At 35.7% G+C, this 288,358-nt stretch overlaps 3 protein-coding genes, 1 long non-coding RNA gene and 1 pseudogene across 5 annotated transcripts; 3 read left to right on the plus strand and 2 right to left on the minus strand.

Moving 5' to 3' along the window:
- Window positions 1–17,727: 17,727 nt before the first annotated feature.
- LOC142221348 (aminopeptidase N) lies at window positions 17,728–238,914 on the plus strand. 2 transcript variants are annotated; one of them, XM_075291056.1, is made up of 10 exons: window positions 17,728–17,999; window positions 110,455–110,524; window positions 170,551–170,804; window positions 170,868–171,144; window positions 180,561–180,640; window positions 187,318–187,507; window positions 192,618–192,763; window positions 196,703–196,853; window positions 237,829–238,523; window positions 238,582–238,914. In XM_075291056.1, the coding sequence occupies exons 2-10, from the start codon at window positions 110,462–110,464 to the stop codon at window positions 238,775–238,777; spliced, it is 2,052 nt and encodes a 683-aa protein (XP_075147171.1). In that variant the 5' UTR covers window positions 17,728–17,999; window positions 110,455–110,461; the 3' UTR covers window positions 238,778–238,914. The 2 variants fall into 2 exon arrangements, with proteins under 2 accessions (XP_075147171.1, XP_075147173.1); XM_075291058.1 differs by having other exon boundaries at window positions 17,728–17,992.
- Window positions 46,922–47,695, minus strand: LOC142227186 (uncharacterized). The gene has a single exon (XM_075297592.1). The coding sequence runs from the start codon at window positions 47,693–47,695 to the stop codon at window positions 46,922–46,924; it is 774 nt and encodes a 257-aa protein (XP_075153707.1).
- Window positions 78,221–83,210, plus strand: LOC142221347 (uncharacterized). Its single transcript, XM_075291055.1, has 2 exons — window positions 78,221–78,535; window positions 78,595–83,210. The coding sequence occupies exons 1-2, from the start codon at window positions 78,449–78,451 to the stop codon at window positions 82,477–82,479; spliced, it is 3,972 nt and encodes a 1,323-aa protein (XP_075147170.1). The 5' UTR covers window positions 78,221–78,448; the 3' UTR covers window positions 82,480–83,210.
- On the plus strand, window positions 181,897–182,781 carry LOC142219846 (uncharacterized; annotated as a pseudogene).
- Window positions 238,915–241,757: 2,843 nt separating the features above from the next.
- Window positions 241,758–242,095, minus strand: LOC142221349 (uncharacterized). Its single transcript, XR_012718000.1, has 2 exons — window positions 242,009–242,095; window positions 241,758–241,947 (listed from the first exon to the last, which is right to left on the minus strand). It is a non-coding gene; the product is annotated as an uncharacterized LOC142221349 (long non-coding RNA).
- Window positions 242,096–288,358: the final 46,263 nt, after the last annotated feature.

Here is a 288,358-nt window from a genome sequence, read left to right on the forward strand (position 1 = left end):
ATATCGGTCCTTAATTATATATAGCCCCCATATAAACCGATCCCCAAATTTGGCTTGTGGAGCCTCTAAGAGAAGCATATTTCATCCGATCCGGCTGAAATTTGGTACATGGTGTTGGTATATGGTCTCTAACAACCATGCAAAAATTGGTTCACATCGGTCCATAATTATATATAGCCCCCATATAAACCGATCCCCAGATTTGGCTTGCGGAGCCTAAAAGAGAAGCAAATTTCATCCGATCCGGCTGAAATTTGGTACATGGTATTGGTATATGGTCTCTAACAACCGTGCAAAAATTGGTCCACATCGGTGCATAATTATATATGGCGGCCATATAAACCGGTCCCCAGATTTGGCTTGGGAAGTCTCCAAGAGAAGCAAATTTCATCCAATCCGGTTGTAATTTGGAACATGGTGTTAGTATGTGATCTTTAACAACCGTGCCAGAATTGGTCCAAATTGGTCCATAATTATATATAGCCCCCATATAAATCATTATTCAGATTTGGTTCCGGAGCCTCTTGGAGGAGCAAAATTCATCCGATCCGGTTCAAATTAGGAACGTGGTGTTAGTATATGATCGCTAACAACCATACCAAAATTGGTCCAATCACACAAAAATTGGTCCATATCGGTTCATAATCATGGTTGCCACTAGAGCCAAAAATAATCTACCAAAATTTTATTTATATAGAAAATTTTGTCAAAATTTTATTTCTATAGAAAATTTTGTCAAAATTTTATTTCCACAGAAAATTTTGTTAAAATTTTATACGGTTCATAATAAAATTTTCATCATTGTCAAAATTTTATTTCTATAGAAAATTTTGTCAAAATTTTATTTCTATAGAAAATTTTGTTCAAATTTTATTCGGTTCATAATCATAGTTGCACTCGAGCCAAAAATAATCTACCAAGATTTTATTTCTACAGAAAATTTTGTCAAAAGTTTATTTCTATAGAAAATTTTGTTAAAATTTTATTTCTGTAGAAATTTTTGTCAAAATTTTATGTCTACTTTGTCAAACTGAATTATATACGTATTGGATCGATCTTTTTTGATTTAATATATACCACGTATGGACTAACTTACAATTTAGAAGACGATGTTAAGAAGTTTTAAGATACCTTGCCATCGGTAAGTATTACCACAAACAAAGTTCGTTTCTCATTTGCTTTTCGTTGAAAGAAAGTGTATTTGGAAGAAAAGTATATACTTTTTGTGACAAACGTTTATTCTTTTCCAGGATGTAAAAACAATTTCATAAAGACTAACTCAAAGAATTTTTTTTTCTGGCTAATTGCATTTGCCCTCACATCTTTCTCACTTCCACGAAGTTTTTTAGTTCTTAGCACCTTTTTCTGTAATATGTTACAAACAATATAGAAGAAATTATACGATTTTATAAATTTTTAAATTTTTTTTACCTTTCGCCTGGACGGTGAATCGAACCGCGGACCATGCAATTTGTAAGCCAAGGGTCGTAGGTTCGATCCCTGCTTCGACCACAGTGTGTTTTTTTACATATATTCCAGATATGGTCGGAAGATTCCGAGAAAAATGTTCAACATTACATTCTACCCCAGCAAAAAAAAGTGTCGCTAAAAAAGTAATGAAAATGTTCTTTTTGGATCCGGAAGTGGTGCAAACTTGACGCAGAAGCGATGAATTTAACATGGGCTTGTCATAGGACGGAAGTCCTCCATTTCAACAGCCGTTGCACTGAATTTGCATCACTTCTATAGGTGTGATCCGAATTCAATATTTTTGATGTAAATTAAAAAATTCTGTGTTATTTTCTCAAATAAATAACTTTTATATTTTTTTTTAATTTTTAATGGATTCTAACGCTTATCGGAAACGTTTGACCTCAAGTATTTTCAAAAATTCACAATTTTTTAATTTAAATAATTTGTACCATTTTATCAATTCTTACTCTGTTTTTAACCTATTTGAACCAAAAAAAGTTAAAATTACCCATTGAAAGTGTGAAAAACCAAGTTATAAAAAATTTAATTAAAAGAACTTCCTGGGTAGTTAAAATAAAGAACATCATTGTGCCTTTGGAAGAACTTCCAAATTTTTTTGCTGGGACTATATTAAATTTTTACTATGAACTGTAAAATGTGTATTAAAAACCTAACGTCAGAAAAGAACAGTGTTTGATATAAACGAAATGAACTGTGTTTTTTTTGGTTCGAAAATAACTTTTTTTATCGAAAAAATAAAAATTTTGTAACAAACGATTTTTTTTTGATGATAAAAGTGTATACTTTTCGAAGCAATTCAAACAACTCTAGCAAAAGAAAAACGTTTTCGGTGCACGATTTCCAAACGTTTTTTTTTTCTTGCGTGTAAATATGTGAAGTTCAAATAAATTACATAAAATCAAATAAATCCAACACAAGTATGTTTATTGCATTTTGTAGCAATTGAAAAAATGGAAGTAACCACTATGTCTAAGGTGAAATAAATATTTTTGAACAATACAAACAATATTTTTTTTGGACAAATTCTGAAAATATATATGCTTGAAGCAGAATATGTTTGGAAGTATGTTATATGTTACAGAATAGAGGTGTGCACGTGAGTAATATTATACTCACGCACACTCTCGACGGAAAAATCTTACATACGCACGATATTATTTGGAAGGACTCATGCACACTCACGACGGAAAAATATTACACACGCACGATATTATTTGGAACGACTCACGCACGAAAATAACGTGACTCACGAATAATTTTATAAGTAATTTACCTTAACGACGTGTCTGAAAACATGAGCGTGATTAAAATTGAAAGTGTTATTAAACCATGTCAGGTGTCACTAAAATTGTAAATAAATTCAACTCACGCACACTCACAAAGAAAATATTTTCGTGACTCAAGCTCACGCACGACTTTTGGTTTGTTAATCACTCACACCGTTGCCACCAGAGTGACTCACGACTCACACGTGAGTCATGTGACAATTTCGTGTCACGTGTGGAAGTAACCAAATGGCGTCTTTAAAATATATATTTCATTAATTTTTTTCTACCAGTGTATGATAAGGTGAAATATATGTTTCAACAATACAAACAATATTTGGTGTGGACCAATCCTGAAAATATATATGCTTGAAGCAGAATGTGTTTGGGGTATATGTTACAGAAGCGATTTGTTTGGAAGTCTGGAAACACGCAGTAATGTTGACAGCATTACCAGAGGAGATAATCCCCTCCGCTGAAAAACATTTTAGTCTTTGGTAGAAACAGGGTTTGAACCCATGACCTATTGATTGCAGGGCGGGCATGCTAATCATTGCACCACGGTGGCTCGATGTTACACAACATGAGAGACATCGATGTCGATAAAACATCAGTAAAAATTTGGCTTGGTAATAGCCCTATTTGATGATATTTCGAAAAATAAACAAACCTATTTGATAATATAAAGCCAACAGCCATATAAATGTTTATTGTTATGTATATTATTAAACTTATTATGTATATTATTAAAAAAATTAAATATATTGTCCAAGATTCCAAAAATTTGTGTTTATAGTTTGTAACAATAGATTTTTTGATGGCAGAGGATTTTCATATAGTTCGGGCTTTTCAAATATGCAGCCAATTCTGTACACGGACGAAAAAGACTGTTTTTCATATGTTTGGGTGTAATAATTATATGTTTGGAACTCAAATTTTTAAACACAATATTTTTAAGTGCAAGCATATAATGTTCATAAACTAGCATAACATGTTTGGGACATATATTTTAATATGTTAGAACATATTATGTTTGGGACATATAATGTTTGTAAATATAATATGCTTGGATGCAAACATATATTAATTTAAAAATAGACTATAAACATATATGTGTTTAGAAAGAGAGTCATAAAATGTATGCTGGAAGTAAAAAAATGAAAGTAACAAATTGGCGCCTTAAAAATATATATACATAAAGAAAATTTCATTAAAGATTGGAAAAATACTATGTGTGAATATAAACAAGTATAAATTTACAAATTTGGAGTAAACATATATATGTTGTGATATAAGACTTCGCCAAAAATTGTACATGCTTAAATAAAAATATTAAAATGAGTATTCGGAGAGAAAATTCATTCGAAACCAAGAGAAAAGACATTTGAAAAAAAGAGCATAAGTTTTGTTTATCACTTTCGCATTACGGGCACAATTTTTTTTGTTTCGTCAAAACAAATCGAAACGTAGGACGAGTAAGTCAAAATATTCAAACAAAGGTAATTAAAAGGTAAATAAAAAAAAATACATAATGTTTGGAACTTGGCCTACCCAAACATATTATATTGCTTAGACCAATATGCTTTCAAACATATTATATATTGGAAGAAATCAAATATATAAATGTTTGGGCAATACCCAAAAATTTATATGCTTGAAGCAAAATGTGTTTGGGAGTGTATTAACCCACAATTTCCAATAATCAAATCACTTTATTCTAGTGCAAAACGCTGAACTTAAACTGTTATTTTATTGGTTCTTATTTTCTTAACACAACTCAAAAAGACCCCAAAAATACAGAACTCTACTTATCGAATCCTCAGTATAATCGATAACAATCAGTGTTGCCACATCCCTTCCACCTTTTTCAGTCTTAGCTTCAATGGTTCATGTCCCGGTGATGTTGCTGGGCAAGCTTGAAGAGCATGTTGGTTACTGCTGTTGGGAAAAGCTGGAAAAGAAGTAGATGAGTTTTCTGTAGACTGTGACGGCTCGGCTGCATCTAACGGTGTTTCAAAGCTTTCGTCGAACGGTTCGGAAACGGATTGTTCTTTTTGTATTTCGTCCTGAGGAGTGGGAATAACAGGAATTTTTTTTACCATACTTATACTTCTTGTAAGTGTTCTTCCTCCTCCAGTAATTTTAACTTCGCTCCCATTTCTTGCAATAACTTCGTAAGTTGTCTTATCAAAATTTGGAGTGAGTTTATTGGTAAAAATTACGTTTTTCAACAATACTTTATCACCGACCTGGATATTCGAATCTCTCGCATTTCGTTTTGCACCTGTCTTCTCTTTCCCTTCTGTTTATTAATTAAATCGTTATCTCTAGCAGACGAATCAATAACATCCTCCGTAATATCCTCGATTCCAGGCATTTTGTCGCGAATACGTCTGTTGAACATTAACTCACTGGGAGAGGAGCCTGTGGTACCATGTGGAGTCACATTGTACATCAATATGAATTTTTGAATTTCCTCCTTATAATTAGAATTGTTTGCTACCGCTATCTTCAAACGTTTCACCAGTGATTTGTTTTCTGTTTTCTACCTCGCCGTTCGCCTGCGGCCAATAAGGAGGCGTTTTTACCAAGGATATGTTATTTTCAGCGCAAAAAGTTTTAAATTCATCGCTTACATACTGTCGTCCATTATCAGTTCTAATTGATTTTGGTAATCCCAGTCTAGAAAAGATATCTTTCATCGCCTTAATTATTACTTCGGAAGAAATTAGTCTCAAGAAAACCACTTCTTGGTAACGGGAATAGTAATCTATTAGTACCAACAAATGCTCTCCATTGGGCAGCGGGCCAAGTAGATCAGTTGCCTAAAATTCCCAAGGACCGTTAGGGAATTGATGCCTCTTCATTGGAGTGGGTTTCGACGGTTGAGATACCAAAAGACAGTCACGGCAAGTTTTCTGCCTCCCTGTCAATTAAAGGCCACCATATTTTAGACCGCAGCCGCCGTTTCATCATAGACTCTCCAGGATGACCCTCATGTGCCAATTCCAAAACTTTCCGCCTCAATGAAAATGGCATAACAATCCGGTTTCCACGCAGCAATATAGATCCGATTGCAGATAATTCGAAACGAAATACATAATAAGGATTCGACTTCTTCAACTCCCAACACTCATTTTCCATACTGGAAATCGCCTCACAAATATCCATATCTTTACCGCTCTCCTTGCTAATCACGGAACTAGTTAAAGTAGTACACCCTCAAAAAAAATCGCTTCTTTAACATATGTTCCAAACATATTTTGCAGGAAGCACATATATTATTGGATACTGCCGAAACATTAATATGTTTGTTTTATGTGAACATATTATATGTTTGGAAGCATTTTGAGCCCAAAAATATTATATGCTTGGAAGAATTTTTCCCAAAGACGATTGTGCTCATTCCCTAACATACTCGTTATTTTCACTTCCACGAAATATTTTAATTCTTGGCACCTTTTTCTGTAATACAAATAATGTTGAAGAAATTATTCACTTTTATATTTTTTTTTAAATTTTACCTTTCGCCTGCACGGAGAATCGAACCGAGTACCATACAGTTTGTAAGCCAACACACTATCCACTGGGCTACGTAGCTGTCATGGTCACCAGCAGATAATTATCGTTATAAGTTACATTTATATAGAATAGTTTGCAGCGCCCACGAGCCCATGCAAACATAACATTATTTAACAGAAACATACAATTGTTTGCCACGTGGAGCAGTGGTTAGCATGTCTGCCTTGCATGCAAAGGGTCGTGGGTTCAATCCCTACTCCGACCGAACACTTTTTTGTTTTTTTTTTTTTTAATTTACACATTTATATTTATACTATATTAAATTTTTATAATGAAACTTCGAAATGTGGGTTATTAAAGATTTATAGTCGTTAACAGTGCTTGATATAAACGAAATTGACTGATTTTTGGATAAAATAATATTTTTTTATTGAAAAAATAACAATTTTGTAACATAAAACTGTTTTTGGTACAAAACTTTAAAATTTGAAAGGAATTCAAAAACTAACAAAAAAAGAACGTGGAGTCGAGTATAAACATACATAAATAATTTTATAATATAAACATAAATTTATTTAGGCGTGAACAGTTTTTTACTATCACTTAACACCATCGCTCTAAAATGCCTTTTATTTTTCTTTAATAATTCATTTTAAAGAAAATAAACTGTTTAAATTGTTTTAGCTGCAAAACTCGAACTTAATGCCCGCTTTTATATTTGAAGGTGTCCGTCAACTCCTCTTATTAATAAAGAGGAACTAAACTTTGTTTTTATACATTTTACTGTGTAATTTTTCACTATTTCCTCCTTATTTCATTTTACTGTCCCAACTCTAAAAAGATTATAATGCCCTTTCGTTATTTTTATGAAGACCCCTGATTTCTTTTAAGGAACCAAGAAAAAAATTGTGCCCATAATGCCAAAATGATAAACAAAACACATGTCCACACATACATATTCTCTTGGTTCCGAATGTCCATTCTCTTTATTCAAATTAAATAATATTTAGACTTAAGCATATCAAATTTTTGGCCTTATCATAAAACAGTTTTCCGAAACAACATACCAGCGGTTTCACAAAAATTGTTCTCTTTTGATTCTTTCGCTGTGTTATGTTGATATCTTTTGTCAACTCTCCCGGTTTCCATTTCTTTCTCTATACTCTCTCTGTCGCTTTGGATAAAATATCACAACATATGTATGTTTAGTCGAAATTTGTAAATTTATATATGTTTGCATTCACACATATGATTTTTATGAAACATTTATGCCCCAAACATAATATATTCTAACATATTAACATAGATGTCCCAAACATTTAGTGTTAGTTTAGGAACATTACATATTTGCACTTAAATATATTGTGTTTTAAAATTGTGCCCGAAACACACTTTGTTTATATCGGAACATATGAAAAACATATTTTTCTAAGAGTGTAGGAACTGTATTTTCCAATATGTGAAATATTGATGCCTCACACCCTCCGTCAAAAGAGTCCTCTTCTGAAATTTTGCATAGTCTCGAAATCGAATCTGCTATATTCTCTTTCCCTGAGCGATATATTACCTTAAATTTGAAGGCTTGTAGTCTCAGCAGCCACCTTTCAATTCTAGCTGGCGGTCTCGATGTTGGTTTGAAAATTGCTTCTAATGGCTTGTGATCTGTAACGAGCTCAAATTCCAAGCCAGCTAGATAATAATAAAATCGTTCTACCGACCAAACTAAAGCCAAACTCTCCTTCTCCGTTTGAGAGTATCTTTTTTCAATAGCTGACAAACTTTTACTTGCAAAAGATATTAATCTTGGTTGTTCCTCGTCATTAAATTGTAGTAAAACGGCCCCTAGGGCCACAGGACTTGCATCGGCAATCACTCGCGTTTTTAACCTTGGGTCAAAATATGACAAGTTTGGTATCTCTGATAACATTAATTTCAATTTGTTGAAGGCTTGCTCTTGACTTTGACTCCATGAAACTTTTGCCTCCTTTGTAAGCAATATCCTTAAAGGCTCCGTAATATCTGCTAAATTCGGTAAAAATTTGCCTATACGTCACCAGGCCTAAAAAAGCTTCTTTACTTTCCATATACATTTTGTTTGATTTAAAGTAACATTGTTTTTCTTTAGAACAGCTAAAACGGATTCTAACGCTTCGTCATGATCTCTATCGCAGCTTCCAAAAACTATAATGTCATCAATATAGTTCAGAGCATTTCGACATGTAGAAAGCATCCCTTCGATTATTTTCTGAAAAATCTCGGGAGCTGAGTTCACTTCAAACATAAGCCTTTTATATCTAAAAAGTCCCTTATGTGTAACAAATGTTGTAATTTCTCGACTTGCCTCATCCAATTCTAGTTGGTGGTACGTTGATTTAAGATCCAGCCTAGAAAAGATTTTTGCGTTCTTTAATCTGCTCATAAATGATTCAAAAGTCGGTAGAGGATAATTTTCGCGAAGAATGGCGCGATTGGCACATCTCATGTCCACACATAGACGGATATCATCGCTTCCTTTGAAGGCAATTACTATCGGCGAAATCCACTTGCTATGTCCATTAACCGGTTCTATAATGTGAAGTCGTAATGCCTCGTCTATCTTATTTGACACTTTTTCTTCCAACGCAATTGGGACTCGGCGAATGGGTTGTTGTATTGGTTTGATTGTGTGATCTATAGACAGAGAAACTTTAATTCCATGTATTTTGGGAAAAGGTTGTTGTTTATCATCGACGTTGTTGTCATAAAGTCCAAGTCTTAACACATTTAGTTGAAGAGCCGTTTCTCTACCTAAAAGTGATTGGTGTCCGTTCCTGATGACATAGAATGACGATATGATCTCGCTTCTATTTCCCATGCAAATAGGAGCATCAAAAACAACAACAATTTCCAAAGGCTGGTTAGCAGCGTAGGCTTTGAACTGGTTTTCAGAATGAGATCGAATATTCCACATAACAGCCCCGGAAGAATAAAGGATTTCCCAATCATTCTCACTCACAAGATTGAAACGGCAACCAGAGTCGATTACCATAGTAATATTTCTCCCACCAACCGTACATGATATATTTTCCTGATTGCTGTCACCATGATTGACATTAAAGCAGCCAAATTCACGATGGTCTGGTCATAATTGTCCTTGCTCCTCGATACATCGCACATTAGTTGATTGGCGGTTCCTTTTGTATGGGCCATCATTGTTGTTCACCTCGCGTCTTCTTTTCTTTGTTTTGCACTTAATTGCAAAATGTCCCACCAATAAACACTTATTACATTTTGCGTTCTTTAATCTGCTCATAAATGATTCAAAAGTCGGTAGAGGATAATTTTCGCGAAGAATGGCGCGATTGGCACATCTCATGTCCACACATAGACGGATATCATCGCTTCCTTTGAAGGCAATTACTATCGGCGAAATCCACTTGCTATGTCCATTAACCGGTTCTATAATGTGAAGTCGTAATGCCTCGTCTATCTTATTTGACACTTTTTCTTCCAACGCAATTGGGACTCGGCGAATGGGTTGTTGTATTGGTTTGATTGTGTGATCTATAGACAGAGAAACTTTAATTCCATGTATTTTGGGAAAAGGTTGTTGTTTATCATCGACGTTGTTGTCATAAAGTCCAAGTCTTAACACATTTAGTTGAAGAGCCGTTTCTCTACCTAAAAGTGATTGGTGTCCGTTCCTGATGACATAGAATGACGATATGATCTCGCTTCTATTTCCCATGCAAATAGGAGCATCAAAAACAACAACAATTTCCAAAGGCTGGTTAGCAGCGTAGGCTTTGAACTGGTTTTCAGAATGAGATCGAATATTCCACATAACAGCCCCGGAAGAATAAAGGATTTCCCAATCATTCTCACTCACAAGATTGAAACGGCAACCAGAGTCGATTACCATAGTAATATTTCTCCCACCAACCGTACATGATATATTTTCCTGATTGCTGTCACCATGATTGACATTAAAGCAGCCAAATTCACGATGGTCTGGTCATAATTGTCCTTGCTCCTCGATACATCGCACATTAGTTGATTGGCGGTTCCTTTTGTATGGGCCATCATTGTTGTTCACCTCGCGTCTTCTTTTCTTTGTTTTGCACTTAATTGCAAAATGTCCCACCAATAAACACTTATTACATTTTGCATTCTTTGCTGGGCAATCAGTATAGTTTGCAGAATGTCCTTTTCTACCACACCGACCACATTCGATCAACGAATTTGATTCAGTAGAATTCTTGGTGGAAATTTTATTCACTTGCTCTTTTTCTGTATTAAACATACATCTTGATGTGCCGTTGATTTGTTCGTGTACTTGGCAAGCTTCTACAATTTCCGAGAGACTTTGTTCCTTTTCCAACAATCGTTGTTTTAAATCTAGTGGTGCCCATGAATCTATTATTTTGTCCTTAATGGATATTTCTTCAATTTCTTCTTTTGTAGTGCCAAAGGAACATTTAGCTACCTGTTGTCGCAATCGTAGTAAAAATTTGTTAAAATGTTCACCCTCAACAGGAGCAATGCTTCGAAACAAATGTCTCTCGAAAGTTGTATTTCTCTTTGGAGAGAAATATTCATTTAATTTCGCAACCAAAACATCAAAAATCTTTTCCTTGTCAGCATCTAGGGCTCCTGGGATGTTAAAAATTACTTCCTGCAACTGCGGACCACCCAAGTGCAGAAGTTTATTCTTTTTCTTCACGTTATCAGTGAGTTCTTCTGCTGCCAAATAAAGGTTATATGATCTTAACCACTTTTCCCATTCGTGGCGTATAAGGGTTTTGTCTATCGCACAGGAATGGCTTAATTATTTCTGCCATTTCACCAACCGTATAGCTGAAAGGACAACCGGTTAAGGACGTTAACCGGTTGTTGTGCAGCAATGCGTGTACTCTTTTATTGGCAGTTGACATTTACCCAATGCCGAATTTAATCGGTAACATACCAATTTTTATCTTCTCGGAAGTCTTGAAATGCAATTTAATGCCCTTCCACACTGTTAGAAAAATATGTTTTTCATATGTTCCGATATAAACAAAATGTGTTTCGGGCACAATTTTTAAACACAATATATTTAAGTGCAAACATGTAATGTTCCTAAACTAACAAAAAATGTTTGGGACACATATGTTAATATGTTGGAATATATTATGTTTGGGGCATGAATGTTTCATAAAAATAATATGTGTGAATGTAAACATATATAAATTTACAAATTTCGAGTAAACATATATATGTTGTGATACTTTATTCAGAGAGCGACAGAGAGAGAGAGAGAGTTAGTATAGAGAAAGAAATAGAGATGGAAACCGGGAGGGTTGAATAAAAAGATATCAACATAACACAGCGAGAGAATGAAATGAGAGCAATTTCTGTGAAACCGCTTGTACACACAAAAAAATTTTTTTCTGATTCAATAACGAAATTAATTGATCCAATTAATTTTTAATTGAAATATCTTCAATCACAGAAATGATAGTATCAATTAAAAAATTAATTGAAGGTCAATTAAAAAGTTAATTGATCCAATTAAAAAATTAATTGATACTATTATTTTTATGATTGATTTTTGTTTCAATTAAAAAATTTGTTGAATCAATTAAATTTTTAATTGAATATTTTTTAAAACTCTATTAAAATTTTAATTGGAAAAATTTTCGTGAAATTTTTTGTGTGTATGTTGTTTCGAAAAACTGTTTTATAATAAGGCCAACAATTTGGTATGCTTAAGTCTAAATATTATTTAATTTGAATAGTAGAATAAGTATTCGGAATAAAGAGAATAGACATTCGGAACCAAGAGAATAGACATTTGAAAAAAACAGCATATTTGTATTACAGAAAAAGATGCGAAGAACTCAAAAATTTCGTGGAAGTGAAAATTATGTGAGGGAATGAACACAATCTTCTTTGGGGAATTCTTCCAATCATATACTATTTTGGACTCAAAATGCTTCCAAAAATATAATATGCTCACCTAAAACAAACATATTAATGTTTCGGCGGTATCCAATAATATATGTGCTTCCTGCAAAATATGTTTGGAACATATGTTAGAGAAGCGATTTTTTTTGAGGGTGCACTCTCTCAACAATTTTTATTTTCGCAATTCAATGCAATTTTCTTGGATTCAACGAAGCACTGAAAATTTCCTCAATTTTTTTTAACCGTGGCCCGTTTTGCACTCGTCGCCAATGTATTAACCCACAATTTCCAATAATCAAAACACTTTATTCTAGTGCAAAACGCTGAACTTAAACTGTTATTTTATTGGTTCTTATTTTCTTAACACAACTCAAAAAGACCCCAAAAATACAGAACTCTACTTATCGAATCCTCAGTATAATCGATAACAATCAGTGTTGCCACAGGGAGTATATGTTACAGAAGGGATTTTTTTTTGAGGGTGTAGGAAAAACTTAGAGCTCTTTTTCGTCTTCCAATTTGGAATATGGCTAAAATATGGCTTGCAAGGACAGCTTGATCTACCTCCTTTAAGAGCATTGATCTACCTCTAATAGAGCATTACCCTATTGTAGAATCCAGTCGTTACTTGGAAATAGGTTATTTGCTGAAGGAAATGCATGCTCATTCAACACATCGATATACCCAGATTGATTCAAAGCTCCTTTAATTGGTACGAGATCTCCCAATCCATAGAATGATATGTATCCCTAAAACACTACAGATCCTTCACCGAATCTGTTCATTGGCTGTCGTGCTTTGCTTTTAAGAGTTGAGGGTAGATGCATATACTTCCTTCCAAAAGACCCCTGGAACTCAAAAGAAAACTCGTCAGTCCACAAAACGTTGAGCCAAAACTCTATGGGCTTATTAAAATGCTCTCGAGCAAAAGCAACGCGTTAGACTTTGTTGTTTGGCGTTATGTCGATCGCTTTGCGGACTACATAAGTTTAGATTTCCATGCTCTTCATCTTGCGACGATTACTTTTCCGAATTTTCTGCAATGCGAATAGGGCTTATTGTTGGATTTACCATAAGGACTCTCATTAATCTTATTATTAGAGTAAAGGAAACTTCCCCAAACATAATAATTATATGAACTAAAATGAAGCTAAATTGGCTTTAGTGAAATATAGGGTTCACTTTTTTTGAGTGTAAAAGCATCAGACAAATGTGTTTTTTTTTTCTCTGGAAATGTGCCGTTATTTTTTGTGAATTTTTGCTCGCGTCTTCCATACACCTCATTCTATCCAAAAACAACTTGCTTTATATCGAAACAATAACAGCAACAATCAAAGCAGTACGGCAAAATCTAAAAATATAAAAAAATAGGAATGTGTAATAACATTTGACTAGGGCTGTATAAACCTAAAATTTTTCAATATAGTTCTCTTTAATAAGAAAATCAAATCAGAATTGGAGTTAATACCGTGAGTAACTTTATTTTTTCGCTGTAAGATAAGTAAATTCTTGCGATTTGCGGTTCCGAATTTCGGAACATAGGGGTATAATATTTGATTAAATAATATATGATCAAAAAATTGGTTGTATTACTAAACGTTTTAAATTGTTTTTACATAGGCAGCATGAGGCTAAATTATTGCTTATTTTATAAAAGTGTTTCCATATAACGCCTTTTTGGTTGCCTTTTTATTAATTGACAAACATGATCACTTAATACAGTATAATTACGTTTATGTTACCAAGAATGTAGTTCAAAAAAAATTGTAGGCGCCTAACCTGCTCAATATATTGGTCTCCCTTTTTCCTTACTTATGGTTGGGAGCATAGACCTTATAACGTACACCCTAAAAAAAAATCGCTTCTTTAACATATGTTCCAAACATATTTTGCAGGAAGCACATATATTATGGGATACTGCCGAAACATTAATATGTTTGTTTTATGTGAACATATTATATGTTTGGAAGCATTTTAAGCCCAAAAAATAACATTTGTATTTATACTTAAATTTTTATAATGAAACTTCGAAATGTGGGTTATTAAAGATTTATAGTCAATAACAGTGCTTGATATAAACGAAATTGACTGATTTTTGGATAAAATATTATTTTTTTTTTGCAAAAATAATAATTTTGTAACAAAAAACTGGCGTGAACAGTTTTTTACTAGCATTTAACACCATCGCTCTAAAATGCCTTTTATTTTCCTTTAATAATTAATTTTAAAGAAAATAAACTTTTTAAATTGTTTTAGCTACAAAACTCGAACTTAATGCCCGCTTTTATATTTGATGGTGTCCGTCAACTCCTCGTGGACTACTTATTAATAAAGAGGAACTAAACTTTGTTTTTATACAATTTACTGTGTAATTTTTCACTATTTCCTCCTTATTTCATTTTACTGTCCCAACTCTAAAAAGAGTATAGTGCCCTTACGTTATTTTTATGAAGACCCCTGATTTATTTTAACGAACCAAGAAAAAAATTGTGTCTATAATGCCAAAATGATAAACAAAACACATGTCCACACATACATAAAATGCTGCTCTCAAGGCGAAAACATATGCTGTTTGTTTTTCAAATGTCTATTCTCTTGGTTCCGAATGTCTATTCTCTTTATTCAAATTAAATAATATTTAGACTTAAGCATATCAAATTTTTGGCCTTATCATAAAACAGTTTTCCAAAACAACATACAAGCGGTTTCACAGAAATTGTTCTCTTTTTATTCTTTCGCTGTGTTATGTTGATATCTTTCGTCAACTCTCCCGGTTTCCATCTCTATTTCTTTCTCTATACTCTCTCTGTCGCTTTGAATAAAATATCACAACATATGTATGTTTAATTGAAATTTGTAAATTTATATATGTTTGCATTCACACATATGATTTTTATGAAACATTCATGCCCCAAACATAATATATTCTAACATATTAATATAGATGTCCCAAACATTTAGTGTTAGTTTAGGAACATTACATGTTTGCACTTAAATATATTGTGTTTTAAAATTGTGCCCGAAACACATTTTGTTTATATCGGAACATATGAAAAATATATTTTTTTTAACAGTGTAGATGAGCCATGGGTATCAAACTATGTTTGACAGTTCCGAAGATTAAGAATAAACGAGAAAAATAAGAGCACGCTTACAATCTCTTTCGTTTTCCTTTTTGTAGTTTGCCAATTTTACACAAAATTAGAACGTTTATGATGCAACAGAGGATTTATAAATAAATTAATATATTAAAAGTTCATATTTGAACAAAAAATTGTGACCAAAACCGCGAAAATACGAAATTTAATTTTGAGCAGCATTGCTCTTTGCGAACAACACAAAAGCAAATGCGCGAAAATTAATGTTTGGGACTGACCCTTTACGAAAAATCAAAACGAAATGTCAGAAAATTAATTGTTGGAACTGACACATTTTTTTGAAGAGAATAGTGGATCATCTATGTATTATAAGGTCTATGGTTGGGAGCAAATCGACAGAGACAAAAATACTCTTTCATTTGTACAATCACAAACACAATCAGACGGTGACACAAAACTACTCTTATATTTTAATACCACAAACATCTAACATCTAGAGGTGGGTATTAAGTTCGAGTTTAGCCGCTAAAATCGCCATTTTTTCACTATTACTTTTCTTAATTAATCCACTTTAAAGAATACAAACTGTGAAAATTTGCTTTGGGCTATTCCCCATCAAGATATAATAAAATTTGCAACAAATATGTATAATTTTATGCATTTTTTACTGATTTAGTTTTCACTTTAGCGATTTTAGCGGCTAAACTCGAACTTAATATTCACCTTAAAGTATTGGTAATGTAAAAAGTAATTGATGTTTATGAAAAATATCGATGTGTTACAAACGATGTCGCAGCCCTAAGTGTTTGGTAAAACAACTTTTCCAACTTTGGAAAAATCGAAAACATTTACCATTATTCCTAAAGTCGCCTTCGCTTTTCGAAGTCTGTTGCTTTTTCGTTACCTCGCTACTAATTTGGTATTCTTGTAGAGAGGCGACGATTACTTTTTGTACAAATTACAATACTCGGTAACAAATGATCTATATCAATAGAAAACAATCAGCTAATTTGGAAAAAAATTATTCTAATTATTTCGGTTTAAAATATTTTTATTTCTGACGCAATTCTAAGCCTGAAAATCCAAAAAAAAAATATATTAAATTTGACGCGCAAAAAAATGTGGATATATAGAAGGAAAGTAAAAGCTTTCAAAATTATAAAAATGGCGACCAAGCCAAGATCAATGGCCCAAGGATCATAGTGGAGGAAAACAATCAGATGATGTCCAAACATGAATTTTAGATTTTGAATTGGCACGCGTAACCACAATTGGACGCGGGAAATGATTTAGATACCAAAATAAAGCCAACAACAATACCCATCCTATACAATTGGAACGACGCTGACTAATGTCAAGAATCATTCAAAGTTCGTGAAGGACACAATTGTTATATTAGTTTGGTGCTAAATTAAATAAAACATTCATTGGCTTTCAAGGGTTTCTATTAAAAATACATAGAATTGAAAATCAACACGTTTGCCTTAATTGTGCAGTTTTCTTTTCTATGGTGTAAATGCGATGGCCCTAACTACTACAGACATATACGGATCTTTGTCAATAAGGCACTTTTATATGCCTAAAAATTGTGACCGCGGTCAACTCAGCGCTTCTTGATATAGAATATGAGTTCCGCATAGGGTGCATAACTGGAAGCTGGAATAAATACTTGAACAATATAGATTTTTTTAATAATAGTTACATCTTTTCTTACCATTGGTTGCAATTTGTCTTTAAAGTCCAAAGGCATTGAGTAACAAACCATTTGTTTCGTCCGATTTTAAATCGTTGGAGTCAGTCAAGCACATCTGATTTCTAGTTCCTTAACCATTTTTTTTTTAATTGTTTAGGGTTAGTCACTTTATCTCTTACCAAATTCAATTTATTTTTCAATTGTTCGTTTAATAAAGTATAAAAAACTTCTTCAAAAATTGGTCACTAAACTCGTCGCTGGTAAATTTAACGGCGACAAAAAGCAACGATACTGGCGACAAAAAACGACACCAGGAATGCCGATTTTCATCGATAGCAGAATATATCCACGAACGGGATACCAATTAGTGGCGAAAATCGTGAAGCGACGGCGAGGGCGACTTCAGGAATAAGGGTGATTAAGACATTCTTACATCAGCAAATGTGAGTCCCAAATATTCTATTTGAAGTTTTTTGTTTTCACTGAAAATTGGGTCTGCACCAACAATTTTTTCACGAGACACATTTTTGGCGTGTAGTTACGTACATAAAAAAAATAAATGTATGTAGATCATAGTTAATTTCTAATTGTAGTACAATAGAAGTAAACTCGCCAATTGATATTAATAAAAACGTTAGCGGATCGAACTAACACATACATTGTATTTTAATTCATCCACTAAAAAATTACAGCTTCTGCTATATTTATAAATGTCAATGATTTAGTCAATCTCAAACTTGTGAGAAGTGCGGACATAATTGCATTCAAAGCCAAGTCGAAATTAAATAGTTCGGACGGCGTATTTGTATAATCTAAACTTCGGGAGTTTAAACAGTCGTAAAAGGAATACAACACTTCCACTCACTCACTCGACTTAGACTGCAATAAGCGTCGTGTTATTAACTACTACTAAACGTATTAAAAATTACCGGATTATTATATTTTAAATATTGAGGGTCTTTCGCCCACCCGCTGCAAATTGGAACTAAATGCTTGTAGGGTGTAAGAACTATAAATATTGTTAATTAATGTCTAATTGTACATATTTGTATATATATTTAAAGCTTATCTTTTGAAATTGATCACGTAAAAGTAGATCAATTATTTCATAAATAGTGTTCAAAAAAATTTCCCAATGATTCATAAGTAACTAAGTAAAAATATAGGTTTTAATTTCAATGAATGCATACATAATATTAACGGAATGTTTAATATTATAAATGCAATATATATTTCTTTCGACACTGAAAAATGTGTACATTATATAATAATTGCGAAAAACCTAATATAATAAATGATCATTTTACTTTGATTTTTTTCACCCTGATAATTATGCATACATTTTGAACGCACTTATTAAAAAATCATTAAAGTCGAGAAAGTAATCAACATCATTTTGCAATATTTTTATTTACTTATAAACATGAACAATTGAAGCGTAGTTAATATTGTGTAATTCCATCAAGCTTTTCCAGTCATTTTGCCCCAAATTGAGGCTATTTTTTCGTGGATCGAAATGAAAATGTTTTTGTGGAGAATTTTTGTGAGGGTTTTCGAAAACTGTTCAGAACAATAAATCAGGTTTAAAATAATTGTTTAAATGAATTTCTAAATTCTTAAAAAAGAGTCTAATGAAGTACACTAAAAAAAGTGAGCTCTCTATTTCACTAATTGTTATTATGTTCGGAGAAAGTTTAATTTACTCTAATAAGTTTTTGAGTACGACAGTTAAATTAACTAAAAAACGTGAAAAAATTATACACACATTAAGCATAAAGATTTACTAAATTCGTATTTTTCACAAAATAGTTCATTATTTCTTTAAATTTGTAAATTTTACTACAAATGCATCCATCATGAATTTTGAACGCCATTTTTTTTCTTCAAATTTTCGTTATCAAGTGAAAAAAATTATTTCATTTCATTTTTATTGAGTACCTATACAACAAGATTAAAATCTTATAATTAGAGTGCAGGATTATAAATGTTAAAACATCTCCGTCTTATAATAAATATATATAATAATTACATTTTGAAGATAAAAATTAAAATAAATAAAATTAAAATTAATATTAATAGAAAACAAGTATGTAAAGTTAATTCGGGCGAGTCGACTATATCATACCCTAAACCACTCCTACTGAATTAGTAAACATAAGCATTTGTGGGGTACCATTGTATACGTACACTCAAAAAAAGTGAACTCTCTATTTCACTAAAGCCAATTTAACTTTATTTTAGTTCATAGAAATATTATGTTTGGAGAAAGTTTTCTTTACTCTAATACTTTTTTGTGTACGTTAGTTAAATCAATTAAACCCGAGGACAAAAATATACTCAAATGAAGCATTAAAATTAACTAAATTTGTGTCTTCCACAAAATAGTTCAGAATTTCTTTAAATTTGTAAATTTTACCAAAAATGCGTCCATCGTGAACTTCGTATGTCACTAAAAACATTCTTGCAATTTTGAACTCCAAGTTTTTTCTTCAAACTACAAAATTTTCTTTAACAAGTGAAAAAACTTAGTTATGTCTAATAAATTTTCTTGTATTTGTCGAAAAACATTTACTTATTTTTATGACATCGGCGTGATGCCAACGTTTGTAATACTGTTTAGTTAAAATTGTCTAAAAATATTCAAAATTTTCTAAAATTAACCGAAAGTTTTCTTCCTGGTGGGTTCACTGTTTTTTCAGTGTAATGAGAAACAAACCGCATTTCCATATTTAAAAATATATTTATGGGAGTCTGAGCAGAAATGTCTAATATTACGAACTATAGTTGATTTTGTACCTACAGAGTTAGTATGACACTAATATTGAGTTATTAAAAAAAAAAATAAGAAATCCCTCAATTAGTTGTGGGTGTTAAATCCAAATTTTTAAAAACCGGGCAATATTATTAACATATGTAAGAGCTACATGTAAGTCTAAACAAGATCGGCTAGTACATCAATTTGAGGAACATTGGTTAATAAATAAGAGTAGTATCGCCAAATTTGGGTAAATCGAGCGATGCAGATATATGGGAGCTATATCTAAATCTGAGCCAATTTGTATAATATTTTGCAGGTATGAGTGATATCACAGAAGGTTACCTTGTGCAAAACTTGAGTACAATCAGTTAATAAATGAGGCCTCTATGGTCAAAAATAAAGTTATTAGGGGCAAATTTTTCAAAATCAGGCGATACAATTATATGGGAGCTATATCTAAATCTGATCCGATTTCGATGAAATTTTGCAGACTTGAAGGGTGCTGAAAAAGATTACTTTGTGCCAAATTTGAGGACAAAACGATAGCGTTTGTCCTTGTTTCGAAAAAAAAAACATTTTGTACCAAATTTCATCAAAATCGGTTAGTATTTAATTGCGACCGGTTTCCTGTGAACAACAAATGGACAGACGGACACCAAGGGCTAGATTGACTCAGGAGGTGATTCTGAGTCGATCGGTATATATTTTATGGGGTCTAAAATCAATATTTCTGGTAGACACATTCTTTGGCCGATCAAAAATATTATACCCTGACCACTATGTGGTTTAGGGTATAAAAATATAGAAAACTAATCTTAATATTCAAATACATTGCATTCTTGATGATTGAAATTGTGAGTCAATATTATATCAACAAGCAAAATTTTAATATTCGATATTCTAATTGTGAAATAAATTTTGAATATTGTAATGCATTTCTGATGCATACAATCGGGGTAGAGTGTTCCAGAGACGTATTGTGCCAATAAAGAACAATGTCTAATAAATTTTCTTGAAATTGTCGAAAAATATTTACCTATTTTTGTGACATTGGCGTGATGCCAGCGTTTGTAATACTGTTTAGTTAAAATTTTCTAAAAATAATCAAAAATTTCTAAAATAAACCAAAAGTTTTCTTCCTATTGGGTTCACCGTTTTTTCAGTGTATATCAAATTCTCACAAAAATATAAAATAAAACTTTCCTTTTGATTCAACGGAGCATTTGGACTTGAAACAGACGCAGAATTTTAATTGGGGTGCTCAAGCGCTAATTTATATTTTACTCAGCTTGGCTAAGATATTTTTCTACTACTGCAGATTCATTTCGACTTGGGTCGAAATGTTGTCCCTAATCTGCGTACTTCATTCACCCAGAAAAAAGTGCCTTCGAAACTAAAGGAAAAATTTTTATCAATTTAGTTTAGCCATTTTATTTCCATTAAGTTAAATTTTTGTGTGAAATAATAAAATTTACTTGCTTCAGTAAAAAAATCCTAAACTGAAAGCAGTTAGGAATAGTTCATTAACTATAATAAGGCATGGAATTTTACTAATACTGTTTTCTTCGCTGGGTATAAGCATTTACTACCGAACAAGAAAATTTTATTCACTGATAACAAAGCATTCGTAAAAATAAACAAAAACCGAACTAAAACCAAGTTTCCTCAAATTTAGTAAAAAGTCTTTTAAAATGATAATTCTGACTTCCTTTATTATAGAAAGCTTATCATACATACGAATGACACTTAGCATAGAAAAATATTTTAGTTCATTCGAACTAAGAAGTATTCAATCCTTTCAAAACTTGAGGAAACACACTTGTTAGAACATAGGAAATTTTCCGATATTTCTGTAATCGATACGTGTCATCGATGTAATCGATATGTTTGCGCGTGTGTTGTTTTTTAGTTGGCATCGCGTTGTTATGGTATAAGGAGAGATTGTTAAAAAAATAATATAGTAAAATACAGTAGAATTCGGTTATAGCGACCGCCAAGGGACCGAAATTATGCGTCGTTATAACCGAACGTCGTTGTATCCAAATAAGTGTACACAATATTTTAAATTTTTTTTATCATGTATATTAATATTTATTGAGATTGCAAATAGTTTAGAATTGTGGTTTGTTTTCTATTTACAAGAATTTCTTTTAATAATTTACTTTCAATAATTTCAACGGAACTATATAAACTCTCTGATATATCAGAACCCCCAAATCGTAAATACTGTTTTAATGTGTGCACCGCACTCAAGTTTGTCCTAGTTGGAATTTTGATTGGCTCATCTTCGTCATCTTGTTCATTATCGCTGTGAGTTTCATCATTTTCTTTTGTGTTCTCCGCTATTTCTCTCAATGAAGGCTATTTTGATGTCACGACGTTGTCATCGACATTTACGAACTCATCCCAGTCCGGGTTTGAACTCTAACTCATCCCAAACTGGTTTGAATATTTCTTCTTTGTCATTTGCACCTCTGTTTGGGATAGTCGAAAACAAATTCTGTGATTCCCCGCAGTATATGTTTCTTTATTTAGTATTGGCTGACGACAAAAAATGGAATGAAAAAAATAAAAATTAGTACACAGAACTTACATCGTCGTTATAACCGAATGTCCATTCCAAAGCAGACGTGCAACTTGGCCGTTAAAAGCAGATGGTCGCTAAAACCGGAGTCGTTCTAAGCGAATGCTTGCGCATGTACAAACTATTAAGAACCAAACTTGCTTTGAAAATCCGTCGTTATAAACGGATGGTCGTTATAACCGAGGTCGCTATAAATGAATTCTACTGTAATATAATAAATAACAAATAAAATATATAAGATATTTGTTATTTTAAATTAGTGAGAATCTTTTCGTTCGAAAGAAAACACCAACAGAATAACAACCCCTTCATTCGTCTTCATTTTGGAATCTTCAATTATCAGGTAACATTCATATAGTGACGCTAATCTTTTGTGAAAAAATTGGTTTATGATTTTTTATATTTGTTGGTGTTGAAATTGTAAAAGGAGGACAAAATCGTTCACAGATAAAAATAAGTTTGAGAACCAATAACTTTTATTGGAAAACCAAGAACAATTAATTTTCCTGCAACAAACTAATTTTTACTTTTAATAACCATTATTACAAAAAAGTTGTTAGCAATCGTTACCATCAGAAGGCAACAAATAATTTGTGTTCTCAATAACATAATTTGTAAGTAATTTTCAATTCAATTCATTTTATTCATCCAAAATTTCATAGGTTTACATATAGTATTGAAGACAATTTTGAGATTTTATCTATAAGATATTGCAGCAAATAAATACTATATTAAATTTATGCTAACTTATTTAATATATTATATATTTATTGTATTAAGTTAGATTTTGTAGGCAAAAGTGGGGAAAAAACCTTAATATAATTTACAGAGAAGGGTTCAAGAATTAGCATGAGAGTAAAGGTGAATATAGATAAATTATGTTGAAAAGATAATTTATTATATATCATTTACTCAAAGCTTGGTGATGTATGACATCACCAAGATGGAGTAGGAATTACTATAATTCTAAACAATCTCTCATTACTTCGTAAGGAGAGTCTATTATTTAGTTGAAGAATTGGTACTTTGTCTATCTATGTATTCTTTAAAATGTTCATATCCTTTTTCATTATGTAGATGAAAAGTTGAATATCTCCATGGTTTGTTGTTTATCACTTTCAGGCATTTGTTTTGAATGATTTGCAACTTTTCCGTGTGGCTTTTGGCAGCGTTATGCCATACAGGAGCAGCGTAGGACATAATCGGCCTTATTACACATTTGTATAATAAATGTTTATTTCTGTTATTTAATTTTGAGCATTTGTTGAGTAAAGGCGGAAGGTCTTAGTGGCTTTTGCACAGGTTGATTCAATATGTCTCCGAAATAAGAGTTTCTCGTCCAATATGACCCCAAGGTACTTGATTTCTTTGCCAATTCTGATTTCGTTTTGATTAATGGCAAGAGGCCGCTTCGGGAGTCGCTTGGGTGACTTGTTGAATGCAAAAATAATGGACTGGGTTTTCCCATGATTAATTTTGATTTTCCATTTTTGAAAATAATTGTTACATATTGTCAAACTTTTTTCCATTTTTTCAAAAGTGCACTGGTAAGTTTGCTTTTACTTATTAGTGCCGTATCGTCTGCATAGTAGGCAACATCGAAGTTTTTCGTAGCTTTGAAATCAGAGGTATAAAGGTTATATAAAATTGGCGATAAAATTGACCCTTGAGGGAGACCAGCAGGGATTGGCTTTAGTGAAGAGGTACAGTTATTAACGGATACTGCGAATGATCTATTGGTATTTGGGGATATTCTTAGAAATCATTTTAAATACTAGTCCGTTATGCCACACTGTATCGTAAGTAATTTGTTGAGCATCCAACAGTACAAAATATTTGTTGTTGAACGTTACGTTTAATCCTCAACAAATATTTTTGAATTTGAACGAACAAATTTGTTTGTGGTTTGTTGGAGTCTATCAATGACCTGTAACAAATTTATTGGTGTATTGATAAAAAATTAAATTGAAATTAAAATTGACAGAATTATGCTATGAATTGCACCAAAATTGCAAAATTGGCGGAACAATTTTGGAGGTATTTTGTTAAGTACACACAGCGAAGGATTGTGACCAAAATGTTATTTTTGGACGGGGAACATGTAACATTTTTGTGTCGAAAATCCTATACTCAGTTTTGTAAATGTTTGACAATTTTAAATTTGAGTGGACCCGGGTCTAGCAAGCCTTTTTAACGACTTTTTGCCCAGTGCTATATATTCTAGTTAATTAGAATTGTAATAACTATAATCCTGATATTAATATGGTTTTATTATTTATCTCATACAAAAACACATTTAAGAAACTATCATATTGAAAAATATACATTTTTCACAGACATTTATAAATGCCTTTCTGTATTCTCTGATGAGTGAGCTCTTTGCTTGCTATCAGACACGTGCATGTGCTCATACTCATTTTGTTCTAACGGTATTCTCCGCATCAGTGCTGCCGCTAGTGAAAAATTGAGTGAAGTAGATTTTGGAAAAAAGTGGAGTAGATTGAATAAAATTGAAGTAGCATACATTTTTGAAAACAAAACAATAGCGTCGGTGAGCGTATTCCTTTGCTAAAGATATTAAATTAATTAATTAATTTATAATTAATAATATATTTATATTTTTCATGGAAATTATTGCACTACTTACCGATTCATCTTGCACATCACATATCCACACGTTATTTACTCACAACAATTTGACAGTTCACGCCAGTGTTGCCAGGTGATTTTTGATTCTTCCCCCCAAATCTTAAGAAAAAAACCCCTAAATTGGTCTAAGCTTTTTTCAAAAACCCCCAAAAAATTTCAGAATATAAAAGTACAAAAAGTGGTCCAAAAATTACGTGACAAATAATCCTGCAGTGATACACTTTAAAAATTAAATTTAACACAAATATATATCCTGAAAGAAGAGTTCTTTCCTGAGAAACGAAATTTCAGAAAAACTAAGTTTTCTTATGATGCTAAATTTTTTTTCGTTTGCAGTAAATAAAAAATAAAATTTGCTATTTAAGAAAATACTTTAAAACAAAAGAGATTTTCGTTTGTTTAAAATTTCATCCCTGAGGAAATTATTTTTTCTATGGATGTAATAATACAATATGTATATCAATTTAAAAAGCGGGATTACTCTTAAAAAGCTTTCAGCTGCTAAGTTAAAATACTATTGTTTTTAATTTTGTCAAATATTAAAAATGCCCTTTCAACAGAAGAGTTTAAAAAAGCTAACGAAAATAATGCTATTGGATACTTGTTTGTATTTAGGATCTTCTAGTTGACTTTCCGCATCTTTTTTCTCATAACTCATGCTAGAATTGTTCCGAATTTGCTTGAGAATTGCTCCACTTTATAAGGTCTGAAATAATTTTTTACCCCCAAAAATCCCCCCAAATAAATTTTACCCCTAAAAATTCCCCTAAACGTGAAAAAATCCCCTAAATTTGGGGGGAAAACCCCTAACCTGGCAACACTGGTTCACGCATTGACACTTGTACAAAGCAAAAATAAAGGGTTGCCATTCCAGCGATGAAAAGTAGGCTTTGCATATGTTCAATGATTAAAACTACTATGTTCATCGTAGTTAAAGGAATAGGAAAAACAATTAGGTAACATGGGGAAAAATTTTAAAATTTGAAGCAGACAAAAAGTGAAGCAGATATTTGGAAGAAGGAGTGACGAAGTAAAGTGAAAAAAATGAAGCAAAATACTTCGATTGAAGTAGTAGCGGCAGCACTGCTCCGCATACTTCTTTTAGCTTTCGTACATATTCTCTGCGATGTGCGCGTAACCAGCTTTGTATTTTTGTTTTTGTTTTCATATCGATAGCAGTCAACTATTTTCGCAACAAAACAATTTGTTGAAAATTCAGAATATTTGTTTTATTTCCTCTGTGAAGCATCTACAAACACATTTCAACAACAAATGCCTCATGTTCAATAGACAAATTAGTTGAGCATCAGCAGATTCTTATTAACCCTCTAATGCCCCAATTTTTTTGCCAGCTGATTAAATTTTCAATGCTAACGACACAAAAGCAAGAGAACTAAGCAAGAAAAATTTATACGGTAAAATTCAGCTATGATGCAAAGCCTCTTGAAAAGTTTCAAATAAGTTTTCTTTTTATTTTGCCCATTTTTATTGTCTTAAAGTGTGTTTTACTAAAAGCTTCGTTATTAAATGAAGCCTGCCTAAAGGCGGGCTTGGGCATTAGAGGGTTAAAAGTGAAAGGAACAAGAAGAAGAAAACCACTACGTTTTACAGTTGGTAACATTACATGGAAATAGTGGAATAATAAACTAATATTTCAAGGCCAGTCGATGCTGTTGATTCTTAATAAATATATTTAATATATTAATAAAACTTTTATTGAAGAAAATTATTACTAATTTTGAAATAAAAGGTTTACCACAAACCATATATGAATTCAATTCAGTTAATTTTTTTCATTCTGTAGTATAGTAGTACATAATTTCTACGAAAATCACATCGTTCAAACAAATAAAAATGTCTTTGGCGCTATACGAAGTTCAACTTTCTTCACAATGAGTTCATTTTAACTTAAAGAAGTGGTCACTTTTTTCTGGGTGTTGGTTCGGACAATATTTCCCATAAAAATAGATATGCTTAATATGATTTTATTTACCGAACTGCCGTTTTTTCGCGAGCACAATGTTACCTGTTGAAATTTTTAAAAGTTACATTTTCATAAAAAGGTCGTACAAACCAGGGATCCAGAGCGGTGTGTTCACAGGAAACCGGTCGCAATTACTAACCGATTTTGATGAAATTTGGTACAAAGTGGTTTCGGTACAAGGACGAACGCTATTTAATTTGGAAAAAATCGGATGAAATTTAGATATAGCTCCCACATATATGTATCGCCCGATTTCGACAAATCGGGTCACATTGCACTTTTTTACCAATCGATCCTCGTCAAATTTGGCACAAAGGAATCTCTTTCAGCACCCTTCAAGTCTGCAAAATTTCATCGAAATCGGTTCTGATTTAGATATATCTATCGCCCGATTTTGCTAAATTTGACCGTAAAACCCTTATTTATCAAGCAATTCTACTCAAAGTTGGCTAAATGTAATCTTCTATAGCACTAATTGTATGTGCATCATCGAAATCGGATCAGATTTAGATATAGCTCCCATATAATTGTACATCCCGATTTTGAAAAATTTGCCCCTAATAACCTTAGTTTTGACCATAGAGGCCTCATTTATTAACTGATCGTACTCAAATTTTTCACAAGGTAACCCAAGGTATCACTCATACCTGCAAAATATTATACAAATTGGTTCAGATTTAGATATAGCTCCCATATATATATGCATCGCTCGATATACCCAAATTTGGCCATAATACTCTTATCTATTAACCAATGTTCTTCAAATTGCAAATTTTGATGTACTAGACGATCGTGTTTAGAATTACATGTAGCTCTTACATAATAATATTGCCCTGTTTTTAAAAATTTGGATTTAATACCCACAACTAATTGAGGGATTTCTTAGTTTTTATTTAATGGGCTCAATATTAGTGTCATACTAACTCTGTAGGTACAAAATCAACTATAGCTCCTAATATTAAACATTTCTGCTCAGACTCCAATAAATATATGTTTAAATATGGAAATGCGGTTTATCTTTCATTAAAAAAAATTTCAAACTTTTACATAAACGTTTTTGTTACAAAATTTTTAAGTTTGCTATAAAAAAAATTATATTTTACCCAAAAACTCAGTCCATTTCGTTTATATCAAGCACTGTTCTTTTCTGACTGTAAATCTTTTATAATCCACATTTCGATGTTTCATTGTAAAAATTTAATGTAGTTATATGTAATGTCGAACATTTTTCCCTAAGTTTTGGTATATTTATAAAAATATAATTAAAAAAAAATTGGTGTTCAGTCGAAGCAGGGATTGAACCCACGACCCTCTGCATGCAAGGCGGACATGCTGACCGTTGCCTCACGTGGCCAACAAATGTATGTTTCTGTTAAACAATGTTATGTTTGCATCGCCGCAAACTGTGTTATATAAATATATATAGTTTATATAACACAAACATATAGTTTTTGGATATTGGCCTTAAAAATATATCCACACAAAGAAAATTTCATTAAATTTTTTTCTTCCAGTGTATGCCCTAAGGTGAAACATGATATGTTTGAACAATACAAACAATGTTTTGTTTGGACCAACCCTGAAAATATATATGCTTGAAGCAAAATATGTTTGGGGTATATGTTACAGAAGCGATTTTTTTGAGGGTGCAGCTGTTTGCAATACTTTTCTGGCTGTTTCTGCAGAAATACTTTCTTTAGTGACACTTTAATATTTTCCACAATTTTGGAAGAGGTAATCCAGGGATTAGCCTTCGCCATATTAATAATTGTATGCTCTTCCCGTATTGATAAACTTTTGGGCGACCAAACCTGGACTTTGGTGTTAAAATACCGGTTTCTTTAAAGTGGTTTATAACTCTTTGTACAGATGAATATGATCTACCTACCGTTTTACCAATATTTCGGAAATTTTTGCCTTTCTTCCATAATTTAATTATTATTTTTCTTTCGTCAACGCTAATTTCTTCACCCTTAATTTCCATTTTTTAATTTTTCTACTTTTGTGAGTTAAATGAGGAAACGATCTCGCAAAACGATCAAATGTAATAATAAAGATAAAAATAAGAGAAAAAGAAGAATCTGCATTTTGTCGTATATTTATGAACTAACGGATGCAAATAATAAATTCACCATAAACATTTTTTGCTTTGTTATAATAATGTTGTTTTTTTAGACAAATAATAAACGAAATTGAAGTGAACGCAGACGTTGTGGGCTATATGTATATTGGTATTAGTAGATTGAAACACGTTAGGTTAGGTGGCAGCGCGATGTATCAGGCTCTCTTAGACTATTCAGTCCATTGTGATACCACATTGGTGAACTCCTCTCTTATCACTGAGTGCTGCCCGATTCCATGTTAAGCTCCATGACAAGGGATCTCCTTTTTATAGCGGAGTCCGTTCCACATTGCAGTGAAACCACTTAGAGAAGCTTTGAAACCCTCACAAGTGTCACCAGCAATACTGAGGTGGGAGAATCCACCGCTGAAGAACTTTTTGGTGTTCGATCGAAGCAGAAATCGAACCCAGGACCTTGTGTATTCAAGGAGGGCATGCTATCCATTGAATCACGGTGGCTCCCTGAATCACGTTACTCCTTAATTATTATGCTATTAACTATCACATCGCCGTAACATTTGATATGTAGCCATTGCTATAAAACAAATGATCGTCTTGGTAGTTTATTTTTTCATATAAAATAAATAGCCAAGTAAATAACAATGTTTCTGGGAGAAATTGACGACCGAAAAAATAAGTTTGTGAATATAGCGAAGAATTGATGAGTATAATTAGCTCAATTCTGAGTAACAACTCCCTGTAAACGTTTTCCCTATTCCCCTATTCTAAACAAAATCTCCCCGGGAAAAGTTCTCTTTTCCCTTATTCTAAACCAACTTCGAAAATGGGAAATTTTTCTTTTGGGGAAAAATTGGTATTACAAATAATAATAAAAAGGGGAAAACCATGGGAATAATTTCCCCAAAAAAATTCAAGAAGTTATTCTGTAATTTCAGTTCAAAAACTACAAATAAAAAGCAAAAAATATAAAAGAGTAGTGGCATGCACCAGGATGGGATACATTCAACTACCGAACCCTTATCTCATGGTCACATCTGTACATATTTTAAAAATTATTTCTTATTTAGAAAATAAAGGCTTGTTCCTTTAAGGAGCAATAACGCGGACATGCGTCCCGTCAACACATCCTATTACTCTAGGAATTGCATGCGTGGCGACAAAAGCTAACGAAATTTTCTTTTCTCCTCTTCCGTTTTGATGATATATATGCGCTTTGATGGCAGGCTTATTTACCCTATAATATCGTGTGACCTTGAAAAGCAAAGCATCCCATTAACAACGTTATAAAGTTTCAGGCAACTTAAGGGCGTAGCTTTCTCCTTTCTATCCTTTGGACATTGTTACGTTCATGCGCCTCTTCCTCAGATCATAAACGCGGCACTAAACGTTTTTCGCTTTTAACTCAATAATTAAATACAATTTCAATTCAAAATTTGTATTACAATAAAAGTTGAAGTTACTCACTTCGAATACTCTAAATTATTTCTCCCTTGTTATTCCCTTCACCAACTGTTTACAATAAGAGGGTTTTATTCCCGGGGAAAACAGTCTATTTCGTCCGTGTAACGAACAACCAACAATGGACTGAATAGTCTAGGTGAGCCTGAAACTTAATTGGGCTGCCACTTTAACCTAACCTAATCAACAATGCAATGAAATTCAATCAAACCAAGCACACATTAATGGCCTGAGATTCAAGATAGGCTGCAAAATGTAGCTTTGTCGGATCTGCTTATGAATATAAGCACAACCTTAGAAAAGACCAGAAGACAAAAAAAATAATATATACACTGATAGAAAAATATTTTATTCATATGTTCCGATGTAAACAAAATATTTAAGTGCAAAAATATAATACTCCTTTCGTTTTCATAAGAAAACATTTTCTTTGCAAAGTGAATGATTTCTGCTGTGAAAAATAATAAGGACAGTTTTGCGTTTTGGTAAAAACAATACTAAAAATTAAAATCCCTTTATTGTTTGTAAGTAAATGCATAAAGCATATTTAATAATTGATCAATAAATTACACTTTTGAAATTTTTTGTAATAAATGGGTAGAAATAAGCACTATAACTGAGCTACCCACATAAATGGGACTTCCAACAGGAAAATGACCCAAGGGACACAAAGAAGCGGTTTATTGAGCGAAGTTAAACGGCCAATCAGGGAAAAGTGTCCATCAAATTGCGATGAGCTTTGGAATCTAATACGGTAACAGGTTGGCTGATAAGTCCCCGGTCTGACACATAGATGGCGTCGCTAGTATTAAATGCATATTATTTTTATATAGTACCAACCTTCAAATGATTCATGCCAAAATTTGACGTCTGTCAAAATTTGACGTCTGTAATTAGTCAATTAGTTTGTGAGATAGAGCGTCTTTTGTAAAGCAACTTTTGTTATTGTGAAAAAAAAAAATTGAAAAAGAGGAATTTCGTGTTTTGATAAATTACTGTTTTCTGAAGGGAAAAAATACGGTGGAAGCAAAAACTTGGCTTGATAATGAGTTTCCGGACTCTGCCCCAGGGAAATCAACAATAATTCAATGGTATGCAAAATTCAAGCGTGGTGAAATGAGCACGGAGGATGGTGAACGCAGTGGCCGCCCGACGAAAACATCAAAAAATCCACAAAATGATTTTGAATGACCGTAAAATGAAGTTGATCGATATCAAAGGAACGTGTTGGTCATATCATTCATCAATATTTGGATATGCGGAAGCTCTGTGCAAAATGGGTGCCGCGCGAGCTCACATTTGACCAAAAACAACAACGTGTTGATGATTCTGAGAGGTGTTTGCAGCTGTTAACTCGTAATACACCCGAGTTTTTCCGTCGATATGTAACAATGGATGAAACATGGCTCCATCACTACACTCCTGAGTCCAATCGACAGTCGGCTGAGTGGACAGCGACCGGTGAACCGTCTCCGAAGCGTGGAAAGACTCAAAAGTCCGGTGGCAAAGTAATGGCCTCTGTTTTTTGGGATGCGCATGGAATAATTTTTATCGATTATCGTGAGAAGGGAAAAACCATCAACAGTGACTATTATATGGCATTATTGGAGCGTTTGAAGGTCGAAATCGCGGCAAAACGGCCCCATATGAAGAAGAAAAGTGTTGTTCCACCAAGACAACGCACCGTGCCACAAGTCATTGAGAACGATGGCAAAAATTCATGGGCTTCGAATTGCTTCCCCACCCACCGCATTCTCCAGATCTGGCCCCTAGCGTCTTTTTCATGTTCTCAGACCTCAAAAGGATGCTCGCAGGGAAAAAATTTGACTGCAATGAAGAGGCGATCGTCGAAACTGAGGCCTATTTTGAGGCAAAACCGAAGGAGTACTACCAAAATGGTATCAATGGTACTACCAAAATGGTATCAATGGTACCTTGGCGTTATTTTGGACAGGAAGCTGAATTTTAGGCTTAATATTGAAAAGAGGGCGAGAAAAGCCACGGTAGCTTTGTACTCGTGCAAAAAGGCAATAGGGAAAAAGTGGGGACTAAGACCAAAAATTGTGCATTGGCTATACACGGCAGTGGTTAGACCTATAATGCTATATGGTGTTGTAGTCTGGTGGCCGGCACTTCAGAAACCGACTTGTTTAAATAAAGTTCAGCGTATGGCGAGCTTATGTATCTCAGGCGCATTTAGTAAGACAGGAACAGACTCCCTTAATGTCATGCTACATCTATTGCCTTTACACATTTTGGCTAAACAGTCAGCTGCAACAACGGCTGTGCGGTTGCGCGAGCTATCGCTGTGGTCGGAAAAAATGTACGGTCATAGTTCGGTCCTCAAAGTAATGCCAGATGTGCCTAACGTAGTGGATTACACCCTGGCAAAACCACTTTTCGACAAAAAGTTTGAAACTCTAATTCCCAACAGTGAGGCGTGGTGTACACAGACCCCGGGGAATAAAAGATATATAGATTTCTATACTGATGTCTCCAAATTGAATGGACAAGTGGGGTTCGGAGTATATTCTAAAGATCTGGAAATTCGAATAGCGAAAAGATTATCTAATCACTGTAGTGTTTTTCAGGCTGAAATATTGGCAATAAGAGAGGTGGTGAATTGGCTGAGAAGTAATGTTCCAACAAATATTGACATTAATATATACTCAGACAGTCAACCTGCAATAAAATCCTTGGACTCTGTGTTCCTTAACTCAAAAACGGCCATAGACTGCCGCAAATCTCTCAACGAGATGGCTGAGCAGTACAATATTCACCTAATATGGGTGCCTGGCCATAGCAACATACCGGGGAACTGTGAATCAGATGTGTTAGCAAGGCTAGGAACTACCTTACATATTCCAGGGGAACTAGAATCTGTTGGTATGCCTCTGGCCACCTGCAAGCTCTTACTGCGTGAGAAGGCTGTTATGATGGCCAATATTCGATGGGAAAATTGCAAGGGTTGCAACGACACCAAGCAAATATGGCCCCATTTAAACTTAAAACGCACACTAGATATGCTAGTGTTCTCAAGGCGTCAGATAGCACTCCTAATATCTGCTATAACGGGTCGCTGCCTGATAGGCGAATTTGCAAAAACTATAGGTGCGAAGTATAATGACTATTGTATAAGCTGTCATAACGTGGAGGAAAAGGAATCAATTAAACACCTCTTGTGTGAGTGTCCAGCTTTTTGTGTAAGGCGTAAGCGAATTTTAGGAGCATATAGCTTTAGATTACTGGCTGACCTGGAAAACGTTAACTTAAGCAGTTTGTTAATGTTTTTGGAGCAATCTGGTTGGTTCCACAAAAGTAAATAATAGAGAAGGTTCAGTGGTTAAGACTAGAAGTGCCCATATGTAATAGGTACTTTTAGTTAAATGTGGTATCACAATGGACTGAATAGTCTAAGTGAGCCTGAAATTTAATCGGGCTGCCACTTTAACCTAACCTAACCTAAAATGGTATCAAAAAATTGGAAGGTCGTTATAATCGTTGTATCGCTCTTGATGGGAACTATGTTGAGTAATAAAAACGAATTTTGACAAAAAAATGTGTTTTTCTTTGTTAGACCGGGGACTTATCAGCCAACCTGTTATATGCGGAACGAAATACCGCTACATTTTTGTCAAAATTTTGTCGATTCAACGCCTAGAAGATGTTCTACAGTGCTGGATAACAAAGGATCCCGAACTAAGTACTAATATAACACTACGACTTTATGGTATGAAAAAAATTATCAGCAAAAACTAGGTAACTACATCTCATTACAATTGGCATTACCATGAGTAAAGCTGTCATTACACGTTGCATTATATTCATTATATTGCGGTGAGTTATAATGACTAACTTGTAAAATAGAATAAATGATGGTACCATTAGATATAATTATTCACATAACTGAGCATTTACTTAACACAAAGCCAAAAAGAATATGCAATGTAACGGTAATTCTGAAGATTTTTCTGTTAAGGTTTTTTTTACAGATTTTTCATAATTATTGTGATTTAAATTAATAACATTACCAAATAATGTTTTAAATAAATACTCATTCACATTATACTTCCAAAATGCACTCAAACTAGATTTCAACTGCCATTTGCCTTATAAAAAAGGGATTTAACATCTACTTTTAGTAGATTTCGAACCTAATGTGAATGGGCTATTAGGTATATTATAACGTACTTCACGAATCCAACTCCCTTAAACAACCTACATTTATTTCTATTTTAAGGGCCTGTTCGTAACCGAAACTTTTTACTATGGTGAGATATCATTTTACTACGGTGAAAAACAATTGCTAATTTGGTGTACTCATTTCTTTAACAAATAAAACTACTTTTTGTTTGTTTTGATATAATCAAAACACACAAAAAATTATCACCGAAGTTTTTTTCAATTAAACACTTAATTGAGTTTGGAAATGTATTCAATTTATATATTAATTATTTAATCACATCCGAGTAAAAACCAATTAAAAACTGATTGACATTTGTTACGTTTCCAATTAAAATATTGATTGATTCAATCAATTTGTTAATCAATTCGGAAATAATTTTCAATAACAAACGTGATTGAAATTTTTTCCGTTTCCAATCACCTTTGTGATTGAAATTGAATAATATTGAGTAATGGAAAGAGCGAAAAGAGAACAAGAGAATGGGTATTTATTCAACAACGTATGATGGAGAGATCAGTCTGTGGAAGTAACTCGCGTAAATTAGGGAGCCACCGTGGTGCAATGGTTAGCATGCCCGCCTTGCATACACAAGTCCCACCTCAGTAATGCTGGTGACATTTCTGAGGGTTTTAAAAGCTTCTCTATGTGGTTTCACTGCAATGTGGAACGCCGTTCGAACTCGGCTATAAAAAGGAGGTCCCTTGTCATTGAGCATAACATGGAATCGGGAAGCACTCAGTGATAAAAGAAAAGTTCACCAATGTGGTATCACAATGGACTGAATAGTCTAAGTGAGCCTGATACATCGGGCTGCCACCTAACCTAACTCGCGTAAATTGAAAAACATGATTGGCGACATTCTGTTTGCTGCATTCGAAATGTGTGCATAAATATTTTGAACGCAACAACAAATCATAGCAAAGGGCTGAAATATTGGCAACTCTGGTCGCGATGTCAAGTTGATTTTTTTTGGCTGCTTACTAAATTTTCTTAGAAGTTTGTAAATTGGATATTTTATTTGCCATTCCTGCGTTAATTTTGAAGATGAAAGAAGTCTTTACGTTTTGCATCATAATATATCACTTCAAAAGGTTGATTGTTGTGGATTCACCTAACCTTTAAGAATATTTTGTTCTGCAATCTGCGATAGCAATTTATAACATCTCAACCTGATTAATAACATCTCAACCTGAGTTTAAAAATCTTTCTAAATGTCACCGAATACCTTATGTGCTTTGTCCACTTGTGGTAAGAACATTGCAAAGACGCAATCTTCAATACAATGTTCCCATTGCAAAAAGTGGTTTCATGCCAGCTGCTTAGATGCGCCAGCTGAACACATAACCTTATTTATAAAAATGAAAGGCAAGTACGGTGTTCATTGCTATCGAGTGAACATTCAACTGGATTAGCTGAGCTTGGTGAGATTAGACAGCAGATGCAAGGAGTCAACAAAAAATTGGAAAGATGGACATCTTTGACTCCGAAATGAAATCTCTTAAGGCGGAGCTGGATGTTTGCAATCAAAAAATTATTGAAATTGATCATGGTACCAAGAACAAAATTAAACTTCTGGAAGACAAGAATGAAGTTCTTCAGAGTCGATATAGCAGAGCGGACATAATTGTTAATGGCCTGCCACGGTCCCAAAATAATCTTAAAAAAGCTGTTTTGAAGATTTTCCTCATTCTTGGGGTTACAGTAAATCACACTGACTTAAACGTGTGTTCCTTCATAAATAATAGGAGAAGCGTGCTTGTTAAATTTAACTCTGTCCTAATGAGGAATACGATTATGCAGAAATATTTCAAGAAGAAGAAGAATATTAAAGTCACAGATTTACTTGATAACAATGATATGGGTACTGTATATCTAAATGATCACTTGACAGAGAAAGGAGGAAAGTTAAACAAGCTATGCCGGTTGTTGAGGAAGAGTAAAATGATCTCTAAATTTAGAATGCTTAACTCTGACGTTCCAAGAGTCAAAATACATTTTGAAGACAACACTGAGAAGATCTATGAGTATGAGGATTGTTTTACTCGGTTTGGTCATGTGCTGAGTAAGGATCAACCTTCTGCTGAATTGATTACTGGAGCTTTGGGGAGCCGTGGTGACGTTCACTTAACAAGATCTGTAGTGAATGGTGGTGAATTTTTGGATATTACTACTAGATCTACTGATGGTATGGATAGAAATATTGATACTAGTAATACTGATGAAATTCACTAGACTATGTATGAAATGTATGCTAATGTTTATGCTTATGAGTATGTTTCTTTTTTCCAGATTTTCTTCTTTAACATTTTCTTTTCTTATTCTGTCGTCTGAGAAGCTCTTTCTACTGAAGAGATTCTTAGATAGTATTTTTTTCCTTCTTATCCTAGTTTCTATTTGGATTTAATTCTTTCTCTCTTTTTCTAAGTGGAATTAATGATAATGTAAATAATATAACCAAATAGATAATTGGTTTTCTTGTGGCTAACGGTTGGTTAGCTCAATGAATGCCAAAGGATATATTTGCTTATTGATCTCAATGGAATGTGTTTATTGGCGATTAGATAACATTCAATTGTTGTAGGCTTGAATATTAATATATCCATTGTTTATAAACTTATTCTAAGAAATTTAGTAATCCATATGCTCAATTTGATACTTGTACATTGAATATATTTCTTTTTAAATTATTTAGAATTTTTTCGCCTAGCTCTTCATTATCTTTAAAATGGCCAAAGTGTTTTAAAAGATACTATTCTTATGATGTCCCGTAGGATCAACATGGGCCCTACCATTGGAGATGATATTAGTGTGAGAGACATTTTTACAGGTAATAGTTCGACATTGAATATAGCACATGCAAATTGTCAAAGTATTTGTCCCTCGGTTGGGACGTACAAGATAGATGAGTTAAGGGATATGCTATTGGATTCGAATGTACACGTAACGGGACTTTCGGAAACATGGCTTAAGCCATACATTTCAGATAATAGTGTTTCTGTACCGAATTACACTTTTTGTAGGAATGACAGGCCATCCATGCGAGGAGGAGGTTCACGTGGTATTAAGTTTAGGAAAGTTTTTCAGACGACTGCATATGGTACATGCGAGTCATTGTTTGTGGAGATATTTTGTGGGCGAATTTCAGTACTAGTTGGAGTGGTATATCTTCCACAAGCAGATTGGGAGATGGTACAGCAGCAACTAGGCGATGTTATTGTGAGATATAGGCATGTGGTATTGTTAGGTGATTTTAATGTGAATCTCTTCAATTGTCGTAATTCGGCCTTGGTAAGGGATACATGCCACAGTTTGGGACTTTCTCCGTTGCACAATTCGCTTCCCACGCATTGGGATAGTTTTCATAATTCCACTTCTCTGATTGACTTTTTTCTGGTTAGTGACATTAATCAAGTGAAATTTTCAGGCCAATTGTCGGCACCTTCTTTATCGCATCATGCGTTAATCTATGCATCTTTTTCATTTATCGTTCATAGACAGGATATGTATATTGAATACAGGAATTATGACAGAATTGATATGGATGGAATTGTTTCTTATATTGGAAATTTTGACTTTTCCTATTTTTATTTTACGGACGATGTGAATGAGAAGGTTGAGGTTTTGAACACTTTAGTATCCACGTTGTTTGAATATGTCCCGATAGTAAGGTTCAGAACGGGTCGGAAGAAGGATCCGTGGATGAATAGGACTGAGGTGGTTGAAGCTAGGCGGCTTAGAAACCTGTCGTATAGAGAGTTTCGAATTGATCCATGTCCATTGAATAGGAGTAATTATTGCAGACATAGGAACAAACTGAAATCACTCATAAGGAAATATCGTAGACTTCACTATAATAGATTGTTTGCTGGAGCAGATCAGGGAAAGATATGGAATATATTGAATAGGGAATGTGGAATATATTGATGGGAACTCTGCGAGCCTAGAGGATATAGATGTGTATGCTGTGAATAATTTTTATGTTTTGAATAGTACTTCCAATGGTGATACCATTGAGGAACTTGATGGGGCTGGATTTTCCTTCAGGAATATTGACATGGTTGACTTATGTCAAGCTTTAGATAGGGTTAAGTCGAATGCTATTGACACTGACGGCATTCCCATTAGATTTTTGAAAATAATATTCCCATATATTTCTGTATACATTCTTAATCTTTTCAATATGATCATAACCACGTCTATTTACCCGGTGGGTTGGAAATTTGCTCGTGTTGTGCCGGTTCCGAAAAAGGGTAACTCTTATGAATGTGAAAACCTTCGTCCTATAAGTATACTTCCTGCTCTTTCTAAAGTTATGGAGCATATTCTTAAGTGTCAGGTAGTGGGGTATATCACATCTAGAAATTTATTGAATAGTAATCTGTATGCATATAGGAGGGGTTATAGTACGACGGCTTTGCTTTTGTGTTTGACTGAACATGTGAGATGTAGTCTTAATCGAGGGGAGAACTGTGCTATGGTGTCGCTTGACCTGTCTAAGGATTTTGATCGTCTAAATCATACATTATTAATTAACAAGCTTAGGGCGAACTATGGATTTTCAGGAGTTGCGTGTAGACTGATTCTGTCATACTTGCATGGAAGATCGCAGTTCGTGGAGTTGAATGGGCGGAGTTCGGGTACTGCATTCTTGAGTTGTGGAGTACCCCAAGGTTCTGTACTTGGACCGCTCCTGTTTATCATGTTCCTGAATGATTTTGTTGGATGCTTGGAACCTAATTTTGTTAGAGTATATATGTATGCTGATGACATTCAAATTGTATTTACAGGTGGGATGGAAGGTCTGGATAGTTTGGAGAGGCGCATGAATTCTGCTCTTGATATTGTTTATTCCTGGATGGTTGACAATAGGTTGGTTATTAATGCAGGTAAGACGACGGCGATTATGTTTCAGGCGTGGTATCGCAATGTGACCTATCCGCAGATCAGAATGTGTGGTGAGGTTATTCAGTTTGTTCAGACGGTCAAATGCTTGGGTATTACAATTGATGCGAATTTGGATTTTGGACAACATATATCTTCCCTCTCAGCAAGAGTGACTTTGGGACTAAGGAAATTATACAATTGTGGTATATACTTGACTGAGCGTGTCAAGCGTGTAGTGGCCCATGCTTTGCTGATGTCTCAGATTAACTATTGTATCGAGGTGGTATCTTGTACGTTTCAATATAATAGGTCAAAGATTGCTCTGATTCTGAACAGGGTAGTGCGTTATGTTTTTGGGTTGCGTATTTTTGAACACGTGACAGATAAGGTAATTGATTTTCTTGGTTCTTCATTTGAACGTTACGTTTTGTAGCGGAGATTAATGTTTTTCCATAGGATGAAAAGAAATGGGTTGTTTCATGAACTTCTTCAGGGATTTGTTTTTTCCAGATCGGTGAGAAATCCGCAGATAATTATACCACGAATAAATTGTTCCCTTTTTGAGAGGGGGTTTATTGTTACTACTGCTAGGGTTTGGAACAATCTTCCTGTAGCAGTAAGGGATTTTGAGCTTGTTGAGAATCAATTTAGGAACTTGCTACTGACTAGTTTGAATGAATATTTTTAATGTTGACTGTTATTTACCAATGGTAGGTGTTAGTTTACCTTTATTAATATTAGTTTTCTATGTGACTTTGGCCAAAGTGAGGATGGTGGAGTGGTAGGCATAGTAGGGTAATTTAAGTATTAATGATTAGGATTGATTACAATTACATTACAATTACTATTAATGTATTACTATTTTTAAGAACAATACGATTTATTGGCCACGAAGGCTTACTGTATTGTTAAATAAAATGAAATAAATAAAGTGTGCAACAACAAATGGCCACGTGGTAAAGGTTTAGGTTAGGTTAGGTTAATGTGGCAGCCCGATTAAATTTCAGGCTCACTTAGACTATTCAGTCCATTGTGATACCACATTTAACTAAAAGTACCTATTACATATGGGCACTTCTAGTCTTAACCACTGAACCTTCTCTATTGTTTACTTTTGTGGAACCAACCAGATTGCTCCAAAAACATTAACAAACTGCTTAAGTTAACGTTTTCCAGGTCAGCCAGTAATCTAAAGCTATATGCTCCTAAAATTCGCTTACGCCTTACACAAAAAGCAGGACACTCACACAAGAGGTGTTTAATTGATTCCTTTTCCTCCACATCATGACAGCTCATACAATAGTCACCATACTTCGCACCTATAGTTTTTGCAAATTCGTCTATCGTTGAGAGATTTGCGGCAGTCTATGGCCGTTTTCGAGTTAAGGAACACAGAGTCCAAGGATTTTATTGCAGATTGACTGTCTGAGTATATGTTAATGCCAATATTTGTTGGAACATTACTTCTCAGCCAATTCGCCACCTCTCTTATTGTCAATATTTCAGCCTGATTAGGTAATCTTTTCGCTATTCGAATTTCCAGATCTTTAGAATATACTCCGAACCCCACTTGTCCATTCAATTTGGAGCCATCAGTATAGAAATCTATATATCTTTTATTCCCCGGGGTCTGTGTACACCACGCCTCACTGTTGGGAATTAGAGTTTCAAACTTTTTGTCGAAAAGTGGTTTTGCCAGGGTGTAATCCACTACGTTAGGCACATCTGGCATTACTTTGAGGACCGAACTATGACCGTAACTTTTTTCCGACCACAGCGATAGCTCCGCAACCGCACAGCCGTTGTTGCAGCTGACTGTTTGGCCAAAATGTCTAAAGGCAATAGATGTAGCATGACATTAAAGGAGTCTGTTCCTGTCTTACTAAATTCGCCTGAGATACATAAGCTCGCCATACGCTGAACTTTATCTAAACAAATCGGTTTCTGAAGTGCCGGCCACCAGACTACAACACCATATAGCATTATAGGTCTAACTACTGCCGTGTATAGTCAATGCACAATTTTTGGTCTTAGTCCCCACTTTCTCCCTATTGCCTTTTTGCACGAGTACAAAGCTACCGTGGCTTTTCTCGCCCTCTCTTCAATATTAAGCCTAAAATTCAGCTTCCTGTCCAAAATAACGCCAAGGTATTTTGCACACTCACCAAAGGGAATTTCAGTACCCCCTAAGGAAATGGGCCTAACCGTGGGTGTTTTGCGATCTTTGCAGTACATGACTAGTTCTGTCTTTGCTGGATTTACACCAAGACCATTATCTTTCGCCCATTTCTCAGTCATCCGGAGAGATCTCTGTATAATATCTCTGATTGTGGATGGGAATTTTCCCCTGACTGCTAGCGCCACATCATCTGCGTATGTCACCACTTTTATCCTTTCTTTTTCTAGGGAAACCAGAAGGTTGTTTATAGCAACATTCCAAAGAGAGGTGATAGAACTCCTCCTTGGGGATTTCCTCTGTTCACATACCTTTGTATGTTTGCTTGCCCTAGTGTGGCTGAAATACGTCTCTTTATTAGAAGTTCGTCTAACAGCCTAAGTATACCTGGATCAACATTCAGAGTTGTCAGTCCATTTAATATCGAGCTCGGATAGACATTATTGAACGCCTCTTCGATGTCTAGAAACGCCACGATTGTGTATTCTTTGACAGATAGTGAGCTTTCAATAAAGCTGACTAGTTCATGCAATGCGGTCTCAGTAGACCTGCCCTTCGAGTATGCATGCTGTCGTTTCGAGAGCAAACTTGAATCCACGCTAGTTCTAAGATATATGTCTATCATCCTCTCCAGAGTCTTAAGTAGGAACGAGGATAAGCTGATTGGTCGGAAATCCTTCGCACTCGTGTGAGAGGCTTTTCCTGCTTTAGGTATGAAGACGACTTTTGTTTCCCTCCACTTTTCTGGAATATATGCTTTACACATCGTTTATATATCACCGTCAACCAGGGGATAATTCTTTCAGCCACTGCTTGTAATTCCGCCGAAGTAATTCCATCAGGTCCGGGGGATTTGAATGGTCCAAAGCTATTTAAAGCCCATTTTATTCTAGATTCCGACACAATTTCCTCGATAGGAAATGACCGCTGAGCCTCTGTTACACCACCAGAACATAGTTCAACAGTCTGATTTCCAGGGAAGTGTGTGTCCAAAAGTACCTCCATCGTCTCCACACTGGACGTTGTCCAATTTCCCTCCGATGTTTTAATGAAACCTGGAGCGGTTTTAGTCGATGCTAGTACCTTCCGTAGTCTGGAAGCCTCTGACGTATTCTCAATACTGCTACAGTAATCATCCCAAGAGTTTTGTTGAGACCTTCTCAGTTCTCGTTTATATGCTCTCAGATTCATCTTGTAAGTGATCCAATCCTCCGGAGCTCTTGTGGACTTTGCTTTGTTAAAGAGCTTCCTGCAGGATTTCCTCATATTACTTAACTCCGTAGTCCACCATGGCGGCCGAGTTTTTCCCCTTGGCTTTCCCCTAGTGCAAGCAGTTTTCAGTGAAATGTTGAAGGCCTTAGTAATCCACTCCACTGCATGTTCGATATCTTGCATAGTGCTCATATTGGTCTCTGGCATTTCCGGTATCATCAAACTGAACAATTCACTATACCTATTCCAATCAGCTTTCCTAACATTTGGCGGAAATATGGTCTTTGAAGTACGAACAGCCAATCTGAAACTGATGTAGCGATGATCTGAGAAGCTATGTTCCCTCAAAACTTGCCACTCAGATATCTTATCATTCAGTTCCGGAGAGGTCAACGTTACGTCCAAAACCTCTTGTCTGTTCCTGGTGACGAAGGTTGGTGCATCTCCCTTATTGCAAACTACCAGGTTAGTACGCAAAATAAACTCTATTAGCGACTCTCCCCTTGCATTAGTATCACTACTTCCCCAAATACTATGATGTGCATTTGCATCGCATCCCATAATGAGTTTTGTCTTTGTTTTTAGTGACTCCTCAACTAAGGTCTTAACGGCACAGGGTGACATCTCCCTATCATGTCCCATGTAGACCGAAGATACCCAATAGTTGCATGTGGATATCTCTAGACTGGCTACGACAGTGTCTGCATTGCTCAATGAAGGAAGCAGAAACAAGTTTAGTTCGTTTTTAGCAATTATACATGCTCGATTTATATCGTTACCGGTATTATGCAAAAGTTTGAAACCCGGAGTGCTTAATTCACAGATCTTGTTCTTATATATGTATGGTTCTTGAATAAGAACTATATTTATGTCTCCTTTCATCAGGAGAACTTTTAAGGCAGCACAAGCGGCCTTACAATGGTGAAGATTTATCTGGAGGAACCGTAGAACGATCCAAATTTTCAATTGAGTCATCAAGGGCTTCCTCTTCACAGATCTCGGTGACTCTCGCAACAATCCGCGGTTCAGCTTTGGTAAGGTTTGAGCCTGTAGAAACTTCCCGCATATGATTTTCGCCATAGTCTGTAGGTTTTATGTCTCCTTCGGCTTCGCTAGGAGATTTTTTCACTGCTGACTCTACCGGAGGCTTGTCCTTTTCGGAATCCTTTGGCTGATCGCTTTTGTATACCTTCATATGGATATCATGAAAGCCATAACATACACGTCCTTGGGACTGGGCTAGACGTGGCAGCGACTCTATGTTTAATATAAACACCGCATGTCGTCTTGGTCCATCCACCTCATCCAATCGACCAACCTTCCAATCGGCGGTTGGAATATCTGGGTTACTTTCTTTTAGTCTCTCTAGTATTGACTCAGGATCAGGAGGGTTTGCCGGCATCCATGCATGTGCTCTAGGTTTAGCCGGTATGTCTTTTTTATCGACTAACTCCAAAGCGGCTCCTTCCCAAACTACACCAATTAGCATCAATGCAGCTTTAAAGCAATCCATAGACCTCTGGTCCGCAAAAGCTATTAACTTATATCGTCCTTGATACCATCCAGCATCTTGCCGTCGAGGACTTGGTCCGGGAAACTTTTTTCGCACCTCTGAGTAGACACCAGACATCGCGTTCTCAATTTCCCCCCATTTTTGCCTTTTTCCAGCTTCAAGAATTCCTTGAGCCCATTTTAAGGAATCGCTTTGCTTAGCCGACAACGTGCTTGGGTCGACTGATCCTAATTTCTTTAGGATAAACAAAGCATTTCTTCGTTCCTTGAATCTCTTTCGAGAGGGATTGCCTCCTTTTGATGTCGTCACCTTAGAAAAGGTTCGACTTGCCAAAGTGTCACCGCCAGTCGACCCGTCTAATTGGTCAACTAATTGGGCCTGACTCTTGGTCGCTGCCCAAATTTATAACTTCAGTCGTTACCCGTCCACTGGGCCCTGAAGTTAGCAACCCAGTGGATGACTTTGAATTTCGCTGCATGGTGGTTTATTATTTCCACCACACGTGAAATTCGTAATAAGTACTTATTACGATGAAATACTCCGCTATTAGAAAACACGTCCGTTCAGTTCGACGGTTGAATCGAATTCAAAAATATATGGCAGAATGCATTTGAAATTACCTGTGTTTTGTGTGTGTTTGTGGTATTGTAAAAATGGAAAACAATCTACGTTTATTGAACATAAGCAATTGTGAAATGTGAATACCGTTTTCCATTGAAGCCTGTTTACATTAAACGGACTAAAATAATATATTTTTCATTCATTTCTTTTAGTGAGCAATTTTATTTCGTGAAATTGACCTATCAATCTCATAAACTCATAACTTTATCAAATATGTAAGAATATGCTTGCAATCAAAAGGTGGGTACCGTATTGATCTTTTAAAATTTTAAATTTTGTTCACTCCTAGTTTTCTTAAAACCAAGAGCGGTATGCGCTTATTGGAAGATTCACCTTGAAGTTGCGAAGTAGCGTTGGCATTAAATTGCATTTTTGTTTTACCTGCCTTTTTCAGTTTGATACCAAGTATAGAGCAGTATATATGATATATAAACTAATGAGCTGAATTATGTAATGGTAAAAAGTTCTTTCTTTTGGATTAAAAAAACATGAAAAACATCCGAAAATAATAAATATTTTTGTCTTTGGTTGGTTCAAATTTTAATAGACAATTTCAATGTGTGGAAATTTTGGAAAGGAATTGTTACTAAAATTAAATTACCGAGCTCCTTAATACACATTTTTATGCTTAAAGACTACAACTGCAAAATGAGGTTATAAATCTGCAACCTGGAACTAAGAATTGAACTTGATATTCTATGCAGGTAATGCTTAAAAAAATTAACTTTTAATTGAATAAAATTAAAATAGAATTATTCTGTTTACTTTCAGAAAAACTAATTTAGTTTACAGGCTGCTGATTTATTGGAAATCTAGACGCATTTAAATATTAGAAGGAACATGCTGACATGGTTATTATTATAAGGAAGATAATGATTTATATAGTTTATATTGTTAACCCTTTAGTTGTTGTTGATCATAATTGTATGTCTAAGTTATGTCAGAACAAAACACACAAATAACAAAAACCAAATTCTTTAGTCTATAGCATAATTCAGAAAAATAAAATATTGAAGATGTTTTATAGAAATAAGAACTAAAAAAAAACTAAATAAAAATAAATAAGAAATTTATTAATAATTTAATTGAATCATTCAAATAGTTGATTGATTTTTGTCACGAAATTAATTAAAATTGTAATTGATTCAATTAAAACTGTGATTGAATTAAAAAAAAAAACACTTTTTTAATTGATTCAATCACACAATTAATTGATTCCGTGACAAAATTCAATTAAACGTTTAATTGAAAATCGTGTTGGTTTTCAATCAAAATGAGTGCTTGATACTATCATTTTCGTGATTGAAGACATCTCAATTAAAAAAATGATTGAATCCCCGATTTTCGTGATTGAAATCAAAAATTTTTTTGTGCAGGAAACACATTCCCCAGGAAATGTTCAGAATTGGGGTAAATATGTTTTAGCATTATTAGCGTTTACTAATACGAAGCTTCTTTCATTAAATGCACATATGACATACAAAAAACTTCCAAATTTCACAACAGGCGACTTCGGTGGGAACTAGAGCTGAATTGAGAGAAAAACTTTGTATGAAAAATGATGACGCATTGACGAAACAAAGACTTTTTACGTGTTTTATTAAACCAAATATGTATTACAATAACACTTGATGAGAGTCAACTTTTCTTATGGTATTTCCATCTGCTGAATTCGAAAAAATTTAAAAAATTTTTTTATGGAACAGTTTTTGAGATATCCCGTTAATTTTCGTTTTTCGCTCTTTTTCACTAAACAAATTACATCTCGAGTTAGAAATGTCCGATTATATTGTTGTTGGTACTTAAAGGAAAGGTATTAAGATGACGAATAATCGTTTACAATTGGATCTGCGATAAGTAAGTGGTTCAAAAAAGATGGATGCGAAAAGGCCAAATTTGCACCTTCCCGAACTACAGCAAATAACTCGTCCACATATTTCGTCAAGATTTTTGGTTTTGTTGTCAAGTTTTCCATGCAGTTGTCCAGTAAATATTCCATAACTATATCAGCTACAATAGGTGAAGCGGATGATCCCATGGGTAATCCTCTCTTTTGTTTATATATTTTATCTTCGTACGTAAAGTATCTATTCTCCACAATGCAAAATTTTAAAATTTTCATAAAAATATTTTTTGTAATTCTAGTATGTCCCTCCAATTCTTGCCATCTACTTTCGATGATTTTTAAAGCTAAGTAAACCGGTATGCTTGGGAATAGGGACACAACGTCAAAAGATACCAATTTTTCATCCTCAGTGATAGTAAAGTTCTTGATCTTATTTTTAAATTGAAGATAGTCCTTCACATTGTACTTTGAGTCCTGTGTTAGAATTTTCAAAAGATTTCCAATGTGCTTGCAGAGATTTCTCGAAGGTGAATCTATGCATGAGCAAATTGGCCGTAATGGATAACCATCTTTATGTATTTTTGGCAAGCCGTAAATCCTTGGTGCTGTAGCTAATTCCATTTTTAGTCGTTTTTTCTCTGCAGGAGAAATCATGTTGTTTTTGTCCAGTTCCTCCACTAATTCGTTATTTTTTCTCTGTAACGATGCCGTTGGATCCTTGTTGTCGCTTACAATATTCATCATTCTCTATTGATATTTACTTTTCTCCATAGCAACTGTTGTATTGCCTTTGTCTGCATTTAAAATTAATATATTTTTATTTTTCTTTAGAAATTGTCGAGTTTGCTCCACTGTTCTTGTAACGATCTTCTCCCTACTGTTGTATTTCTAAAGTTGTTGCGAACATGGTTCTCGCAGTTTCCTGTTCTTCCTTTTCTCTTTTGGTGGATTGTATTATATGTTCCCCACCGTGGTTAGGTTAGGTTAGGTTAGGTTAAAGTGGCAGCCCGATTAAATTTCAGGCTCACTTAGACTATTCAGTCCATTGTGATACCACATTTAACTAAAAGTACCTATTACATATGGGCACTTCTAGTCTTAACCACTGAACCTTCTCTATTATTTACTTTTGTGGAACCAACCAGATTGCTCCAAAAACATTAACAAACTGCTTAAGTTAACGTTTTCCAGGTCAGCCAGTAATCTAAAGCTATATGCTCCTAAAATTCGCTTACGCCTTATACAAAAAGCAGGACACTCACACAAGAGGTGTTTAATTGATTCCTTTTCCTCCACGTCATGACAGCTTATACAATAGTCATTATACTTCGCACCTATAGTTTTTGCAAATTCGCCTATCAGGCAGCGACCCGTTATAGCAGATATTAGGAGTGCTATCTGACGCCTTGAGAACACTAGCATATCTAGTGTGCGGTTTAAGTTTAAATGGGGCCATATTTGCTTGGTGTCGTTACAACCCTTGCAATTTTCCCATCGAATATTGGCCATCATAACAGCCTTCTCACGCAGTAAGAGCTTGCAGGTGGCCAGAGGCATACCAACAGATTCTAGTTCCCCTGGAATATGTAAGGTAGTTCCTAGCCTTGCTAACACATCTGCTTCACAGTTCCCCGGTATGTTCCTATGACCAGGCACCCATATTAGGTGAATATTGTACTGCTCAGCCATCTCGTTGAGAGATTTGCGGCAGTCTATGGCCGTTTTTGAGTTAAGGAACACAGAGTCCAAGGATTTTATTGCAGGTTGACTGTCTGAGTATATATTAATGCCAATATTTGTTGGAACATTACTTCTCAGCCAATTCACCACCTCTCTTATTGCCAATATTTCAGCCTGAAAAACACTACAGTGATTAGGTAATCTTTTCGCTATTCGAATTTCCAGATCTTTAGAATATACTCCGAACCCCACTTGTCCATTCAATTTGGAGCCATCAGTATAGAAATCTATATATCTTTTATTCCCCGGGGTCTGTGTACACCACGCCTCACTGTTGGGAATTAGAGTTTCAAACTTTTTGTCGAAAAGTGGTTTTGCCAGGGTGTAATCCACTACGTTAGGCACATCTGGCATTACTTTGAGGACCGAACTATGACCGTACATTTTTTCCGACCACAGCGATAGCTCGCGCAACCGCACAGCCGTTGTTGCAGCTGACTGTTTGGCCAAAATGTCTAAAGGCAATAGATGTAGCATGACATTAAGGGAGTCTGTTCCTGTCTTACTAAATGCGCCTGAGATACATAAGCTCGCCATACGCTGAACTTTATCTAAACAAGTCGGTTTCTGAAGTGCCGGCCACCAGACTACAACACCATATAGCATTATAGGTCTAACCACTGCCGTGTATAGCCAATGCACAATTTTTGGTCTTAGTCCCCACTTTTTCCCTATTGCCTTTTTGCACGAGTACAAAGCTACCGTGGCTTTTCTCGCCCTCTCTTCAATATTAAGCCTAAAATTCAGATTCCTGTCAAAAATAACGCCAAGGTATTTTGCACACTCACCAAAGGGAATTTCAGTACCCCCTAAGGAAATGGGCCTAACTGTGGGAGTTTTGCGATCTTTGCAGTACATGACTATTTCTGTCTTTGCTGGATTTACACCAAGACCATTATCTTTCGCCCATTTCTCAGTCATCCGGAGAGCTCTCTGTATAATATCTCTGATTGTGGATGGGAATTTTCCCCTGACTGCTAGCGCCACATCATCTGCGTATGCCACCACTTTGATCCTTTCTTTTTCTAGAGAAACCAGAAGGTTGTTTATAGCAACATTCCAAAGAAGAGGTGATAGAACTCCTCCTTGGGGAGTGCCTCTGTTCACATACCTTTGTATGTTTGCTTGCCCTAGAGTGGCTGAAATACGTCTCTTCATTAGAAGTTCGTCTAACAGCCTAAGAATACCTGGATCAACATTCAGAGTTGTCAGTCCATTTAATATCGAGCTCGGATGGATATTATTGAACGCCCCTTCGATGTCTAGAAACGCCACGATTGTGTATTCTTTGACAGATAGTGAGCTTTCAATAAAGCTGACCAGTTCATGCAATGCGGTCTCAGTAGACCTGCCCTTCGAGTATGCATGCTGTCGTTTCGAGAGCAAACCTGAATCCACGGTAGTTCTAAGATACATGTCTATCATCCTCTCCAGGGTCTTAAGTAGGAATGAGGATAAGCTGATTGGTCGGAAATCCTTCGCACTCGAGTGAGAGGCTTTTCCTGCTTTAGGTATGAAGACGACTTTTGTTTCCCTCCACTTTTCTGGAATATATGCTAAGTTTACACATTGTTTATATATCACCGTTAACCAGGGGATAATTCTTCCAGCCACTGCCTGTAACTCCGCCGGAGTAATTCCATCAGTACCGGGGGATTTGAATGGTCCAAAGCTATTTAAAGCCCATTTTATTCTAGATTCCGACACAATTTCCTCGATAGGAAATGATCGCTGAGCCTCTGTTACACCGCCGGAACATGGTTCAACCGTCTGATTTCCAGGGAAGTGTGTGTCCAAAAGTACCTCCTCACTGGACGTTGTCCAATTTCCCTCCGATGTTTTAATGAAACCTGGAGCGGTGTTAGTGGATGCTAGTACCTTCCGTAGTCTGGAAGCCTCTGACGTATTCTCAATACTGCTACAGTAATCATCCCAAGAGTTTTGTTGAGACCTTCTCAGTTCTCGTTTATATTCTCTCAGATTCATCTTGTAAGTGTCCCAATCCTCCGGAGCTCTTGTGGACTTTGCTTTGTTAAAGAGCTTCCTGCAGGATTTCCTCATATTACTTAACTCCGTAGTCCACCATGGCGGCCGATTTTTTCCCCTTGGCTTTCCTCTAGGGCATGCAGCTTTCAGTGAAATGTTGAAGGCCTTAGTAATCCGCTCCACTGCGTGTTCGATATCTTGCACAGTGCCCATATTTGTCTCTGGCACTTCCGGTATCATCAAATTGAACGATTCCCTATACCTATTCCAATCAGCTTTCCTAACATTTGGCGGAAATATGGTCTTTGAAGTACGAACAGCCAATCTGAAACTGATGTAGCGATGATCTGAGAAGCTATGTTCCCTCAAAACTTGCCACTCAGATATCTTATCATTCAGTTCCGGAGAGGTCAACGTTACGTCCAAAACCTCTTGTCTGTTCCTGGTGACGAAGGTTGGTGCATCTCCCTTATTGCAAACTACCAGGTTAGTACGCAAAATAAACTCTATTAGCGACTCTCCCCTTGCATTAGTATCACTACTTCCCCAAATACTATGATGTGCATTTGCATCGCATCCCATAATGAGTTTTGTCTTTGTTTTTAGTGACTCCTCAACTAAGGTCTTAACGGCACAGGGTGGCATATCCCTATCATGTCCCATGTAGACCGAAGATACCCAATATTTGCATGTGGATATCTCTAGACTGGCTACGACAGTGTCTGCATTGCTCAATGAAGGAAGCAGAAACAAGTTTAGTTCGTTTTTAGCAATTATACATGCTCGATTTATATCGTTACCGGTATTATGCAAAAGTTTGAAACCCGGAGTGCTTAATTCACAGATCTTGTTCTTATATATGTAATGTTCTTGAATAAGAATTATATCTATGTCTCCTTTCATCAGGAGAACTTTTAAGGCAGCACAAGCGGCCTTACAATGGTGAAGATTTATCTGGAGGAACCGTAGAACCATCCAAATTTTCAACCACCGTCACATCAGCCGCTTCAATTGAGTCATCAAGGGCTTCCTCTTCACAGATCTCGGTGACTCTCGCAACAATCCGCGGTTCAGCTTTGGTGAGGCTTGAGCCTGTAGAAACTTCCCGCATATGATTTTCGCCATAGTCTGTAGGTTTTATGTCTCCTTCGGCTTCGCTAGGAGATTTTTTCACTGCTGACTCTACCGGAGGCTTGTCCGTTTCGGTATCCTTTGGCTGATCGCTTTTGTATACCTTCATATGGATATCATGAAAGCCATAGCTTACGCGTCCCTGGGTCTGGGCTAGATGTGCCAGCGACTCTATGTTTAATATAAACACCGCATGTCGTCTTGGTCCATCCACCTCATCCAAACGACCAACCTTCCAATCGGCGGTTGGAAGATCTGGGTTACATTCTTTTAGTCTCTCTAGTATTGACTCAGGATCAGGAGGGTTTGCCGGTATCCATGCATGTGCTCTAGGTTTAGCCGGTATGTCTTTTTTATCGACTAACTCCAAAGCGGCTCCTTCCCAAACTTCACCAATTAGCATCAATGCAGCTTTAAAGCAATCCATAGACCTCTGGTCTGCAAAAGCTATTAACTTATATCGTCCTTGATACCATCCAGCATCTTACCGTCGAGGACTTGGTCCGGGAAACTTTTTTCGCACCTCTGAGTAGACACCAGACATCGCGTTCTCAATTTCCCCCCATTTTTGCCTTGGAATCATACCGTCCAATGCTCCTTTATTAATAATAGCCATCACAAGGCTGTCTTTTGCAACTGAGGCAAACGATCTTTGATCCCGTTTAGAGGATGGTAGCTCATCCGGTGATAGTTCCCTTTTTCCAGCTTCAAGAATTCCTTGAGCCCATTTTAAGGAATCGCTTTGCTTAGCCGACAACGTGCTTGGGTCGACTGATCCTAATTTCTTTAGGATAAACAAAGCATTTCTTCGTTCCTTGAATCTCTTTCTAGAGGGATTGCCTCCTTTTGATGTCGTCACTTTAGAAAAGGTTCGACTTGCCAAAGTGTCACCGCCAGGTCGATTAATTGGGCCTGACTCTTGGTCGCTGCCCAAATTTATAACTTCAGTCGTTACCCGTCCACTGGGCCCTGAAGTTAGCAACCCAGTGGATGACTTTGAATTTCGCTGCATGGTGGTTTATTATTTCCACCCCACGTGAAATTCGTAATAAGTACTTATTACGATGAAATACTCCGCTATTAGAAAACACGTCCGTTCAGTTCGACGGTTGAATAAAAACCTTCCCCACCGTGGAAAAGTGGAAATTCGGCTTTTGATGTTAGGAGACCATATCTTTGTCCTAACGACAGTAACCATTTGTTTGTTGCGGTTGACTTTTCTTTAATTCCCCTTGTAATTTTATTTTCTCTTGTCCAAAAAATACTTATTTTCTTCTTCATTAAGTTTACTGTCTAACCCCCATTTTCATGAAACTCCGTTAGTGCTCCGTTAGTTAACGAACTTTTAAACCGTACCATGGATATATCTGTCATCTTGCGTATATATTCCACATGCCAGATAGAAATTTAACTGCTGAAAATTTTTCAGTTAAAGTTAACCGGAGAAAAGATATTTGCAATTTAATTTCTATTAACTGGCAGTTAAAGCCTAACGGAGCTACAAGAAAATGGCCGTAAGTATGATTTTATTCCGTCCTTTTATCGTTCAAAATCTCTTTTTATATTGTGTTGATGTTTTAAAATAATATTTAGAATTTTTCTTTCAAAATTCTCAATATGATTGTCTAGCGTTTTCTGTACTTCATATTCCTTCGGTCTGTTTCCTAATATATTATAAACATTTTTCATTGCTTGTTTTATGAATCCTGGTATAATTCCCTCGTTGTCACATTTTATTAGGAAAGTCATTGTCGATTTTGTCCTTATAGCTTTACATTTACATTTTTTATGTTTATTTATACCGTGGCTCTCCGTTTTAATTATTCGTTTTTTTATTTGATTTTTGGTCGACCTTTTGTTAGAATTATAAATTAATGTTTCTTCAAGCTCGAGGTCTTTTTTAAATATTTTATTTATTGTTCCCAATATTTCGCGATTACGATATTGAATCGCTTCCTCAGGGGTCTACAATAGATTTATACACTGTTAGAAAAATATGTTTTTCATATGTTCCGATATAAACAAAATGTGTTTCGGGCACAATTTTTAAACACAATATATTTAAGTGCAAACATGTAATGTTCTTAACTAACACTAAATGTTTGGGACACATATGTTAATATGTTAGAATATATTATGTTTGGGGCATGAATGTTTCATAAAAATAATATGTGTGAATGTAAACATATATAAATTTACAAATTTCGAGTAAACATATATATGTTGTGATATTTTATTCAGAGAGCGACAGAGAGAGAGAGAGAGAGAGGGAGTATAGAGAAAGAAATAGAGATGGAAACCGGGAGGGTTGACGAAAGATATCAACATAACACAGCGAGAGAATCAAAAGAGAGCAATTTCTGTGAAACTGCTTGTATGTTGTTTCGGAAAACGGTTTTATAATAAGGCCAAAAATTTGATATGCTTAAGTCTAAATATTATTTAATTTGAATACTCGTGTAAAGAGAATAGACATTCGGAAGCGGGCATTAAGTTCGAGTTTTGCTAAAAAATTGAAAAAGGTTATTTTCTTTAAAATGAATTATTAAAGAAAAGTAAAAGGCAAAACAGGGTCATTTTAGAACGATAATGCCAACTTAATACCTGCCTTAAGGGTAAAAATGAAATTAAGTACCAAACACGATAAGTTTTAAATGCATTTAAAATAGTGTTAAATGCTAGTAAAAAACTGTTCACGGCTAACTAAATTTATGTGTATATTATAAAATTATTTATGTATGTTTATACTCGACTCCACGTTCTTCTTTTGTTAGAGTTTTTGAATTCCTTCCAACATTTCAAGCTTTTATACCAAAAACAGTTTTATGCTACAAAATTGTTATTTTTGCAATAATTATATTGGATAATATAATTATATTTGTATAATTATATTATCCTATAATACCATTTGAGATTATTAACTAAAAGTAATTAAGATTTACACTTATTTAAATTATTAAAGACCTGTGATATTTATGAAATGTAATTTCTATAAATCTATTGTAGACCCCTGAGGAAGCGATTCAATATCGTAATCGCGAAATATTGGGAATAATAAATAAAATATTTTAAAAAGACCTCGAGCTTGAAGAACCATTAATTTATAATAAAAAAAAATTTTATCCAAAAGCTCAGTCCATTTCGTTTATATCAAGCACTGTTCTTTTCTGACTGTAAATCTTTAATAACACACATTTCGAAGTTTCATTGGAAAAATTTCATTTAATAATATAAAAATATAAATACAAAAATTAAACAAAAATTGGTGTTCGGTCGGAGTAGGGATTGAACCCAGGACCTTTTGCATGCAAGGCGGACATGCTAACCACTGCTCCACGTGGCCAACAAATATATGTTTCTGTTGAATAATGTTTTGTTTGCATCGGCTCGTGGGCGCTGCAAACTATTCTATATAAATGTAACTTATAACGATAATTGTCTATTGGTAACTATAACAGCTACGTAGCCCAGTGGTAGTGTGTTGGCTTACAAATTGCATGGTTCCCGGTTCGATTCTCAGTCCAGGAGAAAGGTAAAATTATAAAATTGAATAATTTCAACATTATTTGTATTACAGAAAAAAGTGCCAAGAACTAAAAAAAATCGTGGAAGTGAAAATTATGTGAGGGAATGAGCACAATCTTCTTTGGGGAAAATTCTTCCAAGCATATAATATTTTTGGGCTCAAAATGCTTCACAACATATATGTTCACATAAAACAAACATATTAATGTTTCGGCAGTATCCACTAATATATGTGCTTCCTGCAAAATATGTTTGGAACATATGTTAGAGAAGCGATTTTTTCTGAGGGTGTAGAAATTACATTTCATAAATATCACAGTTAATAATAATATTAATTACTTTTAGTTAATAATTTAAAATGGTATTATACAATAATATAATTGTACAAAAATCGGACAGACATATCTTAATCTTATTTTACAAGTACCAGGCGAACAGAAAAATTAAAACAGCAATACAACCAATGACTTACATGTATAGTATAGACAACACAAAAATACTTAAAGCTACTGTAGATTCACTACGCTCGTCAGCTGTTTGTATTGCACTGAGTTGTTTTTACTATTACACGATGATCACTACCATGTATTTGTTGTTTCCTTTTTATTTTTATTTATTTTTTTATTTTATTTTTATTAATTTCATACCAATACAACAAGAATAAATTCTTAAAGCTAGTATTGGCTTATTCTGTGATAAAATTTGATAGGTTACAATATATTATAATTATTATTTATAGTAACAGTTTTAGTTTAGGAGTTGAAAAGAGGAAAACATGTAAAAACAAAAAAGCAAACAAAATTTAATAAAACATAAAATGTAATACATTTAAAATAGATTAATAATGAAATAAAAATTGTATAATTGTATAATATATTTTTAGTTCTTTAAATAATTATATAATTTAGTTTTAAAATGGTTTGCGTTATCTGTTTTTTGTATTTGTGTAGGCAATAGATTCCAAGCATGGATACTTGATATGAAAAAAAAAAAATTCGAAGCAAATGCCTGTAACAGTGAGCGATGTTTTCTGTATATCAACTTTGAAATTCATTCGTTTGTTTGCAGGTACATTGTTTATATGAAGGGTTTCTAATGTAAACCTTTTGTTGTAATTATTCTCTCTTTCTAATATTCTTACGTTGTCAAAGTTTGGGTTATGATTGTTTCTCGCACAGTGGTCCGCTAGTGCAGTTTTTGTGGTATTCGAGTTGGTGCGTAATTTAATATCCGATTTATGTCCTGAAATTCTTACGTTGTCAAAGTTTGGGTTATGATTGTTTCTCGCACAGTGGTCCGCTAGTGCAGTTTTTGTGGTATTCGAGTTGGTGCGTAATTTAATATCCGATTTATGTCCTGAAATTCTTGTTTTTAATTTGTTTTTGGATGTTCCTACATAGACTTTTTCACATTTTTCCTAATTATTTCCACCGCACGGTATTTCATAAATCGTATTGTGTTTTTCCATAGCGAATTCAGCAAATCAAAATAGATAAGAAAAGTCGACTCTCATCAAGTGTACATTTTCAGTGTAAACTAGTGTTATTAATGCTGGGATGTTATTAAAACCGAAACCGATTGTATTCTCTTAAGAAGTAAAATCGCTAAATAATATTAGCCGTGGTATACTTTATTTTTTTAATAAAAGCACAGATGGGTGAACTCGCACAAAATGGATATTAATTGAAAAATGAAATTTTGTTTTTTGAAAAATACTTAGTGTCCGATTAAAGTATATAAAATTTTACATCACTACTGAAAATGCCAATGTCATACTTGTCAAGCTGCATTGTGTTAAAGTTACGTAATTTTTGAGCAATTCGCGCACAATAGCGTTTTTTTTTTTAATTCGGTATATTTCGGAGCTTAATATATAGTTTTTCCAAGCCAAAAGTAATACTTTCACTATGGAATCTTCAACCTCAGGTATTTTAGCGTTGTTCTAAAAAATTGTGTAAACAACAAATGAGTATAAATATTTTGAAAAAAATTGTTGGCTATTTTCAAAATATTCGTGGATATTTTCATTTTTTAAATATGAATGTTGTCAGTTGGCGTTAGAATATTTTTTTTAATAAACTACAATTCTTAGGCTTTCATATTAACCCCCATTTTCAGGAAGCTCCGTTAGCTAACGAACTTTTAAACCGTACTATGGACATGTCTGTCATCTTGTCTATATATTCCATATGCCAGTTAGGAACTTAACTGCTAAAAAAATTTCAGTTAAAGTTAACCGGAGAGAAGATATTTCGACTTTACTTTCTGTTAACTGGGGGTTAAAGTCTAACGGAGATACATGAAAATGGCCGTAAGTAATAAAATGTTGAGCATTTTTTTTATTCAATTAACTATGAAAATAGTCACTCGAGCAAAGAACATCAGTTCTTACCTTTTGTTTGCTTTTTCTTCGTTTTCTTTGTTATAATAGTTGTTTTTGTACATCGTTAGCAACTGTGTGTTACAATGATACGAGTATTCGTTATTGTGCTTGACTTTTTGTTAAGAACACCCAGAAAAAAGTGCATTGGAAACTAAAGGAAAAAATGTTCATAAATTTAGTTAGCTATTTTATTTCCATTATGTTAAATTTTTGTGTGAAATAATCAAATTTACTTGTTTCAGTAAAAAAATCTTAAACTGAAAGCAGTTAGGAATACCCGTGTAAAAATTGAGGGTTCTAATCAGATATGATTAGATCTCAAAATTGGCCCCTTTAGATATAAGCAGATATACCAACATATGATGAGATAGAATTAGATATAATTGTATCAAATTAGATCTCTCAATTTTTTCTCGGGTGGTTCATTAACTAGAATAAGGCATGGAATTTTACTAATACTGTTTTCTTCGCTGGGTATAAGAATTTACTACTGAACAAGTAAAAAAAATAAACAAAAACCGAACTAAAACTTAGTTTCCTCAAATTTAGTAAACAAAAATATATAAAATGATAATTCTAACTTCCTTTATTATAGAAAGCTTATCATACATACGAATAACATTTGGCATAGAAAAAATATTTTAGTTCATTCGTACTAAGAAGTATTCAATTCTTTCAAAACTTAAGGAAACACACTTGTTAGAATATAGGAAATTTTCCTATATTTATTTTATCTACCTGTAATCGATACCTGTCATCGATGTAATCGACATTTTTGCGCGTGGGTTGTTTTTTAGTTGGAATCGTGTTGTTATGGTATTGTTTAACATAATTTAGTAAAATACTATAATAAATAACAAATATAATAAAAAAATATTTGTTATTTTAAATTAGTGAGAAAATGTTTCGTTTTTTGAAAATTATTAAACATAAGCAATAAGTCTAACAATGTTCGTGATGGTGTATAAAGAAAGAAAACACCAGCAGAATAACAAACTCTTAGGTTAGGTTAAGTGGCAGCTCGATGTAGCAGCCTCACTTAGACTATTCAGTCCATTGTGATACCAAATTGGTGAACTTATCTCTTATCACTGAGTGCTGCCCGATTCCATGTTAAGCTCAATGACATGGAACAACCTCTTCATTCGTCTTCATTTTGGAATCTTCAATTATTAGGTAATATTCAGTGACGCTAACCCTTTGTGAAAAAATTGGTTTATTATTTTTTATATTTGTACACACAAAATTTTTTTTTTCAATCACGAAATTCGCCGATTCAATCATTTTTGAGTTGAAATGTCTTCAATCGCCAAAATGATAGTATCAATCGCCCATTTTGATTGAAAGCAAGACGATTTGCAATTAAAATTTTAATTGACTTTTGTCACGGAATCAATTAATTGTGTGATTGAATCAATTAAAACAGTGATTGGGTTTTGACATAAAATTCAATCAATGTTTTAATTGAATCAATTAAAATTCGTATTAATTTCGCGACAAAAATCAATCAACTATTTGATTGATTTAATTAAATAATTAATTGAAATTGGTAATAAATTTCAACCAAAGAATTTTTATTATTGATCCCTCAAAATCTTATTTAGTTTTATTTGAAATAAGAGAAAATATGCGTTTCTTATTAAACATATTCAATATTTTATTTTTGTGAATTAGACTAAAGAATTTGATTCTTGTCATTTGTGTGTGTTTTTTTTCTAACATAACTTACACATTCAATTACTATAAATAACAAAGGGTGGAAAAATAAGCTGTATAAATCAATATCTTTCTTATCATAATAACCATGTCAGCATGCTCCTTCTAATATATAGATGCGCCTAGATTTCCAATAAGTCAGCAACCTGTAAGCTAAATTAATTTTTCTGAAAGTAAATAGAATAATTAGAACTTATTTTTGTTTAATTAAAAGTTAATTTTGTTAAAGATTGCCTGAATTCTTAGTTTCTTAGTTATAATCTTCATTTGCCTTTATAGTCTTTTGGCATAAAAGGGGCTCGGTTTAATTTAATTTTGTAGCAATTCCTTTCCAAAGTTTCCACTCTTTGAAATCGTCTATTAAAATCTGAACCAATCAGAGACAAAAATAATAGCAAAGCAATGTACTATTTGGCATTATACCATATTAATGACAATTTGTTAATTCTGGAAATAAAAAAATATAAATGGAAAATACATATTTTTATTATTTTCGGAAATTTTACTATTTTTAAATCCAAAAGAAAGAAATGTTTTACCATTGCATAGAGATTTTATTGCTGCTCATTAGGTTATGTATCAGATATGCTGCTCTCTACTTGGATTCAAACTGAAAAAAAGACATGTAAAACAAAAATGCAATTTAATGCCAACGCTACTTCGCAACTTGTGAAGGTGAATCTTCCAACGAACCCATACTGCTCTTGGTTTTAAGAAAACTAGGAGTAAAAAAATTACAATTTCAAAAGATTAATACGATTACCCACCTTTTGATTGCAAAAATATTCTTATACTAGATGATTTTTTATTAAAATGGTACACACAAAAAAAAAGTTTTTTTCTGATTCAATCACGAAATTAATTGATCCAATTAATTTTTAATTGAAATGTCTTCAATCACAGAAATGATATTATCAATTAAAAAATTAATTGAAGGTCAATTGAAAAGTTAATTGATCCAAATAAAAAAATTATTTGATACTATTATTTTTGTAATTGATTTTTGTTTCAATTAAAAAATTTGTTGAATCAATTAAATTTTTAATTGAATATTTTTTAAAACTCAATTAAAATTTTAATTGGAAAAATTTAAGTGAATTTTTTTGTGTGTAGATTGGCCAATTTGACGAAATAAAATTGATCACCAAAGGAAATGAATAAAAAATATATTATTTTAGTCCGTTTACTATAAACAGGCTTCAATGGGAAACTGTATTAACATTTCATAATTGCTTACCTTCAATAAATGTAGATTGTTTTTCCATGTTTATAATACCGCAAAACATAACGCAGGTAGTTCCAAATGCATTTCTTTACCACATGGCCATTTGTTGTTGCACACTTTATTTTTTTACCCTTTTGTTTGACTTGTTAATGTATTCAAAGTATTTATGCACACATTTCGATCGCAGCAGACAGAATGTCGCCAATCATGTTTTTCAATTTACGCGAAAAAATCCAACCTTCGTTACGAGTTACTTCCACAGACTGATCTCTCCATCACGTGTTGTTGAAAAAATACACATTCTCTTGTTCTCTTTTTGCTCTTTCTCTCCATCGCTCAAAACTATTCAATTTCAATCCCAAAGGTGATTAAATCAATCACATGTTTAATTGGGAACGGAAAAAATTTCAATCACGTTTGTGATTAAAAATTATTTCCGAATTGATTAACAAATTGATTGAATCAATTAATATTTTAATTGGAAACGTAATAAATATCAATAAATTTTTCAATTGAATTTTATTCGGATTTGATTAAATAATTAATTGCATCAATTAACATATTAATTGGATCCGTTTCCATTTAATTAATTGTTTAATTGAAAAAAAAATCGGTGATAATTTTTTGTGTGTAGGTATTCAAATTGTAAAATTAGAACAAAATCGTTAAGCAGCAACTTATTTAAACTGGACGGTACAAGAAGAAGAAAATAATACGTTTTACAGTTGATGACATTACAATGAAATTGGAAATAGTGTAATAATAAACTAATATTTCAAGACCAGTCGATGCTGTTGATTCTTAATAAATACACAGAAAAAAATTCCGTACACACAAAAAAAAAATTTTTGATTTCAATCACGAAAATCGCGGATTCAATCATTTTTTTAATTGAAATGTCTTCAATCACGAAAATGATAGTATCAATCACCCATTTTGATTGAAAACCAACACGATTTTCAATTAAAAATTTAATTGACTTTTGTCACGGAATCAATTAATTGTGTGATTGAATCAATTAAAAACGTGATTGATTTTTAACATAAAATTCAATCACAGTTTTAATTGAATCAATTAAAATTTTAATTATTTCGCGACAAAAATCAATCAACTATTTGATTGATTCAATTAAATAATTAATTGAAATTGGCTATAAATTTCGATCAAAAAATTTATATATTGCGACCCCAAAATCGTATTTAGTTTTATTTGAAATTAAAGAAAATATGTGTTTCTTATAAAACATATTTAATATTTTATTATTTTTTGAATTATGCAATAGACAAATAAATTTGGTTGTTGTCATTTGTGTTTTGTTCTAACATAACTTACAAATACAATTACTATCAATAACAACTGTAGGGTGAAAAAATAAATTATATAAATCATTATCTTCCTTATAATAATAACCATATTAGCATGTTCCTTCTAATATGTAGATGCGCCTAGATTTCCAATAAATCAGCAGCCTGTAAGCTAAATTAGTTTTTCTGAAAGTAAACAGAATAATTCGATTTTAATTTTGTTCAATTAAAAGTTAATTTTTTAAACATTACCTGCATAGAATATCAAGTTCAATTCTTAGTTCCAGGTTGTAGATTAATCTTATTTTGCAGTTGTAGTCTTTTAGCATAAAAAGGTGTATTAAGGAGCTCGGTAATTTAATTTTACTAACAATTCCTTTCCAAAATTTCCACACATTGAAATCGTCTATTCAAATTTGAACCAATCAAAGACAAAAATAATGGGAAAGCAATGTAATATTTGGTATTATATTGATGATACTTTGCAAATTCTGGAAATAGAAAAAAATATAAATGGAAAAAACATATTTTTATTATTTTCGGATATTTTTCATATTTTTAAATCCAAAAGAAAGAACTTTTTTACCATTACAAAATTCAGCGCATTAGTTTATATATCAGATATATTGCTCTCTACTTGGGTTCAAACTGAAAAAGGCAGGTAAAACAAAATGAAATTTAATGCCAACGCCACTTCGCAACTTCAAGGTGAATCTTACAACAAACCCATACCGCTCTTGGTTTTAAGAAAACTAGGAGTGAAAAAAATTTATAATTTTAAAAGATCAATACGGCACTCACTTTTTTATTGCAAACATGTTCTTATATATTTGATAAAATGATGGAGTTGATGGGATTGATTGGACAATTTCACGAAATAAAATTGGTCACTAAAAGAAATGAATAAAAAATATATTATTTTAGTCCGTTTAATGTAAACAGGCTTCAATGGAAAACGGTATTCACATTTCACAATTTCTTACCTTCAATAAACGTAGATTGTTTTCAATTTTTACAATACCACAAAACACAAACACAGGTAATTTCAAATGCGTTCTCTCATATATTTTTTTCAAACCTTTACCACGTGGTCGTTTGTTGTTGCACACTTTATTTATTTCAACCTTTGCTATGATTTGTTGTTGCGTTCAAAATATTTATGCACACATTTTGAATGCAGCAGACAGAATGTCGCCAATCCTGTTTTTCAATTTACGCGAAAAACAAAAACCCAACCGTTCGTTACGAGTTACTTCCACAGACTGATCTCTCCATCATACATTGTTGAATAAATTCTCTTGTTCTCTTTTCGCTCTTTCCATTGCTCAAAATTATTCAATTTCAATCACAAAGGTGATTGGATCAATCACATGTGTAATTGGAAACGGAAAAAATTTGAATCACGTTTGTAATTGAACATTTTTTCAGAATTGATTAACAAATTGATTGAATCAATTAATATTTTAATTGGAAACGTAACAAATATCAATCATTTTTTTAATTGGTTTTTATTCGTATTTGATTAAATAATTAATTGAATCAATTAACATATTAATTGAATCCGTTTCCAAATTCAATTAAGTGTTTAATTGAAAAAATGTTGGTGATAATTTTTTGTGTGTAGTTAAACTAACGTTAAATTTAACTTATTTTTATTGGAAAAAAATTATTTGCTTGTAGTTAAATTTTATTGTTTTTATCGAAATTTTCCACAGCTTCATGAAATCTTACTTTTTTAAGTATGTCTCAAAAATTTTATGAACAAAACGTGAGTATAAAGTTCAATGACCGTACACATAAGTTCAATATGAACTAAAACAAATGAAAATTTACCTTTAGTTAATTTTTTCTTCTATGAGATGATTCGTGAACTGCAGTTAAAAAGTACAACAGGGCACTAAAACTTCCTGGTTTTAACAACGCTTTGTGGAGTAAAATTTAGTTCAATTTTCGTGCGTGGTAGTTTTTTCTTCCTATAAAACAGTTCACTTTTTTTCGGTGTATGTTTAATATATTAATAAAACATGTCTTATTGAAGAAAACTTACCTATATAAAAATAAAAAAAGTTCAATAAAATCATTCCATATATGAATTCAATTCAGTAAATTTTTTCATTCTTTAGTATAGTGGTACATAAATATAGGAAAACGTTAACTAATATATGGAAGGGATTCTACATTATTTCTATGAAAATCACATCGTTCAAACAAATAAAAATGTCTTTGGCGCTATACCAAGTTTAAGTTAGTGCATATGTTTGCAACACCCAGAAGGAGACGAGATAGACACATGGTGTCTTTGGCAAAAATGCTCAGGGTGGGCTCTTGAGTCGATATAGCCATATGTCCGTGAACATATTTTTGTAATCAAAGTCTAGGTCGCAGTTTTAGTCAAATCGACTTCAAATTTGGCACAAGTGTGTGTTTTGGCTCAGAATAGAACCCTATAGATTTTGGAAGAAATCGGTTCAGATTTAGATATAGCTCCCATATATATATTACGCCTGATATGGACTTATATAGCCCCAGAAGCCAGAGTTTTACCCTAATTTGCTTAAAATTTTGCACAAGAAGAACAATTAGTACTATAGTCAAGTCAAATTTTGCCAAATTTTAGATATAGCTACCATATATATCTTTCGCCCGATATGGACTAATACGGTCCCAGAAGCCAGAGTTTTACCCCCATTTGGTTGAAATTTTGCACTAGGAGTACAATTAGTAGTGTAGTCAAGTGTGCCAAATTTTATTGAAATCGGATCAGATTTAGATATAGCTCCCATATATATCGTTCGCCCGATTTACACCCATATGACAACAGTGGCCTATCTTTTACTCCTATTTAATTGAAATTTTGCACAGGGTTGAAATCGGTTCAAATTTAGATATAGCTCCCATATATAGCTTTCGCCCCGATTTACACTCATATGACCACAGAGGCCAATTTTTTGCTCCGTTTTAGTTGAAATTTTGCACACGGAGTAGAATTAACATTGTAGCTATGCGTGCCAAATTTGGTTGAAATCGGTTCAGATTTAGATATAGCTGATTTCGACAAAAATGGTCAAAATACCAACATTTTCCTTGTATGTTAAAATCGCCACTGCTTAGTCGAAAAGTTGTAAAAATGACTCTAATTTTCCTAAACTTCTAATACATAATTAGAAATTTTGATTTTATTCGATCTTTCTCCAATAGAAAATAATTAACTAAGCTTGAGATCTAATACATTTATATCGAGTGATAAATCATAAATAAACTTTTGCGAAGTTTCCTTAAAATTGCTTCTGATTTAAATGTTTCCCATATTTTTTACTAACATTGTGTTCTACCCTAGTGCATTAGCCGACTTAAATTTTGAGTCTATAGATTTTGTAGAAGTCTATCAAATTCTGTCCAGATCGAGTGATATTTAAATGTATGTATTTGGGACAAACCTTTATATATAGCCCCCAACACATTTGACGGATGTGATATGGTATCGAAAATTTTGATCTACAAAGTGGTGCAGGGTATAATATAGTCGGCCCCGCCCGACTTTAGACTTTCCTTACTTGTTCTAGTAACAATTCCTTTCCAAAATTTCCACACATTGAACTCGTCTATTGAACCAATCAGAGACAAAAATAATGGCAAAGCAATGTAATATTTGGTATTATATTGATGATACTTTGCACATTCTGGAAATATAAATGGAAGATGCATATTTTTATTATTTTCGGATATTTTTCGTATTTTTAAATCCAAAAGAAGGAAATTTTTACCTTTACATAGAGATTGTAATGCAGCTCATTAGGTTATATTTCAGATATGCTGCTCTCTACTTGGGTTCAACTGGAAAAGCAGGTAAAACATAAATGTAATTTAATGTCAATGCTACTTCGCAACTTCACCCAGAAAAAAGTGACTTCGAAACTAAAGGAAAAAAAGTTCATCAATTTAGTTTAGCCATTTTATTTCCATTAAGGTAAATCTTTGTGTGAAATAATAAAATTTACTTGTTTCAGTAAAAAATCCTAAGCTGAAAGTAGTTAGGAATAGTTGATTAACTAGAATAAGGCATGGAATTTTACTAATACTGATTTCTTTGCTGGATATAAAAATTTACTACTGAACAAGAAAATTTTATTCACTGATAACAAAGCATTCGTAAAAATAAACAAAAACCGAACTATAATAACACTTAGCATAGAAAATATTTTAGTTCATTCGTACTAAGAAGTATTCAATCCTTTCAAACCTTAAGGAAACACACTTGTTAGGATATAGGAAATTTTCCTATATTTCTTTTATCTACTTGTAATCGATACCTGTCATCAACGTAATCGATATGTTTGCGGGTGAGTTGTTTGTTTAGTTGGAATCCTGTTGTTATAGTGTACGGAGTCATGGTTAAAAAATAATATAGTAAAATAATATAATAAATAACAAATAAAATATATATATAAAATATTTGTTATTTTAAATTTGTGAGAAAATTTTCGTTTTTTCGAACATTATTAAACATAAACAACAAACAATAGCCTATCAATGTTCGTGAGGGTGTATAAAGAAAGAAAACACCAGAAGAATAACAACCCCTTCATTCGTCTTCATTTTGGAATCTTCAATTATCAGCTAATATTCTGTGACGCTAACCTTTTGTGAAAAAATGGTTTATGATTTTTTTATATTTGTAGGTATTGAAATTGTAAAAGGAGGACAAAATCGTTAGGCAGCAATTTATTAAAAGTTAAATGTACAAGAAGAAGAAAACATGCGTTTTACAGTTGATAACATTACATGGAAATTGGAAATAGAGGAATAATAAACTAATATTTCAAGTAGAGGTCTGCATCGAATAACTTTTCACTACATGTATGAAATTCGCTTTCGAATATAGTACATACACTGTCTTTCTCTCAGAGCGCAAGTAGTGAAGTGAAGAGGACACTTGATTGTCAAATACCACCAAGTACTTATCCGAAAAAATATGTGTTCCGAAAAAAAGGAACAATAAAAATGTAAGTACTTGAGAAAAAGTACAACATGGATTCTCTTCACTTCACGTGGTACCACAAGTATTAGGTTAACCTAACCTAACCACAAGTATTGCTCAGTTATGTGCGAAGCAAAACTTTCCATTATTATTAATCATAGATATGTATGTATGTCACATATTTCATATATTTATGTATGTCACACACTTACCTTCACGTTTGCCGTTCTTTATATCAATCCGAAAACATACATTATGGAGAGTAACTGTTTTCTTATATTTCTGAAACTGCACGTGGTACATGGAGTACTCTATGAAGTTTTGTTCTCGCAACATACTCGACGTGATCACTCTGAGTACACTTCAATAAGAGAGAAAGAGGAATATGTGTTTGTTGGTAGTGAAGACATCAGAGTAGCAACAAGAAGTTACTCGTGGCTTTTGGTGTTCATCAAAATGTGTACCAATTGTTTTGCGACTCTCTCAAATAGATGTACTCATGTAGCAAGTACACGTGTACTCTTCATTTACAAATGGAATTGTGCAGACCTCTAATTTCAAGGCCAGTCGAGGCTGTTGATTCTTAATAAATATATTACGGTACCCACCTTTTGATTGCAAAACTATTCTTATATATTTGATAAAATGATGGAGTTGATTGATTGACCAATTTCATGAAATCGGGCGGGGCCGTATATATTATACCCTGAACCACTTTGTGGATCCATATTTTCGATACCATATCAAATCCGTCACATGTGTTGGGTGCCATATATAAAGTTTATGTTCCCATATACATATATTTAAATCTGACTCGATCTGGACAAAATTTAATAGACTTCTGTAGACTTAAAATTTAAATCGGCTAATGACATGGGGTGGAACAAAATGTTAGTTAAAAAAAACATATGCACTAACTTATAATACCCTGTTCCACAGTGTGGAGCAGGGTATAAATATGGGAAAACGTTTAAATCTGAAGCAATTTTTCATTTCATTTCATTGAATTTTTAGGCAACTTTTCAAAAGTGTATTTATGATTTATCGGTCGATAGATATATTAGAAATATAGGAAAATTGGAGTCATTTTTACAAGTTTTCGACTTAGCAGTGGCGTTTTTACAAGGAAAATGTGGGTATTATGGCTAATTTTGCCGAAATCACAAAAACATATATGGGAGCTATATCTAAATCCGAACCGATTTCAACCAAAATTGGCATGTATATCGAGAACATTAATTCTACTCCTTGTACATTAATTCTACTCCTGTGTCATATAAGTGTATATCGGGTGAAAGATATATATGGGAGCTATACACCGAAAAAAGTTAACTATTGTTTACGAAAAATGAAGTAACCCATAGTAAGAAGGACAATGATTTGGCGCCAAAGGTTTTTTTCATCTAGACAAGTTAATGATTTTCTTATAAATCAGTTTATGTATTGCATCGTATTTTAGTTAATTATTACCACGCTGTGGGAAGAATGTACTTACACTCATTCAAAATATTCCTGCTATCCGGAAAAATGAATAAGTTTTTGAGAAACCTACACAGTCTTACACTCTTCGAAAAATATGTTTTTCATATGTTCCGATATAAACAAAATGTGTTTCGGGCACAATTTTAAAACACAATATATTTAAGTGCAAACATGTAATGTTCCTAAACTAACACTAAATGTTTGGGACATCTATGTTAATATGTTAGAATATATTATGTTTGGGGCATAAATGTTTCATAAAAATCATATGTGTGAATGCAAACATATATAAATTTACAAATTTCGACTAAACATACATATGTTGTGATATTTTATTCAAAGCGACAGAGAGAGTATAGAGAAAGAAATAGAGGTGGAAACCGGGAGAGTTGACAAAAGATATCAACATAACACAGCGAAAGAATCAAAAGAGAACAATTTCTGTGAAACCGCTTGTATGTTGTTTCGGAAAACTGTTTTATGATAAGGCCAAAAATTTGATATGCTTAAGTCTAAATATTATTTAATTTGAATAAAGAGAATGCACATTCGCAACCAAGAGAATAGACATTTGAAAAACAAACAGCATATGTTTTCGCCTTGAGAGCAGCATTTTATGTTTTTGTTTATCATTTTGGCATTACGGGCACAATTTTTTTCTTGGTTCGTTAAAAGAAATCAGGGGTCTTCATAAAAATAACGAAAGGGCACTATACTCTTTTTAGAGTTGGGACAGTAAAATGAAATAAGGAGAAAATGTTGAAAAATTACACAGTAAAATGTATAAAAACAAAGTTTAGTTCCTCTCTATTAATAAGTAGTCCACGAGGAGTTGACGGACACCTTCAAATATAAAAACGGGCATTAAGTTCGAGTTTTGCAGCTAAAATAATTTAAAAACTTTATTTTCTTTAAAATGAATTATTAAAGAAAAATAAAAGACATTTTAGAGCGATGGTGTTAAATGCTAGTAAAAAACTGTTCACGCCTAAATAAATTTATGTTTATATTATAAAATTATTTATGTATGTTTATACTCGACTCCACGTTCTTCTTTTGTTAGAGTTTTTGAATTTCCTTCCAAATTTTAAATTTTGAATTCCTTCCAAAAACAGTTTTTTGTTACAAAATTGTTATTTTTGCAATAAAAAAAATAATATTTTATCCAAAAATCAGTCAATTTCGTTTATATCAAGCACTGTTACTGGCTATAAATCTTTAATAACCCACATTTCGAAGTTCCATTATAAAAATTTAATATAGTATAAATATAAATGTGTAAATTAAAAAAAGTGTTCGGTCGGAGCAGGGATTGAACCCACGACCCTTTGCATGCAAGGCAGACATGCTCCACGTGGCAAACAAATGTATGTTTCTGTTAAATAATGTTATGTTTGCATGGGCTCGTGGGCGCTGCAAACTATGCTATATAAATGTAATTTATAACGATAATTATCTGCTGGTGACCATAACAGCTACGTAGCCCAGTGGATAGTGTGTTGGCTTACAAACTGTATGGCCCTCGGTTCGATTCTCCGTGCAGGCGAAAGGTAAAATTTAAAAATTTATAAAAGTGAATAATTTCTTCAACATTATTTGTATTACAGAAAAAGGTGCCAAGAACTAAAATATTTCGTGGAAGTGAAAATTACGAGTATGTTAGGCAATGAGCACAATCGTCTTTGGGAAAAATTCTTCCAAGCATATAATATTTTTGGGCTCAAAATGCTTCCAAACATATAATATGTTCACATAAAACAAACATATTAATGTTTCGGCAGTATCCAATAATATATGTGCTTCCGGCAAAATATGTTTGGAACATATGTTAAAGAAGCGATTTTTTTTGAGGGTGTACACAAGTTTACATACTCCTGAGTTTTTAACCTTTTAACTAAACTTGTTTCTTGTTGTTGGTTATAAACCACTCTTAAAATTTTTTCTTAAAAATTAACAAATACTTTGTTTTTGAAATTATTATACTAAAATAAAAGCATATATTTGCATAGTTTAAAATATTTTATAATTTAAAGAAAGTACAAATTCTGTAATCGTATGTAAACTTGTGTGAGACTGTGTATATTAAGAAATTGGTTTCAAATAAACAGTTTGTCAGTATAATTTTCAAAAAAGTAGATAAATTGAGGAATTAAAGGTACAACTAAGAAATTTTTCGTACAATAAAAGTAAATTTTCTATAACCACCAGTACTTTATTTCAAAAAATTATTATTATATTACACAAGACTATGATATACAATACAAATATTTGTGCCATACAAAAATTTTTCTTAGTAAATTGTCCACATTTCGTAATAAGATTTTTATATTTTTTATAACACAATCAACGATGCATTAACTATTGTATTGGAAATTTATTTAAGGAAAAATCCTTCCCATTTCGTAGCTAGTGAACTAAAAAACATTTACGGAAATTTTATAAGTTTTCCTTTAGCTAAGTTAATTTTCGTTGTGGTTACGAAAAATGAACTATATTACAGTAAATTTTTTGAACTATGTGGATGTTAAACTGGTCCTTAAATTTACAAGAAATTTTTTTTCTGTGTATCTAAATCTGAACCGATTTCAACCAAATTTGGCATGCGTAGCTATAATACTAATTCTACTCCCTGTGTAAAATTTCACTTAAATCGGATTACAAATTTGACCTCTGGGGTCATATGGGAGCTATTGTAATAAGTGTTGCAGTTATTTACTACAATTAACGTTAGTGTGGCAACCATATTTAAAATGAGATGTATTGAAATGTCAGAGTGATGAAACTTGTACGTAGATTGTTTTCCATTTTTACAATGTCACAAAACACAAACACTGGTAATTTCAAATGCGTTCTGCCATAAACAGTGCATTCGCGGTAACGTGAACTAATTAAAACCAAGAAATTTTACGTTAGCGAAAATGATGACGGTAGCGAACTTTAGCGAATTTCAGAAGATAGCCATATTCGGGAGTTTTACACTTTCTAGCGTGATAGTCTTTTAGTTTTGTTGTTAGTAATATTAAAAACTTAATTTTTATGAAAACATTAAAAAAGAGATCGGAAAAATATCAGTGGGTATGGAATTATAAAGCAATTTAAATTAATAATAAAAATTCACAAAAAAAAAGCCAAGGTAGATCACTACAAAATTCCGTAGGTGTATTTGAAATTGTATTTGGCTTTGTGAATCTACCTTTAACGTAAAATTTCATGTTTTTCAGCGTTACAGAGTAGTTAGTGTAAGAAAAAGAGTTTTCACGTTAGGCGGTGTTCACTAGGTAGGGTCACGGCCTAAGGCAAAAAAAAAAGTTGATGCAGTCACCCCCCAGTTTTGTAGCATATTTGAAGACAATTTCAGAACACGAAAACTTTTTTTTTTCCGTGCACCCTACGACCCCCCGAAATACAATTTACTGTGCTGTGTCGTCATTTGAAGTCCGATCGAAAAGAAACGCATATCGTTGTTCATGGTTGATCAGGGGCTATATTTCGTGCATTGGTCATTTTTGACTCCGACGTCAAATTTGATTTTTAATTTTTTTATTTCGCTTCGTATACCCCTATGATGCCCATTTCTTATAACCATTATAAAGATCTTATCAAAATATGAAACTTTTCCTTTGGAAGTATTTAATTATATTCATAAACAAAAAAGTTACAGAGATTTTAAAAAGTCAATAGGTCACCCTACACCATCAAATAGCTTTTGCTGTGTTGTCATGATATCCGATCGAAACCACATGCACATCGTTATTCACATCTACGAAATTAATTTGAAAGGTATTTAATACACACAAACTGTTTATCTGTAAATTTCTAACCGTATCATTGTATACATACTCGTTGTGTGCACTACGGCATTTTCTGCGTTATGCAAAGTGCATGTGTTTTTGCTAGAACAATTTGAGAACAGTAGGCTCTCAAATTGTTCTAGCAAAAAATCTAACAAACACTTTCGCTACATGATTTCTTAAGTCTGTCCATATTTTTGTGAGAGAAGGCTGTTGATAGTATTTGAAAAAAGTGAAAACAAAATGAAATTCGAAGCTCGGGTTATCGACAAAACTAAATTACCAACAAATCATCAAGTTATTGAATTCCTTTTATATTTAAAGAAAGCAGGCACCGCAAGTGTTAAAAATGAATCTACTAGTCATGTTACAGACGATAAACGATTGGGTTATATAATATCCAAAATTAAAAGTCGCCAACAACATAGTAAACTTGATTCTAGACCGGATTTGTTATAAATTAATTCTAAAAAGTTGTTAGCCGCATAATAAAATTGTACAATTAATAAACATGAAATGTACTCAAATCAAATACAAATCTAATCTAATATTTTCTTGTTTAAAGTATTTACTCATGTGACAACATTGCTCACCATTGTGAAGATGACAAGAAAACGCAAAAAAAAATACGGCGTAGTCAGATGTTGAAAGGCAGAAATTTAACCAATGTGTAAGCAGCATAACGATCTTCGTAATTTTCCACAATTCCGTTACCACTTACTTTTATTGTTAGATTGATTGTTAGATTTTAAAACAGTAGGCTCTCAAGTTGTTCAAGCAAAAACACAAGAACTTTGCATAACGCAGAAAATGTCGTAGTGCACACAACGAGTATGTATAATGATACGGTTAGAAATTTACAGATAAACAGTTTGTGTGTATTAAATACCTTTCAAATTAATTTCGTAGATGTGAATAACGATGTGCATGTGGTTTCGATCGGATATCATGACAACACAGCAAAAGCTATTTGATGGTGTAGGGTGACCTATTGACTTTTTAAAATCTCTGTAACTTTTTTGTTTATGAATATAATTAAATACTTCCAAAGGAAAAGTTTCATATTTTGATAAGATCTTTATAATGGTTATAAGAAATGGGCATCAGAGGGGTATACGAAGCGAAATAAAAAAATTAAAAATCAAATTTGACGTCGGAGTCAAAAATGACCAATGCAAGAAATATAGCCCCTGATCAACCATGAACAACGATATGCGTTTCTTTTCGATCGGACTTCAAATGACGACACAGTACAGTAAATTGCATTTCGGGGGGTCGTAGGGTGCACGGAAAAAAAAAAGTTTTAGTGTTCTGAAATTGTCTTCAAATATGCTACAAAACTGGGGGGTGACTGCATGAACTTTTTTTCGCGACCCTATCTAGTGTTCACGTTACCTCGAGTGCACTATATTTTATGCAAACATTTACCACATGGCCATTTGTTGTTGCACACTTTATTTATTTCAACCCTCTGCTATGATTTGTTGTTACGTTCAAAATAACATATTTATGCACACATTTTGAACGCTGCAGACAGAATGTCGCCAATCATGTTTTTCAATTTACGCGAAAAACACAACCGCACGTTACGAGTTGCTTCCACAGACTGATCTCTCCATCATACGTTGTTGAAAAATAGCCATTCTCTTGTTCTCTTTTCGCTCTTTCTCTCCATCGCTCAAAATCACTCAATTTCAATCACAAAGGTCACATGTTTAATTGGGAACGTGAATCACGTTTATAAGTGAAAATTATTTCCGAATTGATTAACAAATTGATTGAATCAATTAATATTTTAATTGGAAACGTAACAAATATCAATCATTTTTAAATTGGATTTGATTAAATAATTAATTAAATCAATTAACATATTAATTGAATCCGTTTCAAAATTCAAGTAAGTGTGTAATTGAAAAAAAATCGGTGATAATTTTGTGTGTGTACCGTTCGGTGAACTGTCTGAGGAAGCCCGTAACAAAGATTTTAAAAACTACAGAGAACATTTTTCTTGCAAATGTAGTCGGGAGGATTGCAATAGAGACATATTAAATAGGTTCCTACTTAGTTCAGATCCAATCCTATCTGGTAAATCAAAATTGCAAAAAAAAAATAACCACCTTCCAAAATCAGTAGTAGATCTACTATTTTCGCCTTCAGTTTTGACGACCGTTGCACCAGAAGGCACAAATCATGATACAGATGACGACGATGATTATATGGAGGCAATGTGTTGGAGTTTGATGGCTTTGTGAGCCACCGTGGTGCAATGGTTAGCATGCCCGCCTTGCATACACAAGGTCGTGGGTTCGATTCCTGCTTCGACCGAACACCAAAAGGTTTTCAGCGGTGGATTATCCCACCTCTGTAATGCTGGTGACATTTCTGAGGGTTTCAAAGCTTCTCTAAGTGGTTTCACTGCAATGTGGAACGCCGTTCGGACTCGGCTATAAAATGGACGTCCCTTGTCATTGAACTTAACATGGAATCGGGCTGCACTCAGTGATAAGAGAGAAGTTCACCAATGTGGTATCACAATGAACTGAATAGTCTAAGTGAGCCTGATACATCGGGCTGCCACATAACCTAACCTATGGCTTTGGACATATATTTTAAAATAGCAAGTCAGAAACACATGTCTTATAATATAATACGATATATATAAACTTATGTATAAACTTTTTTCCTGCTTTGTAGATATGTAGGAACAAGCTATTTGTACAGCAATTTATCTGCTTTGGGTTCCGAATGTAGTTACATATATGATACAATAATTCGCCTTTCGTCAACTTTATTATAATAAAAATAAATGGATTACTATGTAAAACTTATATTACTTTTCCGACTTTTTTATCTCTTTATTTATATTACAACTGAGTTACTACTCATCTAGTAATTTTACAGTAGTTACAATTACAATACTAGAATATTTACTCTATTTAGTGTAGCAATTTGGTGAGAAATAGTTCAACAACTATACTCTAGCTTATTACTTTTCTGGGGTTAGTTGACCAGATCCAGGGGGACAATCCTATGGAGCCTCCTAGAGGTGGAGTAGTTTCTATATATATTATTTAACTCGTTGTTTGGGTGATTCTGAAGTTTAGTTTTATGTTTTCGAGCAATGAGTGAAATTTCTTGAAAAATTGTTCTTACTCCTAAATCTCGATGCAAGTCACTATTGCGGATGTACCATGGCGCATGAATTGTATGAACTCCTTTTTCAGCACAGCCCCACAACTTTATGCCATAGCACCATATTGGTTTGATAACTTGATAATATACAAGAATTTTATTGTTGACTGATATTCTATCAAACAGTAAAGTTGGCGGAATTTAAGCTTGACCTCTGTGTTTTTTTCTGGACATGTTCTTTCCATCTTATTTTAGCGTCAAGGTTCATTCCCAAATATTTTGCGGAATTTGCAAATGGTATCAAATTACCGTTCAAATACAATGGCGTATGTGAAATCCGTTTATTCGTAACTGTCATATGAATGGACTTGCTTTCATTTACGTTCATCCTCCATTTATCAATCCAGCATTGAATGTGGGATAGAGCATTGCTAAGTTTTGAAGTGGCTTCAGTTTCAGTATTTGCAGTGGCGAGCACTGCAGTATCGTCGGCAAACGTAGCAATGGTTGCCCCCAGGTTATTTGGAATATCTCTGGTATAGAGAAGGTACAATATTGGTCCCAGGACACTTCCCTGTGGGAGTGCAGCCTGAATCGGCTGTAGTTTAGAATAACATAAGAATCTTCTATTTTTACTCTGAAATTTCTATTTGTAATGTATGACTCTAAAATTTCGTATATTTCTCTTGGAAGATCGTTGTACAGTTTTGTAAAGAGACCTTGATGCCAAACTTTATCAAAGGCTTGACTTTGGCGCGGAGCAGACATGCTTGTTTTCCATCGATTTTTCTGCTACATCGATAACTCAATGAACTTGTTGGATAGTGGTATTTATCAGGGGTTGCAATCTCGTAAGAAGCAGTTTTTCGAATATTTTTGACATGACCGGCAGTAATGAAATCGTACGGTAAGATGTTAAGAGATGGTCAGGTTTACCTGCCTTTTTTATAACAATAGTTTCTGCTACTTTCCATTCTAATGGAACATATTTGAATCGAAAGCAGGCATTCATAATGTACAACATCTTTTTTTTTAGTGCAATATTTGGGAGCTTCTTGACTATTTTTTACAGTTATTAAATAGTAACCTGGCGCTTTCTTTGCACTTAAATCTTTGGTAATAATATTTTTCAACTCTTTAAAAGTAATTGGTTTTATGGTGATAAAATCAAATTTGCGAATAGTTCCGTTTTTTCTTCAGGCTTACGGGCCCACATTTTTGATTGGAGATTTTCGGAGAGGATTGATAATATTGTTTTGTGGCTTTCCATAAACTGTAGTTGGTTTCTTTTGTGGATGTTAATCTACTTAAGTGTGAACCCTTAGTTTTTTGCATTGTAATCTGTTTGTTTTTTGCATTGTAATCTCCTCCCAGGATAAAATGATTATTGAAAATCTTTAGAAGTTCCACGTATTGCCGATATCGAATATTATGTCTTGGAGGGAAATAAATTGATTCTATTTTAAAGGATTTATTGTGTTTCAGGTTAACTGTAACACAGGCAACTTGAAAAATATCAGTTACAATCTTTTCTTCCTCATGATGAAGGATATTATCCTTTATGATATCTGAGGCGCCACCTCGGGGTTTTTCTGATGGATGTAACGCATTATAGAAGGTATAACCTTGTATAGTTACAATTGAATTTTAAGTCAAATGACTTTCCGATATCAATAAAATATCTATTTTAAATTCTTTGAGAAAACACTCAATTTCATTCAATCTTCTAGTTAAACCATTACAGTTCCATGTTGCTATTCTAAAAGTTGACATGTTTAAGAACTATTTTTTCGGAAATTTGTTCCGATGGCATTTAATTTATCTAACAACCTTTCATTTTCCTTTTCCGACTGAGCCAGAGCATTTCTAAAAGGGGGCGTGGCACCGCCCTATTCCACCTTGGATGTAATTCATACGGTACGATTAACATATATACCAAATCTCATATTCATACCTCTGATAGTTCATGAGATATATCCGTTACAAGTCCATTACTATGGCCGCTAGAGCTATTTTCAATAGTGGGGAGTGGCACCGCCCACTTTTCCAAAAGATGTGTAGCCTATGTCACTCAATGATAACGTAGCATTATAATAGTGAAAGAATTTTTAAAATCGGATAAGTACTTTAATTAATCTCCATTTTTTGCGATTCACTCCTCTGTGCGATGGAGGGAATTGTGGTCTGATTTTGGAAAGACTTGGTAAAAAAAAGCAAATTGTTGTGGCAACGCTGATTGCAATCGCACTCAGTGTATGCATTCGACCACTCTTAGTTTTTACTGAGCATTGCTGCGATGCCGATTAGTTTAACACTGCAAAACACCGTAAACAACATTGGTGGAGTTTTCGTTGTTGGATTTGTATTAAAGTAAAAGTTCGCAGGGTACTCACTGTCCCCGATATTTGTGATTAAGCTTTCAATACAAAAAATGTTACCCATTGCAGTTCATTGCAGTACAAACTTCATTGCAGTACAAACTTCACTACTGTTGCTTGCAAGATATTAACAACAATTTATATTTTTAGCCCTTTATTACATTTATGCAACAAATCGGACAGTGTATAAAGTAAAGGCGGATCAATTTAATTGCGTAGTAATGTTTTTGAATAAATAAAACCATTAATGATGGCAAACAAATTCTTGTTAGATATTGTCCAAATCTGGAGGGTCCTACGTTCCTCGATATATACGTTTCTTTTTAGGTGTTGGTTTCTTACATCTGTTTTGCTTATTCAGATATCCGATGGAAGAATTTACATGTGCGTATTGAAAGATAGCAGACTGTTGAAAGTAAAAAAAAACTGATAAAAGATTTTGCTTGATAATAATCTTACTACAACATTTTTCTTTGCCATAACTTATCATTTTCCATGGGGCATTCCAATGTGCGGCTTATTTGTTTTTCGTGAATAAGTAATCTCCAGTGAAAATAGATAAAAAGAAACACAAAATGCAATCAAAAGCCTCTTATCAGTTTACTGATCCCAGATCTAAATTTTTCAAGTAACTTTTTCTTCAAGATCGTATATTGTTTTAGAGTGTTGTTGGAAGCATTGCCAGTGGAACAAACATAAGTAGATGTCGGCGCCCCGATAATATCAATGGCAAAACAGGATAAGATTATTAATATTTTGTATCAATTAGTTGCGGCTGCAGCATGTCTAGCAATCGACTGGAACGAGGACAATGTACGTAAAACAGTGAAATAGATTATACGTCCGGTGAAGAATAATTTTTCGATCAATAGGTAAAGAAGTGCTCAGATGAGCGGACTATCTCCCCTAACGGCACTTACATATGGAGGCAAAAATTTTTTGATATGGATTACGTTGTATCGCAACCAGATGTGTGTAGGTTAAATAATTCAATAGTAGTGCGCCAGTGTGTCATCAACAATAGCATGTTATGGAAGCCGGATGTTGAGAGGTGTGAAAAAGTAAAGAAGAAAAATGCCAAATGCCCCGAAGATTTAACAGAGTTATTTATCGCTGGCAAACTGATCTGCCTGAAAGTTTCACAGAAACCGCAGATGTTCAATGAGAATTACTGTTATGGCTCCAGCTACATTCTAAAGCCTGATGACAACGTGCTTATTCGTATTCTGTTTAGAAAACAAATCGACCGCATTTGGTTGCCTGTAAAAAGAGTTGGGGAAAGACATTTCAGCCCCTATGTTATTCGCTTACCCGGCATAAGTTGGAATAAGTTGTATGATGTACTTACATTTGCACAACACATGAAATCTCTTAATAAGCAGTGCATTGGAGCATACATCGTACTGGTAACACATGAACCTCAAATCGAAATACTACCAACCGATTGCAACAACAAACTATATTCCGTGTGCTTCTTCAAACGTGAAGAGTTGGTTTCCAAAAATGGATGTCCGCAAAACTTTGGCGCCATAAGCTATCGTCCCAATGAATGCTATGGACTAACATGGGAAGGCCATAAGTTCCCGCAGGATATGCGTATGGTTGACGTTTATGAGTATTACGAAAAGAGCAATACCTTTAAAATAATACTCTCGGATCACAAAATTCCCATTGACGACGATGTCGAAGTGAAGAGCCCAATGAAAATACCGAATGGGAAATGGGCAATTAATATAAAAAAAGATATATTATCTATAGTACCTTTTGATTATCGTATAAGAAGTTTGTGCCTCGAGCAAGTTCCCATCAGAAAGGATGTTGAGTTAGTGTTACGCCTCGATAACGAAGATGACATTCTTGTACTAACGGTTTACAACAAATTTTATATCTGGACATTAAATAACAAAGAGGATTTTATAATACACTGCTTCGCAGTAGGTGATTACGGCGAACATTGGAATGTAAAACTCAAACAAATTTGGGAGAACGAATTACAGACAAAAACTATGTATGAATTGGAAATTAAAAGTAATAGTCCCAGTCAGTATTGGTGTGAAGCCCACACGATATTTAATTTTAGCATGGTAAAATCGCAAAAAATTATTGCTGCAAAAAAGAAAAGCGGACATAATTTCGCACTGCAACTAGACTTTCACGTTAAGAGAACCATAAACATGACAGAGAGTTTGAGCAAGTGCATGAAAGCAATCAACAAAGACTTAGAAAGAACGCTTAAATTTGAAAAATCAAATGATAGTAAACTGGATAACTTTATAATACATAGCGTACGAATAATAGATATATTGGAATATGATTTCCCTAGAATAAGGTGTTTATGCCACATATCGGTTTCTGTCAAATCGCCATTAATTATCCATTTTTCCGACACCAGTCATAGTTTGGAGGACGAAGACGGGGACAAATCTCATACTGAGACGTATTCAGTAATATTATCCAGAAATTTATTGGTGCAACTCATTCAGCATCTGCAGCCTAATATGATTCATACGATTCGAAGTACAGAGCTTTGTTTTCCCGACAATTATTGGCCTAGGGCCGTACTTGGCCGCAGGGTGACACCCTCCATATTGTGTTTACAAAGCAATGGATTACCATTGACCCGCAAGTGTGTAGGTAGTTTTATTGAAGGAGCTTATTGGGATGAAAATTTAACCCAGAACAATACGTGCCTTGCCAATGAGCGAAGCGGTGCCATTACTGAAAATTTATATAATATGGATATAATGCAAATACCTAAAAACGATCCTGAAACATCTGTTAGGACTATACGAACCATTCTAGAAAACAATTTCAAGCTGTTGATTCCTGCTGATTTGCATTATCTGGCAAAATTAATGCGAAAATCGTTAAAAAATATTGTGAGGCGTAAAATCCAACCATGTGATACTCTTGAAAGAAGTCCAACCAATTTCACTCATAGCCTCAAGCCATTAAACATATCGGAAATAGTTCTGGAAATAGATCGAATCTATAACTATTTAATGAAAGTGGATAAAAAAGTGTTGCACTCATCATTAGTTCTTAATTCCACAAATATTCTACTTGATGCCTTCGAATATACTATGGACCAAATTTCTTTGAATATATTACAACATTGTGATATTAATACTTTGAACCATGTGAATAAGCTGAAAACAGATAGTGATCAGGAAATATATATAAAACATCATAAGGACATCGGTGTATTCATAAAGGCAGCTCCCCATTTTGTGATTTTTGCAATAAATCCAACGATTGCTAACGTTACAGGCGTTGCTATCTTCAAATCAGATTCAGATAGCGATACAAAGTTAAATAGTAATATGTTAGGTGGAGCCTTTTCAAATCAACATTACAAAATGATATATGCAAATCAGAGTGTGAACAATTTGCTCAATGAAGATTCAATTGTTCTTGGCACGTTTATTCCCGAAACATTGTGGAATCGTTTAGATGAAATTTCCAGTTTATCTAAAAAGAACAACAGCTTACCAGTAACTCGACCAGAACCTCTGGTGATAATAAAAATTTATTCTAACGATAAGTTATTTCAGGAGGACGATGATGAGATGGTAAACTCTGTAATGGGCAATATTATATCAATATCTATACCAGGACATGATAAGGACCTTCCAGAATTACTTCCGCTGATATTGACGGACATTGATAATGAGTCGGATGATGAAACTCAGTATTGTAGTTACTGGAACTATAAGTCCTGGGCAAGAGACGGGGTAACACTAATACAACATGCAGAACACAATAATAACACAATCCTGTGCGGTTGTACCCACCTTACCCCCTTTGCATACTTAATCCGTGGTAGCTATGACTTGTATGTTGAGTCAGAAGTGGAAGTTGTGGTTACGAAAATCCATGAGAACGCATTAAACATCATAACATTACTCGGATGCTCCTTGTCAATATTTGGCGTTATCGGTATCTTTGTCACAGCATGTGCTTTCCGCACATGGAGGCAAAAAGCTAATTCCAAGGTATTACTACAACTCTCTGTCGCAATTGCATTGCAAATGATATTATTCTGTTTTGTCAATACCACGGAATATGCTCATCATCTAATTGTCAACAAAATTTTTCCGAGTTGTATAGCTATCGGAGCACTTTTGCATTACTCGGTACTGGTGCAGTTTTGTTGGATGATTATCATTGCGTATTTACAGTTCAAACGTTACGTTCAGGTTTTTGGGAATACTCGTCCCCAACGGTTTTTCATCAAATCAACACTTCTTGGGTGGGGTTTACCTACAATTCCAGTTGGATTTGTTCTTATATTCGACCGAACCTCCTATATACCCCATGCGAATAATTTTCACAACCCAATATGTTATCCTTCCGGAAGATCATTATATGTAGGTATTATTGCACCAATATCGATTGTTATCTTAGCAAATCTAGTTATATTTGCTGTGGTTACAATAAATATTATGAAAAGTCCTGCAGGATCTATGCGGCATACTGAAAAAAGTTTTGCCCTCTCCCAGTTGAGGCTGTTAGTGCTGTTGTTCTTCTTACTTGGTTTCACATGGATTTTTGGTCTTTTAACAGTGATGGATGCCGGTCTTGTTTTTTCCTACCTCTTCTGTCTAACAGCCACACTTCAAGGCTTTATTCTTTTCATTTACTTTATTCTGATGGATCCAAATACTAGGCGACTGTGGTGCGGGAATTTCCGTAGATGGTTCAAGTACAGCACAAACAACACGGGCAGCATGAAGGATACTACTCAAAGCTTTTGAATCTGTTGCTTTATTCCATTATATAAACAATTGTAAGCGCATAAGATTCACAAAAATAAAAAAAATCGATGTAATTAGTTTTTTCTAATTCATTTCACAACAGTGTAGCTTACAAATATTTGAAAAAATTTTATCCAAATGTCATTCATATCAGATATTCCTGTGATATTTGAAATCCTATTGTAGTCTTAATGTAACTTAAAATCTTGTGTATTGATTTTTTACATATGTGGTCTATTTGCTCAGTCGACGAAAAAGTTAGAATAATGCGAAATATTCTGGAGACCAATTGAAATCCTGTAATAAAATGAAACCATAACCAAAAAACTAAACTGAGCATTAGATTTGTTATTCTTGTTAATTTGCGATTGATTTAAAAGTGAGGTACTACTGCATGGCATAGTTGCCCCAATCCGCTATTGTAACTCTTATTATTATATATTTATTTTAATGGATTATTTTTAAACAATAAGCAAGAAATGTATATATTTATTCCAGTGTATGTTCAAAGTTAAATGTTACAACTTGTTGATATCCAAATTATATTCTGTGAGTAACTGCACTTATTGAAGATCCAAATGCAAAAAATGTCCGCAATGCCGCAGTTATCAGTGAAAACAAAAACAACAAAAAATAGTGTTTGGATGCATTCACGAAAGTGAATGCATTCATTATTTTTGTAATTGTACCGGAAATTATCTCTGAATAAACGACGCCAATTAAAAACTTGATTGATTGGTTCGATTAATTTATGTGACAGATATTTACTTTGGAGCTATTTTTGCGGCGACCATGTAACATTTTCACCTGCAACCATGTTGGCTCTGTGAACATGGTTCTAAGAAAAATAAAATTGTCCTCATCTAAAATGTGATTATATTGATAAAAATAATTTTGTTTGAATCAAAATACAATGGTCACGATCTAAAATGTTATGGTATTCGCCAAAAACGGGTTTCTTCCAGTTAAAAGAACATGGTCACAACCTAAAATGTTTTGATCTTTATGAAAAAACTTTTTTCGTCGTCGAAAAAAGGACGCCACTTTAGAAAAGAAAACACAAAATTAACTTTATTTATTTGTTTTATTTATTTATAAACTAATTCATTGTTTATTTGTATTTATAATGTCGTGCAAGCAAACATCACATATTTTTACACACTCTATTGTGGTTCAATTCCATATTTACTTCGTGCCCATCAAATTTAAAAATGCAGGCATCATGTAACTGCAAATAAAAATAAATTATACCATAAGCAAAATGCAGAACAAAAACCACGTAAATTTTTTTTCAATTACACTTTCCTTTTTTGTGTTCACGTAAAACCACGTGCCACTTCTGAATAAATAAATTAACACAAAACACAGTAATTCCGTATTCTCCTTCCATTCGAAGCAACAATCAACACACGACTGACGCGCAAAATGAAAATCGTGTGTACCTACTCAATGTTTTTATAAAATTCTTTTCGCTGCAAAAAAGTTAAAAAATTGAATGGTCACGAAAAAATGTACATGGTCTTTATGGCCATGTTATGGTTCTAGACATGTCTATTCCTAACCTATAAAAATACTTTTTTCTCTGCAAAAAAGTAAAAAAATTGAATGGCCAGGTACATGATTTTCCCGACCATGTAATGGTATCAAATTCTATCATTTAAATAATAGAACATTTTTGCGGCATTTGAGAACCATTTAAATGCTTATTGCCAACATATATTTTTCTCCGCTCGAAAATTATTTTTACAAAGACAAAATACATGGTTTTCGCGACAATTACATACTCTAGATAAGCATTAAATGTATGCGGCAACCATGTTCAAACATGTTTTTTCTGTGAGTGTATACAAATAAAAACGTATGAACGTTAACTCAGCAGCCTAAACTTTTTGTGTTGTAATTAAACTTGCAGTTTTACATATCTTTACATGTCCCTCGTTATTTATCTCCGCCGGTTGCCAGATTTTCTCGAGAGAGATCCCCAAAATTTCGAAAGTATATCCCCAAAATGTCCCCAACCGAAATATTTTCCCCATGAAAATAATTTTATGTATATAAACTTCAACTTACAACACTTGTAATGTAAATGTATACAAAGTAGTAGTATGTTTTATTGAAAACATGGGGGTAACCCCCATGTTCCGATTTTCGGAATCGCAAATCTTAAAAATTTTGTTTTCCCATAAAGAAAAAATTGAGATACTATCGGATTTAAATTAAATTTGTATTTGAACTTCTTATCAAAGAGAACTATGTTGCCAAAGTTCAAATTTGTATGTTTTAGGGTTAAGAAAATATAGTCAAACGAAAATTTTGCGATTTGCGATTCCGAATATCGGAACATGTCTCTTAGGGCGTTTTCGATTCGCAAAAAATATGTTGCCTTGGTGTTGCACTACTTTTTCCCTAATTGACATTTCGCCCAAATGATAGTGTAATTCTAAAGTTATTGTTAATTTATAATAGTGTGAGGTATAAAGGATCCAAAATCTATGACAGTGTCCTTGATATGTTGCAATCAATTTCGAGAATGTTGCACTTTTTTTCCCAATCGAAATCGCAATTAGTGTTCTTACCGTAGCTTTATATTTTTGTTTTATCTTCTTCCCAATATAAGTTTTTATTTTCTGATGACCAACAGTATGAAAAACAAAAAAAAAAAAAATAAAAAAAACTGAACCCACCAGGAAGGAGATATTTTGGTTAATTTTAGAAATTTTATGTTAGTTTTAGAAAATGTTAATTAACTGTAGTACAGACATATATATCACGCCTAAATAAATATTTTTCAAAAAAAATTCTAGAAAATTTATTAGGTAGTGTAACGACTTGTTCTATGGTTGGTACAAGACTGACTGTCCTTTATTAATCTTTCTCTTCTTAAGCCTAGTACTAAGATTACATTTTCGCACGAAAAACTGTTATACTTCATATAAAAAACGTTAGCGCGGAATAAATGCGAAATCTTTGTTTTGAGTATTTTCAGACACATATTTATACAACCCTGGATTTTTCGCACGAAAAAATAGTTATAAAATAAAAAATAGTTATATAAAAATAGTTATATAAATAAATTAGTTAACATCCCTGGGTTTGAGACCCTATTAATAGAGATGGATGAATATATTCGTTTTTCGCAGAAATGAACTTAGTACTAAGCACTAAGTCTAACATTTGTCATCTTAAGCCTAGTACTAAGATCATGTTTTCGCACGAAAAACTGTTATACTCCATATAAAAAACGTTAGCGCGGAATAAATCTTTGTTTTGAGCATTTTCAAGCACATATTTATACAACCCTGGATTTTTCGCACGAAGAAATAGGCAGGTATATTATTTCGCATAAATAAGTTAACATCCCAGGGTTTGAGACCCTATTTACGGAGATAGATGAAGATATTCGTTTTTCACGGAAACGAACTTAGTACTAAGCATTACATGTAAAGTAGCCGGTACTTTTCGATAAAATATTCAATCATATCTTGAATATTTTACTGATTTTAAATCTGTATTATCGGTATTTACGGATACGTTACAAAATATTTACAGTATAGTAGGAATTTAGTTATAGATTATGTTTACAATAAATATAATCATATAATTCGGCTGTTCTGACCGTAAGGATCTCCTGATACTCTTAAGATATTTTTTAACTTAAAATACAAAATTTAATTTACTATACATTTTTAATCATTGATCATGTCTCCTTCAATAGTTTCATCACTTTCTTCGTTAAAGTTTCAATTTTGTTTTTCATTGGACTTAATATTTTTCCTAAGCCAGAGTTTATTTAATGTTAGATACAGCCCAAACACTTTTGTATGGTATTTGGGTTTGCGGAAAACTTTCAACATCTTCCAAAAGATATCTATCATTTTCGAGAACCTGAGTAATTTTGTATGGACCTCTATATCTTGGAATAAGCTTACTTGATTTACCAGTATCTTTATTATTACATGTTCATCTATGTCATACTTAGACGGTGGTCGACGTTTCGAATCTACGTATGCCTTATTACAATTCTGGGACCTATTCTGATGCATTTCGGCTTGCTACCTGCTATACTGTCTACATCATGCTTAATTTCTTCTATCACATTTTCCCTTAACCCTTATATTATGTTGGGGTCATTTGATGACCCACATCGTATTTTTCATCAGCCCATTTCTTACTGTTGGCAAATAAATAAAAGTTCCTACTAGTCAGTGCATGAATTGTTGACATGTACCGAATTCTTGCTGAGTAGTAAGAACCTTTAATTATATTCCAATAGTAAGAAATGCTCTGATGAAAAATATGATGTGGGTCATTCAATGACGCCAACATAATATAAGGGTTAAAGTATCTAAAACATTCCCTCTTTGGTTAGTGCCAAAAAGCATAACGCTAGGGTTTTCCCTAATAGAGCTTTACATCGTATTGTTTAAAGTGAACTCAACAGTCTCTAATGTTTTATCCCAGTTTTATCTCCGTTCTCCTCATCAATTATGTTTGAAATCATAGGACCCAAACTTCTATTAACGCGCTCAACTTGTCCATTTGCTTCCGCAGACTCCGTAGCGATTTTCACATCATTTTCACACAAAAATGTCTCAAATTCGTTCGATGTGAATCAAGAGCCCCTATCAGATATTATACATTTAGGGCGGCTGTAATACCGAAAATATTCCTTAAGTGCAACTATCGCCTCCTTTGAACTAGTGGTCTTCGTCGGATACAACTTATCTAACTTCGTGTAGGCATCAATAATAACCAAAATATGTCTCTTTGTTGTGTGCTTATGATTAATTGGACTATAATGGTCAATGTGAACGACTTCGAATGGAACACTTTCCTTTGGAATTGAATGCAAAAATTCTTCGTATTTACCATACTTCGGAGAAAACGCCACTCACTTAAGACAATTGCTGATATGTGCAACCAGTGATGCCACGCGTAGGGAAAAATCCTTTTTTGTAGGGATTTTTTCCTAAAATTACATCTGTAGGGAAAAAAGGACAGATTTTTCATTTTTTTCTACAAATGCAGGGAAGTTTTCCAATTTCCAGAGTTTACTACATTTTGCAACAAGAAGAGTACTTTTCCTTAATATTCCAGATATTTGAAGTTCCAAAATATATGGTAGTCAAAGCTTCAACGAATGGAATACGCAATTCACCGTTAACGATGTTATTGTAATGATTTTATTTAGAAAAGTTCAGCGGTAACGTTAAAAGATGTTTTGCATTGGTATTTAATTACAAATGCGTAAATAGATTTCATTTGCAGGAATGAACGCTTCCATTAAGGTTCATAAACAGGTGATGGCTTCCTCAACTTGGTGCCCGTCACTATTTTCTAATACAAAGATCACTTGCAGTGCATACGTGGATTCGTGTACATAAAGGGTGATTCTTTTGAGGTTAGGATTTTCATGCATTAGTATTTGACAGATCACGTGGGATTTCAGACATGGTGTCAAAGAGAAAGATGCTCAGTATGCTTTGACATTTCATCATGAATAGACTTACTAACGAGCCACAACGTCGAATTTTCAGTGAATGGGCCCTAGAAAAGTTGGCAGAAAATCCGCTTTTTTATCGACAAATTTTGTTCAGCGATGAGGCTCATTTCTGGTTGAATGGCTACGTAAATAAGCAAAATTGCCGCATTTGGAGTGAAGAGCAACCAGAAGCCGTTCAAGAACTGCCCATGCATCCCGAAAAATGCACTGTTTGGTGTGGTTTGTACGCTGGTGGAATCATTGGACCGTATTTTTTCAAAGATGCTGTTGGACGCAACGTTACGGTGAATGGCGATCGCTATCGTTCGATGCTAACAAACTTTTTGTTGCCAAAAATGGAAGAACTGAACTTGGTTGACATGTGGTTTCAACAAGATGGCGCTACATGCCACACAGCTCGCGATTCTATGGCCATTTTGAGGGAAAACTTCGGAGAACAATTCATCTCAAGAAATGGACCGGTAAGTTGGCCACCAAGATCATGCGATTTGACGCCTTTAGACTATTTTTTGTGGGGCTACGTCAAGTCTAAAGTCTACAGAAATAAGCCAGCAACTATTCCAGCTTTGGAAGACAACATTTCCGAAGAAATTCGGGCTATTCCGGCCGAAATGCTCGAAAAAGTTGCCCAAAATTGGACTTTCCGAATGGACCACCTAAGACGCAGCCGCGGTCAACATTTAAATGAAATTATCTTCAAAAAGTAAATGTCATGGACCAATCTAACGTTTCAAATAAAGAACCGATGAGATTTTGCAAATTTTATGCGTTTTTTTTTTTAAAAAAAATTTATCAAGCTCTTAACAAATCACCCTTTATATGTAGGATTAAATATTATTACAATACTTATTCGAGCCTATTGGACAAGAAGATTAAGGGAATTAGTACAATTACTGACAAGAGCTCGAATAAGTATTGTAATAATATGTAGTTTAAATGACTTGGACATTATTAAATAGTAAATGTAGGATTTTTATTCCGGAATATCTTCAAAAAATGTTTTACAACTGTTACATTAACAACAGTTTTTAATGTTTTAGAAAAATGTCGTCTAGTGAAGAAAATAAAACCATTCCAACAAAATTTAGAAAATAGCCTTTTTGACCAAATTGGCTGTTGTTGATTGTTGTCGATTTTATATACCAATGCATTGCTTGTGGAAAGTTCGTAAATTATAGACATCTGAGCTGAAGAAACACGCGGCCAATTAAGTCCACAAGAAAAATGTTGGTAGTGTTAAAAATGAGCAATGCTGTTGCAACGTTCGAAATCCCAATAAAAATGTGAATATTCATATTATTGAACATTTAGTCCCTGTATTGAAGGATAAAATCACTGACTATTAATTTTAAAGAAATTGAATTCAATATGAAAAATTAGTCATTTTTTTTTGCCAAATTTGTTTGAATTTAGTACCGTAGGGAAAAATGTAGAGAAAAGATTTTGGGCGTAGGAAAAAAAGGGAATTTTTAGGAGCCGCGTAGGGAATTTTCAAAAAACTTCCTGGCATCACTGTGTGCAACCGTTTTTTCTTTCATTTTAGGAAACCAATAACATTTCGAAAACTGGTCGATTACCTTTTCTGTGCCTACATACCCCATTTTGTTATGATTTATACACAAAACAATTCTGATTCAATCACGAAATTAATTGTTCCAATTAATTTTTTAATTGAAATGTCTTCAATCACGCAAATGATATAATCAATCACAGTTTTAATTGGGCGTAACAAATATTTGATTAAAAAATTAATTGATTTGATATGAAAATTTCAATTAATTTTTTAATCGATTCAATTAAAAATATATTTGGTGTTGATTGCTAAACTCAATTAATTTCTTGAAATAAAAACGTAACTATATTTAATTACTTTCTATCTGACTTTGTGCTTTTAGTTTGACTAAAAATTGATTGTTTGAAATTAATTTTTAATAAAAAATTAAAAATTTTTAATCCCTTTTTTAACTGACTTGATTGAGTTTGATTAAAAAGTTAATTGTATCAATTAATATTTTAATTGAAACTTTTTTCAACTTCAATAAACTTTTTAATTGGAAATATTTTGGTAATATTTTTTTCTGTGTAGAGGACATGTTCTTCCATTGACTCTGGCACGCAGAAGAGTATTCGATCGCCTTTCTTTCTGTAAACTAGTCCTTTTCACGTTCCAAGCTTTTCCTAATCTCATTTAGACTTTCATCTCTTCCCTTGCAAATAATAAGATTTTCCTCGAAGGTGTTATTTTCGATTATTAGAACACTGAAGTTTCTGCTGAGAGAATCTACATGCAGCATTCTTTTCCTCGACCTATGTTCTAAAACGTAATCATAATTCTGGAGTTCAAGAGCCCATCGCGCTATTCTTGGGTTAAGTAGTTTTTATTCAGCGTCAAAGTCAAGGCATTGCAATCCGTAACTATTTTGAATGTTAAACTCTGAAACGATTTAACGCGTATACGATTGCTAGGGTTTCTAATTCGAAGCTATGGCACTGCGAATCCGTAGGAGAAGTTCTCTTTGAGAAGTAGAATATTGGATGAACAAATTATCTTTCTTACTTTGCATAAGTATAGCTCCAAAACCGAGTGAGCTAGCATCACAGTGTAGCTCGGTTTGGTCTCTGGGGTCATAAATTGCTAAAATGGGAGCCACTATCAACATATTTTTCAACTATTCGAAACACTTAAGTTCTTTTGGACCAAATATAACTTTAGAGTTCCTTCGTGTCAAGTCGTAAAGGGGTGTGTCTATTATAGAAAAGTTTTGTCTAAATCGACGAAAATATGAGCAGAGACCAATAAAACTTTGTCCTTTTTAAGTTCGAGCTTATTCTCCACCCACCGTTTACGAATTTCTTCTAAAATTCTAAAATGTCCATCCATAGTCGCAACTAAAATGTCATCTAGATATATCGTAACATTTCCATACCTAATTATATCCACAAAAATTACGTTAATGAATCTTTGGAAAGTGGATGGGGCGTTATTAAGCCCGAAAGGCATACGCAAAAATTCATGCTGTCCTAAAGGGGTGGTAAAAGGGGTGTACTTTATTGGATCTTTATGCATAATCACATGATAAAATCAGTTCTTTAAATCGAGTTTGGAAAAAAATTTCTTATTTACTATCCAACAAATCATCGATAAGCGGTAACGGAAAGTTGTCTTTTGCGGTGACTTTGTTCAATTTGCGAAAGTCAACGCACATTCTTGTCTCGCCCGTTTTCTTCTTGACTAACACAATTGGAGAAACGAATTCAGAAATACTCGAATTCAGAAATAAATACTCGTTTAATATTTCCTGCAAACTATTTTTTTCCGCATACGAAAGCCTTCTGGGCGGACAATTAAATGGTTTGGTTTCGTTCAAATTGAGAATCATTTCACATCTCGTTCGGTACAGCTGGTCTCCGAGGAGAAACATAACAATCAGGGAATAACCGCATGGAAGACTCTTTTGTTTTAAAATCTATTTTCTCTCCGATAATAAAATCATTCTCAATGTTAATATCGTAATCTATCATTAGAACCTGGCTCTCGAAATCTTTAAAATATTTCTCCATACTATTCTCATTTTCAAACATATATTTTCCACGTATAGATACATTACTAAAAATATCACTAGAATTAAAGTTTTTAGTTGATGGAATTATTTCTAGATTATCGCGATATGCATTGTCTACGTTTTGTATACTAGAATTAGTTAAAACTAGTTTAGCATCGCTGGCCTTTAAAAAATCTTTACCAAGAACAACAGGAAACCCCATATAAATATTTAAGACAATGTGCAGCTCAATATTTATATATTTTTCGTTTATTAAAATGTAACCAAAAATCTTTCCAAGAATATTAAGTTTGCTGTGATTTACACCAATATAAAAATTATCAAATATTTCACATCTAACCGCACTTGAAGGAACGTATGCATCTTTAATTAGACTTATAGGGCTTCCTTAGTCTAAGAGGCATTCTACGAAGCATTAGATTTTAAAGTAATACATAAAAATCTTACATAATCATTAGTTTGGGATTTATTCAAATCACTCTTCTTGTATTGACTGCAATCTTTGGTCATATGTCCAAATTATCCACAAACATAACAGGATCCAGCCTCACGTCGTGGTTTATGGCACTAAGGTGCTTTTTACTACTACTTTTTTTTGGCGTACTGGCTTTATTAGTACCGGTAGTATTTTCAGCCTGAGAACTCGAAAAGCTCTGTCTTAGGTTAGGTTAGGTGGCAGCCCTATGTATCAGGCTCACTTAGACTATTCAGTCCATTGTGATACCACATTGGTGAACTTCTCTCTTATCACTGAGTGCTGCCCGATTCCATGTTAAGCTCAATGAAAAGGGACCTCCTTTTCATAGCCGAGTCCGAACGGCGTTCCACATTGCAGTGAAACCACTTACAGAAGCTTTGAAACCCTCAGAAATGTCACCAGCATTACTGAGGTGGGATAATCCACCGCTGAAAAACTTTTTGGTGTTCGGTCGAAGCAGGAATCGAACCCACGACCTTGTATATGCAAGGCGGGCATGCCAACCATTCTACAGCGACTAAAGTAACTGGTTTGGGATCAACCACATTTTGTGGGGGTTTCGTTGGTTCATTAATATCGTCAATCAGTTCATCTTTGGCTTTCGTGTCGTACGGTAGTAAACCATCGTAACAAGCAAGTGAACTTTTACGTATACAGAGTAAAGAGTAAGCAACAAATTGCCTTGTTGTTTACACCTATTTGTTATCGCAGTATTAATAATTTCGGTTCGTGAGAGAATTAATACGTTGCCCATGGCCCGCGGGCCTCCCCAGTCCCTAGTGTTTGGCGGTAATTTAGCATCCGATACGTCCTACACCATCTCGTGCGAATAGATGTGATTGTGTTGTGGTTCCAAATCTCTTTTTTTGGAAATAATTCTGCAACTTTTGAACGGATAAAGATATCAACATAATTTCTGTGTGTGAGAGCTGAGGTCTTTTCCTCTACATTTGCAAACTCGTGGGTCCCCAGATGATCCACGGGCTGACCTGTAGGCGTTGAAAGTTGGTCACCTCGGGGGTATGTAATTTTGTTTTAGCTGCTAACTCCGCAATTTTGAACCGATTACGATATTTTCTTTGTTGGGTAGAACTTGTAAAGCTCTACAAAAAATTTCGCAGGCGTGTGCAATTCTCTTTTACCGTTCGCAAGATATGGGCCCCACAATTTATTTTTTTTGCAAAATTTTGACAATGTGGGGTCAGTATTTTGAACCTAGAAGTTTCGTTTTTAAGTAGATTCGTAATTCTTAACTGCATTCCCTAAAAAATTCTACGAATTCTAGAAGAAAAAATGTGTACACATGAGCTTTAGATTAAAAGTTGTAAAGTCCTTAGTGGAATTAGAATTTCAAAAAATATCGAATTTTGAGAATTCTTTTGGGAAAAGGCACATACATTCTTTCCGTCGTAACATTTTTTTGTAAGATTTCTCCCAATCTTTTTTTACTTGTTTCTTATAGAACACCAAATAAGGATACGTTTTTTATCGGCCACTTTGGTCAAGAATTAGATCTTCTCCTCCCAAAATCGGCAATTTTTCAAAAAGAAAAAATTTTGTTTTCAAAAATTCTCTATTGGTAAAGCACCGATTGCTAAACCGATCTGTTTTCCAAAAAGCCCTATGTGTCCATTACCTGTAAAAGGTTTCAACATCCTACCGGTAAACAGCTGAGAAATATGCAAATTGCGTTTTTAACTCTTTACTCCAATTCACTTGAAATTTTGCACAAGTAGCATAATTAACATTCTAGCTATGCATGCCGAATTTTGTTGAAATCGGTTCAGATTTAGATATAGCCCCCATATATATCTTACGCCCGATATGCACTTATATGACTCCAGAAGCCACATTTTTTCTCTGATTTGCTTCAAATTTTGCACAAGGAGTATATTTCATAGTATCGTCAAGTGTGCCGAGTTTGATTTAAATCGGTTCAGATTTAGGTATAGCACCCCATATAAACGTACAATTGCAGAAATGCATTATTTAACCCGAGTCAGTGACGTTTAGTGCAAGTTTTTGACACATTTGGCTAAGCACGGGTTTAAATATGATACATCGTTGGAAAGGTATTTGAGAGAGATTTATTTCTATGTATTTGAAAAGAACAAAAAATATGAAAATTTGAAGTTTTTGGGACACGGAACAATTTTTTTCAAAACTTCCGATATTTTGGGAATTAAAAATATGAATTGAAACCTTAATAACTTTTGAACTAATTGTGATATCATTATGATTTTTATTGATTTTTGCAGGAAAATTTGTTTTCAGAAATATTGCTGAATATACCATTCCCATAATTGGTGTCAAAAATCCCCAAAGTGGGGACATATGTTGAAAAACCGTTATTGTTTTGTAATTTGCATATTTCTCAACTGTTTGCTGATAGGATGCTACAACCTTTTATAGTTCGTTAGTGGACACATAGGGCTTTTTGGAAAACAGATCGGCTAAGCAATCGGTGCTTTGCCAAATGAGAATTTTTGAAAACAATTTTTTTTCTTTTTGAATAATTGCCGATTTTGGGAGGAGAAGAACTCATATAATACTTGACCAAAATGACCGATAAAAGTTTAAAACGTGTTGTTGCAGAACGACTAACCATTTTGTTCTGAAAATATATTTTGTCTTTATGTTTGAATAATTATATTTGAATAATTGTGTCGCCTATTGTTATTGATCATATTTTTTGACGTTTGGTTATCCGTAGTTTTGTTTCTCCTGTGATCCTCGTGTTTGTTATCGAATCATTCTCATTTGGAATCACAAGAGGAAGGAGATGCAAAACTGCGGTGAGTATTTTGTATTAGTTTTATGTGTATTTTATTTTACCGTTATTTTACATTTTATAGAAATAAACACCACTCCAATTGTTTGTAATCACATTCATACCTAAAATTTGTTTGTGTTTTCAAACTGTTAAATTGGCAAAACCTCCGTACTCAATTGCGGCGTGCAACGTTTTTATTTCGCTGTTGAAGATTTGTCAGTGGAAATTGTTAAATGAAATCTTCAACTAGCAATCCGTCGATTCGAGGACTTTGTTGCTGTGTAAGCCCTGTGTGTAAAGGGATAATTTGCCGATTTGTGTAATATTTTTTTATTTGAAAAATTATTTGAGTTAAATTGGAAGATGGCACCACCTGTTCGCCGGAGCCCACCCACGGCCAGTGCAATCAGTAAATCTCCGCCTGAGGAACAAGGACAATATGAACATAATAGCAATTACACCACAACAAGTAATGCCGCCAGCATAACAACCAGCAGTGCTGCTTTAACCAGCACAGAAACGCCAAAGGCAAAGGGTAGTTCCAATAAAAATCAATAACAAAAACATCCATCACAGGAAGCCATCCTCCTGATGGACATACAAAAACAGATGTCGGTAATGCAGCGTCAACTTCAGGATACACACAGCAAACTAGCAGATAGCGACCGTAAATGCCAGCATTTGGAAAGTGTACCCCAAAAAAAAATGACCAAGGTAAGTGACCATAACCTCACATCCATTACGGGGACGCAGGATAGTGCCGCCATTGACAATGTACCACCACCAATATATGAATCCCATTACCTACCACCATTGTCAACAAGCATATCGACAAGTGCAACGGCCACCACATTATCAATCCAACGGCGGCGGGTTCTCTGTACCGGATTGACCCGATGGGTCCAACTCATCGGCCAGCGGCTGTCACATCAGTGTACATGTTGTTTCGTCCGTCTGTTTGTGTTGGAGGAGGTGCATTCCGGGGGAACCTTCTCCGTTTGCTGTTGGTCCGAGCCGGGATAGAGCAAAAGCTCGGACCATGGTACTGTTCGGTCTGCCGAAACCAAATTCACCATCGTTCGGTTTCGGTGAGGTGTAACCGGTGCTTGGAATGGGTGCACTTCCGGAATTGTTCCCGCCTAACATCGCTACGGGAGTATAGTCATACTGACTACGTGGCAGGATGCTGTGTCAGTGATAGCAGACTATGCGACCCCCCCCCCCCCCCCCCCCCCCCGACATCTCCCGCACAACAATATTCTCCGCCGCAGCAGCTAACACCGAATATTGTTGTACCAGTTCCGAAAAGTGCATCATTTTTGCAATTTAATTGCAACGGGCTTCGAGGTAAGATTAGCGAAATAGTAGATTTTATGAATCGGAAGAGGATCAGGGTCGCGGCGATCCAAGAGACAATGCTAAATGAGACCTGAAGCTTGCAGGATTGTGATGGGTACAATGTGCTGCGTAAGGATCGTACTAGGAATGAAGGTGGTGGCCTGGCTTTCATATTACACCGTCCCGTGCATTATAGGCCTATCCGGCTTGTGTCAGACACAAGTGACCCCTACATGGAATGTATGGGGGTAGCAGTCAAGTCTGGGGCTGCCGAGATAGAGCTATACAATGTGTATATATCGCCGGTTGGTAGCTGTGCTCCAGGTTATTGCCCAAACATTCAGTGGCTATTGTGCGGGCATAACCGATTGGTTCTAGAAGACTTTAATGCCCACCATGAACTTTGGCATTCACTCCTAGGTAATGACCAGAGAGGCATTGCTTTGGCAGAGCAGATAGATGACTCCACATTTTGCACGGTGAACGAAGAGGCCCCCACGAGAATTATGGGTGATTGCAGCAGTTCGCCAGATTTATCCTTATCATCGTCTGGTCTGATAAATGACGTTTCCTGGCAACCCGTCATATCATTGGGTTCTGACCACCTCCCCATAATTCTCACCATTAACCGACCCTCCGATTTCATAACCTCTGAACGCCGGACGTTTATCAATCAAAAGAAAGCCAACTGGGTAGGCTTCAGAGAATACACCGATCGCCGCTTCAGTGAGCTCCCGTTCCCCTCTCAATTTCACGTTGCCCAGAGGGCGTTCTGGGACATCATCAATGCAGCAGCCGCTCGCTTCATACCCGCTGATAGAATTGCCCAAGTGAGGCCTAACTTCCCAGCTGAAGCGGGGGGACTCGCAGACGAGTGTGATGAACGCCGTCGTGCTAACCCTAGAATCAGGGAACTGAATCTAGAGATTAGTAAGATAGTCGACGAGCACAAGCGGAACACATGGTTAGAGCACCTGAAGCAATGTAACATAGGCACAGGAACAGGTAAATTGTGGTCAACAGTGAGAGCCCTCTCGAACCCTACTACAAGGGATGATGGGATTTCAGTCACCTTTGGCGACGTGACTGTGACAGGCCCGAAGAGATGCGCCAAATATTTCAACCGACAGTTTGTCGAGCATCCTGAGAGTGATAGAGCGAAAAGGAGAGACACTCGTTGCATACGTGGTCTCCAAGCCGATGACACACTACAATTTACCGCAGCCGAAGTTACCAATGTCATCAACAGCGCGAAACCATCCAAGGCGCTGGGCCCCGACAGAATTTCAATGCTAATGCTGAAGCACATGGGAATACTGGGAGTTTAGTACCTGACCAGCCTCCTCAATTTGTCCTTGGAATCACTCATTATACTCGATGTCTGGAAGATGGGAAGGGTGATTACACTACTGAAGCCAGGCAAAGATTCGAGTAAAGGTGAATCGTACAGACCGATTCACCTTTACTACTCCTCCCCAGCCTTGTGGAGCATTTTCCAGCTGCCCGCCATCAACATGGATTCCTTACATGCCATTTCGACACATATCAATAGGGGACTTAATCAGCCCAAGCCGTGTCATAGGACGGTCCTCGTGGCGCTTGACCTATCGAAAGCATTCAATACGGTCAACCATGCCACATTATTCGAGGACATCGAGAATACGTTCCTACCGGCAGGAACGAAGCGTTGGGTTCTGAATTATGTGTGTGGACGCCAGTGGACGTCGTACGTGGAATTCAGGGACAAAAAGAAAAAACCCCGTAGAGTTAAACAGGGAGTTCCCCAGGTACTATTTGACCTCTACCTGTCCTCGATTCCATTGTACAATCATGGCATCCGGGCCCATTGTTGATGACATATCGATTGTTTAAACGTCTACATTGCTGATCTTACCAGTTATTTCACTGCTAGAAATCTGCCACCAAATCCTCAGCCACACTGTTTACTACATGGACGGCGGAATTGCGTAGGCAGTTGAATGTCAGAGTCGATGGCGAAATAATTCTGATAGTAAACTACCCCAAGATACTCGGGGTAATATTCGACAGCATTTTCAGGTCATCTGCCCATGGTGCGGACAAAGAAACCTTGTTAACTACTTACAAGGCAATTGGCCGGTCAGTGGCAAACTATGAAGCTCCAGTGTGGACACCGCAGACCAGTGACACGCAGTGAATTAACATACAGACCTGCCAGAACGCTGCCCTTAGAACTGCGACTGCGTGTCTCCGCAGCACATCCCTGTATCACGTTTATGTGGTATGCGCAACGTCAGCACAAGCAGCACCAACATATGCAATGTCGCCCATAAGTATATCGACTGCCGCCATGTCATTTTTCCAGTCAGCGCCAACAATTTGCAGCAGCGCCGCCGACGCAACAATCGCCCATTGCTTCAAAATTTTTATCGCCATCTTGTGTAAATTTACAAAACAACACAGGTCAAATGCCCAACTTGCCAAATTCTGTAATGGGTCTGAATTTAAATGGATCTAACCTGATGCCAAATTTTAGTGGACAGTCTGAAGATTGGCCGCAATTTTCTACATTATTTACACAAACCACTGCCGCATATGGCTGTACAAATTTGGAAAATAACCTACGTTTGTGTAACTGTTTGAAAGGTGAGGTAGTCAAATCTTTCCGATTCATCCAGACAATGTAAGTGCTGTTATTGAATAATTGAAATTCCGATTTGGACGCCCATAGCAACTCATCCAAAACCTGTTAAGACAAGTAAGGGAGTTGTCACATATGTATATCGGAAAACAACCTAGTGAAGTTAGTGCCGAATTCAACCAAGTTAAAAATTTAGCTGTCTTCTTGCAATCGGTGAACGGACAACATATTAGTAACCCTACATTACTAGAGGAGCTAATTGCGAAGCTCCCCATGAGCAAAAAACTAGAGTGTGCCAAATTGGCCATGAATATTCAACCCTATCCAACAATTGTGAATTTTAGTGATTGGTTGTGTGAAGTGGCAAATTTAGTTTGTATCAACCATAACAAAGGGAATAAAAAATTGAGATCGGTTTTTGATGCCGCCGCCAAAGTAAACGGAATATCTTTAAATGGTAATTTATTAAAAGGGCCTCAGTGTATCTCATCATTGCCTGCCATATTATTTAATTTCCGTAGTACAAAAATAGCAGTCAGCGTAGATATTCGAGGTATGTTTCATCAAATTATAATCCGACCTGATGATGGAATATCACAACGACTTTTATGGAGATTTGGCAAAACTGATTCCGAGCCAAAGGAATTTGAAATGCTTGTTGAGATTTTCCGAGCCGCCTACTCACCCTTTTCATCAATTCATGTAATGAAAACAAATGCCAAAGAACATAATGAACTTTAGTTTAGGGACGACTTTGTGGACAGTTTTGATTCAAATGAAGAAGTCATTTCTATTTCAAAACAAGTTCAAGAAATTCAACGCAATGGAGGCTTTGAACTTATAGGATTTACATCGAATTCTAATGAGGTCATCCTGTCACTAGATGATGCTTCAACATCGAAAAGTATACCTGACAATGATAATACAGAAAAGATATTGGGCCTTTATTGGGATTTAAAATCAGTTATGTTTAGGTTTAACTTGAAATTTAACAGGGTTGATCGATCTGTAATTTCTGGAGAGTGAGAGAAAGCCAACAAAACGTATTAAGTGTAATTATGTCAACATTCGACCCTCTTGGATTTTTAAGCCATTTCATAGTCGGCGGTAAATTAGTATTACGTGATGTTCGATGGGATGATCCAATTCCGGATGACATCAACGCAGCATGGGAGCGATGGCGCTCACAATTAAAAAATGTTTCGAATTATCGTTTGCCACGATTTTACTGCCCATATGGTATGATTGAAAAACTACAACTTCATGTATTTGTTGATGCCAGTGAAGAATCTTTTGCCGCGGTTGCATATTGGAGATTTTAAGTTGCAGGTGACACAATTTGTGTAAGTTTTATCTGTTCTAAGACAAAATGCTCGCCTTTGAAGAAAGTTTATATTCCTCACCTGGAATTACAAGCCGCTGTACTTGGGGTCAGAGTAAAGCAAGATGTACAAAGGGATCATAATTTTCTCCCTGAAAAAATTATTTTATGGAACGATTCAAAAACTGTTTTAAAGTGGATTTCAAGTAAACACCGATATTATAAGCCATATGTAGCCCATAGAATAGTCGAAATTTTGGATTCGACTGAAGAAAATAATTGGAGATGGATTCCAACTAAAGATAATGTAGCCGATGACGCCACTCGCAGCTATAATAATGGTGATTTTTCAGCCACTTCTAGATGGGTAAATGGTCCTGCCTTTTTAAAACAAGCAGAAAGCACTTGGTCAATTTTTACCGGTGAAGAACAATTACATGAGGAAAAAGACGATGAAGAATTACGCCCTAAAGTTTTATTGGTGGTTAACAAAAAGAATTTGATTAAATTTAAACGTTTTTCATCCGTTTAAAAAGATCCATAGCCCAATTGTATCGCTTTATAGGATTTTGCCGCGAAAATTACAGAGATTTGGATCGATATGGAATAACATCAAAATATTTAGAAAATGTTGAGAAGAACTTATGCCAACAGGTCCAAAAAGAATGAGTTATATCGAAAAGGGACGGCCAGTCCCGAAAAATAGTAATTTGGTCCAAGAAGAATGAGTTATATCGAAAAGGGACGGCCAGTCCCGAAAAATAGTAATTTGGCAAATTTTTTGCTTACATTGCCAAAGATGGTCTCCTACGTGTATATGGTCGTATAGATGCTGCCAGTTGTTTGCCCTATAGTTCGCAACGACCAATAATACTGCCTAAAGACCATCATTTTACAAAATTATTAGTTCTACATTATCATTACCAAATGAAACATCAAACCAGTGAAGCAGCTATTTGTGAAATACATCGTAAGTTTTGGATACCACAAATTAGGAGCCTGCTTCGAAAAATAATTTCAAATTGTATGATTTGTAGAATTAAAAATGCTAGTCCTATAGCTCCACTCATGGGACAACTTCCACTTGATCGCCTGGAACCCAATGTGGATCCCTTTAAATATACAGGCCTGGAATATTTTGGCCCTATAAATGTGACAAATGGTACACTGTTAGAAAAATATGTTTTTCATATGTTTCGATAGAAACAAAATGTGTTCGGGCACAATTTTTAAACACAATATATTTAAGTGCAAACATGCAATGTTCCTAAACTAACGCTAAATGTTTGGGACACATATGTTAATATGTTAGAATATATTATGTTTGGGGCATGAATGTTGTATAAAAGTAATATGTGTGAATGTAAACATATATAAATTTACAAATTTCGAGTAAACATATATATGTTGTGATATTTTATTCAGAGAGAGAGAAAGAGTATAGAGAAAGAAATAGAGATGGAAACCGGGAGGGTTGACGAAAGATATCAACATAACACAGCGAGAGAATGAAAAGAGAGCAATTTCTGTGAAACCGCTTGTATGTTGTTTCGGAAAACTGTTTTATGATAAGGCCAAAAATTTGATTTGCTTAAGTCTAAATATTATTTAATTTGAATATTAGATTGAGTATTCGGAGTAAAGAGAATAGACATTCGGAACGAAGAGAATAGACATTTGAAAAAAAAAAGCATGTGTTTTCGTCTTGAGAGTAGCATTTTATGTATGTGTGGACATGTGTTTTGTTTATCATTTTGGCATTATCGGCACAATATTTTTTCTTGGTTCGTTAAAAGAAATCGGAACGTATGCTAACCACTGCTCCACGTGGCCAACAAATGTATGTTTGTGTTAAATAATGTTATGTTTGCATGTAACTTATAACGATAATTGTCTATTGGTGACTATAACAGCTACGTAGCCCAGTGGTAGTGTGTTGCCTTACAAATTGCATGGTTCCCGGTTCGATTCTCCGTCCAGGCGAAAGGTAAAATTTAAAAAAATTATAAAATTGAATAATTTCTTCAACATTATTTGTATTACAGAAAAAGGTGTCAAGAACTAAAAATTTCGTGGAAGTGAAAATTATGTGAGGAAATGAGCACAATCTTCTTGGGCAGAAAATTCTTCCAAGTATATAATATTTTTGGGCTCAAAATGCTTCCAAACATATAATATGTTCACATAAAACAAACATAATAATGTTTCGGCAATATTTAATAATATATGTGCTTCCTGCAAAATATGTTTGGAACATATGTTAGAGAAGCGATTTTTTTTGAGGGTGTAGAAAAACAGAAAAAATATGGGTGGCACTATTTACCTGCCTCACCCTGAGAGCCATCCACTTAGAAATAGCGCACGACTTATCTACTGACTCATGTATAATTTCAATGAGAAATTTTATGAATCGAAGAGGTGTTCCAACAAGAATCCGTTTCGGTAACGGAAATAACTTTATTCGTGCTAATGGAGAATCTAAACGATTCAAGTTTTTGATACTAATCGAGTCCAGTGTAAGCTGTCATCTAAAGGTGTTGAGTGGATATTTAATTGCCCTGGAAATCCTTCCGAAGGTGGTATATGGGAAAGAATGGTACAGTGTGTTAAAAAAGTTTTGTATCATACAATGAAAGATGTGGCCCCAAAAGAACAACTATTACAGACTTTCCTGATTAAAGCTGAGAATATTGTCAACTCTAGGCCGTTGACACATTTGCCAATTAGTCTACACGAAGAAGAGCCACTTACTACTAGCCATTTTTTAATCGGTCGTGGTAATGTTGCACCAACTCCATCTGTAGATAAACCGGATGACAAACTTTTCTCCCTGACAAAGCAATGCCGAATTGCTAGAAGTCTACTTGACAGATTTCGGAAGAGGTGGGTCATTGAGTATTTGCCTACGTTGACAAGAAGAGTAAAATGAAAGGACTACTCCTATGAAAGTTGGTGATGTGGTTTTCATATGTAATCCTAATCTTTCACGAAGTCAATGGCGAAGAGGTTTGGTCACTTGCGTTGATGCTGGCACTGCTGGAAGCCTGCAGCGTGCCGTGTCGAAGTTAGCCGTTCTGGACTTGGATTTGGGTGAAGCTGATCGCTCCACGGGGGTGGGGGTGTTGCAGAACGACTAACCATTTCGTCCTGAAAATATATTTTGTCTTTACGCTTGAAATAAAATAAACACCACTCCAATTGTTTGTAATCACATTCATACCTAAAATTTATTTGTGTTTTCAAACAGTTAAATTGGCAAAACCTCCGGACTCAATTGCGGCCAGCAACACGTGTCTTTCTTTGGTGTTCTATCTGAAAGAAGTAAAAAAAGATTGGGATAAATCTAAAGAAAATTTTACGACAGAAAGAATGTATGTGCCTTTTTCCAAAAAATGGTAAAAATTCGATATTTTTTGAAAATCTAATTTGTGGACTTTACAACTTTAAATCTGAAGCGCATTGGTACAGTCCAATATCTTGCGAACAGTAAAAGATAATCGCACACGCACACGAACTTGTTTGTAGATCATCGAAATCGGTTCAAAATTGCAGAGTTGACAGCTAAAACAAAATTTCACAACCCGAGGTGACCAACTTTCAACGCCCACAGGTCAGCACGTGGACCCACTAGGGATCCACAAACCTTAGAAGAAAACACCTCAGCTTTCATACAAAGAAAAAATTATGTTGATATCTTTATCCGTTCAAAAGTTGCAGAATTATTTCCAAAAAAGCGATTTGAAATCACTGTGCGTTATTAGAATGAATAGAGAAATGCAACTTCTGTCTTAAGAGAAACAAATATACGGGCAGTGAATTCAACATGGAACCAGGAACTAATAATTTAAGTAGGCACGCAAATAGAAATTATTATAGTCTGATCAAATAGTGGTTCCGGGTACAAACCGTGTGTAAACCAATTTATTTCAATTATATAATTAGTTGCAAATAAACAATAAATACATATATTAACGAAAAATTCATTGCATTTAATTTTTGGTGTAGTAAATTTTAAAATATTGGTTGTTCCAACAATCCAAAAGACTGCTGTGGCAGGTTGTCCTAACTAACAACAAATTTCAAATGGTTGCAGTAACAAATAATGTAGGTTAAATTTTGATAGTAGATGAAACCAAATAATTTGGTTGGCACAACAAATTTGTTTTCTGTGTGTACAATGAGTTTTGCAAGAAGTCAAATTTGGGGAACGATTTTTATGGGGATATGGACCGGTATGGATGAATTCGGAGGGGACAGCTAGTGATAGATAAAAATATATAATAATAGGCAATCTTTTGAGATTATTAAAGACAACATAACTATGGGGATCGGCTTATATGTATATAACAACTATATCTAAATCTGAACCGTTTTTTTAAATCAATAGCGATTGATCGAAGTAAGAGCCTACACCAAATATGAGACCAATCAAAAGTAAGCTGCGAACTTTACATTGCACACAAACATGAATGAAGAGACAGGCGGATATGGCTAAATCCACACGTAATTTAATTCTAACTGCATGAAGTCGTTGTCTGATGAAGGCATACTCTATCATACGTTCAGTTCAAAAGAAAATCGTCTATACACAATATTTCTTTATGGATTGCCAAAAATTGATGTTAATGATATTATTACAGATTTGAAATTGTATAATATTACTCCCTTCTCTGTCAAAGAAGTGGAAACCCAGCATAGCTCGACGAAGAATGCTGTTTATCGTGTACAGTTTGTCAGAAAATCGTTTAACCCGAAATCACTTAAGAATGTTAAAAGTTTATGCAGTGTTATTATCACGTAAAAAAAGCCTAAAGAGAAAAAGAGCGAAAATCCAACGCAATGCTGGAATTGCCTTATGTATGGTCATGGTGGAGAGCACTGCCATCTTAAAGCAGCATGCATGATATGCGCTGGCGATCACCATACATCAACTTGCCCTTTGAATAAAAGAGAACGTAAGCCTGCAGCATTCACCTGTTTCAATTGTAAGAAAGAAGGAAAAGAAAGAACAGATCATTCGGCTAATGATTTAAACTGTCCGTTTAGAGCTCTCTACACCCAGAAAAAAGGGGCTCTAATGCCAACTGAACTTTATTTTAGTTCATGAAGATTAGTTGATTTTAGTTAAATTTTGCACAATATGAGTAAATGTTCCTTAGTTGAATAATTTTTTGCTATCTTTAATGACATGAACTAAAAATAAGAAAAAAAATTGTATACAAATATAGTACACAATTTTACTAAAAAATAAAATAGTTCATATTTTCCTAAAATGGCTGAAGTTTGCTTAAATTGAGTTCATAAGTCTCTCAAATGAGTCAATTTTACTAAAATTGTAGCTGTCATGAACTTCGTATAGCGCTAAAGACATTTTAACAATTTTTAAATCCAATTTTTTCTTTCAACATATGAAATTTTCTTAAACAAGAGAAAAAAATTAATTATTTTTAATAAATTTTCTTCAATTTGACAAAAAGTATTAACTTATTTGTAACATGTTGCAATTAGAAAACAATTTTAGTTAAAATTTTCTAAAATAAACCTACATTTTCTTCCACGCTGGGTTCACTTTTTTTTGGGTGTATTTACAAAACAGAGCTAGGGCAACATCAAATAATGCTCGCAGAAATGAGTATCGTAAATCTACAATAACAATGCACGCAGGGCCCACGCATGCCATTACCAACTCACAGGTAACCAATCAAAATAACTTAGAAAATAGGAGATCTTACTCAGCAGCATTAAGAGAGAACAATGATCCATTCACCATTGATGAGCTCTTTGAAATATTCACCTCAGCTCTGAATGACTTACAGCAATGTACAAACAAATTGCAACAAATCGAAGTTGTCATGTCAATGGTGAAATACGCCTATGGATTACGATAATTCAAACTCTTTTAAAATACTCCAACATAAAACAGTTAGAGTTCTTACTAGAAAAAGAAGAAATAAAAGTCGCGTCATTAAACGAAACCCATTTAAATGGTAATCACAAATTGTATATGCAAAATTTTTATGTATACAGGAACGACCGAATTGGTTCGAGAGGGAGCGGCGTTGCTCTCATCGTCCGTAGAGATATTAAACATAGGCTTTTAAATATCAAAAATACTTCATCAATTGAAAACATTTCAGTAGAAATTCTCGTCAACAACAAGCCAGTTATAATCACGTCCGCTTATTCTCCAAAGTACACACACGATTTCAGAAATGATATAATTTTGCTTAAGTCACATGAGAGGGATTTCTTAATTTTAGCCGATCTAAATGCTAAACATCCATCGTGGAATTGTTGTAGTACTAATACTGCTGGAACTGCTCTCTATAATTTACAGCAACAACATAATTTTTTGTCTACAATACAACAGAGCCTACATATTATCCTTTCCAACAAGATCGAAATCCCTCAGTACTAGACATAGTTCTCACTAACTCTACATTAGAAATGTCGTTAGATGTCCTTGGGTATGATGTTCCTTCTGACCATAGACCGTTAGTCTGCAAATTCCACCGAGTTACCTGCAATAATATTGACATTAGAAATTTCAACTATAAATCAGCTAACTGGCAGCGATTTGAAAATTATATTGAAAATCGGTTAACTAATCACATGATTAGGTATACCACAAAAAATTCTATAGATAGAGATATTGAAAAACTCGTCGAAATTATGCTACGTGCTCGAGACATTTCTATACCAATAATTAACCATGCCGATAGTAACGTACTTTCAAAAGCTACCGTTAAGCTTGTAAAAACAAGACGTTGTATGGATAGAAAAATGAGAAGAGCAAGAGACCCAAATGTTGCAAACTTCTACAAACAAAATATAAAGCTAATAACAACCATAATAAATAATAAAATATTCAAGGAAAGAAACGAGAAATGGAACAAGTTATTAGTAAGCCTAAGGCCTGGTAACAAATCTTTCTGGAGATTAAGCAGATCACTCAGGGGTAAAAATAATAAGAACATTCCGTATTTAGTCTATAATAATCAAAAAATACATGCCGATGTTGATAAAACCCAATTATTAGCAAATACCTTCTCAAAAGCAAATGAACTGACTAAGAATTATAAACACTCTGTGGATAAGATCGTGAACTGTAAAGTAAACCGATTTTTACATGAAGATATCCATTCTGAAGACGTAAGCTTAACCTCAGTTGAAGAGCTCACCACTTTAATAAAAAACTTAAAGACATCAAAGTCACCTGGATTGGATCAAATACCAAACATTCTAATTAAAAAGTTACCTATGAAAGCAATAAAAATGTTGACAAACCTGTATAACAGTTGTATCAAATTATGCTATTTTGCACGTCATTTAAAAAAAGCTAAAGTTATAGCTATACAAAAATCCAACAAGCCTAAGGGAGATCCATCCAGCTATAGACCAATTAGCCTTCTAAGCAACTTGGGGAAACTCTTCGAAAAGGTTGTATACAAAAGGCTAAACGATTTTGCAATGGAGCACGACGTTATTGCCCACGAACAATTCGGGTTCAAGAAGCAACACAGTTGTATCCAGCAGGTTAACAGAATAACAAATTTAATTATTAAAAATAAGCGCAAGAGGCATTCGACTGGACTAGTTCTGCTAGATATAGAAAAAGCGTTCGATACGGTCTGGCACAATGGACTTATCTATAAAATGTTGCAATCAAATTTTCCCAAATATCTTTGTAAATTAACATCAGAATTTCTCACCGAAAGAACATTCGTTGTTAACATAAAGGATTCATATTCTACACCCAAGCCTATCTCAGCAGGATTGCCACAAGGTTCTATCCTTTCCCCACTGTTATACTCTTTATATACATCAGATTTTCGCCCTCCATCTGGCATAAATACTGCTTATTATGCAGACGATACAGCGTTACTCACAACCAGCAAACTTACTTCTGCTCTACTTAAACAAATGGAGAAAGGCCTTAGGAGTGTTAATAAGTATTTTTGTAAATGGAAAGTCAAAATAAATCCGGAAAAGACTCAGGCAATAATTTTCCCGTTCAACAAATCACCTAAACGTCTTCCAAACCGCAACATAGTGCTTGGAACTGATGAAATCCCCATCAGCGTATGTGTCAAATACCTTGGAATACAACTTGACAATAAACTAAATTTCAGCAAACATATAGGTGATACTGCACTGAAGAGCTCCAATGTCCTCAAAACACTATGGCCAATATTAAATTACCGTTCACCTTTGGACATACGAAACAAAATCCTAATTTTCAAATCAGTGATAAGGCCGTCACTCACATTTGGCTGTCCCATATGGTACAAATCGGCAAAAACACATATAAGGAAGCTGCAAATAATTCAAAATAAATGCCTTAAAATTATCCACAATCTACGATGGAGATTTCCAACAAATCAACTTCACCACACATATGGATATGAAAAGATTGACGACTTCATACACAGACTTAGCGAAGCCTATTTTAACAAAAATATGCAATCAGCTTATCCATTGATAAGGGCTTGCAGCAATGGCTCATTATAAATATTAGCGTATAAAACAGTTATCACCAAATTGAAAACTATATGTATTAAGAGTTTACAATTTGTAAATTTCATTTATACATATTTGATTTTCTGGCAATGTTTGATTATTAACAAGATTCTATAGAAAGGGTTTTTACCTATTTTACCCTTTGAAATGTTCATTGAAAAGTAAACATCACAAAAACTAAAAACTGATCTCGTTTGTTGTAATATCTAGTGTAATGTCCCGAAAAATGTATATAGATGAAAAAGTAAAGTAAATAAAGATGAATTAATAAATTGAAAAAAAAATTCCGCCGGAGTAATTCCATCAGGTCCGGGGGATTTGAATGGTCCAAAGCTATTTAAAGTCCATTTTATTCTAGATTCCGACACAATTTCCTTGATAGGAAATGACCGCTGAGCCTCTGTTACACCGCCAGAAAATGGTTCAACCGTCTGATTTCCAGGGAAGTGTGTGTCCAAAAGTTCCTCCAAAATCTCCTCACTGGATGTTGTCCAATTTCCCTCCGATGTTTTAAGGAAACCTGGAGCGGTGTTAGTGGATGCTAGTACCTTCCCTAGTCTGGAAGCCTCGGATGTAATCTCAATACTGCTGCAGTAATCATCCAAAGAGTTTTGTTGAGACCTTCTCAGTTCTCGTTTATATGCTATCAGATTCATCTTTTAAGTGTCCCAATCCTCCGGAGCTCTTGTGGACTTTGCTTTGTTAAAGAGCTTCCTGCAGGATTTCCTCATATTACTTAACTCCGTAGTCCACCATGGCGGCCGATTTTTCCCCCTTGGCTTTCCTCTAGGGCAAGCAGCTTTCAGTGACATGTTGAAGGCCTTAGTAATCCGCTCCACTGCGTGTTCGATATCTTGCACAGTGCTCATATTTGTCTCTGGCATTTCCGGTATCACCAAATTGAACGATTCCCTATACCTATTCCAATCAGCTTTCCTAACATTTGGCGGAAATATGGTCTTTGAAGTACGAACAGCCAATCTGAAACTGATGTAGCGATGATCTGAGAAGCTATGTTCCCTCAAAACTTGCCACTCAGATATATTATCATTCATTTCCGGAGAGGTCAACGTGACGTCCAAAACCTGTTGCCTGTTTCTGGTGACGAAGGTTGGTGCATCTCCCTTATTGCAAACTACCAGGTTAGTACGCAAAATAAATTGGGCCTGACTCTTGGTCGCTGCCCAAATTTATAACTTCAGTCGTTACCCGTCCACTGGGCCCTGAAGTTAGCAACCCAGTGGATGACTTTGAATTTCGCTGCATGGTGGTACTTATTACGATGAAATACTCCGCTATTAGAAAACACGTCCGTTCAGTTCGACGGTTGAATAAGATATGAAAATGTTGGTTTAGCCGGAGTCGGAGTCGAGCAAAATTTTTACAACTCCCACTCCAGCAAAATCTTCAGAGTCCGACTCCATAGCCCTGGTATAAACCATTGAAAAAATGACTGGTTTCTCTTCATATTGGTAAATATGTTACTTCAATATAAGAAATTTGTTCGTTACTTCAATACCTTGCATTTAAGTAGCAACAACGATTTATTCGGACATTTCTAGCTCGAGAATGGTCCGCTGGTGGTAATGTTGGTCCGATTTTGGAAAACTAATGGTGCAAAATAAAATTTCTTTGTGGCAACATTGTTAATAATACATCCAATAATGCCAATTAGTTGTTGATAGCCATTTCCATTCAGTTTTTTTGGGTATCAATTTACCCATTTTTCAAATTTCAAAATATTTATTTTCTTTATTAATTAACTTAAAATGCATGAGAAACTAAATGAATACTATAAGAAATAAAAGCATGTATGAACAAAGTTTTTTGTTAAATTTTCAACATACTCTCTTTTCCAGGATCAATATGAAAGCAGTCAATACCAATGCAGTTTTGATACTATTGGCGATAGTTTTGCCCACAAATACAGTAAGTTATCAATATATTACTCAATAGGGTAAGTGATTACATAGCAACATACGAACAACTGTGTCACTTTTGCAACCAGTTGTAGAAACGGTTAAATAAATTCGTTTTCTGTTGTTAGACTTTTTTTGTCTGTATTACAACATAATTTTTGTGCCAAACTTATTTTAAAATTACGCACGCACGAAAAAAACATGTTTGGACAATCATTTAATGCTTATCTACACCCTCAAAAAAATCACTTCTCTAACATAAGTTCCAAACATATTTTGCAGGAAGCACATATATTATTGGATACTGCCGAAACATTAATATGTTTATTTTATGTGAACATATTATAAGATTGGAAGCAATTTGAGCCCAAAAATATCATATGCTTGGAAGAATTTTCCCCAAAGAAGATTGTGCTCATTCCCTCACATAATTTTTACTTCCACGAAATTTTTTAGTTCTTGGCACCTTTTTCTGTAATACAAATAATGTTGAAGAAATTATTAAATTTTATAAATTATTTAAATTTTACCTTTCGTCTGGACGGAGAATCGAACCGAGGACCATACAGTTTGTAAGCCAACACACTATCCACTGGGCTACGTAGCTGTTATGGTCATCAATAGACAATTATCGTTATAAGTTATATTTATATAGCAGTCTGCGGCGCCCACGAGCTGATGCAAACATAACATTATTTAACAGAAACATTCTTTTGTTTGGTTAGCATGTCCGCTTTGCATGCAAAGGGTCGTGGGTTTAATCCCCGCTCCGACCGAACACCAATTTTTTTTTAATATACACATTTATATTTATACTATATTAAATTTTTATAATGAAACTTCGAAATTAAAGATTTACAGTCAGAAACAGTTCTTGATATAAACGAAATGGACTGAGCTTTTTGATAAAATATTTTTTTATTGCAAAAATAACAATTTTGTAACAAAAAACTGTTTTTGGTATAAAAGTTTGAAATTTTGGAAGGAATTCAAAAACTCTAACAAAAGAAGAACGTGGAGTCGAGTATAAACATACATAAATAATTTTATAATATACACATACATTTATTTAGGCGTGAACAGTTTTTTACTAGCATTTAACGGTATTTTTCGCATACTTATTTTAGCTTTCGTACATATTCTCAGCGATGTGCGCGTAACCAGTTTTGTATTTTTGTTTTCACATCGATAGCAGTCAACTATTTTCGCAACAAAACAATTTGTTAAAAATTCAGAATATTTCTATTATTTCCTCTGTCAAGCATCTACAAACAATATTTAAACAACAAATGCCTCATATTCAATAGACAAATTTGTTGAACACCAGAATATTTTACATACAAATAAAGTTGTTAATATTTATTTGCATTTTTTTTGTGTGTACCAATATTGATTAAAACAAGAATCAATACCACCTTCATAACAATTGGCAATATAGTTGAGTTTCTTAAGCTTTTGAAAGTCTAATCCGAATTTTTGTATGAAAAGATATCGCCAATTAAACTTAATACCGTTCAAATTAAAAAAAAAAAAAAACTCCAAAAGCACTAAACGAAAATGCCAGAAAGCACCAAGTTGGTGCTTCTTTTGAAAAGGCACTAAAAAGCCAATTTGGTGCTTTTTGGAAATCAAAAAGCACTAAATTTGGTGCTAAAAACACCAAATTGGCGTCACTGTATGTACTGTTTGATTCTTCACCATAAAATTCGCCCCTTTGTTGTCGCAGTAAATGATTGTCGGTTCTCGAATATATTCGACAAACCCCATTTCACGAAGCAGGCTTCTTGTGAAAATAATTTCTTTTGCGCCTTGGCACAAGACCTCATACTCAGCCTCCATTGAGCTAAGTGCCACTACAGATTGCTTTTGGAATTCCCATGCTACCAAACCATTTGTTAAAAATGTAACAAAAACAGAATAAGACTTACGATCGTATGAGTCGCATCCCCAATCAGCATCTGTAAAATAGAAAAAATTCAATTTTTTTTTGTGTACGAAATCTTATATTTCATATTTCAACAAATATCTAAGTAAATATTTCGCTGCCTGGTAATGTTCCACATGTGGATGAGTATTGAATTGAGAAATACATCAAACTGCCAATTAAATTTTGATACTCCTTTAAATTTATTTCACACAATGGGTGTTCATACATACATTTGTTCAAAATTGTACCATTAGCCCATGGTGTTGATACTGGTTTCGCATTTTGCATCCCCCAATTTTGCAACAATTGTGTCGTATGTTCCTTTTGGTGTATGCGAATAGAGCCTCTCGCTCCATCTCTCTCTCTATTTGCATTTCTAAGTAAAACGAAATTGGCCCACGGTCATCAGCTTCAACGTGATTAGTAAGTTGTTCTATAATTTCGTTTATTTTCTCCTCTGTGGATTAGTTTCTCTGGAATTTCATGCTGAGAAGAATTTCTGTCACCTTCTTGTTCCATTCTCTGCCCGCCTGACACAAACCATATACAATATTAGAAAAAATTGCATTCCACAATTGTGAACGGACGTTGTGAAAATGAAACGGAAACGTTCACAAAAAAACCAAAACGGAATGTTCACGATTTTGTCCACTGGCGTTTTTCTTTGGCCATGAAAGGTATTAAAATAATCGTTAGACGTCGTTATGGCAGTTACACCGATTGTTAACGCATATGGTGCAGGCAACACCACGAGTCACGGTAGCGGAAATCTTTTTTTTAATTTTGTTTATAAATTCGTAACCATTACGTTTTCAGATCATGAACGCTGGTTGTTATTTTGACAACGTATGGTGTCATTTTTACGTTGTCAGATTGACCCTATCTGTTCTTAGTTTGACAACACATGTGTGTTGATTCACTTTCATGAACGAATCGTTCCGTTCAATTTCCCTACTTTGTCCTTGTTGTTGTGATCGATAAATATTGGTGGTTGTTCGACATGTAATTCGCCATTCAAGTATGTTACTACTATGTCTATGTGATGGACTCGTGTTGTAGATCCAATGCAAAAACGGTTCGTATTGTTGAGTGACGAACGCCCGGTGCGAAAGTTTCTATGAAGTTGATTACGGGAACACCCCTGTGCAACCAGCCAAGCTTTACATTTTTGCACTTTGCCGTCAGCTCCTCTCTTGATGGCAAAACCCCACCTCGATGAAATAACATTTCCAGATTTTGGCCTGTCAACTAAATCCCTTGTTTTGTTTTTGTTAATCGATTGATATGCGGTATCCATTGCTTTTTTTATATATCACCGTCGCTTCCGTCAATGACTGTTGATCTTCTATAATGGAATTGAGTAAATCATTTGATTGAGCATATACTTTTTCGGACGTCCTCTCGTTCCAGTTTTTATTTTCTTAGGTCTCCCCGTCCTCTGCTGTACTCAATTTCATTATTGTTTTCATTAACATCATTTTCTCTTTCGGCATCATTTTCCTTTGTTGACTCCTCCTCACTTGCCGTCTCGAAACTGTCTCACAATTGCTCATCCACAATTACGTCATTACTTTCCTTTTCACTCACATTGTAAAATAAATCTACTTGCAATTCGCTATTCATTTTTTCAAATGAACATCTCTTGCCTTGACTAGTTCTTGTTTTCCAGCAGTTTTGCCAACTCCCCCAGGCCAAAAAGCACCAAAAATGTGTTATAAATTCTAGCATACCACTTCTAACCTAAATGGAGAATGCTGTACTAAAAAAAAAAAAAAAAAAAAAAAAAAAAACTTCCGAAGATGTATTATAGAACGTTTGTGTATTGAATTTGTACTTTTATGAAGTTATGATCCGCTATTCAAGTATACACCTTAATCAGTTTTAATGCTTTCATCCAATTCAGTTTCATGTCTTTCAACTTTCACAATATTAATATATGGAAGAAGTCTATTGCCTATTTCAGTTGTGCTTGCTTTTGTGAATTTAATACAAACGTTTTTAATAACATCTTTATCAAGTTCCAAAATTCAGCACTCGTCGCTAGACTTTTCTACAGAATATCCTCAATAACAATATTAATTAAAAATAATCAATACCATCTTCATAACAATCAAATTCTATATTTGGCAATAAAGTTGAGTTTCTTAAGCTCCTGAAAGTCTAATCCTATTTTTTTTATAATTTAAACTTAATAGTGTTCAAAATGAAAAAAGCACTAAATGAAAATGCCAGAAAGCACCAAGTTGGTGCTTTTTTTGAAAAGGCACTAAAAAGGCAATTTGGTGCTTTTTAGAAATCAAAAATTGGCATCACTGGTTTTCCATGTCAAACAGCCCGTACCCTTTTGTCAAATTCTCATAACCGACAAACTTCATTTTCATTCCCTTTGGTTTCAATTTACCCCCGCTATTATTTTTCTATAATACTACAGCGTCGCAGCCGAACGTTTTGAAATACGCCGCCGATGGTTTTCTGCCATACCATCTTTCATATGAAGTTACCTCTCCTAAAACCTTTGTCGGACTTCAGTTTCGAATGTATGAATCTGTGTTGATGGCCTCTGCCCATAAACTTGATGGCAGTCCTGACACGTACAACATACACCGAGCCATCTCTACTAAATTTCTGTTGACTCTCTCAGCTATACCGTTCTGCTGAGGCGTGTGACTGACCGTTGTTTGGTGCATAGACCTTATAATACATAGATGATCCACCATTCTCTTTAAAAAAAATGTGTCAGTTCCAAAAATTAATTTTCTGACATTTCGTTTTGATTTTCGAGCATTTGCTTTTGTGTTATTCGTAAAGAACAATGCTGCTCAAAATTAAACTTCGTATTTTCGCGGTTTTGGTCACAATTTTTTGTTCAAATATGAACTTTTAATATATTAATTTATTTATAAATCCTATGTTGCATCATAAACGTTATAATTTAGGGTAAAATTGGCAAACTACAAAAAGGAAAACGAAAGAGATTGTAAGCGTGCTCTTATTTTTCTCGTTTATTCTTAATCTTCGGAACTGTCAAACATAGTTCGACACCCATGGCCCATCTATGTATTATATGGTCTATGGTTTGGTGTAGTATACTATGTTTGTCAAAGTATTCCTTGAATCGACTATTCAAAAACTCTCTGCCCTTGTCACTTCTCACCTTCATCAATTTTGCGGACTGTCTGCGTCTCCGCCATCGCAGCAAAATTCTTGAAAACCTCAACTGCCTCAGATTTGCTCTTTAAAAAATAAGTAAACATATATTTCGAAAAATCATCCGTAATCGTCATCACATGCATAGCACCGCCTTGTGATCTCACTCGAAAAGGCCTACATAAATCTGTATGCACCAACTCCAGCACTGCATTTGAGTTTATTTGAGAATATGAGGGGAATGCTTTATTGTTATTTTCCCAATGGCACACGTCATACATTTGAATTCCTTTGGTATTTTTAAATTGAGTTCTTTACCATAGCTTTACTGCTCAACGAATTCAAATCTCTGCTGTTAAGGTGACCAAAAACGCGAATGCCATCTCTTAAAATCAACCCCTTCCACAACATTGTTTAAGCATTCTCCCATTTCAATGCTCTCGTACTTTGCAACTAGAGGTTTTTTTTCCCGGACTTATTCATCAAATCAAAAATTGGCATCACTGGTTTTCCATGTCAAACAGCCCGTACCCTTTTGTCAAATTCTCATAACCGACAAACTTCATTTTCATTCCCTTTGGTTTCAATTTACCCCCGCTATTATTTTTCTATAATACTACAGCGTCGCAGCCGAACGTTTTGAAATACGCCGCCGATGGTTTTCTGCCATACCATCTTTCATATGAAGTTACCTCTCCTAAAACCTTTGTCGGACTTCAGTTTCGAATGTATGAATCTGTGTTGATGGCCTCTGCCCATAAACTTGATGGCAGTCCTGACACGTACAACATACACCTCTACTAAATTTCTGTTGACTCTCTCAGCTATACCGTTCTGCTGAGGCGTGTGACTGACCGTTGTTTGGTGCATAGACCTTATAATACATAGATGATCCACCATTCTCTTTAAAAAAAATGTGTCAGTTCCAAAAATTAATTTTCTGACATTTCGTTTTGATTTTCGAGCATTTGCTTTTGTGTTATTCGTAAAGAACAATGCTGCTCAAAATTAAACTTCGTATTTTCGCGGTTTTGGTCACAATTTTTTGTTCAAATATGAACTTTTAATATATTAATTTATTTATAAATCCTATGTTGCACCATAAACGTTATAATTTAGGGTAAAATTGGCAAACTACAAAAAGGAAAACGAAAGAGATTGTAAGCGTGCTCTTATTTTTCTCGTTTATTCTTAATCTTCGGAACTGTCAAACATAGTTCGACACCCATGGCCCATCAATGTATTATATGGTCTATGGTTTGGTGTAGTATACTATGTTTGTCAAAGTATTCCTTGAATCGACTATTCAAAAACTCTCTGCCCTTGTCACTTCTCACCTTCATCAATTTTGCGGACTGTCTGCGTCTCCGCCATCGCAGCAAAATTCTTGAAAACCTCAACTGCCTCAGATTTGCTCTTTAAAAAATAAGTAAACATATATTTCGAAAAATCATCCGTAATCGTCATCACATGCATAGCACCGCCTTGTGATCTCACTCGAAAAGGCCTACATAAATCTGTATGCACCAACTCCAGCACTGCTTTTGAGTTTATTTGAGAATATGAGGGGAATGCTTTATTGTTATTTTCCCAATGGCACACGTCATACATTTGAATTCCTTTGGTATTTTTAAATTGAGTTCTTTACCATAGCTTTACTGCTCAACGAATTCAAATCTCTGCTGTTAAGGTGACCAAAAACGCGAATGCCATCTCTTAAAATCAACCCCTTCCACAACATTGTTTAAGCATTCTCCCATTTCAATGCTCTCGTACTTTGCAACTAGAGGTTTTTTTTTCCCGGACTTATTCCATTCCCGGGAAAGCGGGAATTTTTTCGAATTTCCCGGGATCAGGTGCTGTCTGGACAACTGACAATATATATAATGTTGATATCTTACATGAGCCATAAATTATACTAAAATACAAAATATTTTGTAATACAAACAATTTTTACAATGGTTTCTTTCGGTCTAGTTTTCGGACGAACACTATTAATATAGTGGAATTTTTTGTAACATTAAAAAACTGTTTGGAAATGAAAGAAACTTATTTCGATTTCAATATCATGTAATACCTCATTCACATTACACTTCTAAAATCCACTTTAACTAGATTTCAACTATCATTTGCCTTATAAATAAGGGATTTAAAATCCACTTTTAATAGATTTCTCGCCTAACGTGAATGAGGTATACATTTGAAATTAAATAAACTATCTTAATAAAGGTTCGAATTTTCATATTTCAAAAAACATCCTTGTAATAATTATGAAATTGCAAACGTGTGTCACATGTTAAATTGTCCATTTGTTTATAAAGGTTTAGATAGTCTATCAGAATGTCGGTTTACAGAAAGATGACAAACATAAATTGGGAAGCGCAACCTTCTTTTTAACAATTGGGACCCCGTTAGAATCCGGGGTACAACCCACGACTATGTGTATTGTCCCACAAGGCAACTACCACTGCTTGGTACCGTAGTCATTCACATTGCACTTCCAAAATCCACTTTAATTAGATTTCAACTGTCATATTCCATATAAAACCCTCTATTATATATAAAATATTGTAAATAAAATTTCCCGGGAAAGCGGGAGCGAAAAAATAGGAAATTCCCGGGAAAACCCCTATTTGCAACACATATTCCACTTTTCTTTAAGCCGATAGCCTAAGTTGCTAGTAGCTTTTTTTGTTATATATTTATTATAATTTGTAATTATAATAAAGATCTTAATAAATAAATAAAATATTTTTTTTTCTTTTCTTTATAATTGTCGCACCACTATTAGATTTGTACCTAATTAGGCGGCATGATTACATTCAACAAATTAGAGACCCCCAAGAAATATTTTTGCTCACAAAGGAACAGATATTACTCGTACAGAAGTTGTTGCATTTAATTTATGGACGGAATCCAGAAATGGGACAAGAATTCCAAAAGGGGTTTTTAAGGATACGGAAAGAGGCATGCTCTTCCCGATTGTTGAAGATTTTCTTTCAAGCCATTATGCCAGTGACATCAAAAGATGTTTAGTACATCTGAAATAATATTGCTTTCAGAACAAAATAAAATGGCCCTGCAAAACGTGTTTGTGTACACTTCAGACATACATGGTGGTGGTGGTTAATACCACATATCTCTTGCGGTGGTTAATATATGTCCAAAATAAATAAACTGTTATGTAGGGTGTTTCCTTGGCATTGGTCCTGCGAAATTTTAACTTCAAATTTCCAGTAGTTTCTCAAAAAAAAAATAAATAAAATAATAATAAATTTTTCGAAAAAATCCTAACAATATTTTACCCTAATCTATTACAATTGGTTTGTGTCTAATGCTTGATTCAAAATAATCTTCTCTCAAATATAAGAACTTACAAAATTATTATATGTCATGTGCACTGAAGAGAGAGTTTAAGAATACGTTGAAACAAACTAAAAAAATTATTCTTCTCTGGATTTATAATACTGATCGCTAGGGCTAAAGTTTCTAGAGTTGCAGTTCTCTATTCAACCGTCGAACGGAACGGACGTGTTTTTCAATAGCGGATAAACTCATCGTAATAGGTACCTACTAAGAATTTCAAGTGTGGTGGGATATTAAGCCACCATGCAGCGAAATGCCAAGTCATCCACTGGGTTGCTAACTTCAGGGCCCAGTGGACGGGTATCGACTGGAGTTATAAATCTGGGCAATGACCAAGAGTTAGGCCCAATTAGTCGACCTGTAGACGGGTCGACAGGTGGCGACACTCTGACAAGTCGAACTTTTTCTAAGGTAACGACATCAAAAGGAGGTAATCCCTCACGAAAGAGATTCAAGGAACGCAGAAATGCTTTGTTTATCCTAAAGAAGTTAGGATCAGTCGACCCAAGCACGCTGTCGGCTAAACAAAGCGATTCCTTAAAATGGGCTCAAGGAATTCTTGAGGCTGGAAAAAGGGAACGATTGCCGGATGAGCTGCCATCCTCCAAAAGGGATCAAAGATCGTTTGCCTCAGTTGCTAAAGACAGCCTTGTGATGGCTATCATTAATAAAGGAGCATTGGACGGTATGGTTCCAAAGCTAAAATAGGTGCTGGAAAAGTTTCCCGGCCCAGATCCTCGACACCAAGAGGCTGGTTGGTATCAAGGACGATTTAAGCTAGACGCATTTGAGGACCAGAGGTCTATAGAATGTTCAAAAGCTGCTCTGATACTAATTGGTGAAGTTTGGGAAGGAGCTGCTCTAGAGTTAGTCGAGAAGAAAGTCATACCGGCTAGACCTAGAGCACATGCGTGGATACCTGCAAACCCTTCAGACCCTGAATCTATTTTAAATAGGCTGAAACGATGCAATACAGATCTTACAACAGCTGATTGCAAGGTTGGCCGTTTGGATGAAGTAGATGGACCAAGACGGCATGCAGTGTTTATATTGAACACTCAGTCTTTGCCACATCTAGCAAAGCCTCAGGGCCGTGTATGTTATGGCTTTCATTATATCCAAATGAAGGTGTATAAAAACGATCAGCTAAAGTATTCAGAAATGGACAAGCCTCTGTCTGAATCAGAAGTAAGCGGATCCTCTTGCGAAGTCGAGGGAGATACCAAAGTTGAAGACATGGATAGATACCGTATGCGTGAGGAAGTTTCTGCTGCCTCAGAACTCACCAAAGTTGAACCTATGGTTATTGCGAGAGTCACCGAGATCTCTGAAGAGGACATTCTTGATGACTCGATTGAAGCGGCTGATGTGACGGTTGTTGAAAATCTCGATGGTCCTACGGATCCTCCAGATAAATTTTCATCATTGTGAGGCTGCATGTGCTGCCTTAAAAGTTCTCCTGATGAAAGGGGACATAGATATAGTTCTTATTCAAGAACCATACGTTTATAGAAACAAAATATGTGAATTAAGTACTCCGGGGTTCAAACTATTGCAGTATACTGGTAATGATGTAAATCGAGCCTTCAATTTGCAATGCAGACACTGTCGTTGCCAATTTAAAAATAGCCAAATGCAAATATTGGGTATCTTCGGTCTACATGGGACATGACATGGGAGATGCCTCCATGTGCCGTTAAGACCTTAGTTGAGGAGTCACTGAAAACAAAGACGAAACTCATTATGGGATGCGATGCGAATGCGCATCATAGTATATGGGGAAGTAGTGATACTAATGCAAGAGGAGAGTCGCTAATAGAGTTTATTTTGCGTACTAATCTGGTAGTCTGCAACAAGGGAGATGCCCCAACCTCCACTAGAGACTCTGAGGATTGGGACGCTTACAAGAAGAATCTGAGAGGATACAAGCGAGAACTGAGAAATGCTCAACATAACTCTTGGAATGATTACTGCAGCAGTATTGAAAATACGTCCGAGGCTTCCAGACTACGGAAGGTTCTAGCATCCACCAACTCCGCTCCAGGTTTCATTAAAACATCGGAGGGCAATTGGACAACGTCCAGTGAGGAGACGCTGAAGGCACTATTGGACACACATTTTCCTGGAAATCAGACGGTTGAACCAGGTTCTGGCGGTGCCACAGTGGCTCAGCGGTCGTTTCCTATAGAGGAAATTGTATCGGAATCTAGAATAAGATGGGCGTTAAATAGCTTTGGACCATTCAAATCCCCCGGACCTGATGGAATTACTCCGGCGGAGTTACAAGCAGTGACTGACATAATTATCCCCTGGTTGTCGGCGATATATAAAGGATGTATCAACTTATCATATACCCCAGGAAAGTGGAGGGAAACAAAAGTCGTTTTCATACCTAAAGCGGGAACAGCCTCTCACTCGAGGGCGAAGGATTTCCGACCAATCAGCTTATCCTCATTCCTACTTAAGACTCTGGAGAGGATGATAGATATTTATCTTAGAACTAGCATCGATTCAAGTTTGTTCTCGAAACGACAGCATGCATACTCGAAGGGCAGGTCTACTGAGACCGCATTACATGAACTAGTCAGCTTTATTGAAAGCTCACTATCTGTCAAAGAATACACAATCGTGGCGTTTCTAGACGAAGGGGCGTTCAATAATGTCCATCCGAGCTCGATATTAAATGGACTGACAACTCTGAATGTTGATCCATGTATACTTAGGCTATTAGACGAACTTCTAATGAAGAGACGTATTTCAGCCAGATTAGGACAAGCAAACATACAAAGGTATGTGAACAGAGGCACTCCCCAAGGAGGAGTTCTATCACCTCTTCTTTGGAATGTTGCTATAAATAACCTTCTGGTTACCATAGAAAAAGAAAGGATAAAAGTGGTGGCATACGCAGATGATGTGGCTCTAGAAGTCAGGGGAAAATTCCCATCCACAATCAGATATATTGTTCAGAGGGCCCTCCGGATGACTGAGAAATGGGCGAAAGACAATGGTCTTGGGGTAAATCCTGCAAAGACAGAACTAGCCATGTACTGCAAAGATCGCAAAACTCCCACGGTTAGGCCCATTTCCTCAGGGGGTATTGAAATTCCCTTTGGTGAGTGTGCAAAATACCTTGGCGTTATTTTGGCAGGAAGCTGAACTTTAAGCTTAATATTGAAGAAAGGGCGAGAAAAGCAACGGTAGCTTTGTACTCGTGCAAAAAGGTAATGGGAAAAAAGTGGGGACTAAAACCAAAAATTGTGCATTGGCTATACACGGCAGTGGTTAGACCTATAATGCTATATGGTGTTGTAGTCTGGTGGCCGGCACTTCAGAAACCGACTGGTTTAGATAAAGTTCAGCGTATGGCGTGTTTGTGTATTTCAGGCGCATTCAGCAAGACAGGAACAAATTCCCTTAATGTCATGCTGCATCTATTGCCTTTAGACATTTTGGCCAAACAGTCAGCTGCAACAACGGCTGTGCGGTTGCGCGAACTATCGCTGTGGTCGGAAAAAAGTTACGGTCACAGTTCGGTCCTCAAAATAATGCCAGATGTGCCCAACGTGGTGGATTACACTTTGGCGAGTCCACTTTTCGACAAAAAGTTTGAGACTCAAATCCCCAGCAGTGAGGCGTGGTGCACACGGACCCCGGGGAATAAAGAATATATGGATTTCTACACTGATGGCTCCAAATTGGATGGACAATTGGGTTTCGGAGTATATTCTAATGATCTGGAACTTCGAATAGCGAAAAGATTACCTAATCACTGCAGCGTTTTTCAGGCTGAAATATTAGCAATAAGAGAGGTGGCGAATTGGCTGAGAAGTAATGTTCCAAAAAATGTGGGCATTGATATATACTCAGACAGTCAACCTGCAATAAAATCCTTAGACTCTGTGTTCCTCAACTCGAAAATGGCCATCGACTGCCGCAAATCTCTCAATGAGATGGCTGAGCAATACAATATTCACCTAATATGGGTGCCTGGCCATAGGAACATACCGGGGAACTGCGAAGCGGATGAGTTGGCAAGGCTAGGGACTTCCTTACATATTCCAGGGGAACTAGAATCTGTTGGTATGCCCCTGGCTACCTGCAAGCTCATGCTGCGTGAGAAGGCTGTTATGATGGCAAATGTTCGATGGGAGAATTGCAAGGGCTGTAACGACACCAAGCAAATATGGCCCCATTTAAACTTAAACCGCACACTAGATATGCTAATGTTCTCGAGACGTCAGATATCACTCCTGATATCTGCTATAACGGGTCGCTGCCTGATAGGCGATTTTGCAAAAACTATTGGCGCGAAGTATAATGACTATTGTATGAGCTGTCATGATGCGGAGGAAAAGGAATCAATTAAACACCTCTTGTGTGAGTGTCCTGCATTTTGTGTAAAGCGCAAGCAACTTTTAGCATATAGCTTCAGATTACTGGCGGATCTGGAAAACGTTAACTTAAGAAGTCTGCTAATGTTTTTGGAACAATCTGGTTGGTTCAACAAAGAAAAATAATCAAGAAGGCTCAGCGGATAAAACTAGAAGTGCCCATATGTAATAGGTACTTTTAGTAAATGTGGTATCACATTGGACTGAATAGTCTAAGTGAGCCTTAATCTGAATTGGGCTGCCACTTTAACCTAACGTAACCTAACCTAACCTAGAGTTGCAGAGTGTGAGGCATGCGAACAAGCTTATTGCATGTGGGACATGCAAAATGTTGTTCCACACAGAAAAATATCACCAAAATATTTCCAATTAAAAAGTTGATTGAAGTTGAAAATTTTTTCAATTAATAATTTAACTTTTAAACCAATATAGAAAGTTTTCAAAAAAACAAAAAATTAATTGATTCAATTAATATTTTAATCAAACTCGGAAGACTAAGTCAGTAAAAAAGTGATGGATTTTTTTAAATAGAAAATTATTTCAAAATATATATATATTTTTTAATCGAACTAAAAACACAAAGTCAGATTAGAAAGTATTTGAATATAGTTACCAATTTAATTCAAAAAATTAATTGAGTTTTGCAATCAACATCAATTAAATTTTTAACTGAATTAATCAAAAATTAATTTAAATTTTCAAATTTAATCAATTAATTTTTTAATCAAATATTTTTTAATTTTTAATTAAAACAGTGATTGATACTATTATTTTCGTGATTGGAGACATTTCAATTAAAAAAATAATAGGATCAATTAATTTCGTGATTGAATCAGAAAACATTTTTTGTGTGCATGTACAGGTATGTATTTTTGATTTATATATAAATTTTTTTTTTTCATTCCAATAAAGCTTTGAAATTTTAGCTTAAAGCCTCGATTAGTCTTGGGCAAAACCGCTCTCCGTAGTGATTCGAACTTACCGTTACGATAATATGAAGAAATATAAAAGTTTTGATTAATATTCCGCATTCAATGAATGTTTAAAGCGAATTAGTTTTTTATGAATGAAACATAAATAAAAATAGTACCGGTCGTTCCATTTGGTGAACCGTTCATAGGAACTAGTTCGTTCCGGAACGACACAAGACTAGCCACGATATTTCAGCTGCATTTTATACTTAAGTGTTTTGTTAGTTTAAGCGTAATGTAGTGTAGAGTTTAATTTTTTCTCATCCTATTATGACACGTATTAACCATATCATTATTTACGTAAATTATTTTGCATTGGATCTATTGTTTATAGAAACTGACCAATCTGCCCCTATCAGTATAACAATATTTTTTCTCCTTATTGATCTCCACTGAGAATTACCACGTTTTGCTATTATATTTGTTTTTATTACACCGAATAAAATTAAAATGTTTCATTCATCGAACGAAAATTGAACTAAATTGTACTCCATATTTTGATATTTCCCCAAAGCGTCGGCAAAATCTATAAAAGCAGAGTATCTTTATAACATTTTTAACACAATGTGTGTGGGTACAAGAATATTATGTTTGAAAACTAGTATATTATGTATGCAATCGATATGTTAATATGTTACAACATAATATGTTTACGTGAAAAAATTTTTTAACACAATAAATGTTTGCACAGAAGCATATAATTCTTACAACGAACGTCTAAACACGATATTTTTGGGAAAGTTACAGTATTCCATATTTTGATACTTTCCCAAAGCGTCGTCTAAACCGGGAAAATTTAGTGCCTTGGTGTACTTTTTAACGGCAATTCACGAAATTACACCCTCTCGTAGAAGAAAATAATGAACTAAAAATAAAGAAGAAAATCGTTGGCGCCAAATCATGACCATTTTAACCATACAGTAGTTCATTCTTACTATTTTTGGGAATCGTACGAAAATGTTCTTTTACTTTAGTTCATATTGAACTCATATGTACGGCCATTGAACTTTATACCTACGTTTAGTTCATAAAATGTTTGAGACACACTTACAAAAACAGAAAATTCCACTGGGCTGTGGAAAATTTCGCAAAAATATAAAATTTAATTACAAACAAATATTTTTTTTGCAATAAAAATTAGTTAAATTTAGCTTTAGTTCAACTCCGAAAATTTTTTAGTGTTGCATCACTCGTGAGAAGATTCTACAAAAAATGGAGAGTTTAAAATATCTCTACATTGCAATCACCCGCTTCTCAATACGAATTGTTGGATTTTTTAAACACAATATATTTGAGTGCAAAAATGTAATGTTCCTAAACTAGCATTAAATATTTGGGACACATATGTTAGAATATATTATATTTGGGACATGAATGTTTCATAAAAATAATATGTGTGAACATATATAAATGTACAAATTTCGAGTAAACATATATATGCCCAGCAAAAACTGGGTAAGCATTAGTGATTCTTCCAGTAATACCGGTAATCAGAAACTTACGACTTGTAGTATTACCAGGGATTTAAAAATAATAACTTACCTGTGTACACCAAAAGTGATTCCTTTTATTAATACCAGTAATTAAAATCATATATTGAGGTCAGGGTTCGAATCCTGCTGAGACCTTCTATTTTTAAAATTATTTATTTTTTTGTTTTTAATTTTTATTAAATATTAATAACTTAAAATTTTTTGAAGTTGCCTTTTCCTTGACATTTTTCAAAAAAGAATAACCTCTACAACGATTGTGGGCACAGTTAACCTTTAACTGTCCACGTGCTGGAAAAATTTACCACCTCGCACTCATGTTTACATGTATGTTATTATAAATAACACGGATGAAATAAAGTGCATGTTAATTTTTTAAAGTACATACCAAAGATAATACTAAGGAAGATGAGAAATTGGCATGCGTCACACCAAATGTTGCATTGACGGTGTTAGTTCCATACATGTTTGTAATTTTTTTATTTGTTTTTCGTTTTTATTTGTTAAAAGAAAAACTTAATTTTCTTAATAAAACAATGTTAAATTTTAGGCAACAACAATAAAAAAATTACGTATTCCCCTTTATGGAAATTAATTTCCTGCAGTTAACTTATTTTTATTTGCATTTTAATGCTATGCCAATACTTGTCGTATACGCGTTTGGTTCGATAAACGAAAAGTATGGACCTAACACCGTAAATGGTTTGATGTGCTTAGCAGCCAATTTCCCATCTTCCTACGTGTATTGTCTTTGGTATATACAATATTTCGAAATATTGTTTTATTTTCGTTAAATACAATGTGTTCTAATCAACAAATGTAATAATGATACAAAAAATCCTTTTTAGCGAAAAGTACACGCAAAAAAATAATTCTTTCCTCCCAAACGAAATTTTAGACAAACAAAGTTCGTTTCTCATTTGCTTTTCGCTGTAAGGAAGTGTATTTGGAAGAAAAGTATATACTTTTTGTGATAAACGTTTATTCTTTTCCAGGATGTAAAAACAATTTCATAAAGACTAGCTCAAAAAAAAAACATTATTTTCTTGCTAATTGCATTGTCCCTCACATCTTTCTCACATCCACGAGGATTTTTAGTTCTTAACACCTTTTCCTGTAATACCAACAATGTAGAAGAAATTATACGATTTTATAAATTTTTAAAATTTTTTTTACCTTTCGCCTGGACGGAGAATCGAACCGCGGACCATGCACATTGTAAGCCAACACACTAACCACTGAGCTATGTACCTGTTATGGTCATCAATAGATAAATATTCATATAAGTTATATTTATATAGCATAGCTTGCGGCGCCCACGAACCGAATAAACAAAGTTTATTTAACAGAAACAAACATTTAGTTTGGCACCGTGGAGCAGTGGTAGGTACGTCCGACTCTCATGCCATGGGTCATGGGTTCGATCCCTGCTTCGGCCAAAGTTTTTTTTTTTGCTTTTGTTTTTTTACATATATTCCAGATATATTCGGAAGATTCCGAAAAAATGTTCAACATTACATTGTACTATATTAAATTTTGAACTGTAAAATGTGTCTTATTAAAGACCTAAAGTCAGAAAAGAACAGTGTTTGATATATACGAAATGGACTGTGTTGTTATTTCAAAAATAACTTTTTTTATTGAAAAAATAAAAATTTTGTAACAAACGAATTTTTTTGGTGATAAAAGTTTAAAATTTTCGAAGCAATTCAAAAAACTCTAACAAAAGAAAAACGTTTTCTGTACACGTTTTCCAAACGTTTTTTTTTTCTTTGCGTGTACATTTCAGAAAAAATTGCACCATATTAGTTAATAATGCCAATAAAATATACCGTTGTTTTCTTTAGTTTTATAGTACATAATTTATATTGCAAAATTACACTGAAAAAACAGTGAACCCACCAGAAAGAAAAATTTCGGTTAATTTTAGAAAATTTTGAATATTTTTAGAAAACTTTAACTAAACAGTACAACAAACGCTGGCATCACGCCGATGTCATAAAAATAAGTAAATATTTTCGACAAATTCAAGAAAATTTATTAGACTTAATTAATTTTTTCACTTGTTAAAGCAAATTTTTTAGTTTGAAGGAAAAAATTGGAGTTCAAAATTACAAGAATGTCTTTAGTGACATACGAAGTTCATGATGAACGCATTTGTAGTAAAATTTACAAATTTAAAGAAATATTGAACTATTTTGTGGAAGACACGAATTTAGTTAATCTTTATCCTTCATTTGTGTACATTTTTTCCTCGGTTTTAGTTAATTTAACTAACGTACACAAAACATTATTAGAGTAGAGGAAACATTCTCCAAACATAATAATTCCATGAACTAAAATAAAGTTAAATTGGCTTTAGTGAAATAGAGAGTTCACTTTTTTTTGAGTGTACAACATTGAATAAATCCATGCCATGGAGTAGGGTATAGTGTGTTGGATTACAAAACAAAAGGTCTGAGTTCGATTCCTCCTGGCCTCATAAAGATTTTCAAAGTTCAAACTTTACCATAAATATAAAGGGAGAGAAAGGGGTAGAAAAATACCGAGAATAAGAGAGAATAAAATCTATAAATAGGTATGAGAGGTATGTTCGGTCGGAGCAGGGATTGAATCCACGACCCTCTGCATGCAAGGCGGACATGCTAACTGTTGATTCACGTGGCCAACAAATGTATGTTTCTGCTAAACAATGTTATGTTTGCGTCGGCTCGTGGGCGCCGCAAACTATGCTATATAAAACAGCTACGTAGTTATTGAATAATTTCTTCTATAATGTTTGTATTACAGAAAAAGGTGCTAAGAACTAAAAACCTCGTGGAAGTGAGAAAGATGTGAGGGAATATACAATTAGGCAGAAAAACTTTTAATCACAATCTTCTTTGGGAGAAAATTCTTCTAAGCATATAAAATTTTTGGGCTCAAAATGCTTCCAAACATATTATATGTTCACATAATATAAACATAATATCGTTTCTCCAATATCCAACAATAATGTTTCGGAAAAATCCAAAAACATATAGTTTTTGGGAAAACAACATTATTGAATTTGGATGGAAAAATACAAAATGTTTGGAACTTAGACTACGCAAACATATTATATTGTTTAGACCAATATGGTTTAACATATTTGATATTGGAAGAAATAAAATACACCGAAAAAAAAGTTTGCTATTTTTTATGAAAAATGAACTAACCCATAGTAAGAATGACCATGATTTGGCGCCAAAGATTTTTTTCATCTAGATAAGTTCATGATTTTCTTATAAATTAGTTCATGTATTGCATCGTATTTTAGTTCATTATTACTATGCTGTGGGAAGAATATAGTTAAACTCATTCAAAATATTCCTGCTATCCGGAAGAATGAACAATTTTTTGGGAAACCTGTTTTAAGAAATTGGTTTGAAATAAACTGTTTGTCGGTATAATTTTCAAAAAAGTAGAGAAATTGAGGAATCAAAGGTACAACAAGCCTGTATACAACTAATAAATTTTTCGTACAAAACAAGTCAATTTTCTATAACCACCAGTATTTTATTCCAAAAAATTATTATTATATTACACAAAACTATGGTTTATGATATACAATAAAGGAAATATTTTTATTAGTACGTTGGATGCAGTTACTTGTCGGTAGTTAGTAATTGCTTCTTCAAAAGAGTAATAATCTACGTTATTAGGACTAAACTAATTAATTTAAATTTCCATGTTTTCTGTCCAGATGAAAGATATATTGAATTGTCCAATTTCATCGATTTTGGCTAACTTTTGTTGGGCGGATTTGTCTTATAAGCATCTGAAATTGCAAAGTTATACAAAATATAAGAAAAATATTATCAAATTCTATCGTTCATATTGATTTTTAACTTACGGTTTTCAAGAGTATTTCCTAGAGCCAATAAGGATATCAGCTTAATTAGCATTAAACAGTAAGAATATTCAAAAAAAAATTACCATTACAAGACCTGTTTACCTGCAAGTGAAAATAATAATTTTTAATAAATTGAAATTTTAGTTTTATTAAAAACGGACAAAATACCGTTTATAGAAAACGTACCACATTGAAAAATCCATCCTGTTGGTACATTATTGAAATCATATCCATGGACTAATGGGACGTTTTTGAAATTATTCTCAGAATATATTTGAAATAAAAAATGAAAAAAAAATAGACATAATTTCCAATTGTCAGTATAGCATTTAGTATTTAAGGTGGATATTAAGTTCGAGTTTAGAGGCTAAAATCGCAATTTTCATGATACGTTTTCTTTAATAATCCATTATAAAAAAAATAATCTTTATAAAAAACTTGGTTTGGGCTATTCTCCATCAAGTTATATTTAAATTTTTATCGGAAGACGTACAATTTTACACTTTTCTTAGTAATTTATTTTTATTTTTAGCGTCTAAACTCGAACTTAGTACTCACCTGTAGGAATTGCTGTAACATAAAAAATATAGATTCAAAAACATGGTTGCATCTCCAACCTGTGATCCAGATGTAGAATAAATATAGATCATCCTATTACCACTCATGTTGTATATTTTTTATGTAAATCAATTAAAAATCCGCACTAATTTTAAACTATTAACAGAAATATACAGTTCCTTAATCTGTTATTTGTTTTTTTTTTTTTATCAATAAAAAGCGTTTTTGATTACTCTAACATCACATCATTCAATTCTCAGTTTATAAAATGTTTCAAAATAAATGTATTTTCATTAATAATCACCAATACCTCACGTACAATTTTGCAAAATTAAAACCACGTGTGCACTTCATAAATGCATCAACATAACTGAATGCAACAATAAAACTCAAAGACACAAATAGCCATAAAGAAAAACAACTCCACACACACACACGATCCCTTTCTGATCTCGCTATTGCAAGAAAACAACTCTCACCACAAAAGATACCAACAACACACAAGGAACATTCCATTGTCTCTAGAATCAAAACAACCAACAACAGCATAAATGACGCAATAACAAACACATACAATCATACGAGATATACACAAAATGTCTCTAAAAACTCCCTCACATGATGCACTCACATCCATTTCCAGTAGCACGTTTATTGATTAGTTGGAATTCTATCTATTAGTTAAGGTAAAATATATACCAAATCTATGAGGAATCTATAAAAAATGATATACACCCGGCAAGGATTATATTAACTACTTTTTATTCTACTTTATCTACAATTTTCAATGTGAGGAAAAACACTCCAACTTATAATAAAAAGGGAAATAATCTGTAGGTAGCCATCATACGAATCGGTAATGTCGTTAAGTTAATTTTTACTACAAAATTTTTTTTCCATACAAAATTTTTTCTTAGTAAATTGTCCACATTTTGTAGTAAGATTTTTATATTGCCCATGTATTTTTATAATAGAATCAACGATGCATTAACTTCTGTGTTGGAAATTTATTTAAGGAAAAATCCTTCCCATTTCGTAGTTAGTGAACTAAAAAACATTTACTGAATTTTTATAAGTTTAATTTTCGTTGTGGTTACGAAAAATGAACTATATTACAGTAAATTTGTTGAACTATGTGGAAGTCAAAATGGTCCTTAAATTTACAAGACACTTTTTTTTCTGTGTATATAAATATTTGGGCAATTCCCAAAAATTTACATGCGTGAAGGAGTATATGTTACAGAAGCGATTTTTTTTTGGTGCACTTACATGGCCGAGTTTGATTTAAATCGGTTTAGATTTGGGTATAGCCCCTATATATTTGCAGAAATGCATTATTTTAGAGTTAGTGACGTTTAGTGCAAGCTTTTGGCGCATTTGGCTAAGCACGGGTCTAAAAATAATACATCGTTGGAAAGGCATTTGATAGATCTTTATTTCTCTGTAATTGAAAAGAACAAAACATCCGAAAATTTGAAGTTTTTGGGGCACGGAACAAATTTTTTCAGAAATTCCGATTTTTTGGAAATTAAAAATATGAATTGAAACCTTAATAACTTTTGAACTAATTGTGGTATCATTGTTTTAAGAAATATTGCTGAATATACCATTCCCAAAATTGGTATCAAAAATTTCTAAAATCCCCAAAGTGGGGGCATATGTTGAAAAAAAGTTATTGTTTTGTAATTTGCATATTTCTCAGATGTTTACTGGTAGGATATTGAAACCTTTTACAGTTAGTTAGAGGACCCATGGGGCTTTTTGGAAAACAGATCGGCTTAGCAATCGGTTCGTTGCCACATGAGAATTTTTGAAAACAAAATTGTTTCTTTTTGAAAAATTGCCGATTTTGGGAGGAGAAGATCTTATATACTACTTGACCAAAGTGGCCGAGAAAAGCTTAAACGTATCCTTATTTGGTGTTCTATAAGAAACAGTTAAAAAACGGTTAGGAGAAGTCTATACAAAAAATGTTACGACAGAAAGAATGTATGTGTCAAAAAAATGGTCAAAGTTCTTTTTTTAGAGCTTTACAAGTTCTATACAGCAAAGAAACAATCATCGAAATCGGTTCAAAATTGCGGAGTTGACAGCTAACACAAAATTTCATGGCCCCGAGGTGACCAACTTTCAACGCCAACAGGTCAGCCCGTGGAACCACTAGGGATCCACAAACTTGCAACCCTGGAGGAAAACACCTGGTGAGTTTCGAACCTGCGTGAGTAACAAGACGTGGTCGTTTTGAGTTTTAACTTCAAACTAAAACTTTATTGTTAACAATTTTTTACTTATCGACTAGGTAAGTGTGTTTGTGTGTTTTATGAATTGCAGATTTGACAAAACCGTGGTCATTACCTTTACTGTTTTGCCAAATCTGTGACCTAATTATTGTCTGGTCTGTTTCCGTTATTTGAACATAAATGTATGGTGTGTGTGTGTGTGTGTTTAATAAATTGAAAAATAAAGGAAATGCTTATTCTAGAGTAGTTAAAATGAAATTGAAATAATAAAAAAAATGCTTATTCTACATTGTCTTGTTCGTTTCCTATGATCGAATATAAAGGTAAGTGTGTGTGTGTATGTCTTTAATAATAAATTGAAATAAAGAAAAATGCATTATAAAGTGTTACAAAATTATTGTCAAATGTATGTCTTAATCAGAGAATTGTAAAATATGCTTATTCTATATTTCTAGTATATTAGGGTGTCTCGGTGGTTCTAGATTTCTAGTATATTAGGGTGTCTCGATGGTGGGGGTTCTAACGTAACTCCTCCCCCCTTAGTGTAGAGCGAAGGCCACAGTGATTGCGATGGGGCCAAAGCGACTTTCATCTGCTCAGGGTAGAATTTTATACTAGATTTACTCCATAGGACGATCGTGCTGCAAACCAGTGCCATTCCAAATATCATTAGTGTGCCTAGTATGATATTGTTTTTGGTTGATGTATCTTGTTTGAGGGTAATGATATCATTTCTATTGTTAAAAGAGTAGTTTTTCAACTTTATAAGGTTCAATGAGTCGCTTATGGTTGAGGCTGCTATCTTGTTGTAATTGGGTGGGGATATCATGATGTGGTCCCAGAAGTACAAAGGGTTGTCTTTATAAGTTATCGAGGCTGCAGTTACTGAACAGTTCGAAAAGCGTATTAACGAATTCCCTCTGATTGTTACATTAGTTTTGCTGCAAGTAGATGTGATTAGTAACTCTTTTACATTAATAAACATGATATAGTTATTTTCAGGTTGGAATATTGAAGATGTGTGACCAACATCTTCCAGGGGACAGGTTGGTGTTTTTCCGCTTATGATACTGCCAATACAGGTGGATTTGTCTGTTTCCTCGATGACTGTAGATTTTTTACAGTAGTATGTATTCTCAATTCGTGGACAGGGTTCAGTAAGGTGTTGTATGCTTTGATTATTATAATTTATATAAGGGTTAGTTATAATTCGCATGGTCTTATTTATGGGTAGTGGAATGAGATGATAAAGTGTGTAAGTTTCATTTGCAAAATTTGGTATTTTTACATTAAATATGAGATTGTTATCGTTATAGTAGGCTTGAAGTTCTAAGAGTTCGTAGATGTTTTGGTCTGATATTAGATCAACTCCTTGTGTTTTGAAAATATTTCGTATTACGGTGATTTCTTCAGGGTGAAGAATGAGTTTAGATATCGTACCCAATTTAGCAAGCATAATTGCATCTATTATGTCTGAAATATGGTCTGATAGTAGATCTATATTAAAGTTAAGTTGGTTCATGTATTGCATTTCTTCTAAAATAGTATCTTCTTTGCGTATACTATTTGAGGTTTCTGTTGAAAGTTTCGTCAAAAATTCGTTTATAACGTCCTGTTGATAGTTTATATGTTTAGTTAGGTTCTTAAATCTTTCAATCATTTGTAAATTTAAGTTCCTCTGATCTCGAATCATGCTGGCTGATTCATAGGTCATACTTTCTAAATTCTGAATTTGCTTGTTAATAGTCTCAGCATCATTTGCGTCCATGTTCCCAGTAATAAACTTTATTGTCGACCCTAGTCCATTTATAAGTCCTCGTTTTCTTCTTTTATATGGGCTTAATGTATTGAGTTTGGTTCGTGCATTATCTAATTTTAATATGCATATCCTTACAGAATCTTGAAGACTCCTAGATTCCTTCCTATAGATTTCCTCATTTTCGTCCCTCGATTCTGGGTCCTCTCGGTGTGTATTGAGCTTAGAGATTAATTTTCTCTTTGCGTCTAACACTTTTTCCTTTACTATTGGATATAATTTCTGTCTATATTCGTTAAGTTTATCTAAATATTCGTGTTCGTTTCCAAAGTCTACATGTTCTGCGAAGTTATATGGTCTGCCGAAAAAGAGTTCATAGGGAGTAAATTTTGTGGATGAATGAATTGTATTGTTATAGGTTATGAATGTCTCATCTAGGATCTCTTCGTGATCTGTTTCAAGTTTCTTTTGTTTCCTGGTTGTCAGTATAATCCGATAGATTTCGGTCAAAGTAGAATGTAATCTTTCTACTGGTGAGTTGCTAGATGACTGTTGGAATGAAGTGAAATGAAGGTCTATTTTGTATTGTCTACAAAAATCCTTGAATATATTAGAATTGAATTCTGTCCCTTGATCACAAACGATTTTCTTCGGTACGCCTAGAATATTCATAAAGGATTTTAGGGATTTCAGTACACAAATACTAGATTTTGACGGAAGTGTATATCCCGTCGCATATTTGGAAAACTTATCTATCATAGTCAATATACTCCTTCCGTTTACCGTATAAATATCAATATGTAGTATGTCAAGAGGTTGGGATGGTGTTTCAGTCAATTGGAATTTTAACTTCGGTGGATTTCTGTCGTATTTGAGAGTATCACAGATCTCGCAATTATTTATAGTCTTGTTTATTATTTCCTGCATGAGAGGGAAATAATATGTCCTTTTAAGGTAATTATAGGTCTCTGATATTCCTCTGTGATTCCTATTCTCATGACATTCCCGTATTAGTTCCACTTGTTTGTCCTGATCCGTCACGTCTAACAAAAGTCTCGTACAGCGAACCACACGAAATTGTTTCCCATATGCAAAGTATCTGGAGTAAACTATCTGTATGGTCTTGAAAATATCGTCATCTGTATAGATAGCCGTCAGTTTCCTTGGAGGGAGATATTCCTTCAATACCCTTACTAATACCTCCTCGGTAAAGTCCGGTTCTTCTATCGTTCTACGCTGCTTGTTACGGAAAACGTTTTCGACCCTCATCGCATGTTTTCCGGCAGATTTATTGAGAACGAGTTGAATACTAAATTCATTCAGAGGCTTCCCAGATATCGGAATCCCGTCGTCTAGATTTTCTAGACATGAATGTATGGTAGAAAGATCCGCAGAAACGCCCATATTCACCTCGGCAATATCTCCACCGTCGGTCCTTATTCTGCTTAATGCATCCGCGTTCATATTCAATGTACCCTTCTTATAAACGATCTCATAATCATACTCCTCTAACTTCAATCGCCATCTTATGAGCTTTGAGTTAGGTTCCTTCAAGGACATTAACCACGTAAGTGGTCGATGATCTGTGACTATCTGAAATTTCCGCCCGAAAAGATAAGGTCGAAAATATTTCGTAGCCCAGATTATAGCAAGGAGTTCCTTCTCTATCGTGGAGTAATTGCATTCGCTGCTTGAAAGAGTTCTACTTGCATAACAGACGGGTCGGTCGCTCCCTATCCGGCCCTGCGATAAAACCGCACCTAATGCAAAATTGCTAGCATCCGTCGTCAGTATGAAAGGTTTAGTAAAATCCGGGTATTGCAGAATGGGGTCATTCATTAGAATTTGCCTACATGTCTCAAATGACCTAACATAGTCCTGGTCAAGTGTGATTTGTCTGCCTTGTTTCAGACAAGCCGTCATCGGTCTTAAAAGTTTGGCTAGGTCAGGGATAAACTTCCTATAGTAACTTAGTAGTCCAACAAAAGATTTAATCTCTCGGCGAGTCCGAGGAATAGGAAATCTCTGTATAGCCTCAATCTTCGCTGGATTTGGTTTTATGCCCTCAGTCGATATCAGATGGCCCAAGAATGCTATCTCCTTTCGGAGAAATTCAGACTTGTCCAGCTGTATCTTAAAATTTGAAGATCGTAGTCTTTCGAAGACCATCCCTAAACTCACTATATGCTCCTGTAAGGATGTCGAATATATGATGATGTCATCCAGATACACTAAACATACCTTCCCGATCAAATCCCTAAGGACATTATCCATCACCCTTTGGAAAGTAGATGGTGCATTCTTTAAGCCAAAGGGCATCCTGACATATTCGTAATGACCGCCCTCTACAGTAAAGGCTGTCTTCTGAATGTCCCTTGGATGCATCTCTATCTGGTGAAATCCGCTTGCAAGATCCAAAGTTGAAAAGTATAGGCATTTGCCCAACTTATCCAAGATTTCCGCGATATTGGGTAGCGGATATCTATCAGACACGGTGTTCTCATTCAACTTCCTATAGTCTATAACTAGCCTCCACTTTTGTTTCCCAGATGCGTCCTTCTTCTTTGGTACGACCCATACCGGAGAACTCCATGGGGAATAACTTGCCCTAATTATACCTTGATCTAACATGTCCAATATCTGACGTCGGACCTCCTCCTTATGAATATAAGGGTACCTGTACGACTTCGTGTGTATAGGAATATCGTCTGTCGTAGCTATCCTATGCTTCACTTCGTTTGTGAAGGTTAATGTCTGTCCTTCCCTATAGAATACATCGTCATATCGTTTGCAAAGCCGGAGTAGTTCTTTTCTCTCTTCGCTATTGAGATGTTCGATGCGTAATAAGTCCGTTAGTTTCCTAGAGCTATCGTTCCCCATATCGTATTGCATATCAATCTGATTAAGTTCCACGAAATTACATGGGTTGTATGGATTTACCTTTATCGGTTGTTCTATAGAAAGCCTCAAATCCACATCTGTGGGATTAACTATCTCCATCGCACTAACCCAGTCCTCGGCATGGTATAATCCAGGTGGGATAACCAATCCGTTGTCCAAGTCGATTTTCCCTATTAAAAAGTCGCCCTTTTCAATGTCCACGGGAAGTTTAATCAGTTGTTTCGTCCTCGCCACCACGGTGTGTAAGTCGGAGGTAATATTCGGTTTTAGGTTCAAAGGGATTGTCACGTTACCTGTAATTAGTGTTCTGTCCTTGAGGTCTACCTTTGCTTCTATTCTAGTTAGATAGTCAGTGCCTAATAGGCCATCGAAGTAGCCATGGAATTGAAAAACGAAGAATGTGAAAGTTCCTGACCTTCCAATTTCCTTAAAAAATGGTAAAGTTACCTTCTTATTGATCCTATGCTCGTTACGAAGAGCAGAGATCGTAATCGATTCGCATTCCCTGATGGAATTAGGATCTACGAATTCAGGGTTTATGAAGGAAGCCGAAGCTCCAGTGTCAATCAAAAACTTTAATGGTCGTCCGAAAGGTGAAGAAATATTAATATAAGGCAATTCATTTCCGAGGCTATTAATGTCTATGTACCCCGTCTGTCTTCCGAGGCGAAATGTCGAAAATCCTGATTGTCATCAATATTGTCTTCCTCATATCTATCTAAGTTTGTCATGTCCTGTTCACTAGTGAAGAATTTCCTTTTATTGAAATCTGAATTCTCATAATCTTCCTGCCTAGGAGATTTAAACCCATTCACATTATTCACCTCTCCTCTATTAGAAAATTTACTGAATCGAGTACTTGGGCTTGATTTGAACCTCCCAGAGTCCCTTTCAAATTTCGTAAAGGTCGTACCTATGTCCATCGGCTCTGGTTGTTGGGTCTTTCTCCAGGTTGGCTGTCTAAGAGTTTCTCCGAATGTCTGGCTTTGTCCGTTGTTATAATTGTCATTACGATTTGGCGGTTGATATTGATTCCCAAACATATTGTGGTTATAACCCGGATTGAAGGACTGGTTGTTATAATCGGAATTAAACTGTCGAATTGATCTATCAGAATTTCCTCGTGAATGATTAAAATTATTCCCAAAATCTCTCCGATATGGGGGTTTTCTTGAATATGAAAACTGATAGTTTGATCCCCAACGGTTCTGTCTAGATCTATTCGAGTCCGATCGTGAATAATGAATGTTCTGTTCTCCTATACAGTACTCAAATGCCAAAGCTATGGAGTCGGGTCTCATCGCCCTGACCGTAGACCCCATTGGTTCGCGAAGGCCAGACAGAAAAGAGTTCAAGCACATTTCAGAAAAGAGCTCCCTTTTTGCATTTACAACTGCCCTCTCATTTTCATGAATGGAGAGATTGTTATACAAGGCTGATTGTATTTCCATAACTTCACTAAAGTACTTCTCTAAAGGCTTCCCATACTGTTTCAATGAATGTAAATCTCTAATCAGAGACGTTTCCGTCCTCTTGTCCGAATAGTGAGATATTAGATTCCTCTTGATGTCGTCCCAATTGAGGGGTGTCCCATACATATTCAAGACCTCATTAGCTTGACCATCTATTTTGTTCCTAATTGCCCTGAGAAGAATTTGTCCCTGTGGGGTATTATCGGTTCCCTTGATGAATAATAATATCTCCTCTACATTACTGATAAACTCATGTAGAAGACGAGGATTGCCATCGTATTTGGGCAGATCCTTAATGACATCCGGTATCCTAAGTGAGCTGATAATATCGATTGCCTGAGACATAGTGGGGTTACCTTGGTCTAGAGACATGTTAAAATTTGCTAAATCGTTCTCGGGAATGGAATTAAGACTTCTCGATTTAAAGATCTTAAAATTCTTTGGATATGGTAAAAATCTAGATTTACTGTTCATTAGGGGATGGCGAAACGTATAACAATATTTTTTTTTTTAAAGGCACAAGGAGGTAACAACAAAAATATAAAATTCGTGTTATTCTCGTCGAGTAGTCTTGTCGTATTATTATTCCTTTCTATAACAAAACAATTATCTCACAATTCCTCTTAAATTTTTGTACACAATCATTCAATCTTATTTCGTCTTACTTTTCTTTTTCCTTTATTATTTTTTTATATATTTGCTCTGTAATAGCAATAGGTAAACAATTCACATAACATATTTTTTTTCTTATTATGGGTATAAATTCTTTTCACAATTTTCTTTCCTTTCTTATATGATTCAACTTTTTCAACCTTTATCTTTAATTTCTTCACTTTTTTTTTTTTTTTTTTTTTTTTTTTGAGTTTTACTTATTTATTAGTTTTAACATAACAACATTTACTCACATTAGCCCTGTCCACATATATGCCAAGATTGTCATGTCGCTGCTGTTGATTCCTCTTTTGGTCCAGAAAGGCTGCTAACTTCCAATTTGCGTATGGTTGTGGGTTCCGACCACTGGTTGATTTTATCTCTGCCTGGTACTGATATTCCCTCAATACCTGTTGATAAGTTTTGATATACCCTCAGACTTATCAACAACGACAATAAGGAGATTTTTCCGTGGGTTTGTAGGTTCCGACCAATGGTTGACTTTATCTCTGCCTGGTACTGATATTCCCTCAATACCTGTTGATAAGTTTTGATATACCCTCAGACTTATCAACAACGACAATAAGGAGATATTTTTTTTTTGTCGATTGGTCGCCTTTTGACTGCGCCAGTAACAAGACGTGGTCGTTTTGAGTTTTAACTTCAAACTAAAACTTTATTGTTAACAATTTTTTACTTATCGACTAGGTAAGTGTGTTTGTGTGTTTTATGAATTGCAGATTTGACAAAACCGTGGTCATTACCTTTACTGTTTTGCCAAATCTGTGACCTAATTATTGTCTGGTCTGTTTCCGTTATTTGAACATAAATGTATGGTGTGTGTGTGTGTGTGTTTAATAAATTGAAAAATAAAGGAAATGCTTATTCTAGAGTAGTTAAAATGAAATTGAAATAATAAAGAAAATGCTTATTCTACATTGTCTTGTTCGTTTCCTATGATCGAATATAAAGGTAAGTGTGTGTGTATGTCTTTAATAATAAATTGAAATAAAGAAAAATGCATTATAAAGTGTTACAAAATTATTGTCAAATGTATGTCTTAATCAGAGAATTGTAAAATATGCTTATTCTATATTTCTAGTATATTAGGGTGTCTCGGTGGTTCTAGATTTCTAGTATATTAGGGTGTCTCGATGGTGGGGGTTCTAACGTAACTCGTGCTTTATTTTTCTACACAGAAAAAAAGTGTCTCGTAAATTTAAGCAGATTTTTACAATAATTTATTACAAGAATTTTCCAGAATTTTAGTTTATTTTTCGTATGTTCAACGAAAATTAATTACTCGAAAGGAAATTTTACAAATTTTAAGTAGCAATCGTTTAGTTCATGGCCTTCAAAATACGATGGAAATTTCCTTAACTGGTAGTTAAAAGTTCTTTCGTCATACTATAAAACTACCTATGAAATGTAAAATACTTTCTAAATAATAAGTGCAATTTACTATAAAGAGTTTTTGTATGAGAAAATATTTTTTACGAAAAGTGAACTTGAAAGCGGATATCATTTCTCAATGAAATATTTGTAGTTCACATGTAATTAAATTTATAGACATTTTCGTCAAAAATGGGTAGATATCATTTCATGAAGTTTTTGCTAATTTTAAGTTAAACGTTTCATCGTTCTTATACTGATATGCATTTAAGAGTATTGTTTTTAGAGTAAATTGTGGAGAGATGCGATGAACTAATGCATAGTACAGAGATCTTTTGTTGTGTATATCTGAGCGTGTGGTTGGTTGTTTTTCTTTTTGTTCTTTCAGTGGTTTGCGTGTGTGTGTTTGTTATTCGCGAATGGTTTATTTGCCTGGATGTGGCGTTGTGTTTTTGTTGTTGTAGGAATGTTTTGGTTTTGCTTGGTTATGTTTGGCATGCTTCTGTTGTATAGTTGGCGTTGGCGTGGGCTATGGAGTCCATGGGAAAGGCACGTCAAGTGCATCATTTTTGGGTACAACACTTTCAGAGCACCAACAGCAGCCATCATATATGCAGCAGCGTCCGTGACAATAAGAAGTACCTCATTGTACTGGATACTTTACAAATTACTGCAAAAGTTTATATTTCAATAAAAAGCTTAAATCCAACTTACCATTTACCCAGAGCAAAGACAAACTGTCGTTCAAGAAGGCGGCAAAAGTGGTGGCATTGGCAGCATCTACTGTTGCTGCGTTGAATAAGTAGCTTTTTGCACGTTCATTAGGGTCACACGTTAATACCCCAAAAATTAAATTAATCACCGGCCTTTGTTCTGAAACTATCGTTTCGTCCACAGAAATCCATATGTATTTGGTTTTGGCCTTTTCCTGTAGATCTTTTAAAACTTTTTCGTAGAGACAAGGTACATATCAGAGAATGAAAAAGAGTATTTATAAGGGGAGTATGTTACTTACTTATTTTGCATTGAATATGAGTATAACAAATATTCTATCAATGCACATACCCAACACACCAATCTATTCCACCACCGTTAATTGCAAAACTCTCTCTTACATTGTCTGCTTCTCATACGTAAACAACGTAAACAGCCAGAGGAGCAAAGACAATTCACGTAGGAAGATGGGAATTTTTTTTTCGCAGGGAAGACTTTTAGTGCAGTTTAATGGAATGTGTACACAAAAAAATCAGGAATAAGATTTGATACATAAATAGAAAATCGATTTTCATTGACATTAGTTTTTTTTTTTTGAATATGGGTATTGATTTTCCTTTATGATCAAAACAAAAATGTTTTTCTATTCAGTAGCCAAACATTAATTTTTTACAATCATGCAAATTAAAAAATACGTTTGAAGCTATTAAAATTAAAAAGGGTTCCCTAAGTCAATAAAAAATATTGAGTATATTTTTATATGACTTTTTTACATTTAATTAATTTTACTTTTTTACATTTAAATTAAAATTTATTGTGAGTGGTTTAACCAATTTTAACTTTGCCTTAATTTCCAAAAATATTTATATTAAATATTGGTTTTTGTGTTTTTTTATGTATGTGATAATATTTTTAATGTAATATATATTTGAATTGCTTTGCGTTTTTGTTTTTATCTGTTTTTTTCTTTGTACTTAAAAAAATATGAGTTTTTGATTATTTTAGTGGTTGTGTACATATTTTTTCTGAGTGCTCTTTATATCAACTTGCGAGCAAAACATTACATACACATTACGATCAATAACAACTAAAGAGTGAAACAATAAACTATATAAATCATTATGTTCGTTATCATAATAACAATGTCAGCATGTTCTTTCTAATTTGTAGATGCGCCTAGATTTCCAACAAATCAGCAGTATGTAAACCCAAAAAAATCGGTTCTATAATATCTCAGCAAAAAAAAAGCTTCCAAAAAAGTAGTTTGGCTCCCCAATCTGTGATCCGGAAGTAGTGCAAACTTGGATCATCTCCAATGAATTTTACATGGGCTTGTCATAGGACGGAAGTACTCCCTGGAAGTTAATTTGAATGAAGAAATTTAAAAAGCGAAAGAAAAATTTTTTTTTCAACCAATTTCAATTTTTTTCATCCATATGTTTTAAATATTAACACTATCCTATTATCTAATTTTTACAATTTGAAAAACTTTTTCGCTCCGAGCAGGGGTTGAACCTGGGTTTGCAGGCACCATAACAGAACGCCTTAACACACTCAGCCACAAACGCCATTGAACATAAAGCGTCGAAAGGACAATTCAAATGTTTGTGATATGATCGTAATAGGACACCAAGAAATAACATTCTAATTGCTTCTCTAGATGTTCTTTATTAGTATGAACGAAAAAATAAGAAACGCAGGTTCAAATCTCACCAGCGGCAATTTTTTTATCAAATATTTTTCTATGTTATGCATCGTTTTTATTTTTTTTATTTTCGGCATATATTTATGTATAAATATATTTCTTCCATTAAAAATCAATAAAAAAATTTAAAATTCTCGTAATTGCATAACCTTCTCAAAAGAACTTCCATGGAAGCGAAAAAGTCAAACGGCACAGGTTCAAATCCCAGCGGAGATGAAATTTATTTTTTTTTTTTATTATTTTTTTTTTACTTTTTTATTAATTTTCTATTTTTTTAATTAGTTTTCTATTTTTTTATTAGTTTTCTATTTTTTTGTAAACTTTAATTGTCCAAAGATTGCGTTTTTTTCTAACACTTGTCCAAAAGGACTGCATTGGACGTAGAAAAAGATCATTGGGGGATTCCAAGAAGCGCTTTAGAAGAAATGATTGTGCACTTGTCCAAAAGGACTGCATCAGAAGTGGAAACAAATTATTGGGGGATCCCACGATGCGCTTTAGAATAAATGTTTGTGGACTTGTCCAAAAGGACTGCATCGGAAGTTGAAAAAACTCGATGGGGGATTCTGGGATGGGCTTTAAAAGAAATGTTTGTGGAACAACTTCCAATTTTTTTGGCTGGGATATACTCCAAAACACATTTTGCTTCAAGCATGTACATTTTTGGGTATTGCCTAAATATTTATATATTTGATTTCTTCCAATATATAATATGTTTGAAAGCATATTGGTCTAAACAATATAATATGTTTGGGTAGTGTAAGTTCCAAACATTTTGTATTTTTCCATCCAAATTCAATAATATTGTCTTCACAAAAACTATATGTTTTTGGATATTTCCGAAACATTATTATTGGATATTGGCGAAACGTTATTATGTTTCTTTTATGTGAACATATAATATGCTTGGAAGCATTTTGAGCCCAAAAATATTATATGCTTCGAAGAATTTTCTCCCGAAGAAGATTGTGCTCAAATTTTTTTTTCTGCCTAATTGTATATTCCCTCACATCTTTCTCACTTCCACGAGGTTTTTAGTTCTTGGCACCTTTTTCTGTAATACAAACATTGTAGAATAAATTATTCAGCCGGACGGGGATTCGAACCGCGGACCAACACAATTTGTAAGCCAACAGACTATCAACTGGGCTACGTAGCTGTTATTGTCATCAATAGACAATTATCGTTATAATATATTTATATAGCATAGTTTGCGGCGCCCACGAGCCGATGCAAAAATAACATTGTTTAGCAGAAACATACATTTGTTGGACACATGGAGCAATGTTGAGTTCAATCCGATCGAACACCAAAATTCCGAAAAGAAATAAAACTAAAACCAAAAACTCGAAATTAATGCAAGCTTTTATTTTGTCAACTCCTCTTGGACTACTTATTAATAAAGTGGAACTCTAAAAAGATCATAGTGCCCTTTCGTTATTTTTTATGAAGGTCCATTTGTAATTTTTATATTTTCCACAGTTTTTTAATTTCCTTTGTTTGAATATTTTGACTTACCCGTTCTACGTTCCGATTTGTTTTGACGAACCAAGAAATAAAATTGTGCCCATAATGCGAAAATGATAAACAAAACACATGCTCTTTTTTTCAAATGTGTTTTCTCTTGGTTCCGAATGAATAACATATTCTCTCCGAATACTCATTTTAATATTCCAATTAAATAATATTTTGACTTAAGCATATCAAATGTTTGGCAAAGTCTTATAAAAATGCCAAGCACATAGCTAAACCAAATGAACTCATAAAATGGTTTTCCGAAACAACATACAAACAGTCTCACAGAAATTGGCCTTTTTTGGTTCTCTCGATGTGCTATGTTGATATCTTTCGTCGACCCTCCCGGTTTCCATCTCTATGTCTTTCTCTATATTCTCCCTATGTCTGTTGCTCTCTGCATAAAATATCACAACATATATATGTTTACTCGAAATTTGTAAATTTATATTTGTTTATATTCACACATTGTAACGGAACGAAATACATATTTGTATTGTATTCGTCTTTACATAAATTTAATTGATTGTGCCTCATGTTGTATAATATAAAGGCACACGACTTGTGTGGCCACATACCCACTGCTCTACTCTCCACATACCCACTGTCATTCAATGCAGCCTGGGTGGGTATGGGAAGAATGATTTATAAGGCAATCTGACTTTGGGCAACATTCATTTTTGCGTGCTATGAGTATAATTCCCATCTACGTCGTGGCTGTGGGAGAATATAAATTCAGGGTTTTTGGGCAACGAGGAAGGAGTCCCGACAGCCGAAGGGTATTGAACACGGCAAGTGGAACGACCGCAGTCAGTTCACACTAAGCGACAGGAACTCTACCACCGCACTAATAGTTTCGGCATTTAGCTTGCTTACGCAATAATCGTTTCCCGACGATTAGCTTGCTTCCGCACAAATTGTTTCGGCAATTAGCTTGACTCCGCACTAATCGTTTCCCGACGATTAGCTTGCTTCCGCACTAGTAGCTTCGGCTATTAGCTTGCTTCCGCACTGATTGTTTCGGCAATTAGCTTGCTTACGCACTAATAGCTTCGGCTAGTAGTTTGCTTCCGCACTAATAGCTTTGGTTATTAGCTTGCTTCCGCACTAATTTCCCGACGATTAGCTTGCTTCCGCGCTAATAGCTTCGGCTATTAGCTTGCTTCCGCACTAGTAGCTCCGGCTATTAGTTTGCTTCCGCACTAGTAGGTTAGGTTAGGTTAGGTTAAAGTGGCAGCCCGATTAAGATTCAGGCACACTTAGACTATTCAGTCCATTGTGATACCACACTAACTAAAAGTACCTATTACATATTGGCACTTCTAGTTTTAACCGTTGAACCTTCTCGATTATTTTCTTCTGTTGAACCAACCAGATTGTTCCAAAAACATTAGCAGACTGCTTAAGTTAACGTTTTCCACGTCCGCCAGTAATCTGGAGCTACATGCCCCTAAAATTTGCTTACGCCTTACACAAAATGCAGGACACTCACACAAGAGGTGTTTTATTGATTCCTTATCCTCCGCATCATGACAGCTCATACAATAGTCATTATACTTCACACCAATAGTTTTTGCAAAATCGCCTATCAGGCAGCGACCCGTTATAGCAGATATAAGGAGAAATATCTGGCGTCTCGAGAACACTAGCATATCTAGTGCGCGGTTTAAGTTTAAATGGGGCCATATTTGCTTGGTGTCGTTACAACCCTTACAATTCTCCCATCGAACATTTGCCATCATGACAGCCTTCTCAAGCAGTAAGAGCTTGCAGGTAGCCAGAGGCATACCAACAGATTCTAGTTCCCCTGGAATATGTAAGGTAGTTCCTAGCCTTGGGAGCCACCGTGGTGCAATGGTTAGCATGCCCGCCTTGCATACACAAGGTCGTGGGTTCGATTCCTGCTTCGACCGAACACCAAAAAGTTTTTCAGCGGTGGATTATCCCACCTCAGTAATGCTGGTGACATTTCTGAGGGTTTCAAAGCTTCTCTAAGTGGTTTCACTGCAATGTGGAACGCCGTTCGGACTCGGCTAATAAAAAGGAGGTCCCTTGTCATTGAGCTTAACATGGAATCGGGCAGCACTCAGTGATAAGAGAGAAGTTCACCAATGTGGTATCACAATGGACTGAATAGTCTAAGTGAGCCTGATACATCGGGCTGCCACCTAACCTAACCTAACCTAGCCTTGCTAGCTCATCTGCTTCGCAGTTCCCCGGTATGTTCCTATGGCCAGGCACCCATATTAGGTGAATATTGTACTGCTCAGCAATCTCATTGAGAGATTTGCGGCAGTCGATGGCAGTTTTCGAGTTGAGGAACACAGAGTCCAAGGATTTTATTGCAGGTTGACTGTCTGAGTATATATTAATGTAAATATTGCTTGGAGCATTACTTCTCAGCCAATTCACCACTTCTCTTATTGCCAATATTTCAGCCTGAAAAACACTACAGTGATCAGGTAATCTTTTCGCTATTCGAAGTTCCAGATCATTAGAATACACTCCGAAACCCACTTGGCCATCCAATTTGGAGCCATCAGTGTAGAAATCTATATATCCTTTATTCCCCGTGGTCCGTGTACACCACGCCTCACTGTTACGAATTAGAGTCTCAAACTTTTTGTCGAAAAGTGTACTCGCCAAAGTGTAATCCACTACGTTAGGCACATCTGACATTATTTTGAGGACCGAACTGTGACCGTAACTTTTTTCCGACCACAACGATAGCTCACGCAACCACACAGCCGTTGTTGCAGCTGACTGGTTGGCCAAAATGTCTAACGGCAATAGATGCAGTATGACATTAAGGGAGTTTGTTCCTGTCTTGCTGAATGCACCTGAGATACACAAGCACGCCATACGCTGAACTTTGTCTAAACTTGTCGGCTGGTGAAGTGCCGGCCACCAGACTACAACACCATATAACATTATAGGTGTAACCACTGCCGTGTATAGCCAATGTACAATTTCTTGTTTTAGTCCCCACTTCTTCCCTATTGCTTTTTTGCACGAGTATAAAGCTACCGTTGCTTTCCTCGACCTTTCTTCAATATTAAGCTTAAAGTTCAGCTTCCTGTCCAAAACAACGTCATGGTATTTTGCACACTCCGTAAAAGGAATTTCAATACCCCCTAAGGAAATGGGTCTAACCGTGGGAGTTTTGCGATCTTTGCAGTACATGACTAGTTCTGTCTTTGCAGGATTTACCCCAAGACCATTATCTTTCGCCCATTTCTCAGTCATCCGGAGGGCTCTCTGTATAATATCTCTAACTGTTGATGGGAATTTTCCCCTGACTGCTAGCGCCACATCATCTGCGTATGCCACATCTTGTATCCTTTCTTTTTCTACGGAAACCAGAAGGTCGTTTATAGCAACATTCCAAAGAAGGGGTGATAGAACTCCTCCTTGAGGAGTGCCTCTGTTCACATACCTTTGTATGTTTGCTTGTCCTAGTGTGACTGAAATGCGTCTCTTCCTTAGAAGTTCGTCTAACAGCCTAAGTATATCTGGATCAACATTCAGAGTTGTCAGTCCATTTAATAACGAGCTCGGATGGACGTTATTGAATGCCCCTTCGACGTCTAGAAACGCCACGATTGTGTATTCTTTGACAGTTAGTGAGCTTTTAATAAAGCTGACTAGTTCATGCAAAGCGATTTCAGTAGACCTGCCCTTCGATTATGCATGCTGTCGTTTCGAGAGCAAACTTGAATCGACGCTAGTTCTAAGACTTTTGTTTCCCTCCATTTTTCTGGAATATATGCTAAGTTTATACATCCTTTATATATCACCGTCAACCAGGGGATAATTCTTTCAGTCACTGCTTCTAACTTCGCCGGAGTAATTCCATCAGGTCCGGGGGAATTCCGATAAAATTTCCTCGATAGGAAATGACCGCTGAGCCACTGTGGCACCGCCAGAACATGGTTCAACCGTCTGATTTCCTGGAAAATGTGTGTCCAATAGTACCTCCAGCGTCTCCCCACTGGACGTTGTCCAATTGCCCTCCGATGTTTTAATGAAACCTGGGGCGGAGTTAGTGGGTGCTAGTACCTTCCGTAGTCTGGAAGCCTCGGACGTATTCCCAATACTGCTGCAGTAATCATTCCAAGAGTTATGCTGAGCCTTTCTCAGTTCTCGCTTGTATCCCTTCAGATTCTTCTTGTAAGCGTCCCAATGAGTCCCACGTGAGCTCTGGTGGACTTTGCTTTGTTAAAGAGCTTCCTGCACGATTTCCTCATATTATCTAACACCGTAGACTACCATGGTGGTCGATTTTCCCCCCTTGGCTTCCCTTTAGGGCATGCAGCTTTCAGTGAAATGTTGAAGGCCGTAGTAATCCTCTCCACTGCGTGTTCGATAACTTGCATAGTGCTCATATTTGTGTCTGGTATTTCCGGTATCATCATATTGAACGATTCCCTATACTTATTCCAGTCAGCTTTCCTAACATTTGGCGGAAATAGGGTCTCGGTGGTATGAACATCAAATTTGAAACTGATGTAGCGATGATCTGAGAAGCTGTGTTCACTTAAAACCTGCCACTCAGATATCATTTCATTCAGTTCTTGCGAGGCCAAGGTGATGTCCAAAACCTCTTGCCTGTTTTTAGTGACAAAGGTTGGGGCATCTCCCTTGTTGCAAACTACCAGATTAGTACGCAACATAAACTCTATTAGCGACTCTCCCCTTGCATTAGTATCACTACTTCTCCATATAATATGATGCGCATTCGCATCGCATCCCATAATGAGTTTCGTCTTTGTTTTCAGTGACTCCTCAACTAAGGTCTTAACGGCACATGGAGGCATCTCCCTGTCATGTCCCATATAGACCGAAGATACCCAATATTTGCATTTGGCCATTTCTAAACTGGCAACGACAGAGTCTGCATTGCACATTGAAGGAAGCAGAAACAAGTTAAGCTCGTTTTTAGCAATTATACAGGCTCGAATTACATCATTACCAGTATACTGCAATAGTTTGAACCCCGGAGTACTTAATTCACATATTTTGTTTCTATAAACATATGGTTCTTGAATAAGAACTATGTCTATGTCCCCTTTCATCAGGAGAACTTTTAAGGCAGCACATGCAGCCTTACAATGATAAAGATTTATCTGGAGGATCCGTAGGACCATCGAGATTTTCAACAACCGTCACATCAGCCGCTTCAATCGAGTCATCAAGAATGTCCTCTTCAGAGATCTCGGTGACTCTCGCAATAACCATAGGTTCAACTTTGGTGAGTTCTGAGGCTGTAGAAGCCTCCTCACGCATACGGTATCTATCCATGTTTCAACTTTGGTATCTCCCTCGACTTCGCAAGAGGATCCGCTTACTTCTGATTCAGACAGAGGCTTGTCCATTTCTGAATCCTTTAGCTAATCGTTTTTATACACCTTCATTTGAATATAATGAAAGCCATAACATACAGGGCCCTGAGACTTTGTTAGATGTGGCAAAGACTGAGTGTTCAATATAAACACTGCATGCCGTCTTGGTCCATCCACTTCATCCAAACGGCCAACCTTCCAATCAGCTGTTGAAAGATCTGGATTGCATTGTTTCAGTCTATTTAAAATAGATTCAGGGTCAGGAGGGTTTGCAGGTACACACGCATGTGCTCTAGGTCTAGCCGGGAGCCACCGTGGTGCAATGGTTAGCATGCCCGCCTTGCACACACAAGGTCGTGGGTTCGATTCCTGCTACGACCGAACACCAAAACGTTTTTCAGCGGTGGATTATCCCACCTCAGTAATGCTGGTGACATTTCTGAGGGTTTCAAAACTTCTCTAAGTGGTTTCACAGGAATGTGGAACGCCGTTCGGACTCGGCTATAAAAAGGAGGTCCCTTGTCGTTGAGCTTCACATGGAATCGGGCAGCACTCAGTGATAAGAGAGAAGTTCACCACTGTGGTATCACAATGGACTGAATAGTCTAAGTGAGCCTGATACATCCGGCTGCCACATAACCTAACCTAACCTAGGTCTAGCCGGTATGTCTTTCTTCTCGACTAACTCTAGAGCAGCTCCTTCCCAAACTTCACCAATTAGTATCAGAGCAGCTTTAAAACATTCTATAGACCTCTGGTCCTCAAATGCGACTAGCTTAAATCGTCCTTGATCCCAACCAGCCTCTTGGTGTCGAGGATCTGGGCCGGGAAACATTTCCAGCACCTGTGAGTAGACGCCTGACAAAGCATTCTCAATTTCCCCCCATTTTTGCTTTGGAACCATACCGTCCAATGCTCCTTTATTTATGATAGCCATCACAAGGCTGTCTTTAGCAACTGAGGCAAACGATCGTTGATCCCTTTTGGAGGATGGCAGCTCATCCGGTGATCGTTCCCTTTTTCCAGACTCAAGAATTCCTTGAGTCCATTTTAAGGAATCGCTTTGTTTAGCCGACAACGTGCTTGGGTCGACTGATCCTAATTTCTTTAGGATAAACAAAGCATTTCTGCGTTCCTTGAATCTCTTTCGTAAGGGATTACCTCCTTTTGATGCCGCTACCTTGGAAAAGGTTCGACTTGTCAAATTGTCGCCACCCGTCTACAGGTCGACGAATTGGGCCTAACTCTTGGTAATTTCCCAAATTTATAACTCCAGTCGATACCCGTCCACTGGGCCCTGAATATAGCAACCCAGTGGATGTCTTTGAATTTCTCTGCATGGTGGCCTAATATCTTACCACACTTGAAATTCGTAGTAGGTACTTATTACGATGATTTTATCCGCAATTAAAAAACACGTCCGTTCCGTTCGACGGTTGAATAGAGAATCCGCACTAGTAGCTTCGGCTATTAGCTTGCTTCCGCACTAATTGTTTCGGCAATTAGCTTGCTTCCGCACTAATAGCTTCGGCTATTGGCTTGCTTCCGCACTAATAGCTCCGGCTATTAGCTTGCTTCCACTAGTAGGTTCGGCAGTAGTTTGTAGTTTTGTTACTAACCTAATCAACACCGAATCGCCACATCACCCGGATTATCAACATACACTATCAACACTGAATCGCCGCATCACCCGAATCATCAACATATCCCGCATCGCCCGTATCATCTACATATCGCCGCATCACCCGAAACATCAACATACCGCCGCATCACCCGAATCATAAACATCGGCCAACCACCGACAGCCGACCAAACCAACACAACCGACTCATCGACACCGGACAGCAACCGATCCAACGGCATCTTTACTAAGAAGCTACATAACAAATCACCGACTCCCCATCATACCTTGCAAACATAAGCATTATACGTATATAAGGTCAAATAAATAAAGTTCGTACTACTATTATTGTATAAATACCACCAGATCGTGTGTTCTTAATTTAAGGTTTGTGGGTCCTTAAAGTTGATCCTGGACGACCACTGGTCTACTTCAGCCGACGACAAAACTTCGTTTCAACATATTATTTTTCCAATCACTTCTAGATTTTGTACGTAATTTCCAGGTTAGATGCAAAGGCGACGATAATAATAAAAATAGGGGAATAATGTATATTGTAGTGTAGTAACATAAAATGTATGTTTTTTATGTCGTAAACATATATTTTTCCGCTGCAAGTATTATTTCTATTTTTAGTGTAACTTTCCCAAAAATATCGTGTTTGGACGTTCGTTGTAAGAATTATATGCTCATGTGCAAACATCTTTTGTATTAAAAAATTTATTCACGTAAACATATTATGTTGTAACATATTAACATATCGATTGCAAACATAATATACTAGTTTTCAAACACAATATTCTTGTACCCACACATATTGTGTTAAACATTTTTGGCCCAAACATATTATTTTTATACACTTTTTTTCTCCGTGTAGCTAAATTAAATCTTCCCTTTTTCAATTTACACGAAAAACAAAAACCCAACATTCGTTACGAGTTACATCCACAGACTGATCTCTCCATCACGTGTTGTTGAAAAAATACACATTCTCCTGTTCTCTTTTCGCTCTTTCTCTCCATCGCTCAAAACTATTCAATTTTAATCTCAAAGTTGATTGAATCAATCAGATGTTTAATTGGGAATGGAACAATTTTCAATCACGGTTGTAATTAATTATTTAATCCGAGTTGATTAACAATTTAATTGAATCGATTAATATTTAATTGGAAACGTAACAAATACCAATAATTTTTAATTGGATTTTATTTAAATTGGATTAAATAATTAACTGAAATCACAAACATCTTAATTGAATCCGTTTCTGAATTCAATTAAGTGTTTAATTGAAAAAATGTCGGTGATAAGTTTTTGTGTGTAATTGTGGATTCGTTAATTGAAATCTTTATGTCAATTCCCAAAGCCGAAAATTCTCAAACCCTTCGCAACGTATTTAATATAGCTGATGAAGTAATTAGAGGCGTACGCTCGCAAGGAACAGATGCTGAGAAAAGAGATCCATGGTTAATTTATTTGCTATTTAAAAAAGTTGATCGTGAGACTCTACAAGCCTGGGCTGAACATTCTGCCCAATCATCATTTCCTTCTCCATAAAGTTTCATAAATTTCATTAACCAACGATGCTTTGGAAAGATTGCCCACATCTGAAATAGAAACTCGCAGCCCTGAAAGCCATTATACATCATATTGTCCAATATTCAATAAATTAGATGTGCCACAGCGTTCTGACCTGGCAAAAACTAAATTGTTATGTTTTAATTGTATTAAACCAAACCATTGAGTTCAAAATTGTCAATCCAAACATGTTTGTAATAGCTGTTTCAAGAGGAGTTAAGGTAGAATTACATACTATGCGTTAAATGCGTCCGATGATTGAAGAGTTGAAATATCTCTTTGAAATCATAAGCTCTAATAGTCTGTCGCAATCAGAAAAAATCAACCCTTCCATCAACGCACGGATTGACGCATGGTGTGTAATTTAACCTTTAAATCCAGTAAATTTCTTCAGTCAGTTGTGGTTTCAAGGCCCTCCCTTTCTTATATAAAATGAAAGTGAATGGCCTGGGTCTGTGTTATTCGAAACTAATGAGGAACAAAGAGATGAAATGAGAGTGAACGTTGCACAAAACCATGAAGAGGATATCATACAGTGCTGCCGCTAGTGAAAAATTGAGTGAAGTAGATTTTGGAAAAAAGGGGAGTAGATTGAATAAAATTGAAGTACCATACATTATTCCTTTGCTAAATATATTAAAGAATTTATAATTAATAATATATTTATATTTTTCATGGAAATTATTGCACTACTTACCGATTCATCTTGCACATCACATGTCCACACGTTATTTACTCACAACAATTTGACAGTTCACGCAATGACACTTGTACAAAGCAAAAATAAAGGGTTGCCATTCCAGCGATGCAAAATAGGGTTTGCATATGTTTAATGATTAAAACCACTATGTTCATCGTAATTAAAGGAATAGGAAAAACAATTAGGTAATATGGGGAAAAATTTTAAAATTTGAAGCAGATTTTTGGAAGAAGGAGTGACGAAGTAAATTTTGTGAAAATGAAGCACAATACTTCGATTGAAGTAGTAGCGGCAGCAATGATATCATATCGAGAATCAATGAAAGAGTTTCTAACTGGCCTCGAATGATACGTGTACTAGCATACTGGATACGCGCTTGTGCCATATTTCGTGGAGAAATAAAAAGTAATCAACCTCTCAGGGTAGAAGAGCTCAAAGATCAGGGCTGCCAATAAAATTTTAAGAAAAATCGTCACTTTTTCCCGAAAAAATCGTCATAATCGGCACTTGCTTTTTAAAAATCGTCAAAAATCGGGAATTTAAATAATATTAAAATAAAGCATATGTTTTGGTTAACAGCGAAGGTATTCATTTCATATAAAGACACACAATTCTACTATATTTAGTAAATTTTTGTATCACGCATTCTGAGTAAGTCATAACCGAAAAGTACGCGAACACCATCCACTAACTATTTGCATATTCTAAATTTCAACTTCTAAACATTAAAACCCATAAATACATCCACATTTTATATCCTATCCCACATAGTGGTTAGGGTATAATAACTTTGATCTGTAAAAAATGTGCCTACCAGAAATATTGATTATAGACTCCATAAAACACTGATCGACTCGGAATCACCTCCTGAGTCGATCTATTCGTATTCGTCCCTTCATCGATCGGTCTGTCTATGTATTGTTCGTAGGATTCCGGTCGCAATTATTTTGAAGAAACTTGGTTCAGTGTTTTTTTGGCACAAGTATGTCGCTTTACCGCAAAAGCAAATTCGCAGCTAATGGGAGATTTACCTACCTCTGTAAAATAAATATATGTGCACAAGTACTTTCATTTTTCTTTTGGACGAAAGTAACGGTATTTAAATTTTTACTTTTTAATGATGTTTATCAGTTACCGTTATATGAAATTTGTAATGAGAGTTAGAAGTTCAATAGAAAATAGTTATAAATATGTGCATTTACATCATTTACATTTTTTTTCGCTGAAGTGTGCACAGGCTCATTACAGTTTCGTTGTGAATAATAAACGTAGATTGTGGGTGAGTTACATTTATGTTCTTTTTTTATTCAGAAGAAATTTATTGCAAATGTTTAATCTTTAGTGAAAAATGCCTCGAGGAAGTGAATTTTCAGTGCAAGAACGCGGAAAAATTATCGGACCTAGCTGGCAAAAAAAATTTGGAGAAATTGCATCGGCGACAAAGAGATTCGTCATCCAACCGTCGAACGGAACGGACGTGTTTTTTTTAATAGCGGACTAACTCATCGTAATAAGTACCTACTACGAATTTCAAGTGTGGTGGGATATTAAGCCACCATGCAACGAAATTCTAATTCACCCACTGGGTTGCTAACTTCAGGGCCCATGGGACGGGTATCGACTGGAGTTATAAATTTGGGCAATGACCATGAGTTAGGCCCAATTAGTTGACCTGTAGACGGGTCGACGACACTTTGACAAGTCGAACCTTTTCTAAGGTAACGACATGGGAGCCACCGTGGTGCAATGATTAGCATGCCCTCCTTGCATACACAAGGTCGTGGGTTCGATACCTGCTTCGACAGAACACCAAAGAGTTTTTCAACGGTGGATTATCCCACCTCAGTAATGCTGAGGGTTTCAAAGCTTCTCCAAGTGGTTTCACTGCAATGTGGAACGCCGTTCGGACTCGGCTATAAAAAGGAGGTCCCTTGTCATTGAGCTTAATATGGAATCGGGCAGCACTCAGTGATAAGAGAGAAGTTGACCAATGTGGTATCACAATGGACTGAATAGTCTAAGTGAGTCTGATATATCGGGCTGCCACCTAACCTAGCTAACTAACCTGAGGTAACGACATCAAAGGGAGGTAATTCCTCACGAAAGAGATTCAAGGAACGCAGAAATGCTTTGTTTATCCTAAAGAAATTAGGATCAGTCGACCCAAGCACGCTGTCGGCTAAACAAAGCGATTCCTTAAAATTGGCTCAAGGAATTCTTGAAGCTGGAAAAAGGGAACGATCACCGGGTGAGCCGCCATCCTCCAAAAGGGATCAAAGATCGTTTGCCTCAGTTGCTAAAGACTGCCTTGTGATGACTATCATTAATAAAGGAGCATTGGACGGTATGGTTCCAAATCAAAAATGGGGAGAAATTGAGAATGCTGTGTCTGGCGTCTACTCATAGGTGCTGGAAAAGTTTCCCGACACCAAGAGGCTGGTTGGTATCAAGGACGATTTAATCTAGTCGCATTTGAGGACCAGAGGTCTATAGAATGTTTTAAAGCTGCTCTGATACTAATTGGTGAAGTTTGGGAATGAACTGCTCTAGAGTTAGTCGAGAAAAATGACATACCGGCTAGACCAAGAGCATATTCGTGGATACCTGCAAACCCTCCTGACCCTGAATCTATTTTAAATGTACTGAAACAATGCAATCCAGATCATAGACCAATTAAAATAGAGACATACCTTGATAATTCACCATGGTGTTGTTTATTTGCAGTGCGCAGTCATTCCACTCAATTGCGCAGTCAAGTGACTCAATTTCTTTTTGGAAAACGAGAATTATCGTACAAATCAGTCAATTTGCATTACAAAAAAGGTGTGGATGTATATAATTTTACATGTTTTTCCAATATTTGGTGCTTCATCAAAATAACAATCGAAAGAAACAAATTAAAGCCACATTTAAAAATCACTCAATTGCAGACGAAAAAGAGCCATCTACGATGTGTAGACAAACTACAGCGCTGTGAATTCACTTTCGTTGTCTATACCTTCCTTGGTCTGTGTCCAGATCTTCCAACAGCTGATTGGAAGGTTGGCCGTTTGGATGAAGTGGATGGACCAAGACGGCATGCAGTGTTTATATTGAACACTTAGTCTTTGCCACATCTAGCAAAGTCCCAGGGCCGTGTATGTTATGGCTTTCATTATGTTCAAGAACACAGTTGCATTACACTGCTATAGGATATAACATAAATATAATTAAAATTAATTACATAGTAAATAGCATTTACGCTGCTATATTATAGAGCATATATGTTTAAATATCATTTGCATTGTAAGCAGCAGAAGTCAACAGCCGACCTATTTAAATAAAGAATCAAATTTCACCGACAATAATTGGTCAGGTTGTCGACTTCTGCTGCACTAGTTCATTAAACTAATATACTAAGTCAGCATAAATATTATTTAAGTCACTGACATAGCATAGGCTACATATCCAACATGTTAACTTAGTATTCTGACTAATCATCAGTTATTTAGTATAAATAACTTGAATGAAAATAAACATCATGCTAGATCAAATTGGCATTTTGCATCATTATCATCGACATACGGTTCAAGTACCCTATGTCCAACATCTAACAGTTCTTGTTTGTACTTGAACAACTTTAGGAATTTATACAGTTCTTGTTTGTACTTGAACTACCCTACGAATTATACATTGGTGACCCCGACGTGATCCCGTTGGTGATAATCACATTGGTGACCCCGACAAAAGGAAAAATAATCCCGTTGGTGATAATCCCGTTGGTGACATCGACAAAAGGAACACTAATCCCGTTACACATTCATTACACATTGGATCGCTACACATTGGATCGCCATACATTGATCGCAGTCTAAATTGAAGTCTTCCAGTACCGACGAAATTCAAGAATGGAAAACTTAAAGGATTTGATAATCCGTCAAAAGGAAAGGGCCGCAAACATAGAAAAAGCGGTAGCCAACATAAAGAAAACTCCACACGAGCGGAGATCTGTGGAGTATTATACAAAGAAAAAAGAAGATTTAATTGCTCAATGGAAAGCCTTTGACACAGCGGAAAATATCATACGCAACAACTCGATGTTGGGCGAAGATGACCCGTATATTGTCGAAGATATCCATAAATCAATAGGAATCGTATACAATACAACTATTGAGGAAGTAGAGCAGCTAATTAAAGGTCTGAGCAGGCAAACGAAGCCATTGCCAGCAGAACGCGGAGCAGGGTTTACCGCAGACAACCCATCCGCATCATCAGTGCTAGTAAATCAAGGTGCTGGTGCACCCGCAAACAACATTCATGGACTGATAAGACGTCAAGCAGCACTTAAATCGTCCTTGAAACGTCTAATTCAATCACCAGTCCAATCTCTATCTGCTATAGACAGATTATGGCAGAAGATCGAGACTATTCATTTGGACATTTGGGAAATGTGTGCCAACCCGGCGGCTGAGGGTTATGACAGCGAAGACTATGAAGCCTTAGAAGAGAACGTTGCAATTCAAATAGCGTCTCTTTCGAAAACACAATCAAGCGAAAACATTACCTCGGAATCAATGCAGCAAGCAAAGGGTAGTTGCAACCTACAGCTACCAAAGATATCCATACCAAGGTTTAATGGAGATTGCCTATCGTGGCAACCATTTTCGGACATATTCTCGAAAATGATACATGAGCAAGATATTCCGGCAATCCAAAAATGTGGTATCTCAAGGCCAATTTGAGCGGGGAAGCAGAACGATTAATACGTCACCTGGATCTCACTGAAGGAAACTACACAACGGCATGGAACACGTTGAAGGACAGGTACAACAACAAGCGAGTCCTAGTGTCCACAATACTGCAAAAATTGTTTAGCTGGGGAAACTTAACGGCCGAGTCCAAATCTCTGAAAGAGTTCCACGACGTCCTCAACGAAAGTCTGTCCGCACTGACGAACATTGGGATCAACATCGACAACTGGGACCCGGTACTTTTACATGTATTGGTCAAAAAATTGGATCGCCAGACACACATCATGTACGAACAATCGCTAGAAAACCCAACAGAGCTACAGACGTTAAACAATTTCCTGAAGGTTTTACGAAACCGCTTCCAAGCACTTGAAGCTGTTGGTGGAAAGGACAAGGCAAAGCAAGTAGCAACAACAACAACGTACAAATCAAGTGGATGTCCCCTGTGTTCGGAGGGCCATCCAATATATTACTGCAAACAATTCTTAGCAATGAACATTGCGGATCGCCTTAAGTGGGTACAAAAGAAAGGGTTTTGCGTAAACTGTCTTAAACCCGATCATCGTTCCAAGGAATGCACATCCAAGACATGCACTAAGTGTTCATGTAAACACAATTCGCTGCTGCATCTTGAAAAACAACAATTTCCCAGCAACAAACCCTCACAATCTAGAAGTGAAGCATTACACTCAACCTCAGTGGCATCAGCGAACGTTCGCCCGGCAAGGGTTCTACTCGCAACAGCATTAATAAGAATAACAGCCAACAATGGACGATCCGGAAAATTCCGAGCATTGTTGGACTCAGGATCCCAAATCAACATAGTCTCCGAAAGACTAATTCAAACCCTATTCATTCAACCAGAACGGGCAACACTAAGTATTCAAGGAATTAGTGGAAGATCCAGACAAGCTACACAGCGGGTAAACGTTAAGTTCGAGTCACTCACAAGCAAGTTTTCATCCAGGCTGGAGGCTTATGTTCTCCCAAACATAATACCACATCAACCTAGTGCATCGTTCGACATTTCATCCTGGTCTATTCCCGAAAATGTAATGCTGGCAGACCCATCGTTCCAAAAGTCGGCAAAAATTGATGTGTTGCTTGGCGCAGAGTTTTACTGTCATCTTCTGCTATCAGGAACACTACACTTAGCAGACAATTTACCCGTCCTGAAGAACACAAAACTTGGGTGGATCGCCAGTGGACGATTGGCAGACGACAGCACAACCGAAGCAACATGTGCAGTTTTCAGTGAAGACGATATAGCAACAAACGAACTACTGGAAAAATTCTGGAAAATCGAGGAAGTCCCTGCAGAAAGCAATCTCACAGTTGCAGAACAGGCGTGTGAAACGCACTTCATTCAAACAACAACCAGAGATATCAATGGAAGATTTGTTGTGCGTCTACCCCTGTCTGAGGATGCCACAACACTTGGTGAATCAGAAACATCCGCATATTCCAGATTCCTTGCCTTGGAACGACGATTCAAACGCGATAACAATCTTGAAAAACAATACAAGGACTTCATGTAGTCATACGAAGATCTTGGCCACATGACTCAAATCGACCCCAAAACCCTGCCAGGCCCTCGGTACTACATTCCGCATCACTGTGTTTTGCGTCCGGAGAGCAGCACAACTAAACTTCGAGTCGTATTTGATGCTTCAGCAAAAACGTCAACAAATCGGTCACTAAACGACATTTTACTGACTGGTCCAACAGTGCAAGGGGACATATTTGGAATGCTTCTACGTTTCCGACTACCCAGATTTGTCTTCACCACCGATATTGAAAAAATGTATCGTCAGATTCTCGTGGACGAGCGAGACAGGAACCTTCAACTCATTTTATGGAGGGACAATCCAGGGAAGCCAGTACGACATTTTCAACTAAACACTGTCACTTATGGAACATCATCAGCTCCTTATCTGGCGACAAGGTGTCTACAAAAGCTAGCGACTACCCGGATGGAAAAATATCCACTTGGCGCAACGATCCTGAAGCAGGACTTTTACGTCGATGACGGGATGAGCGGTTCAGATAGTTTAGTAGCAGCCAAGGAAATGCAATCTCAACTCACCGCCTTACTCAAGGAAGCCGGCTTCAAGTTACGGAAGTGGTGTGCAAACCATCGCCAACTCCTCCAAGACATACCGCAAGATGATCAAGAAGTCAACCTTGATTTTGAAAACGCATCAATCAAGGCATTGGGACTGATATGGAGCCCAGCATCGGATCAATTCTGCCTTAGGGCAAATCTTCAGCCAGTCTCAGTGATAACAAAGCGATCTGTCATATCAGATGTAGCACGAATCTACGACCCGTTAGGTATAGCAGGCCCAGTCGTAGTGGCAGCCAAGATATTCATTCAACAACTTTGGGAGGATCAAATATCTTGGGATGATGAACTCCCTGAAGATCGAAAAATAAAATGGCACGCCTTTCGTAATGCACTAAATATGTTAGACAATACCCACATCCCACGCCACGTTTTCGACGGCCAAACTGCGAAGCACATTCAAATGCATGTCTTTGTGGACGCATCAGAAAGGGCTTATGGAGCCGCAATTTACATTCGATCTAAACTCCCAAATAAAAGGATAATCGTCCGGCTATTGTGCGCCAAATCCAGAGTGGCGCCTCTCCAAAAGGTATCGCTGCCAAGGCTAGAACTTTGCGCAGCACTTCTAGGAGCAAAACTGGCCAACAAAACAAAAAATGAACTAAGATACGAAGACAAACAGCTCTTCTTCTGGTCTGATTCCGAAATTGTCTTGCATTGGATAAATTCGGCATCATCATCACTCAAAACCTTTGTGGCTAACCGAATTAGCAAAATACAAGAACTCACCATCAACAGTCAATGGAGACACGTCGACTCCAAAAATAATCCCGCAGACTTAATCTCCAGAGGTTTAAAACCAGAACAATTACCGGAGTGCAACATGTGGTTCTATGGACCCCTTTTTTTACATGGAAATGAAGACAGTTGGCCTAAGGAGTTCGCGAAGGAACTGCATCCAACAAGTGAATTAGAATTCAAACGAAAGCCTGTTATTGTCACTACAGCCACGCAAATGGGATTAGAACGAATCATTTACAAAATCAACCACCGCAATTCGTTCGATTATCTTCAAAGAGTTGTGGCTTATATCCAACGATTTATCAAAAACAGCAGGACATCGTCAGCCGATCGACCAGCAACCAAAGTACTGAGCCCAATAGAGTTAACTTCAGCTTTGCATCTAATAGTCAAAACCATACAATCAGCTGACTTCAAAGACGACATTAACAAGTTAAAGACAACCAAAGAACTCAGCAGATCCAGCCCAATTATCAGTCTATCCCCCTTCCTTGACAAATCAGATATTCTTCGAGTTGGCGGAAGACTAGATGCGTCAAATCTCTCATACGAAATGAAACATCAAATAATATTGCCTTATAATGACCCCATCGTCAAACTAATCCTCGTGATGCTGCACAATGAAAACCATCACTGCGGTCCACAAACGTTGCTAAATACAACAAGAGAAAGGGGATTCTGGATTATAAAGGGCAAAACAATAGCAAGGAACACAGTTCACAATTGCATTCGTTGTACAAAGGCCAAACCAAAAATGTATCAACAGATAATGGGTGATTTACCAGAAGACAGAATAACGCCATGTCGACCATTCTTAAACACTGGAGTAGATTATTGCGGTCCATTTTGGGTACACTACAAGCTTAGGGGAAAGCGTCCACATAAGGTGTATATCGCAGTCTTTTGCTGTTTTGCCACAAAGGCAATCCACATGGAAGTTGTGACTGATCTAACTACAGACGCCTTTATTGGAGCCCTAAAAAGATTCATCTCGCGACGCGGGCGATGCCAAACGATATATTCAGACAACGGCACAAATTTTGTTGGGGCTAGAAATCAACTGAAGGAACTGGAGACCTCAATATTCGGGAAGGAATCACAAGAGACTATTGGAAGGGCATGTTCCAAAGAAATGATCGAATTTAAATTCATCCCTCCCAGAGCCCCCCATTTCGGAGGCCTTTGGGAAGCAGCGGTGAAATCAGCCAAGCATCTTCTTCTGCGTTCGGTGTCCACCGCCTCCCTTACTTATGAAGAACTGGAAACGGTAGTCATAGAAATTGAAGCAATTTTAAACTCAAGACCACTAACTCCCTTATCTTCAAACCCCAACGATCTAACCGCACTGACGCCAGGTCATTTCCTTATAGGGGAACCCCTGACCGCACAAATTGACGCCAGAACAAACCAGCCACCAACACCACTATCTAAAAGATGGAAACTCGTGTCAGAAATAAGACACAGTTTTTGGAATAGGTGGTCCAGTGAGTATTTGTCACAACTGCAACAGAGACACAAATGGAGGACGACATCAGCAAATATCAAACCCGACCAACTTGTCATCATCAAGGAGGACAACGTACAGGTCATGCAGTGGCCACTTGGACGCATCATCAAAACCTACAAAGGACAAGATGGAAACGTGCGTGTAGTCGATGTCAAAACTTCATCAGGTATAATTAAACGGCCAATCCATCGCTTAGCGCCATTATTCAATGATGATATCAAAGAAAAGGAGGATCACAAAAGAATAAGGCCACCAGATGAACAGGAGCCAGCCACAACAAAACGATCGAGGCCCAATAACTTTAATTTATTGTGCACAACACTACTGGCTCTTCTGATACTACCGGTTGTATTATGTAATCCCATGCGACCACAACCATTTGAAACAAAACCCGGATTATATTTTGAAGGTATTGGTACGGCACGGATAGCCACAGCAGAATGGAAGCTCATGGTCTACTACAATCTTATACCCTTTAAATCAGAAATTGACAACTTCGCTGACGGTATAAAGATGTTCTCCGAACTATGCAAAATGTCTCCTCACGAAGCAATGTGCAACAACTTCGCATCTCATCTCAAGCAAACTAGAGCAGAATTAATCCAGGAAAGAGATATCATCATGCCAAGAAGATTGCGTAGAGGTGCTCTAAATATTATCGGTAATGTCGCAAGATCTCTGTTTGGAATTCTAGACGCTGACTATGCCACCGAAATGGACAATACGATACAAAGAGCAGAGATGGACAGAAGCCATCTCACATCGCTGTTACACAATCAAACCTCAATTGTCGACTCGACCTTAAATATAATAAAGGAAGATGAGTTATCTTTAAAAACTAGAATAAATGAAGTCCAAACCACCATATCAATGATACATAACCAAGTGGTAGAAGAAAAAGCTCAGCTAAAGATAGCTCACACAATAGCTCTTCTTGCCAACGAACTAACTCTAGCAGCAACAAGACTACGCCAAGTTGAAGCGGAAATCGTTGATGTTCTTACAGACTCCCATCATGGGAGGATTAGCCCATCCTTACTAACGCCGGATCAGCTGCAAAGAGAAATTAACGTAATCAAGGCTCATCTACCGGTATCACGAGTTCTACCTTTCGATCACATTGACCTCATTCAATTCTACAAAATCATGCGAACAAAGGCAGCAGTCACTAAAGACAAGGTTATGTTCGAGATACGACTCCCTCTAGTTGACCAGCAAACGTTTGAGTTGTTGAAGATATTTGCGGTGCCTGCAAACGAGAACGGCACCCTTGTTGCGATACACCTCCAAACAGAGTACTTGGCGATCAATCTCCATCGAGATGAATACATGCCACTCTCCAGTGATGACATTCGCAACTGTATTCAACCAAGCGGTGATACTTTTATCTGCGATAATAATCACGCGATATTCTCGAAGGGATCTATGGCGGCTTCGTGCGAAGTAGATATGTTCAGGCATAAACCAACAACCAGATGCAAACTCAACATTTACAAGGAGCCTATCATCTGGCAACAACTACATCATAAGAACCAATGGATTTATGCTACCACATATGAAATTGACGTCAGTACTGTTTGCGGAACAAAAACTCTACAATACACGCTCCAAGGTTCCGGGATCATCAACCTTGAACCAATTTGCACCCTCAAAACCTCTGAAGTCACTCTACGAGGCCATTATAATGCATCAAGTTTTATTCAAGCATCTTACTCTCGCTTTCCGAAATTCAACTTAACAACGCATGAGAAAAGGTCCACTGCAATTCTCAACTCGACTGATCAGCTATTAATAAACCATACCGAGCAGCTAACAGATCTCCAGAACAAACTTCAGGAAGCTGACATTTCAACTTTTCGCACCACCTACCACTCCGACAGACATCACCATATGGCAATAAGTTACACAGCTCTTATCATATCTTCAATGCTGTTGATGTTCTACCTTGGATGGATATTTCTGAAAAGAGGCGGTGAATCAATCCAACCACCCACGCCCACTCCCCAACCACGTCAAAGCGTTCCGGACACGAATGCTACCCAGTCACCCGAAACTTAAATGTCTCCGGCTAGTTGAACCTGCAGCGTTCAACGTGGGGGAGAATGTTCAAGAACACAGTTGCATTACACTGCTATAGGATATAACATAAATATAATTAAAATTAATTACATAGTAAATAGCATTTACGCTGCTATATTATAGAGCATATATGTTTAAATATCATTTGCATTGTAAGCAGCAGAAGTCAACAGCCGACCTATTTAAATAAAGAATCAAATTTCACCGACAATAATTGGTCAGGTTGTCGACTTCTGCTGCACTAGTTCATTAAACTAATATACTAAGTCAGCATAAATATTATTTAAGTCACTGACATAGCATAGGCTACATATCCAACATGTTAACTTAGTATTCTGACTAATCATCAGTTATTTAGTATAAATAACTTGAATGAAAATAAACATCATGCTAGATCAAATTGGCATTTTGCATCATTATCATCGACATACGGTTCAAGTACCCCATGTCCAACATCTAACAGTTCTTGTTTGTACTTGAACAACTTTAGGAATTTATACAGTTCTTGTTTGTACTTGAACTACCCTACGAATTATACACATTATATCCAAATGAAGGTATTTAAAAACGATCAGCTGAAGGATTCGGAAATGGACAAGCCTCTGTCTGAATCAGAAATAAGCGGATCCTCTTGCGAAGTCGAGGGAGATACGAAAGATGCAGACATGGATAGACACCGTAAGCGAGAAGAGGTTTCTACAGCCTCAAAACGCACCAAAGTTTAACCTATGGTTATTGCGAGAGTCACCGAGATCTCTGAAGAGGACATTCTTGATGACTCGATCGAAACGGCTGATGTGACGGTTGTTGAAAATGTCGATGGTCCTACTGATCCTCCAGATAAATCTTCATCATTGTAAGGCTGCATGTGCTGCCTTAAAAGTTCTCCTGATGAAAGGGGACATAGATATAGTTCTTATTCAAGAACCATATGTTTATAGAAACAAAATATGTGAATTAAGTACTCCGGGGTTCAAGCTATTGCAGTATACTGGTAATGATGTAAATCGAGCCTGTATAATTGCTAAAAACGAGCTCAACTTGTTTCTGCTTCCTTCAATGTGCAATACAGACACTGTCGTTGCCAGTTTAGAAATAGCCAAATGCAAATATTGGGTATCTTCGGTCTACATGGGACATGATAGGGAGATGCCTCCATGTGCCGTTAACACCTTAGTTGAGGAGTCATTGAAAACAAAGACTCATTATGGGATGCGATGCAAATGCACATCATAGTATATGGGGAAGGGGTGACATTAATACAAGAGTTTATTTTGCGTATTAATTTGGTAGTTTGCGATAAGGGAGATGCCCCAACCTTTGTCACTAAAAACAGGTAAGAGCTTTTAGACGTCACCTTGGTCTCGCAAGAACTGAATGAAATGATATTTGAATGGCAGGTTTTAAGCGAACATAGCTTCTCAGAGCATCGCTACATCTGTTTCAAATTAGATGTTCATACCACCAAGACCATATTTCCGCCAAATGTTAGGAAAGCTGATTGGGCAGAGCAATATGAGCACTGTGCAAGATATCGAACACGCAGTGGAGAGGATTTTTAAGGCCTTCAACATCTCACTGAAAACTGCTTGCCCTAGAGGGAAGCCAAGGGGAAAAAATCGACCACCATGGTGGTCTACGGAGTTAAGTAATATGAGGAAATGCTGCAGGAAGCTCTTTAACAAAGCAAAGTTCACTAGAGCTCCTGAGGATTGGGACGCTTACAAGAAGAATCTGAAAGAATACAAGCGAGAACTGAGAAAGGCTCAACAGAACTCTTGGAATGATTACTGCAGCAGTATTGAAAATACGTCCGAGGCTTCCAGACTACGGAAGGTACTAGCATCCACTAACTCCGCTCCAGGTTTCATTAAAACATCGGAGAGCAATTGGACAACGCCCAGTGAGGGGACGCTGGAGGTACTATTGGGCACACATTTTCCAGGAAATCACACGGTCGAACCATGTTCTGGCGGAGCCACAGGGGCTCAGCGGTCGTTTCCTATCGAGGAAATTGTATCGAAATCTAGAATAAAATGGGCGTTAAATAGCTTTGGACCATTCAAATCCCCCGGACCTGATGGAATTACTCCGGCGGATTTGCAAGCAGTGACTGACAGAATCATCCCCTGGTTGTGTGCGATATATAAAGGATGTATCAACTTAGCATATATACCAGGAAAGTGGAGGGAAACAAAAGTCGTTTTCATACCTAAAGCGGGAAAGGCCTCTCACTCGAATGCGAAGGATTTCCGACCAATCAGATTATCCTCATTCCTACTTAAGACTCTGGAGAGGATGATAGACATTTATCTTAGAACTAGTGTCGATTCACGTTTGCTCTCGAAACGACAGCATGCATACTCGAAGGGCAGGTCTACTGAGACCGCATTACATGCACTAGTCAGCTTTATTGAAAGCTCACTATCTGCACAACAATACACAATCGTGGCGTTTCTAGACATCGAAGGGGCGTTCAATAATGTCCATCCGAGCTCGATTTTAAATGGACTGACAACTCTGAATGTTGATCCAGGTTATCTTGGGCTGTTAGACGAACTTCTAACAAAGAGGCGTATTTCAGCCACACTAGGACAAACAAACATACAAAAGTATATGAACAGAGGCACTCCCCGAGGAGGAGTTCTATCACCTCTTCTTTGGAATGTTGCTATAAACAACCTTCTGGTTTCCGTAGAAAAAGAAAGGATAAAAGTGGTGGCATACGCAGATGAAGTGGCGCTAGCAGTCAGGGGAAAATTCCCATCCACAATCAGAAATATTATACAGAGAGCCCTCCGGATGACTGAGAAATGTGCGAAAGATAATGGTCTTAGAGTAAATCCTGCAAAGTGGTGGCATACGCAGATGATGTGGCGCTAGCAGTCAGGGGAAAATTCCCATCCACAATCCGGATGACTGAGAAATGTGCGAAAGAGAATGGTCTTGGAGTAAATCCAGCAAAGACAGAACTAGTCATGTACTGCAAAGATCGCAAAACACCCACGGTTAGGCCCATTTCCTCAGGGGGTATTGAAGTTCCCTTTGCTGAATGTGCAAAATACCTTGACGTTATTTTGGACAGGAAGCTGAACTTTAAGCTTAATATTGAAGAAAGGGCGAGGAAAGCAACGGTAGCTTTGTACTCGTGCAAAAAGGCAATAGGAAAAAAGTGGGCCTAAAACCAAAAATTATGCATTGGCTATACACGGCAGTGGTTAGACCTATAATGCTATATGGTGTTGTAGTCTGGTGGCCGGCACTTCACCAGCCTACCAGTTTAGACAAAGTTCAGCGTATGGCGTGCTTGTGTATCTCAGGCGCATTCAGCAAGACAGGAACAGATTCCCTTAATGTCATGCTGCATATATAGCCTTTAGACATTTTGGCCAAACAGTCAGCTGCAACAACGGCTGTGCGTTTGCGCGAGCTCGCTGTGGTCGGAAAAAAGTTACGGTCACTGTTCGGTCTTCAAAATAATGCCAGATGTGCCTAACGTAGTGGATTACACTTTGGCGAGTCCACTTTTCGACAAAAAGTTTGAGACTCAAATCCCCAGCAGTGAGGCGTGGTGCACACAGACCCCGGGGAATAAAGAATATATAGATTTCTACACTGATGGCTCCAAATTGGATGGACAATTGGGTTTCGGAGTATATTCTAATGATCTGGAACTTCGAATAGCGAAAAGATTACCTAAGCACTGTAGTGTTTTTCAGGATGAAATATTGGCAATAAGAGAGGTGGCGAATTGGCTGAGAAGTAATGTTCCAAAAATGTGGGCATTAATATGTACTCAGACAGTCAACCTGCAATAAAATCCTTGGACTCTGTGTTCCTCAGCTCGAAAACGGCCATCGACTGCCGCAAATCTCTCAATGAGATGGCTGAGCAGTACAATATTCACCTAATATGGGTGCCTGGCCATAGGAACATACCGGGGAACTGCGAAGCGGATGAGTTGGCAAGGCTAGGGACTGACTACCTTACATATTCCAGGGGAACTAGAATCTGTTGGTATGTCCCTGGCTACCTGCAAGCTCATGCTGCGTGAGAAGGCTGCTATGATGGGAAATGTTCGATGGGAGAATTGCAAGGGCTGTAACGACACCAAGCAAATATGGCCCCATTTAAACTTAAACCGCACACTAGATATGCTAGTGTTCTCGAGACGTCAGATATCACTCCTGATATCTGCTATAACGGATCGCTGCCTGATAGGCGATTTTGCAAAAACTATAGGCGCGAAGTATTAAAAGGACTATTGTATGAGCTGTCATGATGCGGAGGAAAAGGAATCAATTAAACACCTCTTGTGTGAGTGTCCTGCAATTTGTATAAAGCCCAAGCAATTTTTAGGAGCATATAGTTTCAGATTACTGGCGGATCTGGAAAACGTTAACTTAAGCAGTCTGCTAACGTTTTTGGAACAATCTGGTTGGTTCAACAAAGGAAAATAATCAAGAAGGTTCAGCGGTTAAAACTAGAAGTGCCCATATGTAATAGGTACTTTTAGTTAATGTGGTATCACAATGGACTGAATAGTCTAAGTGAGCCTGAATCTTAATCGGCCTGCCACTTTAACGTAATCTCTACAACCAAAAGGAAAATGGCTGAAAGAAAACCCAAACATAAACGTGAACGACATCGTTTTACTTCGAGAATACCCCTTGCATGTTGGAAACTTGGCTGAGTCATTGAGACTCATGCCGGTTCAGATGGTTTAGTGAGAGTAGCAACCATAAAGACTTAAAATTCCATTTTCCGCCGTCCAATTATCAAGCTCTCTGTATTACCGAAAGATGATTGAACCTCAAATATTCCGTTCAAGGCTGGCGGAATATTCATGAAATTTACTTTATTTAAAATAATATTTTGTATTTACTGTGTTATTTTGACACGGCACCGTTTCTGTTCATTAATTTATGGTTGTCTTTTGACATTTTTCGCTTCTTTAAATGATCAGTATACCTCTTTTCATAATGCTGTTATAACAAAAATGTATCTAAGTTTTCGAGTTTTTAGTTTTGTTATTTGGATAATTATAATTCAATTCGAAAACAAAATCATATCTGGACAGTGTTGCAGGGTTGTAATATTTAAGCACTTATGTCCATTTTGTAATTCTTAGTTTCGATTGTTGTGCATGCTATTAGTTTGTTAATTTTATAATCATGATTTAGCAAATTGGGTTGGGAAGCTCTGATCTATCTGATCAGCTGTTTAATTTTGTTTACCGCGATTTTTGGTTATAATTTCATCATTTGATAACAAGTGTAGTGTTTATCACGAATAAAGGAATTTTCGATATTTGTTCGATGGAAAATGGACTTACTTCAAAAAGTGACAACGGAACACAAAAGTCAGGCATTAATACCTGGGACTTGTCGAGTACAGAATATTAGGTTTTATTTTGCTTCAATTATTCCTGAGATGGTATCACAAAAGACCGACTTTTTTATTTGAGTTTGAAAAAAAACGGACTGCTACTGTAATCTACCCTAACCTAATCATAGTAACATGTGTTTTCTTTTATTTTTCAGATGAAAACTAAGCGCAGTATAGATCTTTCTGCTTCGCATCCCCTAATTTCGGACATTCGCCTTCCAACGCATATTGTACCCAAAGGGTACACAGTAATAATACGGCCTAATATTGAAAGTAGTTCATTTGCCGGAACAGTAAAAATCAATATGAGCTGGACTGTACCAACACGCCAAATTTCCCTACATGCTCATTATGATTTACAAATCAATGAAAAATCTTTACGATTATCAAAGGAGACTGTTGAATCGGGGTAACTATACACATTTTTTTTTGATCTATTTGTAGTTATTAATTTAAAATTGTTTTTATGCAGCCAAGAAGAATCTAATTTCCAAGACATACCTGTTTTACGTGGAGATCGTTTGCCGAAGAAAACTGTATACGTGGTTTATTTAAGAGAGACGGTTCAAGAGTGCTCCCATTGCGTGTTAAGTATGGACTTTGAGGGAGGTATATGGAAAACGCAAGAGGGACTTTTCAAAGCCTCATTCACTGACATTATGGGATATGAACGTACCTATCTGGTCACCAATATGAAACCCAATAATGCGCGTAGATTATTTCCATGCTTTGATGAACCAGGATTTAAGGTATATTTATTATTATAATTCAGTAGTTTATATGCCCAGGAAAAATGGAAGAGTTTCCTAAGACATTAGCTTTAACGTACTTCCTGGATGGACGTAATTTTTACACACAAGCACAGTAAAGTTTCTGAATTCGTTTTCAATGCTTGTACGACCACGTTTAAATTCAGCAACCCAATTTTTTGCTGTTGCATATCAAGGAGCACTTTCACCTAACACATTCACCATATCATTATGAATTTCTTGTCCGGATAAACCTTTTTTATGTAAATATTTAATGACAGCACGCATTTCTAATTTTTCCATTGTAAAAAAATTGCGGATGCGTCTTTTTTGAACACCTGAAGGAGTTGCCAGATCGAAACAAAATTTAACATGTGTTATATGTGTTCTATATATCGAAGTTTCAGGAGATTATATAATAATATTTTTGAAAAACTAACTATTGTCTTTCATTGATAGGCTAAGAAGTTTCCGAACCGTCCCCGTATTCGCATACTTAATAGGCCCATACATTAAAAAAGCCAATTAAAGTCCAGCAAGCCAAAAACTTAATTGTATAGTACTTTATTTTACTTATAAACATGAGCATCTGAAGTGTGGTTTATGTTGTCTTATTTCATCAACCTAAATAATCTTCTGATCACGACGGTGACTCAAACTGGACTGAACAAAACAAACACAGTAGCGACAATTAAAGGGTGATTTGTTAAGAGCTTGATAACTTTTTTTTTTAAAAAACGCATAAAATTTGCAAAATCTCATCGGTTCTTTATTTGAAACGTTAGATTGGTCCATGACATTTACTTTTTGAAGATAATTTCATTTAAATGTTGACCGCGGCTGCGTCTTAGGTGGTCCATTCGGAAAGTCCAATTTTGGGCAACTTTTTCGAGCATTTCGGCCGGAATAGCCCGAATTTCTTCGGAAATGTTGTCTTCCAATGCTGGAATAGTTGCTGGCTTATTTCTGTAGACTTTAGACTTGACGTAGCCCCACAAAAAATAGTCTAAAGGCGTCAAATCGCATGATCTTGGTGGCCAACTTACCGGTCCATTTCTTGAGATGAATTGTTCTCCGAAGTTTTCCCTCAAAATGGCCATAGAATCGCGAGCTGTGTGGCATGTAGCGCCATCTTGTTGAAACCACATGTCAACAAAGTTCAGTTCTTCCATTTTTGGCAACAAAAAGTTTGTTAGCATCGAACGATAGCGATCGCCATTCACCGTAACGTTGCGTCCAACAGCATCTTTGAAAAAATACGGTCCAATGATTCCACCAGCGTACAAACCACACCAAACAGTGCATTTTTCGGGATGCATGGGCATTTCTTGAACGGCTTCTGGTTGCTCTTCACTCCAAATGCGACAATTTTGCTTATTTACGTAGCCATTCAACCAGAAATGAGCCTCATCGCTGAACAAAATTTGTCGATAAAAAAGCGGATTTTCTGCCACTGATTTTGGTATAAAAATTCAATGATTTGCAAGCGTTGCTCGTTAGTAAGTCTATTCATGATGAAATGTATGAAATGCATACTGAGCATCTTTCTCTTTGACACCATGTGTGAAATCCCGTGGTTTATATACCGAGATATGACGATTTAGAACAATTTGGTTAGTCTGGCATACAAGATCTAGATTAATCGATAAGCAGATATCACACATCGTTATCTGTCAATATCGCACATATTTATCTGCTTATGCTCATAGTCTTGCCTACAACCACCTAGAACATTCTACATGTAGCTGGCAGATGTCGCACATCAGATTATGTCCATAGTCTTGCCTAGAACAGGGGTAGTCAACCCTTTTTTTACTTACCGCCCACTTTTTCACCACGAATGATAGAAAAATATTATTACCGCCCACCTAAACCACAGGTTACACACAAAGAAAAGTTCATTAAAATTCAGCCGACAAAAAATTTTCTTTGATATAACGAAACATTTTCATTAATACAATGAAAATAATCGATAATAGTACGAAACGTTACATTGTTTAACAGAAAATTCGTTATAATAACATATTATTAATTATTTTTAATTAAGTATAGTGAAATATTAAGTATTTAATGGGATCCCTGAGGCTGATGCTGCAAAATTAAATTTTTGATATCTGGTTCTATTTTCGTCGAAAATAAGCGAAGGTTCCTCTTTCAGAAATATTAAGCGTTTTCTTTCTTTGTTCATGATATGGCTAACAGCACTAAATCCTGTTTCGACTAAATATGAGGTCGGTAAAGGTAGAACTAATACCTCTTTCCACATACCTAATTGGATAAAAAAGAGGTATTTTTATATGTTGCCACAACTTTCATTATCCGCCATTTTCAAAACTCTGTCTACATCGTGTGTAAATAGTAAAAAAATAAAGCTTACAATGCTTCTACATTTGTCTTTTAAATAAAACTAAAAGCAATAAGATATTAAACAAATATAATATACTTAGGAAAATCCTATCGCCTACCAAAAAGTCCGTACCGCCACTAGTAGGCGGTAGGGACCAGGTTGACTATCGCTGATCTATAACAATCACTTGGTCGCTTCTGTCGCTCATAGTTTTGCCTATCAAGTATCTCGTAGATGGTTATGCTCATATTACTACAACAATAAAAATAAATGTAGATAACAAAGCAAATGAAGTTACTTTACAATGAGCAATTGAGAAAGATGTTTAGGAAAGTACTAGAAAATAAAGATGATTCTAACAAGTGATGACGTAATTTTATCGTTGCAATTTGAAATTTTAAATTAACGGAAATTAATTTAAATACATTTAAATCTAGAAATATCACATCCGTAACTGTTCGTCCCGAATAGTCACAGTATCCGTTCCGTAAGGAGCCAAATGTTCCAGATGTACAACTTTCATCTTTGATTAGGGCTGTCGGTCCTTTTGAATGGGGTATACAACATCATTGATCTTCTTGATGATTTTGTAGGGGCCTTCCCATTGTGTTTGCAGCTTGGGACACAATCCTTTCTTTCGTTGCGGATTATAAAGCAGAACCAATTGTCCTTCTTGGAAGCCCTCAGTATTTGCAGCACGACCATATCTCGCCTTCATCCTGTTGCTGACCATTTTTATTTTGTTGCCCACTGATTCGTGAACTTCCGAATATCAAATCTCCAGGCAACTCCATTCCGAATAGAACCTTGGCCGGTGTTCGTGACGTAGAATTATGTATGGCTGATCTATAAGACAGCAAACACTTTGGTATATGCTCGTCCCAGTCTCGTTGGTCGTTGTCCACCACCTTTCGAAGATGTTCTTCCAGAGTTGGGTTAAACCATTCTACCATATCAGCAGACTGTAGATGTAATGGTGTAGTCCTTGTTTTCTTGATACCAAGGGAGTAACACATCTATTTGAATATGGCTGATTCAAAGTTTCTTCCTTGGTCTGAGTGTATCTCGGATGGCACACCGTGGCGACATATCTAGTTCTTGTCGACTACATCCACAATCGTCTTCGCCTCTTGGTTTGGAATGGCATAAACTTCTGGCCACTTGCTGAAGTAGTCCATGACCTCATGACATGACTCAAGGACATATCGGTTTCCAGAATCACTTACTGGGAAAAGGGTCTGCAACGTCCATTGCTATTCTTTCAAATGGAGCTCCTGGCCTATACTCTTGCATATGACCTCTACTTTTTCGTCTTGGACCTTTCACCTTCATGCACTTCTCGCAATTTGCCACCCATTGAGCAATTGATTTCTGGCGTCCAACCCAGTAAAATCGTTGCTTCACTTTCCGTCAAAACATCCTTTACCTTGGAATCTGGCACGATTATCAAGTTGCGACTATTCTTGCCATCTTCACTTCCCCACTTACGTTGCAGGGTTCCATTGACCAGACATAAACTGTCCCATTGAACCCAGTATGATTTCATAAGTGGACTTTCGGCTGCGCTGTCTTTCTTGCTAGGCTTCTTATCTTTTGCCGAAATAATTTTCCTCAAGGTTGGGTCTTTGTGCTGTTCTGTTGACCAGTCCACTCCTGATTCTATGTGTAACAGCCGGATATCAACAATTTCCTCCTTATGTTCAGCTTTCGAGCAGTGTATGCATTCGACATTACAAGGTCGACGTGACAAGGCGTCAGCGTTGCTATGTTTGCCACTTTTTCTATGCTCAATACTGAAATCGTAGCTTTGGAGTCCTTCTATCCAACGTGCTAGTTGGGCTTCCAGATTCTTGAATTGGAGAAACCATCGTAGAGGTGAATGATCAGTTCTGAGCAAGAAGTGCTGTCCATAGAAGTATTTGTGGTAATGTTTTACGCTTTCTATGACGGCTAGCAGCTCTCTTCTCGTTACGCAATAGTTCTTTTCGGGCTGAAGTATCCGATAACATTTTCTTTACCGTAAATATGCTGGTATAGTATACCTCCAACACCGTAAATACTAGCATCTGTATCCAAAATAAATTTTTCGCCAGGAATAGGATAAGCCAGAACAGAAGCTGAACATAAGAGTTCTTCAAGTGGTCAAATGGCACCTCCTGTTCCTTGTTCCACTGGAACTTCATACGTTTTTGGGTTAATTTATGTAGGCGATGCTGGCGAAGTTTGGTACGAATCGCCTGTATTATGTGTATGAACCAAGGAAGCTGCGCAACTCGTGGAGATTCCGTGGATGTGGCCAATCTCTTACAGTCTCGATTTTGTCTTCATCGGTGGATATGCCCTCTGCTGTCACATGATGACCCAAGTATTTAACTTCCCGCTGGAAAAGGGAACACTTCTTTGCGTTAAGTCGTAGACAGCTGATAGATAGATTCAAGGTGCTCGTCAAATGTTTTGTCCATAACTATGCTATCGTCGGGGTATATCAATGCAACTCCTTTAATACCCGCTCCGTCCATCGGACTTGATGATGGCTCGATCACAACACTTTCCGCCATTTCCTTAACAAAAGTTCGTTAAGGAACCTCATCTCGTTTTGCTAGATCCATAAAACAGTTCGTGGCGCTTGTTTTTCTTCTGTGGTATTTATTTCATGCTTCACCACAGATGTTCTTCCTTGATTTTTCTTCTCAATGGCAAAGGCTGAGGCATTTTTCCATAACAATTGCTTCGCTTTATTTTTCTCGGAGGATGATAGATGACGTGTTCAAGCTTCGACATAACCTTCCAGATGTTTCTTCGCTTCATTATGTTTCTTTGGCGATTTACTTTCCAAGTTGACTATTGCTTCGGCAGGAGTACATTTGCCAATGTCAGAAAATTTTCCAATATGCTCTTGATGATCAGATAAATGCAAAATTCGAACTGGAATAAGTCCCTCTTCATTTGTTGTTGCAAGGGAATTTGTTGTTTTTGTTTTCTGCTGGTTCAACAACCCACAGTTCCATTCATAGAAACCCATATAATTGCTTCGGCATTTGGTGGTATTGACTCTGGCTGGCTCGTTGTCAAGCATGTGACAGGTGTATTCTCACTCACCCCCGTTTACCGGTATTTCGATATCGCACAAGGTCATTACACTACGCTTCATATCCAGGTTGAGACCAAATGCCATCATAAAATCTGCTCCAATTATGACCTCGTCTACGATATCTGCCACAATGAACTTATAACTAATGGATTTGTTAGCAATAGTTAACTTTATGACGACCTTTCCATATACGGTTGCGGGTTCACCTGTAGCCGTGCGTAGCCTGACTCCAATTAGTGGTGTAACTTTTCCTTTTACTAAATCGGATCTAATGATAGATTTTAATGCACCAGTATCCAATGTCAAAGTTCGCTTGTCGCCATTAATACCACCCGCAATAGTCAAATTGTTATTTTTCTGTTGAACTATTCCTATAGCGATTGTGGGGCCATCACCTGTGGGAGCCAGCTCTTGTCCCGCTGAACTAGCTCGATTTAGTGTAAAGGTTACCCACTTGACTGTGAGATCACCATTTTGTGGTGATTGCCTGATGGGGATGTTGATCTTGACCGCTTGCGTCGTGTTTAAAACATTTCATTCTGGGTTTGTTTCTGCGAAAATTGCCTTTTGTGACGAATATGTTGCGCATTTTATATCTGGGTCTCTAATTCCATTCACAAAGGTCTCAATCTTGATGCGGTCCACAAGTGTATGGCTTTCTCCTGGATATGTCAAAAGCACCAACCGCTCAACTTCTGTTGCAATGTCTTGAAGAGTCTCATTTGATTTCTGGACTTTTCCTCTAATTCCATTCTGAAGATGTCTGGCTTATGTTCTCCGCCGTACTTACGTCGAAGTGCCGCTATTACTTTATTATAATTATTTCTAAAGGCAGCAGGAATGATTTGTATCACATCGGAGGCATTGCCCTTTAATGCCAATAGAAGTTCAATTAGTTTGTCATTATCATTCCACAAATTTCTAGAAGCAACCATTTCGTATTGGAATTTGAATACATCAAATGAAGTTGAGCCGTCGAAAACAGGAGGTTTGGTTTTCGAGTCCTCGATAACTCGCACTAGACCACCTTTAATATCCAGCTCTGACATTTTTTTTTTTTTTTTTTTGATGTGTAGATCCTTCATCATGAACCACAATTTTCTCATCCATAGAAAGAATTTTCTCACATTTCTCCATGCCTTCAGCAATTTGTTGAAGATTCTCATTTAGATTTCTAGAATTTTCGTCCATCTTTCTGGAGTTTTCCTCAATAATTTTTCTAGAATTCTCTTCCATAAATCTTCTAGAATTCTCTTCCATTTTTAAAGAATTTTCTTCAATAAGTTTTCTGGAATTCTCTTCCATCAATCTGCTCAAAACATTGAGCAATGATGTGTAATCCACTATACTTGAAGCTACCGATGGAGTTTCCAAGGCGCTGGCTACTACTGATTCGTCAAGATCTTCCTTATAATCAAACTCATGTGCTTCGATATCAATACTGCGCCGCTCGAACTCCTCCAGTAGTCGCTTTTGTAATTCAGCCTTATTTCCTGTAGTCGGCAACTTAATTTTGCTCAATTCCTTCTTCAAGTCTTCCACTCGAAGCTGATTAAACTTCATTGTAGATTTTTTTCGTTATTTCACTTCCGATGCCAATTGTTACGTTTTTATATTGAGGCGTATTTAATGACCCGATAATTAAAACACCGTTCTTATCAAATAACGACCATCTACAATTTATTTGTTTAACTGATAGGTTTCACTTATTTGCTCTACGATGTGTACAGTATGAATTTTAGTTTACGACTGACATGACAGCTCCATCCGCTCCCTGGCCTACAACCATCTAGATTAATCGATAAGCAGACATGGGACATCTTTATCTGTCAATATCGTACATATTTATCGGCTTATGCTCATTATCTTGACTACAACCATCTAGAATATTCTACAAGTAGCCGGCAGATGTCGCACATCAGATTATGCTCATAGTATTGTCTACAACTATCTAGAACAATCACTTGATCGCTTCTGATGGTTATGCTCATATTACTACAACAATAACAACAAATGAAGATAACAAAGCAAAAGGGGTTACTTTACAATGAGCAATTGAGAAAGATGTTTAGGAAAGTACTAGAAAATAAAATTTTAAATTAACGGAAATTAATTTAAGTACACTTAAATCTAGAAATATCATATGCGTAACAATACGAATAACACTTGGCATAGAAAAATATTTTAGTTCATTCGTACTAAGAAGTATTCAATCCTCTCAAAACTTAAGAAAACACACTTGTAGAATATAAGAAATTTTCCTATATTTCTTTTATCTACCTGTAATCGATACCTGTCATCTATGTTATGTAATCGATATGTTTTCGCGTGAGTTGTTTTTTAGTTGCGATCGTGTTGTTATGGTAGACTGGTACGGAGAGACTGTTAACAAATTATATGGTAAAATAATATAATAAATAACAAATAAAATTATAAAGTATTTGTTATTTTAAATTAGTGAGAAAATTTTGGTTTTTTGAAAATTATTAAACATAAATAACAAACAATAAATCTATCAATGTTCGTGATGGTGTATAAAGAAAGAAAACACCAACAGAATAACAATCCTTTCAGTCGTCTTCATTTTGGAGTCTTCAATTATCAGGTAACATTCAGTGCACTGACATATTGTGAAAAAATGTTTCAGTTTCAGTTTTCAAATTTAGGTTTTATTGGTCAACTAATACAGCTGAAACCTTACAACTACATTTTTCAACTACATAAATACATATATAGTGTCTTATATTTAGCGTATATAGTGTCTTATATTTAGCGGCTTAAACTTATTATTTATGCTAGTTACTTATCAAATTTTCTACATTAAACATAATATCCCTGAAAAATGACTACTAAAAACAGGGGCCATAACATTATTATTATTTCACTTAAAACTAAAAATTCAAAAAATATTTATAATATCCCTAAAGCTACTATTGTGCTAAACTGTAAACAGTGTCGTCCACGTCTAGCGTACCATAGCGTCTGTGATAGAAAACGAGCCTCTCATCTATGTAACTGTAATAAACATATCGGACTGATGTTCTGTACCAAGCAACCCCTGACTAACGGATTATCTACAAAAGATGCCCCATCAAGGAAATTTAATGCATTTCTAATCAGAAATACATCAATCTTATCAATTCCTGCAGAGTCGTAGATAGATTGGCTAGAAGATCTCCGCCATACTCCATCTTCTTCTCCAACAGGCCCTAAACCTACACAAGAAGCTAAAATCTTCCTCTCCCATACCTTGAGCAATTCCAATTGGTGGGAAGAAATTCCATACCAAATTGGAAATGCGTTGGCGATGATTGTCCTAATGATTTGTCGATAAATCAATAGTTTCACCCCCTTACTCAAATGGCACCTCTTTCGACGCTCAAATGGCTTGATTAGGTTAGGTGGCAGCCCGATGTATCAGGCTCACTTAGACTATTCAGTCCATTGTGATACCACATTGGTGAACTTCTCACTTATCACTGAGTGCTGCCCGATTCCATGTTAAGCTCAATTACAAGAGATCTCCTTTTTATAGCCGAGTCCGAACGGCATTCCACATTGCAGTGAAACCACTTAGAGAAGCTTTTAAACCCTCAGAAATGTCACCAGCAGTACTGAGGTGGGAAAAAACCGCTGAAAAACTTTTTGGTGTTCGGTCGATGCAGGAATCGAACCCACGACCTTGTGTGTGCAAGGCGGGCATGCTAACCATTGCACCACGGTGGCTCCCGAGTATAAGGGTTATGTCAACATTTTCTATTTATGTTTTGTAAGGATTTTGCTAAAAATGTTGGTCAACTTTGAGTGAATGGTGTAGCGAAACACACCTGATGGGACTAAATAGAGGGGTATACTGTATTCAAACATTTCTATATATTTCCGCAAATATTTCAGATTGATTTTTGAAGATTACTCGCTTACATATAAAATTGTTGTTTCGAATATACATTTTTTTACACCATTATTTTTATCTCATAGGTTCCATTCGAGGTTTCTATTGCAAGACCAAAGGATTTTGTAACGTTATTCAATACACAATTGCTTTGGACTGAGATGCAGTAAGTATATTTATAAATTATTTTGTAATGAGAATGATATTAGTATATAAATTTTATTATATTCTATGATTTATTGAATACTTTATACACACACAAAATAACCGCAAATAAATATTAACAACTTTATTTGTATGTTAAATCTGGTGAACCTCAACAAATTTGTTCATAGAATATCGTTAGCTGAAATGCAAACGGCCCTAACTAACAAAAATATCAAAATGTTTTTTGTTTATTGAATATAATGTTTTTATTCAAATTACATGTTCATACAGAATTACAGAGTCCTACGGTTAAAAACTGTTATTTTATTTACGAAATACAAAAGGCCCTTACTACAAAGTGTTCATTTTGATAAATGCAAAGCGCCCTAATTACACATAAGACAAATATGTGATTTGTCCCGTTACATCGTTTTGCTTTGTGGATGATAACACAGTAAACCCAATTATAGTTTTAGTGAACAGTGTTTTCTCAGGTTTAAAGTATAATTGAATTGTTCAAGCTTTCAGAAAATAGATTTCATATCTTTAAAATGAATTCGGATAGCGAAAATATGTCGGAAATAATTTATGAAGTGACGCAACCAAAATGGGAGTAATACCACAAAAAATTGGAGAGTTGATAACCAGCAAATACGTATGACAGGAAAGAAATATCAAGGTTTATCCAAAGGAAATATAAACGAGAGGAAGGCCAGAAAAATTAAAAATTCGTGTAAGTCAAAGTTCTGTGAGAAAAGTTCCAATAGAAAGAAGCTGCTCCCATTTTAAGGAAGATACGCGTAAAGAATTTTTTGACTCGTTCTGGAAAATGTCGTGGGATGAAAAAAAAAAAAAATATATGAAAACTTCAAACGCTCCAATACTAAAAATTACTTTCTAAAGCAAAATACAAATCGAATACAAGTCTGTAAACAAATGTTTCTATCAACTTTGGGCTTATCACAGAAAAAGGTACGTTGTTGGACCCAATCCAGTGGTTTACATTGCCCAAAAAAGTAAAAAAAAAACGCAAAATTCTGAATAAACAAAGAGTACACCATAAAAAAATGTGGCTACTTACAAAAATGGTTAGAAGATTTACCGAAGTTGGAGTCGCACTATCGTATCGTATCGCAAATATACCACAAAAATATATTTTAAGCAGATTTGAAAACATACAGAGAGATTTATGAACTTTATTCTCAATCATGCGAAGAACATATAAGTAGTGATATTACTCGAGCATCATTTCCAGTTTTTTATGAAATAGAAAAGATGCGAAAACAGAAGCAAAATGATATCGACCCCAAACCAGATTTATGCCTACTATTATGCATAGATATGGAAGCAGTCAAACTTATACCACAGGAGCTCCTCTTATTACAAGATGAAACTACAAGTGCGCAACTTCACTATATACAATGTTATAAGTCACGAGTCTGATAATTACGTTTGGGATGAAACCGAAGGAAGTCTTGTCTCATCAACGATTAACACAATTGTTTTAAAACCCGAACTTTTGAAACATCCTTACATTCACCATACACTTAGTTATCTACTCAGATGGTTGTTCTTATCCAAACCGAAATGTTGTCCTTTCGAATGCACTACTCTCTTTATGTGTAGAAAAAGACATTACCATAGAACACAAATACTTGGTAGTAGGTCACACGCAAATGGAATGTGATTCCATCATTCTCTTATTGAGAGACGAATCTAAAACAAACAAATAAATTTGCCATTTCAACTAGTAGAATCAATAAGACTTGCCCGGAAAAGTCCTATGCCTCTACAAGTTCACCACTTAAATTACAAATATTTCCTTGATTACGAGTCTATTCCAATGAGATATTCATCTATAAGACCAGGTAAGGTATAGTGTTAATTTACAACAAATTTTCCAAAACTTTATTGCTTAATATATTTTTAGGGCGGAAAACAGGAGACCCTACTGTCAATATGATACGTGCATTGGCAGGCGAACAAACTGGAATAAACTGCTATAAATGAAGATTATGCGCAGCTACCTCAAAGAACTACAAAACAATTCACAGTAGTCGAACCTTCCCAATTGCACCTGAACAGACTAGCAATTTCTAAAACAAAGTGCTACCAGCAGACTGCCGTTATTTTTATGACAATATTCCCTATGAAAATTAATAATTACACTAGTGCTATTAATACATAAGTATAATTTATCGTTACTTCTGAAATGAACTACATATTTATTTAACCCTAGGATAGGCGATAAGCTTTCGATCACTAAGCGCTCAAAGTCAAATTTGGTCTGGCCAGACCAAGTAGTCTATCCTAGTGTTAAAGAACTTTTATCATGAATTCATTTTATTTTTATATACTTCTTAATTTCATATATCATACAGAAAAAAATGACAGCGAAAATCTAAATATCTTAAATTTGTGTTCTCATACAAACATTTATGCCCAATATATTTTTAGTTTTATTAATAAATTTATTGTTTTTTCTTTAAATTTTTTATTAGTTTAATAATTTAGTGTCATGTAATCAAAATTTTTGTTTGTATTTTTATTATTGTTATTATTTTTACTTTTAGAAATTTAGTAGTTTACATTAACGGTCTCATTATATTTTTTAACGTAAAATTGATTTGTCAGTAGGATATAGAGATACCTTATATATATCATATTTATTTGATTTTTAATTATTATTATTAGTTTTTAAGAAATATTTGAAGTTTAACCAATAATATATTTTGTAACGACTAGGGCCTCTATGAGGCTATGTTACTAATAAAGTTGAAATAAACAAAAAAAAGTAGCGAACACCGTTTTTCGTAGAAGGGTTTCCAAGCGCAACGCAGCTTAAACAACCGTTGCTAAAGATTACTTGCAGAATGATCCAAACGTTAGTGCAAACAAGTTTTTTCGTAGACAATCTTAACAATGCGATTATCGTGAAGAAATACAGAATCCCACTACTGATGTTAAAAGAGACCGAAGAACGATTGATGAATAATTTCGACAAAACATTGGCTGAACTGACTACGGATGTAAATAATTTAAAATAACGTATTTCAAATTTAGAAAAGGAGGACGATGAAATAAACCTTTTAAAATCGGATATGCCCTATTAAGACAAGAAAACTCTCAGGTGGCCTGTGAATTTCGTATTGTTACGTTTTTATATTGATGCATGTTTAATAACCCGATAATTAAATTACAGTTCTTTTCAAATAACGACAATCTACAATTTATTTGTTTAACTGATAGGTTTCACTTATTTGCTCTACGATGTGTACTGTATAAACTTTAGCTTACGACTGACTTCACAGCTCCCTGTGTCAGCTCTTTTATAGTACTGTATAACGATATCGAAAATTCTCGGTTGTCTGGCCTACAACATTCTAGACTATTCTACTACTACCTGGTAGATGTCGCACGGCCGATATCGCACATATTTATCGGCTTATGCTCATTGTCTTGTCTACAATCATCTGGAACATTCTACTATATGCATAGATGATTATGGTCATATTACTACAACTATAACAATAAGAAATGAAGATAACAAAACAAAAGGGGTTACTTTACAATGAACGATTGGGAAACTAAGAACACAAAAGATGTTTAGAAAAGTACCAGAAAATAAAGAAATGATTTTGACAAGTGATGACGTAATTTGACCGTTACAATTTGAAATTTTAAATTAACGGATACCAATTTGAATAAACTTAAATCTAGAAATATCAAATTCGTAACAGTATTAACGGCATTCCTTAAAAAAAGAGAGAGTTCAGAATGACATATTTGTTAGAATTTGCACCTCAATGAGCATAAAACCTCCACAAATAAAATCAATACACCGCCTTCATAATCGCAATAACACTAAAATTTTAAATTCGACAAGAACTTTTGGCTCAAATCAGTAGCAACTTATTAAAAAACCAACAATCAGCAATTGATACTCAATAATATTGTGTTTAACTCAAATTCCAAATACAACACAAACTACCAGCTTCTGCAAGACGCCATACGACTGAAGAAAAAAGGACTTGTAAAAGCTGCATATCCATTTCGAGGACTCGTGTACATCAAACCAACTGACAGCAATGAACCTAAATGTATATTTTATTCCAAAGTCTTGGATGATTTTACTTCTTCCGTTAATCTGTCTGATTTGGAAAAAATATATAAATATTACTCTTCTCAGTTGTTTCTATTATTTTTTGCCAATAACTTTATATAATTTATATTTGTTATAATTTACTAGGTCATATAAGTTCGTATTGTGATTCAATGTTATTATCGTATTGTGATTCAATGTTATTATGATTTTCTGGATTAAACTTAATTCCTATGAATGCGCTGCTGATGAACTTCCCATTGTGGCAATCGTACGATAGAACTAATGGAGGTTCGTATTGAACTAATGGAGGTTCGGATAGAACTAATGGAGGTTCCAGAGACATAACTAAATACTTAGTAAGGATTCTATCTAAAGGAACGAACGGTATATCAATCTGTCACATTGACGCGCAGAGTTGCGAATAAGATACACGAATTCAAATACATATTTGAGGATACGTGTACTGACGTCTCAGACACTTGGTTAAGCTTCTCAATTCCCAAAGGATTAATAAATTTAGGGGGATATTCCGTTTTCAGGTATGATAGGAGTTTTTAATTCGAATATTCTAATTAATTCCACATTTACAGATAATATGTTAGCTATTGGTTTATATACAACTAATAATACGAGTCCAACACATTTTTCATCCTCTTATAACACTCTTCTGTATTTGTTCTTTGTCAATAATTTGTCTGATCTCCTTATATACGATTGGATCCTTTTTTCTCGAAGCACGACCTTATTTTCCTGTCTTATAAACTTGACCTTCAAAGAGATCACATCGAATACACTTACCGTGATTTCCGTAATTTGAATTATGTCTTTTTGAAAAACAACTTTATCCTCAAGGTAGGGGCAAACCTCCACAAACTCAGGCAAATTTGATTGCACAATATCAAGGTTAAGGTTAGGTTAAAGTGGCAGCCCGATTAAGTTTCAGGCTCATTTAGACTATTCAGTCCATTGTGATCACAATATCAAGGTAGCCTCCTTTTGTCATGATTCCTTATCACTAAGCAACGGCAAAGTGTGTCACCATCCCCATACCTATGATTTACGATTTGTGTGATGTGGTGTTTCTGGAGACTTTGTCATTTCCAGGTCATTACCAGTAATGTTCAGAGGTCGTTACCAGTAATGTTCTATTGCATTAGATTAAAAACGGTTTATTTTTGTTCCATCTGACCATTTAACTTATTTCCAGTCATCAACGTCCCTTAATAACGATTGCAAAAAGTGAAAACATGCATTCTGTTTTGCTCCCCACACGGATGAAAAAGACTGTTTCTCATATGTTTGGCTATACACATTATATGTTTGGAACACAAATTTTTAAACACAATATTTTCGAGTGCAAGCATATAATGTTCATAAACTAGCATAACATGTTTGGGACATATATGTTAATATGTTAGAACATATTATGTTTGGGACATAAAATGTTTGTAAATATAATATGCTTGGATGCAAACATATATTAATTTAGAAATAGCCTATAAACATATATGTGTTTAGTAGCTTGGAGCGCTTTTTAACAGGGAGCGATATTGAATTAAGTTGGTGGTTGTTGCTTGTTATTACAAAATTAACATTTTATTTTTCCTTGGGCAATTGATCAGCTACTTCTTTGTTCCTTACAAACTGTGTGGTCCGCTGTTCGAATCCCCGTCCGGCAAAAGGTAAAATTAAATTAAAAAATCATACAATTGAATAATTTCTTCTACAATGTTTGTATTACAGAAAAAGGTGCTAAGAACTAAAAAATCTCGTGGAAGTGAGAAAGATGTGGGGGAATATACAATTGGGCAGAAACAAAATTTTGAGCATTCAGGTCGAAAACCTATGTTGTTAGCACCTATATTACCTGTTTATTTTCATAATTCGTTATGATTGTAAATATATAAATAAATAAAATTTTGAGCACAATATTGGTTGGGAGAATTTTTTTTAAGCATATAATATTTTTGGGTGCAAAATGCTTCCAAACATATTATATGTTCACATAATAACATATTGTTTTTTGGAAGACAACATTATTGAATTTGGATGCAAAAATACAAAATGTTTGGAACTTAGACTAACCAAACATATATTGTTTAGACCAATATGCTTTCAAACCTATTATATATTGGAAGAGATCAAACATATAAATTTTTGGGCAATAGCCAAAAATGTATATTCTTGAAGCAAAATATGTTTGGGAGTATATGTTACAGAAGCAATATTTTATGAGCGTGCACTGTGTTTTAGTCGGTTTATATTTAAAGTCTATTGATTTTGTAGAACTATAAAAAAATGTTTTCCAAAGCGGTTCATATTTAAATATTTCCATACGCAAATAAATAACTTTATATAGCTTCCATCAAATTTTAATGAGTTATGATGTTATCAAACCTTTCGGGGTACAATATAGTTGGTCCCGCCCGACTTTAGACTTTACTTACTTGTTTTTTTTTTACTTAAAAATTTTCAATTAAAAAGTTTTCAGTTTCAATTAACTTTTTAATTGGAAATATGTTGTTGATATTTTTTCTGTGAATACTGAAAAGACCATTTTAGTACCATTTTTTTTAAATTTCTTTTTTCAGAGATGTTGAAAATTCCGCTTCCGACTACGTTATCGACCACTTTGAAATAACGCCGCCTATGTCAACATTTACTTTCGGATTTGTAACTGCGCAATTGGAAAAATTAGATATCCATTCGAATATTTCAAGCGATTTCGAACCATTCGAAATAAATATGTGGGGTTCCAGAAATATGGTACCTAACTTAGATGTAAGTATAGAGAAAAATGTTGTTATAATTCACAAAATTAATTCATTAAATAAGTAGAACAATTTAATTAACTGTACTGTTAGGTTCAAGTGGCATCCCGATTTTATTCAGGCTCATTTAGACTACCCCATTGTGATATAATATTAACTAAAAGTACCAATTACATATGGGCACTTCTAGCTTTAACCGCTGAACCTTCTGGATTATTTTCTTCTGTTGAACCAACCAGATTGCTCCAAAAACATTAACAAACTGCTTAAGTTAACGTTTTCCAGGTCCGTCAGTAATCTAAAGCTATATGCTCCTAAAATTCGCTTACGCCTTACACAAAATGCAGGACACTCACACAAGATGTGTTTATTTGATTCCTCTTCCTCCGCATCATGACAGCTCATACAGTAGCCATTAGTTTTTCACGCCAGTAGTTTTTGCAAACACGCCTATCATGCCGCGACCCGTTATAGCAGATATCAGGTGTGATATCTGACGTCTTGAAAAAATAACATATCTAGTGTGCGGTTTAAGTTTAGGTGGTGCCATATTTGCTTAGTGTCGTTGCAACCCTTGCAATTCTTCCATCGGACATTCGCCATCATAACATCCTTCTTACGCAGTAAGAGCCTACAGGTAGCCAGAGGCATACCAACAGATTCTAGTTCCCTTGGAATATGTAAGGTAGTTCCTAGCCTTGCTAACTCGTCCGCTTCGCAGTTACCTGGTATGATTCTATGGCCAGACACCCTCGTTGAGAGATTTGCGGCAGTAGATGGCCGTTTTCGAGTTAAGGAACACAGAATCCAAGGATTTTATTGCAGGTAGACTGTCTGAGTATATATTAATGCCAACATTTGTTGGAACATTACTTCTCAGCCAATTCGCCACCTCTCTTATTGCTAATATTTCAGCCTTAAAAACAATACAGTGATTAGGTATTTTTTTTCGCTATTCAAAGTTCAAGGTCTTTAGAAGTTCGAAGTTATTGTACTGTTAAATTCCTAATTAAAATTCTATCATCATAGTTTTGATAAGAAATAAAATATTCGTGTGACAAAATCAATGAAATTTTAAATTTAAGCCTTTTACCGAGAAAAATTGCAGTTGTTAGAATATGCGTTGGCACAAGTTTTAGGTCGCACGGAATTCAGTTTTATGTTATGTATTCAAGTTGTAATATTGAATACAATATTCATGAAATATTTTAAAAACTATGGGAAGGCTATATATGTAAATTTGAACCGATATATACTACCTCTCATGACAGTAAAAACTTCCTCAGATGTTAGCATGTAGTAGTGTTTTACAAATTCTATCCAGCAAAGAAAACTCATCGAAATCAGTTCATAATTGCGGAGTTGAAAGCCAAAACAAAATTGCACACCCCCCGAGATGATCAATGCCTACAGGTCAGCCCGTGGACCCATTAGGGACAATTTGTACAAGCGTAGAGGAAAACACACAAAGAAAAGTATATGGGCCTTTTTGGAAACGCAGTGTTACGCTACAACTGCTGCACAACTTTGATTTTGTTGCGCAGCTGCTGCCGGCCGATCAGCTGTTGCAGCTGCTTTTTTGTTGCATATTTTGTTTGCAATTTAGAATGCAAAAACATCACAAATGGAAAAGTATATAATAAATTTTATTTGTGAATTATATGACTCTTCAAATGAGTCAAAGCTATGTTATTTACCGAAAAAAGACATCTAAAGTATAAACAGCGAAATTTATTATTACTGGAGGATAGAATTCCAAAACTTTTGGGATACTTTGAAGTCGTCAATCAATATCCGGATAATTTATAATTTGGAAGAATGCTTACTTATCACTTTGAGAAATGGTTGTGTAAGCTTCCGACAAATGAGTGATCGATTTAACATAGGAATTGGCATGACCCTCAGCATTTTCTATAAAAAGCATCTGTTGCTTGAAGAAAGAAATTACATGGTCATCTGTATCCCTACAAGAACTTGTTATGGTTTCAAAACAGCAGAGAAAATCCTTTTCCTTTTGTTGTCAGGTGAAATCAGGTTTGTGTTTTTTAATTTTCCACAACTTTGCTCCAAAATACAATTTTTTTCTCCCTCCATGTCCATACCCAGCATAAACTCTCATTACCCGGTAATCTTATAGGTTAGTCTATTTAAAATTTAATAACCACTTATTAATTGACATCACTCCAGATTACGTTTACATACACATGTCCTGGGAGGAAAGTACTTCTCCCCAGGCATTCCTTTAGCCATGAAATAAGTAGTGCTTTTAAAGCAAACATATAATCACCTAATATGAAATCACTTTTTTGTAGATATACCAAAGTTTGCAAAATAACCACTTATTGCCTCAGGCAACCAAATCTCGAAAATATTGACTTCTCTAGCCTATTACAATGGATCAAAATATGGCGAGTAAAGCTGTAGTATAAACATTACTTGCATAGAAACGAACATTGTAGAAATAAACAAAAATATATTAATTCGTCTAAATAAGGTTACAATCAAATTAATTTCAGAAATAAAATAAAATAGAAATAAAAGTGTTATTTATACGTTATAATAAACCTAATAGACCACATTAGGTTCGAAACCTACTAAAGGTGGATTTTAAATTAATTTTTAATAAGGCAAATGGCAGTTGAAATCTAGTGAAGTCGATTTTGAAAATGTAATGTGAATGAGGTATAATAAAGCATTTATGTAAAACATAATATGGTAATGATCTCAGCTTAAAACCATGAATTGACTAAACTACAAGTGTAACTTAACCAACAGAGGAAAAGTATGTTTGTCAAATTTATTTGGGCAAACTCTATAGACTGCAAGATGGTTGGATGTACAGCTGGAATTACCACATTCCTCATCAACATCCTCTACTTGCAGCAAAACTATCAACAAATTATCAGAATAAATTCGGATAATTCACTCAACCCAAAGTGAACTACACTTGAACCTTCCGAAAAAAGGTTGGTAGTCGGCTTCTGCCTAAACAAATTTGCAAGCATATCTATTTTCCTTTGCCAAACTGAAATCATCGATTTGAACGTAGTTGGCAGGGTTTGTTTTTGAGCGTGCTTCCTCTGTCTTCATTCGTTTTGTTTGTTATTGTTGGTTTCTCTTCAATCATTATTGTTGTTTTTGATCTCAGCTTAAAACCATGCATTGACTAAACTACAAGTGTACACGGATGAAAAAGACTGTTTTTCATATGTTTGGCTATAAACATTATATGTTTGGAACACAAATTTTTAAACACAATATTTTTGAGTGCAAGCATATAATGTTCATAAACTAGCATAACATGTTTGGGGCATATATGTTAATATGTTAGAACATATTATGTTTGGGACATAAAATGTTTGTAAATATAATATGCTTGGATGCAAACATATATTAATTTAGAAATAGCCTATAAACATATATGTGTTTAGTAGCTTGGAGCGCTATTTAACAGGGAGCGATATTGAATTAAGTTGGTGGTTGTTGCTTGTTATTACAAAATTAACATTTTATTTTTCCTTGGGCAATTGATCAGCTACTTCTTTGATCCTTACAAACTGTGTGGTCCGCTGTTCGAATCCCCGTCCGGCAAAAGGTAAAATTAAAATAAAAAAAAATCATACAATTGAATAATTTCTTCTACAATGTTTGTATTACAGAAAAAGGTGCTAAGAACTAAAAAATCTCGTGGAAGTGAGAAAGATGTGGGGGAATATACAATTGGGCAGAAACAAAATTTTGAGCATTCAGGTCGAAAACCTATGTTGTTAGCACCTATATTACCTGTTTATTTTCATAATTCATTATGATTGTAAATATATAAATAAATAAATAAAATTTTGAGCACAATATTGTTTTGGAGAATTTTTTTTAAGCATATAATATTTTTGGGTGCAAAATGCTTCCAAACATATTATATGTTCACATAATAACATATTGTTTTTTGGAAGACAACATTATTGAATTTGGATGCAAAAATACAAAATGTTTGGAACTTAGACTACCCAAACATATATTGTTTAGACCAATATGCTTTCAAACATATTATATATTGGAAGAGATCAAACATATAAATGTTTGGGCAATACCCAAAAATATATATGCTTGAAGCAAAATATGTTTGTGAGTATATGTTACAGAAGCGATTTTTTGTGAGCGTGTAGCTTACCCAACAGAGGAAAAGTATAATCTTGCAGTCTATAAAGCTTTGCCCAAATAAATTTGACAAGCATACTTTTCCTCTATTGGTTAAGCTACACGTGTAGTTTAGTCAATGCATGGTTTTAAGCTGAGATCAAAAACAATAATAACGATTGAAGAGAAACCAACAATAACAAACAAAACGAATAAATGCTTAATTATGTGAATACCTAATGGCACCATCATTTATTCTATTTTATTAAGTCATTAACAGCCAAATGCATTAAAGTGTGAGAATATGAATTCGAAAATTACCGAGAAGTAGTTATTATTGTCATTATAAGTTAGTCTTTATAACTCACCGCAAAGTAATGCAATGTGTAATGAGGGCTTTACTCCTGGTAATGCAAATTGTAATGAGATGTGGTTACCTAGTTTTTGCTGGGTATGTGCTTTTGGAATCCACTTCAACAATAAAAAATTATTAAAATATATAGTAAATATAAACATAATATATAAAAAAAAAACAAAAATAATTGAAAATTTTAATACTTACTCGTTCTCTGCATCAGCTATTTATACTACGTGTGTTTTACTAGGCGCAACATATGTTTCAATGTTGCATTTTAGAACATTTGACGCATGCAGAGTTGCCGGAATTTGCAATTATGAATGCGCAGCAATTGCAGCGCAACACTGCGTTTCCGAGAAGGTCCTATGTTGATATCTTTATACGTTCAAAAGTTGCAGAATTATTAAAAAAAAAAAACGATTTTGAACCACTGCGCGTTGTCCCCATGAGCGTGAGTCACGAACATTTTCATGATCTACGACAATTCGTGATCTTCTTTGTTTCAAGGGATGGTGTGCGAAGTATACCGGGACAACTGTATATACAGATTAGTTTGTTAGATAGTATAAACGTTAAAACAAACTTGTTTGCTAAAAACTAAATTGTTTTTTATTTTATTTTATTCCAGGATGTCTACACAAAACTAACGATGATATACAAGCTCCTAGTAGAATATTTCAACTCCCCGCTTCCACTGAAGAAAATTGATGTACTTGCTCTTCCGGGGCTTCCTTTAATGTATCCATCGGATAATTGGGGTCTATTAATATTTAAGTAATATAAATATATATGTACTATATACATAAATTCAGATAACGTTCTCTACGTTAATTTTACGAAACATTCTTCATCATTAACTATTCTTCGTTAATTCTTTATTAAAACAACAAATTTTTCATTGATTTTCGTAATTAAATTATGTAATGCATGTCTATTAGGGTGTCCAAAACCGATTAAATTACACAAACCGAACCGGTTGTAAACGCAAAAAAATAATTCGTTCTTCCTAAACGCAATTTTAGACAAACAACCATCGTTTACCATTTGCTTTTCGCTTTAAGGAAATTTGTTTGGATAAGAAGTATATACTCTTCGTGATAAACGTTGATTGTTTTACAGGATGTGTAAACAATTTCATGAAGACTAACTCAAAACAATTTTTTTAGCTAGTTGAATCTTCCCTCAAATATTTCCCAATTCCACGAGGTTTATTTAGTTCTTAGTACTTTAAAAACGCGTTCCTATTTACCATCGCAGATTCATATTTATGTAAAAAATTTGAAGAAGGCCCAACTTCCATTATTTCTTGGGGCTATATATCTTTCCGGTCTTAAACAATTCGTATTAAGTACCATGAACATTTTCCTGTAGTTTTATTAAATTATTTGGTCTTTGTCTCTTAGTCAAATTAATAGGCACCATAATATTTTTAGCAAACTTTTAGATCTTGTTTTGTCTCTAATAATATGAAATTTTCAATTGATAAATTTGCTCATCCTATCAATTGTTCGTATTCCCACCATATCTCAATTTTGTTACAAGTTAAGTTGTATTGTTATCCAAAAGTAGATACTAATCTAGATAATGGATTTAACTTCAGTGAAGCTAACTTTGAGTTAATTATTGAGGTTATTTTGAGTATTGATTGGATGAATATATTTAGTTAAAAATCTGTTTCTGAATGCTATTATATTTCTGTTCGCATAATTAATGAACTAATGCTATCTTATGTACCTAAATTGAAACGCATGCATCATAAACTTTCTTGGTACACTCGCGGTCTTAAAATTTTAAAAAATAAATATTATAAATTATATAAAACTACCCATTTAGTGGAATATAAAAATATGCACGATCACTAACATATACGCGTGAACTCCAAAATAACTGCACGCAAAAATATAATTCTTTCCTCCCAGACGAAATTTTAGACAAACAAAGTTCGTTTCTCATTTGCTTTTCGTTGAAAGGAAGTGTATTTGGAAGAAAAGTATATACTTTTTGTGATAAAAGTTTATTCTTTTCCAGGATGTAAAAACAATTTCATAAAGACTATCTCAAAAAAAAAAATCTAGCTAATTGCATTTTCCCTCACATCTTTCTCACTTCCACGAAGTTTTTTAGTTATTACCACCTTTTTCTGTAATACAAACAATGTAGAAGAAATTATACGATTTTATAAATTTTTATTTTTTTTACCTTTCGCCTGGACGGAGAATCGAACCGCGGACCATGCAATTTGAAAGCCAACACACTATCCACTGAGCTATGTAGCCGTTATTGTCATCAATAGAAAATTACTCATATAAGTTATATTTATATAGCATAGCTTGCGGCGCCCACGAGCCGATCAAACAAAGTTTATTTAACAGAAAAATACATTACAATTGGGCACCGTGGAGCAGTGGTTGCTACGTCCGACTTGCATGCCAAGGGTCGTGGGTTCGATCCCTGCTTCGACCAAAGATTTTTTTTTTGACATATATTCTAGATATGGTCGGAAGATTCCGAAAAAATGTTCAACATTACATTCTACTATATTCAATTTTTACTATGAACTGTAAAATGTGTCTTATTAAAGACCTACAGTCAGAAAAGAACAGTGTTTGATATAAACGATGGACTGTGTTGTTGGTTCATTTTTTTTTTGGTGATAAAAGTGTCTACTTTTCGAAGCAATTCAAAAAGCTCTAACAAAAGAAAAAGTTTTCGGTACACGTTTTCCAAACGTTTTTTTCTTTGGGTGTGGATATAAAAATTTACAACTGAACAAGGAATGTTTATTTTCTGAAAACAACGCATTTATAAAAATGAACAAAAACTGAACTAAACACGGGTTTCCTCAAATTAAGTAAAATTCCCTAAAATAATAAATCTGACTTATTTTATTATAGAAAGCTTATCATATATAAGAATAAAACTTAGCATAGAAAAATATTTTAGTTTACTTGTACTAAGAATTATTCAATCCTTCCAAAACTTAATGAAACATAAGACATTTTTATCTACAGATAACCCATACCTGTCATCGCTGTAATGGATATGTCCCATAGGTTTGCGCGTGGGTTGTTTTTTTTTTTCTGTTGGAATCGTGTTGTTAGGGTATACGGAGTGTCACAAAATCTAGCGATTTAAAAAATAATAATAGTCGGCACTGGTTGGAAAAATATAAAATACATGTTGTTTTGAATTAGTGGCAAAATACCAGCAGAATAACAACCCATTCATTTGTCTTCATTTTGGAAGTTACAATTAATAGGTACATAACACAATTAATAGGTACATAACACAGACAGAATCGTTAGGCAGCAAACTTATTAAAACTTGAAGGTAGAAGTTGAGAACAGGTAACATTACATGGAAATTAGAAATAGTAAAATAATCAACTAATACTTCAAGGCCAGTCGATGCTGATTCTTAACCCATGACAGCTTATCTACGTCTTAGAGACGAATGCGTTTTATAGTTTTTCGCTCTCCTCATGAAAATGAGTAACAAAAATGTGCTTTTTTTGATACACAATAATTTTAAACAAAAATTCACAAATTTTGTCCACATGATGATAAACAATGATACGTCCCACAGACGTATGTTTATCTTAATATAGAAAAATGTTAACTAATATGTAGAATACAATCTTCCTAATTTCTACGAAAATCACATCTTTCAAACAAATAAAATTGTCGTTGGCGATATACGAAGTTCAACTTTCTTCAAAATTAGTTCATTTTAACTTAAAGAAGAGGTCACTTTTTCTGGGTGTGTCGAATTTCACATATTCTACAAAAAAGTTGTGCAACTATGGGTATCGACTATAAGCGAAAACTAATGTATAAGCATTGGTGCAATATTGGAATCACTCCAAGTCCCGGACTAACGTGTAAATTTACTCCGCCAACACAAAAAAAAATTGAACTTTCCAAAACAGCCAATTTAACTTTATTTTAGTTCATGGAATTGTTATATATGGAGAACGTTCCCTTTACTCTAATAATTTTTTACGTAAGCGAGTTAAATGAACTAAAAAACTGGAAAAAATATAAACTCCGCATGTCATTAAAGAAAGTCTTGCTATTTTGAACTTAATTTTTTCCTTCAAACTACAAAATTTTTTTAACAAGTGAACAAAATTAATCATGTCTAATAAATTTTCTTGAATTTGTCGAAAAATATTTACTTATTTTTGTGATATCGGCGTGATGTCAGCGTTTGTATTACAGTTTAGTTAAAATTTTCTAAAAATATTAAAAAGTTTCTAAAATTAACCAAATGTTTTCTTCCTGATGGGTTCACTGTTTTTTCAGTTAATGACAACCCCTCGTTAAAGGGGACATGTCCCTTTTTCCATTTTTGGTAGGTTATTGTTAGGGTGAAATATATATATGTATATTAGCACCATATAAATAATAGTTTTTGTGAAAAAATTCTAAAAATATATGTGCTTGAAGCAGCACATATAAAAATATATGTGCTTGAAGCAGAATATTATAGATGCGTTTTTTGAAGGTGTATAGGTGATTCAAGACAGACGGACAGCGTAAGGTTAGACTTCACCGATATTTCTATGCGTTACAAGCGGAATGACAAAATGTGCAACACATAATTTAATTTAAAATAGAAAATCTTCATTGCAATCAAAACATTTGAAATAGAAAACTATAGATTTAAAAAAAATGAAACGAGCAACTAACTATAACTAACTCTTCTTCACAGAGAAACCGAACTGTTCAACTATGGGTATTACCATCTGGCGCAGGAACTTATCTACCAATGGCTTGGTTCATGGATAACACCTGAATGGTGGAATGATTTACACGTTAATAAGGCCCTAACAAGTTTTCTTGCGGCAAATATTGCATTTCAGGCAAGTGAAAGTATAAACTAAAACGATACATATATATATATATAGTATGTCAAGAAAGTGTTTTAACAATACGATTAAAATTATGTTTTGTTCCAAAATTAAATATAATGAAATTTTAAAAAAATATTTTATTATGTATTTTGCAAAGTATACATATGTACACAGCATTGCTGCAAAAAATAAAATATTTTTACTTCAATTATTTCTGGAATTTGAAATGTTTGGCAATGTCAAAAGACTTTCTTGACATACTCTATAAATCGGGACAATAACTTGTCCAGAAACACACCCCCATACCATAATACTGTCCCCACTAGGATTGACGAAACCTTTTGTATTTCTTTAATTTAGACTTTTCTTTCAGCCTTCGTACTAAATTTCCACCATCCGATCCATGCATCGTAAACTTTGAGTCGTAGGAAAATATAACATATTTCCTCTGCTCCTCAGGCCATTTAAGGTATTTTTGTGAAAATTGAAGGCCCGCCCGCTAACCTATTTTTCTGGAAAATAAGTGGTTTTTGACATTTTTGTATACTCGAACTCCTATTTCTAAAGCTCTACATCTGATCGCTATGTTGATATATCGCGTTTAATTTGATTGTTTACTCCTTTAGATGATATTGTCAATTGCGAAGCCGAATGGTTTAATTCAAAATAAAATCAAAGCAATTTATTGTTAAGAATTCAGTTTAACAAAAGTAATGAAATTAATAATTAATTAATTGAAATTAAATGTCACAACGGCCTGGAGCTTATCGAGTCGTCTTCCTTCTCGGGTTTTTCACGAAAAAACTGTCCTCGTCGTCTCTAGTGTTGCCATATCATCAATTCAATCAAAAAAAGTTTTCGTAGTTGCCAAAACAGGGTGACAGTTCGGCCAAGCTGACGATAACTCGTCCTCGAGTTACATAGTGTCATCCTTCCCAGCCTCATCTTGGTACACTTCATCGACCTCAGGAAACAATGCGCACCATGGCTTCATCTTGTCGCTGCTGGCCACAGTAGAAAATTTGCGGCGATTGCGTGACGCATCTTCCAGATCTTCCAAATCCAGCTTTGCATACCTCTCTAGCAGCGGATATATTCCTAATGGCTTCCTCTCTTCGTTCGCTAGGGGTTAGACTAGCGTTATAATAGTTATCGTCGATAACTACATACAAAAGCTTGTTGCCACTGATGTCTCGTAGTTGAAAGTGAAAAATTAAATCAATTGGCGAATATTTTGTTGTAGAATTAACTGACGTGTTGATCCTCCACTGAAAATTTCGCAGTTCGTTGTCCCAATCCTTAGTGTATGGCGACGCTCGAAGATAGGAGAATATGGTCTGGTTAACTCGCTCAGCCAAACCATTTGCTCGAGGTGTTCTAACTGTTACCTTGATATGTTGGATATAATATTCCGAACAATAGCTATTAAACATGGATGATGAAAATGCCGTTCCTCGATCAGTTACAATCCGTTTCGGCAACCCCAAGACCAAGGCCAAATGATCCAGGGCCTTTATTACTGATTTAGTCTTTGTGGATCTAACAGGAAAAATTGTTGAATAACGTGTCATCGCATCGACGATCACCAGGCCCTTTCGACTCTTGATGAATGGACCCAAATGATCCATATGAATGACTTCAAATGGCACACGCGGGACATCCATTCCATACAGTTGACATTCTTTCTTTCTAGGCTCTCGGCTATAACAACACTCGATGCACGACTTCATGTAACATAATTCCTCATCGGCTTGAGCCAAAAATATTGCATTATCTTGTTGATGGTGCCGCCTATTCCTGGATGTCTAGACTCATCATGGCACTGCATAACAATCCTCCATCTCAATCCCTTTGGTATGACCAACAGATCATTGTTGTCATCGGTTATTTTCCTCCTGTACAGTATGTGTGACTTCATCATGAACGCATCACAATAATGCTTTCGGTGAGGCGAATCAATACCACCCTTTATGATAGCTACTATTTGACACAGTTCAGGATCCTGTCTTTGCATGCTGTAAATCCAATCATCGGTAGATATATCTATAGCCATCAATTTTGCTGTCACATCTTCAGGTTCAGCTTCCTCTTCAACGGGAGCTCTACTCATCTCGTCAACATGCGTCATGAGCCTTCCAGCACAATGGCAAGTGGTAAAATCATATTCGAGCAACTTCAGTAGCCAACGCGATACACGGGGAACCATTTGTGTCTTATGGCGATTTCGATTGGGAAAAAAGGTGCAACATTCTCGAAATTGATTGCCAAATATAAAGGACACTGTCATAGATTTTGGATCCTGTATCCCCCACAATATTTTGAATTAACAATAACTTTGGAATGACACTATTATTTGAGCGAAAATACAATGAGGGAAAAAGTAGTGTAACACCAGGGCAACATATTTTTTGCGAAACGAAAACGCCCTTAGTCTTCATACTTGAAATCGCAGAACAATCAGTATAAACAACAAAATGTTTCACCAGTAGGTGCATTCGGAACCTGTCACATGCCTCTACCAACGCTAGAACCTCCAGTTCATACGCATGATACCTACACTCGACCTCACTACAGATTCGACTAAAATATGCAATTGGTTTCCTGAAACCATCACCTTCCACCTGCATCAAAATTGCTGCTAATCGATGCTACCCGCTCTTGGGTCTTATTGATGTCGTAGATATCCAAAATTGGTTCATTTGTGACAGCCCGTATGAGAAATTTAAAAGCTTCTTCACATTCGTCCGACCATTCAAATTTAGCATCTTTTCTCGTCAACCTAGTTAGATGTGCTGCGATGTGGGCATAATTGGCGACGAACTTACCCAGTTAGGCCCAAAAATCTTCTAATTTCGGTTAAATTGGATGGTGTCGGGAATTTCTCTATGGCGATAGTCTTCATGCGGCCAGGTCGTATCCCATTTTCGTCGATCTCATGGCCCAAAAATGATACCCTCACGAAGAAACATTTTGATAGACGAAGCGTCAAACCTGCATTCTTAATAATACTTAGGAACTTTCCCAAATTTCGCAAACCTTCCTCGACGGTATTGGATGCAACAATTACCTCACCGACATAACTGACGACTTTGTCCCTTTCCGGCACTATAATCTTCATCATCATCCCCTGGAAAGTACAAGGCGCATTCTTGAGCCCAAAAGGCATCCTATTAAATTCGAAATGTCCATTATGTGTGATGAACGCCGTGTAACCCTTTGACCGTTCAATCTGGTAATAACCGGACATCAAGGATAGAAAAATATTTCTTATCTGCGAGTGTCGACAACACACCATCAACCGTTGGCATTGGCCATGGTTGTTTCTCAGTTACCACATTTAAAGCCCGGTAATCAACACATAATCGATCTTCGCCATTCGACTTTGGTGCTAACACAATCGGAGATGCGTATAATGATGATGACGGACGGATGATATCTAAGTCCAAAAGTTCATTTATCATTTGATCGGCCACTTGTTGTTTTGGAATCGGTATCGGATAGAGTTTTCTAACAACCGGCATGGGAGATGTTGACGAGATTTCCATCTTTACCACACTACACTTTCCTAGTTCATTCAAATTCTCACCAAAACAACCCGAATAGTTATTCAGCAATTGACCAAGTTCTCGTTTTTCCGTATTATCAAATTTATCGCTACATCGAATATCATAGTCTTTCAAGGAATATACTTGGCACTGTCCGTTTCTCATAATATCCAAATCAATCAAAATTTCACAAGCCATCTCTTTATCTCCAACAATGTAAAGATCACATTCATAGCACTGTCCATCAATTGTCAATTTGACACCAGTCGCCATTTGTGTGCACTGAAATTCACCACCCGCAAATCCTTCATTAAATTCAAAAATCTTTTTCACCGCCTAAGGTTGTTTGACAGGAGGGCTCGCAACGTATTTTCTGTCTGTTGAAACCGACACTATATCGGACACTATAATGATCTCAATTAGAGTTGTGCGTGAATTACGTGAGTCGTGAATAAAATCTGAAGCAACTCTCGTGAATGTGCGTGAATGGGACTAAAAAACAAATATGTCTTGCGTGAGTAATAAAATCGGTTCGTGAATGTGCGTGAATAAAATTTCTGAAAAACACGCTCACGAAAAAATCAAGATTTAATTCTTACTCGTATGTTAACTGAAATTGATTTAGCTTTCAAACTATATTTTATTTATGAATTTTGTTACCCTTGCTCATTCCCGGCTGGAAGATGTCGTGAGTCTCGTGAATTTGTCGTTAGTCACGTGAATTGTCGTGAATCGTGCGTGGACGCGAGTCTTTAAAAGTAGTTCGTGCGTGAGTACAGGTTTTCATTTCGTGAATGTGCGTGAGTGGCATAGGCTACCACACGTATCGTGCGTGAATACATATTGGACTTCGTGGATGTGCGTGAGTGTGAGTGAAATTTCACTCACGCGCACGCCTCTAATCTCAATAAATCCGGACATTTGGCAAATGCCATTGCTGATAGGGTTCTTCGGATAACCTCATCGTATGAACCGTTTATAATATATTTAATTATGGCTCTATCGCTCAAAGCACCACGGCGAACGAGTATGCTAGCTACTATAATAGTAATCGATTAGAGTCTCACTTCTTTTCTGATTTGTATTCATTAATTGAATATGTAAATCGGCACTATTTATTACGCACGGAAAATCGTCCAAAAATGCAAAAACAATATCATTCCAGTTTTTAAAAATTGGCTGTGCATTCATACACAAAGGAAACTAAAGGAAAAAATGTTCATAAATTTTGTTTAGCCATTTTATTTCCATTAACTTAAATTTTTATGTGAAATAATATAATTTACTTGTTTTACTAAAAAAATCCTAAACTGAAAGCAGTTAAGAATAGTTCATTAACTAGAATAAGGCATGGAATTTTAGTAATACTGTTTTCTTCGCTAAGTATAAGAATTTTCTACTGAACAAGAAAATTTTATTCACTGATAACAAAGCATTCGTAAAAATAAACAAAAACCGAACTAAAATTAAGTTTCCTCAAATTTTGTAAAATTTCTTATAAAATGACTTCCTTATCGTACATACGAATAACACTTGACATAAAAAAATATTTTAGTTCAATCGTACTAAGAAGTATTCACTCCTTTAAAAACTTAAGGAAATTTTCCTATATTTCTTTGTGTGTGGGTTGTTTTTTAGTTGAAATCGTGTTGTTATGGTATACGGAGAGATTGTTAAAAAATAATATAATAAATAACAAATAAAATATATAAAATATTTGTAATTTTAAATTAGTGAGACTTTTTTGTTGAAAATTTGTTTGTGATGGTGAATAAAGAAGGAAAACACCAACAGAATACCAACCCCTTCATTCGTCTTCATTTTGGAATCTTCAGTTATCATGTAACATTCAGTGACGCTAACCAGTTGAAAAAAAAATTGGTTTAGGATTTTTTTTATTTCTAGCTATTGAAATTGTAAAAGGAGGACCAAATCGTTAGGCAGCAACTTTTTAAAAGTAAAAGGTACAAGAAGATAACATTACATGGAAATTGGAAATAGTGGAATAATAAACTAATATTTCAAGGCCAGTCGATGCTGTTGATTGTTAATATATTAATAAAACATTTATTTTATTGAAGAAAAGATTGTCTATATAAATAAATAAAATTAGCAGTTCTAATTTGAAGTAAAAGGTTTACCACAAATATGTAAGATTTGTCCAAATGAATGAAGAAAATAGTTCAATGAAATCATTCCATATTCCAATTCAATTCAGTTAAATTTGTTCATTCTATAGTATAATGGTACATAAATATAGTAAAATGTTAACTAATATATGGAATGCATTCTACCTAATTTCTATGAAAATCATATCGTTCAAACAAATAAAAATGTCTTTGGCGCCATACGAAGTTCAACTTTCTTCACAATGAGTTCATTTTAACTTAAAGAAGCACTGAAAGGAAAATGTATGTCATGAGAACGACGACGAATTTTTCGTCAAAAATGGGCTAACGTAACATTTCATCCCGGTGATGAATTTTTCCTCATGCACTCAAAAAAAAGTGAACTCTCTATTTCACTAAAGCCATATTAACTTTATATTAGTTCATAGAATCATTATGTTTGGAAAAAGTTTATTTTAGTGAAATAATTTTTTGCGTATGTTAGTTAAATGAACTAAAAAACGGGAAAAAGTTATTCACAAATAAAGCATAAAGATTTCCTAATTTCGTATTTCTTACAAAACAGTTCATTATTTCTTTAAATTTGTAAATTTTACCAAAAATGTGTCCATTGTGAACTTCGTATGTCACTAAAGACATTCTTGCAATTTTGAACTCCAAGATTTCTCTTAAAACTACAAAATTTTCTTTAACTACTGAAAAAATTTAGTTATGTCTAATAAATTTTCTTGAATTTGTCGAAAAATATTTACTTATTTTTGCCATATCGGAGTGATGCCAGCGCTTGTAATACCGTTTAGTTAAAATTTTCTAAAAAAGTTCAAAATTTTCTAAAATTAATCGAAAGTTATCTTTCCTGGTGGGTTCACTGTTTTTTCAGTGTGGCGATGAATTTTAATTCATCGCTGTGACGAACATATTGACATCCCATTGATCGCTATATTACGTCTAGGTGATGAAACTATTTCATTTATGCGATTATGTGTTTCATATCTGCGATTATTCCATTTCATCCATGCGATGATGAAATTCTTCAAAAGTACGATTCTCCTTCGTCGTCGCTACAAAAGCGCTTTTCCAAAATTTGACGTAATCCATTCATCAATATGATGAAAACCGTTCATACATTTAATGTAATATATTAATCAATATAAGTCAATTTTGTGGTAAGGGCGGAAATGTTCGCAATGTAAAGAATTGATATTATAGAGTGGACGAATATAATAATATCCGTCTGAATGAAAATGCCTCCGTTTTCGTCGAGGTTGATGAATACACTCATTTTATTTTTAATTTTTCTTTCTTACTTGCTATCTTACAAACTATTTCTTAACTTAGTCCCACACTACTTTCTCTTATCATGCCATAAGAGAACATATATCCTGGAAATCCCATACATTAAACTATAGGTAGCATAAATATCGTAACGTATACACAAAAGATAATACACACATGGAAAATCAATAAGGATGTTTGAGCTATTCACCCAATATCTACAATTCTACCTGCTATAGACAAATCTGGTATACAGTACAGATAGCACCATGTGTTTGCTTACGATCAATGATGTTTGAGAAATTCAAACATTCTGCGAGGCCCCAAAGTGAAATGTGGATCGCTTTCCAAGAATCTTTTAGGATAAGAGGTGTGGTGTGAAAGATGTGTTATCGGCACAACTTGTTGACGGGCATCTTGAATATCAGCATAATTAATACACCCTGACGTTCCTGCATGTTAGCGAAAGCCCTCAAACCATAACATTCGTCGTTTTCCTCTTTTCCACCTTTCTTTCTGAGTGCTTCATCCTCCACCGTTTTAATCGTGCCTGGTATCATTTGCACACAGTAACCTCCTCCTTCAGATGCATTTAGCATTTTAGCATACAATTATTCACTGCTAGGCATTTTTTGTAACTTCGTCCGTTTCTTAGATGTTTTTATAGCGTAGTCTTGTTCTCCTCTTCGTTCTTCTTCGTCGTTGATCTATCGTGTCAGTATAAATCAACTCTCCGTTATTGTTTCTTCGCTCTCCTATCGTACTTTTGTTTTCGCTTCTTCGTACTTCTCCTTTTCGTTATCGCTATCATCTTCGTTATCGTCTTCGGTATCTTCTTCGTTATTTTCCTCGTTATCGGCTTCGTTCTCCTCCTCGTAATCGTCTTCGTTATGCTGTTCGCTATCTTCCTCGTTATCGTCTTCGTTATCGGCTTCGTAACCGTCTTCGCTATCTTCTTCGTAATCGTCTTCATAATCTTCCTCGTTGTCTTCTATTTGCTCCTCGTAATCGTCTTCGTTATGCTCTTCGCTACCGGCTTCGCTATCTTCTTCGTAATCTTCTTCGTTGTCTTCTATTTGACTTTTTCCTCTCTCGTTTGTCCACGGAGTTTCTTCGTAGAGGGATTGTTTTCTGCTTCATTCTACTCTTTAATGTAGAACACCTTTCGCTGGTCCATTCTTTCTTACGAAAGGTTCGAAGGACCAAAAATGAATGAAAATGCCTCCGTTTTCGTAGAGGTTGATGAATACACTCATTTTATTTTTAATTTTTCTTTCTTACTTGCTATCTTACAAACTATTTCTTAACCTAGTCCCACACTACTTTCTCTTATCATGCCATAAGAGAACATATATCCTGGAAATCCCATACATTAAACTATAGGTAGCATAAATATCGTAACGTATACACAAAAGATAATACGCACATGGAAAATCAATAAGGATGTTTGAGCTATTCACCCAATATCTACAATTCTACCTGTTATAGACATATCTGGTATACAGTACAGATAGCACCATGTGTTAGTTCTTCAACCGTCGAACTGAACGGACGTGTTTTTTAATAGCGGAGTATTTCATCGTAATTAGTACTTATTACGAATTTCACGTGTGGTGGAAATAATAAACCACCATGCAGCGAAATTCAAAGTCATCCACTGGGTTGCTAACTTCAGGGCCCAGTGGACGGGTAACGACTGAAGTTATAAATTTGGGCATCGACCAAGAGTCAGGCCCAATTAGTCGACCTGTAGACGGGTCGACTGGCGGTGACACTTTGGCAAGTCGAACCTTTTCTAAGGTGACGACATCAAAAGGAGGCAATCCCTCTCGAAAGAGATTCAAGGAACGAAGAAATGCTTTGTTTATCCTAAAGAAATTAGGATCAGTCGACCCAAGCACGTTGTCGGCTAAGCAAAGCGATTCCTTAAAATGGGCTCAAGGAATTCTTGAAGCTGGAAAAAGGGAACGATCACCGGATGAGCTGCCATCCTCTAAACGGGATCAAAGATCGTTTGCCTCAGTTGCAAAAAACAGCCTTGTGATGGCTATTATTAATAAAGGAGCATTGGACGGTATGATTCCAAGGCAAAAATGGGGGGAAATTGAGAACGCGATGTCTGGTGTCTACTCAGAGGTGCGAAAAAAGTTTCCCGGACCAAGTCCTCGACGGCAAGATGCTGGATGGTATCAAGGACGATATAAGTTAATAGCTTTTGCAGACCAGAGGTCTATGGATTGCTTTAAAGCTGCATTGATGCTAATTGGTGAAGTTTGGGAAGGAGCCGCTTTGGAGTTAGTCGATAAAAAAGACATACCGGCTAAACCTAGAGCACATGCATGGATACCGGCAAACCCTCCTGATCCTGAGTCAATACTAGAGAGACTAAAAGAATGTAACCCAGATCTTCCAACCGCCGATTGGAAGGTTGGTCGTTTGGATGAGGTGGATGGACCAAGACGGCATGCGGTGTTTATATTAAACATAGAGTCGCTGCCACATCTAGCCCATACCCAAGGACGCGTAAGTTATGGCTTTCATGATATCCATATGAAGGTATACAAAAGCGATCAGCCAAAGGATTCCGAAACGGACAAGCCTCCGGTAGAGTCAGCAGTGGAAAAATCTCCTAGCGAAGCCGAAGGAGACATAAAACCTGCAGACTATGGCGAAAATCATATGAGGGAAGTTTCTACAGGCTCAAGCCTCACCAAAACTGAACCGCGGATTGTTGCGAGAGTCACCGAGATCTGTGAAGAGGAAGCCCTTGATGACTCAATTGAAGCGGCTGATGTGACGGTGGTTGAAAATTTGGATGGTTCTACGGTTCCTCCAGATAAATCTTCACCATTGTAAGGCCGCTTGTGCTGCCTTAAAAGTTCTCCTGATGAAAGGAGACATAGATATAGTTCTTATTCAAGAACCATACATATATAAGAACAAGATCTGTGAATTAAGCACTCCGGGTTTCAAACTTTTGCATAATACCGGTACCGATATAAATCGAGCATGTATAATTGCTAAAAACGAACTAAACTTGTTTCTGCTTCCTTCATTGAGCAATGCAGACACTGTCGTAGCCAGTCTAGAGATATCCACATGCAAATATTGGGTATCTTCGGTCTACATGGGACATGATAGGGAGATGCCACCCTGTGCCGTTAAGACCTTAGTTGAGGAGTCACTAAAAACAAAGACAAAACTCATTATGGGATGCGATGCAAATGCACATCATAGTATTTGGGGAAGTAGTGATACTAATGCAAGGGGAGAGTCGCTAATAGAGTTTATTTTGCGTACTAACATGGTAGTTTGCAATAAGGGAGATGCACCAACCTTCGTCACCAGGAACAGACAAGAGGTTTTGGACGTAACGTTGACCTCTCCGGAACTGAATGATAAGATATCTGAGTGGCAAGTTTTGAGGGAACATAGCTTCTCAGATCATCGCTACATCAGTTTCAGATTGGCTGTTCGTACTTCAAAGACCATATTTCCGCCAAATGTTAGGAAAGCTGATTGGAATAGGTATAGGGAATCGTTCAATTCGATGATACCGGAAATGCCGGAGACAAATATGAGCACTGTGCAAGATATCGAACACGCAGTGGAGCGGATTACTAAGGCCTTCAACATTTCACTGAAAGCTGCTTGCCCTAGAGGAAAGCCAAGGGGAAAAAATCGGCCGCCATGGTGGACTACAGAGTTAAGTAATATGAGGAAATCCTGCAGGAAGCTCTTTAACAAAGCAAAGTCCACAAGAGCTCCGGAGGATTGGGACACTTACAAGATGAATCTGAGAGAATATAAACGAGAACTGAGAAGGTCTCAACAAAACTCTTGGGATGATTACTGTAGCAGTATTGAGAATACGTCAGAGGCTTCCAGACTACGGAAGGTACTAGCATCCACTAACACCGCTCCAGGTTTCATTAAAACATCGGAGGGAAATTGGACAACGTCCAGTGAGGAGACGTTGGAGGTACTTTTGGACACACACTTCCCTGGAAATCAGACGGTTGAACCATGTTCCGGCGGTGTAACAGAGGCTCAGCGATCATTTCCTATCGAGGAAATTGTGTCGGAATCTAGAATAAAATGGGCTTTAAATAGCTTTGGACCATTCAAATCCCCCGGACCTGATGGAATTACTCCGGCGGAGTTACAGGCAGTGGCTGAAAGAGTTATCCCCTGGTTGACGGTGATATATAAACGATGTGTAAACTTAGCATATATTCCAGAAAAGTGGAGGGAAACAAAAGTCGTCTTCATACCTAAAGCAGGAAAAGCCTCTCACTCGAGTGCGAAGGATTTCCGACCAATCAGCTTATCCTCATTCCTACTTAAGACCCTGGAGAGGATGATAGACATGTATCTTAGAACTAGCGTGGATTCAAGTTTGCTCTCGAAACGACAGCATGCATACTCGAAGGGCAGGTCTACTGAGACCGCATTGCATGAACTAGTCAGCTTTATTGAAAGCTCACTATCTGTCAAAGAATACACAATCGTGGCGTTTCTAGACATCGAAGGGGCGTTCAATAATGTCCATCCGAGCTCGATATTAAATGGACTGACAACTCTGAATGTTGATCCAGGTATACTTAGGCTGTTAGACGAACTTCTAATAAAGAGACGTATTTCAGCCACACTAGGGCAAGCAAACATACAAAGGTATGTGAACAGAGGCACTCCCCAAGGAGGAGTTCTATCACCTCTTCTTTGGAATGTTGCTAAAGGGTGATTTGTTAAGAGCTTGATAACTTTTTTTTAAAAAAAAACGCATAAAATTTGCAAAATCTCATCGGTTCTTTACTTGAAACGTTAGATTGGTCCATGACATTTACTTTTTGAAGATAATTTCATTTAAATGTTGACCGCGGCTGCGTCTTAGGTGGTCCATTCGGAAAGTCCAATTTTGGGCAACCTTTTCGAGCATTTCGGCCGGAATAGCCCGAATTTCTTCGGAAATGTTGTCTTCCAAAGCTGGAATAGTTGCTGGCTTATTTCTGTAGACTTTAGACTTGACGTAGCCCCACAAAAAATAGTCTAAAGGCGTCAAATCGCATGATCTTGGTGGCCAACTTACCGGTCCATTTCTTGAGATGAATTGTTCTCCGAAGTTTTCCCTCAAAATGGCCATAGAATCGCGAGCTGTGTGGCATGTAGCGCCATCTTGTTGAAACCACATGTCAACCAAGTTCAGTTCTTCCATTTTTGGCAACAAAAAGTTTGTTAGCATCGAACGATAGCGATCGCCATTCACCGTAACGTTGCGTCCAACAGCATCTTTGAAAAAATACGGTCCAATGATTCCACCAGCGTACAAACCACACCAAACAGTGCATTTTTCGGGATGCATGGGCAGTTCTTGAACGGCTTCTGGTTGCTCTTCACTCCAAATGCGGCAATTTTGCTTATTTACGTAGCCATTCAACCAGAAATGAGCCTCATCGCTGAACAAAATTTGTCGATAAAAAAGCGGATTTTCTGCCACTGATTTTGGTAATAAAATTCAATGATTTGCAAGCGTTGCTCGTTAGTAAGTCTATTCATGATGAAATGTCAAAGCATACTGAGCATCTTTCTCTTTGACACCATGTCTGAAATCCCACGTGATCTGTCAAATACTAATGCATGAAAATCCTAACCTCAAAAGAATCACCCTTTATAAACAACCTTCTGGTTTCCCTAGAAAAAGAAAGGATAAAAGTGGTGGCATACGCAGATGATGTGGCGCTAGCAGTCAGGGGAAAATTCCCATCCACAATCAGAGATATTATACAGAGAGCTCTCCGGATGACTGAGAAATGGGCGAAAGATAATGGTCTTGGTGTAAATCCAGCAAAGACAGAACTAGTCATGTACTGCAAAGATCGTAAAACTCCCACGGTTAGGCCCATTTCCTTAGGGGGTACTGAAATTCCCTTTGGTGAGTGTGCAAAATACCTTGGCATTATTTTGGACAGGAAGCTGAATTTTAGGCTTAATATTGAAGAGAGGGCGAGAAAAGCCACGGTAGCTTTGTACTCGTGCAAAAAGGCAATAGGGAAAAAGTGGGGACTAAAACCAAAAATTGTGCATTGGCTATACACTGCAGTAGTTAGACCTATAATGCTATATGGTGTTGTAGTCTGGTGGCCGGCACTTCAGAAACCGACTTGTTTAGATAAAGTTCAGCGTATGGCGAGCTTATGTATCTCATGCGCATTTAGTAAGACAGGAACAGACTCCCTTAATGTCATGCTACATCTATTGCCTTTAGACATTTTGGCCAAACAGTCAGCTGCAACAACGGCTGTGCGGTTGCGCGAGCTATCGCTGTGGTCGGAAAAAATGTACGGTCATAGTTCGGTCCTCAAAGTAATGCCAGATGTGCCTAACGTAGTGGATTACACCCTGGCAAAACCACTTTTCGACAAAAAGTTTGAAACTCTAATTCCCAACAGTGAGGCGTGGTGTACACAGACCCCGGGGAATAAAAGATATATAGATTTCTACACTGATGGCTCCAAATTGAATGGACAAGTGGGGTTCGGAGTATATTCTAAAGATCTGGAAATTCGAATAGCGAAAAGATTACCTAATCACTGTAGTGTTTTTCAGGCTGAAATATTAGCAATAAGAGAGGTGGCGAATTGGCTGAGAAGTAATGTTCCAACAAATATTGGCATTAATATATACTCAGACAGTCAACCTGCAATAAAATCCTTGGACTCTGTGTTCCTCAACTCGAAAACGGCCATCGACTGCCGCAAATCTCTCAATGAGATGGCTGAGCAGTACAATATTCACCTAATATGGGTGCCTGGCCATAGGAACATACCGGGGAACTGCGAAGCGGATGAGTTGGCAAGGCTAGGGACTACCTTACATATTCCAGGGGAACTGGAATTTGTTGGTATGCCCCTAGCTACCTGCAAGCTCATGCTGCGTGAGAAGGCTGTTAGGATGGCAAATGTTCGATGGGAGAATTGCAAGGGTTGTAACGACACCAAGCAAATATGGCCCCATTTCAACTTAAACCGCACACTAGATATGCTAATGTTCTCGAGACGTCAGATATCACTCCTGATATCTGCTATAACGGGTCGCTGCCTGATAGGCGATTTTGCAAAAACTATTGGCGCGAAGTATAATGACTATTGTATGAGCTGTCATGACGTGGAGGAAAAAGAATCAATTAAACACCTCTTGTGTGAGTGTCCTGCATTTTGTGTAAAGCGCAAGCAACTTTTTGGAGCATATAGCTTCAGATTACTGGCGGATCTGGAAAACGTTAACTTAAGCAGTCTGCTAATGTTTTTGGAACAATCTGGTTGGTTCAACAAAGAAAAATAATCAAGAAGGTTCAGCGGTTAAAACTAGAAGTGCCCATATGTAATAGGTACTTTTAGTTAATGTGGTATCACAATGGACTGAATAGTCTAAGTGAGCCTGAATCTTAATCGGGCTGCCACTATAACCTAACCTAACCTAACCTAGCACCATGTGTTTGCTTATAGCACCATGTGTTTGAATTTCTCAATGATGTTTGAGAAATTCAAACACCGTCCATTCTTTCATTTAGTACTAATGGAAAATGTAAATTACAATCATCCATATACTATATATACCGTATATCGTTTTATGTTTTATTTAGAATTGAGATTCTATCGACACATATCGCATTGGCGAAAACTAGCATCCTTGATACATCATGGAAATAAAACATGTAAAACTTTTGTCCAACTTATATTAAAATGTGGAATTCATATAATGGGACTTCGTATAAACGAAATAAATTTAAATCAAGTTTTAATTTGGTCAACTTTCCCTGAATCGGGAAAAAAATAATTTCGTCTCGTAGACTAAACTAAATCGTCTAATCGTAAAATATTTATGTTTATACTCGGTTTGTCGTATTTCTTTTGTCAGAGTTTCTGAATTTCTTCGAAAATTGCAAACTTTGATATCAAAAAAATTTTTTGTTACAAAATTGTTATTTTTTCAATAAAAAATAATACTTTCAAATAAAAGTGCACCCTATATTTCATTAAATCCTAATTAATTCTTTTTTAGTGCATGAAATTATTAAATTTTAAGAAAGTTTGTAACGTGGTTTTGTCGTCGGCTGTGGTAGACCAGTGGTCGTCCAGGATCAAATTTAAGGACCCACAAACCTTAAATTAAGAAAACACGATGTGGTGGTATTTATACAATAATAGTAGTACGAACTTTATTTATTTGACCTTATATACGTATAATGCTAATGTTTGCAAGGTAACATCTGATGGGGAGTCGGTGATTTATTATGTACCTTCTTAGTAAAGATGCCGGCCGATCGGTTGTTGACGATTTGATATTCGGTGGTGGTGATGGTGGTTTGCTGGTCAGCCGTCGGTGGCTGTCCGGTGTCGATGAGTCGGTTGTGTTGGTTTGGTCGGCTGTCGGTGGTTGGCCGATGATTCGAGTGATGCGGCGGTAGGTTGATGTTTCGGGTGATGCGGCGATATGTTGATGATTCGGGTGATGCGGGATATGTTGATGATTCAGGTGATGCGGCGATTCAGTGTTGATAGTGTATGTTGATAATCCGGGCGATTCGGTGTTGATTGTTGATTCGTTGTTAGGTTAGTAACAAAACTACTTGCCGAACCTACTAGTGGAAGCAAGCTAATAGTCGGAGATATTAGTGCGGAAGCAACGATTAGTGTGGAAGCAAGCTAATTACCGAAACAATTAGTGCGAAAGCAAGCTAATAGCCGAAGCTATTAGTGCGAAAGCAAGCTAATAGCCGAAGCTACTAGTGCGGAAGCAAGCTAATTGCCGAAACAATTATTGCGGAAGCAAGCTAATAGCCGAAACTATTAGTGCGGAAGCAAGCTATTCGTCGGGAAACGATTAGTGCGGAAGCAAGCTAATTACCGAAACAATTAGTTCGGAAGCAAGCTAATAGCCGAAGCTATTAGTGCGGAAGCAAGCTAATAGCCGAAGCTACTAGTGCGGAAGCAAGCTAATTGCCGAAACAATTATTGCGGAAACAAGCTAATAGCCGAAACTATTAGTGCGGAAGCAAGCTATTCGTCGGGAAACGATTAGTGCGGAAGCAAGCTAATTACCGAAACAATTAGTTCGGAAGCAAGCTAATAGCCGAAGCTATTAGTGCGGAAGCAAGCTAATAGCCGAAGCTATTAGTGCGGAAGCAAGCTAATAGCCGAAGCTACTAGTGCCGAAGCAAGCTAATAGCCGAAGCTATTAGTGTGGAAGCAAGCTAATCGTAGGGAAACGATTAGTGCGGAAGCAAGCTAATTGCCGAAACAATTAGTGCGGAAGCAAGCTAAATGCCGAAACACTTAGTGCGGTGGTTGAGTTCCTGTCGCTTAGTGTGAACTGACTGCGGTCGTGCCACTCGTCGTGTTCACTACCCTTCGGCTGTCGGGACTGCTTCCTCTTTGCCCAAAACCCCCGAGTTTATATTCTCCCATAGCCACGACGTAGATGCGAATTATACTCATAGCACGAAAAAAATAAATGTTGCCCAAAGTCAGATTGCCTCATAAAGAATTTTTCCTATACTTAACCAGACTGCATTGAATGACAGTGGGTATGTGGAGTAGTGAGCATATGCATTGTGGCCACATAAAATACACATATACCAAACAACGTGAAGCACAATTATATAAATTCATGTAAGGACGAATACTTTTTGTATTTCGTTCCGTTACAAGTTTCCATGACATTCCGCACGTTAATTAAATTAACAAAAACAGAAGAAAAAACAAGAAATGAAAGTCTAAAGTCGGGCGGGGCCGACTATATTATACCCTGCACCAATTTGTAAGTCCACATTTTCGATACTATATTAAATCCGTCAAATATGTTGGGTGCTATATATAAAGGTTTTTGTCCCAAATACATACATTTAAATCTGACTCCATCTGAATAAAATTTATAATCTATAGATTTACCACCAAAAGGCCGGTACTCTGTTCGGTTTTCGCGTTGAAACTCCATACAAAACCAAAACATGCGAAAAACTAGCGAAATTTTTTCCATTTGTGGTACTTTGTTTTTTTTCGAGTTGAAAAACTGACGTAACTCGCGTAGTCAGTATTTTCATAACATGGCGCCATTTGCAATGTGAATTAAGAAATAATTTATTTATTAAACTGATTTTTGTGAATTTATAACACAAAAGTGGATCTGATTATTATTTAAAAATGTAATCTGATGATTGATAAAACAAAGTATAACATGGAGTTGTATTTCCATAATAAACTAGCAACCAACATCTAGCCGCTCCCTACTATATGGTAGAATATAAATAATGTACATATATAACATGAAATTTAAACACAAATGTTAACAAAATAAAAGCTTTATTTGGTGAATTATATTTTACAATCGTTTCATTTGTACTGGGCATCGGGATAATAAACACAAAACATAATTTAAACAAAAGGAGGCACAGCAATTGATGTTCCAAAACAAGCATTAGCACTTCATCCAACATGTATAGTACCGAGGTAACAATGAATGGAATTACAAGAATTAATTGCTATGTTCCAAAAAATAAAATGCAGCACTGTAAAATTAGTTTTTTAATTCCAAAGACATTTGTAAAATAACTTCGCCTGCTTCTTCTTTTTCAAATTATTTATTTTGTATGCGTGTGTGTGTAAATCGAGCCACTAGTTGCGTATGTATATGTAATCATTTCGTGACAGTCTGCGATGTTGTCAATACATTTCGACGAAATAAACGCAAAAAAGTCCCAAAATGGCTGTTTTTTTCCCTTAAAATATATTGTCAACACTATCATTTTTCAACGCGAAACAATGATTTAGTGGAACCTTTTTCGCACCAACAAACAGAGTACCGGCCTAAATTCATAAAAGTTAAAGTAAACTTCAAACCTACTATTACCATACAAATTCCTACAATAAACTGTCAGTAAATTATTGTAAATAAAGGGTGATACGGTCAAAATTTGGTAAATATAAACTTGACGTATTTCTTTCAATTTTGCATTTAAAAACCTGAACACCCCTCATTTTGAAGGTGTGTGTGTGTGTAGAATGTTGCTCCTATTTTAATTTTGGAATTCACTCTTCAGTTGTCAAAATGCCGTCCAAGCAAGAAGAGCAGCGTATCAAAATTTTGCTCGCGCATCGCGAAAATCCGAGCTACTCGCACGCAAAGCTGGCAGAATCGAAATTGCAAGAAATTAGTGACTCCAAATCGCGATGATAAACAAAATACGACGGCCAAAGCGCGATCCTGGAGGCTGTACACCACGATGCTGACGAAGTTTGACTGGTTGGTAATGGACGACGAAACCTACGTCAAAGCCGATTACAAGAAGCTGCCGGTACAGGAGTTTTATACGGCAAAAGGAAGGGGAAAGGTAGCAGATATTTTCAAGCACAAAAAACTGTCAAAGTTCGCAAAGAAATATCTGGTTTGGCAAGCCATCTGTACCTGTGGCTTGAAAAGCAGAATTTTCATAGCTTCCGGGACTGTCAACCAAGAATTTTACGTGAAAGAGTGTTTGAATAAACGTCTGCTGCCTTTCCTGAAGAAACACGGTTGTTCCGTACTGTTTTGGCCGGATTTGGTATCTTGTCATTACGGTAAAAAGGCCATGGAGTGGTACGCCGCCACCAACGTGCAGGTGGTTCCCAAGGACAAGAACCCTCCCAACACGCCAGAGCTCCGCCCAATTGACAAATACTGGGCTATTGTCAAGCGGAACCTAAAGAAGACCAAAAAAACTGCTAAGGACGAGCAGCAGTTTGTAACGACGGGTTTCCCCCCTTTTAGCTGGGATAGGCTCACGGGGCCAGGTGACGTCACAGAAAGATTAGTTTTCGTGGACAGTGAAAAAAACGAGAAGGCAGGTGATTTGGTTTAAGAAACAATGGCGTTTATTGGGTTACGAATGTTTACCACGGAGTGGAAAACTAATACTATTGTCTGTCAGCGGTCAACGGCGTAATGAGACCCAGCGGTCCTCAAACTTGATGGTCGCCGGATGTTTTGGTGGTGTATTGCCTGTGGGTATTATGGTTCGTGTCCAGAGCGGCTAATCTCCCCACGGGAAAGTACGGTAGACATGGGATCACCACTGGATAGATAACTCTCCTCCAGTATAGGAACGGGAACGTAAGGTTAAGGGATTCGGCAGGAACCGGGCACTAGTGTGAGAAGGGGGAAAGGAAAAAAAACTTACAACTAGAGAGACAACTCTTCTCCAGTGTAAGGGGAAAACAATGAATGGTAACAAGGACTAACGGCTAGGGGGATAGGAAAGGGGAACTTACGACTAGAGAGACAACTCTCCTCTAGTGTAAGAAGGGTAAGAGAAGGGAGGGTGGACTTACGGCTAGAGAGACAACTCTCCTCTAGTGTAAGAGGGGAAAAAAAGGGAAAGGAGATCTTACGGCTAGAGAGACAACTCTCCTCTAGTGTAGGAAGGTGAAAAGAAGGGAAAGGGGGTCTTACGACTAGAGAGACAACTCTCCTCTAGTGTAAGAAGGTTAAGGAGAAGGGAAAGAAATACTTACGACTAGAGAGACAACTCTCCTCTAGGGTAAGAAGGGGGGAAAGAAGGGAAAGGAGGACTTACGGCTAGAGAGACAACTCTCCTCTAGTGCAAGAAGGTGAAAAGAAGGGAAAGGGGGTCTTACGACTAGAGAGACAACTCTCCTCTAGTGTAAGAAGGTTAAGGAGAAGGGAAAGAAATACTTACGACTAGAGAGACAACTCTCCTCTAGGGTAAGAAGGGGGGAAAGAAGGGAAAGGAGGACTTACGGCTAGAGAGACAACTCTCCTCTAGTGCAAGAAGGTGAAAAGAAGGGAAAGGGGGTCTTACGACTAGAGAGACAACTCTCCTCTAGTGTAAGAAGGTTAAGGAGAAGGGAAAGAAATACTTACGACTAGAGAGACAACTCTCCTCTAGTGTAAGAAGGTTAAGGAGAAGGGAAAGAAATACTTACGACTAGAGAGACAACTCTCCTCTAGTGTAAGAAGGGGGAAAGAAAGGAAAAGGAGGGCTTATGGCTAGAGAGACAACTCTCCTCTAGTGTATAAAGGTGAAAAGAAGGGAAAGGAGACCTTACGGCTAGAGAGACAACTCTCCTCTAGTGTAAGAAGGTGAAAAGAAGGGAAAGGGGGACTTACGACTAGAGAGACAACTCTCCTCTAGTGTAAGAAGGGTAAGGAGAAGGGAAAGAAATATTTACGACTAGAGAGACAACTCTCCTCTAGTGTAAGAAGGGGGAAAGAAAGGAAAAGGAGGGCTTATGGCTAGAGAGACAACTCTCCTCTAGTGTATAAAGGTGAAAAGAAGGGAAAGGAGAACTTACGGCTAGAGAGACAACTCTCCTCTAGTGTAAGAAGGGGGAACAGGTGTGGAGGGACTAGAGAGACAACTCTCCTCTAGCACACTACTCAATACGGTCTACAATAGTTACTGATATGCCACCCTTTACTCACCGTGTCGATGTTGCCTCCTTGGTTGCTGTCGTCCAACTGACCCCATGTCACACACTGCCTGTCCTTTTATACGTTTCACCAGCAGACGTAATAGGTGATGGTCACCTTTTATATTATATTAGTCTACTTTACTTACTTACTCTAGCTTGTAGGGTACTAACTTAAAATTTAATCCATAAGTCTAATTCAATTCAATTTAACAAAATTTTAATTCATTAATAAAAAAACAAAAGAATTCAAATACATATAACTAAAAAAAATGGTAGTAAATTCCAATTAGAATGTGGGGTCGGAAACGATCAGCGTGACTTTCGGTGTCACACTGCCCTCCCCTTCCAAGACAGCCTAAGTTCGATCAGGGATGGTGATGATGGTCTGTCCTCTTCGGCCAACGCAAATGCGGTAGCACTGCCCTTGGATCCATGCCAAACGCTTCTGTTGTGTGTGGGGAACATGATGCTGAACGGCGTCTCTAACGAACGGTTGCAACTCCCGTCGTATCTCCTCACTCAACTCCAAGCGGGTTTCAAATGCCACCTCTGGCTCGTCCCGGGGCGGTGGAATGACAACTACACTGCGTATTTCGATCGGGGACCGAGCTTTCCTTGTGGGTTCCAGCCTTATGTTGGATCGCGTTGTTGGCTCATCGATGTCGGATTCTGACGCAGTCCAAGTCCCATAGCGCGGCGATGCCCAGTGCGCGCTACTCACGCCCGTTCCAGAGGGCCTCACGTCCGTGATCTCAGCGTCCAGCATCGGTGCGTCTTGGCGTGATGGAGTCATGGCGACATGAGTAAGTCCCGGCAACCCTGGTGGCGTTAGCGATATCTCCCCATAGCCTAGCAGCTCATCAATGGGGCTTAGGCGGTGGTACCTTGGAGTTCGTGGGGGAGAATGGAAAGTGCCTATTTCCTCGTCTAGCAATATATCGTCCATAAGGCAGGAACCCGTATCGTACGCAGGACCGCTGCACCAGAGGGCGGCTGACGGGGCCTCTACAGTACTGTCTGGCATGATCGGTGTAGGGGTCTTCGGAATGTGCGACAGGTTTGGGTTTCGTCGCGAAGGGCTTTGCGGTGGCGTATATGAAACCTCTTCATCAGATGAGATGCAAATCACCTCATCGGCATTCGTACCAGGGTGTCTAAGCGACGGTGTTTGGGGTGGCATAGGCAGACGGGGGATAACAACGCTGCAAGGTTTCATGGCTGCTTCCTGTTCCGCTAAACGGGCTTGCTGCATCTGCCATCTCTCGTTATAGTACGCCTTGGTGTGTACTACCAGCTTCCCCTTGTCGGCTCTCTTTTCCTGGCCAGATTTCCCCGATTTCGTGTCTTTTTTGGACGACGCGGATTTGGCTTTTCTTTCCCTCTTCATTGTTTGTTCGGAGGAGTAAAGTTTACTACTCATCTGGGCGCGAGCGGCTTTTGTCGTACCGGTCATTTTTGGTTGTGAGGGGCTGTTACCTGGGGAAGAGTCAGAAATAGAATGTGTATTAGTAGGTGAATTCATGGTTTCAACTGGGATATACGGTTTTAGCTCGCCTAAGTGGGCGCTCCGAATATCGCCCTTTCCACAACCCCGAATTTCTGCAATAACGGGTGACCGAAAATGGATCACCTCATACGGCCCGTCAAACTTTGGTGCTAGTTTGGCCGCGAAATTCTCGACCGCTTTGGACAGTGGATGTTGCTTTACTAAAACTTTATCGCCGATAGCTGGTTTCCAGGGCCGGCGACGCAGATCGCAGTGCCTCCGCTGTTCCTGTCCTGCGCGGCCAATGTTCGTCCTTACGATTTTGTATATCTCCTGCAGCTCGGTGGACTTGCTGTCTGCGTTCTTTTGCTCTGACCCAGTCCCCAGCGTAGCCTGATCGAAAACTGCATTCGGCAAGCGTGGCTCCCGACACTGTACCAGGTACGCGGGACTGTATCCAGTGGAATCGGACACACTCGTGTTAATGGCAAGAGTTATTTCGGGTAACAATTCGTCCCACTTAACATGCAGTCCTTGCGAACACTGCACGATCATTGTTTTAATGGTCCGGTTCATTCGTTCCGTGGGGTTTTCCTGTGGGGTATAGGGGGCAGTAAATTGGCGGCGTACACCAATCTCGTTGAAATATTTTTCCACTATCCGGCTGGTGAACTGGCTGCCATTGTCTGTCAGGAAGACCTTTGGGACCCCAAACCGTCCCAGAATCCTTTCTCGAAATGACTTGATAACACCCTCCGCGGTCGCCTTTCGCATGGGAACCAGTTCGACCCACTTAGAGAAACGATCCACAAAAACGAGGAGCATAGTATTCCCATGCCGGGTACGTGGCAAAGGTCCGACGAAATCCGCACAAACTGTGGCCCAAGGTTCCTCCGGAATGGTTACTAACATCTGACCGGCCGGGGCCATCTGGTTTGGTTTATATTTTTGACAAACATCACAGCTCCGGACAAACTTGGCAACGTCACGAGCCATACCCGGCCAATAGTAGCGATTGTATACACGTGCCAACGTCTTTCGGAGTCCCATGTGTCCTGCGGCGGGTTGACTGTGGTTCTCTTTCAGCACTTGGGGCCGGAGGGTGGTAGGTACACATAATTTCCACGGCTGGCTGTCTTCGTCTCTAGGGTGAGTGGGGATATGTCGGAATAATTGGTTTCCCACGATCGCGTAATCGGGAAACTTCTGGGGATTCATGCTGATCTCGTCTATCTTCCCTTTCACCCAAGGACAGTCCGACGTAGAATCCGATACTACCCGCTGAAGAGTCTCGACCGGTTGCCGGGAAAGGGTATCCGCGATTACGTTCAGGCCACCTTTCCGGTATCTGATGTCGAAAGTATATTGTTGGAGCTCGAGGGCCCACCGCGCTATTCGTCCCGTTGGATTGTCAATTGAGTTGAGCCACTTCAGCGCCAGGTGATCGGTGATTACTTGAAATCGATAGCCCTCCAGGTATGGTCGCATTTTCCGTATACCCCAGACGATCGCCAAACACTCTTTCTCTGTGGCTGAGTAATTTCTCTCCGCACCAATCAGAGCCCTGCTGGCGTATGCAATCACCCGTTCACCTTCCTCGAACTGTTGCGTTAAGACTGCGCCGAGTCCATAGTCACTGGCGTCCGTCTGCAATAGGAATGTCTTGTTAAAATCCGGGCATGCTAGTATCGGCGCCTGTGTCAACTTAGCCTTCAGTAGTTCGAACACCGTTTGCTGCTCCTCCGTCCACCGCCAATGTTTCCCCTTCTTCAGCAACGACGTGAGCGGATGCACCAAAGTGGCGAAATCTGGCACGAATCGCCTGTACCACGAAGCTACTCCTAGGAAGCGACGCAGTTCCTTAATAGTAGACGGGGCACACATGTCTTGGATCGCAGCCACTTTATCGGGGTCCGTATGAATTCCCCCTCCACTGATCACATGGCCTAAGTATTTCGTTTCCCGCTTGAAGAACTCGCACTTTGCTGGGTTGATACGCAAGTTGGCTGCCCGGAGTCTTTGAAAAACTTCCCGTAAGTTCGTTAGATGGTGATCCAATGTTCTTCCAATAACTATTATGTCATCCAGGTAAGCGAAAGCGTAGGGTTCGAGGTCAGGACCTATGACGCTATCGAGAGCCCGTTGGAAGGTGGATGGCGCTGAGTGCAATCCAAATGGCATGACTCGCCATTGATACAGCCCTCTACCCGCGACGGTAAAAGCAGTGTACTTCCGGCTAGCTTCATCCAGAGGAATTTGCCAATAACCATCCTTCAAGTCCAGACTGCTGACGTACTTGGCTTCACGTAGTCGATCCAAAATAGAATTAATCCGGGGTAATGGATAAGCGTCTGGCTCCGATCTGGCATTCAGATAACGGAAGTCCATGCAGAGCCTCCAGGCTCCGTTTTTCTTCTGAGCTAAGGTAATGGGGGAGCTGAATGCACTGTGCGATGGTTCTATGTATCCAGCACCTAGAAGTTCGCTGATTTTTTCGTCGATGATGGCCTGCATGGCTGGGTTGCGTGCCGCGTAGCGTAGCTTGAAAGGTCTCTCGTCCTTCATAACAATGCGGTGTGTGGCTGCTGAGGACACTCCGCTTAAGGTGCTAAACTGCTGGAGTTCTGACTCCAAGAAAGCATGAATGCGAGCCTGTTCTTCCGCGGTATGTTCACTTACCACACGATGGCCAGCGATGTTTTCCTGAGCAACTGGGCGATAGGTCACTTCCACTTGCTGCGGCGGGGTAGCTGCCTCTGGAGCCGTGGAAGAATTCGCAGTATGGTCCTGTGGGAGGTAGCGGCCTTCTTCGGACGACCCGGAGGTCCCACTTCCGGTGCCGGCATGGCGAAGATATTCGGCATTGGCTGCTCCGGAGTTCAACCCAACAGTGGGAACGAAAGAGCAGGAGAGTCCGGCTAAGGTGAGCTGCGCTCCACCCGCTGCTAAAAAAGCTAGGCCCAGAAGCAGATCTTCCGTAGCATCCGGCAACACTAACAACCTCACGGGGATATGCCGGTTTCCAAGTTCAATGACAGTCTCAACAGCTTGGTGTACATGACATTGGGATCCGTTCGCTAACGTGACACTGGCCTCATATGACACACGGCGACTCCCTTCCCTTATGGCTTCGGCGAGGTTTTCTTTGACGAAGCACGTCGTGGCTCCTGTGTCGATGGTGGCATCCACCAGACGTCCTCCAATCTTAACTGCGGCCACTAATTTGGAGGGTTCCACGTGGATGGACGTTACTGTATGCGTGGGTTGGTGTGACGTGATGGGCCCGCTTCCCCGCGCCTGTCGCGGGCCCGTCTGGCGTTTCCCGGCCGCCGACGACAGCACTGAACCGTTTTTACCCCTAGGCGACCGCAATCCCAACAGAAAAGCACTGGTGTGTTCTGACAGCGTGACACCGGGTGGCCACTCTGTCCGCATCGTGGACATGCATTTCTTGGATCGATTGGCTCTACCGGATCTGTATCCTGGTCAATCCTTCGGTGTTGTTCCCTCGCTGGAGCCATTATGGGTGGAAGGCTTTCCAAATCCTCGGCCATTTCCATAAGTTCTCGTAAGCTGATGAAATCCCTACGACGGATATACCATAGGTATTCGGGGAGCGCGTTGCGGAATATACGTTCAACCTTTTGTTCCTCTGTGTAATTGCTATGTCGCATAAGATTTTGCATGTGCAAGACATAACACTTGAATGACTCGCGTGGTTTCCGTTTTCTTTTACGGATCTCATCCTCCAAGTGTTCAAAATACCGGGTGGGAAGGAAGAATCGTAAAAATTCTTCTTTGAAGACTCGCCACGACTTCCCGGTGGTGAAGTTGTTCCGGAACCAGACCAATGCTTTGCCTTCCAACACCTCTGGCATCATCCTAGGGATCATATCCACTTCGACTTCGTACATCTGGGACAATTCCTCTACTCGTTCGATAAATTCCATGGGTTCGCGGTCGCCGCTGTATTTGATTCCCCATTTCCGGACCTGGTCAGCCACCGTTCGCCAATCCTGCGTGACTGTCGGGCTAGAACGGGCCGCGTTATGTTGGCTGTCATCTCTTTGATTTCCCGGCTCCCATGATACGCGGTGGGCGTATCATGCATGCTGGTCTGGGTTCCAGTAACCGTAATTCTCACCGGAGCCTTAGGATTTGGTGACTTCTTCCCGGTGGGGTCATGATCTTCCTGGATTGCCAACAGTCTCTCCTGTATCTCTTTCTCATGTTCAGAGCCCAGGAAATGGACAAACCTCTTTCGGAGTTCTTCCACGTTACCCATGATGTCCAAGTGAAATTCAGTTAGGTAATTGACAAGGTCCTCCCGACGCAGTGTGTACGCCCAGCCGGTACGCAATACACCAGGCATGTTGCTCGTCGCCTTCGCAGCTATCCACCCTAATTTCTCACTCAAAACCTAGCTCGCTTTCACTGTCCCTGCTCGGGCGCCACTGTAACGACGGGTTTCCCCCCTTTTAGCTGGGATAGGCTCACGGGGCCAGGTGACGTCACAGAAAGATTAGTTTTCGTGGGCAGTGAAAAAAACGAGAAGGCAGGTGATTTGGTTTAAGAAACAATGGCGTTTATTGGGTTACGAATGTTTACCACGGAGTGGAAAACTAATACTATTGTCTGTCAGCGGTCAACGGCGTAATGAGACCCAGCGGTCCTCAAACTTGATGGTCGCCGGATGTTTTGGTGGTGTATTGCCTGTGGGTATTATGGTTCGTGTCCAGAGCGGCTAATCTCCCCACGGGAAAGTACGGTAGACATGGGATCACCACTGGATAGATAACTCTCCTCCAGTATAGGAACGGGAACGTAAGGTTAAGGGATTCGGCAGGAACCGGGCACTAGTGTGAGAAGGGGGAAAGGAAAAAAAACTTACAACTAGAGAGACAACTCTCCTCCAGTGTAAGGGGAAAACAATGAATGGTAACAAGGACTAACGGCTAGGGGGATAGGAAAGGGGAACTTACGACTAGAGAGACAACTCTCCTCTAGTGTAAGAAGGGTAAGAGAAGGGAGGGTGGACTTACGGCTAGAGAGACAACTCTCCTCTAGTGTAAGAGGGGGAAAAAAAGGGAAAGGAGAACTTACGGCTAGAGAGACAACTCTCCTCTAGTGTAGGAAGGTGAAAAGAAGGGAAAGGGGGTCTTACGACTAGAGAGACAACTCTCCTCTAGTGTAAGAAGGTTAAGGAGAAGGGAAAGAAATACTTACGACTAGAGAGACAACTCTCCTCTAGGGTAAGAAGGGGGGAAAGAAGGGAAAGGAGGACTTACGGCTAGAGAGACAACTCTCCTCTAGTGCAAGAAGGTGAAAAGAAGGGAAAGGGGGTCTTACGACTAGAGAGACAACTCTCCTCTAGTGTAAGAAGGTTAAGGAGAAGGGAAAGAAATACTTACGACTAGAGAGACAACTCTCCTCTAGGGTAAGAAGGGGGGAAAGAAGGGAAAGGAGGACTTACGGCTAGAGAGACAACTCTCCTCTAGTGCAAGAAGGTGAAAAGAAGGGAAAGGGTGTCTTACGACTAGAGAGACAACTCTCCTCTAGTGTAAGAAGGTTAAGGAGAAGGGAAAGAAATACTTACGACTAGAGAGACAACTCTCCTCTAGTGTAAGAAGGTTAAGGAGAAGGGAAAGAAATACTTACGACTAGAGAGACAACTCTCCTCTAGTGTAAGAAGGGGGAAAGAAAGGAAAAGGAGGGCTTATGGCTAGAGAGACAACTCTCCTCTAGTGTATAAAGGTGAAAAGAAGGGAAAGGAGAACTTACGGCTAGAGAGACAACTCTCCTCTAGTGTAAGAAGGTGAAAAGAAGTGAAAGGGGGACTTACGACTAGAGAGACAACTCTCCTCTAGTGTAAGAAGGGTAAGGAGAAGGGAAAGAAATACTTACGACTAGAGAGACAACTCTCCTCTAGTGTAAGAAGGGGGAAAGAAAGGAAAAGGAGGGCTTATGGCTAGAGAGACAACTCTCCTCTAGTGTATAAAGGTGAAAAGAAGGGAAAGGAGAACTTACGGCTAGAGAGACAACTCTCCTCTAGTGTAAGAAGGGGGAACAGGTGTGGAGGGACTAGAGAGACAACTCTCCTCTAGCACACTACTCAATACGGTCTACAATAGTTACTGATATGCCACCCTTTACTCACCGTGTCGATGTTGCCTCCTTGGTTGCTGTCGTCCAACTGACCCCATGTCACACACTGCCTGTCCTTTTATACGTTTCACCAGCAGACGTAATAGGTGATGGTCACCTTTTATATTATATTAGTCTACTTTACTTACTTACTCTAGCTTGTAGGGTACTAACTTAAAATTTAATCCATAAGTCTAATTCAATTCAATTTAACAAAATTTTAATTCATTAATAAAAAAACAAAAGAATTCAAATACATATAACTAAAAAAAATGGTAGTAAATTCCAATTAGAATGTGGGGTCGAAAACGATCAGCGTGACTTTCGGCGTCACAAGTTCAAGGCAAACTGGCTTTCTGCGGCGAAGAAGGTGGACAAGGTGGCTGTACAAAATCTGTGTCAAGCGTGAGGCCCGGCAATTCGGATTTGGAAAAGCGAAAGCCTAACTGAATACTTTTCCTGAATTATATACTAATTGAACTTGAAAAAGAAATTTAATTTGATTTTTTAAATAAACGATTTCACCGATTTACACGCGTTTTTCCTTGACCAAATTTTGACCGTATCACTTTATAGGCATTAAAATTTAAGTCGACTAATGCCCTGGGATGGTACACTATGTTAGTAAAAACAAGTATATACGGCCGTAAGTTCGGCCAGGCCGAAGCTTATGTACCCTCCATCATGGATTGCGTAGAAACTTCTTCTAAACACTGCCATCCACAATCGAATTACTTAAGTTGCGGTAACGCTTGCCGATGGCAAGGTATCTTAAAACCTCCTAACACCATCTTCTAAATTGTATGTAAGTCCATACGTGGTATATATTAAATCAAAAAAGATCGATCCAATACGTATATAATTCAGTTTGACAAAGTAGACATACAGTTTTGACAAAATTTTCTACAGAAATAAAATTTTAACAAAATTTTCTATAGAAATAAAATTTTCACAAAATTTTCTATAGAAATAAAAATTTTGACAAAATATTCTATAGAAAGAAAATTTTGACAAAAATTTCTACAGAAATAAAATTTTAACAAAATTTTCTATAGAAATAAACTTTTGACAAAATTTTCTATAGAAATAAAAATTTTGACAAAATATTCTATAGAAAGAAAATTTTGACAAAAATTTCTACAGAAATAAAATTTTAACAAAATTTTCTATAGAAATAAACTTTTGACAAAATTTTCTATAGAAATTAAATCTTGGTAGATTATTTGTGGCTCGAGTGGCAACCATGATTATGAACCGAATAAAATTTGAACAAAATTTTCTATAGAAATAAAATTTGAACAAAATTTTCTATAGAAATAAAATTTTGACAAAATTTTCTATAGAAATAAAATTTTGAAAATGATGAAAATTTTATTATGAACCGAATAAAATTTTAACAAAATTTTCTCTAGAAATAAAATTTTGACAAAAATTTCTATAGAAATAACTTTTTGACAAAATTTTCTATAGAAATAAAATGTTGGTAGATTATTTTTGGCTCTATTGGCAACCATGATTATGAACCGATATGGACCAATTTTTGTGTGATTGGACCAATTTTGGTATGGTTGTTAGCGACCATATACTAACACCACGTTCCTAATTTGAACCGGATCGGATGAATTTTGCTCCTCCAAGAGGCTCCGGAGGTCAAATCTGGAGAACGTTTTATATGGGGGCTATATATAATTATGGACCGATATGGACCAATTCTGGCACGGTTGTTAAAGATCATATACTAACACCATGTTCCAAATTACAACCGGCTTGGATGAAATTTGCTTCTCTTGGAGACTTCGCAAGCCAAATCTGGGGATCGGTTTATATGGGGGCTATATATAATTATGAACCGATGTGGACCAATTTTTGCATGATTGTTAGAGACCATATACCAACACCATGTACCAAATTTCAGCCGGATCGGATGAAATATGCTTCTCTTAGAGGCTCCACAAGCCAAATCTGGGGATCGGTTTATATGGGGGCCATACATAATTAAGGACCGATATGGACCAATTTTTGCATGGTTGTTAGAGACCATATACCAACATCATGTACCAAATTTCAGCCGGATCGGATGAAATTTTCTTCTCTTTGAGGCTCCGCAAGCCAAATCTGGGGATCGGTTTATATGGGGGCTATATATAATTATGGACCGATGTGGACCAATTTTTTCATGGTTGTTAGAGACCATATTCCAACACCATGTACCAAATTTCAGCCGGATCGGATGAAATTTGCTTCTCTTTTAGGCTCCGCAAGCCAAATCTGGGGATCGGTTAATATGGGGGCTATATATAATTATGGACCGATGTGGACCAATTTTTGCATGGTTGTTAGAGACCATATACCAACACCATGTACCAAATTTCAGCCGGATCGGATGAAATTTGCTTCTCATTTAGGCTCCGCAAGCCAAATCTGGGGATCGGTTTATATGGGGGCTATATATAATTATGGACCGATGTGCACCAATTTTTGCATGGTTGTTAGAGACCATATACCAACACCATGTACCAAATTTCAGCCGGATCGGATGAAATATGCTTCTGTTAGAGGCTCCACAAGCCAAATCTGAGGGTCCCTTTATATGGGGGCTATACGTAAAAGTGGACCGATATGGCCCATTTTCAATACCATCAGACCTACATCGATAACAACTACTTGTGCCAAGTTTCAAGTCGAGAGCTTGTTTCGTTCGGAAGTTAGCGTGATTTCAATAGACGGACGGACGGACGGACGGACATGCTTAGATCGACTCAGAATTTCACCACGACCCAGAATATATATACTTTATGGGGTCTTAGAGCAATATTTCGATGTGTTACAAACGGAACGACAAAGTTAATATACCCCCATCCTATGATGGAGGGTATAAAAATATGGGAAACATTTTAATCTGGACCAATTTTGAGGCAACTTCGCAAAAGTGTATTTATGATTTATCGGTCGATAGATAAGTATTACAAATAAAGGAAACTTTGAGTCACTTTTACAAGTTTTCGACTTAGCAGTGGCGATTTTATATTTTGGTAAGCTATATAGAAATCTGAACCGATTTCAACCAAATTTGACATGCATACTTAGTATTTTAATTCTACTCCCTGTGCAAAATTTTACGTAAATCGGACTACAACTTTGAACTCTGTGGTCATGTGACGGAAAATCGGGCGAAAGATATATATGGGAGCTATATGTAAATCTGAACCGATTTCAATAAAATTTAGCACACTTAACTACACTACTAATTGTACTCCTAGTGGGGCCATATAAGTCTATATCAGGCGAAAGATGTATATGGGAGCTATATCTAAATCTGAACCAATTTAAATAAAATTTGGCACATATGACTATAGTAAAGGGTGATTTGTTAAGAGCTTGATAACTTTTAAAAAAAAAAAACGCATAAAATTTGCAAAATCTCATCGGTTCTTTATTTGAAACGTTAGATTGGTCCATGACATTTACTTTTTGAAGATAATTTCATTTAAATGTTGACCGCGGCTGCGTCTTAGGTGGTCCATTCGGAAAGTCCAATTTTGGGCAACTTTTTCGAGCATTTCGGCCGGAATAGCCCGAATTTCTTCGGAAATGTTGTCTTCCAAAGCTGGAATAGTTGCTGGCTTATTTCTCTAGACTTTAGACTTGACGTAGCCCCACAAAAAATAGTCTAAAGGCGTCAAATCGCATGATCTTGGTAACCAACTTACCGGTCCATTTCTTGAGATGAATTGTTCTCCGAAGTTTTCCCTCAAAATGGTCATAGAATCGCGAGCTGTGTGGCATGTAGCGCCATCTTGTTGAAACCACATGTCAACCAAGTTCAGTTCTTCCATTTTTGGCAACAAAAAGTTTGTTAGCATCGAACGATAGCGATCGCCATTCACCGTAACGTTGCGTCCAACAGCATCTTTGAAAAAATACGGTCCAATGATTCCACCAGCGTACAAACCACACCAAACAGTGCATTTTTCGGGATGCATGGGCAGTTCTTGAACGGCTTCTGGTTGCTCTTCACTCCAAATGCGGCAGTTTTGCTTATTTACGTAGCCATTCAACCAGAAATGAGCCTCATCGCTGAACAAAATTTGTCGATAAAAAAGCGGATTTTCTGCCAACTTTTCTAGGTAATAAAATTCAATGATTTGCAAGCGTTGCTCGTTAGTAAGTCTATTCATGATGAAATGTCAAAGCATACTGAGCATCTTTCTCTTTGACACCATGTCTGAAATCCCACGTGATCTGTCAAATACTAATGCATGAAAATCCTAACCTCAAAAGAATCACCCTTTACTTATTGTTCTCCTTATGCAAAATTTCAAGCAAATTAGGGTAGAATTCTGGCTTTTGGAGTCATATAAGTCCATATCGGGCGAAAGATATATATGGGAGGTATATCTAAATATGAACCGATTTCAATCAAATATTTACTAAATTCGTATTTCTCACAAAATAGTTCATTATTTCTTTAATTTTGTAAATTTTACTACAAAACCGTCCATCATGAACTTCGTATGTCACTAAAGACATTCTTGCAATTTTGAAATCCAATTTTTTCCTTCAAACTACAAAATTTTCTTTAACAAGTGAAAAAAAAATATTTACGTCTAATAAATTTTCTTGAATTTGTCGAAAAATATTTACTTACTTTTGAGATGTCGACGTGATGCCAGCGCTTTTAGTAACAGGTTGGCTGATAAGTCCCCGGTCTAACAAAGAAAAACATTTTTTTGTCAAAATTCGTTTTTACTATTCAACATAGTTCCCTTCAAGAGTGATACAACGATTATAACGACCTTAAAATTTTTTAATACCATTTTGGTAGTACTCCTTCGGTTATGCCTCAAAATAGGCCTCAGTTTCGGCGATCACCTCTTCATTGCAGCCAAATGTTTTCCCTGCGAGCATCCTTTTGAGGTCTGAGAACAAGAAAAAGTCCAGATCTGGAGCATACGGTGGGTGGGGAAGCAATTCGAAGCCCAATTCATGAATTTTTACCATCGTTCTCAATGACTTGTGGCACGGTGCGTTGACTTGGTGGAACAACACTTACTTCTTCTTCATATGGGGCCGTTTTGCCGCGATTTCGACCTTCAAACTTTCCAATAACGCCATATAATAGTCATTATTCCATGCGCATCCCAAAAAAACAGAGGCCATTACTTTGCCAGCGGACTTTTGAGTCATTCCACGCTTCGGAGACGGTTTACCGGTCGCTGTCCACTAAGCCGACTGTCGATTAGACTCAGGAGTGTAGTGATGGAGCCATGTTTCATCCATTGTCACATATCGACGGAAAAACTCGGGTGTATTACGAGTTAACAGCAGCAAACACCGCTCAGAATCATCAAAACGTTGTTGTTTTTGGTCAAATGTGAGATCGCGCGGAATCCATTTTGCACAGAGCTTCCGCATATCCAAATATTGATGAATGCTATGAACAACACGTTCCTTTGATATCTTTAAGGCCTCTGCTATCTCGATCAACTTCATTTTACGGTCATTCAAAATCATTTTGTTAATTTTTTTTTTGATGTTTTCGTCGGTAACCACCTCTTTCGGGCGTCCACTGCGTTCACCGTCCTCCGTGCTCATTTCACCACGCTTGAATTTTGCATACCAATCAATTATTGTTGATTTCCCTGGGGCAGAGTCCGGAAACTCATTATCAAGCCAAGTTTATGCTTCCACCGTATTTTTTCCCTTCAGAAAACAGTATTTTATCAAAACACGAAATTCCTTTTTTTCCATTTTTTCACAATAACTAAAGTTGCTTCACAAAAGACGCTCTATCTCACAAACTAATTGACTTATAGACGTCAAATTTTGACACGAATCATTTGAAGGTTGGTACTATATAAAAATAATATGCATTTAATACTACCCGGTCTGACACATCTATGTGTCAAATGATTCGTGACAAAATTTGACGTCTATAAGTCAATTAGTTTGTGAGATAGAGCGTCTTCAGCCAACCTGTTACTGTTTAGTTAAAAATTTCTAAAAATATTCAAAAATTTCTAAAATTAATCAAAAGTTTTCTTTCTGGTGGTGCACAGATATTCTCCCAAGCAGGTCAGTTCAAACAAGTACGCTTCCCGAAGATAAATTTAAAGATTTTACATATAAGGACTAGATCAGATTCTGGATTTGTAACAACCTCTAGATTTTCACTTTCAGACAAATTTGATAAAAACTACGGTTTCTAGAATCCCAAAAAAATAAAATCATTTCTGCCACACCTATTTATGGTCCCAAAAAACACCATATTTTAAATTTTGGGCTAATTGGACAAAAACTATGGTTTCTAGAATCCCAAAAAGTAAAATCGGGAGATCGGCTTATATGGGGGCTATACTAAAACAGGGATCGATACTCACCATTTTCGGCGCACATCTTTATGATCTTAAAATACCTCTAGATTTTAGGGAAATTGGATAAAAACTACGGTTTCTACAAGCCCAAGACGAGATCGGTCTATATGGCGGATATACAAAAACATGAACCGATAGACGCCATTTTTGGCACACGAATTTGTGGCCATAAAATACCTCTAGATTTCCAATTTCAGGCAAATTGGATAAAAACTACGGTTTCTAGAAGCCCTAGAGGTAAAATCGGGAGATTGGTATATATGGGAGCTATACCAAAACATGGAGCGGCACTCATCTTTATGGTCCCAAAATACTTCTAGATTTCAAATTTCAGACAAATTGCATAACAGCTACGGTTTCTACAAGCCCAAGAAGTAAAATTAGGAGGTCGGTCTATATGGGGGCTATACCAAAACATGGACCAATGCTCACCATTTTCGGTACACTTCTTTATGGTCTTAAACTACCTCTAGATTTCTAATTTGAGGCAAATTGGATAAAGACTACGGATTCTAGAAGCCGAAGAAATAATATCGGAAGATCGATATATATGGGGGTTATATGAAACCATGGACCTATATTCACCATTTTGGGCACACCTTTTTATGGTCCTAAAATACCACAAATTTTCAATTTCAGGCAAATTGGATAAAAACTACGGTTTCTATAGGCCCAAGACCCCAATTCGGGAGGTCGGTTTATATGGGGACTATATCAAAACCTGGACCGATATAGCCCATCTTCGTGGAATCAAAAAACGATCTTGTAAAAAATTAAGCAAGATAGCTTTATTATTGAAGGCTGTAGCGTGATTACAACAGACGGACATGGCTATATAGTCTTAGAATTTCTCCCTGATCAAGAATATATATACTTAATATAGTCGGAAATCGATATTTCGATGTGTTACAAAGGGAATGAAAAAGTTATTAACTTTGTTATACTGTTATACCCCCATCACCATTGAAGTAAAAGGTTTGAAGTAAAAAGTTTGCCACAAATTAGAGGTGTGCACGTGAGTAATAGTTTACTCACGCACACTCACGACTGAAAAATCATACTCACGCACACTCACACACGATATTTTTTGGTAGGACTCACGCACACTCACGAAAAGAAAATTTGTACTCACGCACGAAAACGTCGTGTCTCACCAAAAATACCGTGCCTCACGAAAAATATCGTGACTCACGAATAATTTTATGATTAATTTACCTTACCGAAGTGTCAGAAAACATGAGCATTATTAAAATCGAGAGTGTTATTAAACTCTTAACATCCCATGTGTCACTAAAATTGTAATTGAATTTAACTCTTAAGCGTTTTATGTTGGTGAGCAGGAATATTTTCGTGAGTGTAATAATTTACTCACGCACACTCACGAAGATATTATTTTCGTGACTCACGCTCACGCACGACATTTTGGTTTGTTAATCACGCTCACGCACACTCACGCTGTTGTCATGAGCGTGACTCACGACTCACGCACGAATCACGAAAATGTTCGTGAGTCACGACAATTTCGTGTCACGTACACACCTCTACTGAGCGTTAGTCTCGAAAATAATATCTTCGTGAGTGTGCGTGAGTAACGAATTTCGGAAAAATACGTTTACGAAAATAATCCCGCTAACGAACATAAAACGCTCACGAGTTGTATTCACTTACAATTTTAGTAGCATCTTGGATGTTAAGAGTCATGTTTTCACACACGTTCCTCTAGTAAATTACTCATAAAATTATTCATAAGTCTCGACATTTTTCACGATATTTTTCGCGAGTCACGACATTTTCGTGCGTGAGTACAAATTTTCTTTACGTGAATGAGCGTGATCCTAGCATGTAATATCGTGTATGAATGTGCGTGCACTGAAAAAAACAGTGAACCCACCAAGAAGAAAGCTTTTGATTAATTTTAGAAAATTTTGAATATTTTTAGAAATTTTTAACTAAACAGTATAACAAACGCTGGCATCACGCCAATATGACAAAAATAAGTAAATATTTTTCGACAAATTCAACAAAATTTATTAGATATAATTATTTTTTTTCACTTGTTAAAGAAAATTTTGTAGTTTGAAGGATAAAATTCAAGTTCAAGATGGACGCATTTGTAGAAAAATTTACAAATTTAAAGAAATAATGAACTATTCTGTGAGAAATACGAATTTCGTAAATCTTTATGCTTAATTTGTGCATAATTTTTTCCCGTTTTTTAGTTCATTTAACTAACGTACACAAAAAATGATTAGAGTCACGGAAACTTTCTCCAAACATAATAATTCCATGATCTAAAATAAAGTTAAATTGACTTTAGTGAAATAGAGAGTTCACTTTTTTTTTTTTGAGTGTGAGTATGATTTTTCTGTCGTAAGTGTGCGTGAATAAAATATTATTCACGTGCACACATCTAATATGAAGTTCAACTTTAATGTAATGTTTATAAAGGGTGATTCTTTTGAGGTTAGGATTTTCATGCATTAGTATTTGACAGATCACGTGGGATTTCAGACATGGTGTCAAAGAGAAAGATGCTCAGTATGCTTTGACATTTCATCATGAATAGACTTACTAACGAGCAACGCTTGCAAATCATTGAATTTTATTACCAAAATCAGTGTTCGGTTCGAAATGTGTTTATCGACAAATTTTGTTCAGCGATGAGGCTCATTTCTGGTTGAATGGCTACGTAAATAAGCAAAATTGCCGCATTTGGAGTGAAGAGCAACCAGAAGCCGTTCAAGAACTGCCCATGCATCCCGAAAAATGCACTGTTTGGTGTGGTTTGTACGCTGGTGGAATCATTGGACCGTATTTTTTCAAAGATGCTGTTGGACGCAACGTTACGGTGAATGGCGATCGCTATCGTTCGATGCTAACAAACTTTTTGTTGCCAAAAATGGAAGAACTGAACTTGGTTGACATGTGGTTTCAACAAGATGGCGCTACATGCCACACAGCTCGCGATTCTATGGCCATTTTGAGGGAAAACTTCGGAGAACAATTCATCTCAAGAAATGGACCGGTAAGTTGGCCACCAAGATCATGCGATTTGACGCCTTTAGACTATTTTTTGTGGGGCTACGTCAAGTCTAAAGTCTACAGAAATAAGCCAGCAACTATTCCAGCTTTGGAAGACAACATTTCCGAAGAAATTCGGGCTATTCCGGCCGAAATGCTCGAAAAAGTTGCCCAAAATTGGACTTTCCGAATGGACCACCTAAGACGCAGCCGCGGTCAACATTTAAATGAAATTATCTTCAAAAAGTAAATGTCATGGACCAATCTAACGTTTCAAATAAAGAACCGATGAGATTTTGCAAATTTTATGCGTTTTTTTTTTTTTTTTAAAGTTATCAAGCTCTTAACAAATCACCCTTTAGCAGCATACGTCCTGTTTCATATATGCATATGTACCATGGCATATAAGAAAATTATGCATATAAGAAAGTCATTAAGAACACCATCACCCATGTTCCGATATCCACTTCAATTCCACTTCCACTATTCACGTCAAATCCACGAACGTGAAAATTTGGTGTTCTTAATTCCACGTTCTTTTTTGAACTTTTCTGTAACCAGCTGGGTTGCAGAAATCACCCAAAAATTCACTAAGGCGGAAATCAAAATAAGTGGAATCAATAGACTTATTATAATTTATTATTTTTTTAATTAAAAATGACGTAGTTTTAATAAAACTCATGAAATACACCCATCTTGGACATAATTCAACTTTCACGAAGACTTTTGCAAGTGAATTGATTTCACGAAAATTCCGGTGAAAGTGGATTATAGGACACGAAAATCGTGGAATTGATTCACATTCACCTGGAAGTGGATTTGGGAACATGGGCACAAACCCTTTTTTCTTGTGAATAATAATTGCCTATAAGAAAAAAAAAACGCATATAAGAAACAAAACTTGTGTATATTACTGAGTTTCTTATATCCGTTATCCACTGTACTGAAACTTCACAATATTCTCTTATTAATATTAGATTTTTTAATCCGAGTTCTTTATCTGTGCCTCTGCACACATTACGTGGGCATCTGATCAGACATGAATGGATATGTAGATGTATGATCAATCGAACAACGAATTTTTTATAGCCAAATTAACTTTATTTAAGTTCATGCAAATTTGTTGATTTTAGTTCAATTTTGCCACATGTGAGATTATTTTTCTTATTTTAATTTCTTAATATTTTTTGCTTACTTGAATGACGTGAACTAAAAATGAAATACACAATTTTAGTAAATATGAAAATAGTTCATAGTTTTCTCAAATGGGTGAAGTTTGCTTATATTGAGTTCATACGTTTCTCAAACAAGTAATTTGTTCTTAAATTGTGTTTGACTGAACTTCAAACAGCGCTAAAGATATTTTAACAATTTTTAACTACATTTAAGAGAAGAATGGAATTTATATGTTTTGATACATTTTCTCAAATTTGCCATGTATCATATAAACCAGAGATGGTCTGTATCAAACTTTTTTAGGTTTGCGACTGTCGCAAAGTTGTAAACGTCGTAAACGTCACATACGCGTCGTAAATGTAGAAAAAGTAACAAAAGTCGCAAACTGAAAATACTTTAGTCGCGTCGGCTAGGCAGCGAATTCGATGATATCCAAGACGATGGTAGGTGCGAAGAAGTTTCAATTCTTAGGAATGTCCACAATTTTCGGTTTTAGTCCCCACATTTTCCCTATTGCTTTTTGCACGAGTACAGGGTAACCGTGGATTTCCTCGTCCTTTCTTAGCTTTAAGTTCAGTCTCCTGTCCAATATAACTCCAAGGTATTTTACACACCCACTAACGGGAATTTCGATACCACCTAAGAAAATAGGCTTGACCATGGGAAAACTTTCACAAATTTCTGCAGAAACTCACAGCAAATGCTGTCAAACTAAATTAAAAAATGTTCAGGATTTCTTCTATTCAAAATTTGGTTTTCTACAGTAGGTTTACGACTTTTGCGACATACGTATTATACCGTCGCAAACGTATGTCGCAAAAGTCACAGTTTGTGACAGGCCAACCCTGATATAAACTTATATTTTCTTTCGTGTTGTAAAGGGTGATACGGTCAAAATTTGGTCAAGGGAAAACGGGTATAAATCGGTGAAATCGTTTATTTAAAAAATCAAATTAAATTTCTTTTTCAAGTTCAATTAGTATAAAATTCAGGAAAAATATTCAGTTAGGCTTTCGCTTTTCCAAATTCGAATTGCCGGGCCTCACGCTTGACACCTGCCATCAGATTTTGTACAGCCACCTTGTCCACCTTCTTCGCCGCTGAAAGCCAGTTTGCCTTAAACTGCTGCTCGTCCTTAGCAGTTTTTTTGGTCTTCTTTAGGTTCCGCTTGACAATAGCCCAGTATTTCTCAATTGGCGTGTTGTGAGGGTTCTTGTCCTTGGGAACCACCTGCACGTTGTTGGCGGCATACCACTCCATGGCCTTTTTACCGTAATGGCAAGATGCCAAATCCGGCCAAAACAGTACGGAACAACCGTGTTTCTTCAGGAAAGGCAGCAGATGTTTATTCAAACACTCTTTGACGTAAATTTCTTGGTTGACAGTCTCGGAAGCTATGAAAATGCTGCTTTTCAAGCCACAGGTACAGATGGCTTGCCAAACCATATATTTATTTGCGAACTTTGACAGTTTTATGTGCTTGAAAATATCTGCTACCTTTCCCCTTCCTTTTGCCGTATAAAACTCCTGTCCCGGAAGCTGCTTGTAGTCGGCTTTGACGTAGGTTTCGTCGTCCATTACCACGCAGTCAAACTTCGTCAGCATCGTCGTGTACAGCCTCCGGGATCGCGCTTTGGCCGTCGTATTTTGTTTATCATCGAGATTTGGAGTCACTACCTTCTTGTAAGTCGATAGTCCGGCTCGTTTTTTGGCTCGATGCACGGTTGTAGACGATACACCCAGCTTATTTGCGGCATCTCGGAGAGAGAGGTTAGGGTTTCGCTTGAAACTACCGGCAACTCTCTTTGTCGTCTCAGCGGCTTCCGGTTTTCGATTTCCCCCCGATCCAGACTTCCTGGCTGTCGACAAACGTTCCCCAAACACTTTAATTACATTTGTAACGGTTGATTTGGCAACTTTAGCGATTTTGCCAGCTTTGCGTGCGAGTAGCTCGGATTTTCGCGATGCGCGAGCAAAATTTTGATACGCTGCTCTTCTTGCTTGGACGGCATTTTGACAACTGAAGAGTGAATTCCAAAATCAAAATAGGAGGAACATTCTACACACACACACCTTCAAAATGAGGGGTGTTCAGGTTTTTTAAATGCAAAATTGAAAGAAATACGTCAAGTTTATATTGACCAAATTTTGACCGTATCACCCTTTATTCACTTTTTTCTGGGTATTCACACTGATATGAATAGATATAATACGAAATCTAATTGTATCTCGCCCGTTAAATAATATTTTGAGATCGAATTCCATGATAATTAAATAAAACTTGAAATTTGTTTCAGACCAATTACTAGATCCACGCATTTCAATAGATATGTACTTATAATTCATGTTAATATTCACCCCACAGATCGATGATGGACATGAATTCAATGAAAAGTATCCGATGACAATTCTATACTCTCTATATTACGAATTCAGCAAACGATATCCCCATTCTCGTATTACGGGGATGAAACATGAAACGACTTCATATAAGACGGAACTGGTGATACGAATGTTGAATTACACTTTAGGACATCGCTCGTTCCAAGCTGGCCTAAGAAAATTTGTAGCAAAAAAAATCTTTACAACATATACAGCTGATGATTTGTGGAACGCATTAACGGAACAAGCCATTATTGACAGTGTTCTTCCCAGCCAGAACAATATTGCCAACATTGCCAATTCTTGGATTAGTAAAGACCGACTACCCGTAATAAACGTTGAACGTAATTACATCGATCACCTAGCAACCATTACTCAAAAAGTTTATTTGCGGGAAAGACCTCATGATGTACCAGATCGCGATAAAATGTTATGGTGGATTCCGCTTGTTGTCATTGAAGAAGGTAATTTGAATTTTTCCAATACGAGGCCCCGAGCATGGATGCCAAATGTCACAAAATATATTTTGCATAACGTGGATGAAAATGAAAAATTCATAATAGTTAATCCAGAAGAAATTGGTCCCTTTCCCGTAAATTACGATGCTAAAAATTGGAACAGGCTGTCAACATTTTTACAAACGGAATCGGGATTGCAGGCGATTCCTGCATACACAAGGTTAATACAAATAAGAATTCATATACATATGTTGTAACTTATATTAGCATAATTTCAGAGCAAAACTCTTGCATGATGCATGGAATTTGGCTTATGCCGGGGACTTAAGTTTCGCAACAGCTTTTAATATGACGTTGTTTATGAAATTCGAATGTGACCATTTGGTTTGGAATCCGGTATTTACCTTCATTGATCACATTGGAAGACACATCGATATATCGGATGTCCATATTAAATTCGAGGTAATAGTTTAGATATTAATGAAATTTTTTGTATCACCGCCGTTGCAGTCGAAGCGCTGCATTATAAAGTGATTATAGAAGAATCGGCAGTTATGATTTCAAATTGTCTCCCAAAAATTAAATAGAATGCAAACATTTATAAAACAGAAGATTTGTTATTACTAAGTAGGTTCTAAATCTTACTTTCCTTAAGTTTCGTAAAGCCGGCAGAGAACAGAAGTGGATTGCGTAGAAACTTCTACCATGGATTGCGTAGAAACTTCTACTAAAGACTGTCATCCACAATCGAATTACTTGGGTTGCGGTAACACTTGCCGATGACAAGGTATCTTAAAACTTCTTAACATCGTCTTCTAAATTGTAAGTTAGTCCATGCGGGGTATATATTAAACAAAAAAAGGCGATTAAATACGTATTTAATTCAGTTTGACAAAATTTTCTAAAGAAATAAAATTTTGACAAAATATTCTATAGAAATAAAATTTTCATTCGTTTTTGTTTTGTTATTGTTGGTTTTGTTCTTTAAGCATTGTTGTTTTTTTATTTCAGCTTAAAACCATGCATTGACTAAACTACAAGTGTAGCTTAATCAACAGAGGAAAATAATGTTTGTCAAATTTATTTGGGCAAAGCCCTATAGACTGCAAGATGGTTGGATGGATACACGTTTCGGAACAGAGAATGAAGCCGCCGAGTCGCGCCGCTGATTTTAGCCGCCGCCGACCTTTTTTGGTAGTCGACGCCGCCGTCGAATATGTCGGCTCGTCTTGACTCAAATTTAGGTTAGGTTAGGTTAGGTTATGTGGCAGCCCGATGTATCAGGCTCACTTAGACTATTCAGTCCATTGTGATACCACAGTGGTGAACTTCTCTCTTATCACTGAGTGCTGCCCGATTCCATGTTAAGCTCAATGACAAGGGACCTCCTTTTTATAGCCGAGTCCGAACGGCGTTCCACATTGAAGTGAAACCACTTAGAGAAGCTTTGTAACCCTCAGAAATGTCACCAGCATTACTGAGGTGACTCAAATTTAGCCGCCAATCAATCAAAAATATTTATTAAAACCAGGTTAGGTTAGGTTAGGTGGCAGCCCGATGTATAAGGCTCACTTAGACTATTCAGTCCATTGTGATACCACATTGGTGAACTTCTCTCTTATCACTGAGTGCTGCCCGATTCCATGTTAAGCTCAATGACAAGGGACCTCCTTTTTATAGCCGAGTCCGAACGGCGTTCCACATTGCAGTGAAACCACTTAGAGAAGCTTTGAAACCCTCAGAAATGTCGCCAGCATTACTGAGGTGGGATAATCCACCGCTGAAAAACTTTTTTTGGTGTTCGGTCGAAGCAGGAATCGAACACAGGACCTTGTGTATGCAAGGCGGGCATGTTAACCATTGCACCACGGTGGCTCCCTTTATTAAAACTAGAAGAATGTATTAATAATTTTTGTATTTTCTGCCAAAATTTTGAACTTTATTCAATATTAGGTTTCTATAATAATTTCGCAAAAATCTTGCTCAAAATATATGAATGATATGAAATTTTGATTTTAAGATTGGTTGTACAATTAATCTCATAACCATTTCGATAACCTTAATTTGATTTTATAATGGAGAAATGTCCGACGCCGATATACAAATTTATATCGGCTTAGCCGTCAAGCCGCCGCCGCCGGAGGCAAAATTTTTGTATCATCCGCCGCCGATAAAAATGGGTCAGCTTCATTTTCTGTTTCGGAATTACCACATTCCTCATCAGCATCCTCTACTTGCAGCAAAACTATCAACCAATTATCAGAATAAATTCAGGCAGTTCATTAAACCCAACAATGAACCACACTTGAACCTTCCGAAAAAAGGTTTTGCATGATAGCCGGCTTATGCCGAAATAAATTCGTACAAACATATCTCTTTTCGTATGCCACTGTCAAATCATCGATTTGAGTGCAGTTGGCTGGGTTTATTTTGAGCGTGCTTCCTATTTTCTTCATTCGTTTTTGTTTTGTTATTGTTGTTTTTGTTCTTTAAGCATTGTTGTTGTTTTTTGATTTCAGCTTAAAACCATGCATTGACTAAACTACAAGAGCTTAACCAAAAAAAAAAATGATGATCTGAAAACTTAATGGTAACGAATTTGACTCGAACCTGGATTGTCTCCCAATTAGAGGAGTGCACGTGACACAAAATTGTCGTGACTCACAAAAAATTTCGTGAGTCACTCTAAGCAACAGCGTGAGTATGCGTGATTAGAAAACAATGTCGTGCGTGAGTCCCGAAAATAATACGCCCACGCTTACGGACATAAAACGCTTACGTGTTGAATTTATTTACAATTTTAGTGACATAACAATAACGCTCCCGATTTTAATCATGCTCATGTTTTCAGACACCTTGCTAAGGTATATCACTAACACAATTATTCGTGAGTCACGATATTTCTTTTGAGTCACGGTATTTTTCGTGAGTCACGACATTTTCGTGCGTGAGTACAAATTTGCTTTTTGTGAGTGTGCCTGAGCGTGAATTCTACCAAACAATATTGTGCGTGAGTGAGTTCTTTCCGTCGTGAGTGATCGTGGGTAAAATATTACTCACGTGTACACCTCTACTGCCAATACGTGTTAACAGTCGCCTTAGCACATAGCACTACCGACGGAGTTGTCATAAGAACGTCTACACGTTCACAAAAAATCGCTTCTGTAACATATACTCCCAAACATATTTTGCTTCAAGCATATACATTTTTGGGTATTGTCCAAACATTTATATGTTTGATCTCTTCCAATATATAATATGTTTGAAAGCATATTGGTCTAAACAATATATGTTTGGGTAGTCTAAGTTCCAAACATTTTGTATTTTGCATCCAAATTCAATAATGTTGTCTTCCAAAAAACAATATGTTATTATGTGAACATATAATATGTTTGGAAGCATTTTGCACCCAAAAATATTATATATGCTTAAAACAAAATTCTCCCAAACAATATTGTGCTCAAAATTTTATTTATTTATTTATATATTTACAATCATAATGAATTATGAAAATAAACAGGTAATATAGGTGCTAACAACATAGGTTTTCGACCTGAATGCTCAAAATTTTGTTTCTGTCCAATTGTATATTCCCCCACATCTTTCTCACTTCCACGAGATTTTTTAGTTCTTAGCACCTTTTTCTGTAATACAAACATTGTAGAAGAAATTATTCAATTGTATGAATTTTTATTTTAATTTTACCTTTTGCCGGACGGGGATTCGAACAGCGGACCACACAGTTTGTAAGGATCAAAGAAGTAGCTGATCAATTGCCCAAGGAGAAATAAAATGTTAATTTTGTAATAACAAGCAACAACCACCAACTTAATTCAATATCGCTCCCTGTTAAATAGCGCTCCAAGCTACTAAACACATATATGTTTATAGGCTATTTCTAAATTAATATATGTTTGCATCCAAGCATATTATATTTACAAACATTTTATGTCCCAAACATAATATGTTCTAACATATTAACATATATGTCCCAAACATGTTATGCTAGATTATGAACATTATATGCTTGCACTCAAAAATATTGTGTTTAAAAATGTGTGTTCCAAACATATAATGTTTATAGCCAAACATATGAAAAACAGTCTTTTTCATCCGTGTAAGTGTGGAAATATAACCATAGTGATATGCGAAACATGTTTTCCGTGACGACAAATGCAATTAGCTTGTCGGCAATTTTTGATGCAAATATAGCACGATTTTTCATTATTTAATATTGTAGATGAATAAAAACATGTAATATCTTTTTATTTGTTAAGTTATTTCAAGATAAAAGATTGTCCACGTGGCCAAGCAACAACAATGCCTAGTAAAACTTTGATAAGCGATGGCAACACTATACCATTTCCCCCAAGGAATTTGAATAGATTTTAATTTAGGGACACGCCACTAGTCGCCCTGGCATTCCGACGAGAATTTTGGCCTTCCCTTAAGAGATGCACGTTTTCGCTTATCGCTATGGTTATATTTACACACAAACGACTATTTTAAGACTTTTCATCGCTAACAAATACGAAAGCCGTTCATGAAATCATAAACGCTCGTGGACATTCCGTTTTGAGTTTTTGTTCCAATTTACACATCCAATTGTGTTCCAAGGTTGCTACTACGTTTGGTCAAAGATTATAGAAGAGGAAGATGGGAGATTGGCTACTGAGCACATCAAACCATTTACCACATTAGTTTAATACTCGAACCAAACGCGTATACGACAAGTATTGACATAGCATTAAAATGCAAATAAAAAGAAATTAAGAGCACGAAATAAATGTCCATAAAGGGGAAAATGTAATTTTTTTGTTGTTGCCTAAAATTTAACATTGTTTCATTAAGAAAATTAAATTTTTCATTTAAAAAATAAAAACGAAAAACAACTAAAAGATTACAAACATGTATTAAACTAATCTGGTAAATGCAACATTTGGTATGACGCAAGCCAATCTCCCATCTTCCTCAAATCTATAATCTTTGCGTTTGGTTTCCGCAGCGAAATCCCATACAAAACCAAAACAAAAAAATACCATTTGACAAAACTTAAACCGCGTAGTCAGTAATTAGAGCGTGTTAAGTCCTTCCATTTGGTGCGATTAGTTATTTTCATAACATGGCGCCATTTGCAATGTGAATTAAGAAATAATTTATTTATTAAATTGATTTGTGTGAATTTATAATACAAACATCGCATTATTATTTAAAAATATAATCAGATCGATTGATAAAACAAAATATAACATGGAGTGGTATTACCGTAATAATACTATGTTCGCACTAGACACGAAATCTCGCTATTGAGAACCAAAATCTCTTTACAAATCTCAAGTATTCGGACTGGCAAAATAACGAGATTTCGTAGATTTGAGGATTTAAGAGCTGTTTGTAAACATATGTGCACACGCACACACACATTCATCTACAAGGAAAATTGGGGTAGGGTTGCAAAAAGCGAATTTTTTTTTTCAGATACATGATTTCCGAGAAAATAACATGGTTGCGAAAACCATGTTACATGGTCACCATCCAAAAATAACATTTTGCTCTTAAAACATGTTTGAGGTGATCATATTCCTTCTCTGGGTGTATTTGAATTTATTTGGATTTCTGACAAAATTTCGTGTCTAGTGCGAACATGTATAAACTAGCAACCACCGTCTCGCTGCTCCCTACTATATGGTAGAATATAAATAATGTATATAACATTAAATATAAACACAAATGTTAACAAAATAAAAACTTTATTTGGTGAATAACATTTTACAATCGATTTTTTTTGTACTGGGCATCGGGATAGTAAACACAAAACAAAATGTAAATAAAAGGAGGCACTTCAATTCATGTTGCAAAACAAGCATTAGTACTTCAACCAACATGTGTAGTGCCGTGGTAGCAAGGAATGCATCACAAGAATTAATTGCTATGTTCAAAAAAAAAAAAAAATGCAGCATTGTGAAAAGAGTTTTTTAAACAAATGTGTAAAATAAATGGTCACGCTTCTTCTTTTTCAAATCAATTATCATGTTTGCGCGTGTGTGTAAACAATCGAGCCACTCGTTGCGTATGCTATGTAATATTTTTTTAAGATCGCATCATCGCGCTAAGGGTGGGTATTAAGTTAGAATTTAGCCGCTAAAATCGTCATTTTTTTTCACGATTACTTTTCTTTAATAATCCATTTTAAGAAATGCAAACTTTGTGAAAATTTGCTTTTGGCTATCAAGTTATAATAAAATTTGCAACAAATATGTCATTTTTTACTGACTTAGTTTTCATTTTAGCGGCTAAACTCGAACTTAATACTCACCTTAAAGCAGTTCTTTTATCACGATTACTTTTCTTTAATAAATCGCTTTAAAAGAAACAAAAGTAATCAATTATTGCACAAAGTTGTAATAAAATTTGGCAAAAAAAAAAAGGTTATGATTTTATTCTGTTCTGACACATTTATTTTCGATTTTAGCGGCTAAACTCGAACTTAGTACCCAACTATATCGGCAAATAGAATAGATATATTCAAAAAAATAAAATTTATGTTTATGTCGTGTTGTACCAGCTTGAGAAAAATTTCTTCGAAATTGCGCTCACGATAAAATTAGCGTCAATATTTGATGGGTCGCTGGTGAACCAAAGGTCACCATATTAGGTAACTATTGTATTACTGAGTCATTTCGTTAAGATTTACAACTGGATTTTTGGCTACTATGTCTGGAGGCAATAGATGCAAACACGCCGTTTGATTAACTTTATCTAAGTGCTTGTCACCAGACCTCAATACAGCTATTGCACAAATTTCCGTTTTAGTTCCTACTTTTTGCTCGAGTGCAAGACTATCGCTACGTTTCTCGAGCTTTCTTCGATATTATGCTTAAAATTCAGCCTATTGCGTATGTCACCAATTTTATCCTTTGTTTTGTAAGGAAATGAAAAGGTTGTTTAAAGCAACATTCCAAAGAAGAGGAGTGCCTCTGTTTACATAGGTTAGGCTAAAGTGGCAGCCCGATTAAATTTCGGGCTCACTTGGACTATTCAGTCCATTGTGATAACACATTAACTAAAAGTACATATTACATATGGGCAATTTTGGTTTTAGGCACTGCAACTTCTCGATTATTTTCTTCAGTTGAACCAACCAGATTGTTCCAAAAACGTTAGCAGACTGCTTAAGTTAACGTTTTCCAGGTCCGCCAGTAATCTAAAGCTATATGCCCCCAAATTTCGCATTCGTCTTACACAAAATGCATTGATTCCTTTTCCTCCGCATCATGGCAGCTCATACAGTAGTCATTATACTCCGCGCCAATAGTTTTTTCAAAATCGTCTATCAGGCAGCGACTCGTTACAGCAGGTTAGGTGGCAGCCCGATGTATCAGGCTCACTTAGACTATTCAGTCCATTGTGATACCACATTGGTGAACTTCTTTCTTATCACTGAGTGCTGCCCGATTCCATGTTAAGCTCAATGACAAGGGACCTCCTTTTTATAGCCGAGTCCGAACGGCGTTCCACATTGCAGTGAAACCACTTAGAGAAGCCTTGAAACCCTCAGAAATGTCACCAGCATTACTGAGGTGGGATAATCCACCGGTCGAAGCAGGAATCGAACCCACGACCTTGTGTATGCAAGGCGGGCATGCTAACCATTGCACCCCGGTGGCTCCCGACTCGTTATAGCAGATATCAGGAGTGAAATCTGACGTCTTGAGAATACTATCATATCTAGTGTGCGGTTTAAGTTTAAATGGGGTCATATTTGCTTGGTGTCGTTACAAACCTTGCAATTCTCCCATCGAACATTTGCCATCATAACAGCCTTCTTACGAAGTAAGAGCTTGCAGGAATCCAGAGGTATACCAACAGATTCTAGTTCCCCTGGAATATGTAAAGTAGTTTCTAGCCTTGCTAACTCATCCGCTTCGCAGTTCCCCGATATGTTGCTATGGCCAGGCACCCATATTAGGTGAATATTGTACTGCTCAGCCATCTCGTTGAGAGACGTGCGACAGTCGATGGCCGTTTTCGAGTTAAGGAACACAGAATCCAAGGATTTAATTGCAGGTTGACTGTCTGAGTATATATTAATGCCAACATTTGTTGGAACATTATTTCTCAGCCAATTCGCCACCTCTCTTATTGCTAATATTTCAGCCTGAAAAACACTACAGTGATTAGGTAATCTTTTCGCTATTCGAATTTCCAGATCTTTAGAATATACTCCGAACCCCACTTGTCCATTCAATTTGGAGCCATCAGTATAGAAATCTAGATATCTTTTATTCCCCGGGGTCTGTGTACACCACGCCTCACTGTTGGGAATTAGAGTTTCAACCTTTTTGTCGAAAAGTGGTTTTGCCAGGGTGTAATCCACTACGTTAGACACATCTGGCATTACTTTGACGACCGAACTGTGACAGTACATTTTTTCCGACCACAGCGATAGCTCGCGCAACCGCACAGCCGTTGTTGCAGCTGACTGTTTGGCCAGAATGTCTAAAGGCAAAAGATGCAGCATGACATTAAGGGAGTCTGTTCCTGTCTTACTAAATGCGCCTGAGATACATAAGCTCGCCATACGTTGAACTTTATCTAAACAAGTCGGTTTCTGAAGTGCCGGCCACCAGACTACAACACCATACAGCATTATAGGTCTAACTACTGCCGTGTATAGCCAATGCACAATTTTTGGGTTTAGTCCCACTTTTTCCCTATTGCCTTTTTGCACGAGTACAAAGCTACCGTGGCTTTTCTCGCCCTTCAATATTAAGCCTAAAATTCAGCTTCCTGTCCAAAATAACGCCAAGGTATTTTGCACACTCACCAAAGGGAATTTCAATAACCTCTAAGGAAATGGGCCTAACCGTGGCAGTTTTGCGATCTTTGCCGTACATGACTAGTTCTGTCTTTGCTGGATTTACCCCAAGACCATTATATTTCGCCCATTTCTCAGTCATCCGAAGAGCTCTCTGTATAATATCTCTGATTGTGGATGGGAATTTTCCCCTGACTGCTGGCGCCACATCATCTGCGTATGCCACCACTTTTATCCTTTCTTTTTCTAGGGAAACCAGAAGGTTGTTTACAGCAACATTCCAAAGAAGAGGTGTTAGAACTCCTCCTTGGGGAGTGCCTCTGTTCACATACCTTTGTATGTTTTCTTGTCCTAGTGTGGTTCAAATACATCTCTTTACTAGAAGTTCTCCTAAGTATACCTTGATCAACATTCGAGTTGTCAGTCCGTTTAATATCAAGCTCGGATCGACGTTATTGAATGCCGTTTCGATGTCTAGAAACGCTACGATTGTGTATTCATTAACAGACAGTGAGCTTTCAATAAAGCTGACTAGTTCATGCAATGCGGTCTTAGTAGACATGCCTTTCGTGTATACATTCTGTCGTTTCGAGATCGACGCTAGTTCTAAGATAAATATCTATAAATAAATATAAATATCATGCTCTCCAGAGTCGTAAGCAGGTATGAGGATAAGCTGATTGGTCGGAAATCCTTCGCCTTTTCCGCGTTATGTATGAAAGCGACTTTTGTTTCCCTCCACTTTTCTGGATCATAAGCCAAGTTTATACATCCTTTATATATCACCGTCAACGAAGGGATAACTCTGTCAGTCACTGCTTGTAACTCCGCCGGAGTAATTCCATCCAGTCCGCGTGATTTGAGTAGTCCAAAAGTATTAAAAGTCCATTTTATTCTAGATTCCGATATAATTTCCTCGACAGGAAATGACCGCTGAGTCTCTGTTGCACCGCCAGAACATCGTTCAACCGTCTGATTTCCGGGAAAATGTGTGTCCAAAAGAACCTCCAACGTCTCCTCACTGGACGTTGTCCAATTGCCCTCCGATGTTTTATTGTAACCTGGAACGGAGTTTGTGGATGCTAGTATCTTCCGTAGCCTGGAAGCCTCGGACGTATTCTCAATACTGCTACAGTAATCGTCCCAAGAGTTATGATGAGCCCTTCTCAGTTCTCGTTTATATCCTCTCAGTTTCTTCTTGTAAGTGTCCCAATCCTCCCGAGCTCTTGTGAACTTTGTTAAAGAGCTTCCTGCCGGATTTCCTCATATCACTTAACTCCGTAGACCACCATGGCGGTATGGTCTTTGGAGTACGAGCAGCCAATTTGAAACTGATGTAACGATGATCTGAGAAGCTATGTTCCCTCAAAACTTGCCACATATATTCCGGAGAGTCATATGTGACGTCCGAAACCTCATGCCTATTTTTAGTGACGAAGGTTGGTGCATCTCCCTTATTGCAAACTACCAGGTTAGTACGAAAAATAAACTGTAGGAGTGACTCTCCTCTGTATTAATGTCACCACTTCCCCATATACTATGATGTGCATTTGCATCGCATCCCATGAGTTTTGTCTTTGTTTTCAATGACTCCTCAACTAAGGTCTTGACGGCACATGGAGGCATCTCCCTATCATTTCCCATGTAGAACGAAGATACCCAATATTTCCATCTGGCTATTACTATCGCAACGATAGTATTGCACATTAAAAGAAGCAGAAATAAGTTGGGCTAATTTTTAGCAATTATACAGGCTCGACTTACATCTTTACCAGTATACTGCAATAGTTTGAACCCCGGAGTACTTAATTCACATATTTTGTTTCTATAAAAATATGATTCTTGAATAAGAACTATATCTACGAGAGCAGTTCGGAAACTTCTTAGCCTAGCACAAAAAGCGCAATATAAACAGAAAAAAGTTAAGTGTTTTGGAAACTTCTATCTCTGTTATGAACACATGTTAAATTTTGTTTCGATCTGGCAACTCCTTCATATAGAAACAGGTGTTCAAAAAAGACGCATCCGAAATTTGTTTACAATGGAAAAATTAGAAACGCGTGCTGTCATCAAATATTTACATAAAAAGGGTTTATCGGGACAAGAAATTCATAATGATACGGTGAATGTGTTAGGTGAAAGTGCTCCTTCATATCCAACAGTAAAAAATTAGGTTGCTGAATTTAAACGTGGTCGTACAAGCACTGAAGATGAACCACGTAGTGGACGTCCAAAAACAGAAACAACAGAAATTGTACCCAAAGTGCATGATATGGTATTAAATGATCGACGAATAAAAGTGCGTGAAATTGCTAATATCATGGACATCTCGAATGATTGAGTCCATTTAATTTTGCATGAAGAACTACAGATGAAAAAGCTTTTTGCAAGATGGGTGCCGCATTTGTTAACAGTCGATCAAAAACGCATAAGAATGAACATTTCTCAAGCTTGTTTTGATCGTTTTAAGCTAAGTAAAATGGATTTTAAGCGTCGTTTCATAACTGTTGATGAGACATGGATCCACCACTATACTCCAGAGACAAAAGAACAATCCAAACAATAGACTGAAGCTGGAGGAAGTCCCCCAAAGAAGGAAAAAACAATTCAATCGGCTAGTAAGGTTATGGCAACGGTTTTTTGGGACTTCTAAGGTATTTTATTGATTGACTATCTGCAAAAGGGTAAAACAATAAATTCAGAGTACTATTGCAACCTTTTGCATCAATTAAATGTACAAATTCGAGAAAAACGTCCTGGCTTACAACACCAACAAATAATTTTTCATCAAGACAACGCACCAGCGCACAAAAGTTTTTTAACAATGGCTAAAATCAACGATTAAAGTACGAGTTGCTTGACCACCCACTTTATTCTCCTGATTTAGCTCCCAGTGACTTTTACTTGTTCCCAAATCTAAAAAAATTCCTCGCTGGCAAGCGTTTTACCACAAATGAAAATGCAATTACAGTTGTAAACCACTATTTTGAAGACCATGAGGAAAACTATTTTAATCAAGGGATAGAATTGCTAGAAAAGCGTTGAACTAAAAGTATTAAAGTTTCAGGAGATTATATTGAAAAATAAAAATATTTTTGAAAAACTAACTATTCTCTTTCATTGATAGGCTAAGAAGTTTCCGAACCGCCCTCGTATGTCCCCTTTCATCAGGAGAACTTTTAAGGCAGCACAAGCAGCCTTACAATAGTGAAGATTTATCTGGAGGATTCGTCCCAGCAAAATAAACTTCAGCAGTAAGAATTTAGTTGAGCTTTTTGGTATACAATAAATTAGGCAGTGCATCCACACTGCATGAATCGGTGGCAATAACGTAAACGAATAGTCAAACTGGTTTATGATCATTCGTTTACGTTATTGCAACCAATTCATGCAGTATAGATGCATGAAAGGTAGTGCTGTTTCCCTTCACGCCAAAAATGCTATACTCAAGATTATATATCCCTTATGAGCAATATTTATATTAAAATGAGCAATTATATCAGCGCTATGTAGAAGCTGCTCTAAATCGGGACATCACCCACAGAAATCAGCGGTGATTCTGTTGTTTTGTTAGCAGTTGGTACTACCTCTCTCCCTTACAATCCTGCTGAAATAGTGCTCCATTTTTTGCTGGGGTAGAACCATCGAGATTTTCAACAACGGTCACATCTGCCGTTTCAATCGAGTCGTCAAGAGTGTTCTCTTCACAGATCTCGGTGACTCTCGCAATAGCCATCGGTTCAGCTTTGGCGAGTTTTGAGGCTGTAGAAACCTCCTCCCGCATACGGTGTCTATCCATGTCTGCATCTTTGGTATCTCTCTCGACTTCGCAAGAAGATCTGCTTATTTCTGATTCAGACAGGGGCTTGTCCATTTTGAAATCCTTTAGCTGATCGTATTTATATACTTTCATTTGGATGTAATGGAAGCCATAACATACACGGCCTTGACACTTTACTAGATGTGGCAAACACTGAGTGTTCAATATAAACACTGCATGCCGCCTTGGTCCATGCCCTTTATCCAAACGCCCAACCTTCCAATCAGCTGTTGGAAGATCTGGATTGTATTGTTTCAATAGAGGGTCGGGAGGGTTTGCATGAATTCATGCAAGTGCTCTAGGTCTAGCCGTTATGTCTTTATTTTCGATTAACTCTGGAGCAGCTCCTTCTATAGACTTCTGGTCCTCAAATGCGACTAGCTCGTCCTTGATACCAACCAGCCTCTTGGTGTCGAGGATCTGGGCCGGGAAACTTTTCCAGCACCTGTGAGTAGACGCCAGACATTACCTCCTTTTCCCATTTTAAGGAATTGCTTTGCTTAGTCGACAACGTGCTTGGGTCGACTGATCCTAATTTCTTTAGGATAAGCAAGGCATTTCTGCGTTTCTTAAATCTCTTTCTTGATGGATTACCTCCTTTCCGACTTGCCAAAATATCGGAACCTGTCGACCCCTACTTGGGCCTAACTCTTGGTCATTGTCCAAATTTATAAATTCAGTCGATACCCGTCCACTGGGCCCTGAAGTTAGTAACCCAATGGATGACTTTTAATTTAGCTGCATTGTGGCTTAATTTACCACCACAATTGAAATTCTAATAAGTAATTATTACGATGAAATAATCCGCTATAAAAAACACGTCCGTTCAGATCGACAGTTTAACTAAACAGTATTACAATCGCTAGCATCACGCCGATATCACAATAATAAGTAAATATTTACGACAAATTCGAGAAAATGTATTAGACATAAATAATTTTTTTCACTTGTTATATAATTTTGTAGTTTGAAGGAAAAAATTGGAGTTCAAAACTGCAAGAATATTTCAGTTACATACGAAGTTTAATGCTTAATTTGTGTATAATTTTTTCCAGTTTTTAGTTCACTTAACTAACGTACGCAAAAAATTATTAGAGTAAACGAAACTTTCCACCCACCGGATTGACCCGATGGGTCCGACTCATCGGCCAGCAGCTGCCACATCAGTGTACGTGTTGTTTCGTCCGTCTTTTTGTGTTGGAGGAGGTACATCCCGGGGAACCTTCTCCGTTTGCTTTTGGTCCGAGCCGGGATAGAGGAGAACTAAACAACTAAACTATTCTCCGCCGGAGCATCTTACACCCAATATTGTTGTTCCAGTTCCGGATAGTGCATCATTTTTGCAATTTAATTGCAACGGGCTCCGAGGTAAGATTAGCGAAATCGTGGACTTTATGAATTGGAAAATGATAAGGGTCGCGGCGATCCAGGAGACTAAGCTGAATTCCACCTGCAGCCTACGCCATTGTGATGGATACAATGTGCCGCAAAAGGATCGCACAAGAAGTGGAGGTGGTGGCCTGGCTTTCATAACACACCGTTCCGTGCAGTATATACCTATCCCGCTTGTGCCAGACACTAGTGACCCGTATATGGAATGTATGGGGGTAGCAGTCAAGTCTGGGCCTGCCGAGATAGAGCTATACAATGTGTATATACCGCCGGTTGGTAGCTGTGCTCAGGGTTATTGCCCAAACATTGAGTGGCTATTGTGCGGGCATAACCGATTGGTTCTAGGAGACTTTAATGCCCTCCATGAACTTTGCCATTCACTCCTAGGTAATGACTAGAGAGGCATAGCTTTGGCAGAGCAGATAGATGATTCCACTTTTTGCACGGTGAACGAAGAGGCCCCCACGAGAATTATGGGTGACTGCAGCAGTTCGTCAGATTTATCTTTAGCGTCGCCTGGTCTGATAAATGACGTTTCCTGGCAACTCCTCATTTCATTGGGATCGGACCATCTCCCCATAATTCTCACCATTAACCGACACTCCGATTTCATAACCTCTGAACGCCGGACGTTTATCAATCAAAAGAAAGCCAACTGGGAAGGCTTCAGAGAATACACCGATCGCCGCTTCAGTGAGCTCCCGCCCCCCTCTCATGTTCATGTTGCTCAGAGGGCATTCCGGGACATCATCAACGCAGCAGCCGCCCGCTGGTCGAATTGCCCAAGTGAGGCCCAACTTCCCAGCCGAAGAGGCGGGACTCGCAGACAAGCGTGATGAACGCCGTCGTGCTAACCCTGCTGATCCTAGAATCAGAGAACTAAATCTAGAGATTAGTAAGATAGTCGACGGGCACAAGTGGAACACTTGGTTAGAGCACCTGAAGCAATGTAACTTAGGCACAGGAACTGGTGGTCAACAGTGAGAGCCCTCTCGAACCCCGCTACAAGGGATGATGGGATTTCAGTCACCTTTGGCGACGTGACTGTGACTGATCCGAAGAGATGCGCCAAATACTTCAACCGACAGTTTGTCGAGCATCCCGAGAGTGATAGAGCGAAAAGGAGAGCCACTCTTCGCATACGTGGTCTCCGAGTCGACGACAAACCACAATTTACCGCAGCCGAAGTTACCAATGTCAACAGCGCGAAACCATCTAAGGCGCTGGGCCCCGACGGAATTTCAATGCTAATGCTGAAGCATCTGGGAATACTGGGAGTTGAGTACCTGCCCAGACTCCTCAATTTGTCCTTGGAATCACTCATTATACCCGATGTCTGGTAGATGGGAAGAGTGATTCCACTACTGAAGCCAGGCAAAGATTCGAGTAAAGGTGAATCGTACAGACCGATATCCCTTCACTCGCCAGTAGCCAAGACACTTGAGGCACTACTCCTCCCCAGCCTTGTGGAGAATTTTCCAGCTGCCCACCATCAACATGGATTCCGAAAGGTACACAGTACGACGACAGCCTTACATGCCATTTCGACACATATCAATAGGGGACTTAATCAGCCCAAGCCGTGTCATAGGACGGTCCTCGTGGCACGTGACCTATCGAAAGTGTTCGATACAGTCAACCATGCCACATTATTCGAGGATATCGAGAACACGTCCCTACCGGCAGGAACGAAGGGTTGGTTTCTGAATTATATGTGTGGACGCCAGTCGTACCTGGAATTCAGGGACAAGAAGTCAAAACCCCGTAGAGTTAAACAGGGAGTTCCCAAGGGCGGGGTGATATCTCCGGCACTGTTTAACCTCTACCTGTCCTCGACTCCACCCTCTCCTGACGGCGTCGAGATTGTGTCTTATGCGGACGCTTGCACAATCATGGCATCCAGGCCCATTGTTGATGACATTTGCGATCGATTAAATCTCTACCTCGCTGATTTTACCAGTTATTTCACTGCAAGAAATTGGAGGATATCTTCCACCAAATCCTCAGCCACACTATGCACTACATGGACGGCAGATTTACGCAGGCAGTTGAATGTCAGAGTCGATGGCGGAACAATTCGTACAACAAATTACCCCAAGACTCTCGGGGTCACATAAGTCGTCCGCCCATGCCACTGCAATTTGTGATAAGCTCCGCGGTTGAAACAAGGTCCTCAAGTCGCTTGCCGGCAGCACTTGGGTGCGGACAAAGAAACCTTGTTGACTACATATAAGGCAATTGGCCGGTCAGTGGTAAACTATGCAGCGCCAGTGTGGACACCTCAACCGAGCGATACGCAGTGGAATAACATACAGACCTGTCAGAACGCTGCCCTTAGAACCGCAACAGGATGTCTCCGCAGTACACCCGTGGATCACCTTTATGCGGAGACCAAGATAATCCCAGTGCGTCTAGACAACTACATGTTGTCAAAGCAGTACCTCTTGGGTTGTCGTCGAAGTTGTCATCCGAATCACCATCATGTCGATAGACAACCTTCACCCAGGAATGTAAGGATTGATCTTCACCGTCTAGAGCCCAAGATCCAGCGTTACAAAAGAGAGCCTCTAGATCAGGCAGCATACCAGACAGGTCTGAACAGGATTCATGAGGATACTGTAGCTGAAGCGGTGAGAAGCTACAAGGTTAATCCTGTTCTCGGAGTCCGACCGCCGCCCATAGCACCGGAGGAGAGAGACCTCCCACGGCAGACAAGGGTAGTTTTGGCCCAACTAAGATCAGGCAAGTGCAGACGCCTCAATTCATACTTATCAGTGATTAATAGCAGCGTAGCTGACGTGTGTCCCATCTGTAATCAAGGGCCACATGACACTCGTCACCTTTTTGCTTGCCCATCTAAGCCTACCTGTCTCACTACCAGATCACTCTGGACACACCCCATCCTTGTCGCAGAGTTCCTAGATCTGGCTACCAGCTGAACTACACAAGCATTGCTCAAAATGAATGAAACTACATTAGAAACTGTTACAGCAACAACCAAGCTAAATGAGACGTGTAGCTTGCGCCATTGTGATGGATACAATGTGCTGCGTAACGATCGCACTAGAGGTGGAGGTGGTGGCCTGGCTTTCATATTACACGGTTCCGTGCAGTATAGGTCTATCCCGCTTGTACCAGACACTTGTGACCCCTACATGGAATGGATGGGGGTAGCAGTCAAGTCTGGCGCTGCCGAGATAGAACTATTCAATTCTCACCATTAACCGACCCTCTGATGAAGAAATGCTTTGTTTATCCTAAAGAAATTAGGATCAGGATCAAACAAAGCGATTCCTTAAAATGGGCTCAAGGAATTCTTGAAGCTGGAAAAAGGGAACGATCACCGGATGAGTTGCCATCCTCTAAACGGTATCAAAGATCGTTTGCCTCAGTTGCAAAAGACAGCCTTGTGATGGCTATCATTAATAAAGGAGCATTGGACGGTATGATTCCAAGGCAAAAATGGGGGGAAATTGAGAACGCGATGTCTGGTGTCTACTCAGAGGTGCAAAAAAAGTTTCCCGGACCAAGTCCTCGACAACAAGATGCTGGATGGTATCAAGGACGATATAAGTTAATAGCTTTTGCGGACAAGAGGTCTATGGATTGCTTTAAAGCTGCATTGATGCTAATTTGTGAAGTTTGGGAAGGAGCCGCTTTGGAGTTAGTCTATAAAAAAGACATACCGGCTAAACCTAGAACACATGCATGGATACCGTCGAACCCTCCTGATCCTGAGTCAATACTAGAGAGACTAAAAGATTGTAAACCAGATCTTCCAACCGCCGATTGGAAGGTTGGTCGTTTGGATGAGGTGGATGGACCAAGACGACATGCGGTGTTTATATTAAACATAGAATCGCTGCCACATCTAGCCCAGACCCAAGGACGTGTAAGTTATGGCTTTCATGATATCAATATAAAGGTATACAAAAGCGATCAGCCAAAGGATTCCGAAACGGACAAGCCTCCGGTAGAGTCAGCAGTGAAAAAATCTCCTAGCGAAGCCGAAGGAGACATAAAAACTGCAGACTATGGCGAAAATCGTATGCGGGAAGTTTCTACAGGCTCAAACCTCACCAAAGCTGAACCGCGGATTGTTGCGGGAGTCATCGAGATCTGTGAAGAGGAAGCCTTGATGACTCAATTGAAGCGGCTGATGTGACAGTGGTTGAAAATTTGGATGGTTCTACGGTTCCTCCAGATAAATCTTCACCATTGTAAGGCCGCTTGTGCTGCCTTAAAAGTTCTCATGATGAAAGGAAACATAGATATAGTTCTTATTCAAGAACCATACATATATAAGAACAAGATCTGTGAATTAAGCACTCCGGATTTCAAACTTTTGCATAATACCGGTAACGATATAAATAGAGCATGTATAATTGCTAAAAACGAACTAAACTTGTTTCTGCTTCCTTCATTGAGCAATGCAGACACTGTCGTAGCCAGTCTTGAGATATGCAAATGCAAATATTGGGTATCTTCGGTGTGCATGGGACATGATAGGGAGATGCCATCCTGTGCCGTTAAGGCCTTAGTTGAGGAGTCACTAAAAACAAAGACAAAACTCATTATGGGATGCGATGCAAATGCACAGCATAGTATTTGGGGAAGTAGTGATACTAATGCAAGGGGAGAGTCGCCAATAGAGTTTATTTTGCGTACTAATCTTGTAGAGAACTGAGAAGTTCTCAACAAAACTCTTGGGGTGATTACTGTAGCAGTATTGAGAATACATCCGAGACTTCCAGATTACGGAAGGTTCGGAGGGCAATTGGACAACGTCCAGTGAGGAGACGCTGGAGGTACTATTGGACACACATTTTCCTGGAAATCAGACAATTGAACCAGGTTCTGGCGGTGCCACAGTGGCTCAGCGGTCGTTTCCTATCGAGGAAGTTGTATCGGAATCTAGAATACAATGGGCTTTAAATAGCTTTGGACTATTAAATTGACTGACAACTCTGAATGTTGATCCAGGTATACTTAGGCTGTTAGACGAACTTCTAATAAGGAGACGTATTTCAGCCACACTAGGACAAGCAAACATACAAAGGTATGTGAACAGAGGCACTCCCCAAGGAAGAGTTCTATCACCTCTTCTTTGGAATGTTGCTGTAAACAACCTTCTGGTTTCCCTAGAAAAAGAAAGGATAAAAGTGGTGGCATACGCAGATGATGTGGCGCCAGCAGTCAGGGGAAAATTCCCATCCACAATCAGAGATATTATACAGAGAGCTCTTCGGATGACTGAGAAATGGGCGAAATATAATGGTCTTGGGGTAAATCCAGCAAAGACAGAACTAGTCATGTACGGCAAAGATCGCAAAACTGCCACGGTTAGGCCCATTTCCTTAGAGGTTATTGAAATTCCCTTTGGTGAGTGTGCAAAATACCTTGGCGTTATTTTGGACAGGAAGCTGAATTTTAGGCTTAATATTGAAGGGCGAGAAAAGCCACGGTAGCTTTGTACTCGTGCAAAAAGGCAATAGGGAAAAAGTGGGACTAAACCCAAAAATTGTGCATTGGCTATACACGGCAGTAGTTAGACCTATAATGCTGTATGGTGTTGTAGTCTGGTGGCCGGCACTTCAGAAACCGACTTGTTTAGATAAAGTTCAACGTATGGCGAGCTTATGTATCTCAGGCGCATTTAGTAAGACAGGAACAGACTCCCTTAATGTCATGCTGCATCTTTTGCCTTTAGACATTCTGGCCAAACAGTCAGCTGCAACAACGGCTGTGCGATTGCGCGAGCTATCGCTGTGGTCGGAAAAAATGTACTGTCACAGTTCGGTCGTCAAAGTAATGCCAGATGTGTCTAACGTAGTGGATTACACCCTGGCAAAACCACTTTTCGACAAAAAGGTTGAAACTCTAATTCCCAACAGTGAGGCGTGGTGTACACAGACCCCGGGGAATAAAAGATAAATAGATTTCTATACTGATGGTTCCAAATTGAATGGACAAGTGGGGTTTGGAGTATATTCTAAAGATCTGGAAGCCACCGTGGTGCAATGGTTAGCATGCCCGCCTTGCACACACAAGGTCGTGGGTTCGATTCCTGCTTCGACCGAACACCAAAAGTTTTTCAGCGGTGGATTAACCTACCTCAGTAATGCTGGTGACATTTCTGAGGGTTACAAAGCTTCTCTAAGTGGTTTCACTGCAATGTGGAACGCCGTTCGGACTCGGCTATAAAAAGGAGGTCCCTTGTCATTGAGCTTAACATAGTATCGGGCAGCACTCAGTGATAAGAGAGAAGTTCACCACTGTGGTATCACAATGGACTGAATAGTCTAAGTGAGCCTGATACATCGGGCTGCCACATAACCTAACCTAACCTAACCTAAAGATCTGGAAATTCGAATAGCGAAAAGATTACCTAATCACTGTAGTGTTTTTCAGGCTGAAATATTGGCAATAAGAGAGGTGGTGAAGTGGCTGAGAAGTAATGTTCCAACAAATTTTGGCATTAATATATACTCAGACAGTCAACCTGCAATAAATATTCACCTAATATGGGTGCCTGGCCATAGGAACATACCGGAGCATATGAGTTAGCAAGGCTAGGAGCTACCTTACATATTCCAGGGGAACTAGAATCTGTTGGTATACCTCTGGCCACCTGCAAGCTCTTACTGCGGGAGAAGGCTGTTATGATGACCAATATTCGATGGGAGAATTGCAAGGGTTGTAACGACATCAAACAAATATGGCCCACTTAAACATAAACCGCACACTAGATATACTAGTGTTCTCAAGGCGTCAGATAGCACTCCTGATATCTGCTATAACGGGTCGCTGCCTGATAGGCAAATTTGCAAAAACTATAGGTGCGAAGTACAATGTTGTATAAGCTGTCATGATGTGGAGGAAAAGGAATCAATTAAATTTTAGGAGCATATAGCTTTAGATTACTGGCGGACCTGGAAAACGTTAACTTAAGAAGTTTGTTAATGTTTTTGGAGCAATCTGGCTGGTTAAACAAAAGTAAATAATAGAGAAGGTTCAGTGGTTAAGACTAGAAGTGCCCATATGTAATAGGTACTTTTAGTTAAATGTGGTATCACAATGGATTGAATAGTCTAAGTGAGCCTGAAATTTAATCGGGCTGCCACTTTAACCCAACCTAACAGAGAAGGCTTTAGAAAATATACAGATCGCCGCTTCAGTGAGCTCTCGTCTCCCTCTAATGTTCATGTTGGACGTTCCGTGACATCATCAACGCAGCAGCCGCTCGCTTCATTCCTGCTGGTCGAATTGCCCAAGTGAGGCCCAACTTCCCAAATTCCCAGCTGAAGCAGCGTGACTCGCAGACGAGTGTGATGAACGCCTTCGTGCTAGCCCTGCTGAGCCTAGAATCAGGGAAGTGGGTCTAGAGATTAGTAAGATAGTCGAGGAGCACAAGCGGAACACATGGTTAGAGCACCTGAAGCAATGTAACCTAGGCACAAGAACAGGTAACGTGTGGTCAACAGTGAGAGCCCTCTCGAACCCCGCTACGAGGGATGATGGGATTTCAGTCACCTTCGGCGACGTGACTGATCCGAAGAGATGCGCGAAATACGTGGTCTCCAAGCCGACGACACACCACAATTTACCATAGCCGAAGTTACCAATGTCATCAACAGCGCGAAACCATCCAAGGCGCAGGGCCCAGACGGAATTTCAATGCTAATGCTGAAACATCTGGGAATACTGGGAGTTGAGTACCTGTCGTACATGGAATTCAGGGACAAGAAATCGAAACCCCATAGAGTTAAACAGGGAGTTTTCCAGGGTGGTGTGATATCTCCGGCACTGTTTAATCTCTACCTCTTCTCGATTCAACCCCCTCCTGGCGGTGTCGAGATTGTATCATATGCGGATGACCGTACAATCATGGCATCCGGGCCCATTGTTGATGACATATGCGATCGTTTAAACGTCTACATTGCTGATCTTACCAGTTATTTCACTGCTAGGAATCTGAGGATATCTGCCACCAAATTCTCAACCACACTGTTCACAACATGGATTGCGGAAGTACGTAGGCAGTGGAATGTTTGAGTCGATGGCGAAATAATTCTGACAGCATACTACCCCAAGATACTCGTGGTAACAATCGGCAGCCTGTTTAAGTCGGCACCTGGGATGCGGACGAAGAAACCTTGTTGACTACTTATAAGGCAATTGGCCGGTCAGTGGTAAACTATGCAGCGTCAGTGTGGACACCTCAAACAAGCGATACGCAGTGGAATAACATCCAACCCAGTCAGAACGCTACCCTAAGAACTGCAACAGGATGTCTGCGCAATACACCCTTGGATATCCTTTATGCGGAGACCAAGATCATCGCGGTGCGTCGACACAATTACATGTTGTAAAAGCAGTACCTCTTGGGTTGCTATCGAAGTTGTCATCCAAATCACCATCTTGTGGATAGACAACCTCCTCCCAGGAATGTAAGGGTTGATCTTCACCTTCTAGAGCGCGACATCCAGCGTTACAAAAGTGAGCCTCTAGATCAGGCTGCATACCAGACAGGTCTGAACAGGATTCATGAGGATATTGTAGCTGAAGAAGTGAGAAGCTACAAGGTTAATCCTGTTCTCGGAGTCCGACCACCGCCCATAGCACCGCAGGAAAAATACCTCCCATGGCAGACAGGGGTTAATTTGCACAATTAAGATCAGGCAAGTGCAGCCGCCTCAATTCCTACTTATCAGTGATTGATAGCAGCGTAGCTGACGTGTGTCCCATCTGTAACCAAGGGCCACATGACACTCGTCACCTTTTCGCTTGCCCATCTAAATTTACCCGACTCACTACCAGATCACTCTGGACGCAGCCCACCCTTGTGGCAGAGTTCCTAGATCTGGACACCAGTTGAAGTACCAAAGCATAGAACAAAGGATGAAATTGCATTAAAACTGTTACAACAACAACATATAAAAATTATTAACGAAAGTATGCGTGCTAAAGATATCAAGAAAGAGAAAGAATGGTCTAAAAGCCCAAGAGAAACGCAGAAAAGTTCGGTATGGAACAGATGTATAGGTGTTGACATCTGACCTGACTCCTCCCAACCTTGAAGATGAGTGATAAGCCACCAGATTTATCATGGTCCCAAATGTTCCCAATCCATCACCCAGTTACGATATCAAAAAACTAGAAAATTACATTTCCGTTATGATTTATTCAAATCAAATAAATACTAAAACATTCAAAATCCATATTCATATACAGTCAAAAGGCAAACAAATTCCCAAATGAATGATAATCAAGAAGATATTATATTTAAATTCAAAATTTAACTAATTATTTCTTACAAAGACAAGATAGAAATTAACAATTTTTCGTTAAAGGAAATTTCACTCGAATTCAAAATTTCTGAGGTAAATTCAAGAAAATATCTAAACATTTAAATTAACCAAAATTATTTAACAAAATTTAGTGAAAATGTCTTAAACAAAAATTAGCCAAACAGAAATAATTCAAAAATTCCTTAAACAAATATTAAACAATTATTTAACAAAAATTTACATAATAAAAATTACCCTAACCATATGCAGATATCAGAAAAAAGCTACATTTATAATCGAAGATAAAAAAACTGCTGAAATAAAATATGTTACATCCAGTTCGGATGTCATAAATTCAGCGAATAAAGCATGAAAAAAAATAATGTAATGAAAATAAATATAATATAAATAACGAAATTTCAAATTTCTTTCAACCGAGATTAGAACTTGAATTCAAAAATAAAACAAACGAAATGTACTTCAAATATTTTCATTCTTGATCACATATAATCACGTAAATAAGACCGACTAAAATTTTCCGAATAAATTTAAATTCGATTTAACATCCGTGATAACTTCAATTACAACAACGACAACAATAATTCTATTTATACCCTTCACCACTACTGAAGGAGTAGTCATAGACCCATCTTTTAGTATACCGATGGCTTAGAATCAAATTCTGAGTCGATTTAACGATGTCCGTATGTCTGTCTATATGTCGATGTATTTTTGTGTGCAAGGTCCAGCTCACAGTTTAAGTCCGATTGTCCTCAAATTTGGCATATGCTCCGTTTTCAGCTCAAAGACGATCCCTGTTGGGAAAAAATCGGTTCAGATTTAGATATAGCTGCCCTATATAACAGGTTGGTTGATAAGTCTCTGGTCTGACACATAGATAGCGTCGCTAGTATTAAATTTGACGTGTTTAAGTCAATTAGTTTGTGAGATAGAGCGTCTTTTGTGAAGCAACTTTTGTTATTGTGAAAAAAAAATTTAAAAAAAAAGGAATTTCGTCTTTTGATAAAATACTGTTTTCTGAAGGGAAAAATATGGTGGAAACAAAAACTTGGATTGATAATGAGTTTCCGGACTCTGCCCCAGGGAAATCAAAAATAATTGATTGGTATGCAAAATTCAAGCGTGGTGAAATGAGCACGGGGACGGTGAATGCAGTGGACGCCCGAGGTGGTTACCGACGAAAATATCAAAAAAATCCACAAAATGATTTTGAATGATCGTAAAATGAAGTTGATCGAAATAGCAGAGGCCTTAAAGATATCAAAGGAACGTGTTGGTCATATCATTCACCAATATTTGGATATGCGGAAGCTCTGTGCAAAATGGGTGCCGCGCGAGCTCACATTTGACCAAAAACAACAACGTGTTGATGATTCTGGGCGGTGTTTGCAGCTGTTAACTCGTAGTACACCCGAGTTTTTCCGTCGATATGTGACAATGGATGAAACACTACTCTCCTGAGTCCAATCGACAGTCGGCTGAGTGGACAGCGACCGGTGAACCGTCTCCGAAGCGTGGAAAGACTCAAAAGTCCGCTGGCAAAGTAATGGCCTCTGTTTTTTGGGATTCGCATGGAATAATTTTTATCGATTATCTTGAGAAGGGAAAAACCATCAACAGTGACTATTATACGGCGTTATTGGAGTGTTTGAAGGTCGAAATCGCGGCAAAACGGCCCCATATGAAGAAGAAAAGTGTTGTTCCACCAAGACAACGCACCGTGCCACAAGTCATTGCGAACGATGGCAAAAATTCATGAATTAGGCTTCGAAATGCTTCCCCACGCACCGTATTCTCCAGATCTAGCCTCCAGCGACTTTTCTTGTTCTCAGACCTCAAAAGGATGCTCACAGGGAAAAAATTTGGCTGCAATGAAGAGGTGATCGCCGTAACTGAGGCCTATTTTGAGGCAAAACCGAAGGAGTACTACCAAAATGGTATCAAAAAATTGGAAGGTCGTTATAATCGTTGTATCGCTCTTGAAGGGAACTATGTTGAATAATAAAAACGAATTTTGAAAAAAAATGTGGTTTTCTTTGTTAGACCGGGGACTTATCAGCCAACCTGTTATTTATAACCGATTTGGTCATAAATGACGTATTTATCAACCGATCTACTTCCAGTTTCGTATAATAGAATTTTTGTGAGTCTCGTAAATTTTGCAGAATATCAGTCAAATCGGTTCAGATATATCAGATATATCTCTCATATATAGCTTTCGCCCGATTTACGCTCCTATGGCCCCAGAGGCCAATCTTTTGTTCTGATGTACGTAAAATTTTGCACAGGGAGTATAATTAACATTATATGCACACTAAATTTGGTTGAAATCAGTTCAGATTTAAACATAGCTCCAATATATAGCATTCGCCCGATTTACAATCCTATGGCCCCAGAGGCCAAAGGTTTACTCCGATTTACGTGAAATTTTTCACATGGAATAGAATTAACATTCTAAATTTATATACCGAATTTGGTTGAAATAGGTTCAGATTTAGATATAGCTCCCGTATATATTTGTCGTCCGATGACCACCGTAGATCAAAATTTCACTCCGATTTACTTAAAATTGTGCACAGGGAATGGAAATAACATTCTTACAATGCATGCCAAATTTAGTTGAAATTGCTTCAGATTTAGATATAGTTGCCATATATATCTTTCGTCCGATACGCACTTATATTTCACTCCGATTTACTTGAAGTTTTGCACACAGAGTAGTGCTAACATTCTTGCTACACATGCCAAATTTGGTCAAAATCGGTTCAGATTTAGATATAACTCCCATGTATATTCGCCCAAATTAGATCATTTCGAAAATTTTGAAGTTTTGCACTGATAGTTCAATTATAATTTTAACTAGCAATGTGTGCAAAATTTTATCAACAAAGCCCCCATTCATATGTTCTTCCGATTTTAGGATATATGGCTAAAATACCCACATGTTCTTTGTAAAATCGTTGCGTTTAAGTCGAAAACTCCCAAAAATGATTCAAATTTACCTATACTTTAATTCGTATATATCGACCTACAAATCATAAAAGCAGATTTGCGAAATTTTGTGCAATTTAAATATTTCCAATATTTTTTACTAACATTGTGGTCGTCACGGTCATTAACCAATTTAAATTTCAAGTCTAGACATTTTGTGAAAGTTTAAAAAGTTTTGTCCAAATCGGTACATATTTAAATATTCTTATATGGGAATATAAACCTCTATATAGCTCCTAACAAATTTGAAGGTCTTAAGATAATATCAAAAATGTTGGTATACATAGTGGTGAATATAGTCGGCCCCGCCCGACTTTAGACTTTCCTTACTTGTTTTATTTTTATTTTACTGACCGAAACCAAAAGACAATCCCCCATGTTCCGATATTCGGAATCGCAAGAATTTACTTTTCTTCTAGCGAACAAATAAAGATACTAGCGGACGTAAATCCAATTCTAATTTGATCTTGTCATTAAAGAGAACAATATTGCAAAATTATAAGTTAATAGGTTTTACGATTAAGAAAATATCGCCTAACGAAAATTTTACGATTTGCGATTGTGTTGCATTTTTGCCAAGTGCATTTTTTAATTCATACGAAATAAAATCACAATTTGAACATAGTCAGAGACAGGGATCGAAACCACGTCCTTACAACTACGAGTCTCAGCTTAACCCACTTGGCTAAGTTCGATATGTTGTTCTACTTAACAAAGAAATGTATGTAAACAGACTTTGTATTTTGGTAACTTTTAAATTAATTTAATTGAAGTTAAAACTCGTGAAAGAAATAAATTAATTTTTATATGTTAATTTTATTGTTGTTTACAACGTCAACGCGTAATTATTAACAACCAAAAAATACATGAAATGCAATATCTAATAAAAAAAAACAAAAGGAAATACATTTGTCAATTCGCCCCAAAGTGGAGTCGTACCGCCGATCTTCGGATCTTCGCTGAACACCAACCACTAGACTAAGCATGGTTGAGTTTTCGGTTTGCCTAACACTCTATTTGAACAGTCTTTGGATTTTGGTTACTTTTAGATTTGGTTTATTCAAATTAATTGATCGGGAAATTAACAAAATCGAATTGGCATGTTCACTTGATACAACTTCAATAAATATTTATTTTTCTTTTTATACAACTATAAATCAAAAGACATATTTTAACAAATTCGCAAATTAAAACAGAAAAAAAGGAAAAAATGTCAACTGTCCATGAGCGGGGTTGAACAACCAACCTTATAACTGTGAAACTGAGCTTCTCCTAGTAGGCTAAGCTCTTGCTTGTGGGCGGATGGCAAAATAAATATAGGGACCTCAGCTTAAAGCCATGCATTGACTAAACTACAAGTGTAGCTTAACCAACAGAGAAAAAGTATGCTTGTCAAATTTATTTGGGCAAAGCCCTATAGACTGCAAGATGGTTGGATGTACAGCTGTTTCGGAATTACCACATTCCTCATCAGCATCCTCTACTTGCAGCAAAACTATCGACCAATTATCAGAATATATTCGGGTAATTCATTCAACCCAAAGTGAAATACACTTGAACCTTCCGAAAAAGGGTTTAATAGTCGGCTACTGCCTAAACAAATTTGCAAGCATATCTCTTTTCCTTTGCCAAACTCAAATCATCGATTTGTATTTAGTTGGCTGGGTTTGTTTTTGAGAGTGCTTCCTCTATCTTCATTCGTTTTGTTTGTTATTGTTGGCTTCTCTTCAATCGTTATTGTTGTTTTTGATCTCAGCTTAAAGCCACACCCTCAAAAAAAATCGCTTCTTTAACATATGTTCCAAACATATTTTGCAGGAACCACATATATTATTGGATACTGCCGAAACATTAATATGTTTGTTTTATGTGAACATATTATATGTTTGGAAGCATTTTGAGCCCAAAAATATTATATGCTTGGAAGAATTTTTCCCAAAGACGATTGTGCTCATTGCCTAACATACTCGTAATTTTCACTTCCACGAAATATTTTAGTTCTTGGCACCTTTTTCTGTAATACAAATAATGTTGAAGAAATTATTCACTTTTATAAATTTTTTAAATTTTACCTTTCGCCTGCACGGAGAATCGAACCGAGGACCATACAGTTTGTAAGCCAACACACTATCCACTGGGCTACGTAGCTGCTATAGTCACCAGTAGATAATTATCGTTATAAGTTACATTTATATAGCATAGTTTGCAGCGCCCACGAGCCCATGCAAACATAACATTATTTAAAAGAAACATACATTTGTTTGCCACGTGGAGCAGTGGTTAGCATGTCTGCCTTGCATGCAAAGGGTCGTGGGTTCAATCCCTGCTCCGACCAAACACTTTTTTTTTTTTAATTTACACATTTATATTTATACTATATTACATTTTTATAATGAAACTTCGAAACGTGGGTTATTAAAGATTTATAATCAGTAACAGTGCTTGATATAAACTAAATTGACTGATTTTTGGATAAAATACTATTTTTTTATTGCAAAAATAACAATTTTGTAACAAACTGTTTTTGGTACAAAACTTTAAAATTTGGAAGGAATTCAAAAACTCTAACAAAAGAAGAACGTGGAGTCGAGTATAAATATATATAAATAATTTTATAATATAAACATACATTTATTTAGGCGTGAACAGTTTTTTCTAGCATTTAACACCATTGCTCTAAAATGCCTTTTATTTTTCTTTAATAATTCATTTTAAAGAAAATAAACTTTTTAAATTGTTTTAGCTGCAAAACTCGAACTTAATGCCCGCTTTTATATTTGAAGGTATCCGTCAACTCCTCGTGGACTGCTTATTAATAAAGAAGAACTAAACTTTGTTTTTATACATTTTACTGTGTAATTTTTCACTATTTCCTCCTTATTTCATTTTACCGTCCCAACTCTAAAAAGAGTATAGTGCCCTTTCGTTATTTTTATGAAGACCCCTGATTTCTATCTCTATTCTCTTTATTCAAATTAAATAATATTTAGACTTAAGCAATTAAATTTTTGGCCTTATCATAAAACAGTTTTCCGAAACAACATACAAGCGGTTTCACAGAAATTGTTCTCTTTTGATTTTTTCGCTGTGTTATGTTGATATCTTTTGTCAACTCTCCCGGTTTCCATCTCTATTTATTTCTCTATATGTTACTCTCTCTGTCGCTTTGAATAAAATATCACAACATATGTATGTTTAGATGAAATTTGTAAATTTATATATGTTTGCATTCACACATATGATTTTTATGAAACATTCATGCCCAAAATATAATATACTCTAACATATTAACATAGATGTCCCAAACATTTAGTGTTAGTTTAGGAACATTACATGTTTGCACTTAAATATATTGTGTTTTAAAATTGTGCCCGAAACACATTTTGTTTACATCGGAACATATGAGAAACATATTTTTCTAACAGTGCATGCATTGACTAAACTACAAGTGTAGCTTAACCAACAGAGGAAAAGTATGCTTGTCAAATTTATTTTATCGAACCAAGTCAACTAAATACAAATCGATGATTTGAGTTTGGCAAAGGAAAAGAGATATGCTTGCAAATTTGTTTAGGCAGTAGCCGACTATTAAACCCTTTTTCGGAAGGTTCGAGTGTATTTCACTTTGGGTTGAGTGAATTACCCGAATTTATTCTGATAATTGGTTGATAGTTTTGCTGCAAGTAGAGGATGCTGATGAGGAATGTGGTAATTCCGAAACAGCTGTATATCCAACCATCTTGCAGTCTATAGGGCTTTGCCCAAATAAATTTGACAAGCATACTTTTTCTCTGTTGGTTAAGCTGCACTTGTAGTTTAGTCAATGCATGGCTTTAAGCTGAGATCAAAAACAACAATAACGATTGAAGAGAAGCCAACAATAACAAACAAAACGAATGAAGATAGAGGAAACTCGCTCAAAAACAAACCCAGCCAACTAAATACAAATCGATGATTTGAGTTTGGCAAAGGAAAAGAGATATGCTTGCAAATTTGTTTAGGCAGTAGCCGACTATTAAACCCTTTTTGGGAAGGTTCAAGTGTATTTCACTTTGGGTTGAGTGAATTACCCGAATTTATTCTGATAATTGGTTGATAGTTTTGCTGCAAGTAGAGGATGCTGATGAGGAATGTGGTAATTCCGAAACAGCTGTACATCCAACCATCTTGCAGTCTATAGGGCTTTGCCCAAATAAATTTGACAAGCATACTTTTCCTCTGTTGGTTAAGCTACACTTGTAGTTTAGTCAATGCATGGCTTTAAGCTGAGATCAAAAACAACAATAACGATTGAAGAGAAGCCAACAATAACAAACAAAACGAATAAATATAGGGATATTAACAACTCTTTTGATTTGGGTTGCATAAAAAGTTATTCACCTACATTCCAACCATCAACCCTGTTCCTACCAGGGCTGTGGAGTCGAGTCAATTTTGCTCGACTCCGACTCCAGCATTTCTTATTTTCCTCGACTCCGACTGCGGACTCGACTCCAGGTGGTGTACCTAAATCTCATTTTAACAGTATTCCAATTGTAATGTTAAGATGTAGTGTTCCAAAAATAGACCGATATAAGTATTCTATTTTGCCATATGTGTTTATATGTCTAAAAAAAGAATTTTAAAGTTTGATACGACTCGACGACAAATCTCAGCATTTTAAGAACTTTACATTTTAATTTCGGGCCAATAAATTAAAATACGACACAAGACTATATAGAGAGAGAGACCACATCAAAATATAGGTAGAAAGCAACAATCTCCAGAATATGTAATTATAAAAACACAAAATTACAACAAAAAATAATTAGGCTTCCAGAAGTTTAAGAAGTAAAGTCCTGGTATTGGTCTATATAGGAATTTTATAAAAAATAAATCTATATAAAAAAAGAAAAATACATAAAAATCTAAATGTCGGGCTAATCAGATAGAAAGTTTAGATTTAAAAAAAAATGTAATGGGTCGGATATATAAAACAAACATAAACTGCAAAAAATTAAGACGGGCTGAATTTTAAATAACCACTATTATACAACAGATGACAGGAATATCTGGATATTTACGAATATTATTTCTGTAGAAGTAAAATGGTGAAACATCGATTTATAAATGGTCTATCAGTTATGGACATTAGATGCCATTAATTTAATGTAAAGAATTTCGAGTGGCTTTGATGAAAAAAACTTTCTCCCACAAGGCCGGATCAGATGACACGTTGGCAGAGGTTTAATTTCAAATTACATCTTAAGTAATTATCTCCATATACGAGGGCGGTTCGGAAACTTCTTAGCCTATCAATGAAAGAGAATAGTTAGTTTTTCAAAAATATTTTTATTTTTCAATATAATCTCCTGAAACTTCAATACACTTAGTCCAACGCTTTTCTAGCAATTCTATCCCTTGATTAAAATAGTTTTCCTCAAGGTCTTCAAAATAGTGGTTTACAACTGTAATTGCATCTTCATTTGAGGTAAAACGCTTGCCAGCAAGGAATTTTTTTAGATTTGAGAACATGTAAAAGTCACAGGGAGCTAAATCTGGAGAATAAGGTGGGTGGTCAATTTTCGATCTGGCAATAAGGTGGAATTTTCTTTCGATCTGGCAACTCTTTCATATAGAAACAGGTGTTCAAAAAAGACGCATCCGCAATTTTTTTTACAATGGAAAAATTAGAAATGCGTGCTGTCATTAAATATTTACATAAAAAAGGTTTATCGGGACAAGAAATTCATAATGATATGATGAATGTGTTAGGTGAAAGTGCTCCTTCATATGCAACAGTAAAGAATTGGTTTGCTGAATTTAAACGTGGTCGTACAAGCATTGAAGATGAACCACGTAGTGGACGTCCAAAAACAGCAACAACAACAGAAATTGTAGCCAAAGTGCATGATATGGTATTAAAAGTGCGTGAAATTGCTAATATCATGGGCATCTCAAATGATCGAGTCCATTTAATTTTGCATGAAGAACTACAGATGAAAAGGCTTTCTGCCAGATGGGTGCCGCATTTGTTAACAGCCGATCAAAAACGCATAAATGTGAGTACTATGTTCGTATTTTTCACCAAAACACTAAATTAAAAGTACAAAAATCTATATGAAGACGATTATATTTATAAAAAGTCTTGCGAAATAATGAATGGAAGAGATCTAAGGAATTGATTGTGAACCATTTTGTATTTATAATTTAATTAAATTAAAAAAGTAACCGTGAAACGGGTTTTCAGCTTGAAAACTGAACATAGTACTCAGCTTAAGAATGAACATTTCTCAAGCTTGTTTGGATCGTTTTAAGCGAAATAAAATGGATTTTAAGCGTCATTTCATAACTGTTGATGAGACATGGATCCACCACTATACTCCAGAGACAAAAGAACAATCCAAACAATAGACTGAAGCTGGAGGAAGTGCCCCAAAGAATGCAAAAACAATTCAATCGGCTGGTAAGGTTATGGCCATAAGCGTAGGAAGGCCTCTGGGGAGGGGGCTTAGACCCCCCCAGAAAAATTTTAGCCCCCCCCCAGAATTTGAAAACCTATTTACGATTTTCCATTTTTATAAAAAATAAACAAACCCAGTCAAAAAAGCGTCGCCAAAAAAGTAATGAAAATGATCTTTTGGGATCCGGAAATGGCGAAGAAGCGATGAATTTAACATGGGCTTGTCATAGGACGGAAGTCCTCCATTTCAACAGCCGTTGCACTGAATTTGCATCACTTATTTAGGTGTGATCCGAATACAATGTTTTGAATGTAAATTAAAAAATTCTGTTATATTTTGTCAAATAAATAATTTTTATAATTTTTCATGGATTCTAATGCTTGTCAGAAACGTTTGACATCAAATATTTCCAAAAATTTACAAATTTTTCAGATTGGATTTAGAATTTTTTTCGATAAAATTTAAATTATTTGTACCATTTTATGAATTCTTACTTCGTTTTTAAGGTATTTGAAACAAAAAAGTTAAAATTTCCCATTAAAAGTATGAAAAAACCAAGTTATAAAAAATTGAATTTAAAGAACTTCCTGAGTAGTTAAAATAAAGAACATCATTGGGAGTACATCTTCTGGAAGTTCTTTTAAAGCTGTGCCTTTGGAAGAATTTCCAAATTTTTTTGCTGGGAAATGTGTGGAACTACTTTTACTTGCTTTATTATAAATTAATTTTCGAGTTATTTTGATGTCTAATTTTTTTTATTAATTTTTATGAAATAAAACATTAATTGAAATATAAATAAATGAAATATAAATTTTTAGCTAGGGGGGCTATAGCCCCCCCTAGGAAAATTGTCTAGCTACGCTAATGGTTATGGCAGCGGTTTTTTGGGACTTCAAAGGTATTTTATTGATTGACTATCTGTCAAAGGGTAAAACAATAAATTCAGAGTACTATTGCAACCTTTTGGATCAATTAAATGTACAAATTCGAGAAAAACGTCCTGGCTTTGAACACAAAAAATAATTTTTCATCAAGACAACGCACCAGCGCACAAGAGTGTTTAACAATGGCTAAAATCAACGAATTATCAATCAACCTTAGTAGCTCCCAGTGACTTTAATGTTAGTTGTTCCCAAATCTAAAAAAAATGGCTTGCTGGCAAAATTAATTGTGCCGCTGAACAGTGGTTCCAAATCGTTTTTTTTTTTTGTTGAAATAATTCTGCAACTTTTGAACGGATATAAAGGGTGATTTGTTAAGAGCTTGATAACTTTTTTTTAAAAAAAAACGCATAAAATTTGTCCATGACATTTACTTTTTGAAGATAATTTCATTTAAATGTTGACCGCGGCTGCGTCTTAGGTGGTCCATTCGGAAAGTCCAATTTTGGGCAACTTTTTCGAGCATTTCGGCCGGAATAGCCCGAATTTCTTCGGAAATGTTGTCTTCCAAAGCTGGAATAGTTGCTGGCTTATTTCTGTAGACTTTAGACTTGACGTAGCCCCACAAAAAATAGTCTAAAGGCGTCAAATCGCATGATCTTGGTGGCCAACTTACCGGTCCATTTCTTGAGATGAATTGTTCTCCGAAGTTTTCCCTCAAAATGGCCATAGAATCGCGAGCTGTGTGGCATGTAGCGCCATCTTGTTGAAACCACATGTCAACCAAGTTCAGTTCTTCCATTTTTGGCAACAAAAAGTTTGTTAGCATCGAACGATAGCGATCGCCATTCACCGTAACGTTGCGTCCAACAGCATCTTTGAAAAAATACGGTCCAATGATTCCACCAGCGTACAAACCACACCAAACAGTGCATTTTTCGGGATGCATGGGCAGTTCTTGAACGGCTTCTGGTTGCTCTTCACTCCAAATGCGGCAATTTTGCTTATTTACGTAGCCATTCAACCAGAAATGAGCCTCATCGCTGAACAAAATTTGTCGATAAAAAAGCGGATTTTCTGCCAACTTTTCTAGGGCCCATTCACTGAAAATTCGACGTTGTGGCTCGTTAGTAAGTCTATTCATGATGAAATGTCAAAGCATACTGAGCATCTTTCTCTTTGACACCATGTCTGAAATCCCACGTGATCTGTCAAATACTAATGCATGAAAATCCTAACCTCAAAAGAATCACCCTTTAGATATCAATATAATTTTTTCTTTGTATGAAAGCTGAGGTGTTTTCTTCAATGGATCCCTAGTGAGTCCACGGGCTGACCTGTAGGCGTTGAAAGTTGGTCACCTCGCACTGAAAGGAAAATGTAGGTCATGAGAACGAATTTCTACGTCCCGGTGATGAATTTTTCGTCATGGCGATGAATTTTAATTCATTGCTGTGATGAAAATAACAGGTTGGCTGATAAGTCCCCGGTCTAACAAAGAAAAACAATTTTTTTTTGTCAAAATTCGTTTTTATTATTCAACATAGTTCCCTTCAAGAGCGGTACAACGATTATAACGACCTTCCAATTTTTTGATACCATTTTGGTAGTACTCCTTCGATTTTGCCTCAAAATAGGCCTCAGTTTCGGCGAACACCTCTTCATTGCAGCCAATTCTTTCCCCTGTGAGCATCCTTTTGAGGTCTGAGAACAAGAAAAAGTCGCTGGAGGCTAGATCTGGAGAATACGGTGGGTGGGGAATCAATTCGAAGCCCAATTCATGAATTTTTGCCATCGTTCGCAATGACTTGTGGCACGGTGGGTTGTCTTGGTGGAACAACACTTTCTTCTTCTTCATATGGGGCTGTTTTGCCGCGATTTCGACCTTCAAACGCTCCAATAACGCCATATAATAGTCACTGTTGATGGTTTTTCCTTCTCAAGATAATCGATAAAAATTATTCCATGCGCATCCCAAAAAACAGAGGCCATTACTTTGCCAGCGGACTTTTGAGTCTTTCCACGCTTCGAAGACTATTCACCGGTTGCTGTCCACTCAGCCGACTGTCGATTGGACTCAGGAGTGTAGTGATGGAGCCATGTTTCATCCATTGTCACATATCGACGGAAAACTCGAGTTAACACCTGCAGAATCATCAGCAGGTTGTTGTTTTTGGTCAAATGTGAGCTCGCGCGGCACCCATTTTGCACAGAGCTTCAATTATTGTTGATTTCCCTAGGGCAGAGTCCGGAAACTCTTTATCAAGCCAAGTTTTTGCTTCCACCGTATTTTTTCCCTTCAGAAAACAGTTTTTTATCAAAACACGAAATTTCTTATTTTTCATTTTTTTCACAATAACAAAAGTTGCTTCACAAAAGACGCTCTCTCTCACAAACTAATTGACTTACAGACGTCAAATTTTGACACGAATCATTTGAAGGTTTGTACTATATAAAAATAATATGCACCAAGAACAAAGTGCATTCGGAACTAAAGGAAAAAATGTTCATCAATTTAGTTTAGCCAATTTATTTCCATTAAGTTAACTTTTTGTTTAAAATTTTTACTTGCTTCAGTAAAAAATCCTAAACCGAAAGCAGTTGGAATAGTTCATTAACTGAATCAGGCATGGAATTTTACTAATACTGAACAAGAAAATTTTATTCACTGATAACAAAGCATTCGTAAAAATAAACTAAATATGAACTAAAACCAAGTTTCCTCATATTTAGTAAAATTTCTTATAAAATGATAATTCTGATTTCCTTTACTATAGAAAGCTTATCATACATACGAATAACACTTGGCATAGAAAAATATTTTAGTTCATTCGTACTAAGAAGTATTCAATCCTTTTAAAACTTAAGGAGACACACTTATTAGAATATAGGAAATTTTCCTATATTTCTTTTATCCACCTGTAATCGATAACTGTCATCGATGTAATAGGTATGTTTGCGCGGGGGTTGTTTTTTTTAGCGTTGTTATGGTATACGGAGGGATTGTTAAAAAATAATATAGTAAAATAATATAGTAAATAACAAATAAAATATATAAAATATTTGTTATTTTAAATTAGTGAGAAAAAATTATGTTCGTGATGGTGTATAAAGAAAGAAAACAGAATAACGACCCCTTCATTCGCCTTCATTTTGGTATTTTCAATAAACAGGTAACATTCAGTGACGCTAACCTTTTGTGAATTGGTTTATGATATTTATGATTATATTTGTCGGTATTGAAATTGTAAAAGGAGGACAAACTCGTTACGCAGCAACTTATTAAAAGTGAAAGGTACAAGAAGAAGACAAAATGCGTTTTACAGTTGATGACATTACATGGAAATTGAAAATAATGGAATAATAAACTAATATTTCAAGGCCAGTCGATACTGTTGATTCTTAATAAATATATTTAACATATTAACGTGTATTTTATCGAAGAAAAAATTGCATATATAAATAAGTAAAATTGTATTTAAAAACGAAGGTAAGCAGTTCTAAGTTTGAAGTAAAAAGGTTTACCACAAATATGTAAGATTTGTCCCAATCAATGAAAAAAGTTCAATAAAATCATTCCATATATGAATTCAATTCAGTTAAATTTTTTTCATCCTATAGTATAGTGGTACATAAATATAGGAAAATGTTAACTAATATATTGTTACGTTTTTATATTTAGGCGTTTTTAATTACCCGACAATTAAAACACAGTTCTTTTAAATAACGACAATCTACAATTTATTTACTATGACTTCACATTTTACAATTCGTTCACACTGAAGTTATTCGTTTGACGCTTTAATTAAGACTGACTCGTTAGCAGCATGTGAGCGCTTTTATATATGACAGTGTGGCAATACGAGAACATTCTGGTAGCACTACAATATTCTGGCAACGCCAGAACATTCTTAGACAATGCTAGAAGGATCTACGACCATTAAGCTGTTCATCTGGTGGCTGCCAAACACATACACACTCACATAGATATATGCTCGCATTACTACAACAACAATGACAATAGACAATGAGATGAGATGAGAATGCAGAATAACAAAGCAAAGGGGTTGCTATTCTATGAGAGAGTAAGAACTAACATTTCGGTAAGCAAACAAAAGAACATAAAAGAAATTCAGGAAAATACTAGAAAATGAATAGATGATGGTGATAGCGAAATTTTATCGTTACAATTTGAAGTTTTAAATTAACGGAAACTAATTTAAATAAACTTATATCTGTAATTATCAAATTCGTAACACTGCCTCCCGCTTAAGCCTGTTCGTCCCGAACAGGCACAGAACCTGTTCCGTAAGGAGCCAATCGTTCCAGATGTACAACTTTCATCTTTGATCTAGGGCTGTCGTCCTTCTGAATCCGGTATACAACATCATTGATCTTCTTGATGACTTTGTATGGGCCTTCCCACTGTGTTTGCAATTTAGGACACAATCCTTTCTTTCGTTGCGGGTTAAATAGCAGAACCAATTCTTCTTCTTGGAAGCCCTCAGTAGTTACAGCACGATCGTATCTCGCCTTCATTCTGTTGCTGACCATTTTTATTTTGTTGCGCACTGATTCGTGAACTTCACCGAAAGTGTTTGGGATGTCGTTTCTGTTTTCTTCCATGGCGAGCTCATTAGGTTTAGCGCCGAATATCAGATCTCCAGGCAACTTCAACTCAGTTCCGAATAGAACATTGGCCGGTGTTCGAGAGGTGGAATCATGAATGGCAGATCTATACGACAGCAAAAACTTTGGTATATGCTCGTCCCAGTCCCTCTGGCCGTTGTCCACTACTTTTCGAAGATGTTCCTCCAGAGTGCGATTAAACCTTTCTACCATGCCATCGGATTGTGAATGTAATGGCGTAGTCCTCGTTTTCTTGATACCAAGGGATTCACACATCTCTTTGAATATGGCCGATTCAAAATTTCTTCCCTGGTCTGAGTGAATCTCGGACGGCACACCGTAGCGACATATCCAGTTTTTGTTGACCACATCCACAATCGTTTTTGCCTCTTGGTTTGGAATTGCATACACCTCCGGCCATTTGCTGAAGTAGTCCATGACCACAAGGACATAACGGTTTCCAGAATCACTTACTGGGAAAGGGCCTGCCACGTCCATTGCTATTCTTTCAAACGGGGTTCCTGGTCTATATTCTTGCATAGGACCTCGACTTTTCCTTGTTGGACCTTTCGCCTCCATGCACTTCTCGCAATTGGCTACCCATTCAGCAATTGATTTCTGGCATCCAACCCAGTAGAATCGTTGCTTCACTTTCTCGGCGGTTTTGGTTATTCCCAGATGACCTCCACTGGGACCATTATGGAATTCCGCCAAAACGTCTCTTATTTTGGAATCCGATACGATGATCAAATTCCGGCTGCTCTTGCCATCTTCGCTTTCCCATTTACGTTGCAGGGATCCATTGACTAGAACTAAACTATCCCATTGAGCCCAGTATGATTTCATAAGTGGATTTTCGATGTCTTTCTTGCTGGGTTTCTTATTTTCTTGTTTTGCCGAAATAATTTTTCTCAGAATGGGATCTTTACGTTGCTCTGTTGACCAGTCTGTGCCAGATTCGATGTGTAACTGCCTGACATTTACAACTGTCTCCTTTGGTTCAGCCTTCGAGTAGCGTCTGCTTTCTACATTGCAATGCCGTCGTGTCAAGGCTTGATCAATAACTTGTTTGCCACCTTTTCTATTATCCGCAAAATTTGAATTTGAGTCGCTTGGCTTTGTGGTTGCCTTCTTCTGATTATTGTTTAATGGAAATGGCGAGATTGACCCCGACGTTTTACGCCACGCTTTACATTCCCGGGAAAGTTGTCCAGCCTTATCACAGTTATAGCATTTTATTCTAGATTTATTTGCCTGCTGCTTCATTTCTTGCATTATCTGCTTTAGAGCCTCTTTTACCAATTCAATGACCGATTTCTCGGTCTCGGTCTCTACTCTGCGTACTTTGTGAATTTGAGGCCGTGCCAGCAATCTCGCAGTTTCTTGCGCAAGTGCAAACGTTACTGTTTCTGCGAATGTAGCCTTTTGTGACGCATATGTTGCACATTTTATGTCTGGGTCTCGAATGCCATTCACAAAGGTCTCAATTTTGATGCGGTCCACAAGTGGGTGACTCTCTTCTGGGTATGTCAGTAGCACCAACCGCTCAACTTCTGTTGCAAAGTCTTGTAGAGTCTCGTTTGATTTCTGGACTCTACCTCTTAATTCCATTCTAAAGATGTCTTGCTTATGTTCTCCACCATACTTGCGTTGTAGTGCAGCCAATACTTCGTTATAAAGGGTGATTCTTTTGAGGTTAGGATTTTCATGCATTAGTATTTGACAGATCACGTGGGATTTCAGACATGGTGTCAAAGAGAAAGATGCTCAGTATGCTTTGACATTTCATCATGAATAGCCGAACGATCTGCCACAACGTCGAATTTTCAGTGAATGGGCCCTAGAAAAGTTGGCAGAAAATCCGCTTTTTTATCGACAAATTTTGTTCAGCGATGAGGCTCATTTCTGGTTGAATGGCTACGTAAATAAGCAAAATTGCCGCATTTGGAGTGAAGAGCAACCAGAAGCCGTTCAAGAACTGCCCCTGCATCCCGAAAAATGCACTGTTTGGTGTGGTTTGTACGCTGGTGGAATCATTGGACCGTATTTTTTCAAAGATGCTGTTGGACGCAACGTTACGGTGAATGGCGATCGCTATCGTTCGATGCTAACAAACTTTTTGTTGCCAAAAATGGAAGAACTGAACTTGGTTGACATGTGGTTTCAACAAGATGGCGCTACATGCCACACAGCTCGCGATTCTATGGCCATTTTGAGGGAAAACTTCGGAGAACAATTCATCTCAAGAAATGGACCGGTAAGTTGGCCACCAAGATCATGCGATTTGACGCCTTTAGACTATTTTTTGTGGGGCTACGTCAAGTCTAAAGTCTACAGAAATAAGCCAGCAGCTATTCCAGCTTTGGAAGACAACATTTCCGAAGAAATTCGGGCTATTCCGGCCGAAATGCTCGAAAAAGTTGCCCAAAATTGGACTTTCCGAATGGACCACCTAAGACGCAGCCGCGGTCAACATTTAAATGAAATTATCTTCAAAAAGTAAATGTCATGGACCAATCTAACGTTTCAAATAAAGAACCGATGAGATTTTGCAAATTTTATGCGTTTTTTTTAAAAAAAAAGTTATCAAGCTCTTAACAAATCACCCTTTAGTTAGTTCTGGAAGAAGTTGGGATACTTTGTATTACATCGGCAGCATTACCCTTCAATGCCAACAGAAGTTCAATTGCTCTGTCGTTGTCATTCCACATGTTTCTGGATGCCACCGTCTCAAATTGGAATTTGAAAACATCAAATGAAGATGAGCCATCAAAAACAGGAGTTTTGATTTTTGGACCCTCGATTACGCGCACTGGACCACCTTTCATTTCTAGTTCTGACATTTTTTTCTCAAGGTGTAGAAATTTTTCATCGTGAACCACAAATTTCTTATCCAATTCCACAATTTGACTTTCAATGTTGTCTACGCGTTTCTCCATACCTTCCGAAATTTGTTGTAACTTTTCATTAAGAATTCTAGAATTTTCGTCAAATTTCTCCACCAAAAGAAGAGAATTTTCTTCCATTTTTCTAGAATTTTCTTCCATTTTTCTAGAATTTTCTTCCATCATTTTGCTCAAAACATTGAGCATTGATGTGTAATCCACAACACTCGAAGCCACAGATGGAGTTTCTACACTGCTTGTATTGACGAGTATTGATTCATCAATGTCTTCCTTATAATCAAGCTCATGCGTCGCAATGTCCATATTACGCCGTTCAAACTCTTCCAGTAGACGCTTTTGAAGCTGGGCCTTATTGCCTGTTGTCGGCAGCTCCAGTTTGCTCAATTCCTTTTTTAAGTCTTCCACACGAAGCTCATTAAACTTCATTGTAGATTTTTTTTCGTTATCCCACTTCTGACACCAACTGTTACGTTTTTATATTTAGGCGTTTTTAATTACCCGACAATTAAACACACAGTTCTTTTAAATAACGACAATCTACAATCTATTTACTATGACTTCACACTTTACAATTCGTTCACACTGAAGTTATTCGTTTGACGCTTTAATTAAGACTGACTCGTTAGCAGCAGTGAGCGCTTTTATATATGACAGTGTGGCAATACGAGAACATTCTGGTAGCACTACAATATTCTGGCAACGCCAGAACATTCTTAGACAATGCTAGAAGGATCTACGACCATTACGCTGTTCATCTGGTGGCTGCCGAACACATACACACTCACATAGATATATGCTCGCATTACTACAACAACAATGACAATAGACAATGAGATGAGATGAGAATGCAGAATAACAAAGCAAAGGGGTTGCTATTCTATGAGAGAGTAAGAACTAACATTTCGGTAAGCAAACAAAAGAACATAAAAGAAATTCAGGAAAATACTAGAAAATGAATAGATGATGGTGATAGCGAAATTTTATCGTTACAATTTGAAGTTTTAAATTAACGGAAACTAATTTAAATAAACTTATATCTGTAATTATCAAATCCGTAACAATATGGAATGCATTCTACCTAGTTTCTACGAAAATCACATCGTTCAAAAAAAAAATAAAAATGTCTTTGGCGCTATACGAAGTTCAACTTTCATCACAATTAGTTCATTTTAACTTAAAGAAGGGGTCACTTTTTTCTGGGTGTGCATTTAATACTAACATAGCGACGCCATCTATGTGTCAGACCGGGGATTTATCAGTCAACCTGGGGCCAAATCACCGCAGTCGAAATCGAGTACTTCGTCGTCGTAATGTAGTTTACGTGAATCACCGCAGTCGTTATCGAATTGTTTCTACTCGAAGTTAAACACGACAGGTAGCATGCTATCGAAAACGAAATATGTAGTGATTTTTGAGCAGAAAAAAAGGTAAACAAAAAGAAACAAGTAGTTGGTGAAAATGGAAGTATTATATATATATATTTTGGCAAAATACATTTAAGAAAATATAATATTACTTGCATTTAGGGAAACGGAAGAAAGAAAGGAATGCTCAGTAGCCGCTTCAAAAAAACTCACTTTTCAAGAACATATTTAAAAGCTTCTTTTGACAGACGAAAGCGTCTTTTAAATCTATGGATGTTAAAAACACAATTAGTTAAAAGCACTCACTTCAAAATAGAATCACTTACAGGCAATGCACCTCAGACAAACGACTGATTTTGTCTCGAATGTTTTTCCTTATTAATGCCACTCATCCTCTGAATCCGAAGACGAGGAAAACAAAAACACATGGATTCATAACAAATTTTACACATATACATATTTTGATCACAAAAAGTTATTTTGAAATCATCTTTTGCTTCCAATTTCTTATTACCATATGTTTACAGCAATGTAAAAAAAAGTAGTAGACAAAATAAATTACGATCGAATGCGGTGATCCAAAATTTTACAGCGATCGAAATGTTTCTCGATACGAAACATAACTCGATGACGACTGCGGTGATTTGGCCCCTGTTATGTAAAACAAAACTTTGGCGGAATAGCGTTTAGCTATGAAAGCAATGCAATAGCATAACCAATTCTACTGGGATACACTGGGATAAAATGATTCTTAATACTCATAACACCCCGCTAGCCTAGGATGGGTCATTATTATAACAGTCATTATTATAACAATCATCATTAAATCCCAACAAAATAGTTTGTTTTTTTGTTTATATAATTTATTTTTTATTTTTATTTCCATTTTATTCAATTTTAATTTACCCAGCTTTTCATTCGTATTTATCCCAATTCATAATTATCTAAAACTTGTTTTTTTTATTGTATTCGACCTGTATTTGATTTTTCCAGTTAATGAATTATTGATAAAAACGAGCTCGAGGTCTGTGTTTTTATTTCTATTCAATATTTCGTCTTTTCATTGAAAGACTTCATCGGCAAAATTTTTCTGAGTGTACAAAAAGAAAATAAAATATATAACATACACAAACATTGAAATGTAAAAACTGTAACTCCCTATAGCTTTGCGCCAAATTTTCAGTGTCTGTCTCAGTGTTGCCAGGTTGGGGTTTTTCTCACGTTTTCGGATTTTTAGGGGTAACATTTATTTGCAGGTGTGGAATACAGATGTCGAAGAGGAAAGAAACAATCATGAGGAATCACAATGGACCACCATGGTCTAAGTGGACACCATTTTTCCGTTCTACGGATTTGGAGTCCTAATCTAACCTAACATTGCTTTCGCTACCCTTTTAAAATGCTTCCTCTGAAAGGACATTTTTGATATTCGACTTAAACAGCTGAAAGCATTTTTAGAGTAAAATAAAAAAAAACTCTCTTTACTCTTCAAACAAAGAGAATTTCGTTTGTCTACAATATCTTTCCGGAGGAAAGTATTTTTTCTTTGGGTGTTTATAACGAATTTTACTTTTGTTGATTTTTCTAGTTTATAAACCGTGTTTTTTTAATTATGTTGAATTAAAACATTTATAAATTAAATTATTTTGTCCTATCTGTTTTTAAATTGTATAACAATATATCATTATTTTTTTTTGTATAATTGAATTTTTGAAGAGTATTTCTATAGTATTATTATTATTATTATTATTATTATTATTATTATTATTATTATTATTATTATTATTATTATTATTATTATTATTATTATTATTATTATTATTATTATTATTATTATTATTATTATTATTATTATTATTATTATTATTATTATTATTATTATTATTATTATTATTATTATTATTATTATTATTATTATTATTATTATTATTATTATTATTATTATTATTATTATTATTATTATTATTATTATTATTATTATTATTATTATTATTATTATTATTATTATTATTATTATTATTATTATTATTATTATTATTATTATTATTATTATTATTATTATTATTATTATTATTATTATTATTATTATTATTATTATTATTATTATTATTATTATTATTATTATTATTATTATTATTATTATTATTATTATTATTATTATTATTATTATTATTATTATTATTATTATTATTATTATTATTATTATTATTATTATTATTATTATTATTATTATTATTATTATTATTATTATTATTATTATTATTATTATTATTATTATTATTATTATTATTATTATTATTATTATTATTATTATTATTATTATTATTATTATTATTATTATTATTATTATTATTATTATTATTATTATTATTATTATTATTATTATTATTATTATTATTATTATTATTATTATTATTATTATTATTATTATTATTATTATTATTATTATTATTATTATTATTATTATTATTATTATTATTATTATTATTATTATTATTATTATTATTATTATTATTATTATTATTATTATTATTATTATTATTATTATTATTATTATTATTATTATTATTATTATTATTATTATTATTATTATTATTATTATTATTATTATTATTATTATTATTATTATTATTATTATTATTATTATTATTATTATTATTATTATTATTATTATTATTATTATTATTATTATTATTATTATTATTATTATTATTATTATTATTATTATTATTATTATTATTATTATTATTATTATTATTATTATTATTATTATTATTATTATTATTATTATTATTATTATTATTATTATTATTATTATTATTATTATTATTATTATTATTATTATTATTATTATTATTATTATTATTATTATTATTATTATTATTATTATTATTATTATTATTATTATTATTATTATTATTATTATTATTATTATTATTATTATTATTATTATTATTATTATTATTATTATTATTATTATTATTATTATTATTATTATTATTATTATTATTATTATTATTATTATTATTATTATTATTATTATTATTATTATTATTATTATTATTATTATTATTATTATTATTATTATTATTATTATTATTATTATTATTATTATTATTATTATTATTATTATTATTATTATTATTATTATTATTATTATTATTATTATTATTATTATTATTATTATTATTATTATTATTATTATTATTATTATTATTATTATTATTATTATTATTATTATTATTATTATTATTATTATTATTATTATTATTATTATTATTATTATTATTATTATTATTATTATTATTATTATTATTATTATTATTATTATTATTATTATTATTATTATTATTATTATTATTATTATTATTATTATTATTATTATTATTATTATTATTATTATTATTATTATTATTATTATTATTATTATTATTATTATTATTATTATTATTATTATTATTATTATTATTATTATTATTATTATTATTATTATTATTATTATTATTATTATTATTATTATTATTATTATTATTATTATTATTATTATTATTATTATTATTATTATTATTATTATTATTATTATTATTATTATTATTATTATTATTATTATTATTATTATTATTATTATTATTATTATTATTATTATTATTATTATTATTATTATTATTATTATTATTATTATTATTATTATTATTATTATTATTATTATTATTATTATTATTATTATTATTATTATTATTATTATTATTATTATTATTATTATTATTATTATTATTATTATTATTATTATTATTATTATTATTATTATTATTATTATTATTATTATTATTATTATTATTATTATTATTATTATTATTATTATTATTATTATTATTATTATTATTATTATTATTATTATTATTATTATTATTATTATTATTATTATTATTATTATTATTATTATTATTATTATTATTATTATTATTATTATTATTATTATTATTATTATTATTATTATTATTATTATTATTATTATTATTATTATTATTATTATTATTATTATTATTATTATTATTATTATTATTATTATTATTATTATTATTATTATTATTATTATTATTATTATTATTATTATTATTATTATATTATTATTATTATTATTATTATTATTATTATTATTATTATTATTATTATTATTATTATTATTATTATTATTATTATTATTATTATTATTATTATTATTATTATTATTATTATTATTATTATTATTATTATTATTTTATTATTATTTTATTATTATTATTATTATTATTATTATTATTATTATATTATTATTATTATTATTATTATTATTATTTTATTATTATTATTATTATTATTATTATTATTATTATTATTATTATTATTATTATTATTATTTTATTATTATTATTATTATTATTATTATTATTATTATTATATTATTATTATTATTATTATTATTATTATTATTATTATTATTATTATTATTATTATTATTATTATTATTATTATTATTATTATTATTATTATTATTATTATTATTATTATTATTATTATTATTATTATTATTATTATTATTATTATTATTATTATTATTATTATTATTATTATTATTATTATTATTATTATTATTATTATTATTATTATTATTATTATTATTATTATTATTATTATTATTATTATTATTATTATTATTATTATTATTATTATTATTATTATTATTATTATTATTATTATTATTATTATTATTATTATTATTTATTATTATTATTATTATTATTATTATTATTATTATTATTATTATTATTATTATTATTATTATTATTATTATTATTATTATTATTATTATTATTATTATTATTATTATTATTATTATTATTATTATTATTATTATTATTATTATTATTATTATTATTATTATTATTATTATTATTATTATTATTATTATTATTATTATTATTATTATTATTATTATTATTATTATTATTATTATTATTATTATTATTATTATTATTATTATTATTATTATTATTATTATTATTATTATTATTATTATTATTATTATTATTATTATTATTATTATTATTATTATTATTATTATTATTATTATTATTATTATTATTATTATTATTATTATTATTATTATTATTATTATTATTATTATTATTATTATTATTATTATTATTATTATTATTATTATTATTATTATTATTATTATTATTATTATTATTATTATTATTATTATTATTATTATTATTATTATTATTATTATTATTATTATTATTATTATTATTATTATTATATTATTATTATTATTATTATTATTATTATTATTATTATTATTATTATTATTATTATTATTATTATTATTATTATTATTATTATTATTATTATTATTATTATTATTATTATTATTATTATTATTATTATTATTATTATTATTATTATTATTATTATTATTATTATTATTATTATTATTATTATTATTATTATTATTATTATTATTATTATTATTATTATTATTATTATTATTATTATTTTATTATTATTATTATTATTATTATTATTATTATTATTATTATTATTATTATTATTATTATTATTATTATTATTATTATTATTATTATTATTATTATTATTATTATTATTATTATTATTATTATTATTATATTATTATTATTATTATTATTATTATTATTATTATTATTATTATTATTATTATTATTATTATTATTATTATTATTATTATTATTATTATTATTATTATTATTATTATTATTATTATTATTATTATTATTATTATTATTATTATTATTATTATTATTATTATTATTATTATTATTATTATTATTATTATTATTATTATTATTATTATTATTATTATTATTATTATTATTATTATTATTATTATTATTATTATTATTATTATTATTATTATTATTATTATTATTATTATTATTATTATTATTATTATTATTATATTATTATTATTATTATTATTATTATTATTATTATTATTATTATTATTATTATTATTATTATTATTATTATTATTATTATTATTATTATTATTATTATTATTATTATTATTATTATTATTATTATTATTATTATTATTATTATTATTATTATTATTATTATTATTATTATTATTATTATTATTATTATTATTATTATTATTATTATTATTATTATTATTATTATTATTATTATTATTATTATTATTATTATTATTATTATTATTATTATTATTATTATTATTATTATTATTATTATTATTATTATTATTATTATTATTATTATTATTATTATTATTATTATTATTATTATTATTATTATTATTATTATTATTATTATTATTATTATTATTATTATTATTATTATTATTATTATTATTATTATTATTATTATTATTATTATTATTATTATTATTATTATTATTATTATTATTATTATTATTATTATTATTATTATTATTATTATTATTATTATTATTATTATTATTATTATTATTATTATTATTATTATTATTATTATTATTATTATTATTATTATTATTATTATTATTATTATTATTATTTATTATTATTATTATTATTATTATTATTATTATTATTATTATTATTATTATTATTATTATTATTATTATTATTATTATTATTATTATTATTATTATTATTATTATTATTATTATTATTATTATTATTATTATTATTATTATTATTATTATTATTATTATTATTATTATTATTATTATTATTATTATTATTATTATTATTATTATTATTATTATTATTATTATTATTATTATTATTATTATTATTATTATTATTATTATTATTATTATTATTATTATTATTATTATTATTATTATTATTATTATTATTATTATTATTATTATTATTATTATTATTATTATTATTATTATTATTATTATTATTATTATTATTATTATTATTATTATTATTATTATTATTATTATTATTATTATTATTATTATTATTATTATTATTATTATTATTATTATTATTATTATTATTATTATTATTATTATTATTATTATTATTATTATTATTATTATTATTATTATTATTATTATTATTATTATTATTATTATTATTATTATATTATTATTATTATTATTATTATTATTATTATTATTATTATTATTATTATTATTATTATTATTATTATTATTATTATTATTATTATTATTATTATTATTATTATTATTATTATTATTATTATTATTATTATTATTATATTTATTATTATTATTATTATTATTATTATTATTATTATTATTATTATTATTATTATTATTATTATTATTATTATTATTATTATTATTATTATTATTATTATTATTATTATTATTATTATTATTATTATTATTATTATTATTATTATTATTATTATTATTATTATTATTATTATTATTATTATTATTATTATTATTATTATTATTATTATTATTATTATTATTATTATTATTATTAT

The sequence above is a fragment of the Haematobia irritans genome, chromosome 1 (assembly GCF_050003625.1).
Source record: "Haematobia irritans isolate KBUSLIRL chromosome 1, ASM5000362v1, whole genome shotgun sequence".
Lineage (NCBI taxonomy): Eukaryota > Metazoa > Arthropoda > Insecta > Diptera > Muscidae > Haematobia > Haematobia irritans.

Coding starts and splice junctions, on each gene's coding strand:
- LOC142227186 (XM_075297592.1), bottom strand. CDS start 47,695: ATGATGAATATTGTAAGCGACAACAAGGATCCAACGGCATCGTTACAG.
- LOC142221347 (XM_075291055.1), top strand. CDS start 78,449: ATGGCAAAACAGGATAAGATTATTAATATTTTGTATCAATTAGTTGCG. Junction 78,536..78,594: donor TCGACTGGAACGAGGACAAT/GTACGTAAAACA, acceptor TTCGATCAATAG/GTAAAGAAGTGCTCAGATGA.
- LOC142221348 (XM_075291056.1), top strand. CDS start 110,462: ATGAAAGCAGTCAATACCAATGCAGTTTTGATACTATTGGCGATAGTT. Junction 170,805..170,867: donor AAGGAGACTGTTGAATCGGG/GTAACTATACAC, acceptor GTTTTTATGCAG/CCAAGAAGAATCTAATTTCC. Junction 187,508..192,617: donor ATATGGTACCTAACTTAGAT/GTAAGTATAGAG, acceptor ATTTTATTCCAG/GATGTCTACACAAAACTAAC.